The 219,217-nt window shown below is 31.7% G+C and overlaps 24 protein-coding genes and 2 long non-coding RNA genes across 36 annotated transcripts; 13 read left to right on the forward strand and 13 right to left on the reverse strand.

Annotated features, from left to right (window-relative positions):
- Positions 1 to 2,580: 2,580 nt before the first annotated feature.
- On the reverse strand, positions 2,581 to 5,276 carry LOC128391354 (uncharacterized). Of its 2 annotated transcripts, XM_053351224.1 has the most exons (14): positions 5,060 to 5,276; positions 4,905 to 4,988; positions 4,771 to 4,830; positions 4,538 to 4,702; positions 4,393 to 4,467; positions 4,155 to 4,325; positions 4,010 to 4,084; positions 3,774 to 3,950; positions 3,629 to 3,703; positions 3,488 to 3,550; positions 3,336 to 3,422; positions 3,216 to 3,269; positions 3,004 to 3,153; positions 2,581 to 2,918 (listed from the first exon to the last, which is right to left on the reverse strand). In XM_053351224.1, exons 1-14 carry the CDS (start codon positions 5,259 to 5,261, stop codon positions 2,788 to 2,790), a joined length of 1,569 nt encoding a protein of 522 aa, XP_053207199.1. In that variant the 5' UTR covers positions 5,262 to 5,276; the 3' UTR covers positions 2,581 to 2,787. The 2 variants fall into 2 exon arrangements, with proteins under 2 accessions (XP_053207199.1, XP_053207200.1); XM_053351225.1 differs by lacking the exons at positions 4,155 to 4,325; positions 4,393 to 4,467.
- Positions 5,277 to 8,504: 3,228 nt separating this feature from the next.
- On the reverse strand, positions 8,505 to 10,228 carry LOC128391369 (uncharacterized). The gene is made up of 3 exons (XM_053351240.1): positions 9,198 to 10,228; positions 9,019 to 9,115; positions 8,505 to 8,943 (listed from the first exon to the last, which is right to left on the reverse strand). The coding sequence occupies exons 1-3, from the start codon at positions 9,207 to 9,209 to the stop codon at positions 8,690 to 8,692; spliced, it is 363 nt and encodes a 120-aa protein (XP_053207215.1). The 5' UTR covers positions 9,210 to 10,228; the 3' UTR covers positions 8,505 to 8,689.
- Positions 10,228 to 11,356, forward strand: LOC128391361 (hepatocyte nuclear factor 3-beta-like). Its single transcript, XM_053351233.1, has one exon. The coding sequence runs from the start codon at positions 10,277 to 10,279 to the stop codon at positions 11,210 to 11,212; it is 936 nt and encodes a 311-aa protein (XP_053207208.1). The 5' UTR covers positions 10,228 to 10,276; the 3' UTR covers positions 11,213 to 11,356.
- A 236-nt stretch (positions 11,357 to 11,592) lies between these two features.
- On the reverse strand, positions 11,593 to 19,095 carry LOC128391345 (fibrillin-1-like). Of its 5 annotated transcripts, XM_053351209.1 has the most exons (7): positions 18,598 to 19,095; positions 16,686 to 17,171; positions 13,459 to 16,590; positions 13,158 to 13,227; positions 12,905 to 13,048; positions 12,108 to 12,209; positions 11,593 to 11,898 (listed from the first exon to the last, which is right to left on the reverse strand). In XM_053351209.1, coding segments are annotated over exons 1-7 (4,020 nt in total). In that variant the 5' UTR covers positions 18,683 to 19,095; the 3' UTR covers positions 11,593 to 11,897. The 5 variants fall into 5 exon arrangements, with proteins under 5 accessions (XP_053207184.1, XP_053207183.1, XP_053207187.1 ...); XM_053351208.1 differs by lacking the exon at positions 12,108 to 12,209 and having other exon boundaries at positions 18,598 to 19,093; XM_053351212.1 differs by lacking the exon at positions 11,593 to 11,898 and having other exon boundaries at positions 12,108 to 12,255.
- Positions 19,096 to 47,237: 28,142 nt separating this feature from the next.
- Positions 47,238 to 62,773, forward strand: LOC128391359 (neuromedin-U receptor 2-like). The gene is made up of 5 exons (XM_053351230.1): positions 47,238 to 47,907; positions 48,363 to 48,461; positions 61,679 to 62,245; positions 62,315 to 62,449; positions 62,519 to 62,773. Exons 1-5 carry the CDS (start codon positions 47,772 to 47,774, stop codon positions 62,755 to 62,757), a joined length of 1,176 nt encoding a protein of 391 aa, XP_053207205.1. The 5' UTR covers positions 47,238 to 47,771; the 3' UTR covers positions 62,758 to 62,773.
- A 64-nt stretch (positions 62,774 to 62,837) lies between these two features.
- LOC128391347 (nucleolar protein 6-like) lies at positions 62,838 to 66,772 on the reverse strand. The gene is made up of 6 exons (XM_053351214.1): positions 65,814 to 66,772; positions 65,462 to 65,726; positions 64,565 to 65,373; positions 64,021 to 64,492; positions 63,637 to 63,946; positions 62,838 to 63,546 (listed from the first exon to the last, which is right to left on the reverse strand). Exons 1-6 carry the CDS (start codon positions 66,685 to 66,687, stop codon positions 63,073 to 63,075), a joined length of 3,204 nt encoding a protein of 1,067 aa, XP_053207189.1. The 5' UTR covers positions 66,688 to 66,772; the 3' UTR covers positions 62,838 to 63,072.
- Positions 66,773 to 68,565: 1,793 nt separating this feature from the next.
- Positions 68,566 to 82,758, reverse strand: LOC128391352 (uncharacterized protein DDB_G0271670-like). 4 transcript variants are annotated; one of them, XM_053351222.1, is made up of 6 exons: positions 82,617 to 82,758; positions 79,731 to 80,779; positions 78,385 to 78,480; positions 77,981 to 78,042; positions 77,411 to 77,577; positions 68,566 to 69,629 (listed from the first exon to the last, which is right to left on the reverse strand). In XM_053351222.1, exons 2-6 carry the CDS (start codon positions 80,777 to 80,779, stop codon positions 69,435 to 69,437), a joined length of 1,569 nt encoding a protein of 522 aa, XP_053207197.1. In that variant the 5' UTR covers positions 82,617 to 82,758; the 3' UTR covers positions 68,566 to 69,434. The 4 variants fall into 4 exon arrangements, with proteins under 4 accessions (XP_053207197.1, XP_053207196.1, XP_053207198.1 ...); XM_053351221.1 differs by lacking the exon at positions 82,617 to 82,758 and adding an exon at positions 81,209 to 81,728; XM_053351223.1 differs by lacking the exon at positions 82,617 to 82,758 and adding an exon at positions 81,205 to 81,728.
- LOC128391373 (uncharacterized) lies at positions 81,916 to 84,160 on the forward strand. Of its 2 annotated transcripts, none has more exons than XR_008325785.1 (3): positions 81,916 to 82,142; positions 82,256 to 83,663; positions 84,023 to 84,158. It is a non-coding gene; the product is annotated as an uncharacterized LOC128391373 (long non-coding RNA). The 2 variants fall into 2 exon arrangements; XR_008325786.1 differs by having other exon boundaries at positions 81,917 to 82,142; positions 82,256 to 83,459; positions 84,023 to 84,160.
- Positions 84,161 to 84,228: 68 nt separating this feature from the next.
- Positions 84,229 to 89,583, reverse strand: LOC128391346 (nidogen-1-like). The gene is made up of 11 exons (XM_053351213.1): positions 89,245 to 89,583; positions 89,047 to 89,183; positions 88,816 to 88,978; positions 88,529 to 88,737; positions 88,206 to 88,459; positions 87,250 to 87,912; positions 87,041 to 87,187; positions 86,835 to 86,963; positions 86,354 to 86,755; positions 84,931 to 86,272; positions 84,229 to 84,700 (listed from the first exon to the last, which is right to left on the reverse strand). The coding sequence occupies exons 1-11, from the start codon at positions 89,440 to 89,442 to the stop codon at positions 84,391 to 84,393; spliced, it is 3,954 nt and encodes a 1,317-aa protein (XP_053207188.1). The 5' UTR covers positions 89,443 to 89,583; the 3' UTR covers positions 84,229 to 84,390.
- A 6-nt stretch (positions 89,584 to 89,589) lies between these two features.
- Positions 89,590 to 92,309, forward strand: LOC128391357 (FAD-dependent oxidoreductase domain-containing protein 1-like). Its single transcript, XM_053351228.1, has 4 exons — positions 89,590 to 90,605; positions 90,668 to 91,278; positions 91,343 to 91,472; positions 91,535 to 92,309. The coding sequence occupies exons 1-4, from the start codon at positions 90,381 to 90,383 to the stop codon at positions 91,892 to 91,894; spliced, it is 1,326 nt and encodes a 441-aa protein (XP_053207203.1). The 5' UTR covers positions 89,590 to 90,380; the 3' UTR covers positions 91,895 to 92,309.
- On the reverse strand, positions 91,950 to 98,693 carry LOC128391372 (FYVE, RhoGEF and PH domain-containing protein 6-like). The gene is given in 8 exon segments (XM_053351244.1): positions 91,950 to 92,403; positions 92,498 to 92,714; positions 92,717 to 92,786; positions 93,705 to 94,840; positions 95,953 to 96,252; positions 96,255 to 96,597; positions 97,737 to 97,854; positions 97,925 to 98,693. Coding segments are annotated over 8 exon segments (2,817 nt in total). The 5' UTR covers positions 98,521 to 98,693; the 3' UTR covers positions 91,950 to 92,366.
- A 59-nt stretch (positions 98,694 to 98,752) lies between these two features.
- LOC128391370 (ubiquitin-like protein ATG12) lies at positions 98,753 to 99,270 on the forward strand. The gene has a single exon (XM_053351241.1). It carries the CDS (start codon positions 98,899 to 98,901, stop codon positions 99,241 to 99,243), a length of 345 nt encoding a protein of 114 aa, XP_053207216.1. The 5' UTR covers positions 98,753 to 98,898; the 3' UTR covers positions 99,244 to 99,270.
- Positions 99,271 to 100,232: 962 nt separating this feature from the next.
- Positions 100,233 to 100,628, forward strand: LOC128391210 (phosphatidylinositol N-acetylglucosaminyltransferase subunit P-like). The gene has a single exon (XM_053351059.1). The coding sequence runs from the start codon at positions 100,233 to 100,235 to the stop codon at positions 100,626 to 100,628; it is 396 nt and encodes a 131-aa protein (XP_053207034.1).
- A 26-nt stretch (positions 100,629 to 100,654) lies between these two features.
- On the reverse strand, positions 100,655 to 101,649 carry LOC128391368 (ATP synthase subunit d, mitochondrial-like). The gene is made up of 3 exons (XM_053351239.1): positions 101,418 to 101,649; positions 101,092 to 101,329; positions 100,655 to 100,991 (listed from the first exon to the last, which is right to left on the reverse strand). Exons 1-3 carry the CDS (start codon positions 101,537 to 101,539, stop codon positions 100,803 to 100,805), a joined length of 549 nt encoding a protein of 182 aa, XP_053207214.1. The 5' UTR covers positions 101,540 to 101,649; the 3' UTR covers positions 100,655 to 100,802.
- A 965-nt stretch (positions 101,650 to 102,614) lies between these two features.
- On the forward strand, positions 102,615 to 176,043 carry LOC128391351 (5-hydroxytryptamine receptor-like). Its single transcript, XM_053351219.1, has 2 exons — positions 102,615 to 104,129; positions 174,818 to 176,043. Exons 1-2 carry the CDS (start codon positions 103,356 to 103,358, stop codon positions 176,036 to 176,038), a joined length of 1,995 nt encoding a protein of 664 aa, XP_053207194.1. The 5' UTR covers positions 102,615 to 103,355; the 3' UTR covers positions 176,039 to 176,043.
- Positions 176,044 to 178,912: 2,869 nt separating this feature from the next.
- LOC128391211 (uncharacterized) lies at positions 178,913 to 180,182 on the forward strand. Its single transcript, XM_053351060.1, has 2 exons — positions 178,913 to 179,905; positions 179,978 to 180,182. The coding sequence occupies exons 1-2, from the start codon at positions 178,913 to 178,915 to the stop codon at positions 180,125 to 180,127; spliced, it is 1,143 nt and encodes a 380-aa protein (XP_053207035.1). The 3' UTR covers positions 180,128 to 180,182.
- A 52-nt stretch (positions 180,183 to 180,234) lies between these two features.
- Positions 180,235 to 181,384, reverse strand: LOC128391365 (protein FRG1-like). The gene is made up of 3 exons (XM_053351237.1): positions 181,231 to 181,384; positions 181,052 to 181,134; positions 180,235 to 180,964 (listed from the first exon to the last, which is right to left on the reverse strand). Exons 1-3 carry the CDS (start codon positions 181,281 to 181,283, stop codon positions 180,318 to 180,320), a joined length of 783 nt encoding a protein of 260 aa, XP_053207212.1. The 5' UTR covers positions 181,284 to 181,384; the 3' UTR covers positions 180,235 to 180,317.
- Positions 181,385 to 181,428: 44 nt separating this feature from the next.
- LOC128391350 (protein tamozhennic-like) lies at positions 181,429 to 184,948 on the reverse strand. Its single transcript, XM_053351217.1, is given in 3 exon segments — positions 181,429 to 183,333; positions 183,336 to 184,211; positions 184,549 to 184,948. Coding segments are annotated over 2 exon segments (2,007 nt in total). The 5' UTR covers positions 184,041 to 184,211; positions 184,549 to 184,948; the 3' UTR covers positions 181,429 to 182,031.
- Positions 184,949 to 185,291: 343 nt separating this feature from the next.
- Positions 185,292 to 186,657, forward strand: LOC128391366 (ras-related protein Rab-2). The gene has a single exon (XM_053351238.1). It carries the CDS (start codon positions 185,515 to 185,517, stop codon positions 186,151 to 186,153), a length of 639 nt encoding a protein of 212 aa, XP_053207213.1. The 5' UTR covers positions 185,292 to 185,514; the 3' UTR covers positions 186,154 to 186,657.
- A 248-nt stretch (positions 186,658 to 186,905) lies between these two features.
- LOC128391362 (elongation of very long chain fatty acids protein 6-like) lies at positions 186,906 to 188,969 on the reverse strand. The gene is made up of 2 exons (XM_053351234.1): positions 188,332 to 188,969; positions 186,906 to 187,596 (listed from the first exon to the last, which is right to left on the reverse strand). The coding sequence occupies exons 1-2, from the start codon at positions 188,607 to 188,609 to the stop codon at positions 186,978 to 186,980; spliced, it is 897 nt and encodes a 298-aa protein (XP_053207209.1). The 5' UTR covers positions 188,610 to 188,969; the 3' UTR covers positions 186,906 to 186,977.
- Positions 188,970 to 189,707: 738 nt separating this feature from the next.
- On the reverse strand, positions 189,708 to 192,590 carry LOC128391355 (katanin p60 ATPase-containing subunit A-like 1). 2 transcript variants are annotated; one of them, XM_053351226.1, is made up of 4 exons: positions 192,451 to 192,590; positions 192,010 to 192,230; positions 191,694 to 191,763; positions 189,708 to 191,414 (listed from the first exon to the last, which is right to left on the reverse strand). In XM_053351226.1, exons 2-4 carry the CDS (start codon positions 192,175 to 192,177, stop codon positions 190,090 to 190,092), a joined length of 1,563 nt encoding a protein of 520 aa, XP_053207201.1. In that variant the 5' UTR covers positions 192,178 to 192,230; positions 192,451 to 192,590; the 3' UTR covers positions 189,708 to 190,089. The 2 variants fall into 2 exon arrangements, with proteins under 2 accessions (XP_053207201.1, XP_053207202.1); XM_053351227.1 differs by lacking the exons at positions 192,010 to 192,230; positions 192,451 to 192,590 and adding an exon at positions 191,890 to 191,943.
- Positions 192,591 to 192,630: 40 nt separating this feature from the next.
- LOC128391360 (mitochondrial nicotinamide adenine dinucleotide transporter SLC25A51-like) lies at positions 192,631 to 194,651 on the forward strand. The gene is made up of 2 exons (XM_053351232.1): positions 192,631 to 192,771; positions 192,963 to 194,651. Exon 2 carries the CDS (start codon positions 193,186 to 193,188, stop codon positions 194,152 to 194,154), a length of 969 nt encoding a protein of 322 aa, XP_053207207.1. The 5' UTR covers positions 192,631 to 192,771; positions 192,963 to 193,185; the 3' UTR covers positions 194,155 to 194,651.
- A 134-nt stretch (positions 194,652 to 194,785) lies between these two features.
- LOC128391364 (uncharacterized) lies at positions 194,786 to 197,377 on the forward strand. The gene is made up of 3 exons (XM_053351236.1): positions 194,786 to 195,233; positions 196,111 to 196,630; positions 197,149 to 197,377. The coding sequence occupies exons 1-3, from the start codon at positions 195,155 to 195,157 to the stop codon at positions 197,360 to 197,362; spliced, it is 813 nt and encodes a 270-aa protein (XP_053207211.1). The 5' UTR covers positions 194,786 to 195,154; the 3' UTR covers positions 197,363 to 197,377.
- Positions 197,378 to 197,527: 150 nt separating this feature from the next.
- Positions 197,528 to 204,108, forward strand: LOC128391212 (uncharacterized; the record flags this gene model as incomplete). The annotated part of the gene is made up of 5 exons (XM_053351061.1): positions 197,528 to 197,757; positions 198,016 to 198,141; positions 198,210 to 198,428; positions 198,496 to 201,213; positions 201,281 to 204,108. Coding segments are annotated over 5 exons (6,033 nt in total), but the record flags the coding sequence as incomplete, so codon positions are not given.
- A 1,833-nt stretch (positions 204,109 to 205,941) lies between these two features.
- On the reverse strand, positions 205,942 to 207,832 carry LOC128391244 (uncharacterized). Its single transcript, XM_053351095.1, has 3 exons — positions 207,419 to 207,832; positions 207,237 to 207,303; positions 205,942 to 207,097 (listed from the first exon to the last, which is right to left on the reverse strand). The coding sequence occupies exons 2-3, from the start codon at positions 207,291 to 207,293 to the stop codon at positions 205,973 to 205,975; spliced, it is 1,182 nt and encodes a 393-aa protein (XP_053207070.1). The 5' UTR covers positions 207,294 to 207,303; positions 207,419 to 207,832; the 3' UTR covers positions 205,942 to 205,972.
- Positions 207,833 to 209,376: 1,544 nt separating this feature from the next.
- On the forward strand, positions 209,377 to 211,396 carry LOC128391245 (uncharacterized). Its single transcript, XR_008325772.1, has 2 exons — positions 209,377 to 209,495; positions 209,595 to 211,396. It is a non-coding gene; the product is annotated as an uncharacterized LOC128391245 (long non-coding RNA).
- The last annotated feature ends 7,821 nt before the right edge of the window (positions 211,397 to 219,217 follow it).

Below are 219,217 nucleotides of genomic sequence, written 5' to 3' on the forward strand. Positions count from 1 at the left end.
ATTTCAAGGTCACTACGGTCACTCTGTAAAGATACGATTTCAAGGTCGTGTGTAGGTCAGAATCAAATTTAAGCTGGTTCAAGAGGTTGTTAACGAGATTACAACTTTGAAACATGTTTAGCTACAGAGATATATAGTTTTTTATTCAACTTTAACGATTAATTAACTTATTTTCTCTCTCTTCGTTTTTCAGATTCTAAATACATACATTCACTCAATTTTCTAATCTTCTTCTACAAACTTGAATAAGATAAGCTCAAATTTTGGGTAAAGATTGAGCTCGAGATAAAAGGATTCTATGAGATGATGAGGTATCAAAAAATAGAGCAGAAAATACTACAGTTACGAAAAATAGTACGAAAAAAATCTGAGTAGCCGTTCATGAGAAATTCTGACTCAAAGATTTTTATGTACGCATGCGCAAATTAGCTTTTTTATAGCGCGCATTACAAAAAGAAAGAGAAAGACCGACAGAGAGAGAAAGAGATGAGAGAGAAAGAGAAAAGAGAAAGAGGAAGAGTCGAGAAAGAGACGAGAAAAAGACGAGAAAGTAAAAAGAGGAGAAAAAGAGAAAAGAGAAAGAAAGAGGAAGAGATGAGAGAGAAAGAGACGAGAAAGAAAAAGAGACGAGCAAGAAAGAGAAAAAGAAAGAGAAAGAAAAAGAAAAAGGAAGAGATGAGAGAATGGAACGAGAGAGAGAGAGAAAGAAAGAGAAAAAGAGAGTAGTGAGAAAGAAAAAGAAATTTATTTTTTTTATTATTTTTTTTGAATTTTTCGATTAAAAAACGATTCCCATTTCAACAAACCACGGGTCTGGCAAACAACCTTAAAAAACTTTCGTAAAAGTTTTCCCGCTTCCCGCCCTCCGTGGAAGGTCCCTTTCTCTTGGCCATTTTACTTGCTGAGCTTAAATTGCTTGGTCCTGATCCACTTTCCCCATAACTTTTAGAGGCTTCAACGTTAGCACCGTTAGCCTCTACAGTGAGTGCTTGTAAACTTTATCAAACGGAGAGTAGATATTTGTATTTACAAAACAAAAAGAAAACACCAAAGACGGAACAAGGGAACGAGAAAAATTGAAAGATAACGGTTAATATTTCACTGGATTTAATACATTGTACTTGATTCATATTAGGTAAACACTAAAGTTTTTTCCGATTTTTTTCATTTTTTATTTAAGATTAATTAACAAGAAAATTAGAATTGAGTTAAAAATCAAAATAACTCTATTTTAAAGCTCAGGAATCAGGCTTCCGAATGATACTATTTGCGTTAATTTACAGCAATTAAAAAAATTACAATTAAAATTTTTGTAAAAGGTTATTTTTCTGGTTTTCGATTACTTACTTTTCAGGCCACTTTTCACCGTTTTAAAATGACCTCAAAATTTTTTTAATAAACTTAAATTGTTGTCTAATTATATGACTAATTTGACTGAAAATTTGGTGAATTTTGGTAATTAAATAAAAGAGAAATTACCATTTTAACAAAAAATGATTTAACACTAAAAGTTCCATAGAGCACCAATCTCCAGGTTAATAATCATATATGTAGAAGCAAAAACGGAAAAAACTTTAGTGTTTACCTAATATATACACTGAATATCCGATGAATTTGTGAAAAAGGTTACCACTGAGCGAAGCTCAAGATTATTCCTCCCAGTCTTTCTTTACTTTCTTTTTTCTTTGCTTCTCACTCTCTCTCTCTCTCTCTTTTGATAACAACTCACTTTTCCATCTTTATCACTCAATTTTCTAATTTGTATTGATTATAATATCACACAATTAATGACATCGTGAGCATTGATCCAGGAAGGAGCTCTATTCAGTTACCTAATCCATCTAGGCGTTGGTCCATAGGCGAGTAATGTATGACAATCTGAATCTATTCTCGATTATGTTAAGAAAATAAGAAATTTAAGAAGTTTGAAGAAGTTTAAGAAATTATGTAAAACGCTGAAAGATTTATTAATCATTATGACGATGTTCAGATAAACGAAATGTTGAACCTAAATAATATTGTCTTGCAGCATTTATACAGGGAGTTTCACCAAGTTACCAACAGGTTTTTCTTGATTTGTTTTGGTTCTATGATTCTTTTTTTATCTGTATCGATTTTAAACCAGAAACGACGTTGAAACCGTATCTTCACAGAATGACCGGAATGATCTTGATATTAAAATATGATAATTAACTAAAAAACACTATTACTTTCAAATCTCGTTTGATTTTAAGGAAACATACAACTGATCTCAAAAGAGCCATGAGTTGTTTGCGAGCTTATTGAGTCATTTCCGAAGACAAATCGAGCCCAGATGCTTATTTCGATTGTTGCAAATTGATTGAATAATGTGTTGACATCTATTCTCAAAATCAAAATCAATCAACTAATCACCAGAAAATGTCACATCGAAAACAATGACTCGTTCTCTCAGAGAACTTCTCTGGGTTGTTTTAGTAGAATCGCTTGAAATTATCCATGTAAAATTATTCAGATTATTTTGACTCGAAATCTTGAATTGATATAAATGATTAATTAATGGATCGGTTAAAAATTAATTATGATATAAAAGACGCGAAGTAATTGAGAGCAGTTTGTTTTAATTTAAATGTTCAGTTTATTCAGTCAATCGGTTTGATTCCGGTTGATTTGATTGAGTTGGTGAAAATGAATTTTCATTGGGATATTTTCTAACTAAATCAATTGTTTGGGTTACTGATGGGATCGGATTAACTGTTTGGAGGCTATAACTGGGTTACTGATTAAGTTTAGTTGTACAGAATTTATTTATGATGATTCAGTGGTGTCTTCGGCTTGAGGTTGGAATGGCTTTCGGAATTGGTTGAAGAAATCGGCGAAAGCGTTTTTGAATCCAGATAAAGCTTGTTGAGCTTGTTCTTGGAGGTTCTTGTTGAATTCTGTGGGGAAGGAGAAACGGAAGTTGATTAATGGAAAATTCTCATGAAGATGAATCATTGCCACGTATTCTCATCATTTACTTACTTTGGAAATCTTCAAGGCTTCGCTTTGAGACTGAAACTTCAGTTGAATCTTCAACTTGTTCACTTGGTTTCTTTCCGAACAATGAAGCTAAAGCATCTTTAAGGTGTTGGAAAGCGGCTTGGGTCTTTTCTTGAGCGATTTGACCGAATTCTGGTTCAAGAGGAAATAATTTATTAATGTTTTACCAGAAAAGAAATTAATTTATTACTTACGCTTAAGACTTTCTGAAACATCTCGTTTGGTGACAGTTTCGGATGATTGATCGTCTATTTTAGAATAGATTGTTTTTCAATTAGTCTTCTCTTCATTTTAAATTATCTAAATGGACTTACGGTTGAATCCTCCCTTGAATTGTTCGAAAAGGTCTTGGAGTTGCTTAAGAGCGGCTTGGATTTTTTCTTGACCAGCGGATGCGAGTTCTAATTGAATAAAAGATTAGTATTATTTTATCATTTCTATTGAAAATATAAAAAGAAAAACTCACTTTGTAAATCTTCAGAAATGTCTCGTTTGGAAACGGTCTTTTCAGTTGAAGTTTCACCACCGTCTGGGGAAGAGATAAAAGGTTGAATAGGGATCGATTAATTTATCGATTCTATCTGAGCAGTTGAGAGAATTTTCTTACTCTTGAAGGAGTTGAAAAGGTCTTGGAGTTGTTTAAGAGCTTCTTGGGCCTTTTGCTTTCCAGCATCAGCGAACTCTAAATGATGAATAAATTGAGCGAAATAAGTTTTACTTTCATAGCTTTCAAGCTAATAGTTTCTTCTTACTCTTGAGGTCTTCAGCAAGATCTCGCTTTCGTCGACCTTGACCAGTAGCCATATCGGCAAGAACTTTGAGAAGATCTTGAGCGAATTTAGCTGGATCTCCGAGATCGTTGATGAGTTGGAGTGGGTTGGTGGCTCGCTTGGTGATAGCGGCTTCAGTAGTGGCTTGTTGGGTTCCGTCTGAACGAAAATACAAATACCATTAGTTCTGAATCACGTTTTATTGTATGAAAACTTACGGTTGAAGGAGTTCAAGAGATCCATGAGTTGCTTAAGGGCTTCTTGGGCCTTTTCTTTACCAGCATCAGCCAATTCTGCAAGTTGAGTGTAATTGACATACAGAAAATGAGATATTTCTATCCAAACAAAGAGTAGCTAACTTACTCTTGAGGTCTTCAGCAATATCTCGCTTTCGTCGACCTTGACCAGTAGCCATATCGGCAAGAACTTTGATAAGATCTTGAGCGAATTTAGCTGGATCTCCGAGATCGTTGATGAGTTGGAGTGGGTTGGTGGCTCGCTTGGTGATAGCGGCTTCAGTGGTGGCTTGTCCGTCTAAATCAAATGAACAAGCCGAATTAGTTTCTATCTTCGGCCTTCTTACAATCATAGCTCAACTTACGGTTGAATGAGTTCAAAAGATCCATGAGTTGCTTAAGAGCTTCTTGGGCCTTTTCTTTACCAGCATCAGCTAATTCTGGAAAATCAATGAATAAACAAGTCATATTACCCTTTTCACAGCTTTCGAACTAATCGTTTCTTCTTACTCTTGAGGTCTTCGGCGAGATCTCGCTTTCGTCGACCTTGACCGGTAGCCATATCAGCAAGAACCTTCAAGAGGGTTTGAGCGAATTTAGCTGGATCTCCGAGATCATTGATGAGTTGAAGAGGGTTGGTGGCTCGTTTGGCAACGGTGTGTTCAGTTGAGTTGTCTAGTTGAAGAGTTATGAATTCCCGTTACTCAAGGAAAACACCACGAGAATAATTTATTGATACTTACGGTTTCCTAACAAGTTCTTGAGAGCATCTTGAACCTTTTGGTTGAAGTCTTGTCCAAAGTCTGAACACAGAATCGAAAAGAAAATCGGTAAGCATATGATAAAAAAATTCTCGATGAAAATAAACTTTACTTACTTTTCAAGTTTTCCAAAGCATCTTGAGACTTGTTTTGTAAGTCATCGAAGAAGTTTCGTTTGACCAAGGTAGATGCAGAAGCAACTGTCGACACAGAGAACACAGAATAATTAGATGAGAAGCAATTAAATCAAAATATCGAACAATTAACTTACCACCTAAGAAGCAAATAGCAAGAACAATTGAGAAACGCATCTTTGTCCGTTTGTTGATGGATAAATCCAAGTGTCTTCTTGTATCAAAAGTTTTCGCTTTTATATCTTCTTTTTCTTGAACCATCTCAATCTTTTTCGAAGACAAATGTAGCCCAGATGCTGATTTCGATTGTTTCAAGTTGATTGATTGACGTGTTGACATAAATTTACCATTTAATTGCAAAATCAATCATTTTAATCACAAGAAAATGTAATGTGACATAGAAACACAATGTAACTAATCAACACCTTTTCCAGATTTCACGATTGATCTTGTACCCATTTTGCACCAGATATTCGTTCGGATAGAAATTCGGTCTGACAAGTCACGTCAGCAGAATTTTTCATCCACTGGAGACCAGTTTTTTATTCGTTCTGTCGATTAACTCTATCCATTTGGCGAAATTCCTTTTTTTGTCGCTCAGATTTCGAGTCTTTGCTGACTGAGAAAACGCCAACATATGCAAATAGAAATAGGAAAATAAAGGCATGGGGATAATGCGAATCATTGAATCACAAAGACTCAACCGAAACAACAACAGAAACCAGAACATACCTGAGACATTGTTACAAATCCAAGAAGAGTTTAAAGGTAAACCAATTAGAGAAGGAGAACTAAATTAATCAATTAAACAGTAATGCAAGTTAACTGATCAACTTAATTGTTGCCAACGCCGATCAAACGGAAATGGCTGGAAATGTAAGTATCGTGGTCATTGCTACATTTATTTGACAATAAATTGATGAAGATTTCATGGATTTAAAGAAAAACTGTAATAACCAAAATATCAGTGATGAGATTTGGTTCTTTTCGAAAAAGAATAAAATTGAATCGAGAATATATTAGATTCGAAATCGTATTCTGCCTGTAGATTAGCGACTGAACTGTTCAGTTTAGATTAAGATGATGTTAGTCGAGTTAGATGTCGATAAGTAAATGCTGTTCATCAAGATCTAAAGTATTATAATAGATTAATTTTTATTCCAAGATAATTTCTCTGCATAGCTTTTCTTTGAAGGTCAATTAGAGTCAAGTAAATTAATCGGAATTAAGATAAAAAATGATCCTTTAAATTGTTTTCAAGTTTGAATATTTGGTGAGTCTCAAGCTATTTTTCTGTCAGCTCGCTATTTCCAATTTGAGCTGATTTTTTCGGCTTAAAGATTGGCGGCTTTTTTCTCGATTAATTTAATTGATCGAACAACCAATTCAACTATTTTAAATGGTGCCACTTTAATTAGTGAGACTCAAGATTTGTCTTTCAGCTTGATATTCTCACTTGCAGCTGATTTTTTCCGGCTTATCATTACAGCTACACATGGAAATTAACGGAATTGTTCTGACAATCGTGTTTGTTGAAATTAGATTAGAATAGGTTTTCACTATTAAGAGTCACTATGGACAAAGGGAGGAAGTTAGTTATTAGTTTACTCAAAAAGCTGTGAATAGTAAGCCGAAAAACTCAGCTGCAAGTGAGAATGTTGAGCTGAAAGACAAATCTTGAGTCTTTTCCTTTGATACTTTGATTGATACTTTTGGAATAGTAAAAAATCAAATTTGTGTACATTTAATTGTAAATACAATCGAACAGTTTGCTCGATCATTTGAGTTCGCTTTCATAATTAGCCGCTATAATAAGCCGAAAAAGTCGACTAAAAGTGGAAATAGCGAGCCGATGGACATACCTGGTGACTCATTAAAAATTTATTATCAAACTTATGAAAACTTTTTGATTAGTTCAATATTCAATATGTATTAACTAATTAAAAAAAGTTTAATTGTCGCGCTAATTGTTGCTAATCATTGTTGATAGTCTACTTAATTATTTAGTCAAAATAATTGAATTAAAATCTCTTAGAATCATTGAGATAATTAAAATCACAGATTCGATAATCAAAAAGCGGGCATTAATTACTACTCAGCCTAATACAATTAATCGAGCTGATGTTGATTTAATTGCTTCGCACTTTTTGTATTATATTGAAACAATCAAAGTTTACTTTTACTCTAATTACTGTAACTTCAATTAGAAACCAAGATACATGATGTATAATCAATTGACTGTTGATCATAAACTTTTTGCAACGACTGAATAATATACAAGGTGAGTGAACGAAATTTTTTGAATTTAGATCCAAATAGATGTTAAATTGCAATTAAGAGAGGGCAGTAGTTTAATTGAAGGAAAAAGAGGTGAATTCAAATGATTAGTAAATCTCATCAGCTCTTCGTTAAATGATGATTGTAATCAACTAATTGAAGAAAATTCTCAAACAGAATATAAACTAAATTAGAAATTATTACAAAATAATTTTTCTAATTTCTACCTGTTTCATATTTAAATGTCGATAGAGAATCGATTCAATTCTCGCTGAGAGTCAAATGCTTGAATTAAAATTATCTCTTACAACGGAAACGGAAAATATTGGATCGTTAATGTATTAATAATAAATCATATCCGGTTCGCAAGTGAGGTTTTCCTGTTTCCTAATTACATGTGGTTAATTTGTCTTCCATTAAAACCAAAAATTTATTGATTGTCAACCTGATACTCGTTATTAAATGGATTAGATAAATAAAAGTGATAACTTGGAGCTTCGAGTTGATCAATTGGACAAAAATCGGTGGATTTCATTTGGATGTTATGGTGATTCGATTCTCAAACTTTTCGAGAGTAAGATCAATGTTACAATGAGGACATCGAGCGAGACTTAAATTGATTCGTTTTTTGGTAACAGAATCAATTCTAAATTGATCTCGGAACTCAATCAATTTACCACAATTGTCATTTGGACAAAGTATTTTAAATGCTTCATAGGCATCGAATTTCATTTCTTCATCAAGTGGAACTTCATTTTCCAATTCCTCTCGAGAACTACGATGCAATCCGTTTGATTCGACGCCCATAATTTCCGCCATGATGTGACTATCAGTTCCTTCGATGGGTTCACAAAGACGAGAAATAACCGGAAGTATTTGTTGGCTTATGTAATAATTGGAATCAATTTTTAACGAAGGATTTTCTTTGAGTTCATCAGGATGAAAAGCTCTTTGCGTGGAGGGTAAGGCCATAAACTCTTTGTTTCGTCTTTCGTAAGATCGATTTTCAAGAAAAATTATCCAAACCGATTTCTACTTTTCTCTTGATAATAATAATTAATTAGTTTAATTTTTTTTCGATGAAAGAAAACTAACAAGTTGTTGATTTGTTGGTTTATTGTTTTGAAAGTTTTTCTCATTTGGAGCTGAAGAAAATTACAAATGTCCATTGATTGACAATCAACGTGTTTCTCCTTTAATTGTAAATAGAAGGTTATTGTTAAGTGATTGATAAGTTGAGGCTTTTTGTTAATGACACTTTTCGATTGCATTTTATTCCTTTGGTAATTAGTTAACTGATTTGCATATGAGATTTGATGAGTTTTACTTTTGCTATTAATTATGTTCTCAACGTGAAGATGATTAGTTTTACTTTTGTACAATGAGAATGATTAAATTGAAAGGTGGAAATTAATAAATGAAATACAAATTTGGATTAAAAATACACACAAATGAACTGATTGATTTTTAAGCGAATACAAGATTAATTATCATGTAAAGTGATTAGGATTTTCATTAATAAACAACATAATATAAGCTTTAGGCTTGGTCATCACTCGAGTATCGGTGAAAATTGACCAGCGGTCAATTTTTATTCTGCTTTTTAATGCAACTGAACAATTGGGAATGGAAAATGTTGGAAGATTAACATCGGTATAAGACATTGTGAGACGGAGTGAGCGGACTAATTGGTAGAGCGATTGGTACAAAGAGGTACATGAAGCAGTTTTCGTCTCCAATTCAGCTGAAAATTAAGGAAAAAAACGTTTGATTAGTAAATTGTAACAATAGAAACATTGAGAGTAATTGTAGTATTTACCTTTTTCGGATGCACTTGACAATGAATTTAAAGCTCCTTCTCGATCAAGAAGAGTTTCATAAAATAAAAGTTGATAGTGAAAGTTTTTATCAGTCACCTGGAATTAAGAGAAATCAAATTAAAATTAGAATTTGATAGTTAAGATGAGAAAGATTATTAAAGGGAATTTAATTACTAACCTCCTGGTCCATGTCTTCACTACATTTTGGACATTCGAGAATCTTTTTCAATCCTCTCTGGTATCCCCAACAACAGCGAGTTCTGAATGAACAATTAATACACTTTATCCAATTCTTTGTGAATTCATCACACTTATTACGTAAGTTGAGGATGAAATTATTGATGATTCGATTCTCAAACTTTTCGAGAGTAAGATCAATGTTACAATGAGGAAATCGAGCGAGACTTAGATTAATCCTATTTTCTATTAATAGAATCAATTCTGAATCGATCACGTTCCAAGATCATAATCTTTTCGTTACTTCAGCCAATACAAATTACGTAAGGCACAAAACCACCACCCGCTTTGACTTTTCTATCCACCTCCTCACTAGAATCTCATCGGAGGGCAACATTCACATGGAGAAAACCTTTTCCATCTTGAGGGTAAAAAACTCGGAAACTGTCAAAATGTTTCAACTGCTCAGGAGTGAATCTATTTTATTTCATACGATGAGAGATGATTTGTTTCAATCTCTCGTGAATATCATCAACAACTTGTTGATACAATTTACCTGGAAGAATATCTCTTCTAATATTCGCTCACCACTAATGACCAATCATAAGCAAATTGAGAGTAATTAGAATCATAAACGAAAAAAATTTAACTCTTGTCGTGGGAAATTTCCAAAAAAAAAGTAAAATCTTAGAGATCGGAATGAACTATACCGAGAACCCAAAAACAATTACTTGCTAAGTGGCTCTCACAAAGATCATTCTTTGTTATCATCTCTTCATGATTTCTTCATCCTCTTATACATCATCATCATCATCATCATTTTCCTCTTCCCCATCATCATCCGCGACTGAAGACTTGTAGCTAAGCTACGGCAACTGTACATACATGTATAGAGAAACTCCTCCCGAATTTGTCTTCTCTTTCTTTTTCTCTTTCTGATTGGTTGATAAGCTTCTTATTACCACTCCTACTTTTTTGAGTGTAGCTAAAATTGCAAAGTGAAAATGACAACAGTCAACAATCAACATGGATTCATCAACAATCGTACATAATCATCAACAACATCACCATCACCATTCAATGGAGTCGTTGAATTCAGTTCAAGTTAGTGAAAATCAGTTGCCCCCAACACCAACCGCCTGTGTCAAATCATTCAGAAGGAACTATTCACATGCAAAACCACCATACTCGTATATTAGTTTAATCACCATGGCGATTCAACGATCACCAACAAAAATGTTAACTCTCAGTGAGATTTATCAATTCATCATGGAATTGTTTCCATACTATCGTCAAAATCAACAACGATGGCAGAACTCGATTCGTCATTCGTTATCATTCAATGATTGTTTCATCAAAGTGGCCAGAACACCTGATAAACCAGGTAAAGGGTCATTCTGGACACTTCACCCTGAATCTGGGAACATGTTTGAAAATGGTTGTTATTTAAGGCGACAAAAAAGGTTTAAATCTGAAAAAAGTGAATTCAAAAGTTTGGACTCAATCAAAACAAAGAAAACTTTATCATCATCATCTCCACCATCAGCATCATCATCAAATTCAGCGTTACAATTTGCTGAACCGGTAAATTATCTGCACAGTGAACATCATCACCATTCACAACAACAACAACAACAACAACAGCAACAACAACAACAACAGCAACAGCAGCAACAACAACAACAACCACCTCCACCACCACCACCACAATGTTTACCTCAACAACCCCAATCACAACAACCTCCACCATTAGCATTACCACCACCACCACCACAACCCCAACAACAACAACTTCATCATCATCAAACACCCGATTTTCTTCAACCACCCCAACAACATGAACAAAACCACTATTATCACCAACAGCATCAACAATCAACACATCATTATCATCATCCACAAAATTCAGGAAATTATTATCATCATCCATTTTCTATAAACAACATCATTGCCTCTTGTGGACATGAGTTACCAATTTTAAACAACAATCAATATTTATCATCAACATATTATTAAGAAGAGAGAGAGAGAGAGAGAAAGAAAGAAAGAAAGAAAGAGAAATGAAAATTATTGTCTTTGAATACTAACAATCAGACCCAAAGTAACTGTAATTAATTACTTGTAATGGTTTAACTATTAAAACAGTGATATCAAAAAAAAGTTCAAGAGGAAAAATTTTGTTCATTTTGTAATTAGATTCATTTCTTTGTTTTGTTAACAGGTAAGTGTTGTCTCAATTAATCCGAGTCTCAGTGATAATCAGATAATTATCGAAATGAACACCATCATCAACCACAACAACTTTAATCTAAATGACAATGACATGATCATCATCATCATCATCACCACAACAAGATAATCAAGATATTAATTGATGAGGAAAGAGTGAGAGTATCTTGAACTTTTTCCGGATCTCTTGTTTTTATTAAACGCTAATTAAATTGTCTTTACATAGTTGATTGTTTCATCTCTCGTTTTAATTATTCCAATTTCGGAAGATATTTAAATAGTTATTTTGATAACTTTTGTCTCTTTTTTTTTGTTTGTTTTCATATTAAATTAGCCGATGGACTTTTATTTGCAAGCTAATTGATTAATCGTTAGTGAATCCTGAGTTATCTTGATATCGCTTGGCAACTTGAGGTCGACCATATTCAGCCATAGGTCGTTCAGCGTTTTTCTTCATAGCTGATTTTTTGGTTCTGTATACGAAAAGAAGGCGAAAAATTGCCAAAAAGAAAAAGAGTTTGTTCAATTGATTGGTTAGTTTTCATTTCGATAAATCAATTGACTTCAATTCTATTATATTATTATATATAAAATGTATATTGAAAATATGGAATAGGATTGGAAATCTGAATCTCAATTTCTACGAATTCTAATCAATAAAATCGGAACAACAACAACTCACCAGAAATGAGAAGACTCGAGAGGTCCTCTTAACTGTTCGACCTTCGTTAAGGGAATACCGTGTATATGCTTAACCGGTGGAAGTTTGCTCGATTTTTCTGCCCTAAAGGTTGATACATGAGGACCGATCGAATCAAATCTATAATTTACTGATCATCAAAAGGGAACAATTAAATCAGCTAATTGAAATTTTTCAATATTGTCTATTGGTAAAGTCTCATTTGGAAACGTAGAAAGAGAGAGAGAGAGACAGAGAAAGAGGAAGAATTAGTTTATTTGTTCAGTGGAAATAAAAAACAAACCACTAATCGATGACTAATCAGCGAGATTAATTCTTAAAACAATTAACAAATGAGATAAAGAGATTATATTGACTACGATTTAACGATAACTTGAGCATCGCTTTTAAATTTAATTCTAATACTTGTCATCTTAAAAGTGTCTTCCTTTTGGTTTTTTAATCGCGTTTCCAATTGATAAAAAATAAAACATTTGCTCCCCCAATTCTGTCACCAAGTGAGACTTAACCTTATCCATGAAAATCCCATAGGATAAGAAAAAAAAAATAATAAACTAACGGTAAATTATCATTCCAATTAAGATCAATATTGAAATAAATCATATATCAAGTCAATCCAAATAAAAAGATTTCAAGATTTAATCTTTTTACTTGGATTTGATTTAGCTTTGGATTTTAGCTGATAACAGGATGAGAGGTATTAATTATTGTGGTCACTTTTAATCTAAATATGTCAATGATTCTCAAGCTAAAGATAATCAAATAAATTGATCACTTACTTTTTAATCAAGATTATTGAAACCAGAACCACACCAATTAATAGTAAACCTAAAACAACAGCTACAGTAATTAAGGCAGTTCGGAAAGTGGTTACCAATGGATCTTGATCTTCACAAGTTTCACCTCGATAACCTTCATGGCATCTGAAACGAAAATCAATCAATTATTAAACATTTTCATTGATGAAAATTTTTCGTATTGTAATTAAAATCAATTGGTAATTTCTTTTTCTCCAATCATAATCAAGCATACCTGCATGCTCCAGTATTATTTGCGACAACAAAACAGTCACCATAAACACATTTGACTGTTGAACAAACACCTAAGAAAAAAAAAAGGTAAAAACAAAAGGTAAACAATTAAGACAATTAGAGTTATACTTTTACAGTCTTTTTCTGTTTGGTTGGAACTTTTTCTCACGATAAAAACTCGAGATTAACTAGTTTGGACTAATCCTCTCGACGGTAATTTAGGAGAAAAAAAGAAGGTTCCGAACAATAGAAAAAGGCCAAAAACAATGACCATCAACTGATTAATCTTGTCGTTAACTTACTTATACAAGTTCCTGACACGGAATCTTCAATGTATTCATGGTTACATGGGCAGAGATAACTTCCAATTGTATTAATGCAGGTTGAATGTTGGCGACAAGGTGAATTGGCTGATGAACATTCATCGATATCTTCACAATACTCTTTGTAATAATCGGTTCGTAAATTTGAGTCCATTTGAATTACTGTTTCCGCTCTGAAACCTTCATTACAATCACAGGCGAACCTTGAATTGTCCAGTGATCGACAATGAGTGTTTGATGGACAATAGTCGATGTAAGTCTCATTACATGGGGTCAGATCTTTTTGGACTATTGAATTTCTTTGAATAACTGATTGGGTTGGAATGAAACAATATGATTCAGCTTCAGGCATTGTCGCTGGGAATGAATGGCAAACCGCTTCGTCGTTCAAAGGTGTTAGATGTGTTGTTGCGTCGATTGTTGGGTCACTTAGTTCAAGAGAAATGATCGCCTTATAATCACCACCAAGAGAACTTGAATTGGTCATTAATTTCGAGTAATTTATGATATTAATATCACCGAAAGTAGAACCGTAAACATTTGCTAAATCAGATTTAAGTGTTTCCTTCAACATCTCTCGAATAGCGGCTTCCATGGCAGCGGGTTTTTGAATTTCAGTTTTTTCTTGGGCAGATGAGGTTAGATAATCGATACAACCGGAAATGTCCAAAGGAGCGTATCTAGAACACATATCTGTCACAGCGGGTGCCATATAATAGGAGGTGATCTTGTTCTGTAACTGAGTATCGGCTAAACTGACTTCTCCCTCTTCAAGCCTTACAACCATTTCGATTCGTAGTGAATGTTCAATTAGATAACATCGATTATCGGTACCCTTTTTTAAACCTGGTTGACAGACACACTCATGGGAAGTAGCACCTAAAACGGTTGACCTTTGGCAAACAGCGTTATCAAAGAGACAAGTTTTCTCACCCGTGATACATTGATCGACACAGGAACCATTTGTATTCTTGTAGGTACCTGGTGGACAAACACACTTCCAAAGGTCACCGTTATAGCCAACCGCTTGTAGATCAGGTTGACAAATAGCTCCTTGGGCTAAACATTGAGAGTGACCTTTACCACCCTCCAGGCAAGTTGTATCAATTACACATCGACCCTCAGGTCCTTTAACATAAGGTGAGTCACATTCACAAATCAATTTAGCACTTTCATCGAGAGTACAAGTTGATGTACCACAGATCGATTTGACCTGATTCGCGGCATTGGTGTTGTTTTGAGCGGCACCTTTGCAAATGTCAACACACTCGGTGCCAATGGCCACATAACCTGGAAGGCAACTACACACACTTTTCATGGTGGTTTCATCTAGAACACAAATTGATCCAGTTAACGTTGAACAATTAGAAGTACAATTAAAACTATCAAGCTGTTCACAAGCAGTTTTTGAACCATCAGTTATATTCCAACCAGGGTAACAATTACATTCAGCCTGTCCTAATTCAACGGCACAGGTATGGTCACAGCCGAGAGCTTTTCGAGTGTCCCATGAACATGAATCAACATCACAACCGGTTGTAGTATCATAAATGACTCCATTGGTACAGTAGCAAACAGCGACACCATTATGGTCAGTTTTACAAGATGATCCGGTAACACAGGGCGACGGGCTTTTCTCACATGCGTTTTCTTTAACACATTTACCTGTGCTCGATTTCACATAACCATTACTTGTATCACAAGATGAACATGAAGCTGACATTTCTACCGCACTGTAGCTGCAAACATAACCGATTGGACAGAAAGCATTGAAACCTGTACAAGGATCGTAGGCCGCACAAGAGTGACCTAAGGTTTCATCGTATTTCCAATATTGTGTTGATGCACAATCACAAATTTCTCGTGTATTGGGGTCAAATGTTTTCGAGTTACAGGTTCCACCTCGAGCGGTACAATAGTTTTCTCCACTTATTTCAGAGGTTATGTTTGTGGTACTATCGGTCACCGGGAACTTGAGGACACACCAATCAGGTTTGCTACAATCTTTATCCATATAACCAGAGTCACATTCACATGATGCGACATTAGGTGATTGAACGATACAATTACCATGACCTGAACATTCATCTCGACCCAATCGACAAGCATCAGAAAGATCTACCGCTGAGAGAGTGAGGGTAACTGGAGTGACCATAGAGTTTTGATTGTAACTGATGACAAATTGAAGTCTGTATGCTTGACCATTAACTCCCTTGGTGATGGAGTAAATTTTTCTCGATGATGTAGTTGATGAAGTTGAACAAAGATCGGAACTTTGAGTGTCAATCAAATTATTTGCTGAATCGATAAGTTGTAAGGTGACTTCTAATTTTGAAGGACATGAAGTGATGGTCATCATTTCACGAAGTTCAAGACCTGAGGCCATTTCGAACCAACTTGAGACCACATAGATCATTCCGTTACCTGGAGCAACTGGTTTAAAAGTCAAAGAATCAGCTGATGCAGTTCCGATGGCCGGAACATCAAACCATTCATCAGTTGGTGAGACTGAACTTTTAGTCCAACTTTCTAAGATCATTTTAGTCGCTGGCTCGGCAAGTGCTGGGAAACGGGCATTGGCCGTGGTTATCTCACCGATGGCAATGTAATCAGGAGCCGAAACAGTTGAAGGTGTCAAGGTTAACTTGTAATCTCCATCAGTTGCATTGAAAAAGAATTGACTTAGACAGAATTCAGTTTGGTACCAATCGTATCTTGAGTCAGCGATTGAAGGTGCATAAGTTGGACCAAGGATAAGAGTGCCTGTAGATGAGCCCATAGTGACCGTTAAATGAGCGCCATCGGTAAGCCAATAGTTGATTGAGACACAAGAATCGGTTGTTTCTGATTTGCTGACCGTGAATGATAAAGAGCCAACGGCCGATGTAGCAGCGCTCGATGAACTTGGTGTATAAAATTTGGAAAATGTTGTCGGTTTCGTGGGGAAATTCAGATCGGACCAGTGATAATTAGCACCAGTGGTCAGCACAAAATCATTACAAGAAGTTGAATTACAAGACAAGGTAATAGTTGAATCCATTGGTTGAGTTACATTTTGTTCAGTAACAAGTCCACTTGTTGCATCGGTTACATTTTGTGTTACAATTATACCTGATGAAGAAAAGGGTAACAACGATTGAAAGGTCATTTTGTAGGTCAAATGATGAATGTTCATGTTAAAAAAAAAGTAATATCAATTCACTTACTATCTTCGAAGTTATAATTTACATAAATTCCCTTAAGGGCAACGTAATAAAACTGTTCGGTGCTTGTAAGTATCGGTGTAATCATAATACGAGCGGGATAAATTGGCTCAGTAGATATGGTCTCAAATTGACCCCAAAGATCACCCACCTTGTTACCAAGAGTGGACTCATTGAAAGCTGACCAAATGGTTTGTGGTCGAGCTTCCGATTGAAAGGAAACACCAAGACTGAAAAAACTTGTCGCTGAATAACCATCGGCATCGGTACTTGGATCACCTCCATAACCCCAATAGTCAAAGGTCACACTTGCAGTTGACAATTTAGCGGTCTCACTGTTGGTCGTTGGTATCGATTTGACCTCAATCTTTAATCCCTTTAAATCCGTTGTTCTACCAGCAAAGTAAAGATACTGTTCATCATTGACCTTTGGTGGATAAGTTTGCAAATCATGTGGAGTCCAACCGGTTGTAGTAATATCTTTAATCTCTAGAGATTTAAATTGTTACAATTAGTCTCGATTTCACAATTGTATCAAATAACATTGATCTTTTTGTTTTTTTAACCAAAACAATCAACTAATCACAACTATTAGTATACTCAGACAATCAAAATTTACTCTCAACACTAAGTGATACATGAAAAGTTGCTTGTTAAACTAAAATCAAACAATTAATATCTGAATCAAGTCATCATCTTGTTTAATTAACCTTTCTAATTGTGTATATACAAATTACAATCAGTAAACTTTTTTACTATTATTGATTAACTTAATCCATTTGTTTACTGGTAAATAGTTTTTTAGATTTGACAAATAAAAACAATTGGCAAACAATTTAAATTGTTATCTAACTGTAAGGTAAATAAGTTGACTACTATTAATAACAATTAAAGATTATCCAATCCAGTCTATCGGTACACATAAATTAGGTTAATTCTTAATGATTAATCAACAAGATAATTAAGAGATAATCTAATTGAAAGGAAGGAAAAAAAAAGAAAACTTTTTTTTCTGATTTCGTTTTCATGGAAACATTGATAATATTTTGATTTGTATTCTGTTTCCCCTTAACAAGATGATCATAAATCATCATCATCTTAATCATTATCTTCCTAATCAGCAAAAGTATTAGTACAATAATTAAATTGATCACAATTTACCTGGAGAGAGACAACAATTAACTTGAACCGAAACTTTAACGTTCAACTGTAACATTTAGATTGACAATTAACTACCAAATACCTTAAACATTGAATACTTACATCAACTGATTGTAATAGTTAATTATCATTGAGAATCAATCAATCTAAGTATACATACTCAACAATCAACTGATTGTAAATTCAATCCATAAATTGCAATTCAAGTTAATCAACAATAACAACAGTTAATTTTAATTATCTAATGGAGAAGAGAAAAAAAAATTTTTTTTTCTCAATTGGAATGATTAATTTTTCCCTTTTTCTTAGTTACCTTTTTCTTAATTGCAATTACTATTAATTATCCTCACCTTGATAATAATTATCATTTATTAGTCTTGATTAGTAAAGTAAATGATAACAATTCTAATAATTAACTTAATAGTCAGATAATTGTAATTAAAAGGAAAATAATGTCTCTCTAATCTTGGAAAAAGATATCGGTTAAAAAAAGGTCATTTAGTTTGAGACTTTTTCATTAGGTCGAATCAAAGTTAATTGTGATCAGTGTTAAGGGTAATTAATTAATTAATTAATTTCTATGATTGAGTATAGGGATTTAAGGCTAAGTATTGATACCCTATTGAGTATTTAAGCTTGGTGATTAAATTGAACCACAAAAAGATTAGTGTTTTCAACTTAATCGTTATGGATTAACTATTGATTGTTTATATTGATTAGTTAATTGTAAAGAAAGATGAAATTGATTACTTACCTTGAGCAAAACTAATGTAACAATTATTGGAAATTAATGTTAACAATAATGATAATATTGAGAATCGAAGTCGTTTGATAAACATGATGAAAAATGAATTTAAATTAAAACTAATTAAACTGATGGAATTGATTTATTCCGATGGTGTCAACATTTACTAATTGCGACTGTTGATTAGGTAGAGAGAGAGAGAGAGAAAAAAAAGAAAAGAAAAACTTTTGTTACAATTAACTAAATTGTTGATTGACGATCAGGCACTGGTCAAGGAATCGAGACTCGAAAGATGGACAATTATCGATACGATTGGTAGGATCTTGTTTTGTGTTCTTTGGGATGAGAAATGATGAATGGTGATGAAAATGAAGATGAAATTAAGAAAAAAAATGACACTGAGACTAATTAATTTACCAAAGTGAATATGATGATGAGGATGAGTAAATGTCTCCCTCAAACGGGTTAAAGATGATAATTTAATCAGGTTAATTGGGTATTAATGATGGAAAATAATACTAATTCTGGTTATATTGATGAAGATGAAAATAAATCATTGTTACTCTTGATGAATGATGAGAAACATGGGGGGGGGATGAGATAATGAAATCTTCGAGGAGGGAGATCGAAAAGAAAGAGAAAAAGAAAGGGAAAAGATCTGATTTACCGATAAAATGCTCAGGTAAGTATATGGAAGACGATGATGAGGATGATAAAGGGGGAAGGGAGGTAGAAGATGAAGATGATGAAAAGTCACTTTGAACTTTTCTTCCAACTTATCAGTTTTCTTCATGGTAACGATAACGATCATGGTGTTAACTGTGTTATTATAACGGTAACCATGGTGATGAAGAAAAGATTTATGATTTAATTGATGATGATTAATGTTTATCATCATTATGGTTAAAATAGATAATCACAATTAAGATGATAATTAAATGATCATTGAATTACAATTGTCATTTAACCTCGTATTTAACTAACTATGACTATGTTTGTTGTTTCATTGTACTGAGCAAATTGTTGACAATTATTAATATTTATTTAACTCACTTTCTCTTGATAAGATTAATCAATTTATCTAATTATTAATTCAATTATATATTAGTTGGCTGGTTAACTGATTTCTAGACTGATTAACAATCAATCAATAATCCGGATTTATGTAATCAAGGTTAATGATAATGAATTAATTTAGTTACTTATAAAAAAAACATTAGTGATTATTGATTATTAGAAATAAAAAATAATCACCTTCACAATTAAGCTCACAATTAATTATCAACAATTTAACTGTTTATTGTGTTGTTAGAGAAACATGATTATTATTATGATTAATTTCCTAGAAAATAATAATCACAATTAAAGTGATGATTTAACTGAGAAAAATAATAATAAGTTCAGTAATTGAGAGAAATGATTGATCATTACAATTGAACATTTCAATGTAATAATATATATGAGAGTTAATCTTTATTAAGAAGAAGAAGAAAAAAATTAGATTCAACAATTAGTTGAACTTAATTGCGTACAATTAAATTAGGTTAATGAGTAATTGTAATTAATCATAATGAAGAGAAAGGTTGAAAGTATATTATTATTATATTGGATTGATTTAATTCCTTGTTTGTATTATATTATCATAAGTACAGAATTTAGAATAGAAGAGAAAAATTTAAATTGTTGATTCTTCTATTTGAAAATTAATTCTTACTTTTTTTTCAAAGAATACAATTTGTCAGATTAACTGTATTAGTGTTAATCGGATTTGTCTACGTATTAAGATTGAAATAATCCTCGTACGTGCCAAGAAAATTTAAATATGTAACAGTGTAAATCAAAGGTAAATAGTGAAGACAAGTTAACGGTAAAAATGGTTAACAGTTAGAACTGAAAAGTAACATTGATATTAATTTTTCTTCATCTTTTATCCGAGACCCAAAGAGGATGAGGAAGAAAGTAACTGTTTACTTTTGTCTTCTCTTCATCATTTCTTCCAACCAATAACAAGAAGATTTGTTTTAAGATTTAGGAGAAAAGTTGTGAGTCTATGTGAGTGAAATTGTGTTGGTTATTTCGTTACGATTTTCGGTGAGTTCGTGATGGAAAATTGATCGAATTCATGTCTTCAAGTTTTCTTCTTTGAGCTGAAGAGAGAATCGGTTCAATGAAACAGAACTGAGGTTGATTTTTGCTTCGAAAAACTTTACTACACTATTATTATTGTTCAAGTTTCATCTTCTTTTGTTATCATCATCATCATCTTAGTGGTTAACCTGAAATAAGGAAAGAGACAAGAAGATGATGAGGATGAGAGAGAGAGAGAGAGAGAGAGAGAGACATTATTGAAGCGAAATCTAATCTCGCAAAGATTAGTAATATGTGTTAACATGTTAAAAGGTAAAAATGATGAATCTTTAAGTATATGAGATTATTTTACATCTTGTGAGATGATGAAGATAAAATGATAAGATAAAGATGAAAAGGAAAATGCTCTTGGGTGTGTTTTTTTTGAGTTGAGGTGTAAGATGATGCTGAAGATATTAGGATCTGGCTCTGTCTCTTCATCATCTATCATTAACAGTGTGTATATCAATGATAAGCCCGTCAATAGATAACTGTACATATTTACTGAAAGAAAGAGGAAGAGAAAGCAAAAAAAGAAAGATATTAAAGATAAAAATGATGAGGATGAGGATGAAGATAAAAAAACTATGATTTCAAGATGATGCTCTTCAAAAAAATAGAAGATGAGGATGAAGATGAGCTTCAAATACCCACAAAATTTGTTTGAGGTTTTTCTGTTTCTTTTCAGTCTCTCTCTCTCTCTCTCTCTCTCTCTCTCTCTCTCTTCATTGTCATCCTCATCTTCTCACCTCTCATCTAATTCGGATTCATGAAGAAAATGATTGCTTATTTGTACCTATTCTTTTCCCTCATCATTAAGCTCTCAACGTTTTTCTTCCTCATCTTTTTTTCTGTGCGAGGATTATTTCATCTTCTTTATCATCTTATTGTCATATTTCATTTATTTCTTCTTCTTTTCCTTTATCTTCATCTTTCGCACTTTTTTTCATCTTTTTCTCTAACCTTAAGGTTAAAAGAATATGAATAATCAAAGATAGAAGATGAAGAAGATACAAAACGAGAGAGAAAGAGAGAGAGAGAGAAAAACTGATCGATCTTTTTTGCGTTTTTTTCTCTCATCTCTTCGTCATCTTCATCCATCGTTTCTCGTTCTTTTCTTTACTTTCTTGACTTGAGGTTAAGAAGGAAATGACTTTTTTGCTATTATTATTCAGCTTATTGATACAAGTCAAATCTCTCTCTCTTTCTCCTCATAGACCCGACCCATCTCGACTCCCCTTCGAAGTGCTAAATCCTTAAATTAGCACGAAATCAGCATAGACATTATTTGCCACGCGTTATCATCATATTCCCGAATTGATGTGATCTCAAAGATGATGATGGCCTTAAATTTATGCTTAGACACACAAAGACAAATAAAGTAAATAGACCAACATGAAAGCAAAGAAAGAAAAGAGAGAGTTGATGAAGAAGAAGAAGAAGATGGGAAAATGGTTTATTTACACTATCATCATAACAATAATGATAATAATAATAAATTTGCATAGGAGAACGTTGATTTTAACAAGGAACGCAAATCGGCCTCAAAAATATACAGAGAGAGAGAGAGAAATAGGGAGAGAGAAAAAAAGAGAAGATAAAAATCCTAATACTTTTTATGCTTTAGATCGTTTTAACGTTCTAAGTGGAGGTACAATAAGTTTATCGAAGTCAAAGTTTACTCTGGTTACTTGGCTTGTTGACTTGTGACGGTATCACGCCTTTTCTAACCCAATAAACGACTTCTATTGCATATCTTCAATTTAAATATTACCAACAATAAGAGAGCTTAAGAATCATCATCATCTTTATCTTCATCAATATCGAAAAGCAAATGGCCTTAACCAAATAACACGGGAGTTGAGGGAAAAAACCGATGAAAAGGAAAAGCTTGAGAACGTTGGAAAGTGCCCATTAAAAGGTTTACCTTTAGATGAAAAAGAAAACTGTTTCCTCCGTCTTGTTCACTTCGATAACAAAAGGCCGAAAACCACCACAATCGTTATTAAACAAACATCATGTCCTCTCATCGCAAGGAAGAGAGAGAGAGAGAGAGAGATCGAAGATGATGAGGGTGGGAGGTAAGGTAGAAATTGATATTGGTGATCAGGAGGGCGAGGTAGAGGGCAGATTATATTTGGACATCGATAAACATCCGATTACCATTTATTAGGTTCACTTTAATTGCATTACCGTAACCATGGTGATAAATTGTTTCCATGAAATTTGTTAACCAACTGATTGATGAATCGATAAGTATTATCATCAGTGTGGTCACTATGGACTTTAGAAATGAACCTCTATCAATTTCAGTTCTAATCAATTGTTTACACTCTTGAATCTCAATTGAATTATCAATTCCAATGAAGTTACAATCATGATCAGAATTTTAAATATTCTTTTTCATGGTAAAATTTTCCTTAATTTTTGAACCTTTTTTTTATTACTCTCCAATTCTTGTTTATTCATTGAAACTTTGTCTCTTTTAATAAAGTTATTGATATACTTGTGGTTTTGTATTTTGATAATATACATTTTGGTAAAACAAATAACATATAATGTATTATATTATTATTACATGGGGATAATGCTGAATAATCTGAAATTATTGAACATGAGTTGAATATTTGAGCATCATGATGATCATGGTGATCGAAAATGCTGATACATTTAAATTGGAGGAAGAAAAATTTTATATAACAATAATGAAAATGTTTCAATGGGCTGAAAATAATTGATTCTAACTGATTAACAACACCAATTGTAATAATTAATTGTTAATTAATCTTTTACAATATTAATCCAGCTAATTGTCGAGTAAATTAACTGGATAATAATAAAACCTTTTCTCCATGTGATTTTGTTATCTTTTGATTACACAACTAATTCGGTTTAATCCTCTAAAGATTAGATTCAATTTCCGCCATCAAATTGAGAATTGGGAATGAATTTTTTCTCTCTCTCTTCTTCCTTTCATATATCCGCATCATCTTCAGATAAGATCATTCATCTCACGGAAAAGTTTCGAATAACTTTCAGTTCCATAGAATCGAAACTGCTTAGAGCGTTAATCATCGAGTGCCATTGATTTGCAATTTCCAATGTTATCCTTCGTGAGTGGATTTAAGTGCAATCATCATCATCATCATCCTCGTCATCCTCATCTTCATCTTTATCCTTATTGTATTGATGAAGATGATGAACAAAAAAAAAGCGATGCAATCAAATGATGGTTAATATCAATTTCAGTTTAAGTTGCAATGATTTAGCTAATGGTGGAAAAAAAGTTTACAATTGAATTGAATTGAAAATTGAATATGTGATATTTTGTTATAAATTGTCAATCGATTGTGATGATTAAGTGATAAGTTGATGAGATTTTTTCTCTCTCTCTTGTTGATGATAATATTGTTATGAAGGATTATCAATGATATTAATCAAATTAACATGAAGCTACAATGGTCTGGATACTAATCATGTGTAATGATAATATTTAATTGATTGGTTCCAATAAAAAGGAGTAAATAATAATAATAATGATAACATATTGAAAATGATTGGTAATCAATAGGTGATTATCATGTTGAAGATAATCATGTTTATTGTAAATGTGATAGTAAAATGCAAATTCATTTATTAAGTGCAATTCATGATCTACATATATTTGCAATTGCAATTGAAACAATTGATTTAATGGATTCATTTTGTTTACCTTAATCTTTTTCAATTCAAATGTAACCACACCCCAAGGATAAAATGTTCCGGTAAAAGGTAATATAACAAACAATAGGATTGATCAAATTGCCAAAAAAGTGAAATAATTTTTACCATTTTCAATTCTATCGGAAAAACTATTCATTCAGATTCTGATTCACTGAATCAACTTTCAAATCCATTTACAATATGATAATATCACTTTATTAACAATGACAAGGTTCTCATTGTTCATCATCATCGGGACAATGGTCATTTCTCCTCCCACACCTCCTATTTTCTTGCTTTACTGACCTTTGCTTTTTATTACTTTTCCATCATCCAATCCAATAACTCATCATCTTTTCTGTTATTTCTCTCCCTCCTCTCTCTCTCTCTCGTTCATCGTCATGCTTTCACCATGAAATATCAACTCTCATTCTCGCTCTGATTATGATTGTCTATTCTCTGAATGCGCTTAATCAAGTTCAATGTTTTTTGCTTCTTCATCATCTCTCCCACTCTCCACTTCCCACCCACTACCCCATACATTTATTCTCTCTCTCTCTCTCTCTCTCTCTCATCATTCCCAATAGATTTTGAAGGGATGACTCGAAAACAGCATTTACTATGTCAACAAACCTAAACCTTGGAACCAGTGAAAAGATTGAGTTTCTTTCTGTATTTCAATATTCACTCTTTCTTTTTGCTTCTCTTCTTCCTCATCTTCACTTTAGTGACTCTATCATCCTCATCTTCATCTTCATCATCAAAAAGTTCCATGACTTAGATAATAATATTGATCGTTTTCTCTTTTTTTCCATACATCTATGTGTGTGTGTGTGTGTGTTTCTATTTTTCCTCTCAAATAGACACACAAGTAAATTCTCTATGAAAATTTTCTCATTCCCTTTTAGATTGGAAGAGAAGAGAGAGAGAAAAAAAAACTGTAAATGAAGATGCAAAAGGTGAAGATGAAAATGATGAAGATGAAATGTTTAGCTTTTACAAAATTCAAATACATCGAATATAAAAATGAATAAATAGAAATGAAATAGGAAAAAAGAGTAAAAGAAAAAGAAAAAGAAAAAACCAATTTGATCCTTTCCTGGTTCTATCTTTCATCTACCTGTACTTTCTAGATCTACATTTATATTCACCCATGATTTTCTCATGATACCATGAGTAAACCAAAAGTTCCAAGTTCTCATAAAACTCATGCTAACATGGAATCTTTAACCTCTTCAATAGATTCATGTTATTCTCTGTAGATGGAAACTTGAAAATTTATTTTATCCTCATCATCAGTCGGAGGGAATGTCAATCAAATTTGAACTTTTTTTTGTTCTTTTCTTTTTTTCTGAAAACCTTATTAAGCCATTTCCATGTCGTTGATTATGTTGCTATTATTATTATTATTATTATCGTCATCATCATCAACATGATTGTTGTTGTTGTTGTTGTTGTGTTTTATGTTAGTTTTCAAGGTTAAGGTACAAACTACATGTTATAATGTGACGTTAGTGATGAGGATGGAGGAGGTTAAAGGTAACAGGTAAGTTAAACGATCCCGGAGGGCAAATATCATAAGAGAGACCACCTGGTCAATTAGAGACAAGTCCAAATTCCGGATGGACCCTCAACACAGTCTGCTTGGTGCCGATCAAGGTAACAAAAGTAGAATACACAATAAACAGTCATAACGAAGATGAACATCTTCATCTCTCTTCCTCTTCCACCGTTTTCATCATTAAATGCGAACAAAAAAAATGTTATAAACCTTTTCCAAAGGTAAACTTTTACCTGGAAATACACAAAAAAACAAAGATAAATAGTTATAAAGTCGAACTACAGGAAATATATTATATATACACTAAATATAACATTTCGAGTGAACATTTTTGCGTTCATGTTGACAAATATTGTCTCACTTACTTATCCACCCAAAAGTATTTCAAGAATGCTTTATTATCATCAGTGTTCATCTTCCTCGCTATTTACTGATATTATTATCATAGGGGATCCAGAGAGTTCGAAAAGTTATATATACATAATGTTTTTAGAACAATATAGAACTCGAACTACGTGACTTTCGAGCTATGGAAATAAATGAGAAGAAGAGTAAAAAATTATTGTTTTTCTTTTCTTTTTCTTAATGTAACATTTACATGAATATGAGAATAAGAAATGGAAATTTGTTCTAACAAATTCCATGTATATTATGATTAGTATAATTCTTGTCACCTAGATGATTGTCGATTATGATATTGGTCTTATAATGAGTTCAAAAGTCAAAGTCTATTCTTAACATATCTTTGTTTTGCTGATTGTTATCTGTAAATATTACGGTTACATGTTATCGATTTGTTTGAACAGTAGAAGTAAAAAAGTTCTGATCAACTTATCGAAATGAAAAGATTAATATTTAGAGGAAGATAGAATGATAGAGAAAAGATTCAGTTCCGTGCAAAATAATTTCTCCTGCAAGTTATTGAAACTTTTTTCTCAATCGATTTAAAGAGAGAGAGAGAGAGAGAGACAAGTGAATGCTAAAAGTATTTTCGTAATTGAACTCGAACTGAATGACCAAAGAATTGAAACAGAATACAAGAGAAAAGAATAATAATAAACTGATCATCAGATTGATGAAAAGTTCGTAACTTGTATTACCATTATTATCATCATGTATTCGTCTTTTTTTCCTTTTTTTCTTCTTCTTCTTCGTATTTATCTTCCTCATCTTCATCTTCTTATATCATCAACATTATTATGTGATAATGTTATTTGCAATTTGCTCCTTTTTCTTGTCAACACACAGAAAAAAAAGGTTTGCTTGTCATTCTTGGTTCCAACAACTTTGTCTTCTTTTCATCATTATCATCATCACAATCATCACACTGATGATGATGATGATGAGGGAGGGATTGTGATGTTGGATGGAAAACAAGAGCAAATATCCCAAGCAGAAGAGAGAGAGAGAGAGAGAGAGAGAGAGAGAGATGAAAATGATGATGAAGGAAAAAAAATGTCCTATAAATGGTTTGCAAAAGATGATGATGAGGATGAGGATGAAAAGGAAGACCAAATTTTGACAAAGAAAGACTGGAAAAACAACAAGAAAGAGATTGTCGTTTTCTCTTTCTTTACTCTCTTTCTTTCCTCTTTTTCCCTGGAGAAAGATAAACATTGCGCATACCCTTATCATCCCTTTCTCATCATCTTTCATCATCACCAAGCTACAGTTTCAAGCTAAATGTTGCATATTTTTTTCCTCCTATATTTATAGATTGCATTTGTTATTATTATAAATAATATCGAGGTTCATCATTTTGAGTTTTTTTTTATTATTATTATGAAATTGTTGTTGATAATCGTGATGAATGATATAGATCATGCTCGAGGTTTCATCTCATTTGGATGATTGCAATTGATGGTTGAAAGATTCATTCGAGGAAAAAGTTCATCTTTAATACTCAGTTAATGAAAAAGATTCTGAATGAAAAAAAAGTTTATTGAGAAGAAAAAAATAATTCCAAGTCATTTAAACGAATTCGTTATTCGTTAGGTCGAGTATTGTAAATTTATGTATACATTTGATGCGATGAAACAATGAATCAGAAATTATAACGATAACGAAAAAGTCATCATCATGATGATCATCAGGGTAGCTCAATAAATAATTCGTGATTCGAATTCATTTAAGAACTTTATTTCTATCATGTTCATGTGATCCAATAAAAATTGAATAATAACAAAGATTGAATCTTTTTTTTTCTTTCCTTCTCTCCATCTAATTTTTCATTTATCATGAGAAATTTGAACAATGTTAAAGAAAAGTTCAGAATTAGAAATTAGAATCTTTTATTTATAGAGTTTCTTTTTTTTCATGAGGTTCATTATGAATTATATCCTCAACTTTCTAGTTGGAAGTTTTTTTTCTCTCTCTCTCTCTTTCTTCAGAATCTCATGAATCTGTTACAGGAATGAAAATAAACAAAGAAACAAGAAAACAATTGAATTATCATCAGGTAATCAAATTAACCTTCTGAAATCAATTGGATCACGTTTGATATTTGAATTCTGATTAATCTGAATCTTATTCTCATCATGATGAAATGAATCTCTGGATCATATAAAATTTGGTTTGAAGGACAGAAAACAAAAAATTAGATTCAGTGTAAACAGAATACAAATAAATTACATTTAAACTTTGATTCTGACAATTTGATTTATCGGATATTATATCAAATTCATGGGTAATCATCATGATTATGGTGTAACTTTGAATAAATTTCATATTCAATCAACATATTCAAGTTACAACAGTTTCTCAACATTATGATTACCATTACATGACAAAGTACAAAATCAATTTGTGTACATCATGATGATAATCATGATCATCTCAAATCTGAATATCGATCAGAACTTTTTTCTCTAGGTTATTATTATTATCTTAAAAATTTTCAATTCTCTTTCTTTCACTCTCTCTCTCTCTTTAATCAGATTAATTCCAAACAATTAGTTGATCACCAAATTGAAGACTAATTTAATTTATCTTATTTCAACTCTACCTTAAGATTAAATTGTTAATCTAATTGTTATAGAATCGGAAGTTAACAATTGCTTATCATTTCCTCCTTATCAATCATTAATCTAATAGTATCAAAGTTCAATCGAGGATAAGATTAAAACTGAAAACGGAAACAATCAGTTAATCATTACTCGAATACTTTACAATACACTTAATAATATTAAGTTAATTTTTTTTTCTCGAAAAATTCGAAAGTTTATTTTTCTTACCTGTGTCACCCATTCATTCATTCATTCAATGTAATAATAAGTTTCAAAATAAACATAATAATTTGTTAAACAACATTTGATTAAGTAAATAATAATAACGGTAATCATGTTAATAAATAGAATAGGAAATCAATGAACAATTTAAATAATCAGTTACCCAAAATTAAATATTGATCTTGATACCTTTATATCATCAACATCAACAATCAACAATCAACAATCAAACAAGATAAAAAAATGTTTGATACTGATTGTAATTCAATTGGAATCTGATAAGTTAATTACATTTAAATTGTTGGCATTATGATGTACAATAAACAACGAGAGAGAGAGAGAGAGAGACAGGGAGACAGGGAGGGAGGACGATGGAGAGAGAGAGAGAGTGAAAGGTAAATTTATCATCATCATCAGTCAACAATCAATGATAATAATCAAGTAAATAATCAAAATAGTAACATGAACAATGATTAACCAAACAAGGATCAAGATTAAAGGTAAAAAACAACAACAATAACAAAACGGTTTAGGTTGTTGTGGTTTTTAGGTTGATTTTTTATATTAAGCCCTCAGTTGTGTCTGTGAGATGATGATAATGTTGATGATGTTGATAAATCAGGTTGTTGATGATGATGATGAGAGGATGAAGATGAGGATGAGGATGAAGGAGAAAGTGATTTTATTCTTGTGGGTAAGCAAAAGGAAAGTAGAGAAAGAGAATAGACATTTAAATGAATCACAATTAAATAGTAAATATTTATCATTGTCGGTGGTCAATATTGGGATAGAAATTTATTTAGCTCACTTGCAGCTCATCATCTTCAGACATCATCTTCATCTTCATCATCTGTTTGTATTATGTACATTTTTCCTTTGCAACCTCCTTCTTCATCTTATCATCATCATCATCATCATCGTCATCATTTTTTTTCTGTTATGTTTCTATGTTGATAAATTTACTCTCAAATATTTATTAAAGACAAACTCATAGGTGCTACAAACAGTTTCCATCAAAAGGTATACACTATTAAGGACAAGAGCACCTCAAGCATTTTTTTCATCCTCATCCTCATCTTCATCTTCATCATCTTTATATCTTTGGTTAAGATGAAAGAGTAAAATAAAAGGCAAATTATTATAATGATGATGATGATGAACTTGTGGACAGTTTCAGTTTTCAATGAAGTGCCCTCTTAAATGGGATAACCTCAATTGAAGGTTAAAAAACATATAAGTCTTTTTTTTTACCAAATGTAAACTTCATCATGATGGTTCATGATGAAGATGAAATCGATGCCAATTTACTTACCAATATACATACACATCATTTCATGATATTCATCTTGAAATAATTGTTACCCTTAATCCTTTTCTTCATCTCTCTTTTTCCTTCATCCATCCCACTCAACTTTATATACAGAATACAAATTGAATCAAGTGGCAACACAGTTTCACATCAAGTAAAAAGAGATATAACATTTTCTCACATATTGAAAAATTCCCATAGAAATACAGTTATCATTTCAATTTCATCTTCCCTCTTCCTCTCATTTCCCTTATGATAAACATTTTCTGACCATATTGTCTCTTGGAAAAAAAAATATATATAATAAAAATACATAGGAAAATATGAAAGTTTATTTACATGATTATCTTCATATATATTAATATAAAAGAGGAAATAAATATTTTGATACAGTGTATTTCATAACAACTAGTGTATTGTGATGATGAGCAGCAATGATGAAGTGTAAACAGAGAGTTGGCATACCCTTGATATTATTTTCTATTATATTCAATGTATTTTGTGCATCTATATAACTCCTTTGAGGATGATGAAAAGAGGGAGAGAAAGAGAGAGAGAGAGACAAAGATGTTGAGGATTTAGTGAGATAATCATGTAAACCATTTTATCCATCAACAGGGTAATTGAAAAGGTAAGCCCTCGGTGAGAACCAAGATAAGGCTTTTCTGGATAACAGCAAAAAGTATTACTCTTAACATGGTGATAAAAATACGAGAGTTTATTATTATTTTTTTCTACTCTGATTTTTACTTGATTTTTGATTCTTTTCTCTTTTCCATGAAAATCATTTTCTCTTCTTGTAATCATTTTTTGGTTGAGCATGAAATCACCAAAGATTAGATTGAACTTTTCCCTCCTTCTTTTTTTTTTCCTTTTTTCCTTCATTTATTCCAGGATATCTGATTTACCTTTGAGACCAGAAAAAAAACAAAAATATCATGTGAAAATCATATCTCAAGATGATCAATATTCATAGGAAGTGAAAGATTAGATATTCAATATTTCCGCCTCAACCAGAATTATGTTCAAGAGTTCAGATTATCATGTCGGTTCTTAGGCACAAAGTAAAGCTAATCGCTTTTAACTGATTACATTTTTAACTTTCCCCGAGCTCTGAATCCTCAGTAAGTAGTCTAGTGGTTAAGATTAGCTATAAACTGTTATTAACAATAAATGTTTCATATGAGTAATCAACTGATTATCTCTGATGAGTAAACGTGCTGATTAATTGGTAAAGATTAGGTTAGATTAGGTTTGGTTAGGATGTATTGATTGTGGAAAGTGTTGAGTGAGAAGTTTGATTTTCTCAGTAAAGTAATATGATTAGTGCAATATTTTCATCAAAATATTAAAATCTCTCTTGTGTTATTACACTTATAAGGACTTTTTGTTGGGGAGAAAAAAAGTTTCACCAGAATTTTTATCATGAATGAAAAGATTTTCTTCAAGGTTTATTTCTTTATTTTATTTTTAATCAATTGTTTCATGGTATATATCCTTTATTTACTTTCAGAACTTTTAACAACCCGTCGATTATACCTCATATATGTTTATACCCTTGAGGGAACAAAGTATCATCAAGATTGGACAGGAAGACAGGTTATTACATTATTCATCGTTACTCATCATCTTCACTGTGATTTTCTAGCATCATCATACCTCGCGGCCATGAAATCAGTCAGTTAGTGGAAAAAACTAATAAAAGAGAGAGAGAGAGAGAGACAAATTGCTGATTATGAAGATAAAGATAGTGATGAGGAATTGAAGATGCAGATGAAAAAAAACGATGAAGATGAGAATAAGAAAAAAAATGAAATGTTAAGTCGAGAGCATCTTGAGAGATGAGTTAAACCTCTTAACAACGACTTTTACTTTTTTCCATTTTCTTTTTTATTCTCTCTCTCTCTCTCATCTTCCTCCTTGCTCACCCTCATCATTATTATTTCACTTTCTCTCTAATATCCAGTGTATTTTGTTTCAAAAAAGTTCAGTAAAAAACTGCAGAATCCAAATAAACAACAATAAAATTACAAGATGAGGATGAAGAAAAAAGCAAAACAAAGTTTCATCCTCATCTTCAAAATTATCCATTGGTCATTTTGATTTCTAATAGATCACCTTAGTTGACTCTAGTTGTTTTTAAATGATTATCGGTTAAAATATAATCATCATCCTCATCATCACCATCACTACAATATAATAAAAGTGATGATGATGGTGATGAAAGATTTGTAAAAATCTAATATTACCTTCAATTGAATTTACTGATTATATTGTTAGCTGTTTATCTTTATGATTGAACTTCAATCTTGTATTATTGTAATTGTAAGGTTAATCACCTATTTAACTTGATGATGATGATAAAAAAAATTGAAAAGAAACAAGTTACCTTATCATCCTCTGATGATAATGATGATGATGAAGATGAAGATGAAGTAAACAACAAAACACACATAACAATAGCCATTGGCCTTTCATGTTGATGTTTTTTTGAGAAAAAAAAAGTTTGACTTTAATCCATAAGATGATGATTATAATGGTGATGATGTTTAATACTTTCAACAATTTAATACAATATAAATCAGTGTTAAGCTTCCGATTATGATAATCATCAGATTGATTGTTGAAGTGTTTTCTTTTTACATTTGAAACCCAATTTGAGTTAAAAAAGACTGACCCATCATCAAACAATCATCCTAATAAAGTCCAATCGATAAATCATTTTATCAAATTGAACACCAACAATCATCAACTATTGATCGAGTTTCTAATCGCACTCAATAATTGATAATCAATTAAAGTTGAAAAACTAAACAAAACTTTTTCTCTCTTCATATAATAATAACAATAAGAAATTCATCTTCCTCTCTCTCTCTCTCTGTCTCCCTCTCTCATAATCAGCATCCTCATCATCTTAAACATCTTCCGAAAGGTAAGAAGTTGGAATATTTTCCCACTCCCACCCTACACCTCACCCTCTTCGTCTGATGATGATAATAAAAGTCTTTTTCCTCTTCTATTACTGTGGGTGTTCATTTGCGTTTCCATTTGATTATTTATGCGAAAAAAAGGTGAAAAGTATTACAAGAAAGTGTGACCTCAACACGCCTATTTATTTCCGTCTCAATGAGAGACTCACTCCCTCTCTCAGTAGGAGTATAATAGTAATAATGAAGAGGATGATGATGATGATGATGATAAACTAACATCATCATAAAACTGCTTCATCATTTATACACTTAAACCAATGTAACAAGAAGGCGTTTCTGTTTCACCTCCTTCTTACCTTAACATTGATTTAATAATATAAAAAAAAACACCAACTACGTTTATTATTGTAAATGGTTCATTGATTAACTAACAACAATTGATTGAGAATAACAATTAAACATAAATGCAAATTTGTCATAATTGGTTAATTGATTAACTAACTAACCTTATATCCGGTGTAATTGTAAAGGTAACACCTTATTAATGTTTCTTACTGTGCCAATAACAACAAACGTTTGTAACGTTTGACCTTTTTTTTATGTATAGTCAATGGGCTTTGAAATATTAATCATAAATGATTAAGCAAATTGTTAATCAATAAATCATAACTCTAATCATGATGAGAAATTTTAATTTGATTGATAAGAAAAAGAGAGAAAGAGAAAGAGAAAAGTTTTCAATTGGATAACCTGATAATTAATATCAGTCAAAGCTTGAAAACAATAAACTTTTAGGATTCGCTCAATTTAAGCGGCAAAACTGTGACCTGAATTTCTCGATATCAATGGAAATATTATATTGATTTGAGATCGATTTTCGTTTCTTTATCACCTATTGATCAGATAGATTTATGGACTTTTCAATTCTATTGCAATTGAGTAACAACAACTTTCTAAGCTCATTAAGTAACTCGTATGTATTAAATTACCGTTTATCCGTTAATCAGGTAAATTATTGAAATTCATTGTTACAATTTAATTTGTTTTCCCTTATCCAATTTATTGATAAACAAGGTTAATGATTACTGTAAATATTAATGAAACTGTTAATATTTTAATTGTGACAAACAATAAACACACTGGACAGTTAAAGGTGTGAAAGATAAGTTAATAATAACGGAAATGAGCAATCAATAGATTAACAAAGGGAGTGGCCTTTTCCATGATTATATAACAGGATCATCATGAAATTGGTTATTATTATTATTAAAAGATATGAAGATGATTATAAATAAAAAGGAAGAGGAAATGATAATAAAATTTCATAGGATAAAAAAAGTAAATGATGATAATCGAGATGCAAATGGACAATCAACAAATAATAACAAACCTAATGATCGGCACACTTAAGGGATAATCAACAGGATAATCGTTTTGACCTGGAAATGAAAAACTAATGTAAAAATGATCAATCGAAACTTTAAATGTAATAAGATGATGAGAGAGTAAGTGAATGAATGAATGAGTGAGTGAGTGAGTGAGTAATGAAAAAGAGCAAGAAGATGAAACAACATTTAGATCAATGAGTGAATCCAATGTAAAAATGATTATAATACACAGAGAAAACTTTTTCTAGGTTAAAACTATTTCCAAGGCTATTTCCGTTTCTCCTTTGGCCTTTATCCCTTATCCATGTATACAGTTTATCCCCTTTTATTTGTTTCATCCCATGTTTTCACTAGGATATTATTAATAGTCTTCCGGTTGAACAGATTATCACAGAGAAACAAATATCCAACTATTATGTTTGTGTCCGTGTATATAAATATTATCCTTAAAGGGATAGAGGGATAATCCTTGTGACCAATAAACTGTTAACCTATGCCCCTCGTGTCATTGTCGTTATTATCATCTTAATCCTTGGCTCGTGCCCTCAACTGATTACCATTTATGCCCATTGATTAGTATTACGTTTTTATCTCTCAGTCTCTCTCTCTCTCTCTCACTCTCTCTCTCTCTCTCTTGCTGATCCTTTTTTCAAAACTGCTCATATTTTTAATCTTTCATCATCTTCCGTCTTATAACAGATTTAATCTGTTCACTAGAGTCTAGAACGTAATAGCTCGTGTTAGATCGTGCTGATGATGAGGTTTTCGAAATCCTCTAGAACTAAATTCCCAATCGAAGTATAAAAAAGGAGCTTAACCTCCCCCTAAACCAACTCCTTTTTTTCTTGCCTCTCGATTGCTCTTCCTACTTTTTCAGATTAACAATTAATATAATACATTTGGATGTAATTAAATTGTAAATCACTTTTTTTTTATCCAAACCTAATCACCCGGAAATGAACTAGAAATGAATTAATCATTGTTGATTATTGGTTGATTGATTGATTGTTGTTGTTATATTTTGGCAACATTGTTACAATTGATAAGAGATTCAATTTACAATAGTTACCGTTACTATTTTCCTCTAAGCTTCATTTTGAATATCGTTTTTTTTTTGCTAAATTAAATTCATTCTGATTATTATTTACAATTCAGCAAATTTGATAAACCTTGGAAATTAATCTCTAATCATTGATTGTTGATCGGGATTTACCTTTTAATTGCAAACTGATTAGTAATCTATTTTGTAGATTATAAATATTAATAGATTTTGTATCTCATATTTGAGATAATAAGTTACTTGTTATTGACTAGGATTTAGTAACTGTTTTGTTACCTGTTGAAATGGATTAACTGAAAGGTACAGAGGATTATCTTATCTGTTAATTGTTTTCCTTTGCCGGTCAAAAGTCAGGTACAAGTTGGTCGGTAAAAGATGAGCAATTGTAGGTGGGACATTTTTGTTTTTCTGTTTCAATGGAATGCGAAACTAAATGAAAAAAAGAATTCAAATTATCGCAATTATTTTACTTATGTCAATCACTTGACCAATGGTCAAGAACAATTATTATTATGGTTTATTCTGTAAATCATTTAGACAATATACTAAAGAGGAAGGAAAGAAAGAGAGAGAGAAAGAGATAAAAAGAGTTACAGGTAAAAGAATAGGAGAAAAAAAAATTGGTGACAAAAAATAAAAAAGAGAAAAGTTTTTTTCTCTTGTTCTTCTCATTTTCTTACCTGACACACCTTACCTTTGACCTCAGTACCTTTACCTTTACCTTTGTCACTCTCAATTGTTTTATAGCCTCAAGGAATACACAAAGGTATTGTCCACCTGGATTCACCTGGCTAGTCAAGATATCTCTTGACCAGCCAGCTTGGTGCCAATAACTGTGAAGACTGACCAGTAATCGGAAAAATCACCAAAGGTAAATTCAAAAAGATGGACAATAACAAGTAAAATCTTCACCATGAATTCAATTCGATATTCAACTTTTAATCTCTAAATACGTTGACAGCATTTCCAAATCTGAGTAGATTATCATTTGTATTGATTGGTTAATCATCAATAATAATAGTACAAGTGATGAAAGAAGAGAGAGAGAGAGAGAGAGAGAGTCAGTGTGGTAACAGATTAGATTGTAACAATTGTATTGTTAAGAATAGAAAGTAAAAGGACAATTAGAATTGAAAACAATCAGTTAATCACGAGAAACAAGGATTAAACTATCAACATAACAAAAGACATTTATTATTATCTTATTGAGAGTAATGACAAAATTCATTCTCATTGTCTATCTAATAATATTCATCATCTTTTATGTATAATTGTTTCCTCGGGAAAATAGATGAAGGAGGTGAAGTGGGTTTGGAATTGAGGGTGGAAAAGGAGTTAAATGAGAAAAGAAGAGAAAATAAAATAAAAACAAGAAGGTTGAAGGTGAAAGACAATAAGAGACAAAGGTGAATGATAAGTAATATTAACAAGTTGCAGTTGATTATGATCGTTGATTGTTGAGTGTATCAGCACGTGTAACATGCATTGGACAAAGTAAACACGAGGCAAGAGTTTTAAATGCTTTTCCAATATCATCTTATCATTATTATTATTGCTTTTTACTTTCAAGGAGGAGGAAAACGAGGATGATGATAATGATGATGATGAGGGTGAGGGTGATGATGGTGTGTGGTGGTGATTGTAATGATCTTGCAGACTTTCAAGTTATTATGCAATAAAAATAAAAAAAAAAGGTAACCTTATGATAGCGTTACCTATGGATTATTATTATTGTTATAATTATTATATTGTTGATATCACCAAAGTTTTATCAGGTAATAAACAATAAAAATGAGAGTAAAATGTATTAGCAAAGGTAAAATGTTTCTGTCATATCTTGAGCCCACACCCAACAATATACACACTCAATCTAGTTATTTAACCTTTCTTATGACCTGTTCAAGATGATGATGATGATGATGATGATGATGATGTTATTATCATCATAATGATAACCTTGTTTTTCCCAAAATAATATTATTAAGTTTAATTTTGTTTCTTTTCCTTCTGATTGTTTATTGCTTTATTTTTACCTTGCAAATTGCTTGTAACCAATAGTTACAATTGAAAAGGTTATACCAAGGTGATGATGATGATTAGGATGATAATGATAATGCATAAGACAGTAAATCTGCAAATGAATATATATATACAATTGTAATTGCAATTAACTGAACTGTTTGTTTATTTTCAGTAACATCATTTGTTTAATTAAATTTCCCGTGAGATTGTATTGAAACAACAGGTAAAAAAAGGTAAAACAAAAGCGATGAAAGTTTTCAAATGAAAAACTTTTATCCATCAAATAAGACAAATGATCAATGATATTGAATATTGAATACGATCAATTGATCTTTAAATGACCTTGTCTCAGTTTTAAATGTTTCTCAATGAACATTGATTATCAATCATTAGTAATAAATTGTGAGTATATTTTATTACAATTTATTAGTTGGAAATCGGATTTTTCTATCACAACTACAATGTAACCTCATTTTGTATCTTTGCAGTTTTGCTGGATTTTTAAATAAAATATCATTATGTTGATGGTGATTATTGTCATTTATCATGATGATGATGGTGATGATGATGATGATGATGATCACCGTTTCCTTACATAATCAGAAAAAAAAGAAATGTTTTCTATTTGTTTCCCTGAATGAAACCTGAACAAACTTTGTGTCTCTGAACAATAATAATAGTTCACCAACTGAGTAAATATAAAAATTTCCAAGGTTGAATAATGATGAATAATTCAATGGAAATGTAATATAACGGGGATTCCAAGCGTAATCATCCTTATCATCATCATTATCATCATCATCATCCGAAATCCTAATCAACACAGAGAAAGAACCGAAAATTTACCTTTACAGATTCAAAAGTTTACCAATTTTATGAAAAGATGAAGAAAAAAAAATTGATTAAAATTCAGTCTCTTTCTCTGAATTCAGTTGAGTTTTCCCTTGTTCATGTAAAATCGAGTTAATTATTCAATTTATTTTCTGTCTAATCATTTGAATTACAACAATTACATTTAATATCAATTACTAATACGTTTCCGTTAACTGTTTCCGTTAAGGCGTTATCACTTTCTACCTGGTGGGTTCCTTGCCTCCTCCTTATCTTACCTGTATGATTGTGATCAATGTTTTACTTGATTTTTCACTTGACTGTTAACAAATTGATTTGGTCAACAGGTAAATCATAGGGAAACAATTTCTTCTCACAATTAAGTTAATTTTCTCTCTCTCTCTCTCTCTCTGATAACTGTTATCAATGATAAATCAAACCTGTAGATATGATTGTCATATTATCATCATTAACCAACCATGTTAAAAAATAGTATCCAAGGTTAAGTTAACCGGAAATAATTTAATCAATCAATAATAATCTGATATTATGATTACTATGACCACCTCCTCTCGATATTTTTATTTAATGAATGAACATGGAAACAATCAAAAGTTTAATCGTTTCAGATTAAGGATCCGATTTAGGATTTGCTGTTTATCCTTTTCAATTTACCTTTGGTGATTTTTCCGATTACTGGTCAGTCTTCACAGTTATTGGCACCAAGCTGGCTGGTCAAGAGATATCTTGACTAGCCAGGTGAATCCAGGTGGACAATACCTTTGTGTATTCCTTGAGGCTATAAAACAATTGAGAGTGACAAAGGTAAAGGTAAAGGTACTGAGGTCAAAGGTAAGGTGTGTCAGGTAAGAAAATGAGAAGAACAAGAGAAAAAAACTTTTCTCTTTTTTATTTTTTGTCACCAATTTTTTCTCCTATTCTTTTACCTGTAACTCTTTTTCTCTCTCTCTCTACTATATTGTTTAAATGATTTACAGAACAAACCATAATAATAATGGTTCTTGACCATTGGTCAAGTGATTGACATAAGTAAAATAATTGCGATAATTTGAATTACTTTTTCTCTTACCCTGAATAACAGTCTAACCAACAAGTTAACCAGATTTTAACACTTCTCTCCTAGATAATTAGACTCTCAACCTGTTTAACTTTTTCACTAATCACCAGTTAGGCAGTTAATTAAAAGCAACAACAATCAACGACCGTTCAAGGTAATTAGATTCAGAGATGACTTGAGATAAAATAAAAGCCAAATCGTTGGACATTGTTATTGTCCATTGGTCAAGCATCATGATCAACCTAACAAACAAAATGCATTTGAAATTGAAATTTTCAATAATAACGATTGAAACAATTGCTTGAAAATGATGAAAACCTAATGATTATCATTGATGCGTCTTGAGTAAATTAAATGATGATAGACAAACACAATCATCTTAATGAAAAAGCAACAAATTATACACCAAATAGTGATGAGGATGAATGAATCATGAGAGAGAAGAAAATTTTTACAACTAATGAACAGATAAATGTATTAGCTAAAAGGGGAAAACATTGATTAGGTAATTTCTGTTTTCTCTTCTTCTTCTTCATTTTCATCATCTTTTCATCAAATTAACAGAATCAGTTGATTACATTTAACGAGAAAAAATTCAACATCAACTTGATTAAGAATCATCAGCAACATCCATACACACACACAAACTATTATCAAAATGATGAGGATGATAATCATCATCTTCTCCTCATCATCCCGTTAATACGCAACCAGGAATTACAGTTTGCATAAAAAGTTAAAGCCTGTCAATTATTGGATTAGATTATTTGGTTTATCGAAGAGAAATTTTTTTTTATCTAATCAATTGAGACTTTCCTTTTCCTCATATTGATTAAATTTTCTCGTTAATGCAATTAGCCACTTTTAATACAAAGATTAAATTGTCATCTTGAAATCATTTAAGGAAACGATTAGTATTTGATTATCAGTAACAATCAACTGAGTGTTGGTGGATAATTTATAAATCAGGTGAGATCATCAGGCTCATGAACTCAATATGTTCAGATGATTACAGAGAGAGAGAGAGAGAGAGACACACAAAGTATTGATAGTAAATGATGATGAGGACTGAGTTCGAGGCTCGAAAGAAACATCCATATGTCCAAATATCATGATGATGAGATGACACAAAATAGAAAGTGATCTTAATCGGATTAAGATTAATGATGATTAACATATTTTTTATGGAAAACTAATTATTGAATAACAATTTACACTTTCACTCCCTTTCAATGAATTGCTTGATCATGTTTGATATGAGGTTAAAAATGTTATGTTAATGGGTGACAATTATAATCGAGGAACAGTTTTCCTCTCTCTCTCTCTCTCCTTCTCCTCCTCCCACCGCCCACCTCCTCCTATTTGTTTACTTCCGTTTACAGTGACAAATAATTTATTCACTTCATTTTGTATTGAGTTGATATACTTTTCATTCACATCTCTTGTTTCCTCCTTCATCACCTTTTCCTCTTCCTCATCTTTCCCATTTCTAACCATCACCATTATCATCATTCTCATCATCGTCATTTATATATATACATACATCTAATTGTGCTCAATCTCCACCCACTCTCCTCCCTGTTTTCCACCTTCCAAAACCCACCTTCCTTTATTTTCCTCCTTAACTCTTCAACCTTAACCTACTTTTCCCTCTCTCTCACTCTCTCCCTGATCCATAAACGTAATCACATCATTCAACTTAAAACAAAACTCATCTTCAATCCAATAGTATTAAGATATTAGTCATATCATATCAGATGATTCTAATAACAACATGACAATTGAATTTCCATTGAAATGTGAGCTGAATAATATTTCCAAATTTCACCTTCAACCTTAATACAAGAAAACAGTAACACTTTTTCACTTATTCAGTTATTCATTCATGATATCAGTCTAATAATACTTAATATCAATAAAGGCTAATAAAGTGTCTGATTTGAAGCTACTATCAAATAATATCAATTCAAAAACTAATATTTAAAGACAAAAAAGTTACAGTTTCTTTTTCTTAGAACTTTCGATCTCTCGAAAAGGGACAAAAAACTAAACGAATCGACTCTCACTTTTATCTTCTTGTTTCCATTGACATTGACACTTTTTTTTTCGTAAAGTGTGTCCAAAATTATTAGCGCTTTATGATCACGATGATTACCATTGATAACAATTTAACAACAATGAGCTTATTAAAGGGTCCTTGTAATAGATTAACAATCTTGATATTAAAATGCATAAGTGATACTTATCCTCATATATTATAATCATCATGATATATTTTGAGTGTCACAAATTTTTCTATTCACATTGAATAATTTTTTTTTTGCTTCTTTCCAAACTAAATTCAACCTACTGAACACATCCACCATTTCCTATCATGATGTTAGAGTGGTGAGAACGTGAAAACAATGCTAAGATGAGAATTGATAATTGAATTTTATGCAAAGTTTAATAGTGTCAATTGGTTTGATGTTATCATCATATATTACTTTATATATTATATAAGCGATTAATGTATTTTAATGTGTTTCTTTTTTTTCACAATTAGTCAATTATCATAATCAATTGTCGAGATTTAGTCTTGTCATTTGAGTTTCTCATTTTGTTTCATTGAAAATGAAAATTTTGACGTTTTTTGTTTTGTTTTGTTTTGTTTTGTCTCTCGATTCTGTTCTGTTTCCATGCTCTTCCTTCATGAACTCAAATCAATTTGTTCAATCGATCAACAAGTTACTATTATTATTATTATTAGAAACATTTCCATCCAATTCCGACGGTTCTATGTTATCTTCCATAGGCAATTATCATCATCCAACATCAACAGTTGTTGTTTTTAGATCTTGTTTACAAAGGTAAACATATCATGTTGGTGTGAAAAAGGAAAATATCAGATAATTTATCTATTATTATTGCAGTTTATGGTTCTCATTGGTGGCGTGAGAAATGCGGATAAGGAAAAAGGGATTCTGTCTCTAACAGTTAAGGTACATGTTCCGGTCACTAATCAGTAAACCATATCAAGATCGAATCACTGTTATTGGCATGTTAACAGGTCCTTGTTTTTGTCATTAGATTAATACATGATCAGTCTCAGAATTATATATATCTCTCTCACCAATAAGAGAGAGAGAGAGAGAGAAGAATAGAAAAACAAAATTCTGATAACTAATAATATGATAGTAATACTATTATGATATTTATTATATTGATATCTGATTCATTTTTGCTTAGCATTTGGGTAATGATCATTTTTTTTTATTGTATTAATTGAAACTCCCTATCCACTTGTTGTATCAATCAGAAATTAATTGACACATTGGATGATGATTATGATATAAATATCATCGTTTAATTTTCAATAGATATCAATCACAATAAACTTAATCAAATTAACCCAAAGTGTTTATAAAAGCATATGTTTAAATTACAGAGGATATTGAATAGGGAGTAAAGGAAAAAAAACCAAAGCCAATGGGTAATAATTGATTGAACAATTTACCATTTGATTGTGAGGTTTGAGGTTAGGTTATTAACAAGGATATTCAATCGGTCGGATAAAAGTTTATCCCATTTTCAATGATACAAAATTTGATATGCATTAAATCCCGATGATAGGAAAGGAAAAAGGTTCAGAACAAAAAGGAAAGAAAAAATATAATTTCGAGTTCGATTTATTATCGAACCAAACAATTCCCTATTGGCTTTGATTATTACTTTTCATGTAATAATAATAATGTGGTAGTTAACTGGGATGATGATGATGATGATGATGATGATAAGGAGATGGTGGTTGATGATCAAAGGGCAACTAGTAATTGATCAATATCGATACAATTATATTAACTGTTATTATTGATTGGATGCTGAAGGGCAGAAAATAGTTAATTTCGAACTTTTTTTCTTTAATCTTTTTTTCTTCCTCATCATTTTGTCCTCCTCTTTAATCATCCACCCTCACCTTTCATCATCTAATCCTTATCTTCATCATTTCACTCTCTCTCTCTCTCTTCTTCCTTTATTAATCATTAATTGTTGGAGCTTTAAACAAGATATTTGATTAACCATAAACATCTCACTCAATTGAATGGCTATAATTGATTCTTACCTTGACTATTATGATTAACCAAATTTTTAATTAATTATCGTGATGATGTTTGATATGGATTCTTGTTAACAGTTAATAATTAATCCACTGAATTGGAGTTTCAATGAAAAAAAAAATGGAAATGATAAAAAGCGATTTATTAACATCAAGAAAGTCAGAATTTATTTTTCGATTCTTTTTTTCTGACAGATTATCATAAATGAATAAATTACAAGCATTAACTTATTATTCAAATTTATCGAGGATGATAAACACTAGACTAATCATCATCATCATCATCATCATCACCATCAACAATGGTTTTCATTGATATGCCCAAAGACAGAGTCACAAAGAATTAAGTTAATTAAGAAAACACTAATCAGATCTTATTATTCAATTGAAAATGCAATATTATCATTTTGTAGGAAGGATGAAGATGAGCAAGATGAGGATGACAATGGTAATGATGATGAGGATGAGGATGAAGAGGAGGAGGAATAATAACTTGATGATAATAAGGATAACTTTTTATGTGATTTGAACCATAAAGACCTTGGTAAAAGACTTAAGGCTAATTTAATTCCTGTCTAACATTAAGGTGATAATCATTTTGATTATGATGATTTAGGCTAATGATTAACTGTTATACTGGGCAATACAATATATATAATATAAGATGATAAAATATATTATCCGATTATGAAAATGAGAGTCAATGTTATTAATAATAATCATAATAAATGAGGATCAAAATCATTGATTCAATTGATTATCATTATCAAATAAACAACAGTTAGACAATCAATGAGTTAAATTGTTTGCTTGAAGGAGCAATCAAAAAGCAAAGAGTCAAATGAATTGGATTCAAACAACAACAATTAACAAACAACAATTAAAATTTAACTACTGAAAACATTTTCTAATATTTAGATTAACCAGTTGATCTTATATATATATAATAATATGATTATATAATTAACTGATTAAACAGTTAAAGTTAGTGTGAGAATTGAAACAAATCAATGAAACAATCAACAATCAACTAAAGTGTAGGTGTTTCAATGATAATTATCAATTGATATACATGTTTGTTAGCTAATCAGTGATATGTTTATATTTGTTAATAATACATTTGATTTGATGAAAAAAAGTTCAAACAATTCAGATACACTTCTCAATGAATAACATGATAATTGTATATAAAGATTATCATTTATGAGTAAATAGTAAATGTAGAAAGTGAAAAGTATTATTTAATGTGTATAAGTTTTTATATCAATATTATGATGAATAATATTTACCAATTATTATCATTATGATCATCGCTAACTCTTCAGTATCATCTTAATGTCTTAATAATAATAATCAAACCATAATAATGATATTTTATATTAATCAACGTGTAATCAGTTGATTGATTTAGTTTCTTTTCCATGATAATATTTTCAACCAATTTTATATCATAATGATGACGATTAATTTTCTCACAATTTCATTTTCTTCTTACCTTCACCGAGGTCAATTGTTACTGAATTTCTCACACTGAATCTGAATCTATTGTTAGAATTAAAAAAAAACTGTTCTCTCTCTCTCTCTTCACCTTATTTTCTGATCTTCTCCATCTTCCTTTTATCTTTTTCATCATTTCGCCCTCTCATCTCATCTCTCTCATCTCATCTCATCTCGTTCTCTCTTTCTTTCTTTCTCTTCCTTTTATTTTTGGCAATAATATATCCAAATGTTTACTTTACTAATGGATCTTTCAGACCTGATCTTTGGTAAACAAAACGATAATTCGAGGAGGCCCAAGATGATGATGATGAGAATGAGAATAAAAATGATGACAAAAAGAAGGATGAGAAGGAAGATGAAGACCAAGAGTATGAAGGTAGAAAGAAGGAGGCGGAGGAGGAGGAAGGAGGAGGTTAGGTTATGTTAGGTTAAGTTGTGGATCTCGAGTTAATCTAAACTGTAATAAGAGAAAATAATTTCTTCAGGTCAATCATTGGAAGACATTTCCATGTCTCTTTTCATTAGTAGTAGGTGGGGATTCGGTTCCATTGGTCATTATCGTATCATGGACATTTACACATCGAAACTTTCATCATCATCATCATCATCATCATCATTAGTCAAATTATAAGGATTTTCTCACTATCATTTCTGTCAGATCAATGAGATAGTTATCAAAATCATTATCGTTACAAATGAATACACGGAATCGATTAACATGAAGAAGAAGAAGATTAAAAAAACGATATAGTCCAATTCTTATATTAGTTTCATTATAAGTGTGAGTCTCATTTCATGATAACTGTTTAGATGATTTTTAACTCATTCAATATTAATTTAAGAAATTAAATCTCTTATTATTAATAATCAATGTTAGTTGATATCCAGTGAGTAAACAAATTTGCATCTTATTGATTGTCAAACAGAATCAAGATAAATATTTGCCACTTTCACTTTCACTTTCAAATGATTATGATCATAAACAAGTTTTAATTGGTGAAATTAGCTTAGATTGATTGGCTTTTTTTTGAGTGGATATTGAACAATTAAAGTTAATTCATCTTTAACCTTGAATCCAAATTCAATTGTCAAGTTAATTACCAATCTCATGCTTCCATCTTTTGGTGACTTTGGGAAGCTTCACATTTTCTCAGTTTCCAAATTAAGTAATTGGTTGTTGAGAAATGATTATGAAAGAAATTGATTGAAGTTGATTGATTTTCCAATTGTTATTGTCTATCAATGACTTCGATCAAGATGAATACATTAAACTAATGCTCACTAATCACCAAGAGAAATGGTTCCAAGTTGTTAGTTGATTAAAAGATGAATATTTTTGGATCAATAGGTGACTAGTGACATCTAATGAGAATCGAAATTACTGAACAATTGTGAGTTTAAATTGTTAACTATTCTTTTCACATTTAATCTGATTTTGAATTGGAAATCATTCAATCAGTTGTTGTGAAGTTTTGGACAGTCTCGAAAATTGGGTATTAATCGAGTTCTAATTTAGTTTGGAAATTTTTTTTTCGCTTTCGAAAGTAAAAAAAAAACTTTTTCTTCGTGAAATCGAATCAATGAATTTGAATTAATGAAAAAACTTTGAACGAAAAATTGATTTCAATTGGAAAGAGTAACAGATGAGGTTCGTTGTATGAAATAGAAGAGGGAAAAAAGGACAAACAAAAAGTTCTGATTGTTGTTGATTGTTGTTACGATTTCATTCATTCCTATCACGAATGTCACACTGATTCGACTCGAAACTTTTTCTTTTTAGTTTTTTTTTTCTTTTCATTACTTTTCCATATCTTTCCATCACAAGTTATTCGTGATTCGTGACTTGTAAGTTAACAGTTATCACTAGTTCACTATGCCAACAATGTCGAAACTTTTTTTTACTACAAGTAAACATAAACACTCACACATATTGAAAGATATAAGAAAGACAAAGTAAGTTGACTTGTCATGATGAAATTTCATCATCATTCATGAAATGATTTAAAATAAATAATTGGAGTTAAAAGTTAACCTGTTAAACTATGTCAAGATGAAGATCATTATTTCATTCACAGTTTACTAATTTTCAATCAATTCAAACTCATCAATAAACTAATCGTATGTGTAACAATCATCATCATCCAACATCACCATAAATTACCATCAAATTTGGGATAACAACAATTAACTAATTGTATGAGTATTTGTGTTGTACAAGAAGAAGGCAAAAAAAAAGTTTGTGTCTACTTGTTGGTTATCAATCAAAATATATTTATTGGAATTGAAATTTTCTTCCGTCTTCATTTCAAATGATCAACAAATTATCACCATCATCATCATCAAATAATCACCATGAACTCAACAATTAATTTTAATGATATAATTGAAGATTCACTCGGCCCAAGCCGAGCAATTTGCCTTCCATGGTTAATCCTATTATCTTTTGTCTATGGATTAATATTTGTCGCCGGATTGATTGGCAACACAGGTAATAAACAATTTAAATTCTTGACCAATTAACTGATTTAGGATAATTTAGACTCTTAAATCAATAACCTTAATTGCTTTCCAAATTGTGAGCTTAAATTGCCGATGATTATTAGACTATTATAAATATATCGAGATTGAATTAGAAGTTGTGGAAAAATATCAAATTAGCATTAGTATTTCATCCATGTGTAAATTTATCATTTCTCTTTAATTACTGCAAACTAATTATATACTTAAATCTAATAATAATTAACTCCCATTGATGAAAATTTATATTTAAATTCAATAGCAACTTTATCCTAATTGCGATTATTATTTTTCTCCCTCTACTTTTTGTTTCTCATCTCTAAAACTTTTGGCTTAATTCCCATAATCTTAATAATGGAAACATTTACCAACATTTAAATGGTTACACCTTAATCATCACCATAATTAACTTAATCATCGTTGTAGCTACGATTCTTGTGATACTACGTTTCAAATACATGCAAAGTGTAACCAACCTTTACTTACTCAATTTGGCAATTGCTGATCTATTAACACTTTGTGCAGGTAAGATAATAATGATAAATTCATTGATAACCGTTAATCAATTTGTTAAACAATTTAAATATCCTCAAGCAATAATAAATAATCAACAGACAGACTATCAAAATAAGATAGTAAAGTAAACAGGAATCAAAACCAATGTATCAATGACAACAAAGCAAAGGTATACAGAGGAAGAGAGAGAGAGAGAGAGAGAGAGAGAGAGAGAGAGATAGTTTCATTGATATTTCAATGGTTTATTATGTTAACATGTGAATTTCATGATGATAATGAATCGATTCCCTGAATTTATGCTCGTTTTTAATGATCAATTCAAGAATCAATATCCACTTTTTATTCAATAAAAATGATTACCATTGATTATCATTATTGTTTCTATTAGAATCATGATAATCTTTTATGGAATGGAACTTCTTCTCACCTTCTCTTCCTGATTAAATGATTTGGTGATATTTTCTGAACACTGACCTTGAATAACCTTACAAATTTTAGTAATTCAAGTTCTCGAAAACCTTAATGAACTTTCTTCCTGTCTAAATGTGAACAACATGTAACCAAATTATCATGTTGTTTATTCATTTTATTGTAATTCAGTAACTCAATGATAAATATTTACTTGAAATTGAGTCTCGATTGTCAATTGATTAAGTTGATTTTGTATTCGTCTGGTGAATAGAAAACACAAAGTTTCATTTCTCATTGTGATATTCAGGTATCATGATTATCGTTATTCATTCAATTTGAATCTTCTATTGTTACTTTTATGTCTTTTTTATCTTTTCTTTTTTTTCTCATTCACATCATCAATATAATCGTCATCGTCATGATGGGTGTGATGAAGATAATATTATCTTACTATTTAAGACAAAATCTCGACTACAACCTTTCTAGACGATCAATAGTAGTATGACAAAAGTTTCAGTTCTTTAGTATCATGAGAATCAATTTCAATCCATAGATTTACAGACAAGTTCTGAGTTCTTTTCATTGTCTTTTTCGGTAATGTAGTCGAGTTCTTATTCATCATGATAACATTCATGTATCATATGAAAATGTCCTTAAGGTTATTTAAGTCAACGAGTTTTCCATGTTACAGAAAAGCATCAGGGTTATCACTGAATCTCCAGATTGAACATTTATCCAGGGGACTGAGAAGAATGGAAATTCAGTCTCATATGATGAAGAAAAATTCTGACTTTAAGAACAAAAATTCAGCTGATCTTTACACCAACTTATATTCAGCTTGATTCCACAGACTTAAGTTATACTATTTACTATATCTAGTAAATAATTCAATTTAGAAATAATTGATTCCAATGAATTGATGGAAACAGTTCATGGTAAACTTCAATCGTTATCATGGGAATCGTATCTGGATATTTACATAATTTATTTACATTCTAACTTTTAATTAACTTTTATCATGATTAAATAATGTTAATAACTTTTCTGATTTTGTTGCGATTGAGTAAATTAATCACAGCCCCATGAAAGTGGTCAGAATTTTGGTCAATTATCATATTCATGATGATATGGAAATGAAAATTTCAAATATAAATCAAGATTGAGGTTATCAAATGAGATGGACACATAATTGGTGACAATTTCATCTAATATCAACAAGGCTGTTAATCACTTCCGTTCAGGAAAAATTCATGTGATTAAATATTGAATATATTATAATAATTAAGGTTATTCAAACTTCCTCTTTCACTTTACTGACAATTATGCTCATGAATCTGAATTGATTAAATTTTTTATTGAAATAGGAAACAGCGACTTTGATTTACTCATAATCTTAATCAGATTTATGTTCTTAATCTTAATCCTTTTGTTTTTGTTTCCTTTGCAATTTGAAACTTTTCAATTTGCAACAAAAAAAATCACTGTGATCAAATAACTAGATCATGATGATAACATGATAAGATTAAGTTGTTGGATTAACTTCTGTAAGAGATAAATAAAAAAGATCTTTTAATCCAATCGGAAGAATAATATTTCCATGTTTATCATGGATTGAATTTTTTTTTCTTCCTCCTAATTCAAGTTAATCTCATTTCGAACTGAACTTTTCTTATTGTTTTTTTTATCTTCATGATAAAGAAAAAAGTTCTGACCTGAATAACACCTTAAGTTTATTAAAAAAAAACCGAGAATGGTCAATGTTGAGTGGTCACTTTTTTTCAGAATTGGGTCAACATGATCAAATCATGATCCGAATTATGAAAGTTTGGGTTTTCAGATTAACATGTTCAGTTGATTTACTTGAAATTCAGATGATGCTGATCAATTCATGTTGAACATTTCAGAGAATTGATTAAGTTAATTTGATGATTAAGATTCGATGAGCTTAATTATTTGCTAATTGTACTTGAGTCACGTTGATACAATTACTTAAGACTGATCATGATAACAATTTGATATAAAAGTATTGACGTTTTTTAATTGCTCATTAGGTTACCTAATCATTTATCTTAATTGGTAACATTTGCAACAATTAATTACATTGATTATAAGGTAACAATTTAATAGTTGAGGGCATCAAACTTGTTTTGACTAATTTTAATTGCTGTTGATCCTGAGTTTTAATTGAAAACGTCAACAAGAAAGTATCATGAATATCAACAGTTATGATGATTAAAAGTGAGAAAAGTTAATTAAATTGTATCAAATTTGATGATCAAAGTTGCTATCAAATCAAATTTCCAACAATCATAATGATTAAATTCTGTGAATATTTATAATATTTTACTTTTAAGTTAATCCATTAATAGTTTGAGTTGATTGAAATTTCGTTTAATGTGATAATTAACTTTTCTCATCTTGATTACAATTAAGACTTGCTGCCAATGTCATATTCATTCATTAGATGATGATGACAATACAATCATTCATAAATTCCTATTCTTTTATCGTCATTATCATGGATCATCTTTGTCTCCACCATGAAATCTGATTATGTTCATGATGGAATACACATTCTACCCAGTTTAATTTATCTTTTCTCGTCGCCTATTCACCTAATTCTTGATTATATTAACTTGATCTTCATCCAAATCACAATGAAGATGAAGAATTAATGAAAAAAAACCTTCAAGGTGAAAAGATGATGAAGATTAAGACAAAGATTAAGATAATCCAAGAGCCAACAAAAAGAGATTCTCATGTTCTGATGATTATCATGTTACCAGGAAGAAATGAAAGTTTCAAGAATGGAAACTCTTTGTTCAGAGTAATAACAACAATTAGAATTGAGCTAATCAAAGGAACGATAAAAGTTCATCTCATCTTTAGAAATATTCACAAGTTCAAGATGATCAGAATTCGTCTTCAGATCGTTTGCCTTCATGGGGGAAAAAAGGAACATGATTTATTATCTCATCTATTCAGAGTTTCAATTGAAATTCTATGGAGAAAAAAATTCTCATGTAACATTCTCACCTCCTACACTTAGAATCACCTGAATGTCTTCATTCAATTGATGATGATGATCATCACTTGACTATTATTTAATTAATATCATCTTTTCATCTTCATCAATGTTTCATTTATTATCAATCATGATGAAGATAAACAGTCAATGGTCAATCAGAATCCTTTTCATTCATCTTGCTTGGTCATTCATGATCCAGGGGATGGGAAAAGAAACCTTTCTCAATTATATTTACACCGAACGATAAATAATCATCCTTTTCATCATCTATTCTGAATCATCATGTTTACAAATGATCATCATTACATGAGGCTCAGAACTTTTTTCCTCTCCTTCATGGTTATAATAATTGTTATGATTAATATGAAACTAGATGGAAACATTTTATCAACTCTTAATATCATTACAATGTTAATATAATATCATCATGCTGATAATGAATAAATAATAACAAACTTTGACTTGACAATTAACTAACTGTGATTAGTGTAGGTAATTTAATGATCAATCGGATATGATTCCATTAATTTATTCAGCTTACCTTTCATGTAAACATATCAAATGAATAGTTAATCAAATGAGTTTACATGATGATGATGATAATCATATTGATTATCACCACAAATGAGCTTCCTTTTCATGTTACTCAATATTTTTCATAATCTTTTCCGATTCCAGGATAATCATGACTTTTCCCACCACAATCATGTTCAACAATTAGAATTCAATAAACTTTATGTAATAAATAATTACTAACAATTTGTTGACACCAACACTCAAAGGGATATTCATGGTGTTCATGAAGATTTTGATTATTTAATAATTGAAACAATTTCGTTATAATGAACTTTAATGTTAATCGATTTGTTTGTGGCTGATATTTTGTTTCATTTATTATGAATCTCTTACTGTCATGGTAACTTCATTCTCTGAATTTTTCAATTCTATTAGTCGTTTGTACGATATCTGTCACTGAGTTTAGAACATTTCAAAAATCAAAATCGAAATGAATTGTGTCTTTTTTTTCCACTCGAATTTTCAAAGTTTTTCTCTTGTTTTTTATTTGCAACTTTTTTCGCTCGAATTTTTCTTAAGTGAATCAATTTTTGTTTTCTACTTTTTCTCATATTGAATTTCATTAAATGAAGATAACTTTCTGATCAAGTTACATGAGTTACATGATTTTACATGATGATGACACTCAGATGACAAAGAATAAAAAATGTTATCATTGTTTCTGTTGACAAATTGTTGAGAGAGAGATGTCAATGTTATCGGTATCATTACTTTGTGAAACTGGATCATGATGATGATGAACAATGAAAAATATCATTGGGAATCATTTCAACATTTCTCATGATGATCTCAGGGTAATAATGCTAAAGGAAAGGAGATAAAAAAAATAAAGAAAATTGTTACGTACAAATTTTGTAGAATTTTCAATTTTTTCTCTTTTCTGTCTATTCTTCCCTCAAGTAATAATAACATTATCATGAACCATTAGAAACATCATGTCATCGATGAACTTAAACTGAATTCTAATCAATCAAAGAATTACGAGTTATATGAATCGATATGCACTAATTCAATTCGAAATCAATTTCGTTTGTGATTACAACTTAATTAGAATCTTTTTCTCGACATTTTCCTCAATAATGGAACCAGGAAATTGCATAAATGTGATCACTTCCTCAACAATAAATTACACAGAACTGGACAGTAACTATAAAATTTCATTACATTGACCTGAACAATTGCTACTTAGAAATTCATGAACCTCATTCATCTGATTATTGTTTCCATTGGATGAATTCAATCAACTCATTAACATGATATTAGAAAATTTTCAAAATCCATTTCATTACTCTTAGTTAGTTAACCATTTGATTTACAAACTTCAATGTTAAATACGATAGATGCGATGAACAGTTTCACCATGATTATGATCAGTTCTGAACTCTCGGTATGAGGTAATATAATAATAATAATCAGGCAAACATGATACTTATCTTTCAACAGTAAGTATAATTATGTATACACTTTTGTAAAGGAAAGATTCATGAGCCATGAAAAAAAGTCAAATGAAAACATATCTCGGTGTGAGACTGAATCTCATCATCCGAGTTAAGGAATCACCATGAAAACTAGATGGTTTGGATATTTTGATGAGGAAAAAAATCGACTTCTCATTAGTAAGACAGAGTAATTTTTTTCTTCATCATGATGACATATTCATGAATGAGTATCCTGATATGGTTAATGTTCAATTTTCATGATGAAACTTTCGCTTCCATTGACATAAACTCTGAGCTAATATCATGGTGAACATCATTACTGTGATAATTTGATTGCATTCAAAGACATTATCATTTTTATCATCAGCCCTGGACGATCAATTATCATCATAATCTTCATTATGTTCATCACCATGGATGTAGAATCTGTTTCTCTTGAACTATCTTCTTATTGTCAGAATTCTGTAATTCTATTCAATTTGTTCGACCATTTTATCCTTCATTCTATCTAATAATGTATCTCTCTCTCTCTCTCTCTCTCTCTCTCTCTCTCTCTCTCTCTCTCTCTCGGAAAAGATATAAGAATATAAAAGGAATTCCCTGAATAAGCATTTCCTTTAATTTAACGCATTTCTTTGCTATGAAAATCTTAACTGACCATTGGTCAAATTTATGTTCTATTCAAAGTATCGTTTTTCTTTATTTGCTAAAAGTTTAGAGTAAGAGAAAGACTATTAAAAGTAACATTATTTTATCTTTTTCTTGATGAACTTTAAAGATCTGGAAACTCACCTTAAGTTGAGTTTCAAGAATCTTTTCTGTCAGTTAATCTAATTTGTAACTTGAATTGTCATTGATAAACAAAAGTAACATTTCTCATTTTCATCTCAACTCCCACTCAGTTGACTAATCAAAACAAATGGTCACATAATTGACAAGTTGACAGACTATTTTTTCAACCCAAGGTGAAAATCAGATGAACTTTTAAGTCGATAATCCAAATGTGAACTCTTGAACTCACTGAAATCAAGGTGAACAAGCTGCCGAAATATTTTACAATCAAACTATCATCCAAATTGAACTCGACTCATGAGACTGGTCACTCTGTATTTCAGCATGGATCATCCTTGTTATCATTAAATATATCATCATGAAAGGAAACACAAATATGAAAGAAACATTTTCACTCCCTAGTAAAAGTTCAGATGAGTATTCGGAGAGACTATTATTCTGATTCGAGACAAATGTTCCAAATTTTTGTTAGCATAGTTAAGTTGGTTATTTACCAGAATGGAGATAAATATTTACCAGAGACAATCACCAGAATCAATAGAAAGATTCAACTTCCAATGAATGAAACCCAAGAACAAATCTGTCAACTATTAAAAACTTTTCTTCCGCAACTTCCTGTTATCATTAGAATTCAATATTACATATACATCAGGGATTTTGTATAAGAAGTAAGCAATTAAATTCAATGATAATTGTTAACTGACAACAAAAAGGTGACAGTTTATGTCAACAATTTATAACAAGATAACAATAACCGTTAACTAGGATAATTGTGATAATGTTATCACAATATAACTAAATATTAACTTGTTTCAAGATATCTGAAAGTATTTGAATTACTCAATGAAACTAAATTGTATCAAATTAATCATGATTATCTTGTCTAATTGGTGTAGGAAGATAATTAAGTTGAGTATATGATCCACAGGGAGTGAACATTTTTCTAATAGTAATAAAAACTCAATGATTGTCAATTATCATGATTAGTAAAATCAACTGATTATCTAATCATTAACAACTTGAGTGACTTAAATCAATGAATCATTAATCTGATTGATTCAATTCATACAGAAAGATGAGAATATATTCAACTGGGTGTTGAAAGAAAATGTTCAATCTAAATCAAATGTTGTATGTGTTGATTGATTGGAAACAAAATTATCATCAACTAGAAACTTTTTGCTTGGAGAAAAGTTCATTGCCATTGAATCTAGTTCTATGCTATCGATGCAGTTATAATACACCACCAAAAGGTAAGAACTGAACTGAGGCATGATGGATTCTCAGAGGTCGAGTGGACATCAACTTGGATGGTCAGTAATGATTTGTTCATCCTTCACGTTTTCACAGGTATTAGCTTATTTAGAGTCAACTTTTCCCAGAATAATGATTTAGTAGTCTATCCAATAGTTGATTGTTTTATTCCAAGGTCAACGAGGTCAAAGCGAGAATAAGTATAAGCAAAGTTTTGTCAACTTTTAGACTTGAATATTTCGTTTCTATTGGATCAAGAGCTTTTCGTTTCCATTATATTAATATTTCTGAATCTCAAAGTTTTTCTGGTCAGATTGTGACAAGATTTACTGAACAGCGAACCCACAATTCCCATGCTGTACTAAACTTAATATACTAAAAGGTAAACAAATGATGATCAGCATACTAAGTTTTTCAAAGGCTCAATTATTAATTGGATTCAGAGATGATGAGTTTTCTTGGTGATTAAAAAGTTCTTAACAAAGTATTTACTTTTTTCATCAATCAGATGATCATGATCATGTTTTATAATATTGACTAGTGATTAGATAAACTGAATATCTCATGATTTACACAAAAAGATATTTATCTGAATATCACCATGAACTCATCATGTTCAGAGTCGATTTGTCTTGACAAAAATTGTGAAACTTTAATCTAATCTAATGGATTAGTTTAATTTAACAGTCAAGAGTATTTAATGAAATTGAGTAAATTGTTTTTGTTTACATTGATTAATATACTAACATATTGATTATCTAATTGCATTATTATGATAACCTTTTAGCACTAAACAATCAACTTGATAATCTCTGAGAGCTGGTTGGTTAAATGATCAACGTTGGTTATTTAATCAACAACACTTATTAGCATGTAAAGTAATGAAAAAAAAGTTTTCAGAAAGTTTATCATGATGAATTTTATCATGATTAAGCTCATTTAAATATTTATTTGGAATTATTCAAATCATTATAAACTTAACTCGCTTGAAACTAGTTGAATTTATCCATAAAATTAATAGTGATTAGGTAATCATGATGATCAGCAATTAAAAATGATGATTAGAGTTCATTAATGATTAGAGATAAAGGAAGAACAAATTTTCTCGATCTGATAAGTTCTGAACATTTTGTTTGGAGTTTTGTTTTTCTCTTTCTTTTCTTTCCTGGAGATAGTTCTTGTTCCGAGAAATCATCATCATTATCTCCTGAATCTATGAATTATCATGCTCAGATCAAACATTCTCTCTCTCTCTCTTCTGTATACTGATTACTTTGAACTTCTCAATGTAATTTATGAGTCCAATGAACAGATAAGATTCCTAATGGGCTTTAGGGTTCTTTCAACTTATTCCAAAGAAAAAATCATCTTATCATGTTGATTGAGTTTTCACCTGGAAATTCCTGTGAAAAGTTCAGAGGGTGGAAATTGTGTCGAAATCTTCTGACACTTGAATCAATCAAAAATCCAACGAACAGCCTTAAATACATCGAAAGTTACTCATGGTCACTGAATGAATTCCAAGTATCTAACACTGACCAATACTTGATGAAGGTAATTTCTACTTGACCAAAGGTTCAAAAAGGTTGTGATATACTATTAATGACCATTGGTCAATCTGATTATTTTTCTGGTTGAAACCACGAAATTGAGGAAACGATTCAAGTGAAACTTTTTCAAAGAAAAAAAAACTCCCAAACTTTTTCATACCCATTGAACACCATTATTTTTATCACCAACAAGGAGTAAATTACAGGGAATGGAAATGAAGCAACAATGAACTCAAAGAATTCTGGCTGACTCAGAATTCTGAGTATATTATTTATCTTTTACATGAGAAAATTGTAAAGAAAACCCTTTCGACTGTAACTCCTTGACCCAATTTCCGCTTTAATACTCATATTTTTTTTCCTTTCTCTGTACCATTTCCGTTCTCATGTAATTCTCATATTATTGCTACTGAATTTGTGGTTGTTATTACTTCATAATTGATTATCATGATAATCAGATTTGATACAGTTCTATTAATCCGGAAAGCATGATGATAACTGAAAGTGAGTTACATTGACAGTAGTTGATGTTATTGTTATCATTTGTCCTAATTCTGGGGAGGAAAAAAAAAGTTCTGAAAGTCAACAAGTTTTAACATGAAATTTATCATGTCATGATTATCATTTACTAGGCCAGGGTCAGTTTATTTACTCGTTGATAAATATGATTAATGTCACAAATTAACAGATTGCGATCATTGGGATTTAATTATCACAAAATTCAAGGTTTATCTTAATCATTAAGGGAATAGGAATCATTGTTACTCATCAATAGATTGTCATAATGGTTGTAACTTGATTTGATTGTTGAGAAGAAAGTTTTTGTTTTCATGGAAGAGGATGAACCAAATTTCACCATGAAAATCCAGCTATCGATTTTGTTTCAAGTTCTGAATCATGTTGATTTCCATTGATAAACTTACACAGAAAATGATGAGGGTTAACATTGACTCTGAATTGCTGGTCAATATAATGACCACAAGGATAAAGATGAAGGTGAAAAGGAATCAGATTAGATAAGGAGGATGCTGATGGTGAAAAGAATGAATATAAATTGAGTCTGAATTCCCTGCATCCTCATGAGTATTTGTTTTTCCACCCACTGTCACAATCTTCATCATCTATTATTGATCAATCATGATTAACCTTGATCCAAGTTTATTTTCCCCTGAAAATTTCATCATTTCCAATGAATATCATTTCCAATCGTTACCAATCAGTTGCAATTCAATTGTGAAACAGTTAATCTCGATCATTAATATTGAATAAGATCAATTTAACGGTAAAATTAAATTTGATTGTTAATTTGTGACGAAAATTCAATTAAATGGATCAATTATAATGAAAATTTAATGAACACATTCAATTGTCTCCGTAATTGAGTATTCATATTACAATTGAAATTTCATTTCTATTCAACTATTAAATTTTCAATTAAATTTACAATTGAATCATTAATAGTTCAAAATAATATCAAAATAATAGACTTGGTTGATTTGATGATAACTTTATGACAATAGAAAGCAAAAAGTTTTGTCAACATGTTGAAAGATGAAGATATTGACCACTGGTCAGTGAGACAACATGACACACTTTTCATTGTAAACAAGAAAAAGTTGTCACTTTAAACTCTACTAGTTAATTGATCAATTTAACACGATTACCGATCTATTAATAATATTTATAATTAAAACTCTTTTGTTGGATTAATTAAAAAACAACGAATCTGTTAAATAATTAAATTAAATTCTTAATGATTAAGTGGATGATTAGATTTTCTTGTTGTTTGAAACACTTTTCTGGGTCAAATTTTGTTGATTACTTTGATTGTTATCTGTTTTCCCGATCAACTTAATTGCTTGTTGATTGATTTTCACTTTTACCATGAAAATTATTATCAAAAAAAAGAGTCATTATCATGTTTCCCTGAATTGCTTACTGAACTTTTCCCTCAAACTGGCAACCTCAGCTTCTTTGAATTCCTTGATAGCCTTGAGCTTTTTATTCAGCTTCTTCTATCTCTCATGGAAAGAATTTGGAATTTCCTGAGAAGAAAAATTCGAAAATTCCAATTTTCTTTTTTAGTTGAGAAAATTTAAGATAATAAGAATTTCGTTGCAAAGTAATTCTCAACTTCTCTGATAATAATGATACATGAAATTCACCTCATAATCATTTATTCACCATGAGAAATCATTATGATAACTTATAGTAAATTCTGATCTAAAAGAATAGATAAAATATTGAAATAAATTCTGATTAAAATTTAAATTACAATGAAACTAACAACGTCATCATTGTCATGATTAAACTTGATGATTGATGGTGATTCAAGTTCAGTGTGGGTGGTTCATTGGGTGTAAGAGGTTAAACTAAACTGAGACCATGATAAGTTTCAGGTACAATAACCCAATATTTTGATAAAAAAGTTCTGAGCATTTATCTCATTGTGTTAATAACATTAACCTTGACATTTATGTGGTTATAAAGCAAGGAAAATGAATCATTAATTTAAATTAATCATCATCATTACAATTACTACATGATATATACAAAAGGAATGAGAGTTTAAAAAGGAGTAATAATTAATTTTAATTCAGTTCCATTGGAAATGATTATCTGACATTCATTTGATTCCAAGGAATAAAGTAAATTCAATCAAGATAATTAGGGATCATTGGTATTACAATTACAAATCAGAATTTGAGACGATAATATAATTAGCATTCTGAGAAATCATGATGATTCTTATTGTTATTGTTCATCTTTATCATCTTATTGTAAAATGATGATAAAGATAAGAAAGGAAGATGAGAGATGAGGAAACTTGTGAATGAATATAAATTGTTAGTGTAATGATGTTAGTTGAAGATAATATGGAAGATGAGAGAGAGAAATTGTAAATTTATCTTCATCATGAAGATTCATGATGGAAAATCAAATGAACTTTTGTCTGAACATCTTAAAAAGATACGGATCAAGATGAACTTTACATGGAAACGAGAAAATCACATAATATGATTAAAAAATTTTCTTATTTTTTTCCTCTCTTTGGAATGATTATTTATCATTTCTTTATTCTTCTTCTGTCTTTCATGATACTCGGAATGATCATGGAAAATGTTGAAGATGGAAAAAGTTCTGGTTAACATTCTGGTAGCATTTAGATATATCATTGAGCTAAATTGTTTACAAGAAAAAATTGCTCACCATTAATTATCATTCGTTTGATAAATTTCATTACGATATTATCTTCATCATCTCAATTTTATCATGATGATTATCTATCATGGGAAAACAAGAAGAGGAAATATATTGAATTATTTTAGAACTGAGCTAGAACGGAAATGTTCAGTTCGATAGAAACTTCCGACTTTTTCTGTTGATATAAATTCATTTACATTCATCTATTGATAAGTGAATAAATTATCACCATAGTGCTCATTATCATCATGAGAAATATTAATATTTTTATCATGATTATTATGATGATTCAGAACTGGAATTGACCATGAAAAGATTGACTTGACCATTGGAATTGGACTTTTCTAATGATCACTCTTGCCTTTGAACTCGATTTAGAACATGTTAATGCTCATAAAAATTGAAAGATTTTGAAATCAATTTAATTGTTGATTATTCCATTTGATGAGCAATTAAGATTTCTGTTCATCAATCGAACCATTTAGATCATATTAAAGATCTGATCTAATTTCGAGACAGAATTGATTCACCATGAAGAAGCTCAGTTCTTATTCATTTTCATTAATCAGTTGTCTCTTGAAACTTTTCACATGATGTTTTCTTTTCAATCGTAATTCATTACAATTTAATCCAATTGTTGAATTTTTCGTTGAGTTGATTTCAAAATAGATTCAATTTATCACAATAATTGCGAGTGATGAAAAATTTCAATTCTGATATTCAAATTGAATCCAAAAGTTTTTCGATCGATTTCAAAGTGAATAATTAATCTCAATGAATCTGGAATCGAGTCTGATCAATGAATGATTGAAGACAATTAATCAAGATGATCTAATCAAAGAAGACAAATTAGATTAGATCAGATTAATAAGGTTAATTGGGACCAAGGGAAAGATTAGCTTATTATTGCATCAAGATCAAACTGATTAATTGTGATTTGTTGGTTCTAATTGTGTTCATTAACATTTACAGCGATGCCTCTTGAACTTTATCAGCTTTGGCATCAATATCCTTGGGAATTGGGTGGATTTGCATGTCAGTTAAAAGTGCTGATTCCAGAGACAACGGCAAATGCATCGATTTTGACCCTGGTCACTTTTACCCTTGAACGATACGCAGCCATTTGCGGTTCACCCAAAACCCCACCACCGAACATAAACTCATCAAGTTCAACGCGAAATCGGTTCACTAGAAACACTCTCGCAATCTGGTTACTTGGACTTCTCGGTGCATTACCGCTTGTACTTTACACAAGAATCAATTATCTCTACGTGAATGACCAACCACTTCAAGGGTCAGCTTGGTGTGGATTACCTTTTAATGATCCCGATCGAACTTGGGAAACAATCATGTTATCATCGACAATCATTTTCTTTATATTTCCATTGTTAATCATTTGTCTTCTTTATTATTTCATTGCGATTACCCTTAAAAAAGCAACTCGACTCGACCCAATCAGCAACATCGATTTGCACTTGAATGATCAACGATGTTCACGAAAAATAATGCAGTCTCGTAAAATTGTGATTCGATTACTTGGTAAGTTAATTGTCTAATTATAACTGGATAGAAATTAATTGTTCCATATTTTTCTCATTCACTGACCAGTGGCCATTGTAATTGCGTTCACCATTTGCTGGACACCCTTTCATGCTCAACGATTGTTATTTTTGTATGTTTCTCTTTATTCCGAGTGGTCAAATCAACTTCGCAGTGTTAATCAAGTCCTTTTCCCGATGGCAGGTAAATTTAGCTTATATCAATTGCGATAATTTTAAATTGATTAAGATTTTTTTTCCATTCCATTTCAAGGTGTATTCTATTACTTGAATTCGAGTATCAATCCAATTCTTTATTCTGTCATGTCCACGAGGTTTCGAGTTGCCTTTTCTCTTTATATTAATGGCCTTTTCAACGGGACCCGAGGTAGAGACAAATCTGTGGGAGGAGGTGGAAGAGGTAATAATAGTGATAATTCATTGATACTCAACATGCCCGGAGGGAAAACACCCAAGATCCAATGGCGATCACCTAATTTCATTGATTCTTGAAAACAGAGTTTCTTGTAATTACATTAATGTAAATAACAATTAATTTGGATAAAAAAAAAAGACTAACAATCAACTATCTGTTATTTTTCAATTGATATTTATTATCATTAAATGATAATCATAATAGGAGATTGATCTTTGTGCACAAAACAAGAAAAAAATATTGTTTCGCCTTGTATTTCAATCTGATCTCAAATCTCAAGCCAAAATGATTTACTTTTTGTTTGATTAAATTATTCACATAATTTGCTACAATAAAAGTGAATTAAAAAACTTTTAATCCAAATTTTTGTTTGTCTAAGTCAATCGTTCATTTTATTCCCATTTAGATACGTTGGCATCGATTGATGTTACCAGTCCGTCCCCGAAAATGTACAAATCCTCCATCATCGCTTCCGCATTGAAAACGACCAGTGGTTTTCCTGATTTATTTGTTGTCTCTGTCAATTTACAATCTTTAGCATTGGCCAAGTACATTGGTTTATTATCGAAAGTATGAGGTTTCCAAATTAAATAGATTCTTGATCCACCAAATCGATCGTAAAAGAAAAGAGCATAATCACCGAAGTGCCTTCTTAATTCATTTAGGAAAAATTGGACTGGATTGTAATCGACAATGGGAAAATTTTCCATTTTTCGTTGTTCTTTTCTCCTTTGGAAAGACAATTTCTGCTTATTGGAGATCATATTGTGTCGAGTGAAGTTCAAATTCAGGTTAAAATTAGGAATATGATTTTTATCCAAATGAATTGTCAAGTTGTAGATTTCAGTTGATGTTTGAAACAGTGGCTGTTGAATGAAGAAGCAATAAAACAGAGTGAAAATCAATAATAGAAATTAAGAAATCAATATTTACGACAATTAGGAAATTATATTTACCAGGAAATCAGCTTTCACTAAATCACCAGTACACTTTTGAATATAATCGTAACACTTATTGGCTAAGAAATTTAATCTTTGCATGATCGGTGGTGTGGGTTTTGCTTTTGTCCATAACGATTTAGTTTTATCAAATGGAGTGGAGATAAATATCGGCGGAAGTTGACCACGATTCTCTTTGAAATAAGTTTCTATTTCCTGGATATCTTCTAGTTTTAATTCATCGTTGAAATTTATAATCAATGGTTTTCGAGCCCATGGATATGAGATTAACAAACGGAGGAATCTAATGAATCCCGATAATGGAGACCTGTGAAAATGGAACGGAAAAAGAAAAGATAATTATTCAGTTGAAATTGAACCATAAGTGGTTTAAAAGCTTACATGGGAGGTGAATATGGGAATGGATGAAGATAGAGATAGGCAATGATCAGTTCGATTGCAATTTCATCAATATTATCCCATAATAAATGCCTCGAAATCCAGCATTTAGCTAATCTGACAACGGCACTGAAAGTGGTAAATCTTGTATTCACACTGTGCAAAGAACTTGTTACAATTGGTAAGCTGATGTGAAATTTTGTTAATTCATCGGCTTCAGGTGATTCGATGGTTTTAATCATTCCTTCCGGTGTCATCGTGTGTCGCATTAAATGAACCTCTTTTGCACAAGCAAAGTTAATGCGGAAAACCATAGATTCATGCCAAATATCAAGGTAACGTTTCTGAGGTTTACACAATAAACCAAATTGAGTTTTAATCGCTTCACTCAATTCAATGATGAAAGCAGCTTTGACTCGTTTCAATGCTTCTAAATCTGATGGCCATTTACCGCTTGTCTCCAAATGAACGATAACTGAAAATATCAAATTTACATTAGACTCTAAGGTAATGAACTTTAAATGAATTGAAAGAGCATTATAATTACCATTTACTGGTTCAATGTGTTTGAGACTTGTCTTTTCGGTGTTTTTCAAAAAGGTGACACAGTTTTCTTTGATTCCATAGGATGTTTCATCGTAATTGGGAGGGACAATTTCACATGGAAAAACTTCTGATCCACGAAAAGCTGGTGAAATTCCTTGAATCGAGGATAAACTCAATGGTAAATCTTTGAGCGCTCTCAGCTTCTTTGAGAGGCTTTCGAAATTAGTAACAATTTGCCGATTGGCCTCTTCGCCTGTACCATAATCAGGAGTAGACACTTTCGAAGTCCAAAGAAACGAATCTAGTTGTGAGCCCGAAACCAATACAAATTTTCTGCTAATCTCTAGATGTTTGTTGAGAACCCATTTGATAATTTTACCAATAATTGCCCTTCTATCAGCGACAGTTTTTGACTCCCAATAGACAGTTTCACAAATTGCTCCTTCTTGGAATCTTCGTAATTCAGATTTGTCACCCCAAAACTTTTTAAACTCATCGGCAACTTGCTGATCAGCTGATGGACCTCTAATGATAGTTTCCAACATATGAGTTGGATCAAGAATCAATCCAATGTTGATGTTTTTAAAAGTCTTTGATATTGAAGGTCTTTTTTCATCGAGTGACCATTTCATTGCACCATAATTACGATATTCATGTTGAATTAGTTCAACACGATCACCAAGGCCTCGAGTCAACAGAGTAATCACTTGATTAATGAAAAATGGTGACATTTGACCACAATGATCTAAAATAACCTTTTGATTTGATTCGATTGCGAGACAAGTTTTTTTGATACATTCACCATTTATGCTAAATTGAGAAAAGAAAGAATAAAATTTCAAAATCTCAGATTAACATAATTATCGATAAGATTAATTCAATTCGTCAGTCAATCTACCTGATTATTATATCAAATCTTTCGTTGAAAAATGTAGGCTGTAACGCTTGGATTATGGAGCTACCATGGTCGGAATCTAATTTCTCCAGTGTTGTGGCTGCTTCGAGTTTAGCACCAAAATAAACATCTTTCGTAATCGAATAGCAGATATTGTAAATTCCAGAATTTTCAAGAAAAACCACATCGAAAGCGTTTTTGAAATCATCCAAACTGGAAGGTTTTTCATCCCCGAAGTAAATTGGATCCTCTGACCACTTGGATTCAGCTAACGAAAAACGAGAAATCGAACATTCAAAATTAGCAAAAAAAAAACTCATGCGAATTAAAATTACTTTCAGCCTAAAACACTTACAGAATTCAAGAAGAGTTTTACGGAAAAGTTGAATAAAGTTCATTTTCTCAGTCAATATTGATTTTTTCCTCAGGTAGACCATGAACAGGGTCAATGGAAATTCAAATAGATTAGAATAACCTTTACGAAGACACCAGGATTTAATTAGAATGACACATTTTCTGTAATCTTCTGAATCGATATTTTTCACAAGTAAATTGTGATTAGCGATCAGATTAAGATCATGAGTGATCAATGAATTGTAGAATGGTGTTGCCTCATATTTAGAATTATCTTTCTCATTCTCAGGTAAATTGTAATACCACTGAGGTCGAATGTTATTCTTAACAGGTAGAAATCTGTTCGGATTGAATGGTTTCTTAATTACGGGCAACAATCTAAACTTGAAATCTAACTTTTCACTTTTAGACTTTATCAGGATAACAGGTCTCATCGGATGTCCATCGTAGGTAAATTTGACCGATCTTACGAGATCAGGTCGATTGTCTCTCAGGTGAATACCAATCCATGTCATGTAATAAGCTCTTTTCCTGAGGTAACGTTGATTAAGATGATCTTTTGAATTCCAAAATTCCTCTGGCAATCTTAATACAATATCCACGGTTGGTTTACTGTTCAAAGTTGTCTTGTAACAATAAGAACCAACGAGAGATATTTTCTCAGGTGGAATAAATTGAAAATTTCCATCAACTTTCCATGGTTTCTCAAGAATTGGTGAACAAGATGAATTATTTTTACACCAATCAAACATATCATTCAAACAGATTAACTCGGACGTCGGAATTGAGTTAATGGCTTCCGCCAAATTGGTAAGGAAACTTTTAACTCGTTTACTTTGATAATCTGTTACACTAAGAGAATCAATAAAATCCATTTTTATTCCAATAATAATTAACAATCAAATGGACGAAAACAAAACAAAACAATTAACCAATTCAAAGAGATTCTCTCACATGTTTTCCATGTGATCCACATGCGAACCCAAAATCTTTCGATACTATCGAAGAGTCGATCCCAGGCAATCGATTAATTGATCGAAATGAATAATTGATTAGATTTTTTTTTCGAATTTTCAATTTAATTAAGTTAAATTTTCTTTTAAATATTAATGTTGACAATTATTTTCTATTCCCGATGAGTCCAAACTATCGAATCAACTGTTTGGTGAGAATAGAATTTTTTTGGTTAACAAGATTCGCGATTTTATTTTATCGTAAATGTACTGATCGAGTTTCGAAAACTTAGTTTTCTAATTACTCCAGTGATTAGTTTGTGGATTAATTATTCGAGAGAGTTGGATGTTTTTGCTCTTTCGATTCTATGATATTGGTTATATGGATCAAAAAGTTTCGAAGTTTCGATTTTTCTTTTTTTTTGTTCGATTTAAAGAAATGATCTTTTTAATTATTATTCATTATTAATAATTTATTCTTTAAGTCTCACTGATTTTTTTTCTGGGGATAAGAACGATAGAAGAGAGAAGAAGAAGATGGAAAGATGATAGAGTATACAAATCAATAGTAATTAATAAAATTAATGAATAAAAACAATTTCGAATGTGAGTTAACCATTTGGTGGTTGATTTTTGGTCAAGAAATGTGTCTAATTGTGAGTCAGTTTGTGATTTGTAAACAATTAAGAAAACAACTATTAGGATACAAGGGAAAATAATTGAATAATAAACAATTGAAATCACGATCACAATGATTAGCTCATTGTTGGAAAATTAAATAAATTAACAGTTGAAGAGACAGAATTAGAGAAGTGAGAGAGAGAGAGAGAGAGAGAGAGAGAGAGAGAGAGAGATAAAAGAGAGAAGAAAAAAATTATTGTCTTTGAATAGTAACAATCAACCCAAAGACGCTGTAATTAATTACTTGCAATGGTTTAACAATTAAAAAATCAGTGATAACAAAAAAGTTCATTAATTAACAGAGAGGGGAAAATTTTGTTCATTTTGTATTAATTAGGTTCGTTTCTTGGTTTGTTAACAGGTAAGTGTTCATTTCGTCTTCTTGTCTAATTGTTAGGCTAATTGTTGATCAAATTGTTGAACTTAAGATGAAAATTGAAGGAAAAATACAAATCGTAGCAATGGTTTGAATCTCTCCTCAATCTTTCAGCTATTAACTGAATCCTCTTCGATTCCTCATCATGATCAGTTGCTGTTGGTGATGATGATGATAAAAGATGAGGATAATAACCCAAAGATGAATCTTCGCTTACAAAGATTGAAGTAGAAAAAAAAATCGGACATGATCACCGAAATTCACTCCTCAGAATAGTAATTAACTTGGTTCCATGGACCCTGAACTCCTGGTAATTATAATTTCAACTGAATCCAAAATTCTGCAACAAAAGCAAACAATTAGTAAATCATTGGTACTCAATTCATTTCAAACTCACCTAAAGTTAAAAGATAATCAATTGCAGATGAAACAAGCTCACTAATTGTTATTATTGATTAATTATTTTTCGTATCAGATTTTCAGGGGAAGAAGAAACAAAAAAGAAGATGAAGTTTTTTGAAGATTCGAAAATGATCCTTAGTATAATTTGTATATTGTTGATAATTGTTGATTATAAAAAAAAGAAATGATTTCCATTATGTTGATGCTGTTCTTGGTCTTTATTTGGATATAATTTAGTTTTAAATTGTTGCAATTAACAGGCTCACAAATTGATTTGTGTTGATTTGGTTTGTGAAGACAAATTTAACCTTCCAAAAAAAACAGTTCAACAATTGTTGGTATTTGTTGTATATTTCATGTGTATATTTATATTATATTATAATCATCATAATAATAATTGTAATTGGTAATAATTAAGTAATAATGGTAATTAATTAGTTAATAATTAATTGTGTGTGTGTATATATGGCAAGGTGATGATGGGATCGTTGATAATTAAATTGTCAATGAGTGAGTTTTGTGATGTTTGTAATAAATTTTGTTTCTTGTGTTGTGTATATTTAATCAATTGAGTGAATTAATTGTTGTAATTGTATTAAATTAAATTAACGATTGTGTGTTGTTGTTTAAATGTATATTTAGTGTGCGGTTGATGGTTAAGATGATGATGGTGATGGAGAGATGATGGTAATTAAACTAATTAAGATCGCTGTAGTTCATAATCAATTTCAACGAGAAACGGATTGATTATGATTTTAAATTTTTGACCAAAGACAATTAACAGAAATCAATTGATTGTTAAACTTAATCACGGTAACAAATTGAATGAAGAAAAAAGTAAAACATTTCAGCCGTAAGGAGAGGTAATGTTAATCCACTGCAAATTAATCCATTAGTTTCCATGAGAATTTGTTGATCAATTGAAAACAATTAAAATCAATTGTTTAATTGTGATCAACACATTGATTGGAAGGTAAACTTTTTTTTTTGTTTTTCTTTGCCAAAATTAAACGGAAAAGGAATCAACATAATCCATAATCAGAACCAGAATCGCAGAGAAAGAGAGAAGGAGAGAGATTGAGAGTTACAAAGTTACGAAGGACGAAAAAAGTTTGTTGTTGTTTATCCGTTTAATCCTTAATCAATCAGCGATCATTAACCATTGCCAGTCAATCACAATGATAACAATTAAGAATAATAATAATACAGATCAAGCTGTGCTTCCTTTACGACTTGATGTAGGTAATTGAGCCAATTTACGGTACATATTAGAGTTTATAAAACGCGGATAAGAATCTCGGTGCATTAATGTGTATATTTGCAACTGTGCCTCGTCGAAAGTATGAGGACTTGGATTAACCATATTCTTATTAATTATTTCACGAACTCGAGAATCAAGGCTAACCTGTAATTGGAAAATAAGAGAAATCAAAGTTACTCTTTGTATTAGAGAGAAAATATTTCCCATTAATTAATCGTAATAATTACAGTTAGTTGAACTGTACAGAGAGAGAGAGAGAGAAAGGGAAAAGAAGATGCAAAAAAATTAGGAAATCAGGTCAATCCTATAGAAAATTATATCTTCATCTTTTTCATCATTATCATTATCATCCTTTTGTTTTATATCATTGACTCAAATTATAATAACAAAGATGGTTCATTAAAATATTGTCTACGAGTTAAAATTAACACATAATCATAATTAAAGTGATAAAAGTTACAAAGTAATAACCATGGTAACGGTTAGGTAAACATTTTCATTTATCATTTCAAGTTAATTGTTAATCAGTTGAATAATTAAAATTTAACTTGTAACAACATAATGTTGATTGTTCATTTCAAACAGTTGATTAATCATTCATTATGATAATTCAAACAATTAGCTGTTTATAATAGTTGAATCAGTCTATCTCATTGAATATGTCAATTGACACTCCAAGGCAAATATTACATTGGATTTTTTGTTTTTCTTTCTGATAATATGAAATTATCATGATGAAAAACAGGATGAGAAGGTGGAAGTGGCAAAATCAGGCTGAACCTCTGAACTTTGAGTGGGATTTGATAAAACTCAGGTAAAAACAGATACAGAATATGGTTAATATCAAAAGTAATTACATTTCGTGATCAACATGTGAATTGAACAATTTTTTTCACATATTCCCATCTTGATTACAATCAACGGTAAAAAACAACAACAACAATTTAGTTAAATGTCTATTATCAACATTAAGAGATGTGAAAAAATTAATTATATCTTCATGTGATTAATTTTGATGGTGAAATAAACAATTTCATAACAATTATATTAATCATTTTACTTTTTATACAATTAAATTGCCTTGATTGTTGATTGAATATACAAGTTTTTCCTATTGATAGATATTAAATTCAATCAATAACTGATATTATTAATATTAGATTTCCAACCTCAATTGATGAAAAAAACTTTATTATTAAAAATAGTAACTTAAAAATTGTAAACTGTAAACAATTAGATGAATACTAATCATGAAAATTTGACAACAATTAAGTTGTAAAAGTTTCATTTGATGACAAGAAAACAATGTAATATATTAATAATAAACTTCAATGATAATTAAATTTACTGTGAACGTAAATCATTTTAATCAACTCTGGTAATAATAATAACATGAGCAAAGTTAATTAACTAGAATAATATGATTGATCTAATTACAACTAATTGGAGACAATTAAGATACCAAATTAAAGGAACGCAATGAAAACAAATAAGGAAAAACGTACAACAATTTACATGTTAATCTAATATTTAAAATTTCATGTAATTTTTCAATGGGAACAAATTTACAGAAAAAAAAACAACTACAGTTGATTATCATCATTACGCAAGAATAATGATAGTTTACTATCATTATCATCCTCATCTTCATCCTTGAACCACACACATATTCATGAAGATAATCATCAAGATGAATTTTGGAAAGTGAGGTGAACTCCCAATTCCCTTGAGCAATCATTTAAATTGGTTCGTTGGTGAAGACAACAATCAACGAAGAATGAAAAACATCCATAAAACAGTTAAACCATTTCATCAAATTCTCTATTTTTAAGTAATCATCTTTACCTCCCATGTTCTCACCTTTATCCTCATCATGATCATCTTTAACCTTAATTGACCCGAACATTAAACCCAACGAAATGAGTTTAATTTTCAATTCAACCAGCAATTCAAATCTAATGGTGAATTACTGATTCATCTCATTTCCGTAATCATGAAATTACATTTTCAATCTACTCTTACTTTTTTTTCATTCTTGCAAAAAGTTTTGTTGACATTCATTGGCAAAGATGATGATGTTCAAGACGATGATTAATAATGACTATTAATAATGAGTTAATGATGATAACAATGAAATTAGCCTGAAAAATATCATCAAGAGAGAGAGAGAGAGAGAGAGAGAGAGAGATAAAAAAGTCAACACAGAAGCCAAACCTTTCGAAAGCTATTAGTTCAATCTAATATAAAATAACACACGAAAAAAGCGTCGACTCATTTCTCATATAAGTGAAGTAACTGACTGATAACCTGAGCACTGGTTGCTATGGTTACTTAGTTTCATCACCAGAGAATCTGAGAAAGTCTTTGCCATAATAAAAATAAATGAATTTACCATAACCTGTAATAGTAAACAAATCAAGTTTCAAGAAAAGGCGACAAGGTAAAAATAAGTATAATTTAAACAACAGGTAACAAAGACACTGTCAGATTAACATAAACAGTAAATGTTAATCCATCATTATAATGATTAGTTTTTTTCTTTCACCCAAAATTTAAAACTCAAATTCAAATTTGCATCACCATTTAATTCAATTTCATGATGGAAAATAATTTTCAATGAGAAAAAAAGCTCAACATTCAAATTAATGAAACTTATAATCATAATCATTTTCATAGAAAGAGAAAAAAACAAAGTACATTTTAATTAAACTCTCAACACGAAAATAGACTTAATTATTTAAGAAAGTTTTGTGAATTAATCTTATAGAATCAAAACAATGATTAACTAACTGTTAACTAATATAACAATCAACGTGATTTGATCAGTTGGGAATTCCAAATAAATTTGTTGTTTCCAATGAGAGCTTCGTAATTTGATTGCTCGAGGGTAAATTTCAAGTGTAGATTTGATTTTTAATTGTCAAACAGATAATTGTTTCCAATTCTCAACGGATTTGACATAATCACATGAATTCATCTCATCATCACCAGCAAATAGTCAATTATAGTAATAAGATTGTTGTGAAAATCAAAATTCAGCCTAAGGGTAACATTGCTTTCTACTATAATAGTTGTTATGATAATCAACGACAGAAAAACAACAATTAAAAGTAATTTTAATCAGAGTAAAGGAGCTGTTTAAAAAGCAATCGATGTCAAGTGTTAATAGATTAAAATCATTTATAGTGAGTGAATGAGAGAGAGAGAGAGATAGAGAGAGAGAGAGAGAGTTTGAAAGGTATCCTCATGAATATTGGCTTGATTATGATACTAGTCAAGTTAATCAACTACTATTAGTAGTTAATTGTCAATGGTTAATAGTAAATCTTTTGTGCCACCGTTGAAGGGTTTCTGGTTCATTGGGTGTTACCATTTTAAAAGGTTTCCCAATCATGATGATTGAACATCCTCATGATAATCACATGGAACAGACATTAATCATATTCACAGGATTTGATTACAATGATTAACAAATTCAATTGTATGAGCCAATCGATAAACAAGAAGATGGATGAGAGAGAGAGAAGATTAGACCTTTTCTTTTTCACTTATTGTTCCAGTTGCGATGATTCATTCACTCAAGAATATATCCTGAATTTACCCTGAGGGTAAAATAAAAGTAACAGTAAAAACAATCAAAAATGATTATAACAATAATACAAGTTGATGTGATTAAACCTTTTCTGACAGCAATAGTTTATTATTATTATTGTTTTGATTGAAATTATCGTTATTATTAAATAAATCACTTGTGAAAACTGCTAATAATCATTATATTGACATTGATACAGCAATTAAAGGTAAATGATAAGTTGATTGTTAAGGTTGACTGATGCAATTTGATTGATAAATTGTTGTAAAAACTAAGTTATCAACATGATTAAAGGGATTTGTGATAAATACTTTTGATCAATCAAAATATTGAAGAAACAAAAATAGAAGTAACAATTTTTCATTGAACCAATCAGACAAAATCAAATTGAGATAATCAAAGTTGATATTAAAAAAGTGATCAAATTTATTATGATAATTTTTGTTCCATTCGTTTCTGATTAACTTAATTGCTTTGGTTTGTAAATTATTATACTACATTTGACATCTAAACAAATACAATTTCCTAATAGTAAACAGCAAACAAGTGAATTTATTTCTGTCACCACTACAAAATCTTCCTATTTCTCAACATTATCGTCTTTATTTATCTCATTATCTGAGCTTTCATGAACTCTGGACAATATTTGATAAAAAAACACACAAACATCATGACACTGAGAGTATTAGTCAAACATCAAACATTAAGCAAAGAGCACAGGTTTATTTTTCCTTTTTACTTCATCTTCTTCATTTTCATCACTCTCCCTGATTCAACTCTTTAATGATCTTCTCCTCATCTTCATCTTCATCATTATCATTCGTCTTCCCATGTATTTGATACCTTTTTCTTCTTTATTCTCTCTCAGTCTCTTCTCTGAATCTGGGTTATCAATGCGAAAGAGTTGAGCATGAACGTCAGCAATTCAGTCTCAACAAATCTTTCGAATTGATGAAAATGTTGATAGAGAAAGAGAGAGAGAGAGAGAGAGATTATACCGATGCTTCTGAAAGATGATAACAAAAATGATGATGAAAGAAAAGCGTGGTAACAGTAGATGTCACGCCTTCACAGTGGATAAAAAGCCTGAGGCATTTCTATGGTAAATAGAAAATAAGAAAACCCTGAGTCAAGAATCTTTTTTACTCTTCCTAATCTCCAATTTCTTTTCAATATTATTCTCATTTCTTGGAATCAACTTTTCAACCTCAAAATCCTTTTTATCTCAATCGTATTTTCGTCCATACTCTTCTTCTTTCCTCTTTCTTTTTATCTTAATCTTCTATTGTCCAAAGTGCAAAGGGTAAAAAGATGGACTCACTCGTAAAAAGTATTGCAAGGATAACAGTAAATCTTAAGTTGGACAGGAAAAAAAACGATTTTCAATGAGACGAATCAAAAAAGTAACTTCTTAATGAATGAATTGTATGAGATGAAAAGAAGACAGGAGGAGATGATGACGATGCTGAAGAGGATGTCGAAGTAAACTGAAAGGACACCAAAATATAGAAGTCGAATTTTATCAATGAACTTTCAGTTATCGTTATAAACTCCGGGCATCCGATGTCTCTCAATTTTTTTCATCTTTCTTTCAATTGTAAAATCTATTTTCGTGATAAAAGAGATAATATGAACTCAGGAGAAAGATAAGCCTCAGAATGAGGCAAAAGGAAGGAAGAAATTTCCAAGAAAAAAATAGAAGATCGAATGGAAACATTGATAAATTTTCTTTTCTTTTTCCATCATCATCTTATTCTTATGTTATCTCATCTTCCGTTTCTTCGTCTTTATCTACATTTGGTTGAACAAGTCATTCTCATAATCATCATGTTGTTATTCCTGAGACAGATTCCCTGGTGAAAATAAAATGAAACCAGAAGATAGAGAGATACAAGTAGAAAAAGTGAATCGATATTTTTGGATTTTCTTTTTTTCTCTCGATACTTGTAATAGTTACCTTTTCAACTTCAGTTCGAACCTGAGAGATGGAAAGAGAATCATGAAACTAGAACGAAATGAAATAATAACAATAGTAATAATAAACTATCTCCCACCAGCAACAGGGAGGTAGAATATCTGTTTCCCATCAATTTCATTTGAGAAGTAAAAAAAGGTTACCTAATGAATACTGGAATTTTATCATCAGAATTTTTCTCTCTGTGAAAAAAATGGTTGGTATAATTTTTGTTTCTATCTCAGTTAGTGGACACAATTCATGATGATGATAATGATGATGATCAGGAAGATGAGAGAGAAATACTTTGAACGGTATAATATAAAAATAATAACATAAAATAGTCGATAAAATAATTTGATAGATTCTCTTGGAATGGATTTTTACCTTTCTCTCTCTCTCTCTTCCTGATCATGTATCTGATAATTCAATTTCAAATGAGAGCATCAAGATGACAGATACAAGGGAGATAAATGAGAATCATCATGAAAAAAACATGATAACAATTGAAAAGATACTTGAAAAATTGGTAAGGAAAAAAATAAACTAGAAATAATGAAAATGTTAATCATTTGATGATTAAATAGAAAAACTCGTTCAAACTTAATTGTAATTACAAAATATTGCTAATCTCAATTGTTCCAAATATTTGATTAGTTATGAATTACTGTCCATGAAATTGATCATTATCATGATATTATCATTGAATATTATGAAGGATTCACTTATATTATTATTACTTTTTCTAATCTGTCAGTAATTTTTTGTTTCATAATTTAGCTAATCAAGGATCAAATTGCGACAATTAACTTACATTTAACCATTTGGTTAATTTGATAGCAAGTTGACAAAAATTGAATTATCGTTCGTTTAGCAATTAGATTGCACAGTTAATCATGTCATCGTTAATTGCAATGAAACAAGTCATTTATGATTGAGAAAATTATATATTTCATAATTCATAAAGAAATCAACGAGTCCCATGAATTACGGAAGTTTTTCATTTAAGAAATTGAATAAAATGTAACTAAATTGTCATCATCAATAAATAATAATAACAATTGAGACTCGAGTACATTATCTCAGCTAATTAATTATGTGATCAATTAATCAAGTTATCAAGTTATGAGTTGAAAAGGTAATGTACTAATTTTGTATCTTACTTTCATGATAATATTGATTGATGAATAAAATGTAACCATAATCATCAGTTAAATTATATTGATCAATATCTTAAATTGCGTGACTTGAACATCACAATTGAAAATAATATAAAATGTTTTCGTATATTAAAGTGATAAGAATACAGAATATCAATGAGAGATAAATTCAGAGAGAGAGAGAGAGAGAACAGATTTTTCTTATTCTTATTTACAATCATCTAGATGTTCATCTTTATCCTGAACATTATCATCGTTTCAAGATAATAAAAATCTGAACAAGAAGAAAATTCTGAGTGAAAATTTCTTTCCTTAAGAGAAGAGAGAGAGAAAAAAATTGCCAGAATTTAATAGGTCAAGTTATTCAGTACATTAAGTTTTCAATACTTGTGAATTCAGTTCAGTTAAGAGAGAGAGAGAGAGAGAGATTTCTCATGAAAAAGACGAGAAAACAAAAAAATCTCATTGTAAATTGAATAAGAAACGATAAGTTCCAAGCATTTAAGTTGATCATCATCAGAACTGTCTGACCAAACAAAGGATCAAATTAACTGGACGGAAAAGGTTAATCAACAATCAATAAGAAAATACAATCAAAGACTAACCAACAAGAATCAAATGATAATCATGGTGAAAGCATATTTCATCCTGATCATTGAATGATTAACAGCCATTTTTGGTGTTATAATCATTAGAATTATCAACAATCAACAAAGTTACTGAAAAACTTATCACGATAAAAAGAGGAACTAGGAAGAGGAGGAGAAATTCAATCAAAGTTATCATAAAAATTTTTCTCTTCTTTTTCATGAGATACCATGTTTCTCAATAAATAATCACTATTATCATGATACCTCAAAGACGATCAAAGGACAATTATAATAAATGAGTAATAGTAATAACATTATACTATTAATATAAAGAAAATCATCATTATATTAATATATAAATGTTAACAATGCTAATGGTTTCCATCCTCAGTACAATACGAATCAAAGTAAATCTGTATTAGTGACAATTGATAATAACATGGTGACAATGATGATGTTAATGATGATGATGATGATCAAGAAAATATGAAAAAACATCAATAACTGATACATTTTGTGTCTACAAACATTTGATAAAAAGCTTATTCTGTTATCAATAGTGATAAGTATTATATACATTATCTCTGGGAGGAAGGGATGATGATGGCGATTCTCTTGCTGGGACTTACCTCTTTTGGAGATAATATTGAAATATAATCTTCATAGATTATTCGAGCCTTTTCCTCAATTACTTCCGGGTTAGATTCGTTCTTAAGGTCTTCACATGCTAACCAGAAAAGTATATTCTCTTCACTGTATTCACATTTCAAGAAATCACGAAAAACTTTACGACCCCCTGGAAGATAAAAAAGAGAAACATGATGAGAAGTGGTGAATATTATTCTCTCTCTCTCTCACACACACACAGACACAAACACACAATAGTTAATTGTAGTTGATGAAATTGATCTTGTTTTGGGAGGTGAGTAAGGGAAGGATAAATTAGTTGATCAAGATGAAGTTCATTGTGTAACTTTTTCTCATTGTTATTTATCATTCATCTTCATATTGATTATCATCCTCATTTGTATTCTTATCGATTAAGAGAAGATGAGAAATGAAATTAAAAAAGGAAGAAGATGAGGAAAAAGATCATGATTATAATTTGGATGAGAGACAAAGTTAAGTTGGAAGAGAGAGGAAAAGTTTCAATTCTTTCCAGTCGCTGTTCTTTTTTTTACTCTCAACGAGAAACTTACATGGACATTTCATTAGTTTATCGAAAGACTCTGACCATAACCTCATTTCCTCTATAGATGGCCTAGAAAAAAAAAGAAGAAAGAAAATAAGTTGAAGATGGTCAAGATGAAGAGAAAAAGGGGAAAGTGGCCAAAATGAAATGAACGAAGAAATCGAACATTTTGTTTGACTTTTATTCTTATTTACCCTGAAGGGTTTACTAAATCAATCAAAAGTTAACATGGAAAACTTGATTGAGTGTAATCATTAAAATCATAATTCGTAACCATGATTAATATAATATCATGAGATGACGAAAAATGATCATTATTGCGAAAGAGGTGTTATGTTCAAGTAAACAATTCCAAATGAGATGATCTTCATTTAGAATTAGTGATATTTTCATATAAACGGAAATACTTACGGATCACTATTTCCATTGAAATAATGTTCTAACGATGTGGAAGGTTGAATTCGAGTGTTTTCCTTACCAGTTTTGTTTTGATTTTTACCCGGCAGGCTGAAAGAAAAAGGAAATAATTAACTAATTGTAATCATCAAATTAGAAAGGACAATCAACATTTTGAATGGGCTAGAAAATGATTGTGGAAAACAAATGAATCATATTATAGATTTTGAGAGTAAAAGTAAACAAATTGCTATCGATTCGTTTGCTGCAAACTGATAGCAATTTGATTAAGAGTTTTTAACTTTTTGATTGCTAATTTAATGCTGATGATGATGATTTTAATCATGTTGATGGATAAAATTGTTGGAAAAAAGTAACCAAGTTGATTGCTGGATATGCATATGAACAATAATCTCAATCTGTTATGATACTGTTTTTTACGAGAGATTCAGGTAATATTTTATCATGGATGAAAAAATGAGCTTAATTTATTCACATAAATCACGGTTGAGGTGGTAAATGGGAAAAGGTTATTGCATAATAATAAATAGAAGGAGTGGAAATGATGGGATAAAATGGAGAGAGAGACCGAGAGAGTCAGTAAAAGATGAATGGCAAAATAAGATGGGGAAAGAAAAGTCCTAGTGAGTTATTTGTGACTACTGAAAATCAACACATCAGCATCAAGAGGATGATAAACTTCAGCTTGATAACTATCGTCATTTGTTCAGGGGGAAATTACATCAATTTCATGAGGAGAAAAAAATATTTATACTCATCAAGTTTTGTTTTTGTTTTTTATACTATGTGGATATGCATTCAATTTGTAATATGTGCAGTGGGTATGAGATATTGAGGAGGAAGAGGAGGGAGAGGAGGTGGTGTAGGTGGATGAGGAGGTGGGAGTGGGTGGAGATGCAAAGGAGAACATGAAAAGAGAGAGAGAGGGGAAACTGTTTCTAGTAGATTTTCAAGATTCTGGGTCAAATATCGATTTTTGTTCCACCCTCTTTTCTTGTCATAAGGTAGCCATTTAGCGTCAATAAATGAATGAAAAAAAGTTCTAAATTACAACTTTTTCGAACTAAATCAAATTCTAAAATTACGATCAACTATTCGATTTAAATTAAATAAAACACTTTAGTTGATTTTCTTGGGGAAAACTGAAGAACCCGAAAAAGTAAAAATGTCAACATTACTTATTGATGCTCCTGATAATTATTAATATAACTATAAATTAACAATAATAGATGATAATTTATAGTCACTGAGTGTTATGAATAGTGAATCATAAGTTTCTAATTGGGATTGTGGTCATGATTAATAATTGAATTACTAATTAGAGTGAAATGTTCACTTACCAGGAGCATGAACAACAACAACACCAACAGAAACAACAAGATTTACGATCATGGGCACCAGATTGTTGTTGTGACTGTTGATTCGTTGTTGTCGTTGTTGATGTGGGTGGGGTTGTCCCACCATTCTCAATACTATTATTATTATTATTATTATTATTGGCACTATTTACACACGTTCCCGATTGAATATTGGAATCACCTGAGTTACCTGAGACACTATCACTTGTAACACCAAGTTTAGATGGTTCCTCTTTCAGTGCATTTTTATCCTTCTTTTTACTTCCTTTTCGTGATGATTTACGCCATTTACTTCCGGTGTCACAATTTCCTGAACTTGAGCCATTCACGTTATTCTCATCAACATCTTTCCTCTTTGATTCACTTGATCCACTTCCGGAACCGCAAAACAATTTGGTACAATTTGATCGTTCGTTATTATTATTATTATTAGCAGAATTATTATTGGTTGTGTTAACATTATTATTATTATTACTGAATGAGGAACGAGGTGATGGTGATGATGATGAAGATGATGATGTTGTTGTTGTTGTTGTTGGTGTTGTTGTTTGTTGTGAGGTAAGATGATGTTGTTGCTTATGAGATGTTGATGGTGCTGTGATTGTGGTGTTTGTTTTTGATTTGCTATTATTATTACTAGTGGTAGGGAATTTACTACTATTGATTTGATTAGTTCTTTCATTTTTATCCTTTTCATTTCTACCACTGTTTCCTCTTCCTCCTCCTCCTCCACCATCACCTTCATCACTTTTTTCACAACATGGTTCTGATGATGAGGCTGAGCATAGTGTTGATGTATTTCCTCCGGTGGTGATGGTGATGGTTGATGTAGTTGTGGTTGTGGTTGGTGGTAGTGGTGTTGATGGATGTGGCTGAGTTTTATCACTGTCGTCGCTTTTACTTGTTGTTCCTTGCTGAGGTTTAATTGTTGTTTTCGTTTCTTTCTTGTTATCTTTTCCATTGCCTTGAGTGTTTCCAGCGTTTTTGGATAATTTCTCTTCCTTAACTCCTTCATGTTTGGCTGTTGGCATCTGATTAATCCAATAAATTATTATTCCAAATGAATAACATTCACATCCAAAGGTTTTAAGATTGTGTAGCCAAATAATAATCCATTAAGGAGAAAGATAGAGAGAGAGAGAAATGTAAATATTCATTCAGGTTTCCATTGGAATCAGCAAACAATAGATCACAATTGAGGTTCCACAATATGAAGAGAGGGATAGTTATCACCATGGAGAAAACATGAAAAAAAAGAGAAATGAGAATGAATTTAATGAATAACAATAAGCTTCATGGTTATGGTTACAATTAGAATTTTATAATTTGTAAGCAAACAAGAGGGAAAAATCATTTGATTGCCAACAGAATGACCAAGAAAAATGTAATTAGGAACAAAATAAAAACAATTAATCTTATTTGATGTCCAAATGTCAAGTAAGAAACAAAAATTTACCCACAGCAAAAAAAGTAAGACACATAAAAATGAGATGAATTGATTATATTGAGATGTAAATAACTGATACCTGGTATATATTATATATACCAGGTATTAATTAGATTGCTCAGGATTTGATTGAATGAATGAGAGAGAAAAAATAATCAATGATCATCGATCATCAATTTACACCGAGAAAAAAAATACATTGAGAAAATAAGTTCATGTACATAGATGAACAGGTAACATGAACGATGGATAATCAACAAAAGGCATCGATACACAAGTTGTCATCCAACAACAATTAAATTTGATTACGATGATGAAAAGCACATTAGGTAATCAGTTAAAATTAATAAACAAAAAACATAAATCATAATAATCAATCTCTCTATTAGATTAATGTTTGAATTGGATTGGAAAAAGAAACTCAATCATGTTGAGGAAAGAAAAATATTAAACCAATACAAAAGGAAAAAAGAGATTCACTTGGAATTGGAAACTGATTAATTTAGTTCTTCTATTCTCTCAACTTTGATTACATTGTGGAGAACAAGAAATTAGAAATTAATAAAGAGAATTTAGAAGGACACAAATGTTAATTAACACAATTAATTCTAAATTGGATAAGAGGTTTATCTTTGATTACGAATGGAAAACAAGACAAGAAGAAAATCCCGCCTTATCTTCCGCTTTAATCTTCCAACTGATTTTTTGTTTTCTATTCTCTTTCACCTTTGACTCATTTGGAGAAGAGAACAAAAAATTAATCCATTTTTTCCTTATGATAATTTAATGTTTTTCTACATTTCGGTTAATCCTTTTTTGTTTTATATTCTCCATTTAAATATTCATGTGGCTTCTGTTAATTATCGCTGGTTAATTAGTTAACCTGCTTTTCTCTTTCACCGAGTTTTTGGATTACCAATGAAAGAATAGATCAAATAACTGAAAAGGTAAATTGTTCTTCTCTCTTTTTTTCTGTTGATTGTATTAACTTATTTCTTTTTCTATTTTGTTGTTTTTCTTTTCTAATCACTGATTTTCTAATTCTTTTCTAACCCTTTAGGTCTTCATGGTGTTTTTTTTTCTTTCTTCTTCTTCTTCTTTTTCGTCTCAGTGTAATCAATGAGTTGATTTTGTGTCGAGATTTGAGATTGTAAAAGGTAAAGAAAAGTATTCTGGATAAACAATCAAAGGTTTCAAATTGTGTGGAATTGGATATTATATGGTTATCATCATGGAAACATATATATATATAAGGAACATTCAAAGAACTTGGATTTTCATGATTAAAAGGAGAAGAGATTTTTGTTCAAATTAAGGAAAAGAAAAAGATGAGAACAGAGAAATAAGGAGAGAGAGAAAAGGAAGAAGATGTTGAAAAATTTATCATCAATCATCTTGTTGGTGTTTCGTTTGTTACTTACCTTGTTTTATTATCACCATACATGAATCATTAATGGTCTTTAATTGAAACAATACAACCATCACAATTTATGAATCTTGTAGTAGTCAAAATATCATCACTGAAAACACTGGGTATCAATGAAAATGCGGACATTTTCCTTCTTCCAATTTGATTTCCACACTTACACACACACTTACACTTACACTCTCACACACATTCACTCTCATCTTTTTCTCTCTCACTCTCTTTCTTCATTTATCACTCTTTCTCTCCATCTCTGTCTATTCTTTCCTTCTCACCCACAACCTTAGATACCATATACTCACTTGATCAATACTATTGATCAACAAAACCAAAATTTCAACTCTCTTTCTCCATCTCTTTCTTTTCTCTCTGTCTTCTTTTCCTCCATGTACTCTGTGCCTTACCTTTCGCATTCTCCCCTCTTTTCATTACTCACACACACTTAACAATGAAACGCATGATCCATAGTATTCATCTTCATCACCAACCTAATCATCATCACAACAGTCATGTTACTCCAACGCAACTCCATGAAGGAACCAGAAAAAATAGAAAGAGAAACCCGGAGGGAAAATAACTACCAAAAGCAAGAGTTTCATGAAAAGACAGACGAATAGACAGACAAAATAGTTTCCTGTGGCTAAGCAACAAAAAGATTCTCTTTTCCTTTTCTCTCTCTCTCTCTTATTTATTGTATACATTATTTCTTGACTCATCAATAGGTTGAACTTCCTCTTCCCAACGTTCATGAATTTGTGAACAGAATCCTCGACGTATACGAAGTGAAAACTTGAATCAAATGAAGAAAAGGAAAAGGATGGAACGGAAACAAATGAAGGTGTTTAAACTTCCATTCTGGAACAACAATTATTGCTCATAAATTGACCATGGAAGATCCGATTATCTCTTCATAATTAAGATATTTAACCTTATTCATGAATACGAAGGAAAAATCAGTGAACAAGCAGAAAGAGAAAGAGAGGGAAACAACAAAAAACTACAGAGATTCCAAAGCTATCAAGTGATTGAAAGAGAGAAAGAGGTAACGAAGAGAGGAGAGAAAAAATGAAAAAAGAAAGAGAGGTCACAGTCTCTCATCTCTTTCTCTTCTTCAAGACTTGCTCCCTTCCTCTCTCTCTCTCTCTCTCTCATCTCATCTCATCTCATATCCAAGGAAATAGAGACGAAAGATGAAAGAATTGAAATGGGAGAAAAAAAGAGTAAACTACAACACGAAAACTCTCGAGGTTGATGAGAGTGAATCAGAAATTCATTCATTGAGAGTTTACATCTATTCTCAACACTTGACGCTTTTCACAACATTCTAATTCTCTTACAATCATCAATTCGTATCAAAACACCGCGGAGCTAATATAGTGTTTTTTTTTCTTTCCCTTTCAGATTATTATTACTTCAATTTGCCTCGAGAATTGGAATTGATTTGAACTTTTTTTCTTCCTTTTATCTTCATTATTCATTGGAATATCAATCAAAGTTACGTCGAAGAAAAAAACAAAACAAAAATAAGAGCGAAAATTTTTCCATTTCCAAAAATGAGCCAATGAAATTGAAATTGAATATTAGGAAAGGAAAAAATTAGATTGACCTAAGGTGATTAATTTGGTTTACTATCTGTAAATTGTTGGAATAACATTTTCTTCAGGCAACGATACATGAGAAGAAGAAGATAATTGTAAAGAGAAAAATACTTTGATTATTTTATCGGAAAAAGAGAAAGTGATGATTATTTAAATCGTGAGTATAATTGATTAATATGAAATTGGAGCAACTTCATTTGGAGTTGATTGTCCCTGTTGTTGTTGTCCAGTTGGAGGTATAACGAATGGACTACATTCTTCACCTGAACCATCATCATCGGGACAGGTACAAGTTCGTGATCTTGGTCCTGAGGGTAGACAAAGGAACTTACATCCTCCATTACGAACTCGACATTGATTACCCATCGCTGGACATGCTTCGGACATTCCCGTTAATCCATGAAGTCGACCGTTCGATCCCTTGGGAATCATCAACGTTTCCTCTTTACCTCCATTTATACCAACTCGATGAACATTATTCCTTTTTAAAGATAATCAAATAGTTTGACAATTAGAATTTGTTCTCATATTTATAAAAGTTGATAACTTTTCTCTCAACAATCTGAATTAACTTTGGATACTTGCTCCATCTATGGAAAGGAGTAAGTAAATGATCATCAGAAACAAAATCTAATCGAAAATTTAATTCTTTTTTTCTCTTCTTTCAATCGAATAGTTAAATTGCGATTTTTAATTATATGATTTACTTACGTTTCCCAATCAGTCCAAAAGATGTAATTATCAACCACCGCTAAGTCAAATGGATAACCTGTTGTGAAGGTATGAACAAGACGACGTTTGGATCCATAAAGGTCAATACATTCAATCCGTTTGGCACCAGCGTCTGTCCAACAAAGCTCATTGGTCGTGTAATCAATGGCCAACATATTGGGTAAACCTATGCCCTCCGAAACTAGAACTTGTCTATTGGTTCCATCCATATTTGCCATCTCAATTTTAGGCGCTGCTCTATTCCAATCAGTGAAATACATTTTACCCAGTCCAGGATGAAGAGCGATTCCTCTTGGATTAGTGAGCCCATCGCTGATCAGAGTTTTGACAAATGACCCGTTAAGCCGTGAAACTTGAATTGTCTTTTTAAGCGAATCGGTCCAGTAGATGTTACGACTTATCCAGTCAATTGCCAGGCCTTCGGGTGATGATAGACCGGAGACAATTGTTGTATCGTGGGTTGAATTGAGACCAGCCTTGGAAATGGCCTTATCAATCAGATCGGTATAATATAAAGATCCTTTCAAACAATCAAATGCAATTCCAACCGGTAGATTATTGTTCAAGACGAAAAGGAGTTCACCTTGACGACCGGGCGATGTTGGTAATCGGGCGAAAGACATTCCTTGGGTGGCAATTAAATAAGGTCCATCATAACGATTACTTGGAAGACAATCAAGTCCATCACCTGCGAATCCATTGTTACATTTACATTGATAAGCTCGAGTTGTTGGTGAAAAGACACATTCAGCATCTCGATGACATTGGTAAGGATTTTCTCGGCATGATGATGAGGGAACGCAAGTGTAACCGTCACCGGAATAACCTGCCCGACATGTACACCGATAACCCAATTCAATTGGATTATAATTACAATCAGCTTTAGACCCACAGGTATTTAAAACGTTACATGGAACCTGAATTGATTCACAATTTTTACCATCACCTTTGAAACCTTTGTTACATGCACATTTGAATTGTCTCTCATCTAAATTAAATTTACAGGTTGCATCAGAATGACAATTTTTAACCAAATTACATGGAGCCTTATCATTGGAGACACAATTATTTTCAATCATAACGAAACCCTGAATACAAGTACATTTACCACCATCAACGATTTCCGGAAGAGGATCACATTTTGCCGAAGCTGGACAATCAGTGTCCATTTTACAATCGGAAATTATTGTACATGTTTTACCATCTCCCGTGTAGCCTTCATTGCATATACATTTGGTTTCACCATTAGGCAGGTCACTACAAACAGCGTTAGTGTCACAAATTTTACTGGTGAAACAATTTTCCGTTACTCTGGGTCCAGCTGATTAAGAGTTAAACATTTTATATAATAATTAACGAATGGTTTACTTATTGCTTCGTTTATCACAATCGTAATACTTACTTGATCTAATGCATGTGAATCCATCGCCATAATAGCCTTGCTTACAAACACAATAACCAACTCCAGCCTCCGAATAGCCCGTTTTACATTGGCCATTTTCACCACAATTAGCGTCACTTGAGCAAACTTTACCTGCTGATTCACAGACTAACCCGTTACCTGTGAATCCTGGATTACAAACACAACTGTACTCTTTAGTTACAGGATGAATAGCACAATTGGCATTTCGATCACATTGAAGGCCTAATGGACATGAATTACCGGATCCAGGTTGACCTAAAATTGATCGGCAAACTATTCCGTTTCCACTGTAACCAGGTTGACAAATACATCGCTTTGAACCATCAGCATTTGGTAAACAATCAGCATTAGGGTCACAGAATTTATCCCCACACATTGAATCTAATTACGGACAAAAAACCATTCAAATTGATCAATAATCGATGCTGATAGTCTAACTAAGGTTCTAAAGTTTTCTAACCTTTACTACGGCATCTGTAACCATCTCCAACGAAACCCTCATTACAGATACATCGATAACTTCCTGGTTGGTTTACACAATTAGCGTCTTTGTGACATCGAGATTGATTTGTTGTACATTCATTTATATCTATGAAGGAAAAAAAAGGTTCAACTTAAGTGCTGTTCGAACTCAGAAAGTTGCAGTTTTCATCCCCGAAATCTTACCCACACACATGGCTCGAATACTATTTGGATCAGACTCGCTGTTACTCTGGAAGCCTGGATTACAAACACATCGATACCTTTCTCCGTCCACAACACAGCGACTATCGGGCCCACAAACGGCAGTTTCAGCCTTACATGGATTGTCAACTGAAAGAGAAAAGGCAAAATTCAAGTCATTCGTTAAGTTAATTGCCTTTAGATTTACTTACTTGGTGGAACAACAGAATACTCAGCAGTGAATCGAATTGGGTCCGAAATCGTCCTAACATCTACATTGTACTTTTGCGCTGATATTTTGATTGTATCAACATACTGTTCTTTTGGTAAATAAGCACAAGAATAGTATGAAATATCTTGTTCAATAGTAATTGGTATGTCCATTGCACTTCCGCCGGCAAGTTTGTATGATCTTGTAGATGAGCTTACTATGCTTCCTGGTGCCGTTATTGTATAAACCTCGATAGTATCGTCAAAATCAACCTTTGATCCCATCGGAATCGCTGGTAAATTTCCCGTTAATCCAATGTCCATTTTAAGATTCCCATAAACATCGGGTCCAAGATACCGTTCGGTCAATGTAACCTGTTCGCCCGATGATGGGAATGTGATTCTTGCAGTTCTATTAAAAACACCACCCGTTAAGCTGAAACCATTGACAGTTCCCGGTTGACCTCGAGCAAAAAGCCAACCAATCAAATCAGTCAGTGAAATTAGTGATTGAAAATCACTTGGTTGCATATTTTGCAATCGACTGATTGTTGTATAAATTTGACCTGAATTTCCATCAGCATATACATAGATATCGGCAGTTCCAATATTTTGATCATTGAGTGTTCCATGAACCTGTCCAACTAATCGAACTGGTGAAGATTCTATAATATGATCAAGAAGAGTAAAGAACAATTAGTTAATTATCTAGAAATCAATTAATCTCAACTTAAATGTTCATACATTTATGTGTTAGTGTCAATAGACCTTTGTTCAAGAGGTTTTATCTTTAAGGATAAGTTAATTAAGATTGTTAGAATTGAGAAAATTTAGAAAACAAAATGTTCTATTTACTTTTTTCAGCTCAAATTATTTACTCAATGACGAAACAATCAAACTAATTCTCACCCTTAAACTCCCTAATTGTAATTTCTAATTTTGTTGATCAATTCCTTACCCAATTTGATACATTGTCTTCCATTGCCGATATAACCTTCTTTACACTTACAACAAAATCCAATCGAATATTGTTCACAATCAGCTTCTTGAGGACAAGGGTCGAATGTTGTTTCACATCGATCTGGTACTTCACTTAATCCAGTTTCCATTTCTCTAGGTGACGCAGGTCGATCGGGCTCAACGACACTACCAGAAAGTCCAGCTTTACCGATACGGAAGATAAATACACCTCTTTCTCTGATATTTGACATTCTGTAAAGAATTGAGGTCAAAACGAATGAATTATCATTTATATTTTTTTTGGTAAACATTGGGACTTACTTATCCAAATTAAGAGTTTTTGATGTTCCTGACACTTCGAGTGGGTAAAACTTGTAACCATTGAAGTCAGTGAAACCGACCTGAGCTAAAGCGGATTCTCGAGATTCTTTGTCATCGCTTTTACACCAAGTGATTCCCTTTTGTGGATACATGAAGAAAGCGTATGTTTCTTGTCCATTGGTCGCAATTACTGTTTGGAAAGTGTTTTTCTAAAATCAAATCAAATTGAAAGTATTAATAAAAGTATTAATGCTCGAGGTTAATTGCTAATGAGTTAATTTGTTTACCAATTCAGCGTTTTCATCAATAGAAGATAAATTTTTCCGGTATCGACCAACATCTAACCAAGTTACGATGACCAAATTTCGAGCTTGAAAATTTAATCCTGAAGTAAATACTGAATTTATGTAAGAATTGGCCAAAGTTAATTGTTCAGGATTGGAAGTTTGTCTAAATTAATTGAAAAAAAAAATCATAATTAACACTTTGATTGTGACTTGAAAATTTTATCGTATTACCGGTAATAAACTTTTCCTGTTGTTCGAGTGTCAATATCAGCATAAAATGGAGCAATCATTGGAATACTTAATGGTAAAGGATAATTAAGGTAATTAGCCGAATCAGCCAGAAATGAGATGATACCATTGATGCTAACCTGGTATTTGAGGAAATTAGTAAATAATTAATACTAATTACGAAAACAATTAATTACTTACATAAAGGGAATCGTAGGCACGTCCAAAGAGGATAATTGGTGATGAAAGTTGAATTGATTGCGACGCTCCTTCATCACTACCCGTTAATATTTTATCATCTGGTTCACCGAACGGAAAAAGATCACTTTTAGTAATACCTTGGCACGAATTGATTACCAGGCCGATGGATATCAACAATAAAATTAATTTATTGGCCATTGATTTGGCCTTTGATGAATTAGTAACGATTTACAAATACAAAAGATGATGAAAATGTATAAATCAAAGATGAATGAGAATCTAAATTGTCAGCAATCAACAAGACAATCAACTTGAATGAATCAACTTTAAAAAAGAGGAAAATATTGCCAATTAATCGCAATCGAGAGCAAACTAAATTATTTTTACCATTATGATGGTTCAAGTGCCCATTAAGAAAACTGATTTCACTTAATTGTTTATCTCAACATTTCAGCTAATCACTTTTTCATCTCCACAATTAACTTGATTATCTATCAATATATGAACATAAGATTAAATCTTTCACAAAAAAAACAAAACTAACGGTTATCATGATAACAATGATGTTAATCATGATCAGCTAATTAACTAGATGAACGAAAATCGATTCAGCTCATCATGAACTCTCAATTTATATCTGGTTTATGAAACTCTGTTTAATCGGCCATTTTTATCTTCTCTTTTAAATGTGATAATCAAAAAGCCGATTGATTATCAACTAATTGTAATCCGATGTTCAGATAAATAGACTATTAATACAATAATGTAAACTGTTAAGAGATATTCAAGTGAAATCAATCAAGGTTGTTTCAAATTTAACGTTAATCTCATGATTGTAGCAAAAAATTTATGTAATTTAATTATGTTAATCTTAATCATCATTACCAATGGAAGATAAATTTAATCATTTGTAAATGAATGACTGAATTGTAAACATCAGCTGAAGGTTGAAGCTTTCTATTGAATTGGCTAATCTTTATTTCAGCGTTAATTAGATTAGAGTCCCTGGGATGCTACAATTAAGATAATGACAATTAAACGAGGTTAGAGGAGTGATTTGAATCAATTTTTCCAACTTAAATAGTTGATCAACTTATTAATAGTTAACCCGATAAAGTTAATCAACAGTCTGTAAAATGAGATTCCGTACATTGAGACAGTTAAGTTCATTGAAATTGTTAACATTTACTTCAAATAATTTAATTGAATTAAATGGATATAGATTCATATCGACACTTAATGAACAGTTCAAAAGTGACGTTCTCGTCATTGGAGGCGGAATCATGGGCTTGTCAACGGCTTTTTGGGTCAAACGATCATCGCCGTCAACATCGGTCACTGTGATTGAGAAAGATCCACAGGTAAGCAATTAACTTGATCATTTGGAGAAAAGTTTACAATTTCTTTTTCGATCTCTAATCAGTACGCTGTTTGTTCAACTCCTCGAAGTGTCGGTGGCATTCGGTCTCATTTTTCCCTCGCCGAAAATGTCAAATTGTCCATGTTTAGTTTTGATTTTCTAACTCGAGTCAATGAATATTTGAACGTTAATCCCGAAGACGTTGTTGATATTGGCCTAGTGAAAAAGGGTTACCTTTATTTGGCCACTCAAAAAGGTTTGTCTACGTTAATTGAGAATCACCGAGTTCAACAATCGTGTGGAGCCTCAACCCAATTGTTAACACCTCAACAATTGAAGGATAAGTGGCCTTGGCTCAATGTCGACGATATTGCCTTGGGCTCTTATGGATTTGATAAGGAGGGTCATTTTGATCCTTATCGGTTACTAATGGCCTTTCGTCACAAAGCTCAATCTTTAGGTGTCAATTATGTTCATGGGACGGTGACTGATTTTTCGGGCTCATGTTCACCATGTAAAGTGGATCAGGTGATTGTTGATTTAGCTAAAAATCAATCTACTGCTCGTTATTCAGCTCAATCAATTATAATCGCTGGAGGTTCCGAGTGTGGATCTTTATCAAACCAGTTAATTGCTCAAAACAAATTAACCACATTGTGCCCCGTTAATAGAAGGTAAATCATCTTGATCATCTAAATATAGCATCTTAATTAAATTTAACGGAAATAACGATTACAGGAAACGCTACGTTTTTGCTTTCAAATGTGATTCCTTAAATGGTCAACAAGTGCCGATGTTAATTGATCCTTCCGGGGTTTATTGTCGAGGCGAAGGAGATAATTTCATAGCTGGTTTATCACCCGAAGAGGTGAGTTAAGTTAATTATAAATTGATTAAGATTTAATTAGAATTGTCATTTCCTTTCAATAGTCCGAGGAACCAGAGACAAACGATCTCGAAGTTGATTATAACTTTTTCGATGAAAAAATTTGGCCTCGATTAGCTGAACGGTGCACAAATTTTGAATCGGTTAAAGTTCAATCAGCTTGGGCGGGTTATTATGACTTCAATCAGCTGGATGAAAACGCGATCATAGGTCGTGATCCCGTTTGGACAAACTTATTCTGGGTCACGGGTTTCAGTGGACATGGTATTCAAATGGGACCCGCGGTGGGCAAATGCCTCTCAGAGTTGATATTAGATGGACAATATAAAACTATTGATTGTTCTCGATTCGGTTTTGAAAGAGTAATCAAAGGTGAACGATTATTGGAAACAAATATCATCTAATTGACTGAAACACCTCAAATGTTGATTGTAAGTAAAACGGATAACAATTTACTGATTGTGATGACGGTGATTCTCGTGACTGTTAATATAATTATCGTTGTTAAATCTTAATACAATTGATTGGATTTAAAAACAAAATGTACAAAAAAAACTTGTAAGGCAAAAAAAACAATGGATACACTTTTGGCAAAATAAACAACCAATGATAATAATTAATTTAGAGAGATATATAAATTGTTGATGATTGAGATGATGATCAGGGCGATTAATTAGAAAACAGATCAACACCAGATTCAGGTCATTTTACGATACAAATTCCGTCTGATGATTGATCACCAGTAAAAAATATTTGTACTCAATGAGAAGGCCAAAAAAAAACGTTGCCAATTAAACAACAATTAATCAAGAAAAAAAATCAATCGATTGAAAAACAATCAGTGAAAAAATAATCTTTCCGTTGTGACAATTTAAATTAAAGTTGAGTGTTGGTGAGAATCTCTTGAATCCAACTAGAGTAGATGAAAAGATGAAAAGAAAACAACAATTTAGTAAATTGGACAGTACAGATCAACAAGAGATTAACTAATGAAAATTACTAATCACCTTGAGGCCGATTCGGTGGTAGTGGTTTTAAATAAGATTGTGTTCTGACCCGGATGGGAAAGTTGGAATATTAATCCAGATTCTGAGGTATCTATGGTCACATCGGTCACTAACTGGACTTGATAACCAAGAATCGGAAAACTCTGAAGAGCTGCCGTATCATTGGACTCCTTGAATCGATAAAGAACTTTTTCTTTTACAACGAACCAGGCCTTTTCCAATTCTTTTTGTAGATCTTTTTATATAACAGATAACCACTGATCGAACAGTTTTTATCATCAGCTGAAACCTGGAACAATTAGTAAATTGTAGAAAGAGAGAGAAAAAAATAAAGAAATTCATTAGTAAACATGAATGGAAAATTGAAATGACACTTTGTTTGTCTCTCTATTTCTTGTTAATCAATCAAGATGAACCATAAGTGTAGACATGATTAACGATACTTCATGAAGAAAGTTAATTGTTTACAATCAAAATGTCAATGATGAAAAAAAAATGATAAATAAAATCGAGTTCAGATAAAGAGGAAAACAAGTCAAGTTTTTGTTAGCATATGATCAGAATATATAATTTGATTGTGATCAATTTTCAACACCATTATGATCGTGAATTAATATGTAAGTCAACAAACAATTAAGTAGGTTGATGGAAGTAATTTTTTTCTAACTGCTAATTATTACAATCAAATCCTATTCGGATTGTAACAATTTTTGGCTTGAAACGAAAAGACAACAATTTAAATTGGTGAGGGTAACGTTGAAAATTACCATTGGCAACATAGAAAAATCTAATTATCGTGATAAAAACATTATAATTGACGATTTAGTTTTCACTTTAGTTAACCTATTGGAGTAGATTAACATCAACAATCAATGGTTCACACTGTAATTAGACTGTAATATCTTTGCTGGAATGTGTAGCAATCAAATTAAATTGCCAAGGAATGAATTATTATCACACTGAATAAAGATATATAATTTAAATTAGTTGATAATGATGTTGCGTTTGTTGTCAAGAATTAACTAAATCATGATATCTTCGAGTGTAATTATGCATCAATGGTTTTGTCCTTGAATGAGGATGATGATTAAACAAATTAATTTTCCTTCTCATTCAATCAATTTTAACTTGTTTATTGCTTTACCCTAATTATCAACAAGTGAAAATTAAATCATAATCAATAGTTAATTGCTGATTGACAACTAACCTCTTTTAATCGTGAAGGAAGTGATCTCCTCCGACCTGACCCTCGAAGTGATAATCGGACAAATTGAGCTTTCAGATTATCTAAATCAAAACTGGACGGATTGATTGTTGATCCATTGTTATTATTATTGTTGTTGTTGTTGTTATTTGTCGGCGTTGAACTACCATTAGAGTTACCATCATCTCCATGGTCATCGTTTATTTCATCTGAAGAGGCGCCATGATCACGATTATTTGTTGGAACTGAGGTAAGACTTTTGGTCATTTGATCTCGTAAAACGGGGAAACACTGATCACAAACACGAGCCGCTCGAAATTTAAGATATCTCAATGGAGCTTTATTGGAGGAACAATCGTTACAAACGACTTTACCACAGGCTCGACAGTGGTGACGACGAAATGTCACAGTAAATTCAGCGGAACAAATTTGACACATTGTGACTCGAGTATCGGGAATCCAAATTGGAGCCTCGAAACCAAGTAAAGTGGATTTGGATGATTTACCATCGTGCGAATTTGTGTTGAATGTACTTCGGCGAGTCTCATAATCTTTTATCGCTTTTTGTATCGCCTCAATCCAAGAGACACATTCACTCGGTGTTTTAGCGGAAAGACTCATTGACCGAGAAGGCGAGATTATACTGAATTCATTTTGAAACTGTTGATGTGCAGGAACTTGAACTCTCATTCCTTCAAGTGGAAGTTCATGATTAAGCTTATAAACGGTTCCTTGTTGTAAGGGAGTCAAATAAATGAGACAATCATTGCAAAGGAGAAACAATCGAGGTTGAGGTTCATGACGTGACAGTTTGTCCAATTCTCCGTCTTTAAGTAAAACTCGTCCAGGTTTTATGATCTCATGTGCGCGAACCAATGAGGTTTGAATTTTCAATAATTTATCTGAACTATCGCCTTTACGAACAAAGTCATTCGCAAAATCAGCAATTTTACTGACCAACTCAATAGCGGCCAAAGTGTCCTTATAATCGGGATGATCTACCGTTAAATAGGTTTGATATTTTTCCAATATAAGTTTATATTGAGGTAATCGCTGGACAGGTTTGTGCATATAATGACGGACTAGCAGTTTATTGCATCGATCACTTTTTTCAAAGTCTCGTAGGGAATCAGCAAAACCTGAAAAATTAACAATAAACAAAATCATTAGTAAATAATCAACAACAATTTAGGTAATTATTGTATTGTGAATCCAATATGTTATTGACCCTTTCATATATATTCTCATAGATATTAAGTGATTAAAATGGTAATGATCATTTATTTTTAGTTGATTGTGGTGATAACAATCAAGATAATTATGTCAACGGCAAAGTGAAATAGTTAATTGAAGGTTTTCACGCAATTAAAAAACAGATTTAAATTGCAGTTGATATTACAATGAATCAGTAGTAATCAGTAATTTCTCAAAGGGTTTCAGTGATTAATTGTTGACTGAGAATTACAAGTGTAAATTGTTTCCGAGAAAAGTATAATCTAAACACTAATCATTGAGATTATCAAGTTGATTATCTATCAAGATGGTTAATCATGTTGTAATTAAAGTTTTGATGTCTTTTTCAATTGAAAATACGACAAGAAAAAGTGAACAGTTCAAATAATATCGACAAATGAATAAAATATTGATTATATTTCAACAAGTGTCTTTGTTGATGATTGACTTTGGGGTTTTTATCTGAATATATTGCAATGACACTGTCACAACAATTAATTATTAATGAATGAATAATATCTGATAAAGTTGTTTGTAACAATTAAATCATTATCACAAAGTGTTGACAATGATAAATAATTCATCTGATTGTAAGAGTATCTTTCACTTTTTTTTACATCTAATAGGAAGTTAATTGTTGTTACTTTCAATTGTTGATGCACAAAAAATAATAAACAAGTTGATTGTTAATAAAATACAGAAAGAAAACAAAATTAGCTGTTGATTGAGAAAAAGGTTAAGGTTAACAATTAGTTGATATGATTAATCTAAATAATTGCTGAATAATGATGCCCCCTGTAAATAATAATAATCCGAGCATTTGATTTGCTATCATGATTGTTTGTAATATGTTCAGGTATTAATCAATATTCAATAAAAAAATAGATGATGATGATTGTCCTTGAAGGTGAATCGGTAAAGTTAATTGTTATGAAAAAGGTAATAATTGAAGTGTAAACAATTGTAAATAAACAAAAAAGTTAAGTGTTAATTGTTAAAGAAAACGTATCCTGCTAACCTGGATATTTTTTCGTTGTTTCTTCGAGAGTTGTTACCATGGAGGTAAACTCTTTGGTGTATGGAGCGTGAGGTTTCAAGAATGGTCCCATGATGATGAGAACATCGGCAATTTTGGGTTTACTTTCCCATAAGTTGATTCGATTACGAAATTCTTCGGCTAATTGTTTATGATATTCATGTAATTCGGGCACATAGCGAAATATTGAGTTAACAATTTCCTCTGGAATTGAATTACGAATGTGTTCACGAAAATCGAGAAGTAAAACCATATTGTTGACAAAATCTTCTTCAGTTTTGTCAATTCTTGGGCTACAAGGAATAGTTTTCGCTCCTGTCGTTTTTTGGCCTCTTCTTCGGGTGAAAGGATCTTCTCTCCATCGATTTCACAGCCAACACCACCCAAATCAGTGTTAGAAGCAACAATTATTGAATTTGTTGATCCGATTGATCGGGAATCTGAAAATTCCTCTTCCGATGTTTCAATTGTTGAATGTGGATGGAGAAAACTATTAACTGTTCCATTGAGAGAATTTGATTTACTTCGTGATTCTGGTGATGATATTGAAATATTATCACACATTGAATCTTCTTGTACGTTTAGCTGATGAGATAATTGATTCTTTCTTAATTGTGGTGGAGAAGCCTAAAGAACAGGTAAAAGAGAAGAGAAAAAAACATCAATTAGATTTTTCAAATTTACAGATTAAATTGTAAACAATCAACAGTTGATGAGGAAATTATTTTACTAAAATACGAACTGAATAAATTGTAATTTGAGCCATTGGAACGTAATAATCAAAACACAATAGATGAATTGAGATTCAGCAGCAAAGGTTGAACACTATTAATTGTTGGTTAAATTGTGAATGGAAAACAAATAAACAGAACACGAAAACATACAAACTATTAAATTAAGTAACAAATTGGAGAGAGAAAAAAAAATTAAGCAAAACTAATTGATTGATCTAGTTGCCTGATTGGAAAGTTAATATAATAATATTATCGAAGCATAAACAAGATTTTTAGTTAATTTGGTTGGGAAAAAAAAGGTTGATTAAAGGTGTAATTAGAGACTAGAGTTGGAACAGTAATCAACTGATTTGATTTAGGTTTGGATAACGAGTGAGTTAATTTTTCAATTGCTCCCACTTTTTGCTCACTTGTTACATGCATCACGATTGAACATACTCATTAGTGTTTACAGTGAAAATGGTTGGTGAAAAATTCAATTCATTAGATTGATTAACCTAAACTTATCCATTAGAATCAGATTAATTGTGATTCACTTTGAAAAAAAAGAGATCAAGCAAAAAGTAAGCAGATTAACTTTGCTATTCTGTTTTCCGTTTACAAGAAAATGACTCCAGGCCATTTCTGAGTAAATTCAAATATAAACAATTCACTGATTGTCAAATGAATTGCCAGAATTCACAAAAGCGACATTAGTGTTTATCGGTAACTATAATACAAATTGTCAACTTAATTCAGCTTTTTCCAGGAAAATGAGATACTGATTGTATTGAAAATTAAATGTATTAATGGTTCATGATGATCAGTTGATGACTTATTGATTTAGGTAAAAATTAAAAGTATAAATGATCAGTTATTATCTATTAATAGATGAGATTAGTTTCTCATGGGTAAAGATTTGAAATTGAAACTGAAATTGCATAGATATTATCTTTTGATTGTTTACTTATGACCGATTGTTGTTGTTGATTGTTAGGCTGTTAAATGTGAATAATTTTTTGTTTTATGGTGATGAAGGAAAAATGATTTCACCTTTTCCTGTTGACAATTTGATTGAGCTGTTGTCGTTTGAATTGAGCTTTTGTCAGGGTGAAAAGATGATTGCTTGATGTCCGTTGAGCCATTTTCTTGGGATTGCGTTTTTGTCAATGTCGATGGTGTTGAGGTGATAGATTGTGGTGCCAGTAAGAGTGAGGAAGAGCGAAGAAGAGGATGAAGATAGAGGTGGAGGTGATTGAGATGCAAGTCGCAAATTCCTAAGGTGAGCAGGTTTAATTGGAACTGGAGGTTTGGGTGTTGTTGCTCTGGGAGTGACAGGTCGGTTGGTATTCTTGGTTGATGTAATTGATTCACTCTCACTGAGGCCATAAAATGATCCGGTATTGGATGAAATTGATGAAATTGAGCTTCGAGATGAAGGTGGACCAGGGGCAGGACGGCAAGGATAAAATCGACGGACTGGATCACCAATTATTGGAGATATTGGATCAGGTGAAATATTAGATGTTGATGATGTTATACTTATTGTTAATTGAGAAGAAGATGAATGAAGATAACTTGATGAAAATGTTAATTCTGATTGATTATCAACAAATTGATTCTTATTAGAATTGATTAAATTGTTGTTCAATGTCAATTTAGGTTTAGGCTTATTGATAAAAGGTTTTTTTTCACTTTCTTCTTGTTGTTGTTGTAAATTAATTGATGGTAAACAATTATCATCATCACCTTTTTTACCATTAATTGAGCAATCATCAGATTCACTTTTGGTTTCGCCGATTGTTGAACTGTTGTTTATGGTTAGTGGACTAGACATTTCACTTGCACGGATTAAAATACTAATTAAATCAATCAGATTAACAGAATGACAACACTCCCATTTGAAGTGGAAAACTAGAATAATCAAATTGCCGAAATGAAGAATCACAGATTTTTCCCCAGTCACACCTCGAAAAAGAAAACAGTCAACCAGATGGCAGCACTAGAAAAGAAGAAAAATCAAAACAAATTGTTTTCTTTTTCTCTCTTGTGTCAACATTAAAGAGAATAATCAAATTCTCTATTGTAATTGATTATCTTTTATCTTGATTTGTTTCTTCCAATTTCTCTTGTGAATCTTGTTGATTGATTAATTGTTGATCTGTTTCTCTGTTTCTCTTTTTTTTCGTTTGTTTAGTTGGATAAGATTTTTGTTATGACTCTTCCTGAAGGTAAAGATCAAACCTCTTCTGTTGTTGCTGCAACTGCTTCTTCTCCTGTTGGTGGAGGTGGTGGTAAAATTGATATTCTTTTGAAAGCCACTGGTGATGCTCCAATTTTAAAGAAAAGAAAATGGCTGGTTGAGGGTGAACAGAATATTGGATTTATTTTAAATTTTGTTAAAAATTCTCTTAAATTAAATCGCAATGAAAGCTTATTCATCTATGTTAACCAAGCTTTCGCTCCTGCACCAGATCAGAAGATTAAAAATCTATACTCATGTTTTGGTTCCGATGGTAAACTGATCCTTCACTATTCAAAGACACCTGCTTGGGGTTAATTAAAAGTTTAATTAATTCTTTTATACTGATGATTCACTAATTTAACAATTAGTCTACAATTTACTTGGATTTTTACTGAAAATCAAAATATCGATTCAATCGATGGTATCGAACACAAATGAATCATGTGTTCATTTTGATTTTGTGAATTTTTTTTAGATACCGAAGTCAGTCAGTTTTTAGCCAAGTAACTGACTGACGAGAAAATCAAGTGGCGGTCGACTAAAGTCGACTGAAGTCGACTCGCAATATTTTTCGACTAGAGTCGACTGGAGTCGATTTAAAACCGCGAAATTACAATTTTGAGGGGATTTTGATGAAATTTTTTTCTATTCAATTAGCAATAATAAATTAATAGATATTCGATTCATTAAAATTGTAAAAACACGTGATTATCAGTCAGCTTTAGTCGACCTAAGTCGACTAACTCACAGTCGAGTCAGTCGATTCCAAAGTAACTTCGACTCAGTCGATTTAATTGTGACTGACTGACTGACTGAATCGACTGACTTCGTATCTAATTTTTTTCTTTCTCTATTTTTAAACATCTTCACCAATTAAGATTGTATACTTATTAATTGATGAATATTATCAATAATCATGTCCAATGATGTTAAATGTTCTCTTTCATTAGAAGTTCGTTTTAAATCTCCACGTGAAGCCGATATCGCTCATAATAGTTTGGTTGTTGACGATGAACCACCTCGATCAAAAGTAACCAAATCAATTACTCCAATTAGTAATCAACTTCATTGTAAATTCACATCAAATGAGATCTCATCTCTTCGTGCCAGTATCAATAGTTTCATGGATTCATTGATTTTGATTCAAAAGACAATCGATAAATTTGATGTGATCCCAACTTCCAATCAGTGAAAAAGATTCTCCAAATCTTTTATATTAATTGAGTCAAAGGAAACGATTTACCAATTTATCTAAAACCAATTAATTCACTAACAATTACCCTAAATCATCAACACTCTAAATCATGGGTGAAGAAGCCTTACCTTTACCATCTCCTGGTCGATGTATCTATGGTTATGGTCTATTTATCTTATCGAATTGCCTTTTGATCATGTATTTCATTTCACTTATTCCTGATCATTTGCTTGACGATTTTGGATTATCTTATGTCCCATCAAAATATTGGTACATTGCGATTCCAACGTTTCTTTCAACTTTAATCTTCGTATTTGGTTTCATTATTTATCCGTCAATTGTGATGCTATTAACTGAACCGATGGAGTCGATACATTTGTTTACAGATAATTTTTCTAATCAAAAATGTAATTTAATCCCGGATCGTGGTGACATCTCTTCAATTTATGATATTCCGGTTGAAATTACAACCAAAATGCACTATTATAGACCAGAAATTGCGTGAAAAAGTTTAAATTGTCTCTTTGAATGTTTCAATTAAACGATCAATTTAAATTTATTTCGATAATCTATATCAATGAAATATTTCGATAACATTTTCCTGATTTCATCTCAATCTTTTTTTTTAACTAAACACTTATTTCACAGGTAATTTGGGAAAATTTTTCACAGACAGTGATTAGAAACGAGCCTCCAAATCCAATCTTGTTGGTTTTGTTTCTTCGGCAATCACATCCTTAGGAGTTGTAGGTGGATACAATCCTTTAACATGTGAATCTCCGTACCAATCAGCCCAATCGGGGAAAGTCATTGCGAAAGTTTCCACTGTGTGCCATTCAATAGGCCACATCTTCTCAAACTTGGCGATCTATAGAAATGAGGGTGAAAATTTAATAGAACGTAATTATTTATTCCCATCAAGGTTCATTATTCATTTCATGTTATATATTGTATCTCGAAAAACCTACCATTTGTCGACATTCATCATTACGTTCCTCGTAGAAAGAAACCATTTGCTTAGCAGATTCAATTGATTCCTTTTCCATTTTCTCAATTGTAGCAGCTAAAGTATCATCAGGATAAGGAATCTTAGCAAGAGCCTGTTTGTATGAGGCTTCCAATTTATCAACAATATCTTTGTTAGAAACGGTGGCTTTTAATGCATTCCAATCAATAGCTGGAGGAGCCTCAGGGTTTTCTTGAACTCTGAACACAATTAATTAGAACAATAAAAAAAATATAAATATCAATTAAAGAGGCAATTAAATTAGAAGGAAAAAAAATCAATACTTACTTTCTAATGTATGTTTCCGATGCAGCTTTCAATTTCTTGAAAGATTGGGACTTGTATTCACCGGTGAATTTTTGTACTTTTGCCCAATCGGTGGCTGACTTGGTAATCCTTTTCATCGACATGTTGATTAATTAAACAAATAAACACTAGATAATAAAGGAAATCAATTTAATTTACAATTTAATCAATAATCAACAAGAACAGAGGTGACCCAGCAAGTGGAATAAATTCATCCACCAGATGGCACTTAAATCGAATCAAACAACTGCTACCATCTGGCGAATAGAAAAGTAAACCAAGTGATCGAAACTCGAAATTTTTTCAATTTTGACAATTAATCAACTAAACTTTAGTTATTAAACATTAGTAATTTACTTTAAATCCCGAGAAATGATTATCTCAAACAAAAAAGTGTAATGATAATTAGATAAGTTAGATTACATATGAAAGAAATCAGAGTAATACAGTTAAGTTCAATTGGGAGAAGCAATTATTTTATTTTGATTCCAATCATCATCACTTTCCTGTTAATCAACCAACCATGAATCTGTAATAAAATGACAACAATTGGAGTAATTATCTAATGAAACAATTAAGTAAAAATGAATTTCAACTAATCACCAAAATAAAAGGTATTACCTATGAAGAAAAAAAAAATGAATCAATCTAATTTAATTACAACCATTAGTGAACCACAACAACAAGAAGCAAATTAAATTAACCACAACGATTTATGATTAATAATGAATGATGATGTAATATCGATAATAATTGAAAGAAAATTATATAGATTAAATCATAGGAATAAAATGATATCAGAAACGTAACGAAATCAAATTAATTTCTCATAAACGAAAGAAAGAGAAATTAAAGTTAGAAATTAGAATCAATTGAATTTGTATCGAATTAGAAGAGAAAAAGAAAAACACAAAATGAATTGAATTTAATAGTAATTATTGAATGGAATTAATCAATTTAATCTCATATTAAATGGCAACAATCAACTAATGGTAATAATAACAAACGACAAAAACAATATGAGAAATTGAATGGGAAGGAAAATATTGCAAGAGAAAGTTTCGAACTTGCGTAGTTCGAAACTAAGAAAAGTTCTAACTGAAAATAAGGTTACTAGTAGTGGATGAGAGAGAGAGAGAGAGAAGATGATAAAAGATGATGAAGATGAGGATGATTATGATGCAAAGTGAAAATAGTGTAACTTTGTAGTTGAAACATGAACAAGAAACATGAACATGATATCAAGAAGTTTTTTTTCACCGATATTTACATCAACTTGAATCAACTTGGAACATGTTTGATTATTATAATTAATTTTATCATCGCCATGATTTATGTTTAATACAAAACAGAAAGACAACAATTAGTAAATTGAATGATTGAACAAACAACAACAACAACAATTAAAAGTTCGTAAAGTTTTTTTATGATATTAACAATGTGATCGTTGTAATAACGATTCAGAACATAACAGAATTGGAAAAAAAAATCTCAATTTTCTTCAATCATGTTGATGTTTCAATTAATTGTTTACTATTAAAAGTTAATCATCTTTGAAGTTAACTTCCGATGACCACTTCCTTTTCATCAGTTATCATCTTTTATCCCGCAATCAAATTTAATCATCATAACTAAAGGTGATTACCATGATTACCTTCAAGAAAATTGATTGATAATCAATCGGTTATCAGCTTGATTTAGTTGAGTATTTGTGATTGAAATGATTGATTAGATTTGCTTTTTTCCTCCAGTTAAGATAAAATTTATGTCATTATTAAGGTGACATTGAAATTATCATTTCCTTTGTGTCTTCATCATCATTGTCACCATTAGGCTAATTGTCTTAGTGTCCAGTAAATTTTTCAGAAAGTGATTTAACTTGATTCTGATTTTGTTTTCTTACCATGTGAATATTGGATTATGACTAAAATCCAACCACAAACTGGATCAATGATCATTTCAAATGAATACAATTCATTGATTGATGATTTCTCATCAACTTCATCTTTATCTTCCTTTACATCATCACCGACAACAACAGTTATCCCACCATCAACTTCATCATCATCTTCGTTGACACTAACGTTTGAATCAAATGAATTTAGTGGCAACAGTTTAGGTGAATTATTTCACACCGTTGGCCTTGGAGTGACATTAGCCGCCCTTATACTGACCACAATAGTGGGAAATGTGTTTGTCATTATTGCCATTTTGATGGAGAAAAATTTACGCTCAGTGGGCAATTATCTTGTCCTCTCTTTGGCCATCGCTGACCTAATGGTCGCCTGTCTTGTGATGCCTTTAGGGGCTGTTTATGAAGTGGCTGGTGAATGGATTCTGGGTCCTCAATGGTGCGATATTTGGACTTGTGCCGATGTCCTTTGTTGTACCGCATCGATCCTTCACCTTTTGGCCATTGCAATTGACCGATATTGGGCAGTGACAAATATAGATTACATTCACAATCGTAATCCAAATCGTATTGGAACTCTAATCATTTGTATCTGGTCAGTTGCAGCGGTCATTTCAATTGCACCCGTTTTGGGCTGGAAAGATCCCGATTTCGAGAAACGACTTCGAGACGAAAAAAAGTGCCTCGTATCACAAGATGTCGCCTATCAAATTGTCGCCACTTTTGCCACTTTCTATGGTCCCCTTGTCTTCATCTTACTACTTTACTGGAGGATTTATCAGGTAATTAGTTAATTTCTAATTCACACAATCAAACACTGACCCAAACAATTAGTAAAATTAACGAGCCAGTCGCTTATTAGCAAATCATAAAGCACCAATATCATAAACTAGAAGCAATCACAATTTCCATCAAGAGTTTTCATTTTCCTAATGATTAGTTAATTGTTCATTTTACCTAAATTGCAATTTACTTTGTTGATCTAATCTACTTAAATTGAATCATCTGGCCTCTATGTTAATATGCAACTTAAGCAACAATCATAATTACAAAAGTTGATTACACTTTTGATTGCTCAAACTGTAATCACTACTAAGCTAAATGATTAAAATCTATTAATAGTAATTAAGTAATGATAATTAACTAACACTAATCAAGTGTTGAAAAGTTATATTTAAATGTAATTATTTGTTTACCAAAAAGTAAATCATGATTTAGTTAATCAAATTGAACACTTTTTTTCTGCCTTCAACAACAAATTAACTAAAAGTAATAAATTAACAAACAGTTAATATCCTTAAATTATAACAATGAATTAGGATTACAATTAAATTTGATCCACTTTAAATTACACACAACAATTTGATTTGCAATATAATAAATCATCAAGTGAAAATAGTTGTGAATCTTAATCAGGAAATGAATGAACCTCGTAAATGGGTTAACATGTAGACCAAGATGAAGATGATGAGGATGAGGATGAGGATGAAGATAAGGATTAACTGTAAATATTCAAGGTTTGCTTTTTATTTCTCATCTTCAGATGAGGATGATAAGGAAGATGAGAGAGATTTAGTTCACCAAATACAAAATTGTTGATCGTATGTAAATATTATAATATAACATTGGAAAGTCATTGAAACCTCATAAATCAATGTTACACTTTTTGTATGTTTTGTTATTTGAGTAAACAATTTAATCTAAATTCAGTTAACCAATTTATTTGATTGTTGTTTTCCAATTGATTACAATAATGATTTAGAATTGATCAAAACTCATTAATTTACCTCTTTAATTACATCTTGATGAGTTGAGCCTTAGGTTGATTATGTTTATCCCGAAAATGTTGATTAACTGTCTATCATTGATTCATTTCATTGTCACAATTAATTTCTGATTAATTTATTGAATTTGTATAATAATAATTACTCACTAGTAATGATAATCACAGTGATTATAATTAAAACATTGATAATAATTAACTTAATATCCAAACAGTTAAATTGAAACATTGAAATTGGAATTGATTGTTTCTTTTTATAACAATTAAGACATTTTATCAATTCACTAATGTAATTAACACGATTAGTTTATTTTTAAACATGTTAATTGTTATAATTTTCAAGTTTTCTGTTGTTAATTGTTGCCAGTTAATTGCTGTTTATAACCCTTTTCAAATTAAATCTTTGATAAAAATTTTCCCGAGACAATTAAATCAATTTAGATATTCAATTTAATGTATTACTGGATCAATGGTTTTACAATTTGATACTATTTCTAATTAGTTAATTACTCTTCAGATTAAATTGTAGATTAAATTGCAACAATTTGAATGTAAAGTAATGAAATTAATTGATTACAAGTTGATCATTTAATTTAAACCTAAAAAAATTGAACCATTCATTGTGATCATTAATCTTTGATGATCAACTAATTGCAATAAATGAGCAATTTAATTACAGTGATTAATTTACATCTATGAGCTGTTTCATTAACTTATTCATACCAATGCTTTTTGATAATCAGGTTGATTATTTTCATATTAATTTCTAACAATTAAACTATAGATCAACTAAGAATCAGTTGATTCTTAAGATGATAATCTACCAGTTAACAATGAATACCTAATAACAGGGATTCGGAGGGATCATAATGAATTTATCGTTATTATCATGATCATTTTCATCCTCATCATCATCATCATCCCAGAGGGAGAAGGTAGAATATTTCATCAAAAGGTAAGAAGATACTGATGAAGGTAAAATATTATATCGACAAAGATGATGATGGAAATGAAGACAAGGTAAATAAATGATTTCAATAGTAAATGTTTGATTCTTTATCATCTTGAGAGATAATATTCTGAGGATGAAGAGATAAATATATAAGTCAGAATAAGAATCTTTAGTTAAAATCATCTTCTTTTAACCCTCTCATTCCCTTTTCTTAAGAAAGCGATGATTATCATGATGATTCCTATTCTCAATGGAGAAATCTTATTTCTTCCGAATGATTATCTCTCAGGGAGACACTTAAGTCTACTTGGTGAGAGAAAAAAGTTCTCAATGAATTGTATAGATAACTTATCTTCATCATCACCAAGAGATAGGAAGACAAGGTAGATTGAAAGACTTTCTCTGTTTTCTTTCCGATTGTTATCAATTTATCGACTGATTAAGGTGAAGAAAAAAAAACAACAACAAGACAAAATCAAGAGAAACTACTACATCTTCATTGATACTTTTCTCTCATCATCCTGATCCTCATCACCTTATCATCTCTACTCACCTTTACTTACAAATGACAGAACAATTCAACTTCTAAATTGATACTTACTTATCTTCATTTGGTTAAGTTCTAAATTAGTTACAATAAAGTTTCACTTTCGACCAAAGTATTAGAAGAAAAAGTTTCGAACTTTTCTCCTCGAGTTCAAAACTCTTTCTCTCTTTCTTACCTTGTTCTAACATCGACAGTTATGATGATGGAAGAATACAAATGATCAACAAGTGAACATTATTAAAGATAATATATTATCTCATCTCTTTTTCTTTCTCTCTCAGTTCTAACAATTGGAATGTTCAATTACGATAAATATTGATTGTTTGATTAAACTCTCCAATTGTTTGATTATCTTTTTGTGCCATGATATTCAATTGCTATCAACGATAACACTATCGTAATGATTATTGATTATCATGAAATAAAATCCAATGGAATCAAATTTTTGCCTCATCTAATTAAATGTGATGCTTATTGTTTTACTTTTCATTGTTAATATCCCATTTTTCACCATTCAATTTGATTATCATCATTTTTATTGACAACATTTCTAATCAAATTGACTTGATTAATAAATTTTTCATCATTATCCATGTTACATATCAAGATTAATTAATTGTCTATGAGATAAACATTAATACTTTTATAATAATAATAATAATATAAAAGGATTTCCAATAAATCTCTCATAATCAAGATGATCATCTTCATCTCATAAGATGATGAAACCTTTTTCTCTGTTCAGTTTTCTAATCATCAATATTATCCCTTTTTTCATGCTCATCTTTTCATCCTCAATCATAAGCTGGATTGTTGAGTCCATTAAAATGGAATGGAAACAAAAAATTGAATTAGATAATCTCTGAGTTCAACATTGATTATCTTTCCATGGGTTTGTTGTATTTCCTTTCCACTAACCACCATTGTCAATTTCATCTATTCACCAAATCAATTGATAGTTCATCTTTTATCCTCATCCTTTTTTTTTTAATGCTCCACATCCTCTTATCCATCGTTGGAAACTTTTTCTCTTTATCAAACTTAAAAGTGATAGAAAATTAAATTAGAAAAGTTAATTTCCCATAAACGAGAAGAGAAAATTTATTCTGAATATATTATATTAGAATTTACAATCATTTTAATTACTGTGATTCTAATTTTGCAATTTCCGTTTAATCAGTTAATCACAGTTTGTCCAGATCTCGATAAAAACTTATATCGATATAAACATTTATTAGAATCTATTAGAAACTTTGAAACCGGAAAAAGGAAGTCAATTGAAATTGAATCGTTAAAAATGTGATTAGAAATTATTTTTATTGATTAAAACAAAAGAAAGTGATTAGTTATGATAATTGGAAAATTAGTGTTGATTGTGAAACGCTGATTTAGTTGAACTTTGATTTGAACAATTAACCGTTTGAATTATCATGAGAAAGTGATTATCTTTCTCGGAAATCAAGTTGATTGTAAACCAATAAGTTTTTGTATTATTCCGATTCTTGATTACTATGGTTACTCTTAACACTCTAATCATATTATTTACTGATGAAGCCAGAATTTACTTGATGATAAATTGATAGGAATATTAGTAGTTAGTAAAAGGTAGACTCTGGACCAAGTGATGTTTCTGGACCAGAGTCAAGTGAGGTTTCTGAACCAAGTGAGGTTTCTGGACCAGGTGGTTCTGAACCAAGTGAGGTTTCTGGACCAGAATTTTTTGAATAATTTTTTTTGGGCATTTTTTTGGCGCGAAATTTAAATTGAAATTTTTAATGAATAGATTGAAAAGGGTGATACAGTGAAATCAAAGGCCTCTTCCTCGGCCATCGGGGTGAAACCATTGAGTTTTTACTCCTAATTCTTTTCCCATTTTTCTCATCACCCAATCAATGAATGAAAGTTCATTATCTTCATTATCATCCTGTGATATTTTGAGAGCCGTTTTTAATGACCAATTTTCTGCGTAGAGTTTTGCGTTTTTAGCCGCTTCTTGATTAAATTGGTCATCGATTTCAACACATTGTTGCACTAAGCTATCAATCCTTGAATTAAGGTGATGGGTGATTTGTGTGGCTCGCCCATTTATCAAGCGCTCCATTGCGTATTTTGCCACTTTTTTGACAATGAATTTTTTTCGATCACTCAGTGAGTGGGACATTTCGATTAAACTAAATATCAGGTCAATTTTATGTGTAACTGGTCCTTTTTGATTCAAAAAATCCCTGAAATAAGATTAAAGTTATAAAGTTAATTACAAAAACAATATCAGACATGAACAAACCTTACCTAATGTAATTCATGAACACATCGTCATCAGATTCAGATGATAGTGATGATAGTGATGATGATGGTGGTGGAGGTGGTGGAGGAGGTGGTGGAGGAGATAATGATGATGAAGATGAACTATTCATGGTAATTAATGAACACAATTAAGGTGATACTATGTTATTTGAGTGATGTAACAATAACAACAACAAAAATATTCTCCGTAGAATAAACATATGATCAAAATGTGTCGCCATCTATCTATGACCAAATGAACTAAGTTATATAATGCGCTACATTTGAATGTATTAACTCTGTTATACTATGATTAAGCTAATAGGAGTCACAATTAAGCCCAATTAACTACAATTAAGTGCTGATAAGTGACAATTAACCACAATTAAGCCCAATTAACTACAATTAAGTGCTGATAAGTGACAATTAACCACAATTAAGCCCAATTAACTACAATTAAGTGCTGATAAGTGACAATTAACCACAATTAAGCCCAATTAACTACAATTATGCTGATAAGTTACAATTAACCACAATTAAGCCCAATTAACTACAATTATGCTGATAAGTTACAACCACAATTGCCCAATTAACTACAATTAAGTGCTGATAAGTGACAATTAACCACAATTAAGCCCAATTAACTACAATTAAGTGCTGATAAGTGACAATTAACCACAATTAAGCCCAATTAACTACAATTAAGTGCTGATAAGTTACAATTAACCACAATTAAGCCCAATTAACTACAATTAAGTGCTGATAAGTGACAATTAACCACAATTAAGCCCAATTAACTACAATTAAGTGCTGATAAGTCACAATTTACCCTTAACAGATATAACCTAATGTAACTCAAATAAAATCTGACTTGATTTAAAATTCGCGCCCTTTAAGTAGTTTACTCAAAAGATGGCGACACTAGTTAATGAGGTCAATTTTGTCACCAGAAGATGGCAGCACCTATATGATTTTCATTTATCATCATTTATCTTCCAAACGGATGATAAATTTTACATTACAATCACAAATAAATGTATATAATACTCAGATCTTCATGATAACTATGTAAAGTTCATGTAAATAGAATGCGCATGTTCTCAGACGTAACTTTTGTTGTAACACTTGGGGTATATAAATAGAAGACAATTGTTGTATTTCTTCAGTTAGTCCAATGATCAATGCTTGGTAACATCAACTCTGTTAGCTAAAAGTGATAAATTATAAGTGGTTTTACATTGTAATTCTTCACCTGTACTCTTCAGTGTCTCGATATCAAATGACTGTTTCTAACAGCCAGTGCCATCTAGTGAGAGTGATTGTAAACTCTTGAAGAACGCCATCTAGCGGATTCACACGAACGCCATCTAACGGACAATTTTTGAGTTATTTTTTCGATTTCACACTAATGGTAAGTCAAAATTTTTTGAGTGTATCTCTCAGTGTAAAGTGTCGAGTCTCATATTTAGGATTCAATGAAAATTATACCATTGGAAAGCTGCTGTCAATTAGCTGATCCCCGAATCGTTAGTAAAAAAATTACTAACATTTCTGCGGCTGTGGACCTCCTTATCCCTAATTATGGACCTCTACCATTGACGAAAAATCAGAAAGCAAAGATTCGAAGGCGAAAGAAAATAGCTGAATTAAGAGCAAGGCTCGATTCTGAAAAGGATAAAAAGATTCACTATCTTCATTGTGCTCAACGTAAATTGAAAAAGATTGATAAACTCAAAGAGAAATCGAGTTGGTGGTTAGCTGAATCGCAAAAGAACAATGAGTCTAGTGATGGTCCTTATTATGTTCAATATATTCATCTAGTTCAAAAATGTGACAAATATAAGAAACAATCAGATTCTTTGTTCAAATTATCAAGAGGAAATTGATTATATCAAAACTGTCAATTAAATGTTCTTGAGATGACAATTACATTAGAGAGATACACTTTCATTCAAACCTATTTCTTAACATAAAATCTAACTTATTATATTTAGAAAAATGATTCTCTGTCCATGCTGTCAAAGGTCATTCGAGATTCTGGCAGAGCTCATTGCTCATAACTGTGATTGTCGTTTCAACCCATGTAGAAGAATGAATTTCATGGATGGTCCACCGCCTAAAAGAGCAAGACTAGAGCTGTCAAGCTCGTCCTCTAGCACGACCTCAAGTGATTGCTCATCGTGTACTTCATGTAGTAACTGTTCATTATGTATAGAAGCATTGAGATCTTTGGAAAATGTTTCTGCGAGTCGTCAATCGAATGAGATACTTGAAGAACTCCCTCCACACATTCCTCAGTATGAGTTGATTGAGCTAAGTCAATCAACAATAGACTTGAGTTCAGATGAGGATGAACAACCTCTCGATTTATCAACCAGTGGTCAAGTAGAAAGGGTATCAGTGATTAAATTCGCACCAAGATCAAACAATCAAAGGCAACAAATCGAGATAGGCGTTCAAACATCAGCTGTACCATCACCTGTACCATCACCTGTACCATCACCTGTACCATCACCTGTACCATCACTTGTACCATCACTTGTACCATCACCTGTACCATCACTTGTACCATCACCTGTACCATCACTTGTACCATCACTTGTACCATCACCTGTACCATCACTTGTACCATCACCTGTACCATCACTTGTACCATCACTTGTACCATCACCTGTACCATCACTTGTACCATCACTTGTACCATCACCTGTACCATCACCTGTACCATCAACTTCAATTTTGGAAAATGTTTTGCAGACAGAAAATGGAAATAAGAAAAATCTAGTTTGTTCAAAGTGTGGTAAAACTTACTCCAAGCAAAAATATTTGGAAAATCATAGCAAAGTTTGTGGTCAATCGATAACATTTGCTCATCTTGAAAATGCACCAGATCATATTGGTACATTCAGACTCATTCATTCAGCATTTAAAAAATATCTTTTACTCTATCGTTCCGAAGATATACGAGGACTAGATGTAAATGTCGAGCTCCAACGTAAAATGAAGGAGGTGATTCTATTATTGAATAGTCTCATAGACGAATTCGGAGCCATTAAGTACAATTTATGTTTCGTAGTACAGTTTATTAATATTATAAACGGTAAAAGTAGTAAAGGTGCTTTTGATTCTGACTTGGTTCCCTGTATTGCAGCGTCAGATAAAAACAAGTTGAATAATGAAGCTCTAGAATACATTTTAGACCGTATCGAGCAGTTCACTCAACGTGGTTCAGGGTGGACAATAAACAAGATAATATCATTAGATATATCTGCTGGTAAATACAAACCACAAAGAGGAGGATGTAGTGAGCAACAATTGCCAGTTTTCTTGAAGAATAAAAAGTGTTTGATATCACCACAGTCAGAAGATGACTGCTTCATGTATGCTGTGTTAATTGGATTGCACAGAGCAGGGAATAATAACGGAAGGATCAGTAACTATACTGATTTCATTGACCAATATGACTTCTCTGATGTCCGAGGTTTAGTTTCCGTTGACCAAATTGCTCTCTTCGAAAGAAAAAATGATATTTCAATCAATGTTTATACATGTATGTATGACAGTAAAGCGATTGTTCCTTGGAAAGTACATAATACAGAGAGTTTCAAACATGTTGACTTGTTTTTGTATAAACAACATTATTATACGATTTCAAATTTCAATAGACTAGCTTCTACTAATGACAAGCATACAAAATATCATTGTAAACGGTGTTTTTCTACATTCAAACAACAAAGTTTATTATCAAATCATCTTGTGGACTGTTCACAAGTTGTCGCTCAAAGAATGCTGCTTCCAAGTGTTGAGACTGCAACACTGAAAAGAAAAGATTTTCATAAAGAAGTTAAATTTCCAGTTTGTGTTTATGCTGATTTCGAGACTCTGAACATAAGAAATCAAGAAGAGTCAAACATCAAAAGTCATCTTGAACCCTGCAGCTATGGATATGTAGCAATAGATTGGAACGGTAAAATCATTGAAAAAGATTTCTATTTAGGAGAAGATGCTGGTAAAAGATTCCTCCAAAGTCTAATGAGACTTAAACCAATCGTTGAAAAATATATAGCTGATAACAGTAAACCTTTATCACTCACATCAGATGAAGAATGTGCTTTCAGAAGATCAGAAATTTGTCATATCTGTGAACGACCTTTAAAAGATCTCAAAGTCCGAGATCATGATCATCTGACGGGTAAATTTCGAGGTGCAGCTCATCAAGATTGCAATGTAAACTATAAATTACCTAAACAAATACCAGTCGTTTTTCACAATCTCAAAAATTTCGACGGACATATAATAATCAAAGCACTTGATTCAACAATTGTTCAAAGTGTACCTACCATAATAGCTCATTCAACCGAAAAATTCATCGGATTCATCATAGAAAATTTCAAATTTATGGACAGCTTTGCTTTTTTATCTGCAAGTTTAGAAAATCTCGCTGCAAATTTAACCGACGACGAAAAGTTATTTCACCTTGAACAAATATTCACAGGAAATCTTTCTCTATTAATGAAAAAAGGTTGTTTACCCTACGAATATCTAGATTCGGTGAGCAGATTTGAAGAGAGGGTATTACCAGATAAATCAGTATTTTATTCAAGTTTAACTGAAACTGAAATATCTGACGAAATTTATACTCATATCAACAGTGTTTGGACACAGTTCAATTGTAATACTTTAGGAGACCTTCACGATATTTATCTTAAAACAGATGTATCATTGCTTGCTTCTGTGTTTGAAAATTTCCGGAAAATGTCAATCAATAGTTTTGGAATTGATCCACTTCATCATTTCTCTTCACCAGGATTAACATGGGCATCAGCTCTTAAAACTACGAAGATTGAGCTTCAACTGTTTTCAGATATTGATATGCTCTTAATGATAGAAAAAGGTATTCGAGGAGGTTTATGCATGGTCAGTAAGAGACACATAAAAGCCAATGATCCTGATTTTCCTGATTATAATCCATCAGAACCACAGAGCAAAATTCTTTACTTGGACGTTAATAACCTCTATGGTTATGCAATGTCTCAAAGATTGCCAGTGGATGGATTTCAATGGTGTGATGATCAGATAGATACTATTTTATCGACTACTGATGATAGTGATCTAGGTTATATACTGGAGGTAGATCTCGACTACCCAGCTGATCTTCATGATAATCATTCTGATTTCCCACTAGCCCCAGAAAAATTACAGATTGACAGCTCTCTCTACAGTCCATATCAACTTGAGCTACACAAATGTTTGAACGAGCGCGGAATTAAATCAATTTCCTCCAAAAAATTAGTTACAACATTTTTACAAAAGCAAAGTTATGTTATTCACTATCAAACTCTTAAGTTTTATGTATCTAAAGGAATGAAAGTCACTAAAGTTCATCGAGTCATTAGATTCAATCAAAAACCATGGTTAGCTCAATATGTGAATTTCTGCACTTCTAAACGTCAACAAGCAGATAGTGAATTTGAAAAAGACTTTTGGAAATTGCTAGTTAATTCAATATATGGAAAAACCATTGAAGACAAACGTAAACATGTTAAAGTTGAAATCGCTTTGAAGGACATCCAAGCAGAAAGATTGATCAGAAAGAATCAAGTCACGAAGTTCATAATTCTGGATGAAAATAAAGCAATTTTCCAATTAAAAAACACTCTAGTTAAAATGGATAAACCAGTAGCTGTTGGTTTCAGCATTTTAGAATTGGCCAAGTTGAAAATGTATCGTTTACATTATGAAATCTTCAAACCATACTACAACGAGAGAATTCAATTGGTTTATACTGACACCGATAGTTTGATCTATCACATTCAAACAGAGAGCATAGGTGACGATTTAACAAATTTCGCTAGTATCATGGATTTTTCTAACTATCCTCCGGATCATGCATTGTTCTCTACCACCAATAAGAAGAAAATTGGATATTTGAAAAATGAAATGGCTGGTGGTGAGATAATTGAATTCATTGGTTTGAAGCCCAAGCTCTATACTATCAAAACAATTGATGATGTTAAGAAAAGAGCAAAAGGAGTTCCACGTTCTGCATTGAAAAAAATATCGTTTGCGGATTATAAAGAATGTTTGTATAATGAAGTAACAAAATCTGGACACTCATCAAGAATTCAGTCATCTGCACATAATATACAAATGATTGACCAAACAAAATTAATGATCTCACCTTTTGAGGATAAGAGATATTATATTGATAAAATTACATCTCTTCCTTTCGGTCATTATTCTATTAGATAGATGAAAACTACTATAAAAAAATCACAAATTTACTTTTATAAAAAAAATTTATTAATCAATATTCATTTTGATAACTGTTTATCAAAAAATTAAATAATTTTTCAATACATGAAACAATTTCGTCTCATTATTAATATGTTCACAACCGTGAAATAACTTGTAAAAGTCATTTAGATTATATACTGAAATTACAAATAGAAGACAGAAAAATCCACAAGCAACTGATAAGTTACCTTGGTATTTATTAGGATTGAACAGATAATAATCAGATATTTTCTCAATAAATGTAAGTATTAACCCTTGAGGTTTCCTTCCGAATGAATCAAAATAATGGACTATTTTATTCGTATCGAGATACATTGCAACCCAATGACTCCCCTCTTTATAACTTTCATCTAAATTGATAATGATTGCTTTATCTTTACTGAGATTTGTTGGTAATCGATCGATCGGGAAAACACCAGCAAACCAGGGAACATCAGTAAGTAATTCAATTATATCGTTTGTAGTTAACATTCTCAATAATCCAAATTCACGTTACGGTCTTTATCGATTGTAATTAGATTATCGAATTGCGCAAACACGATAACTTTAAGTGATTGTTTCAATCGATCACTGAATTTGATGTCAAGTCTTATATTACCTCTTTTAATCAGAGATAATGTCCCATTTTCAGCACCAATTGATCCATCAGGTGAGAGATCAAATGCAAATAAAGTAGATGATTTACCATATTCATCATATGTGATATTAAGTTGTGGGATACCTTCATCTTGCCCGAAGAATCGGTATAAATTAATAAATTCTCTCATATAATAATTAGAACTAAAATTAGGTGAATATGGAATTGATGGAATCATATTCCCATCAACATTCAAAGAAATGAAATTTGTATTGAAATGTTTAAATTCAAAGGGATCGAGATATATGCTTTCTTCTTGAGCAGCATCTTTAACTAAACCAATTAATATTCTACGAGGTAAAACACCATGATATACATTCTCAATTGAAGCAGATGATTGACCTGAAGGAATTGAGAAAACTCTAGTATCGTTCCTTGTTATGAAATACTTTGCAGGACCTTTTTCAAGACCTGCAATTATACTTTTTTGAGCTTCAGGGAATAATTTGACACGTTTGATGTGTAAAGAAAATTTCTCAAATTTGATCTCATATTTAGCTGTATCAGCTGCATCATATTTGATTAATGAAAATCCATCAGGACTCTTAGTGAATCTAAATGTTAACGGAACTCCGTTGATTAAAAGTTTATCCTGTTCACATAATGGAGAATGTAAACGAAAATACAAGTCAAAAGATGATCGTAAATTAGTTTCAGACACTTGGAATCCGGAATCCATCGGGTTGGGAAATCGGAAAAAACAATCTTCAAAATAAGATTGGTAATGGTATGTATTATTGGCTTGCACAGTATTAACTGCGCCAAGAGATAAGTCCACTTGTTCAAATAACGAATTACCAAAATTAGTAACATTAACTTTATTTGCTTCTGTAAGTACTGCACCAGCAACTGTTTTAACACTAAGATGAATATGAAGCATTGTACATGCCAAATCTGTAAAATCTTCACTTGCTGGAACATTAATTTCATAAAAATTACTAGATTCGAGACTTGCATTAGGACGGTACTCCACTTCATAACTACTTTCAATTGCTGTTTGTGTTGGTGGGATTGAAAAGACTTGTAATTCAGATTTGCTTGCAGGCATAGATGATTCATGTAAGTACTCCATTATGTGAATATATCACGTTTCTTTTTCTTGATTATTTTGACTTTCCGTTTTCTCTTTCTTATACCACTACCCGTTTGATCAACTAAGTCACTCAATTTACTCAAACCTTGTTTTGCTGCATTTCTTAAACCCTGTTTACCGTGAGCCTTAAATGAAGATTTAAAGTCACTTCCAGCGAGATAATCAGCACCAACATTCATACCGGTTCTTACTAGATGTTTAGTTAGAAATTTTAATATTGGGATTCCATAACGTGCAAAAACTGATCCAATTCCGTATCCTCTCTGATATGGTTGACCTCTAAAGACAGAAATATCAGATATTCCATAGCCAGCTTGATGCTGGAAATGATGACTGAAATCACTATCACACGGGCAATATATTTTTCGATTCATTTTTAATTTAATTATTTAATATTCTTTTCTTAAACAATTTCTTTTCGTTTGAAATGTAAACTTAGAAAGACTCGTCCAGATTTGAATTTAATATTTTCACCTTTTTCATCGACAATCCTTATACTTATTTCCTCAATTTGATTCATTCTAACTGGATAATAATATGGTGTTGTAAATGTAATGTGAGCTAAGGTATCACCTGTATTTTTATTTAAAGGTATCACTCTCAAGACTCTTGCATGAGTATCACCAACTAAATGTTCATGTATAATATCAGTACAAATGAACACTAAATGACCTTTAGGTCCAGTATCAGGTTGATAAGGAGCAGTTATTTCAAATGAACCATTTTTCTTAGCTTCAGGAATTCTCTTTTTGAACACGTACCAATCAAAACCGAGAAGTCTAAAGAACGATTGATCATTAAACATCGGGTAAAGTGGTTGTAAAAGTTTTTCATGACGTCCAAGTTTCATTAATATTTTATCTTTTTCTTTCCCATCGTCATTTACTTTGATTAATTCCATTTTCGGAGGTCTATTAATACCTCCTACTTTTATACTTGGATTTTCAGCAAGATAAGCTTTTTCCATTTCTTTATTGAAATTATCAATAATTCGATCGATTTTATCACTTTCACTGTACTCAAAATTATATGTATGATGAATAGGAAATCTTTGAGAATAAGACTCATTATAATTGAGTGACCATTTAACATTCATTCTATTCCCTCTATGTGCAAGAGGATAAATAATTTCTTGAACCGCTACCGACCATTCACCATCAAGGATCAGTTTTTTAGGTAATCGATTAGTAAATTGAGATAGTGTATTGTTTTTATAAATATCCATACTGGCATTAGAAATAACATCAACAACAAATTCATTCGACATTTTCGATTGAATCAACCCAGGAATTAAATTTATCAGGATATCCAACCCAGGAAACGAAATATTCTTTCTTTTTAGTACGTGGATTTATTCTAGTTCTTAAAACTTCATTGATCTTATATAAATCAGGTTCAACCACAGGATAGATCTCTTCATGATAAAAAATAGATGTAACTGGTTCATTATCATAATCACGTAGACGATAAACATATCCTTGTGGTGTATATTTGACTTTAGTTATATAATAGATTTCACGACTCCAAGTTGATGTTGCACCTTTCTCGAAAATAGTTTTAGCTCTTGTTATTCGAACACTATCTCCTACTTTGTAAGGTTTTTGTTTCTTTTTATTTTTCTTTTGACCGCGGAAAACATTACTAACAGCTAATGATTGGTTAGTTAATGCTTGGATTGGGGTCATTTTAATAGTTCGATGATATGAATTATTATATGATTTGATTATTTTATTTAATACATCAATATATTTGTGTTTGTTTTTATAATGTAAATATCGATAAATTCGAGATCTTAATGTACGATTGAATCTCTCGACAATTGCACATTTAATTAAATCATCAGTTGATGTGAAATAATTAATATTAAGTTTTTGTAAATATTGTTTTAAATATTGATTAACAAATTCTTTTCCTTGATCAGTTTGTAGTTTTTCTGGTTTTCTCGATTTGAATATTTCTTTAAATCCGTTAATAACTGTATTCGAAGATTTATCTTTTAAAGGAACAGCCCAGGCAAATCTACTTAGACAATCAATAACAACTAATAAGTATTTATATTGATCGTTGGCTCTTGAAAGCCAACTCATATCCATAATATCAGCTTGCCATTGCTCATCGACTTTATCAACCAGAATAGGTAATCTTGGGAATGGTTTTTTTCTTTCACGGAATAAACTATATGTTTCTTGGTTTTTTAACCATGATTCAACATCATTGATGTTTAGATTGGGAATTTTAATTCTCGCAGTATCATATAATTTTTTAATACCTCCAAATGATCCAGATGATTCAGGATCATAATAAATTTTTTCTAATTCTTGTTCGATACTAGATCCTCCCATTTTAAGTCATTTATAAATTCAATTGCTTTTTCGTTCTTAATTAGTTTAACTGCACCTGGATACTTTAATCTAATCATCGTTAATACTCTTTTTGAACCATTTGGGAATTTAGTTCTTGCACCAACTGTTCGTAAGTAAGTAATGATTTCATCTATATTACTCGCATTTGAAGGTATTCCAGTTTCATTTGTGATTTTCCCTTTCTCGGTAACTAAACCAGGGATCCCTCTGATTAATGTTGTTAGTGCATCTTTTGCATCCATTCTTGAGTTTGAAGGATACGGAGAAACTCTTACAGGTTCTGGTGGTAATCGATATGGACTTGATGTTTCCATTGGTAATGTATCGTCTTCCGATTTAGTATCAATTAAAGTCCGATCATTTGTATGTGAAACTGCACTTTCAAATTCTGATGGTTCTGATTGTTGATCTTCATTATAAAATTCAGTTCCACGGTAATTTTGATGTTCGAGATTATGTTCTTTTGTTCTTGCCAACATATTATTGATGAATTTAACTTTAACTTCAGTTGGTAAATTTTTATTCAACATACGTCTAGTTATACTGGGTCTCAAAACATTACGTTTATATTGATCTTCAGAAACTAAGTACATTCGGGTTACTGTATTCATTATTTCGACAATTTATTTGCAGCAATTGTTGCTAAAAGTGTCAATGCTGGTTTAATTAATAATGGTAAGAATCCACCTTTCTGATTAATCAGATTTTGTCTCTGTTTCAGTGTAGATTTACCGGTGAGAAGACGTAAATCTTTCTTATACCGTTTGAGTTGGGTTTTATGTTTAGGTTTTAAAGGTATTACACCTTTCAAGATTTGCTTAGCAATATCAGTAATTACTGGGTAAATAGATTTAGGTGAATTGGAAATTATTTTTCTTCTTTGGATATGTGATTTTGTCATTGCAAGCTGTCGCAAGCAAGAATAACACTTGAGTGCACGTTTAACCGTCATTTTTAATTAACTAAAAGAATCAAACTTCTTATACTAAATATGCTGTAATGTATGGTTCTTCATCAAGTACATTTGTTAGAAATCTAGTCTCTATTGGTGTATCAGGTTTCAAATCGAAAAATAAATATGAATATGGTTTTCTTGTTGCATCTTCATAAATATCTTGTAACTTTTTAACTTTACCAGGTAAAATCTGTCTTCCGATATTACTTATCATTGATTGATCACGAGGATTTTTAAAATAAACTACATATTGTGAATTTAATGATATATTTCTTGATTCTTTTCCACGAGTAAAGAAGTTTTGTACTAATAAAATAACAGATAAATTACGATGGTGAGATCCTTTAGTAAATAATTCACTTATTACTTTTGAATTTGTTGATTCAAACATTAAATCATCAATAATAATCCATTCTGGTTTTATACCATCAAATTTTTGTATTAAATTTTCAGGTAAACCTTGAATAAAATTAACATTCGGCATTGAACTGAATATTTCCTGATATTCTCCGTAAAAGTAAGTTATCTTTTCTGGTGGTGGATAACAGTATTTATTAAAGTTTGATACTAATTGCTTAATCCAATAAGTTTTACCAGAACCTGTTGGACCAGCAATCATCATTGTAAATGGATGATGTAAATAAACTGAGAAAGTTTGCATTTTAAAGATTAAATTGTTTATTGTTTTCTATTCTTAAGTAGATTCTGGAAAAATCTGAAAAAACGTTTTTTACGAATATTTCTTATGAAAATGATTAATGTGAATTTTTTGAAAAACGAAATTTTACAAAAAATGATAAACATGAATTTTGAAAATGAATATGAGTTTTGAAAAATGGTTAACATAAATTTTGAAAAAAAATGATTAACATAAATTTAGTTATCAACAACATCGATTCCATGTTCTTTAACATAATCCATATGTTTTTTCATATATTGAACAATATTTAGTGAACATCTTGTGTTCACGTTAGAAGAAGAATGGAGATAGCACGGTTGTTTTAACTGGTCAATTAATTTGTATGAAGCACCATACGTTTGATTGATATTAATTAGAGGGATATTGAATTTATTCAAGACAATTTCGGCTTCAACTGATCGAACGGCTACAATTAATTTTGATTTGTTTCTGCAAGCTCTATAGAAAGTAACACATAGAGCTTCCAATTCATCATAACTTAAACCATTAGTGAATCCATTATATTCTAATCCGTGATGGTACTTTTCGAGGTATTGTATCTGTTTTTCCTCTTTGGGTGTTGGTTTACATTCACAAAATTTACCGACTTTTACATGAATTAAATGGTCATCACCGTACATTGCAACCTCTTGTGGATGATATGTACCATTAACATAGATACCTTGAGTATCGAAATAAGCACAAATATATTCCATGTTGACTGTTCAAAGTTTGAATGACAAATGAACTTTTTTTCAATCGATCATCTCTATTTATACTGTAGTTTGACGAGTGAGCAGAAAAGTTTCGGATCGGACTGAGCAAAGCGAGTGAGTGCAGTGACATCTAGTGACGTGTTTAGTAAATCATCAGCAGTAACTAATCCTAGGTTGAATAAATAACACTTTTCAGGCTCGACTTTATTACCTCTTATTGCTGTGAATTTATGTTCTAATAAATTCTCTTCAGTTGTTAATAAAGATAATATGTATAAGTCAATTAGCTGTTTGATAGGTAGATCCTTGGATAACAAAAATAGAGCAGCAGGAACAAATGGTGTAACTTCACGCCAAAAATCCATCGGAGTTAGAACATAAGAATCTTTTTTCATTATTTTTAATGTTTCACTCCCTATTCTCTTGATTTGCACGTCATAGAAGAAGGCTTGTTCATTACGTAAATCATTATTGTTGAAGAAATTAAATACAAATTTAAATTCTGATGGTGTTAAAGATATTCCAAATTTAGTTGGTGAGCAGTTGTAACTATATCTAATGTCCAGTCGATTACACTTTTCACTTCGAGAAATTTTAAAGATGATTGGTCCATTAAAAATTCTATGTGTTCTCCAGATTACACAACCCATTTTTGATGTTTACTCTTCAAAGTTTAAATGATGAATGAACTTTCATGTAGTTGAATCTCTCTATTTATAGTGATTTGATTCTGTCCATGAACTGCGCAATCGCGGTTTCAATTTGTTCAACACTTTTCGCGCCAACAATTACGATTGATCCAGTATGGAAGTACATGATGGTTAGTCCATTTAGTTTTGTATATATTGGAGGAAATAATTCAGGTTCATAACTTGTATCTTTTTTACAATATATTTGTTTCAGTTTTTCAGTATTAAATCTAACTGAATTATAACTTGATGCTGTTATATTAGATATTCTGATAAATGTTATTTCACGATCAGGGAACGTTTCCATCAATGTCAGAATTGTCATGGGTAGACTTTTGAATCCAGTTGCTGTAATTTTTCCTGACGCAAAAACTAACAGTACACCATTATCAGTTCGTATAACTTGAGCATTGAATTTTTTCTTTCGGTTCGTGTTGTCTACTTTGATATCTATTGGTCCAATTGACCATATGGAAACTACATTATCGATCCGATAATCAGGCCAAATTGATTTGGTCATATTTAATATTATCAAAAAATAGTGCACGGAATATTAGAAGTAAAATTACTGTAATAATTATGAAAATGATGATTCGTAAAATCATGTTATGTTTCATCGCATCGAATGAGCTGAAGTTATTCTGTTCATCCTCTTTTATACTATTCCTACAAATTTTAAATTTCGCGCCAAAAAAATGCCCAAAAAAAATTATTCAAAAAATTCTGGTCCAGAAACCTCACTTGGTTCAGAACCCCCTGGTCCAGAAACCTCACTTGGTTCAGAAACCTCACTTGACTCTGGTCCAGAAACATCACTTGGTCCAGAGTCTACCTTTTACTAACTACTAATATTATTATTATGATGATAATGATTCCGATGATTATTATTTACATTATTATCTTAATTCTTAAGGATATTGGTTGATAATCAATTCGAACACATAATATTCTGATTCTGATGATTTACCAATCAGATAAACTTTCATCATCAAATTATCATTAACTTATTATTTTGATTCCAAAGTTATTCTTTAATGATGATTAAAATGAAAATTGTTAATAATGTTTCAATGATAACATGAAAATAGAAGATGGAAAAAAGTTCCAACTCATAATGAACATTAAATATCATATTCTATTGAACTTTTGTCGAGTTTAGAATGGAATTTTTTTCTTCTTCTTTGCTCTCTCTCTCTCTCTCTCTCTCTCTCTTCGTATTTTCTGTTATTCAATTTCCATGAGAGTATTCTGAATCATTCAGATGAGAGATAATGAAGTTTTTTTTCTGTAAATCAACAATTTTTTCATATTATCACTTTTATGAGTTTGAAATTTGATTGAATGAAAAAAAAAGTTGAGTTCTTGAATTCTGATGATGAAAATACAACACAGATTTATGATTCTCATATTCGTGATTATTAACATGATGAAGTATCATTCAAGTATGAAAATTGTCATGATAAGAAGTAAAAATATCACCATGATCCTGATATAAGCAGGTTTCATGATAATTGAATTAACAAGATGAGACGATTAGATTCACAGGTAGATTTTGATTAATCTTTTTTTTTTCTTCAAATGTTCTGATCATTTCAATGTGTTAATCATAATAATAATTGTCATCATTCTGACGATAACCTCAATCACCCTGACACTTTGCAATATCAGGCTATCAAAATAGGTGATAAGGTGAATCTGGGTGGATGATGATGATAATGATAATGGTGACAATATATCCTACCTGATGATGAACTTGAAGAGTTGGTTATTATTATCATTATTATTTGGGAATCAGCTTCTTGATAATGTTTCTGTCATACGGTTAGTTTAACAACAAGAATTGTTATCATCATGACGATAACTGTAATAAAACTCAACAGAGAGAGAGAGAGAGAGAGTAATGATGATGATGATGATTAATGAGATTCTTGATAAAAGTGATGATGTGATGATAAAAATGGTTTATGACGACATCTTGAAGATGACCAATCATTGGTCAATAGATGACCTTTTTTCCTATTCCTCTTCTCAACACTCATCTTTCTCAATCTTATATACTTGATGAAAGATTTCAGAACTTTTCATGAGCCAGTTTGGTGATTTTTTCTCTTGACTCTTTATAAACGGATCGATAATGAAAAAAAAAGATAATGATTCCAATTTTGATTGTTTGAAAATGGAGCGAAAAAAAAATCAACTCGATCATCACAAGTTACCTTTGTAATATTTTTAATTGTGATGGACTAAAATCGGTTCATTATTCAATCATGAAAAGGCTCATGATGTGTCCCTCATGTTTTTATTATTATTATGTTAACATGACAGTGATAACAATGAAAATGATGATCTATGTTTTGATAATAGTTGATGAGAAATCATTTCTTTCATGATAATGAAAAAGTTCATTATCATGATTGGAACACAATTGACAGAAACAATTTAACCTCAATTGTGTTGATATAAAGATGAAAAATAAATATATATTGTTTCATTTCAGCTGATTGGGTGAACATTATTTTCATGATGATAAGTTTATATTGTTCATTTCATGATAGAATTACAATTAAGATAGTAAATTGTTTGCTCCCTTCCCTTGAATATTAATCATACCAGAAATCAGAATGAACATTTGAAATGATTAAATAAACAAGCAAACCACCATGAATAGAATTGAAATTTACCTTTGTAAACTATTATTATTATTACGATGATGACAATTTAGCCTCTGGTGATAGTTAGTAAATTGTAAAGTTAGTGGGTTAGTTTGATCACTCAAAATCATCTTAAATAAACATCATTATGTCATCATGATGAATTTCAAGAGATGACAATTTAATTTCATCAATGAAATTGATCCAGATAATTGAATGAAAAACTTTTTCCTTAATAATAATCAACATCAATTGATTGTTCCCTAAATTGTTACAACAAACGAGAGAGGGTTAAAACTGTAAGTGTCTCTGTGTGTTTGTCTTTCATGTTGAAAAACTTATCACCAATTGCGATATCGTTATCATGATAATATCTCTGAATTTATCATTCTGTTCATGGTTGGACTTTTCATCGACTCGAGGGAAATAAATTTAATGTCGATAAACAAAAAAAAACAGATGATCCGATCAAATTGTTAACAATAAATATCAAACTTTCATTCAACTTATCACTTCTCATCTTAATCCACAAACTTCATGTTCACTGCAACTCCGTCAACTTCATCTCGTCATCTTCTCACTCCATCTTCATGAAGATCATTCTGATCTTGATCAAGAATTTTGAAGGAAAAAATTTCCATCTTATAACAAGATGATCGAGTAGAAATTTTTTTCCATTATCTGTCATTGGATAAGTTCATTGTTACTCATCAACACTTTTTACAATCCAATCCCCATCTTCCTCTTTCCTATTTCTCCCTGAAGGGATTTACTGAGTTTCTCAATCATGCTTGTGATGTAGATTATAAATGAAACTGATCTTAAAGGAAGGGAGGGAAATGGAAAATTATATAAAAAAAACTTATTCCATCTTCACCATTAGTAGAAAATTTCAACTTCACAAATCAATTTTATCGATTAAAGATAAATAATTGTCTATTTCATTTCGATACTCATGACGATGAACTCAGGCAATTTGAGCTTCTTCCTTTTCTCAGCTCAACTAAACTCTTCCTCCTCGTTTTCCATCATAATGTTATCAGTCAATGAGAATAAAAAATGACATTAATAATCAATAATTGTAATATTTCTAATAGAATGAGAAATATAATCATTTATGGAGCAATTTATTTCAAGAACTAAGGTTTCCTCATGAAGATTCATGGTAAACTTTGTTCTGTTTGTTTATTCTTGATCATGATAAAATTTTCACATGAATTACACAATGAAAATTATATAAAATCATCTTCATCTTGTGATTCCTTGTTATTCAAAATTACATGATAATAATTCCTCCAGTTGAATATTCACCATGTAACATAATCAATTCATGAAGTTTCATCATGAATTTATCATTGAATTCATGAACTTTGTGATTTGTCATAAAACTTTGAATAATATTTTGTTTACCTCGAGTTCACTTGATTGTTAATCCGAGCAAAAGATTAATTTGGATTAACTTGAGAAAAATATTCAATCCTTTTAGGTTCAAATGTTCAAATTGGAAATTCAGTTTTATCATGAATTCGATTTTTCTAAAAGTAAAGTTTACCAATCTTTCACTTTCTATTAAATGTTTATGAGATTTTCTATTATCAGCACTTGACCAGTGTCCATGTTAAGATGTTTAAATTCCCTGGAATTAGTTTTTGTTTCTTCACCTCAATTTCAGAACTTTTTATTTTCTCATCTTCCCTTTTTGCTTCATGTTGTCATCTTTTTGTGTGCCCAAAGTTCATGAGTTCACAAAACTATTGGATTATTTGGATTTCATCTCAAATCGATCAAAAAAAAAAACAAAAAGAAACATTTGATTTTCTATTCTTTTTCATATCAGATTAATTTTTTCTTCTCTTGGCATGAAAAAAAAAGAAAATTTTGAAACTCGAATGTTCAAAAAAACTTCCATAACATTTTCGTAACTATTATTTATAAATTCAAAAGGCTTGAATTGTTTACCACCAGTAATTTATCATTGAATCAATTTTCTAACCTCTAAGAAAATTATTTTAATCTTATAAGGAAAATATAACTGATATAATTTAAATTTAATTCACTCAACTGAATATTCATGATAAATTTACTGAGAAAATTGCAATTACACCTTTAGCATTTAGGTTAACTAACAGTTGATGATTGAATATTTAATAATAATAGTACGAAAAAATCAAGATAGATTTAGATAGTTAATCTTTTGAATTGAACTGTTAGTTTGAAGAGCTACTTGTTTGATTGAAAATTACTAAGTGTCCATGAAGTTTAATCCTCAATTCATGGTTACTTAGATGTTCATACCTGAACAACTTATTCTGTAAAAGGAAGGGTGAAAATATCATGAGTAAGTGGCTGCAAGAGAGAGAGAGAGAGAGAGAGAGAGAGAGAGAGAGAGAGAGAGATTATCATGAAAAATTCATGAGAAACTGAGGTTATAATTTGGTGAAATGTATCCAAAGAAAGATGATAAGAAAGATGAAAGAGAGAAAGTGATGATGATGATGATGTTACAAAAGAAAAGACAGTAATAGAGATTGAAGATGATAATGATAAGAATGCTGATGATGAAGACTTGAAAGGAACTTTGAAATTGTCTAAAGAAATAGAAGTAAAATTCCTCCAATATACTCAGATCTTTATTCTGATTGTTATTCTGAATTTTCAGTCTTCTTATTATTTGATAAACATTGAAAATAACAACAATATCCAAGGTGTAATGATGCTCAAGGTAAGTGAAGCGCAAAGATATATAAATTATATTATCAATTTCTGTGTGGTGAAGGGGAAAAAATCGTTTGGTGAAATTTTCTGATGCTTTAAATTGATACATATTGAATGAACTTGGAGTGAAGATTATTTTTTATTAGATACAGCAAGAGCTGAAATTTTGCTTTTCATTTTTCATAGTAAAAAGTTTCATGAACAGATTGAAGGTATAAAAAGTCAATGGAAAGTTTCAAAGTTTCAAAGATCCATCAGAACTTTAATTAATACCAATGAAGAAACTTTTACAATTTAGAATTTGTTTGCATTATTAGTTATATAATTTTCTATTCGAAATTTTTTTTTCTTTTATTTCTTCGCTATTTCCATCAAGGTTCATTTCCTTTTCCTCGATTCTTTCAGTTGTATGTCTCATTGTTCTTGATTAGTTTTCTCTCCATCACTTTGAGCTTCCATCTATTGAGAATATTAGTTCAATGAGTTGTCCATTTCCATGATGAGTCTCTCATGAATGAAATATTTATTAATATATATGAAAATATGGGAATAAAATTCATTATCAACCTTTACTGTTGTTGATGTTAATTTGCCTCCAGCAATGTGATAAGTTTTACTCCCAGTGTCCAAGCAAAAGTGGACATTTGATAATAATAATAATAATAGTAATGATAACTTCATATCGTTGATTGTTATTACTGTTGTAATAATTTTTTTCCTTCATGGTCTTCATGGTAATAACAATGATAAGTGGTAACATTTATTTGTCACTTGAATGGAATCGTTTATTGTATTTGTTGTTTCCATCTTTTTCTACCTGGACACTTATTAAACTTACTCATGAATTGAATTACTCATGCAAGAAAACAGATACAATGAACTTTATTGCCCATTCAGGTAAGATGATTAAAGATGAAGATTGTTTATCATCATGAAGGGGATGACGATGGTGGTTAACGATAATGGAGAAGAACAAAAAAAATATCAACATTCAACATATGATCGAGCATCTGAATTAGATACTTTGGAAATCGATTGAGAAAGGAAAATGCGATCAGTTGATTGCATGATAACCATGATATTGGGAAATTTTCTCATTAATCTTATCAAATTCTAATCGTTTAATTTCATGGAAAGTTCACAATTTTACTCAGTCTTATCGAAAATTCTGTGTAACCAGTTCTAAGTTGTTGATTTTACGTTCAAATGTAAAAGACTTCGTCTAGTATTGAATTCGGGCCATTATCATGTTAGAGAGATTATTTCATTTTATCTACTTGAATGAATTTAATTCCACCAGAATCGTAGTGTCCATTGATCGTAGTAAAAAAAGTAATGTTCAATCAAATGATTCAGTTGGAAATTGATATTATAAGGGTGATAATTGCAATGATTAATACAATGACCATGCAATTGAGACAATCTGATAAACTGAAACGATTCCAGATTCAACGGTTACTCTGAACATTTATGTCAGAATAGCTCATCACCCTGATAAGTGCTGGGAGGAAACTTTGACTCCGATTTTATCAGAATTAAATTTTATCTATGGATAGAAAATTTTTCAATTGCCTTTCTATGTATTAATATATTCCTTGAACGCCCATGTATCATGAAATAACATTTCCTCCTCCTTATGGTCACATTTATCATGTCAATTTCGAGTCACCTCTGAGAATCAGAATCCAACATCACTCTCATGGTGTTTTAATGAAAGTGTTGATTCAATATCTATTTCTCTGTTTTATCTCATTAAGAATCAACACCGATAATGTCAAAGAAAATGTGAAAATGTTAATCCAAGGGAGCAGAAAAAAAATTCTGTCATGAGAGATAAAATAACAGAATTGAATTTTCTCATGATTGTCTTTTGTTTCTTTGCACTTTAGCTGAATATCATCCCACCAACTGACCAATGTCCGAATAAGCTTTTACTTTGTTATTATCTAAAATAAATGTTACTGTCAGCAGTTTGATTAGCATTCTGATGATTCTGTCACCAGCATCAAGTATCATGAAATTGAGTAACTTGAATTTAAAAAGAAAATATAAAACTCTGAGTGTTTCAAATCGTATATAATATACGATTGTATTCACATGAGTGAGAATGTGATGAGGAAAAAAAATGTAAGAAAATAAATGTTACGTTTTGTTCATCATCGTTTTCTGATTCTGTGAAATAAGATAATGAAACTTTTATATTCTTCTTATAGTTGGACTCTTGAGATACTTTGAGAACATGAGGTTTTGACCTTAACTATGTTACTATCAAGTGCTATCATCTGAGTAATAAACATGATAATATTACTCTACTGAGTGTCTTGATCATGATTTTTTAAGAGATAGTTAAGAAACTTTTCCAATGAGAAAATTATCTCCAAATTTTATCCAATTTGTTTGGACTGTTTTTCAGAACCAATTTTGAGCAGAAAATCGTGACTAAAACATCACCATGAACATCAGGAAAACTTAATAACAGCCAAAGAAAACAAGAAAATTCTGTTTGTTATCAAGAGATCGAGATAGTCAAGTTCGACCTTGATAAGTTCCTCACTAGAGAGAAATAAGGATTTCCCAGAATTTCTTCTCATTTCACTTGATGAAACACTCATGAAATTCATGATGAGAGTAAAATCTAAAAATATAAACAACAAGAAAGAAATATATTCAATCGGAATTTATTTATAACCTAGAAGCGATTATCATCCTTAATTGTGACCAAGTTATTAATTTACTCTTGACGTGGGTTCCCATGAATATGAAAATGCTTCAAATGAACCATTGATTGACCATGAAAAAGCCCACGTTGAACCTGATGAGCATCAATTTTCATGATGATTCAGTTTCTTTTGCACTTCAATCATCAGTTGACTTGAAGCATTTTCCTCATCACCTCCTTTGGGATGATAAGTAAACTACAAATTTAGCTAAGGGAAACACATGACGTCATTTTTATCTTCATCGTCATCATCATCATCATCATATTTCATATTGATCAGTTTATCTTACTCTTTCATCATTCTCCATGATTATCCAATTCATATTGAGTGTTTGAATGATTTGTAATCAGTCATCTTTCATCTTAATCTCAACCAAACTGGTTACACCACCAGTTTAAATTCAACCAGGTACCACCTCACGTGGTAACCTGGTTATTTTGATTGATAATTTGAGGAAGAAGACGAGATGAGGAGAAGATAATCTCCTCATTAATAATATAATGCCGATTTTTCATTTTAATATGGAATTTCAAAAGTTACCCAATTAGTGCTCTTACTATTAAATAATTGTTTTATTAAAGTGTTTTGTTCCATCCATTGGCACCCTTACGGGGATTAGTTGTGTTTAGATTTATATATTAAATGTAATTCGTACAATTCTAAAGTGTTTATCTTTGTTATGTCTATTGATTAATTAGTATTTTGTGACTAAATTATCACCTTCAGTAAATCTATAACGTGTACCTATTTAATAGGTAATCTTATGAACTGTTTATAAACCTTTTAGGAAAACTTCAAAAGGGTGTGTTTATACCTAATACAATAGGTACCTTCGTCATTAAAATTAATTTGTGTAAAGGTTTACCTATGTACCTATTCAGATAGGTGTTTTAAGACTTAAATAAAATTACATCAAGGTGTTCGATGTGTCTTTTTGATACCTATTCCATAGGTATTTTGTGCTATAATTAAGCCTTTTGGAAAGGTTTCTTTTACATCAGAACTTTAGTATCTATTCAAATAGATATTATTGATAAGAATCAAGCCTTTTGGAAAGGTTTTACATCAAAAAACTTCCTGAATCTATCTGAATAAACGTTGGTATTTTGGAACTTTTGGTATTATTAACCTTTTGGAAAGGTTAATGAAGCTAGATTCAGTCAAATAAAATAAAATTTACGAAGCAAAGAATTTGATAAATACGAATTTACCTCCAGGAATTTTCATCAAATTGGATTGGAGCAATAGAAAAGATAAGTATATTTAAGTTTCATTTTGCATATTTATTAGAATAGAACTCCTAAGGTCTAAGACTTTCAATACTGTCGCATCATTGAATTGATACAATAGTTTCTAATAGATTGATTCAATTCAGGTTTTCTACTTTTGAAATTAATCATTATGTAAAATAATAACCAATAAAATCTCACATAAACGACAGTTTAATTATCATCAAATAAATATAAGATTTAGAACAAATAGTTGCTACTCAATTAAGACTGCAGGTTGAGAGAGTGATTTATGCAATCATTAATAAACATTAAAAGAAAAACGAATTCAATTGCATCTTGTGATAATAAAATAAAAGGCAACTGAGGTTGCATTCTATTGTTAAATAAATTTTACAATTACAAACAACAGATATCAATAATTAAGGTCATTTAAATTTTATTGAATTCATTATATTGAATAAGAATGGACTTCTATTATTACATACATCAATGCAAACCATAATAAAGACAAAATCCTTGAACCACCTAACAATTATCTTCAACAATTGAAATTCTTTCAAAACGAAAAGAATACAACAAAAATCCTTGAATCGCCTAATTATTACCTACAACAATTGAAATTCTTTCAAGTAAAACGAATGAAATCAAAATCATTGAACCAACCAACAATTATCTTCAACAATTGAAATTTTTTCAAAAAGAAAAGAATACAATAAAAATCCTTGAATCGCCTAATTATTACCTACAACAACTGCAGTTCTTTCAAGTGAACAAAAGAATCAAATCATTGCACTAAAACAAACTAATTAACTTCAACAATTAACTGACAAGAATTGAATCATTGAACCAACACAATAATTACCTTTAACAATTGAATTGAAATGATTGGAATTAATAACAATTGAAAGCAACCAACCATAATTAAATAATTATCTGAACTTTTGAATTAAATTGAACTTTTAACAATTGAAAGCAACCAACCATAATTAAAGGATAATTATCTGCATTTTTTTGAATCGAATTGAACTTTTAACAATTGAAAGCAACCAACCATAATTAAATAATTTTCTGAACTTTTGAATTAAATTGAACTTTTAACAATTGAAAGCAACCAACCATAATAAAAGGATAAATCTGCACTTTTGAATCGAATTGAACTTTTAACAATTGAAAGCAACCAACCATAATTAAAGCAGAATCATTGAGTTTTCCGTCAATACAATTAGCTTCGATTATAGCTAATCCTAATTAACTTCATTCGGAAGCAATTGACTTAATACTAGATTAAATATAATTACACTAACAAGACTTTAATCTCTCTCTCTTACTTTAGTCTCTCTCTCTTACTTTAGTCTCTCTCTCTTAGTCTCTTACTTTAGTCTCTCTCTCTTACTTTAGTCTCTTTCTTACTTTAACTCTCTACTTAGTCTCTTTCTTACTTTAGTCTCTCTCGCCATTTAGTCTTCCTACTTAGTCTCTACTTTAGTCTCTACTAATCTCTTACTTAGTCTCTTTCTTACTTTAATCTCTACTTTAGTCTCTCTCTTAAGTCTCTCTTACTAGTCCTCTCACTTTAGTCTCTCTCTCTCTCACTAGTCTCTTTCTTTAACTCTCTTTACTTTAGTCTCTCTTTCTTACTTAACTCTCTTTCTAGTCTCTCTTCACTTAGTCTCTCGCCACTAGTCCTCTCTCTACTTAGTCCTCTCACTTTAGTCTCTCTCTTACTTTAATCTCTCTTTTAGTCCTTTCACTTTAATCTCTCTACCAGTCCTCCTTACTAGTAGTCTCCACTTAGTCCTCTCACTAGTCTCTCTCTTTAGTCTCTCTCACTTAGTCTCTTTCTTACTTTAACTCCTACTTTAGTCCTCTTACTTTAGTCCTCCTCGCCACTTTAGTCTCTCTCTACTTTTAGTCTCCTTACTTTAGTCCTCTCCTACTTTCTAATCTCCTCTAGTCCTCTTACCTTAGTCTCCTTCACTAACTCTCCCTACTTTAGTCCTCCACTTAGTTTCCTACTCAGTCTCCACTAGTCTCCACTCAACTCCACTTTAGTCTCCACTAGTCTCCCTACTTAGTCCTCTCACTTTAGTCTCTCTACTCTAGTCCTCTCCACTTTAGTCCTCTTCACTTAACTCTCACTTTAGTCTCTCTCTCTTACTTTAGTCTCTCTCTCTTACTTTAGTCTCTCTCTCTCTTACTTTAATCTCTCTCTCTTACTTTAGTCTCTCTCTCTCTTACTTTAGTCTCTCTCTCTTACTATTTTAGTCTCACGCTTTTAATATTAAGTCTTTCTCTTTTAATTGTCATTATGTGCAAAACATTTTGTCTATTTTTTTGTTTAATCATTATTTTCTGGTGATATGAATGATAATGATCACCTTTTAGAAATAGAGGAACAGGAAGCTATACACTTAATATTTGGAATTCAATTTAGTGATACTACAATCAAAGTTATACAATTATTAATTCTTCTCTCTCCATTTATCATATTGACAATCTGGTTTACATTTAAATTACACCAATTTTATATTGAAACACACTTTTCTCCTTAATTATGGATGATCAACCTCTATTAACTACCCCGGTGCTGGGGATTGGTAGAGAAAAGAAAAACAAATTAAATTCTACGGTAAATCAACAATTACATATTCCTAATTTCTCCGGTGATGGGGATGAGGATTTATTAGATTGGCTTGATCATTTTGAATCAGCTGCAGTTGCTCTTGATTGGGATGAAGAGATTAAACTAAAAGCTTTACCTGCTTACTTAACTGGTACCGCTAGTAGATGGTACAGATGTAGAATTAAACCTTTAACTGGCGATAATATTCCTAAAACTTTTGAAGATCTGAAAGTCAAATTGGTTTCAGATTTAGCTCCTTCAGGTTACCGAAAAAATTTAATTAAAGAGTTAAATAATAAGAAACAACGTTCAGATCAATCTGCTATTTCTTACTCTTACGAGGTTCGAGATCTATGTAGAAGAATCAACCCAGATATGCAAGAAGAATTAGTAAATAGCTTCATCGACAGAGGTTTAAAATCAAACATTCGAACTAGATTAGATTTACTAACAGCTGATTCTACCTCTGACTTTATTACTAAAGTGACATTAGCTGAACGATCAACATTATCAAAAAATGATGATTTAACTGAATCCGAAGAGAATGAACAGTTAAAAAATACAATAACGGCATTATCGCAACATTTACAACAAATTACCGAAAGATTAGATTGTTTAACTTTCCAGCAAGATATGAAAAAGCGAGAGAGAGACAACTATCGTAATCGAAATGATTATGGAAATAGTAATTATCGAAATGATAACTATCGAACTGAAAATTATCGAAATACAAATAATTATCGTGGTAATTATCGAAATAATTATAGAATGAATAACTATCGACAAAATAATCAATCAAACGAAAATAATCAACCAATCATATGTTATGGTTGCAATGAGCCTGGACATAAAAGAAATGAATGTCCCCGAAGAGTGGACAGACCTCGAGATGATCAAAAAAGTATCGGATGGGCAACTCAAGGTCCATCAACATCTAAAGATGATAATTGGAGAACACAAAATCAATCACAAGATAATAGAAAACAACCTTGGTTTTTAAACAGAAATTTAAGTAGATCACCTCCTCGTTCGATGCGTCCACCTCGACCAGATGGATATCAGAATTACCCTCAATCAACTACACCACGAAATCGATCTTTAAGCCCTCGACCTAGAGGACGACCACGACAAAACTCGCCTCACCCCCAAGGTAGAGGAAGACCAAGATCAAGATCAAGATCACCATCAAGTGACAAAAGAACTAAAGTAGTTAAAACAGTTTATACCGAATATGGTGATGATGATGAAACAAAAATCTCCAGTTCAATCATTTCAAACTTATTCAAAGAAAAGAATCAATTAATATTTACGAAAGCAAAAATTAAGGAAAAGGAGGTAGAATGTTTGGTCGATACTGGGGCTGAAGTCTCATTACTTTCTAAACACTTAGCTCAAAAGCTGTCACTAGATTATCACAACTATAAAGGTCCAATCCATCTAACCGCTGGAAATCAACCACTAAAAGTAATTGGTGAAACTTATATTAAATTAGAGATTCCCGATGGTCCAACAAAAATAGAAATTAAATCACCTATGATTATTGTTGATACTTTGCCGTCAGGAATTGAGGCCATCATCGGACAAAATATTTTAGAAAAAGGAAAATTTTTCATTGATTGTAAACGAAGAAAATTAATCATCCCATTGAACCCAAAAGAAAAATTTGAAACCATAGATTTAAATTTTAAATCAAACACAAAACAATTAACCGCATCATCAATCGTCTCATCTAATTATGATTCGAATCAAATACAATCATCAACAAATTCACAATTAATCACAAGAAGTGACTATTCATCAACAATTAGTTTATCGTCCTTATTTTCAGTCTCCGGTGATGGGGAAGAAAATTTTGTTGATGAAGAAATTTACATCAATAATATAATTAATGATTTAAAACTTGAAGTGAACAGTGAAATTCAACCCACAACACGAAACAAATTAAATGAATTAATAACTAAATATCGAGTGGTTTTCCGCCACATCCAAAGAGTTAGGATCTCTAATGTTTACTCTCACTCAATTGATACTGGAAATCATCCTCCAATATCTCAAAAACCTTATCGAATGTCAGATTTGAAAAGAAAAGTAGCAGAAACTTCAATTAACGAATTAATAGATGATGGAATTGTTATTCCATCCTGCTCACCTTGGTCATCACCAATTGTATTAGTATCAAAAAAGGGAACCACAGAGATGCGATTGTGTGTAGATTATAGAAAATTAAATGAGATAACTGTTAAAGATAAATTTCCATTACCAAATATTCAAGATTATCTTGACAGTTTAAGAGGAATGAAATTCTACTCATTATTAGACTTAAGATCAGGTTATCATCAAATGGCAATGGATCCAAAGGACCAGCAAAAAACAGCTTTTGTCACTCCAAGTGGATTATATGAGTACACTAGATTACCATTTGGATTAGCAAATGGACCTTCATCATTTATGAGAATGATGACAATTGTTCTGAGCGGATTAATTTATAATACTTGCTTAGTTTTTATTGATGATTTATTAATTTATTCAGAAAATGAAGAGGAACATTTGGGTAAATTAGAATTGATATTTACGAGACTCCAGAATGCAGGGTTAACTTTGAAACCTAATAAATGCTCATTTTTGAAGAAGAAAATTTTATTCTTAGGACATGTGATTAGTGAGAATGGTCAACAAGTTGACCCAGAGAAAATAATAAAAGTTCAACAATTCCCTACTCCTAGGACAGTTAGAGATATAAAATCTTTTGTTGCTCTATGCTCCTATTATCGAAGATTCATAAAAGATTTCGCTAACATCGCCCGACCTCTCACTAACTTAACAAGAAAAGATTTACCTTTTGATTGGGGGCCCGAACAAGAAAATGCTTTTAATGAATTAAAATTTAAATTAACAACACCACCAGTCCTGGCTCATTATGATCCAGCGAAAGAAACTCAATTAAGAGTTGACGCCTCAGGTTACGGTCTGGGGGCAATTCTATTACAAAAAGATAATAATGGTTACCACCCTATTGGATTCGCCTCCCGCATATTAAGAGGAGCCGAGCTACACTATCCAGTGTCTGATAAGGAATGCTTGGCCATCGTTTGGGCAGTACAAAAATTCCAAGTATATTTAGAGGGAATTAAATTCGAAGTAGTAACTGACCATTGTGCACTATGCCACATTCATTCAAAAAAGGTCCTCCCCGCTCGATTGCAACGCTATGCAATGGCTCTTCAATCATTTGACTTTACAGTTAAATATAAATCAGGTAAAATTCACGCTGATGCTGATTGTTTATCACGATATCCTGTTGATGATATTGTCTATGATAATCAAAAGGATGAATGTGAAGAACTGTTCACATTATTAGTTAACCAAATTATTGAAGAAAAAATAGACTTAGTTGATGAACAACGAAGAGATCAACGAATCATAAAAATAATTGAACAATTAGAAAACTTTCCTCATTTAGATCCCAAAGAAAGAAAATTAATTTCTAAGTATAAAATGCGAGAAAATCTTTTATACCGATTAACAATTAATCATTATGGAGAGAGTTGGAATATTGTTATTCCTAAAAAATTAGTGACACCGATATTACAGGAATATCATGATTCAGTACTTTCAGGCCATCCAGGAATTTTCTCTACTTACAATAAAATTAAACAACATTATTGGTGGCCACAGATGAGTAGAGATGTAACAAATTACGTTCGAAGTTGTCTAATCTGTCAATTAGATAAAAGAGGAAGTGGAACCTTAGAAGCTCCATTAAAATCAATAATTGTTAATAATGCATTCGAGAAAATTGGAATCGATTTAATTGGTCCCTTCCCAACATCTAAGAAAAATAATTATATTATAGTATGTACCGATTACTTTACACGATGGGTAGAGGTTGCAGCAATCAAAGATATGACCGCTGAATCAACAGCGACTTTCCTAATTAACTCGATCTTCCTCAGACATGGTTGCCCCAGAACAATTGTCTCAGATCAAGGTAGAAATTTTATATCTTCAGTGGTTGATCAAATTAGAGTTTTCTTCCAAAGTAAATGGTCATTTCGACCGCCTATCATCCAGCAACAAATGGCTTAACAGAAAAGGTCAATCAAACATTATGTTCAATGTTAACTCATTATTGTAAAAAGAAAACACTAAAAGTGGAGTGAATTAATCCGGTGCTGGGATCGCTTATAACTCGAGTATAAATCAATCTACGAAAGCCTCCCTTTCTATTTACTATATGGTCGTCAACCAACCTTACCCATTGATATTATAATTAACAACCAGACATTTAAACAATTACCATCTAACTTAAAATCAACAATCGAAAAATGGCCTGAGATTTATGATCAAGCAAAACTTTACTCATTGAACTCAAAAGAAAATCAAAAAATTCAACATGATCGGAAGAAATTACGAACCTATCAAGTAGGAGATGAAGTAATGTACAAGCAATTTCAGGGACCAAAGAAACTGAAACAAAAATTCAAAGGACCATATAAAGTAATAGAAAAACAAGGAGACACCACTTATAAAATATTAAGAACAGATAAAAAGGAAAAAATGAGACGAGCGCATAGTAACCAACTCAAGCCGTACTTTCATAGAAATTTAATCAATTTAGTAACAATTTTAAGCATACTCACGAGTAGAGATGCTAGAAATTTCTCCTTTCATTAGTGGTGAACCTATTCTATGGAGAAAAACTGATTATCACCCAAGAAAATCAGCTCAACAGGTCTCTGTTATACTAGCATTTTCAAACCCATGTAAAGAAATCCCAATCGTTCTAAAAACAGACAAGGAAAGAAATGAATCCATTACATGTGAGTATAATCCAGCCATGTAAATTAGTAAGGAGATTTCTAGACAAATTTGAAGACCATTGTTCATCATTTATTGATGAAAATTACATAAATCCTATTCGTAATATACCGAACGTAACAACCCAACCAGAAGAAAATATTATAAAAATAGACGAGAAATAATCACTCTGGGAACTGTAGCCCCACAATAATAGTTGGTGGAATAGTAATTAGTGGCGTTAACTATTTATATAAACACATTTTCCCTCCCGAAATAGAAATACAACCAGTACTAACAGCCATCGCAGAGTCTAACCAAGAATATAAGAAGCTGATAAAAAAACAGTTTGAACAATTACATAATGTAAGCCAACAACTGTTTTATATTCAATTCGATGTGAATCAACTGCCTCAATATTTACCGATATTAACATTTCAAGCCGCCGATACAGTAACTCAAGCAAATAACCAACTTAACCAATTAAAACATTTTAATGAAACCATTAGAGAAGCTAAACCAAGGATTGATAAGAATTTCTTTAAATTCTTCAAAATTATTTACCATGCTCACCAGAATGTTCATTAGATGAAATTGAAAATGTTAATGTAAACGTATACAATAACGAAAGATTTCCAACATTAATGATAAATTTTACAACATTTTTACGAGATACCACTAACCAAATATTTCAAGCAGATGCATTTACATTATATAATAAAAATAATACACACACTTGTAAAGTTACATATAAAGGTCCAGAATATGTATTAGTCAACATCACCGATTATCGATTCTGTGAGATTAGCGAGAAGGACTTGAAAGGTCATAATCCTATTTTTAAGAAAGTATCGAATTGTAAAGAAAACTTGAAGAAAATTGAACTTTGGAAGAATGAAGTTTGTTTCAGCAATAGTCCTAATGTTACCACATACGCAGAAACGATTCAAGTTAAACAAATGGGAGAGCAGTATTTAATACATTGTGCAGGACACCCAATTACTTTGTATAGTAATATAAAATATATTTGTCCAAATAATGTGATAAGATTATCAAAATATACTAATTTTACTATTGATGATCTAGAATATACAGTTCAAAAGTTCCAAATTCACAGTCAGGGTTCACCAGTATCAGAACATACACATGCAATCAATTTACGATTAACTCAACCATCAGCTAAAGAATTACAAATTGAACCACTTGATTTCACATTAATCGATGAAGCTCAAGAGAAAATTGAAGAAAGTATCAATCACCTTAAAATCAATTGGAAAATGAATGTACCAATGTGGGTTTGGATACTTATTTGTATTACCATCAGCTTCTTGTGTTGTGTTATTGGTTGTAGATTAATCCCTTATCCAAAAAGATCAATAAACTCTGTGATAGTTAATAGAGAAAATAAGGAAAATAAGGACATTATTATACCTTTACATCAGTGTTATTAATACAATTAAAATCAAGGCTCCGGTGCTGGGGCAGGTAATTAATTTCCTCCGGTGATGGGAACAAAAAATAACTAAATAAAAATGTTCTTTTTACCCGGTGATTGGGTTTAAGGTTCTAATGATAAAATTTTAATTAACCCGGTGATTGGGTGTTAAAATTTAAATTTACGATGAGATTTAAATCAACCCGGTGATGGGTAATTTAATACTTATTATTCAAAACTCCGGTGATTTGGGGTAGATGAATAATTGAAATTTTCTTCTTTCTTTTCTTTATTTTACAATTAGGATGGAAGACGATTGGAACGCAACAAATGCTCCTCCAGATCCAAAGCTAATCGCTTTCCAGAAGAAAATGGAAAATTTAAAACTTAAAAACACAGGTCCAGGTTTCTTCATCTCACCAAGACAACGAAATAAAAATAACCAAGATAACAACAGTCAATTTAAACACATCTCACCAGGTTCGATATTTAGGAAATGTTATCTGATTCTGTCTATTTTTGCCACTAAATACACTAATTATTATGGTCATGTTTGGAGACCGGAGTTGGTATCACCCGATTATGATATATGTGGTACCCCAAAAGAAATGAACAAATTTACGAAGTTAACAGTTACAGCTAATCACCGGATAAATTACAAATTGCCCACCAAAACCTATTATCATATACTAGAAAACTAAATTACCAGAACAGTAGTAATTCTACAAAGATCAATCTTATCGATTTACCAGAAAAACATTGTTCCCTATGCTTCCGCTTTAACCACACTAAGATAAATTGTGAATACTGCTCATACTGTAGTGAACCTGGTCACTTCAGAAAAGGTTGTCCTGAATTACCATTTAAAACTGACCAACAAGTTAATATTAATACTGTTGTACAATCTAGACCATCAAAATACTCATATGCAAGAGAACAACGACGAGATAGAAGAAGAAAATTACGGAAGCATATGGCGGTAAACCTTTTTGGAAAAACATCAACAATCCGATTTCTGAAGAATTGGAAAAATACGTTCCAATTGGACCACGAAGAAACAAAAAGAAACACTAGCTTTAGACATTGAAGGTGATGGACATGGTGGAGTAGTGTTCACTTATCTGGATGGTTTGGTAATGTTATACGAATTCAAACCGTTTATTATGCACAAGTAAAAAATGATAGAGTAGTAAACCCACTTACTAGAGTTACTGGGTTACAAATTAATGACTTAACAAATGGTTTGAGTTTGGACGAAGTCTCAATGCAAGTGGCCGAAATATCAAGAGGAAGAAGATTAATTACCCAGGGAAAAGATGATCTACTGAAATTACAATTAAACCCTGAACGACTTAAGGTATATAATATTCAACATGTAGACCTACAAGATCTTTGGCCTGGTAAACAACCAATTGGATTAGTTTCTTTAGACCAGTTTCTATTTCATGATCATCAGAAATTAAGAAGAGAAGACACTTCTCACGTAACAATCGGCCATTCACCTGAAAGAGATGCAAGGGTAACACTAAAAGCTTATATGCAACTGTTAAAACTCAAAGAGAAAAAAATTAATATTCCAACAGCTGAAGTGGTGCGTGAAATGGTAAAAAATGGTCAAACATTACAAGATTGGATAGAACACGAACAGGATGAAATAATTTTGTTAGATTAAACTTTATCTTTCTTATTGTATTTTTATAAATTTTTATACTTTGTAAATAATGTCCGGTGATGGATAATTCTATATATTGATTAATTTCTTAATAATTGTAAATCAACGAGGACGTTGATTCTTTTCTATGTACCCCCGAAGAACTGTAACCAAACTGGTTACACCACCAGTTTCTTTGTTCAACCAGGTACCACCTCTCACGTGGTACCTGGTTATTTTGATTGGATAATTTTGAGGAAGAAGACGAAGATGAGGGAGAAGATAATCTCCCTCATTACCAATATAATGGCCGATTTTTCGGCCATTTAACATGGAATTTCGGGGTAAAGTTACCCAATTAGTGCTCTTACTATTAAATAATTGTTTTATTAAAGTGTTTTGTTCCATTAATCTCAATCAATCAACTTTTTCATTCAAATTAACTAATATAAACTCACTTTGAATATCTCATATGATAAACAATCATTTTTACAAAAAACAGTAAACAATTGAAATTGATTTTTGATCAATTTAAAATCAAGATCGAAAATCGGTTGATTGTAATTAACTTGCTCTCTCTCTCTCTCCATTAACAAAGTTACCATTGATTCGTTACCATTTCTGTAAGTCTTTTTACCTTTTCATTGGATTTTCCTATTCCTTAAGAGTTTCTTAATGTACCTCTCAAGGAAGACAATTTAATGACAAGGAAGATAAAGTTAATCTATGTTAAGTCAATGTAAATATAAGATCCTTTTTTCCCTCGAAAGGTAAAATAGATTCTCAATCAATTAAGGTTTCAATTCCTGATTCTTTGTTGATTTGATTTATTTTCCCTGCAATTCCCTAATTTTCATTTAAAATGATAATCAACAATTCATCATGCTGGTTATTCAAAGCTTTGTGATGGATTTTAATTTGAACAAATCCAAGAAACTTGATTGCAATTGAATTAGTTACTATTCATTATTATTATTATGTAAAAGCTTAAGCTGATCTTAAGATTAATAATAATTAATTGATTAATTGATTACCAGGTAACTGACTGTGTATTTAATTTACCATTACTTGGACATCAAAGTGAGGGTTATTATTTAATCAATGTTTTTCATCAGGAAACAGAGACTAAATTGTGAAAATGTTCAATTTCAATTAGAGTATAACAACTCATTTAAACCTTGTTTGTAACTCTAATTAGTGATTGAATACTAATTAAGTTGATTCCAATCTCTGCTCATGCAACTAGATCATTAACTGAATTAAGGGTTAATCAGCCTTACGTTTCTACATTTTCTCCTCCTCCTTATCCCATATTCAAGTTTGAATTGAGTTTCAATCGCATATCCGATTATTGATTATTCTGAAACATGATTAGTTTCCATGTAAATATCAACTAAATGAGTGAGCCTGAGAGTTGATGGAGGCGATGTTGATTAGATGTGACTAATTAATTGTTTAATAACGAAACACTTATTGGTCGCAACTCAATAAGATCTGATTGTTAACATCTCATTCATTTATCAAGAAGGATAATTTGCTGAGCAAGAGGAAGAAAAAGTAAAACCCACCCCACTCCGAATCCCACTGACAGAGGTCATCAATCAAAGTATCCACGCAATCAGAGTGAAGGCAAAGATAATTAGCATCATCATTATCACGTTAATTAACAGGCAAACAATTAATATTAACAGAATGAAGATTGTCAACTAACCCTTCCAATGTGAGCATAAAATTTAGATGTGATAATTAACTAAGACAATAGGTAATTTACTCAGCAATTAGAAATTGAGTGTCAGCAATCAAGAAAGAATCTGAAATAATCAGAATTTTTTTTCTCATCATTCGGTTGAATTGGATGAATGAAAAAAAATATTCGAAATGTTTATTTCTTTTTCACCCTTTGACGAGATAAACTTCTTAAATTCTGGACTCTTTTTTCAGAATTTTGTCTGAATCTTCTTATATATAAAACGAAAAGTATTAAAGGTTAACCTAAGAACTTTAAGATTTCCTAATAAATGAAGTTCTGGCTTGTGTTAGTTGGAAAACTAAATTCAATGATGATAATAATACTTGAGAAGTATAAATAATAAATGATCACTTTTATCGGTAGTCGAGTAACTGAATAGACAGTGAGAACTGCAACTTTTCTTGTTGTTACGAAAATTTAAACTTCGAAACTTTTGTAATAAAACTCGAAGATAAAGTTCTAACAATTGTTTTCTCTTCTTGTTATTTATTTTCAAGATCCATATCGTTGTAACGACTTTTATATAGAGATTAATTGTCCGCTTTTAATTGTTTTCAGTTTCTCTTACATGATGAATGTCGACTTAGAGCAAGAATTGAACATTCAAAGTTGATTAGAACTTTTTTCCCTTTATTTTCCCCGTTTGTTTGAACTTTAAAGTTTGCTTCAAGTATCAGATTATCATCTAAATTCATCATTTGATAATATGATATGATTATAATGAGCTCGTTGATAATCATGATAATAATTGTGTTGTCAGGTTGATTGGAAACAATTATCATCTCAAGTTAACAATCAAGGATTGTGAAAACATTTCATCAAGTATTCAGTTTATAATTAATTTTTTCCTTTTCGCCTAAGTATTGGAATAATTCAGTATCATGTTTGTCAGAATCTTGAACTTTCCATGGGTAAAAGAATAACGAAAATTTCAAAACAAAGGTCAAAACAATTTCCATGTAAATGGGTCAATCGTTTTGTCTCAAATGTCCAATAAAAAAAGAAAAACTTTTCGATCAATGAACCGTTTATTATCTGAAGAAATTTCCACCAATTCATACATTTAGAATAATATTTATCATGCAAACTGAAATTCACCATGTTAAGGATCATCTAATCGTTTCCTAATTCATCCTCAATTGTAAGCTCTTGAAATATATAATCAATATATACCCGGAAGTTAATGGATGATTAGCTTTGATTAGCTTATTATTATGATCATTTCCATGTAAATATCCTGAACTTATCTGAAAAAGTTTCTGAATCATGAATACGAGATAAATGAGAATTGCTTATTCACTGGGTAAACCATTATTACCTAATCAATTTAAAAGTAATTTTACTATCGATCAATCAAAATAAATCACAAATTGATTAAAATTAATTGTCATGCGAAAATCAACTTTTAATAATTAACCAATTTAGTTTTCCATTCAAATGTTGAAAGTTTATTGTCAATTTAAATGATAATTATCAACACAATTCCCATTCATTTATCATATTCAACAATTTATCTGTCATAATTTACTCAGGACAATTTTTTTTGACAAATATTAGTATTGATTATCATCTGATTACTTTGAAACACTTTCATGGCAATCAACTGATTGCTAGGAAGACAGAATTAACAGCAAATGAAAATTTATTATTCATATTCATATTCATACATGTATTTGTCATTTACTATTAATTTTAACCATTAAAATGTCTGTAGAACTTTAAATTGATCGAGAAAAAAGATGAGCTCATATTGGAATTGAAAAGGAAAAAAAGTTCGAAGAAACAAAGATTCGAACCATTATCGTTACACTAATCGGTTATCGGAGAGAAACTTGTAAGATGATTAATAGATAAATGAGAATTTAAATTATGACTTTGGTTTAGATAATAGTCTTGTATCGTAACCGAATTGAGAAAATTTCATATTAGAACTTTTTCCCTCCCATCGAATTAGAATAAAGGTAAACTAAAATTTCTTACTCTTTGATCTCTCTCTCTCTCTCTCTCTCTGTTCCTGTCTTCTTTTTCTGAATTAGATATAATTTCTGTTCATTGGAACATGAAAAGTGCTGAAAAGATTTCATTCAATTTGGGATTCTTAAGAAAGAGATAAAGAAATCCCAAAAAGAGAACTTTGATTTTTCATCAAAATTTTTCTACAAAATTTTGATAGTCATGAACTATTATGATATTTTTTCCGACTATAATTCAATCCCACTGACAATCAATAAGATATTAATGTTGCATTGATAATATTCAGTAGATACAAAAAGCATTCATCATGGTTATATTTCAAGAATCAGAATTATTATGATAACTAATATTAACTATTTTTCATTCCTTTAACCTCAATTTCTCTCTCTCTCTCTTCCCATGTAAACTCCCATGTAGACCAGCCAGAATTTCCTTGTTTCAAATCAATCAATGACAATGTTCATTGTGTGTGTTTGTGCCTTCAAGTTCATCTTATGCTGAGGTTTCTCATTTGGTTTCACTTTCTCTCTCTCTCCATCTCTTGCTCACACCCACTCCACCCTCGATCATCATGTTCAAGTGTCAGTTCAGGGTGAAAAGTGAGAAAAAAAAATAAATGAAAGACTCAGGAAAGAGATATATTTACGAAAAAGCATCAAGATGAACATGGTAACGAAAAATTGTCACCAAAACTTATCTGTTATTTTTAAACGTCAAAATATTAACACATAAACACTAAGACATTTATTTTGTTACACATTTAATAACAATAGTGGGAGTAATTTTCTTTTCTTCATCACCTCTCAACTTTTCACCCTCGTCAAGCAATTGGATCTCATGAAAATTCATGATTTCTGATTCCATCCTCATCGGAAACATGTGACGAGGAAAAAATTTATCTAATAAACTTTTAATCTCAATTATATTGTTGATTTTTTTTTCTATTAATTTCAAATATTAATAATAAATGTAAGAACTGTAGTCATTTAATACTCTAATTACCATGGTCACTCATTATCTAACTAATTATATAAATTGTAATATTAACAATTATTAATAATATTTGTGAATGCTTTGAGTTTCCGTGGTGAGTTTACATTGATTCATTCATAATTTTATTTTCAATTAATTTCTCATGATGATAAATAGAGATTCATATTTTCCCGGATGGAATTCATTTTGAGTTCTCTTTCTCTAAGCTTTACTCTAACGTAAAGGCTTAATTCAGAACGGAATTCATACTTGATAAAGTTCAAATGTGATTCGAAAAATACTGTTTTCAATTAGTTCGAACTCACCAATTTCAGCTCAAATTGACTTACTGAATTATTGCTCATTTTCCTAAACTAATGAAGAGAATGTTATTTCGATATAAAGAGTTCGACCATGCGAATTTTATTTCGGTGCAGATTAGCAAAACTTTGATAAGATAATCGGTTAAACTCAGAGGAGAACGAAGGAAAAAAATTTCGAAAGTCAATTATCTCAAAGATCTTTCGTTCTCTCTCCTGGTGATATTCATGAATATCATGACTCATTGAAGTTTTTCATGGTATATATACTTTGTTGAGAATATGTTTATAAGGTGAAAGCCGATACTTGATACTTGGGGGAAAGAAGGAGATTGATACGATCAGAAATTCTGGATGAATGAATAAGAGAGACTGTTAAAAAGGGATAATCATGATGAAGATGATTAAGATAAGGTATAAAGTGAATAACAATATTGAATAGAAAGAGATAAAGTTCTGTAGGAGAACATTGCTATTTTTTCTTCTCCCTGAGCTTCTTTTCTTTGGCAGAATATTTCATCTAAATGCTTTATTATCTTCACTCTATTACTTAGTAGGCATTATTATTATCCGCTTATGCTTTTTTTTCTGCTGGACACAAACTGGACATTGAGAAAAAAAAACTGAAGAGGAAAATGTTGTGATCTGATTGAAAGAAACAAGAATTGTCATTATCAATAATGTTTGAGTATCCTGAGTATAAACATTTGACAACAACAATCTGATGAAAATAACCATAAGAAAAAAATTGTATATCAAAGGTGATTAGTGATTTAACCCAACAATCAGGTAACAATTAAATCAAATCAAATAGATACTCGTTAATCATTATCACTTTGTTCAATCTTTCTCTCTGCAGTTTAATTTCCTCTCGTATCCTTTTGTCAGGGTGAATGAATAACATTCTAGTATAAACAGTGAATGAAATGTTACTTGTCTCCTATTATTGAGCGAAACATAATAATCAAGTTTATCCGGGATTCAGGGTTGATCCATGAAAGAAAAAAATTCAACTTCGACAGGAGAAAAAAACCTTTCCAATGATATTCACCAATCCCTATGAACTTTTGTCACTTAAATGTGGATAAATCTCAATACCATGTTACTTTTAGAAAAGTTCTAAGCCTCTTCAGAACTTTTTTTATTCGAGTCTTGGCTTGATTGTTCCCCTTGTTGTATGATACATACCCAAAGATGAGCAAATTGTTTGAAAAGTTTTAAATGTTTCTCATATTGAAGCTACTTTTTTCATCTGAATTTTTATCTTATTGAAAATCCTCTTTGATATTAGACTTTTTCCTCGATGAACTTATAAGAATTTAGAACTTTTCTTCATTATTTATGATCGATAAAAAGTAAAAATCGATGGATAGATTGCCCACAGTTCTAAGGACTAATGATGAAGAATTGATGAAATGGGAAGAAGACTCATCACTTATTAGTGAACTTTTCAATGAGATTCCAAGTGGAAAACTGTTAGTTAATCAATGGTTATTCATTGTGAACTTTAAATTCTGTTAGTTTTAAATTTTCCAAAATTCTAAACTGACCATCAGGGAATTGAGTAGATTGTTAATCAACTGATATTCTGATGACAATTAACACTACAGAGGTACAAGGATGGGATTATTTTCAACTTGGTTCATGATAATTTATCCAGCCAATTGATGAAATTACTTGACCAATCCTCTTTTGTGGTCATGAAGTGAGTTAAATTTAATGTGATGAGGAAATCTCATTATCTTCATGCAATTTTTATGAGATACTTTGACATTCATAACATGAAAAATCAGTCAGAATATTTAATCAGTCTCAGAATAATAATACTTGTGACTAATCATGAAATAAAATCTAATCTCGTAAAATAATACGATCTCACCCTCCATACGATTGAACTGATACATAATCATCATCATCATCATCTAGTAAAATATCATGAGTTTACCATGAAATCTCATCCTGAAACCAGATCGATATGAAAAATACATTATACTCAATCTACATCTAATGTTACGATATTTGATTATTTTTAAATCTTTTCCAAATTGAATCATTTATTTAATTGAACATCAATTGAATCTGATTTGTAAATAATCATCAGAATTTCATGATTACGTCGTTACAGAATCGATTGAGGAAAGATACAATTACCTGTTGCCAGAATTTTCAGTTATCATCTTTGTTTCTCAAACTATAGTCATCACTTGAAATTTTGACTTCTTCTTCTTGACCATTGTCCATCTAAAGGTTAAACTGGTGACATTTGAGTTATAATCATGGGAGAAAATGATTTTATAGATGAAACAAAAAGGATTACATGATTAACAATAGAATCAACTTTTCCAAATCAATTCTCATAATTGAACAGGTAAATTTTATTTTGTCTAAAAAATTTATTCCAAAATTTCATGACAATGGAACATGAAAATCAACGAGTATGAATGTTATTATCTGCTTGACAATTAAGTTTATGTTCATTTCTTTTTAACAAATGAATTTCAAATTCATTGACTTAGATATTCAAATCTATCATGATAATTTAGTGAATAAAAAGTTAAATCCATAATTCAGAAGTCACTTAAAATTTCAATTGGTTCCCAGTTGAGTTGTGAGGGAGGAAAAAAAGTTCTGACAGTAATGATAATAATCGTCATGATTTTGATAATGTACCAAGGAAGATAATAAGAAACTTTGTCTATTGTGGGGTAGAGTTTTAGATGGAGGGATGAGATGGATTGATTATCTTTATAAAGATAGATTTGAGATGAACACTCGGAAAAGTCTGAGACTTTGAATAAGAAGATTACTCAGTTCCACAAAAATAACTGAATTCAAGTTCGTTTAGGATAACTGATTAACACTATTATGTTCACTTATCACTGAAATGATCTATTAAATTAAGGGCAACAATTTACTTAACACAATTGAATTTAATTGAAATTAGAAATTTTGATTGATTAAATGAGTAGTTGTAAGGTTGGTTAATTAACAACGACTAAAGAGAATACAAAGAAAAGATGTTCTTAAAGAACGGATGATAATGGGGGAAACAAAAATTAGAAATTAAATTGGGGGCGAACAAGATTAAATTTGATCACTAAAATGATAAAAGAAACAAAGTAAAAGGTTAGACTAATGTCTAGTCATAAGTGAACCTTATGGTCTTTATCTTTGTTCAAGATGAAGTGAACTTTTTAGATAAGCTTGTAGGCTTACCAATGGTAAAAACTAAAAAACAAAAGAAAGAGAAAAGAAAGGGATGAGGAAAGAGAATTTCGGGTCTCTTACTTTGGCGACTTAATTTTAGTCACTTTTAGGTAAAGAGATTTTGTGGTTAAAGACAATAGGAAATTAGGTTAATTGTTGAGTTTTAACAATATGAACTTTCCTAATTATATCTTTAGATATTGGGGATTAACATAATTAAAGAAATTATAATTGTAATTGTTGATTATTGGTTAATCAACCTTAGGATAGTTTAGACAATAATAGTTGTGAATTAAATCAATTATTGATCAGGGATACTAATCAATTGTATTGGACAATTACAACAATTAAAGTTTACAATTATAGTTGAGGGAGGAGATTAACATAAATAGGAAAATTAATTAAATTGAAAATTAAAAGAAAAGCATCTTGGCTAATTAAATCGCGTAATTGACTAATTGTTACGACCAAGATTGAAAATGAAAAGAAAATTAAAAAATTTAAATATTCAATCAAACACTAAATCATAATAGTGATTGGAATTGAAAGACTGAGGATTTCATGAATTTTATCCTTTCATTCCCCAGCGTTTTGATGAAGATACTTCTTCAGGGTTTCGGTTCCAATGCGATTTTTATTTGGTGGTGATTTTGATGGACGTGAGAAATTTGGGTTCCTTTTCCTGGGAATTACTTGGAGATCCGAATGAAGAAGGTGGATCGGATAATCGATCTATTACCGCCTGAATCATGGCTGATTCTCGGATAGAATTAGGTGAGGGACTGGATGAGAGTGGTGATGTAGCAACATCTTTATAATGTGCATGGAGATGAGTGGATGAAGTGAAGGGTTGACCATCGATTAGATATTCATATGGTTGATTATCAATTCGGAATGAAGTCGAGGGGATTGAGAATAATGGTAAAGGTCCTGTGGAGGTTTCCTTTGGTGAGGGTGTTTTTTGGGGAGATTGAGTCTCCGGGATATCACTAGAGTGATGTGGTTGAGATGATAAGATTGATGATGAGAGTGAAGATGAGAATGATGGAGCGGGGGAAACACAGCTGAATGAACTGTATTCAGGGAGAGATTGATGATGGTGGTAATACGACCAATCAATCGGCCAGCGGCATTTTTTGGCTTCGACGAGTTGACTGAACTTCTTGTGGAGATATGAAACTTTGTTGTTTCGAACATAATATTGAATTGATTCATTATGAATTCCACGTTTTGTTTCTCGGACTTTCAGTTCAATCTCTTGCCAGAAAAACATGTAAAGTCTAATCGAAGTTAGAGCTTCAACAGCGGGTGAATGAGATTTTGCTCTGATTGTATAACCAGCGAGAATGATGAATGAAATGAGGGATAATGAAGCAGGGGAACATCTATAAGGCGAGAAGTAAATTGTAACATCTCTGAGTTTAGGTCTTAAGATGTCGATTTCAGGTGGAGTTAATTGGAGGGATTTCAGGAAAGTTATCAGACCAGCACCAACAATTTGTTTGGCACAAGCTAAATAGCACAAAACTTGATCACGAACTGAGGTGATGTGTTTGGCAAATTTAAGGTCTTCTTTTGAGCCCATGAAAGTGGGTATCCATATGGTCGATATTTTTATAATGGACCAAAGTCTCGTAGACGATTTTGCAATTACCATCGATGATTACAATCCAAACGGGGTGAGGAATAAGTTTTCTAATTCCTTCAGAATTAAATCGTTCGATTCGAACATACGCCGCGTTGACTGAATAAACATTCGAGGGATCAGGATGATCAGCAATATTTTCTTCTAAAAGTTTTTGTTGATTCGAAGATAATTCTTCGACTTGTTGATCGACGAGATGATTAAAAATTATAGCTGCTTTATTTTTCCTATTAGCTCGATATTCGAGACGTTGAGTGTTTGTGGCAGCGGGGAAGTTATCGAGAGTTACCAATTCTCGGAGGGAATGGGGAAACCATTCACTGATTTTTTCTTTTACTTGATTTTGATCTTCTTGACTTAGTCTAAGAAGAGGTTGATGGCTGTATATGGATTAACTGGTTCACCAGCATCCGAAGGAAGAGGAGAACGAGGCAGATCATGATTCGGTCGCCCGTTAGCAAGGTTAAGCCATTCTTCAGAATCGTGGATGAGATAATGAGGAACAGGATTTCTTTTGGATTTGTTGGAACTATTGTTCGAGGTCGAGATGGAGCGGGATTATAAGGGACTGTCGAAGGAATCCTAACTCTCTGAATTCTTCTTCTTCAGAAAGAGGAAGAGTGGGGTCTTTTGATTTTTGGAAGCTAGTCCAAAATCCTAATCTCAGATTAGCATGAGAACGGATGTTTGTATCAGAGAGAAGAGGGTCTTCAGGATTATCTTCCTTGTTAACTAACAAGCAAGCATAGAGCTCAAATTTTTGCTCGAAGTTAAACTCATGAGATGAGTAGGTGATTTGTGGACGAGGGGCAAGTCTAACATGTGGTGGAATGAAACTGATTAATCGTTTCGGGGTAATCTCAGAAAGTTCCTTAACAGAGGATCCTTGTTGAAAAATTGAGATAGAATTTAGATCAATTTCTTCTCTGAATAATCCTAGTCGACATTCAGACTCATGGGTAGATAATAGATTTGGGGACAATTGTTTAGAGCAAAGAGTATATCGACATGTAAATTTACAATTACGATAATTGATGTAGGTGGTAGAGTAGGAAATTTTCCATGGGTGGGATAGTCATCAATTGATGCGAAAGTTTGTAAGCATGAGGGATAGAGACAAATAAATTTATTTGGTTTTGATGGTGGGGTTAATTTCAATAAAGCGATTAAATTTTGAATGAAAACAATACACTTGGTACAATACCAGTGCTTGCAGAAATCGCACTCGACGGGAAGGAGGGAAATTTGTTCACAAAAGAAACATCTAATTTGATCAATAAATGAATCTAATTCATGATGGATGACAGAAGCTCTTGAAATACCTTTAGGTATCTTTGGCATTGGGATGGAATAGATGGACTCATCTTGATAGAGATTAAGAAAAATTTTCTCTCTAATCATTTTCTCATAATGAGCTCGGAGTTTCTTAAAATTCTGACTTTTCATTAGAACAATTTCTCGAATTTTATTATATTTTTCAATGGATAAATGAGAGGGAAGTTCTAATGGGAGAGGAGCTGGAACTTCATGTTTTCGGGTGATTGGATATTCATTAGGTTTTGGGTATCGATTCGGATAAGAAGTTGGTGGCATAAACCGAGAATCACAGGGACGATTCACAATCTTACCTTGATCTTCTTCCATGTTGGTCCTGAGAGAAATTTTCTTTATTTGTTTGGGATGTGATGAGGCTGTGGAATCTAACGATTCAATTGAAATTGAACGTTTAAGAGATGGTTGAGGTTGATGAAAAGGTGAACAAAAGGTAACAGTTTTTAATACACCAGAGTTTTCAGATTCCAAGGGATTTTCTAAATCGATACACGGAAATTTTTGGATTGGAGGAGTTGGTCCACGGCAAGGGATGTATTCAAATTCAGAATTACAATCAGAGTCTTCGTCTAATTGAGGGTAAAGAGAGCGAATCAAATGAACTTGGGCACGATGTTGAGTCGAAGGTGAAGTCACAGAAACACTTAGAGGTGTGGGTAAGGATGAGTTGGTTTTGTCCATTTTTATACCAAAGTCAATTAGCTTTTTTAATTGATGATGACAAGGATGATTAAGATGATGATGATTAACAAGATGATAGCGTTGAAAAGCACTTTTAGTAAGTGAACCGGAAGCACTTATGATGATGAGAGAGAATAGCCTAATATAGCTAAAGCTATCACAATTAAACTTGTTACACTTAATCAATTTAACAATTAAAATTTTGTCGAGATTTAAACAAATTTCAATTTGAAGAGAATTTTGAACAAGTAAATCTAAAGATTTGGGAAGATGGAGAAAATTTTCAAAGTAGAAAAGAAAATGGAGAAAATGGAAAATTGAACTTCTAAAGTTAAGTTGTTCTGACCAAAGGGTAAAGTGAAGTGAAACAAAAGATGAAGGCGGGTTAAGGTAACACTTGTTGTCAAGGGTTCCAACTGTGGGAAAATTAATCTTTAGATTAAAGCGACACTTAACATATGTGGTGAATATGGTTGATTGGTCAGGGGGGAAGATAAGAAAATTAATTTCCCTTAATGTTAATTTTAGAGTTTCGATTTTTGAACAATTTAAATCATTGTAATGATAAAAATTAATTTTAATTAATGAATTCAAATTGAGATCATTGTAGTGATAACAATTAGAATTTTGATTTTCTTTAATTAGAAAATTTTCATTATTGGCTTTTAATAATGAAAATGTGAACAATATGTAAACTTGTTTGTTTCTTAATTGTTGACGAGTTAAAATTTTATCTTGATTGTTAACAATTAATTGATTTTGGTCAATTATTTGTTGATCTGCAGTTCGATATTTTCTTTTTGATTTTGAATTATTGAGATTTTGATTAACTAAATTATCATTGGAGTGATCATTAGTTAATTGTTGGGAATTTAAATTTAAATCATCAATTGAAGTTTGAGGAAAATTGTGAATTAAATCATTTAGATCTTCATCATTATTAGGGTCGAATTGGTTAATTAAATTTTCATTAGAAAATTGTTCTTGATTTTCATTATCAATATCACTAAGTGATTGAAATTGTTTTTCTGCTATGGTTTCAATTTCAGGGGAATTGAAATTTTCTACTTCTAAGTAAGAGTCGGGATTAAAGAAATTATCTCTTAGAGATATCATCGAGGGACCTAATTTTCCAGTATATCTCTTAGTGTTAGAAACATTACAGGTAAAGAGATTAAAATTTACTGTGTCGAGTAAAAGTAATGAACCTTTTTTAAGTCCACACACTAAGTAAGGGCCATGATAGCGATTTCTAAGCTTTTTTGAAATTGAGGAATCTATTAGTTCATTTTTTACTAAGAGAAAATCACCAATATTATATGGAGATTGAGGATGAAGGGATTTGGTTCTACTTATTTGGTAAAGTTGTTGAGACTTAAGTCGAGCGTAAGCAAGTTTTCTCGCTTCGACAACATTCACAGGGGAATTGTGGTTGATTGACAGGTAATTATCGAGAGGTTTATTTGGCTCACGACCAAAAACTAAAAAATAAGGGCTGAAACGGGTTATCTTATGAACTGAAGAGTTGATTGCATACAAAGATGCTTGAAGAGCGGGAATAAGATTTTTCGTACCTTTGGTACAAACATAAGTTCTGAGGCGTTCGGCAATTGTTCTGTTGCACCTTTCAACTATGCCTTGAGATTGGGGGTGGTAAGGGTTACTAACATCATGAATAATTCCATGTTTATTCATAAACTTAGAAAATTCTTCGGAGAGAAAATTAGAACCTTGATCTGTTTGGATATGAGTGGGGAATCCAAATAGATGAAAGAATGGAGAGAGGAAATTTATAACTGTTGTAGCAGTTTGATTGAGGGTCATTTTAGCATAAACGAAGCGCGTTAACACATCGACTAAAACTAAAATATATTTCTTTGAATTTCCAATCGTAATTGGACCTTGAACGTCGAGTTCAAATCTCTGGAAAATTTCTGTAGGAATGGGTTTAGCTGAGGGATCTACATAGATGATATTAGAAGGTTTCGCTAAATTACAAGTGATACAAGATTCGCATAATCTTTTCACTTCTTCATAGAGATACTTGCACCAAAATCTTCTTGCAATGTTGAGATAAGTTTTTTCTGTGGCGAAATGTCCACCTAGAGTTGACTCATGTTCGAGCTTGAAAATCTCTAGTAAGATTTCTGGATCAATAACTAATCGGGTTCCAAAGGGGGTTCTTGAATCTTTCCGGTATAAAAGTTTATCTTTTAAAACATATCGCTTTGAAGCGATAGAATCAGGATTTTTCAATTGAGATATTATCTCTTGGACTTCAGGATTCTTTTCCTGAGCATCTCGGATTTTTTCTTTCCATAAAGAAAATTCTGTAGAATTGGATTTGGATTGAGGATGGATGTGAGCAATTTCCGATGAAGTGGAATATAAGATGAGAGGAGGGTCTTTAAGTTCATCATAATTGAAGAGTGGAGATTCGAATGATAAGTTAATTAGATTCAGACCGATATCATAAGAGTGATGACAAGTTGGGTCTTCCACATATTCATTTAAGAAAATTTTATCCAAAAATTCTTCTTCTGGATCAATTGTTTTCCTATGATCCCATTCAGATTGGTACCTGGAGAAACAATCAGGGGGATGAGTAGCACCTTTTTTATATATAACTTTAAAGTTATATGATGAGAGCATTATCGACCATCTTTGGAGTCGGGAATTTTTGAAGTTAATTTTAGTTAACTGACACAGGGCATGGTGGTCAGTTTCGATGAGAAAATGTTCACCATCGAGGAAATGATTGTATTTATAAACACCTACAAGAATTGCCAGTAATTCCTTTTCAGATACACTGTAGTGTAATTGGTGTTTGAGGAGTTTTTGAGAGAAGAAGGAAATTGGAAGCCAATCTTTAATTGCTTCGATTGGATTCTCAGGATTGAAATCTTCCGATTTATCATCTTCCTGAAGCAGAATTCCACCGACTGCAACATCAGAGGCATCGACAGAAATTTTTCGTCGAAGTTGTGGATTGAAATGAACCAACATTGTTGTGTTGATTAATGATGATTTAAGAGAATCTAATGCTTCTTTATCGAGCAGGAGAATTTTAAACTTTCTTTCTTTTGAAATTAATCGATACAGGGTGCAGCGATAGTTGAGTAATTCTTGATGTACCTACTAAAATAGTTGTAACATCCTAAGAGGGATTGGGTTCACGTACCGTTCGGGGTAACGAAAATTGATGAGAGCTTGGACTTTTTGGATCAGGTCGAATTCCATCACCTGAAACGAGATGACCTAATAAGAGAATTTCTGTTTGTCCCAAATGACATTTTCGGGTTTAACTTTCAAGTTGAATTGTCTTAGACGATCCATAACTTCTCGTATTAGCGATTAATTCGGAAAAGTTCTTCCAACAATAGGGATATCGTCGAAATATCCGATGCAATGAACATATTGAAGTCCTTCCAGCACTTTATTCATAAAGCGCTGAAATATAAATGGAGCACCGGCAAGTCCCATGGGTAGGCGCTTGTACTGGTATTTACCATCCGGGGTAACGAAGGCTGTTTTTTCCCTTTCGGAAGGAGGGAGTTCGATTTGGTGATATCCTTGCGCCAAGTCGAAGAGATTGAAGAATTGACCTCCACGAACAACTTCTAAACAGTCGTCGATTCGAGGCATTGGGTGTCTCGGAATTTTCGTGAGACGATTGAGGAGACGATAGTCAGTGACCATTCGGTATGTACCGTCAGAGCGGGGAACTAATAGAGAGGGAGCACCACCAAGAGCATCAGAAGGCTCTATCAAGTCATGTTGTATCATCTCATTGATGATATCGCGAAAAACACCACGACGATGGATGTTACAGTTATAAGGTTTCTGATAGGGAATGATTTGATCTTCAAGATCGATTTTCACAGGGCAGATAGATGAAGGAACAAAACCTAAATCATGTTTGTGTTTTGAGAACACATCATTGTATTCATCAAAAAGTTCGAGTAATTGTTCTTGTTGAGATGGAGTGAGATTGGGATTGATTCTTGATTTAATTTTCTCAAGAAAGGGTTGAACTTTAAGTTCATTGATTTCATTTTCACTAACTAGTTCGCAGCGAGCAATGAGAGAGTGTTGAGGAAAGTTCTTAAACTTTTCACCATCAGGTGAATTGATCATTTGAAGATGATCGGGATGGATGGAATGAGATGAGACTGGATTAGAATCCAAGATGTAATCGGAATGATCATTACCAGAAACTTTAATAGCAATGTCAATTATATGTTCAGTTTCGTCGGGGGTACAAAATCTGAAATAGAAATCAGGCTCAGACAATTCAGGGGAATCAGGATATTCTTTCACTGTGAGATCATATTCACTTCCATTAGAGATAATTTTCATGAAGAAAATATGAGCGAAAGCGTTTCCAAGGAGGAAGATGGGTTCGAATTTTTCACAAATTCGGAACTTGAGAATTCTAGATTCATCCATGCCATTGTGCTTTAAAATTGCATATGAAAATCCTTGAGAATTAACATATACATTGGATGCAATACCTTTCAAACTTCGATTAGCTTTAATAACGTGAGCTTGAAGTTGTTTAGCTAGAGTGGCATCAATTACACATGCAGAAGCGCCAGTATCTACCAATACTTTACCTTCTTTAACTCTAGACTTATCAGGTAAACAAAGATTGAGATTAACCTGGGGCATGTGAGTAATAGACTCATCACCAAGTTGAGAGATTTGTTTAATATCCTTAGATATTGCAAAACCAACGGCATTATTTCTGAGACCATTTTGAATTGGTTCAGGAGGAGAGGGAGGTCTAACTTCAATAGGTGGGATTAGGATTGAATTGGGGAACAATAAAGTTGTTTGGGTTAATTGGATTAATCGGTTGAGTTGCATTATCTTGATTAACCAAACTAACGAAATTGGTTGGGGCAGCATTCGGATTGGGGTTCTGATTTTTGAAGCCTTGATTTTTTGGTTGATAGCTGGGTTTAATACCTGCAGCTTCTTGAGCTTTTCTGTAAGCTAATTTTGCACATTGATCAATGGTGTGATCATCGGCTTTGCAGTAGTTGCAAAATTTTGCATTTGAAGATGCTTGAGGATTTTCTACTTTCTTTTTATAGTAGGGGTTTGAATTAGAATTATTCTTCAGCATTTTTTGGACTGAAGACCTTTCATAGGGTTTCTCATTATTGAGCTTGGGATTAGATGAATTTTTTGGTTTGGGTTTACCTTGATTGTTTTTGTGATCGAAATGAATTCGAGTGAGATGATTGTATATTCGGGTACGATCATCGTTTATACCTAAGGTATAAATATCATCACGGATGTAACGTGGGATATGTTGGAGGAGGAGAGAGTTGAAGAGAGTGTCATTGGTTGGGCCATAAGCTTTGTTGACCAACCGTTTCATGTCGGAGAAAAATTTTTCCGGGTGAAATTCAGGGTTGAACCTACAATTTCGGAGTTCAAAATCTGCCGAATATTGGGATTCGGGAGTCTTGAGTTTCTCAAATAAAGCATCAACATAACTGTTATAATCAGTTATTTCATCGAGACCAATAGCACTAGTCTTGATTTCATTAGCCATAGACTTTTGTAGAAGTCTAAGCCGAGTTGGATCATCAACGTTCTCTTTAGAGAGTCTGTCTCGGGTTTTCACTAACCAAGAATATTGATCTTCACCAGATCTAAACTCAGGAACATGAGGGTCTGTCTTGAGTTGTTTCATCAGTTCGAGAAAGGTAGATGGAGTTAAATGTTCATTAGAGTGGACGGTTGAAGAGATGGATGGAGTTGAAGGTGGGTTAATGTTAGCACCATTGTTGTTGAGGATGACCATTATTTTATTTAGGACACCGAGAGGAAGAGGAAGAGCAAAAAGTTCTGAGTGAGTGAGGGAAAATATGGTTTCGTTTTCTCGACCAATATTTTTAATGAAAATTTGTATTTCCGATTCCGCGATTTTTTGACCACGAAATTCATGAAGCCAATTAGGGATTTGTTGTTGTTTAAGTTCCACAACGGAAATGTTTAGAACTTCATCTGGAGTAAGAGCTTCACCCATAAGGAGAAGATTGTTTGACACGATGTCGATTAGCTTTTTCTTAGCTAGCGAACGTAATGGCACGGGCACGTTCCATAGTTCGAAGAGAGAAAGAATTTCACCAAAGTTAATATCCTTTAAGGATTTTTGATTCTCATTTCTGTTGAGACACGAGTTGGGGGTCGGGGGTTGATTGGAGTCGAGAGAGATTGAGGTGAATTGGTTGGAACAATAGTTTCGTCACCAGAGATGGATTGATCTTCTGTAAGATCGGATGGATGAAGACGCCTAGAAGCTTTCGCAGCTCTAGCAGCACGAGCAGCAGCAGCACGTAAGGTAGCAGCAACTCTTGATTTTTTAGGAGGCATGTTGGTAAAATGTTGAGGATTTATAATTCAATAGAATTCGGAAACAAGGGGAATTAACACAATAGAAACAATCAGCTATCCTGCCTGGGTCGCCAATTTGTGGGGTAGAGTTTTAGATGGAGGGATGAGATGGATTGATTATCTTTATAAAGATAGATTTGAGATGAACACTCGGAAAAGTCTGAGACTTTGAATAAGAAGATTACTCAGTTCCACAAAAATAACTGAATTCAAGTTCGTTTAGGATAACTGATTAACACTATTATGTTCACTTATCACTGAAATGATCTATTAAATTAAGGGCAACAATTTACTTAACACAATTGAATTTAATTGAAATTAGAAATTTTGATTGATTAAATGAGTAGTTGTAAGGTTGGTTAATTAACAACGACTAAAGAGAATACAAAGAAAAGATGTTCTTAAAGAACGGATGATAATGGAAACAAAATTAGAAATTAAATTGAGGCGAACAAGATTAAATTTGATCACTAAAATGATAAAAGAAACAAAGTAAAAGGTTAGACTAAAGTCTCGTCATAAGTGAACCTTATGGTCTTTATCTTTGTTCAAGATGAAGTGAACTTTTAGATAAGCTTGTAGGCTTAAATGGTAAAACTAAAAACAAAGAAAGAAAGAAAGGGATGAGGAAAGAGATTTTCGGGTCTCTTACTTTGGCGACTTAATTTTAGTCACTTTTAGGTAAAGAGATTTTGTGGTTAAAGACAATAGGAAATTAGGTTAATTGTTGAGTTTTAACAATATGAACTTTCCTAATTATATCTTTAGATATTGGGGATTAACATAATTAAAGAAATTATAATTGTAATTGTTGATTATTGGTTAATCAACCTTAGGATAGTTTAGACAATAATAGTTGTGAATTAAATCAATTATTGATCAGGGATACTAATCAATTGTATTGGACAATTACAACAATTAAAGTTTACAATTATAGTTGAGGGAGGAGATTAACATAAATAGGAAAATTAATTAAATTGAAAATTAAAAGAAAAGCATCTTGGCTAATTAAATCGCGTAATTGACTAATTGTTACGACCAAGATTGAAAATGAAAAGAAAATTAAGAAAATTTAAATATTCAATCAAACACTAAATCATAATAGTGATTGGAATTGAAAGACTGAGGATTTCATGAATTTTATCCTTTCACTATTAAAAGTCCATTAGTTTATGAATTTAACTTGAATATTATGATTATTTGATGATAATGATTTTCAATGGGTTCATGTAAGACAAGGTGATAACAGAATTTTCTTCATCATCAACATGCTCACCGATTGGAATGATTTTTTTTATTCCAATTCAGGTGGATTATATTTGCTACCTGGACTTGAGGTTATCATCATCACTCATCTTTGTTCATCAAACAGTTTAGTGTCAAAATTTCATCATTATAACGATATCATGAGGATATTTATTGATATCGATGATGATGAATGAGAGGGAACAAGTGATGAATTATATCATAGATTGAAACTGAAGGAAAATGAACGAACTTTAGAATTGGGGAAAAAAGTTTTCTAGTCTTTTCTCGCTTCAATTTCTGAATTAATCCTAACCATTTACTCAGTTAATCTATTCAATCTCTCTCTCTCTCTCACTACTCTGTTATTCGTAGTAAATAAATTACAACTTAAATTGGAATGAACTTGTTATTTAATTGGAATCAGAACTTTTTATTTTACCAGATAAATAATAAACTTTTATTCTTAATCAGAGTTGAAATGTTGATCCTATGGACAAAAAAACATTTAGTCTCTTTTTGTAAGTGTATATGTTCATTGAATGAAATTATATCCATGATAAACATTATTCTGTGAGCATGATTAAGATGAAGAGAAGGATAAATTTAAGTCACTACTTGAATACTGAGGATTGAATGATGTGGATGAAAAGTTCTAACGACAATTCGATGGCGCAAAAGTTGTTTACTTTGTTTACTACGAGCTGAAAGTAAATAGAAAAGGTTGATAACCAAGTTAAGCGCGAAGAGATAAAGATATAAGTGATGATACAGATTGAGGATAAAACATAACGGTTATTTTATCTTCTTTCTTCTCTCTCTCTCTCTCAAAATCTTATGGTCTGAGTGAAGAAAAAAAGTTACAAAATTGAATAATAACAATAAAGATGAAATTTACGATAAAAGCATGAATGGTAATCATGGTAATGAGAATGAATTAATCGATCTAATAGAATAGGAAGAAAACAAATCGAGGTCAATATGGAAAACTAGACATTTAATGCTGAGTTTCTGATTGAATTTCTATGTTGATGTTTTCTCAGGAAGTTATCGTTTCTTATTCATGAATTTTCATTCATTTTCTATTAGTCTACATTTACCTTTTCCATGATAATTTTGTTAAGAACTTTTCTACTCTCACCTTGAAGGATGACAATGAAAAGGAAAAGTATGATGATGATGATGTGGGAGGAAAAGGGAAAGAAGAGGAAACCTTGAGGCATTTAGAATACAATGAGAAAATCGTATTGAGTTATTAGTCGATTTTTACTCTTTCTCTACTTTCGAGATTCATATTTTTCTTATCATCTCATCTTTTTCATCGTCATCATCATCATCTTCCACCTCCACTCTCTTCCTCCAGCTTCCGGGTAAATCATCGGAATAAAAGTTCTGAATACTAAGTAACATTGAGATTCAGTTAACGATTTTGCTTTTTCTTTTACTCTGTAAAAATTGATCAAATAAAACTCTAAATGTTCATAATAATAAATTGAAAATCTAATTGTCACAATTAAATCACTGATTTTTTTTTACATCAACTTACATGTTTACTTTATTTTGATGGATAATTTAATCAAATTTAATTACAATCTAAATTTCATTGAACCTTTTTGACCAATTACAGTTAATTGCGTGACTTTTGTTCATTAAAGTCAACAATTTAACAACAATCAAAGCTAGTACATTAACCACAATATAAAAACTGGATTAACAATAAATGATTAGATAATCATCATTGATGTTTATCTGTAATTAATCATTAAATTATTTTACACACATGATGATAATTTAAATAACACTGAACCTAATTGATTATAGCAACAAGATTATCTTGATAACCATTAACCATTACAAGAATAATTAATCATCCCATTTAACTCAACAATCAATATATTAAATCAAAATGATGAATTTGATTGTAAAAACAATTGACCACTTATTTGATTGATTGTGAATATGAAAACTTTTCATCATTAGATTAACATGAATAGTTTTTCATCAACCATGATAACGATAATCAATAAACATCATGTTCACTGATAATTAATCATGATCATGATTAAACTGAGTATCAGAATCATAAGAATTTTTTCTTCATTTTTTAAAAAAAAATTAGAGAATGAAAGTTTCTCTCTTTCTCTCTCTCTCTCTCTAGAACTTTATATTTTATCATGGAATCGAAATAGAAATATGTTTCCAAATAGGAGATATTATCGATTCTGCTTAAGGGTAAAATTTCATGTTATTATTATTTGGAGCTGCTGATAAATTGATAAAAAAATGCTGGTGGGTTAAGAGTTATAATCTTTTCGATGGAAAACAAGTAAACCTTTACATGGACATCAAATCGGATCAAATGAAATTAAATTACATTAACAATTATCTGAAATTTTACCTCCAAGTAGTTTTCATGATCATTTAATGTAACGAAAATGTTGTTTTCCTTTTTTTTTGGTTGTAACAATTAATCAATTTCGTTAATTGTGTTACCTGATCTCGTGATAAATATTCAATACTCACTTTCTGAGTTTTCAAAAAGTTCAATCAATTGTATCCTTTGAAATTTTCTTATTCAAGGTTTCCAGTAGAATCTTTATTATCATGAAGACTTTCAAATGTTTAGCTAAATGATTTAAGAAGCTAATCAATTAAATCCAATTAGATATTTAAAATAATCACTAAACGATTACAGTTTTCTAATTGTAACTATTGATTGTGGTTACACTTAGTTGTTACTTCATGATAATAGTTCAATTATATTTGATTCTGTTTTCATGTTGAAAATAGTTTGGTGAATTGCTCATAATCATAACTTTTTCATGGTAATAAAACTCACTTTCTTATATATTATCATCAAGTTATCATCTTACTTGCCAATAAAAGGTGAATGTTTATCAATAATAATGAGTGAGAAATGAGCAAGATGAAGATATAATCAGAAAAGCAATAGAAACAATTACAACTAAATTATCAACGTAATCATAAGAATCATCATGTTATCAAAATGTGAGATAATTTGATAACATTGAGACACATAAAGTTATCAAAATGATATAATAATTAGCGATTCTAGTGGGAAGGATTAATAAAAATGTAATAATAATAACTGTGAATGTTAAAAGATGTAATTAGGATAATTGTTGAGTTAATTATCTTGATGATAAACCATGAGAACGATAAATTGAATAGGTGATATCAGAATGGTAAAGTTTTGAGAAGATAATTCAGTTTTCCATGTTGATCATTATATCAGAATCTTGATGATTTCTGAACAAATTGGCATTGTTAATACTGTTGAAGAATTATTTTCTCACCCACTTTCCTTTCACTTCCTTGCTTTTTACCATCATTATCAGTATCATTTTTAGTTCATATCTCTGAAGCCCATGAGATAATAATAATAATAATTTTCTCTGGTTGTAAGTTGATGGTAGATCTCAGCGTTTCCTGTAAGCATATTAGTTCATTATATAGCCTGAGGATTGAAAGGGGAAAAAATCATATCATGTTGACCTAATAATGATGATATCATCAGAATAAAAAAACGACAGGAAAATAGATTCTGATTACTAACGAAGTCTCAAAATAATATGAATAATTTGTGGAAATTTTCATCTTTTCTTTGAATAAGAATTGAAATTTTATCTACTCTCAGCATTTTATCACAAGAATAGAGAGAGAGAGAGAGAGAGAAATACAAAATGTGACATTTTTGTTCTTGTTCGAATGGGGATTTCTCTTCATTTTAGTATCATGATAATCAACTGAACTTCTTGCTACTTTTTCGATTCTTCCAATTGAATTTTCTCATGAGATGAATTTTTATCTTTCATTTTTCATCAACATTTCGAATACAAAACAATTGTGATAATATAGTAAAGAGAAAACATAATTTTCTAAATCAACTGAACATCGATCCAATGGAATAAGAATAAGCTTTTGAAAAATGTTATTCTGTAAATATCGAGCAATAAACATGAAAAATTCTGACCAATGAATGGCTGAGATGAGTAGAAATTAAAATTTCTGAGAACATGAAAATCTTTCAAAATTTTATCATTGAATCAGAAATGAATCATTCATAAGTTGACAAAAACACCATGGAAACCATGAACCTCTGATCATAGCCAAAGGCTGGAAAATAATTAACTTTACTATCAACAGGCAATTAACCGTTTAATGTAATAATCAAGTTGAAAAAACACTTAGCTCATGTTATTTAATTACTTTGCTATCATCAAATGTTATTTGACATAATTTCATGTTAACCATCAACTGTTTATGAAAAACTATCATGAACATCACGATGTCATCTCTGAGAAAAGTTCATAAAGTTTTTCTATGATAATATTTATATGGAAAATGATGAAAACATATTATCACTTTGAAAAGTCATTATCATCATTGATTATTGTTGCCACAAACAATTTAATCTTCATGATGTTGGTGATCTGAAAATTGGCAAAGGAAACAACGAAAACTATCAGGCAAAAATTCTGGAACTTTTTTCAACTGGTTCATGAAAAAATTTCCATCCAAATATTCACGAAATTCATTTTTTGCCTTCTCCTCTGAACTTGATGATATAATTAGAATTGATTATCAAATTGAATCATTTCTGACAGAACTTTTTTCTTCATGTAACTCAATGAATCTCATGAATTTAATTACCTACGACTCAGAATGTTACAGTTTTATTACTTACCTTTAGAGTTTCTTATTAAGTTTGTTAGAACTTTTTTTTTCGACATTGTGTTTACTTAGATTGATTCTCGTGAGTTTATTTATATCTTGATTCATTGAAATTCAATCAACGTATCACAATCAAAAATATAATTAACTCAACTGGAAACACTTTTGCCATCTTAATCATGTTATTGTACATGGTAATCGTCATGAAAGAAAGGAGTTTATCTTGCAAATTTGTTATCAAAATAACAGAATCATGATATATATTAGTTATTGAAAGTTGTACTGAATCAACATCTGAAAATTTAGAATTTCAGTTTTTTCAGAGAAAATCAGTTTCATATTCTGATGACCTCAGCGACTTTCATGATAAATAGTGAATAGATTAGAGAGAGAGGGAGGGAGAACCACAATCAAGAGAAATATTTATATTGAATCTTAATTCTGCTCAGAATTCAGTGTGGAAATCAACAAAATTGTAATCGATATTATTTTCATGAAACTGAATAGAAATGATGAAATTATTCATAATAATAATGCGAATGAAATTGGATGGAAATAATTTTACTCATTATTAAATTGATTCTGTAAAATTCAATTGAAATTATCACGATTTTTACTGTTGTATTTAAGACCCAATCTGATGAAATGAATCAATTTGTTTAATGAATGACAACAAGGGACACAAATGGCGATTATTAAAGTGAATAAGTGTAAAAGGAATTCATTTTCATGTGAAAATAAAGGTCAAGTTGATGACCAATGAAACAAATTCAGAATTGTGTACAAATCACTGCTCTGAGATTGGAATGAAAATTCAATGGAAAGGAAAAATTTCCGAGTTCCCAGAACCTGAGATTGCTTTGCAACTAAGCCATAAGATTATTTTATGAACCAAATCATATTCAAGGTGAAATCAGATTATCGTCGAGAAACAGATTATTGAATTTTGGTTTTTTTTCCTTTTTTAGAAGCAAATATCTTCCTTTTTCACCTTCTCTTCCTCCTCTATTTCCTTGTACCTTCATCATCTTTGGGTTTCATCTAATAATAATCTCGACAGAACTCATGAAACTCATGCTACTACCACTTCAAGAGTTAACTGGCTGAACTAAAACGTTTAACTTGAGAATTGCAAGTTACCATGGATAAAAACAGAGAGAAGGAAACAAAAGGTTGAATCATAAGCAGAACTGAATTACCTCTGAACAGAAACAAATTCATTTAGCTAACATTTATTTGATCGTAAGTATCAGGGGCACAGTTAGTGAATCATGAAGGAATCATGAAAATAGAGTCAGAATAATCATCTTACAAGTGAGAAAAAGAGAGTAAGGAAAAAGTTGCAATATTGAACTTGTGAATAAGACGAAAGTCACCCTGAAATCGATGATAATTGTTATTGAAAAGATAATAATAAAAATTCCGAGTTTACTCCTGATGAAATTCCTACTCACTTTCACTCCCAATCTTTTTCCCCATTAAATGATACACTTTAAGTCGTTGTCATGTTATAACAAGATAATGTTAATGATGATTCGTTCAATGAACTTGAAACAAGTTATCATGTAAATCTGATGATAACATGATAAAGAATTAGAGTGAAAAAGTGTTGAAACATTTGTTTTCCCATTCGAAAAACATGAAATGAATAATCCAATGGATATTCTGGTTTAAATCTCCCACTTTCTAGTTAATTCATCTCAACTCTATCATTAACAGCAATTAACTTATTACATTATCAAAGTGCTACCTTGAAATCTAACATTATTATTTCATGAATACTATGAATACATGAATCAGTGTATTCAAATGGAGCAAAATTTTCTCTGTGAATCTTTTTTTATCTGCTTACTCTCAATGAATATTATAATGATGATAATACCTTTCATTGAATTCCCTGGTGTGTTTGGAATCACAATGGGCCATCGTTGAGACTGATTATGATCACAATAATCATTTGTCATCATGATCCTCAGGATAACATGATAATAATAATGAATAATCACTTGGAAATTTTTTCCTACCTTTTCTTTCATATTAACGTTCATTCATCAAATGATCATATTGATTGTTTTTCTTGGTCATCTTGATGATCCAAAATATTCATCAAATTCGGGAAATGCACTATTTCTATCATGATAATTGTTCTGATAAATATAATTTTCCTGGACTTCGATGGAATGGATAAGCGAAAATTCCAATTACAATGAAAAAACTCTTTAGAACTTTTTTTTTCTATTTGTTCCATGAAAATGGAAAAACATTGAATACTCTAATTTGAAACCCGGAACCATTACCAATGAATGGAAAAATATACTCGACATGAATCAGAATTTTTCGATTCTGTAACAAATTCTTGACAGGTTTCCCTCCATTCTGATTATTATATCAATTGTTTTCACCAACATAATAGCCAGAATCATCATCATCATTGAACATATATACATGTAGTTAAGATGTACCATGTTATTATGATATTATTATTCACCTTGATTGAGAAAGTTTCTGTATTCTCAATAATCTGAGTCTAACCTTGAAAACAAATCATGATCATAAAGATTCAACATTCAGATTCTCTCCTTCATCCACTTTAACCATCATGATTGTCGTTACTTGGGTGTATATGCAAACATGATAATGAATTCACTTGGAGTGGTGGAAAAATTTTCTGTTACTCTGAATTCATTCAACATCTTAACATGAAATTCAGAAGAAGAAGAAAAAATGAGAATCATTCGTAAGATTCAAGGTGCTGGTAATGATGAGCATCATCATCATCATGACTGAATTTACATTTCATTCATTTACATAAGACTTTGTTCATCTCAAGATTTCAGGGCTTCTGTTCATGGGATTATCGTTATTCCAACCAGAATAATAGAAAGTAAGAAAAAAAATCAAACATTGTTAAAATCTCTTTATCATGATTAATAATTAGATAACAATTTGAACTTATTTTTTAATCACCATAATGATAGACAAGTAAACAATTTGATTAATAAATCAATAATCAATCAACAGCAATACTCTCATGTATCATGTATCTCCTGGAATATCTTGATCACAATAATATCATTAACCTTAATTATCATTATCATTAATAATCAGCTATTAATAGTTTATTGATTATTGTAGTTTTAGTTATCATAGATTTACATGTGATAACAATAGCAATTTATTAATTGTTTTTGAGTTGAAAAAAAAAGTTGATCAAAGGGAAAAAAACTTTTCATCATTATATTGATATTTATGTTTGTGTTACTTTGATTTATCATCAAACTTTTAATTATCTTTTCAATTATAACACTTAGGTTAATTGTTATCAAACAATTGGTTTACCTTGTTATCTTTACAATTAATCAATGATCTAATGTCAATGGTTGATAACAAAAGGAAAACGGGTTAGTTAACAATCAAAGTCTCCAAAACTGTAATTAACTATTTCTGTTAACACCCAAAGTGAAATTAAGATGAAATTAAAAGGAAATTCATTGACTTTTTAATATTACATTCGATGATCATGATCACAATTGAAAAGAAGTTTGAACAATCAGGGAAGATTAACTTTCGAGTGGTGAACATGGGGAATTGTGGAAAAAACAACTTAACAATCTCAGAATTTTTAACAAGCCTTTCTGTGTGTTTTTCCTATTCAAAAATTCTGATAATGGTAATATTTTCTCTGAACTGAGTTTGTTTACCTGTGAATGTTTTCATGTTTACATGATAGCAATGAGATTATCATTCATTAAAATACAGAAAGAGAGAGAGAGAGAGAGAATCTCAGTTGGAAGAGAAAAATTGAAACATTCTACAATGTATTCATTTGTAGAGAGACAATGTAGTCTTTTTGTTTCCTCTTCTCTTCTTCTCATGGATAACATTCCAAGAATTTACTCAGCTCACCTGACATATAATATGGAGAGAAGAGGTAAAGATGATTCATTTTCAGAATGCTGAGAATTTTTGGTTCAGATAGTTTTCATCTTGGAACAAAGTGGTTTGTAACTTTGTAGCTTAAAGGAAACAAATTTTTCGCCATCACAATCAAGCAATTACTTCCTCTATCTAATAATTGCTGTCCCTTCATCAACTAAGATAATAATCGGTTTCACAATTTATGCCAATTAATTGATTGTTCAAGATTAACTTAATTTGATTCTCTCGTTTTCCTCATTCAACCTTCATTCAACTCGAATGCCCAACCGATAATTACACTTGAAACTTTTCGCTTCAGTTTCGAATTTGAAACTTTTTTTTTCTCCAAATTCTCTTTAATTACTGTGATCAATCATGACTTTCCATTGGTGTAAAAAGAAAAAAATATCAAAAGAATATCAATCTTTACCCTTTTATCACATAGGAAGTAAATTTGTGGTTTCCAAGGGTATAATTATTTCAGGGAAAGTTTCATGATGAATTTCTCGGAATTGGTAGTTTAAATTAACAATTTACTTAATCGTTTGTAAGACTAACCTTTGAAGAGAGGAGGATCAGAAAAATATCTTAATCAAAATATGAAAGATTATTTTTTCTTCATGAACTTTTTTTTCTCTCTCTCAGGTTATCATGATGATCATGATTTCAATGGGAAAATTTTCGATTTGAAATCGAAAGTTCAGTCTCCATGAATTTAGTGGAATAAGTTTTTCTCCTACTCTCCATGAATGAAATGAACAAATTAAATTGATTATGATCAGGCAATTGTAACTAGTTACAAAATATATATTCATCTACTTTTACATGTTCCTTATCTAATATTAAGATAATTTAATGAAATAATCAGTGAGCCATGAACAGAATTGAAACTCAGTTAATATTACAGATTATTTAGATCTTATTATGACAATGATTAGATTTCAAGTGAATTAGAACAAAAATTTTTTTCTACTCCCGATTGAAATATACATTATAATCAATTGATTGTCCTTAAACTTTTGCCGAGGACTGTATTAAGATATTTGTTATATTGTTTTCTTTTATTGAGTAAACAGTAAGTTCCATATTAGACTAACCATGAGCTGAATTCATAATCATCATCATGGAATTAAAGATAACCATTGAATCTAATATTATATATCTTTGATTAAGAATAACTTATATTCACAATTGAACATTTCCCTGGAATTAACTATTAGTTGATTTAACACATGATCGGAAAATTTATCCTCATGATGTTCAGTTCATGGTGATGACTCTCGGTGCTTGGATAAGAATTGGCTTTTGAAACTGTTGTTCCAAATTTCTCATAGTTATTATTTCAGAATTAAAATCTTTCACCCTGATTAACATCATGAGGCCGATTGGAAATGATAAGTTCATTAATTGAACAGCAATGTTACAGAACAAGGAAAGTGAATCAATTGATCCTAAAATCTAATATGATTTATGAATTAATCGTAATTATAAATATTTGTTCAGGTTAAGTTAACGCTCAGTTTGGTGAAAATGTGACCTTATTCATGATAATTAAATATTCAAAAGGGTCTAAATGTTAGGTTTTTATTTCCAGTTCTTTGTCTCTCTCAACAGGGAATCAGAATATTAACTTTGATTGAATATTTTTCCACCCTTTGGATTCCTATTGTTTGAAAATAACTGAATACAAACCATGGGTATTATCATGAAAGATAAACAAATGAAAGCGACTCATACAGTCAACTGAATTTCAAGTATTACCCTTAAAAGGCTCACCATGATATTGAGTCATTATCATGATGTAATCATGATTACAATCCTCGGAATTGTCTGAGATGAATTTAGATTGAATTGAATTAATAACACACCATGGAAGGTGAATCCATTTGAGTGAACCGACACAATAGGAAATTAGGTCAACTTATTACAAAACTTTAACCTTGACCATGTCCCCTGATGGTCAGTTTAATGTTGACTTGTTTTTCCAATCAAATATCAACTTTAATTAACAATTTAAACTTCAATTTACGTGATAATTTAAAATGATTACTTTCAATTTCTTTCCTTTAGTTTTGTTGTAGATATTTTTTCAATTTCTTTTACAATAATTGGATAAATTTTAGAATTAAACAATTTAAATTAAATTGTTCGCCAACTTTAATTGTTGATCAAGTCAAACTTTCATCATAAATTGAGTGTTAATTCAATTAACTTGAAAGGTTTACTACTTATTATTATTTTTGTCACAGAAAAACAATCTTCATGTTTTCCTTGATGTTCATGGTGAATATTTTTCTCAGTTAATTTCATGAGGATAATGAACAAAAATAAGAGTTGCAACTGTAATCAAAATCAATTTGATTCAATTTTGAAAATGAAACTTTCCAATTTAATTGATTACAGTTAGAATTACAATTTTAATTCACTGATTAAATTAAATAATTGTGGAATGGTTTACATTTTAATTTAGCTGAATTGAAATATAAAATTGATTTAAATGGTTATTAAATTAATATTTGATTAAATGTTAATTTATTTTCCTGGTGAACAATTTCATCACCATAAAGAAACATGATGATAATCAAGACTATTTATAAATCACTGGAGTGATTAGATAATCATTTCTAAATAGTTAATATACTTTTATAAATTCATATTAATTTAACCATTATTATCATTGGTTTTCATCGTTTCATCAATTAAGGAAAGATAATCATGATGAGAATCCTAATCATCATAATAATCTGTCATTTGTTAAGTTGAAAGGTTAGAGGATACGATATGTGGAAATTTTCATTCCATGAGATTGAAACTGAATTCTCATGAAATATTGGATGAAAAATGAGAGAATCACTTACGAAATAAACTCTTGGGTAAATCAACAAGATGAAGATGATGAAACTTTTTCTTGTTTACAAAGTCAAGATGAGAGATTTTTCATCTTCATCTTTATCCATTTTCATAATTCTCCCTGAAAATGATCATTATTGTTTTCTAAATAATAATAATCATCATTTTCCTCCATGTAATCATCTGTTGACTCTCACCACCCACTCCACCCTTTTAACATCCTCATCACTCAATCATTTGTATAAATCACACGCAACCCAATTAACTGATTCCTTTGTTTTACCAAACAAAACTAAATCATTATGATTAAATTGTTGGTAATTTTTTGATTATTATTGTTACAGTTTCTATTTTTTTCTGTTGATTGTCAAAGTAAAACTTTCCTATTGATACAAATCCAATTATCATGATAACTTTTGATTGTCCAGTTTGACAGAAATTTGATTGACCCTAATGGTTTACATTGTTATTATTAACAATCAACTTTATCAAGTGATTATTATTATTATATCAAAATGAACCAATAGCTGATTATGATTATGATGATTAAATTGCAATCATGATTAACCCGTGAAAGTTAACAAGTAACAGATTAAAATGACAACATTGATTATAATAATTAGTTAATCAATGCAACAAATCAATTGACAAGATAAACTGTTAATTGTTGTTATCATATAATAGATTTACAATCAATATGGAGTGGGTTTAGAGAGATGTTAATGATTGGAGGAGTGGGAAATGGCGGTGGTGGGGAAGCAAGGAAAGGCGGACATGAGGAATGATGGATGATTAAATTAATGAATTAAAAGACTTTGATAAGATTGAAAGTTTAACAATCAGTTGATTCAGTTTGCGTGTTCTCTTGTTATTTATCATCAGATATTTACTACTTTTCGTAATTATCATCATCATCATCATCTCTCTCTCTCTCTCTCTCTTACTTTCTTTATCTTCTTTGTCATCATAATCATCTGATTGTTTCCAGTAATCGAAACGCTGAAAGTTTCGAGGAAGATTCAATTTCCGCATCAGAATGTTGATTGTTAATCAGGGAAAGTTTTCCATTAATAAATTACAGTTTAAATAGTTGAAGGAATTTAGAAAATCCTGAACAATCAACTAATTGTGATGATAATTCCAGAAAATAATTAGTATTATAATCAAAATGTTAATTGTGAAAAAAAATTCTAGAATCTTAATTTTAGCTGTTGCAATATATTTGTGTTGAAATTGCGTTGAGAATATCAAGTTTAACTAAATTAAAGTTTCTTTTACAATTGAATTGAATCAATTTGGTTATTGGTGTTAAATAATAAAATTCAATTGACCTTACCAACCACAATTAACTGTTGTTTTGTTAAATTGACTATTGACTGTTGTTTGTTGGTTAATTAATCCTCGATTCTGTTGAATTAATTCAATTCCCAGTTGAGGGAGTTGAACCCTAAGCATAATCATTAAACTATCATGAACTATATCATGTAATGAAAATTATCTTGATGATGATAAATATATAAACCAAATCCCAAGTCAGAATAAAGGGTTTGAGCTTCAATGTTTTGATTAACATGATGTGAACAATTTGTTAATTGTTTTATGTTTTTCTAATTTTCTTTTTCTTGGTTGTTTTCTCTTTGCTCAATGTTTAGGTCGCTCGAAAAAGGATTCGCCGAAAGCCTGGAACTCGAATTGTCTTGAACGTGAAACATGCTTCCTGTGACAACTCTAAGAGCTTATCAGTGCCTTGTAATATCGAAGTGACCACAACCAACTTTTCGAGCGACATGTCCACCAATACAACTTTAACAACAACCACCGCCTCGAATCCAAGTCCAGAAAGGTCGTTTGCTAGTCAAAGGTTTTCGGTTTGCCCTTCGATTACAAGTCAAGTTATCGAGGAAAGTTCAGTGATTGTCCAAGAATCGAGTTTGGGAGTTGGTATTGGTGGAATGGGAGTGACAAGGAAAGACGGAGGTACTTGTCCGGTTCCCATGTCGAGTTGTGAGATTGCTAATTGTAATTCTATGAACAGTGTTCCAGTTGATTGTTCACGAAATTATCAATCATCAACCTTATCTCCAGCCAAGGAATGCCTTATATCTCCTGTGAATTCACCGCTTTCCAATAATAATCGTAGTGGGCCTTCAACTCCTTCAACAGTTACTAATTTAATTACAACCATTGAGAGAGATAAATTTAATTCTAGTGCAACAAATCATTCAGAAACTTGTGATGGATCAACAATTGATATAGATGATGATTGGAATCTAATTGGTCAGGAAATATCAGTCACATCGGACGTGATGGTTACTTGTGATTCCAAAGGTACAACTTATCATTACACTTCACCAAGTCAGGGTGAAGATGGTCCAGGTCGCGGTGGATCGAGCGCAAGTGATGATACAGGTAAATCATGTTCTCGAAAAAGTAAAACAAAGAGTAAAAATATTTCCAATTCGAGGCGGAAAATGTTACGAATAACAACCAGTTTAATCAGTCCAAATCGCGAGAAAACAACCAAGAACTATGGTTCATGTGGAAGTGGAATCAATTCTGTTAATGGTAGAGATTCAATTGAATCAAAGCGTGAACGTAAAGCGGCCAAAACACTGGCCATTATAACGGGAATCTTTGTGATCTGTTGGCTTCCATTTTTTATCGTTGCCCTGTTATTGCCCGTTTGCGGTGACCTTTGCAATCCGCCCACTCTGATAATCAGCCTATTCCAGTGGTTGGGTTATGTTAACTCGATGCTCAATCCCGTTATTTATACCATTTTCAGCGCTGACTTTAGAACGGCCTTTAAAAAGATTCTACTAGGTAAACGTGCATTTCGTCATCATAATCATCGAGCTCAGAATCGAGTGTGATAATAACACCAAGACCAGAAAAAAAACAGAATCGATCATCATTAATCACCATTTGATCAACTCTCTCGTTTAATGGATGATTAAATATGAAATTAAATAACAGACCAACAATTTGACCGAGTGTTGTTTTTTCACTCATTGGATTAACTCTGTTACCATTATCATCAATATGTGTACCTTGAGAATTGGTTAGCTGGTTGATTGATTAATTGAATCTCATCTTGTATTATTAACAACAACATGATGATGACTATGAGGAGGAGGTGATGGTGGTTAAAGGCTGGTGGATGGAGGAAGAGAGGAAGACAAGGAGCAAGATGATGATAAAGAAAATCGTTAAGCCTTGGACGAGGGATAAAACCTTTTTTCTGGTTAAATAATCTTACCTAAGTATTGAGTATTTGGGCTTCTGTTTTTCAATTGCTGGTTCAATGGTTTCAGGATCTTGATTATCATCATCATGTTGATCATCCTCATCATTTGTAACACTTGAGAGGACAAAAGTAGTAACCATTAGTCATCACCATCAATTAATCATCATTCCTGTTCATCATCATCCTGATAACTGTTGGTAATATCATGAACATTGTTCATTTGGTTTGATTATCATAATCAAGGAATCAAATTACAACATATAACATCAATATCCACAATTAACTGATCACAATCCACATGAGATGGTAATTTAAATTGATTTGTTTCATTTATTGTGTTTACTTAAATATTGTTATTGATTGTTAATCAGCTCAATTTGAATCGTTGATTGTGATTGTGTTTGAATGTCTACAGGAATAGCAATGGAAACTGGTTAACTAAATTAACTAATTGTTGATGATTTTGATGAAAAATTTATGTTTAGATGGGGAAAAAAAGGATTCAAATCAATCGTCGTTAATCAGATTAGATTTGATTAACCAACCATTGATTTATGTACTATCCAGCAATTAGAGACAAGTTGAAGGATTAGTAATCAAAGTAAATTGTAATTCTTTCTAATGATTAACTAATAATATTGTCAATTACAATTAACAGACAAATTTAATAGTAATTAAACTAATACTTTGTATTGGAATCATGTTGAGATAATAACCATCGAGTAGTCAATTAATTAATTAATTAACTGATGAACATTGAGATTGATTTTTTTTAGATTACATTGAATTACAATTTAAGCAGATAATTGCAATCATTGGTTAATCTTAATCTCTTTTCTATCTTATCTTTAATCCATGATGATGACAATTACCACTAATCACAATTCAACTATAAATCGCTTGCAGGATATTGAAACAAAAAGGGAAAATCAATTTGGATTAAAAATCGAGGATTAACAAAAACGGATTATTCAAGTTTACAACTTGGATTAATTTTCAACAAGGATTATAATGATAACGTGATGGTCATCCAGTGGTCACTATCATGGCCTCAATGAGTTCTGGACTTATATATATATTCATTAATTGAACATTATCTCAAGATAATTAAATGTTGATTAATTATTTTGAGTCTTTATTTTTTGCAAGAATAAAAAATTATTATAACCAACAAAAAGTATTATTATTATCCAATAAATTGTAAACTTTTTTAATTATCCTGACAATTAACTAATAGAAAACAAAATTGTTAATTGTTTATTTTCCTTAATTTAGTTGATTATTTTTACCAATCGATTGATTTTTCCATTTATTTAATTTGCTTTGAATTTTGTTTTTTATTTCTTGATCATCAATATAACAATTTACTGATTTTACTGATCATTGATTAGCTTGATTGTTACTTTTAATAATTCCCCATGGATTTGTATTAATAATAAATTGATTCACAACATTTAGATTTTAATAATTAACTGGAAATGATTTTTTCCCTCTCATTCATTTCTAATTAATATGAGTTAAATATTACAATATACTAATCTTAATTAACCTTGATTGTTGAGGTGTAAATGTTGATTAATTGTATTTCTCAATCTGATATCGGTCATACAACAATTAGTTTATTTTTATCCTTCCGTTGAACAAGTTAACTGTAACATATTAATAAATTTGATTGATTGTTGACAATCAATAAAGGAAACAACATTGTGAATGGAAACGTAACAATAAAGCAATAGTAAAGTAATGGATTATCATTAATTAATTGTCTATCAATAGACAACAACAACAATTAAGCTCAATCAGTTTCGTAAGTGGTACTATGATGAATCAAAAGATGGAAGCACCAAAGTACTATGTAAAAGTAAACAGCCTAAGGCACTTTCAAGGTAAACCCAGTTGACCATTGAACATATGATCACCCCCCTAACTTATTTCGGTACCTCCGAAATTAGTTGAGGGGGGTTAAGTTAATTCAATGGACTTAACGATAGATAGACTTACTATGATCACCCCGCTAACTTATTAACCCCCGAGCAATAAGTCCATTGAATTAACATAACCCCCCTCAACTAATTTCGGAGGTACCGAAATAAGTTAGGGGGGTGATCATATGTTCAATGGTCAACTGGGTTTACCTTGAAAGTGCCTAAGGGGGTTTACTTTTACTTACTGCTACCAAATATTGTGACTGAATTTAGTCCAACTATTGATCATTAAGATGAAAGGAATAATTAAAATTTGTATTGTCTATTTACTGTTAATTGTTCAACTCAATCATGGAAATGGTTAACCCAATAGACTGTAGTTTTATCGGTCAGAATAGTTTTGTTTGTTTTCGGACATTCGATCGAAAGATTTACTTAATCGATTTGCTTTATTGTGGTTAATCATAAGGTAACAAAATAAAAGGTAGAAATTGAAAGTTACTTGTTAATTGTGAATTCGAGTTAATTTTGATCTTTAGGTGTTTTAAATTATTCGGCTGATTAAATTCTGTATTATGTTAACATTGAATCGAAAAATAATTGAGGAAAATTTGTTGAATTCTCCATTTAAAGTTCCCAGTGATTCTTATCGTTCATCAATTTATCAGTTTTTCGTTCGTAATTTTATAATCAATCGATTGATCTTCAACTATCGATGGTTTCATTTGACCTTTTCAAGTCTAACTCTTTCTCTTCTCGTTATAAGGACAATCACGTTCATCTTAGAGATAACCAAGAATCTCAACTCTTCAGAATTTGCGATTTCTATCTTCTTGGTTTTCACCATTTCAGAATGTTGGTGTCTTTATGTTGTTCTAGAGAGCATCGGGTTCCCGTCGACTTCATTTGTCCGAAATTTCGACTCCATTTGGGGTCAATTAAGATGTTCTTATGACGAGAATGTATACAAACAACTCGTACGCTCCACATTCTCAGCTAATATCCAAACGGGGATCGTTGAGGTAACTAATTTGGCCTCAGTTGCTGCTAACAGTTACATTGAATACTTCGACGAGAAAAGAGACAATATAATGATCTTCATCGGTGGTAAACTAATCGATATTTTCATCTCATTACTAACCTTCAATTTACTACGAGGATTTTTTATCGCCCATAACTTCATTAAGATCGGACATCAACATGTTAACAATCAGATGAAAATGATAATTGAATCACCTCACGTTCCCGACTCGACTCTTTATCGACTTCGTTATGAACACTTTCAGCTAGTTCGTTGTGGTGAATTATGTGACTTGGCCTACAGACGTTTCGTGACAATGTCTTGTTTAGTGGTCGTACCAAGTTCTATCGTGATTCTCTATAATCTGGCCTATGTTGATCTCACGATTTCGAGTCAAGTTGTTTACTTTGTAATTCTTTTGCAGAATTTCAATTTTTTCGTTTTCTTTTCTATTCATTTGATCGGCTTCTATTCGCACCCTGGTCGTGTTCGTGACGATATTTATCAATCAACTTTAATCGAAAGAAGTGACAGTTATAAATCAGAAGTGAGAAAATCGATTGATTTACATTCGAAAATTTTTAAATACTCATTTCAACTTTTCTCTTCTTTCCCTTAGGCTTTACTTTTCATGGAATTGATTGATAAAAATTCATCAGGAATCAAATTCATGGGAATCTACTTGCTGACACCTGATATTGTGCCCAATTTAGCTGCTTTTGTTTTCACTTATGTAATGGCGATTCCGAACTTTTTAACAACCAAATAGTTGACGCAAAATGTTTCGTTGGTCGAAAACAAATCGAGAGTAGAAATGACATGTTAGAATGGATTCATCATCACAATTTGAATGAAGAGAATCAGGAAAATTCAGGATAATAGTGAATTAGTAAGATGAGTGTTTAATTTTTGCGAAGATGATCAATTGTTTGTTGTGGTTCTTCATGAAATGTCGTTGACTATTTACAAAACTTGTCAGACTTGACCTTCTCCCTACGATCAAGAAGTGTTTCATGTAATTTACCCTCATTTTTAGCCGATTTCAGCAATTTACCTCCTTTATCAAGATTCTTGCTCATTTTTCCGGTGATAAATTTCTTAATGTACTTTTCTTCACAATCATCGAGTGATCCTTTCTCTTCATCGGGAATTTTGGATTCTTCAGCTTCTTTTTTCGCTGCTTCTGGATCTAAATTTGAACGTATCTTTACAAACTCATTTGGACCCGCTTTCTGACTCTTGGCAACAATGTAACCCGAATCATCAGGAGAAAGGAAACATCCGTTAGCACCAACAATGGCAGTTTTATCTTCTTGGAAAACTGGTTCAAATTGTTCCCGTTGTCCAATAGCATCCGATCGGCCAACTAAACGATTATTACCATCCAAACTTAAGTATTTACCATAACCAGACTTGAACGCTCGATGAGTTTCTGAAATTCTGATTGTGGTGAAAATTTCCTCCTGATAAGGTGATTCACCCGGCGGGTGAGGTTCTCCGACAGCGATCAGCCCATTGTCCAAAGCTTTCATATAACAATAAGGTAACACTTCAATGGCGGTGGTTCCTGTTATGGCTCCGAGATCTTTCAGATAAACCCAACCACCTAATATAATAAGAAAAAAACAAAGAATTTATTGTAAAGAATTAGAAACATGGGAACAATTAAATAAATTGCAAGAATCAAATTTACCATGTTTGATGGTATCTTCATTATTCCGTTCGGTTTCAGGTTCACCTTTCAAACGCTTTTCTTTGTTTTTATTTTTCTTTTTCCTGGTTTTCCATGCGAAATAAATGAAAAACAATAGACAAAAGAATCAATTGATTAATTTCACCTTCAAATTAAATGAATGAAACAAATTAACTTACCTTTTCTCTCCTTTGAGTTTTAATTTAGTTGCAACACCAACATAATCAGACATCGCAATTGATTCAATGATTGAATTTCAATTGTTGTTTTTATGAATCAAATGTAAACATAAACAAATTGATCCAAGAATCAGCTGTTTGTTTGAGCGGTAATAATGAATTTGGTTGATCATTTTTGAGTTAAATGAATTGAGACAATTTAGTTTATAGTTTCTCAATAATTTTCCAATTAACTTATAAGGCATGTTAATTGTAGTTAATTTTAATTTAGTGACTTAATTATCTAAAAAAAAACAGAAGTTGGTTAATTGTTGTATCAATAATTTGAATGGATTTTGTCATTAGTTACTTTTGTTTTCTTCTCTCGATTCAAAATCATTAACAATTAATAAAATTTTAACGTTTTTGTTTTCATTCGTATTGATAATTTTGAGCAACCATTAACAGTTTATGTGAGTGTATAGATTCAATTTTAATTGATTAATAAAAAGCATCGGTGATTGGATCTATTTTCAATTGTCGATCATTGAAAACAGCAGAAATATTAGATGATTCATCTCATGAGTGTGAGTAGATTGATGTATAACATTTGCAGACGTGATGATAATAATGTTTGCGTGTTCATCTGCATGCTTTTGGTGCATGGTGCCAACGATGAAGGTGGATAATGCTGATGGTGAACAATTAGCAACCAACTTCAGGGTGTAAATAGAGAGAGAAAGAAATAGGGAAAAGGAAAAAGAGAAAAATTTAACAATGTAAGTTGATAAGCGTAATAATAATAAGCTCCTTGGAATTGATTCAAATGTAAGTGGGTGAATTTAGTAAACTATGTTCACAAGCACTACAACTGGTTGCATCTTTTGAATTAACAAGAGTACAAACTGGACAAACTCTCCCACCGCTGAGTAGATTGGCCTCAGGTTTATCTCGACTTCGGGAACACATATCACAAATCTCGGTTTGATTGGTGTTCAAAAAGGTACAATAAGCACAAGGCCAACCATTTTTATCGCTTTGATTACTTTTGGTAATTCCAGCAGATCGATCATGACTTTTATCACGATTTTTGTTAATTCGATGTTGATTCAGCATAGATTCAGGTTTTCTCTCTGGTAATCTTTCAATTGATTTACGTTCTTTTGGCTCGGGATTAGGTGGGACTGATTTTCTTGATTTATCTTCATCTGAAAAGCTTTTGAGAATTGCATTGATACGATCTTCCAATCTTTTATTGGCAGCGTTGTTATTATTTGTAGTATTATTGGTAACATGAGATGAATTATTATTAGTCAAATTACAATCAGACAGTTGATTTGATTCATCAGATCGGCTCGTACCATGACTCGAAATAACCGTTGATGATGAACATGGTGTTCGTGAAGTTGTAGATGTTGGTGTACGACGGTCAACGTTTTTAAGTCTCGATCCGCTTGACTTAATGTTCAAAGTTGATAAAGTTCCGTCAATTGTGTCTACACTATTTTTGTTCAAACCTGAATCATTGTGATTGTGATTAGATTTATTATTAGTTGCTATGGATTGTAAAGGAGTGGAGGATGAAACAGGTTGTTGTTGTTGTTGATTTTGTTGATGGTGATGATGAAGATAAGGTGGGTAATTGTTTGAATTGAAAGTTTGATGATTAGCTGCATAAGAATTTGAAAATTCACTAGCAAACATGGGTGGAGGAGCGATATAACCAGTAGGCGTATGAATGCCGTGATAGATTACATTTGGATTTCGTGATTCATTTTCTACAGTGAAATTCATTAGATCACGAGAACGAGAATTATCCAAATTTTGATGATTAATAATTTCTTTGGGTGGGGGAAGATCGTTTGTCCGTCGATTCTCTCGGAGAACTGGACAACCATTTTGATGATATTGTGGAGATTGAACTTGTCCAGGTAATCTTTTGTTCTGTCCAATTGGATGGGATTGTTTACCATATTTGGAAGAATGAAGGCTTAATGAAGGATCGGTTTCCAGATCAATTAATCTATCCGAATCAAGGACATAGTTGATCAGCTGATCCATTGAACATATTGAATTGGCTCGAATGTCTAAAATTTGAAGCCAACTGAGAGAAATATTTTTCTTTTCAATGTATCAGCTATTTCGATCATCATTTGACACTCAACAAAGGCAATTAGACAATCTAATGATACTCGGGCTAAAGTATCTGGATCGATGATGGAAGATTCAGCAGAATAACAGACAACACCATTAATACTCTTATTTCGATAACCCATTAGGTACAAAATTTTTGAAGCTCCTCGAAGTTGTTTATCGACCAAACCTTTCATGTAACCACCATAAGGTAAGATTGTTCGAAATTCTTTCCTCCAAGGTTTCGTTAAGAGGCTTGTGGCATACTTTTCGAGTACCTCGAAAGCCGATGCAGCTCGAGGTGCGGTGAAATTTTTATTCTCATAAATGCTTTTGTCAAAACATTCGGCTACCTCAATGTTATCGAACTTGTTACAATGGGGAACCATTGATAAATATTCTAAAATTAAAGATTCCAATTTGGTTTTGTGAGCCAATTTCTCTGGAGTTTCATCCCTATTGAGGTAAGATAGGTGACCTTGGACGAGACGTTTCTTAACTTCTTCTTGAGGAGATAATTTATAAACCATATTACATGAGGGAGTGGTTGAGATTCCTGATGTAACCGGAACTCCTGGCGCTAATCCAGGCTGATAGAAACGCTGAGATCCTGATGAACCAATTCCATAAAAACCATTGTTATGGGAACCATTAAATCTACCATCCATGTGATATGCATTACTAGGTTGACTATTCATCGTCGTCTTTGGCTTAATTATTTTGGCAAAAACAGTTAACGTTGATATAACTTGATTATTATAATTGTCTTTAGTTATGTGCGTTTGTGAGGTCAACAATAGTTCACTTTTCTGAGATGATCACTTTGAATACATTTTGGATTCCATATGAATCTAAATTCAAGACGGTTTCTAAAATTAAAAAGAATCAAATGAAAAGGGTTAAATTCATCAAAAAAGAATAATGGAAATAAAAAGAAAATCAACTGATCGCTGTAATCAAACAAATCTATTTTTTACTTTTCAGATTGATCTTCATTAATTTAACTCTTCGATCTGCAATTGTGACTCTTCTTCTAATGCTCATCTTCATCTATCTTACTCTCATCAAGAATTCTAGTTCTCTAAAATCTCCGAGACTTTGGTGACTCTCAAAGTAAACATGATATGAATAAATAACCAACATGATTAATATTTTTCTCATCAAAGAGGAGAGAAACAAAAGAAACAATCAAAACATGTCACCTACCTGAGAAGCTGAACAAACAGCAATTAATTGAAGCATCAATATAGAAATAGAAAATTGAATTATACAAATGAACCGGGACAGAAATTAAGGAAACTGTACAAAGTTGAACGGCGATAATAAGATTGGACAAATCTAATATCAGTTTCCATTTGGTAAACAAACAAAATAACAAACAAAAAATTAGAAGAAGAGTAAAAAGATTAACCCATCAATCTAAACACAATAATCTATAAAAACATGGTAACAATTAAAGAATTTGATGGTTTAACAGGCGAATCTTCTATTAATAAAACAACAACAATAAGAAGAAGATAAAATAATTATCAAATTGTAAACAAGAAAATAATAATAATAATCAAGTTCTCAACTGATTGAGTTGATAGAAATGCTATCAAAAGGTGGACACGCATGAGCTTTTTTCGATCAAGTGCCTGAGCAACCGCACAAAAGAACAAGCAAGAAAAGCCACTGAGTAGTAATGTTCTTTTTCTAGTAGAAAAAATGAAGAATAGATGTCACTACATGTGAATTCGAAAGACGACAGAGAAAAAGAAAGAGTTTCCTTTCTTTTTCTCCTTTCTTTTCCTTTCTCTTCTTTCTTTCAATAAAAAGAAACAGAAATTCATCTTGATGAAAGAGAATAAAATTTCCATCAAAGTGACATCTAGTTTTCGATTCTGTAACTGTGAGTCTCTTTCTTTTCTCATTTTGAGAGTAAAATTGAAAGCGAAAAACTTTCCCTTTCTATTTGTCAACATAAGCCAAATCATCATCATAAACCACCAGCCATTTTGTTTTTGTGTTTTGTTTACTCTCTTTGTAATTCATTTTCTAATTGTTTCATTTTCTTTCAATAAGATCATTTTTGTGGACTATTAAAAGTGTCTTTTGTTTGTTTCTGTAAAGAGATTAAGAGAGAAAGGAAAGAAACGAGAGAGAGAGAAGTGTAAGAGAAATTTGAAAATTATGTCTTATGCGTTTCTTTTTAAATATATCATCATTGGTGATACTGGAGTTGGTAAATCATGTTTACTGTTACAGTTTACAGATAAAAGATTTCAACCTGTTCACGATTTAACCATTGGCGTTGAATTTGGTGCTCGTATGATACCTATTGATGGTAAACAGATCAAACTACAAATATGGGATACCGCTGGTCAAGAAGCTTTCAGATCAATTACTCGTTCTTATTACAGAGGAGCTGCTGGTGCTTTATTGGTCTATGATATCACTCGTCGTGATACTTTTAACCATTTAACTACTTGGCTTGAAGATGCTCGACAACATTCCAATTCCAATATGGTGATAATGTTAATTGGTAATAAAAGTGATCTTGAATCACGTCGTGAGGTTAAAAAAGAGGAAGGTGAAAACTTTGCCCGTGAACATGGGCTCATATTTATGGAAACATCGGCCAAGACTGCAGCTAATGTAGAGGAAGCTTTCATCAATACTGCTAAGGAGATTTACGAAAAAATTCAAGAGGGTGTTTTTGATATCAATAATGAATCTAATGGAATCAAAGTTGGACCTCAACATTCACCATCAAATCCCAATGTACCTTTAAGTGGAGGTAACTCAAATTCAAGTGGAAACTGTTGTTGAAGATTATATAATATCTTGAAAAATAACATGAAACAACCACCACAACAAATATTACACACACACATACATACACACATATTTACCACGATCGGTGATGAATACCCTTTCATTTATAATCTACGTCATTCTGTTGATTCCAGGTCAAGGATTAATGTTCATCTTAATCATATGGAAGAAAATTGCACCTCTAAATTCATTCTGTTCTACGCTTATCCTTTTCCTTTTCCTCCTTTTCCTCCTTTTCCTCCTCTTCCACCAGCAAAACCACCACCTTCATCTTATTAATTTACCATCATCACTTTTTCTTCCTATTTGATTTCTCTTTTTTTTTCTTTCATTTTATTTTCTAAAAGCCTCGTTAATTTGTATTCTATGTCTTTTTTTCCTTTGCCTGTTATGATTAATTACAATCAGATGCTTTTGCTGTAATAATGACAATAAAACAAAAAAGATCGATGTATTATTTAAATGGAAAACATATAAACAATAAGTCGTAATTTGAAATTGAATTACCATCAGATAATTAAATTAACAATCTTAATTATAATGTTCACTGATTGAGAGAGAAACAAGTAAACAAATGAATCGAGAGATGGCAGCTCGTAGCGAGATAATTAGTTAATTAGATTCAATTGGATTTCATCTGAATTACTCAATTACTCCGATAAAAGTTTTTATCTCATGTTGGACTTGAGACTTTCCCTTTTATTGTGAAATGATTTCATCACCACGAATGATTAGCAAAAAAAGGGTTGAGATTAGAATTGGTTTTAATTTGATTGATTTTTTTTTCTCTTTTTTTTTGTTTAATCTTATCGAGTTGATCAGTGAGTTTTTGCTTTGGCTTTTGATTCGATGCATGATGATGAAGATGATGACGATATTCTGGATCCTTTGGAAACAGGTTGTTTGGTGTATGAGTTTACGAAGAAATTGGCGAAAAGCACAAAATAACTGCCGTACATGATTAGTCCTAATTTAGCGGTTCCTTCGGGTATTTGACAGAAGACACCTTGTTGAGCTTTAGCATAACCATAATAGGTTACATAGCAACCGACAACCATTTGAATTATCTGAGAGCTTGTGATAATCATGGCTAATTGTTTTGGAACTCGGAAACCAAGAGCTCGGGCAGCATAATAAGAGTACATAATCGAATGGACCAAATAGTTCATACAAATGTACCAACGAGCAGGGGAAATGTGTTGTCCATAACTGTACCATGTGAATAACAGTACAGTTATATGATGATACCAATGGAGGAAGATTAAATTCTGTTTTCTAAGAACAATGAAAATAGTATCACCGAGTTCGGGAACTTTGGATAAGGTAAACATCCAAGTCCAAAAGCCAGAGACTCGAGTCACTTCAATGTAACTTGGATTGCAAACTGTATGGTAGAAGCCGAAGTTGTGAAAAACATGAAACATTTCAGGCAAAGTTCTGAAAAAGAGAAAGATAAAAACATGGAAACATTAGAATAGAAAATCATTGAGCTCAAAAATTCACAGTAAAAATGGGAACAACAAGAAGCAAAAAAAGAGAGAAAAAAAGAAAAGTGGTTATATTTAGTTACTATTCACAATTTATCTTATTAGACTTTAATTCTGGGGGAATAAGATTTTAACGCTAATAAGAAGCGAGGAAAAAACTGATCAACGAAAATCACAGTGACGGAAAATAACAAATTCTACTGGATAATCAAGTCTCCATAAGATTAGATAGTATCAATGGAAATTCAATGAGTACTGAGAATGAGAGATTTCGATAGAGAATGGAAAGAATAGAAAACTAATAACAATTTGATCTTTTTCTTTCAATTGAAAGTTTGGTTAAGAGAAAAACTAACCAGACGAAAGAATAAAATGTCTGAAAAGAATTTCCATTTTCTCATCTAATTCTACAAACTGGTGAAGATGAATTCTTGTTAATGGGTGAATGGGTCTGTTAATGATTCTCACCAGAATGAAGGATATGTTTGGGTAGAAAGAGTAAACCAAATTAGAGAAAAAGGAGAAAAAAAAGAGAGGGAGAGACAAAGAGAAGAAGACAGAGAAAAAGAAAGAGAATAGAAAACACCGGATTTGTGATGATCAATTGGAACCGGTGGGAGAATAAGAACAAAAGAATAGAAAGAAAAGGATTGACTGGGCTCAAATGGAAAATGGCGATACACACCTAATGGTTCCAACAATTGAGAAAGAAGCCAAAACGATATTCCAAAGGGTTAAGACTCTCCTAAGCTTGAAAGGTTCTCGACTGGACATGTAAGCTTGACCACCGAAAACCAGAAGCATGTAAACAGCAACATAGTAAAAGGCTTCATGCCAATGTTCTTGCATCCATTCTCGTTTCTTTTGGTATTCAAATGACTCTTCGAATTGGAAAATGTAAGAATAATTTGGTGAAATGTGACTTGATTGTTGAATTGTGGCTTGACCAGTAGCAGAATCCATTGTCCGAACACAAGAAACAACAAATTAACAGACAAACAAAAAATGAGTGGGAAAATAAGAGTCAAGGGTTAACCTCTTAGAGCAAATGGAAAGGGAGAAATAAATTATTCTAATAAAGAGAATTTAAATTGCCGGATGACACAAACACAATTAAAGTCTTTCTCTCTCACACACACAGAAAATTAGCCGATGGACACTAATGAATCAAGGTCATTTTTAAACTCCAACATGTAATCAATCGTGAAAGCGAAAACTGAAAAGCGATTCTAAAGAAAATACTAGATGAGTAACACAACTGAAAAAGAGAGCGAGTCAATGGGAGAGAGAAAAATAGACAGAGAAAAACAAAAGAGGAACCGAAAAAAATGTAGACAGAGGAAAAAGAAAGACAAGTGGTGTGGTTATGATGTCTTCCGATGTTGGATGATGATGATGATGATGAGAGAGTGGTGATGATGGTGATGGTGAAGGTGGAAGATGCTGATTCACATGTTTCCACACTTGAGAGACACTTTGCAATTGATACTTTGAATTCTGATCTCAATTGTTTGGATCAATTTTCCAATAATTAAATTTAATTTCTACCAAAGAGTAATAACTTTAATTACAACTTTTTGTTTCCATTCACAAATTTGTTAATTGTTTGGGTGTGTGAGAGTTTCAATCGGTGATAATTAACTTTGCCGATTATTGCGTAACCTTGATAATTCATATTCTCTGTTTAGTTTAATTGTGAGACTTTTTTAATTGTTTCAACAATTAGTTGATTGTACTTTTAATTGGTCCATCACATTTAACTGATCAATTGATTTTTAACTTTTCTAGATTGACTGATTTTCATTTGAATTGATCATTCAGATTAATTTAATTTAATTTTCTTATTGTATTTTGATTGTAACAAATTTTCTGTTTCATTTTTGTTAATCAGTTTGATTACGTTTTTCTGATTACCGAGGACAATTAATTCTCAACAAGGTTAATTATCTAATTACCTACGCAAATTTTTTTCTTCTACAATTAAACCTTGTAATTAGTTATCATCATTTTTTTTTTCATCGTTCATAATTAAGGTGATTAACATTATTGATACAAATTGATTGTTTGATCATATTGTTTTTTGATTGTAATAATTTTATTTACATTGTAACTGGAATTAAGTCACAATTTAGTGATAAAGTATCTCCTACAACAATTAATTATCGTCATACATAAATATCATAAATGATAAATACTTTTTTTTTCAAGGATTTCAAATTGAAATTGAAACTGATTAAAATCAACAATTGGAGTAATTAAAAGAAAGGGGTAATTGGAATGACTAAAATAATTGCGTTTGTAAAGATTGGCGAGATTGCGATTAAATGAACGGTGAACAATGAAAAATTACAGTTGATTGTGATTGTTGATTGGAGGGAGAATTGGTGATCATTTTAGCGTTTTGATTCGTTTTAATTTGATTGTGTTTTCCGTGATTCATTGATTATGTTGATCCAAACTCAGCCATCCATTTATCGTATCTCAAAAGGTCTTCCTCGGAGACTGATTTGTTTACCTTTCTCACGGCTTCGAAAAAATCTTCTGGGCTGACGGGCAGTTCGAGTTCACTTTTTGATAGAGCACGAATCTGTTCAGGAGTAAGGCCGGCGATTTTTCGTCTCATCGCCATCATACAGGCATCACGACAAACGTTGGTTATATCAGCTCCAGAATAACCATCTAATTGTTCAGCTATATCACTTATATTTAAATCGGGAGCTTTTTCAACGTCCCTTAAATTTATTGCCAGTAAGGCCTCACGGCCTTTCTTATTTGGTAACGGAATGTAAATACGTTTCTCTAAACGTCGACGTAAGGCCTCATCAATGTCCCAAGGGAAATTTGTCGCCGCAAGAACCATAACTACTTTTGCTGGATCTTCATTGTTCGTTATACCGTCCATTTGGATGAGTAATTCGGATTTAACTCGTCGAGATGCTTCATGTTCGGTATCAGATCCTCTTCTTGAACAAAGGGAATCAATCTCATCGACGAATATGGTACTTGGAGCATAGAAACGGGCCATTTCGAATAATATTCGAACCAGTTTTTCTGATTCACCTCGATACTTTGAAGTTAATGTTGAAGATGACACGTTAAAGAAAGTGGTTCCACATTCGGTGGCCACTGCTTTCGCCAACATTGTTTTACCCGTTCCTGGTGGGCCAACCATTAAGACACCTTTCCATGGGCGTCGAATCCCTTTGAAGAAATCGGGTAGTAACATGGGTAAAACGACAGCTTCTTCGAGTAACCTTTTGGCATCGTGTAAATCAGCGATATCATCCCACTTGATATTCGGGTTTTTCTGAAGTATGTCACGTTCTAACATATCAACCAGCTCAGCGTCTGGTCCATGAATCTCAAATTTCTTTTCACCTTCGGCTTCATCTTTACTCGTAGATGAACCTTTCTTCCTGGCTCCACTATCTCCGGTTCCTTGGGAACAACTGTTGTAGCTGTTTGATGTTTTACTAGTACTTCTGCCATCGTTTGTCTTCTTGGCGGATATAGTTTTATTGGTCGGTGTTCGAGCTGATGATGAGGTTATTTTGCTTGAGGTACTTTTAGATGCTCGTGAATTTCTTGCATTTGAATTAGGCTTGGGATCAGGAGGTGGAGCCCAAACATCAGCATCTCTTGGTGAGTTGTTATTGCTACTTGAAGGCCAGAAAATATTAGGATCAGAATTTAGATCAAGGTCAGGTAGAGTAAAGGCTGGTGATGGTTGACGGTTTGGACCAACAACACGATTATTATGATGATCACCTAAAGTTGAGAAGAATTGAAAAATCAAGATAAATAGATGAATGTTAATAAATAATCAACGTATGAATAAATGTCAGAAACACGATATGAATGGAGATAAAGATGTTGAAATTGTCAAGACAAGTCTAAATGTTAGATGTGCTTTTACAATTCATCATCTTGTTACGTTGGCAATCATAAATCAATAAACCTTGATATTTAAATGAAATTAAGCTAAAAATGTTCATCAATTATGATAGAAGTGAGTGGGGAAAGCGAATCGAATCAACCAAAGATTACCTCGAAATCCAAGCAAAAGGCTTTGAATATCCTTAACATAACCATATTCATCTGCAATCTTTTGTTGGATCTAGAAAATGAGAGATAGAGAAATAGAAAAGGATTAGAAACATAGAAAAAAAAATGTCACTTAAAAGTCCATGTTATCAGATGTGATAGCTGAGAAAATGAAGAAGAAAAAGTAAATTCTACCAACAATAAGAGAACCTTTTAATTGATAGAAATGAGTAACCATAGAATCTGCTCAACAGTGGAAACAACAGATGAAGGGAGAAGAGAGAAAATTAACACCAACAATTAAACATTAATCACTTACCTCTTGCCATCTCTCCTTTCTAATTGGATCGTTAATTGTCTGAAGTAATCGGTGAATCTGCTGAACAACACCCTGGTAATAGACCAGTGAAGTCTCGTAATTACCAAGAAGAGCAAATTCTCTTCCCATTTTAGTGTTTTCACAAATATCGGTTATGCTGATGTTCATCTTGACAATCTCACTGAACCACCAATCGTTTAACAACAGTTGAAATACTTCATCTAGTGAACCAAATTAAAGAAAAGAAATTAAAAAATGAACATTTACAATAAAAGAGAAAAAGGAAAATAAACAAATAAACAAAAAGAACCGAAAATCAGGTGAGTAGAAAAACGAAACTGAAGGAAAAGAGAAAAGAGAAAGAAGGTTATTGTCAAAATAGAAAAAGAATTAAAGTCCTACGCAGATCCAATAGAAGAGAAAAAGTCTCCTTGAAATTACCTTTTCTCTATTAAACCTTCTTGTCTTTTCCTTGTTGGTGGTTTGGTCTTTTCTCTTTTTTTTTCTTTTCTTAATTGTAAATATTAATTATTCTTTTCTCTTCCTTTTTATATCATGATTGTGATCTATTTATGGACCAGCTGATGGAGTAGTGATTCTGTGTCACAACCTTTACTTCAGCTAATCAACAACCTTGTCCAGTTGAAGAGAATCAACATTTACTAGTCTCTCTCTTGTTTCTTCAATCAAATCATGAGGTCAACTTTTCATGATTTGTTGGTGTCAATTACCAACTGAATTGTAATTGTGTTCATTTTAAATGTGTGTCCATCAATTTTGGTTAATTTGATTCACTTTGATTCTTGTTTTTCTTTTTCTCTTTTCCTTTCTTCCTGTTTGGCCTTTCTCTTTTCTCTTTCTCTTTTTCTTTCTATATTTTCCTTTTTCTCTGTTGTACAAAACGTAAACATTCTGATTGCTTTTTCTTCTTTACTAACCACTTAATCAAATAGTCGTTTCATCCTTTCTTTTGGTCGTCCGATGTTAATTTGATCTTCATTCGCCTGGTATGGACCTGATAGTTGACCTGCTGAATCTCCTGGATGGTCTTTAACCTGTTGATTTCTTATTATTCATAGTATAACAAGACCAAAATTCATAAGTCAATAGTTTCTGGTTTCAATATTCTCTTACTTTGTCTCTTCTTCTTATATTCTGGTTTGAATATTGTTTATTATGGAATTGGAACTGAAAACATCATCAAATCAACAAATTCAGAATGAACAACAACAGACCAGCATCATTAGAACCTTGTCTTCTTCCTACAATAATGATAAACAAAGTAGTCAACCTCTTGATGGTTTAATTGACGATCAGAAGGATTATCGGGAATTTGTTTGTGGTTATGGTGCAGCTTTTATCAATATTTGTTTCACTTTTCCGATCAACAAGGTGATGTTTCGTCAAATGGCCTATGGAATTAAAACTAATTACGCTTTATCTCAAATGAGGAAAGAGGGTTTATATCAATTGTATCGAGGTCTTTTACCACCGCTGCTTCAGAAAACTGCAAGTGTATCTCTTATGTTTGGAACATTCAGCCAATTCCAAAATCTACTCGATACTCATTTCGATCTATTCACATCTCATCCCAATCTTAAGTTAACAGTCTCAGCGCTACTTGCCGGATGCACGGAAGCCGTTCTTACGCCCTTCGAGAGAGTTCAAACCTTGTTACAAGATTACAAATACAATCACCAGTTTCACAACACTTTCCATGCATTCAAAGAGCTACGTAAATATGGTATCAGGGAATATTATCGAGGATTAGCACCAATTTTAATTCGAAATGGACCATCTAATGTTCTATTTTTCAGTTTCCGAGGGAAAGTGAAAGACGTTCTTCCCTCGCCCGATGGTTGGTGGTCCGAACTGGTCACAAATTTTATATCCGGCGCTCTAATCGGTGCCTTGATTAGTACCCTTTTCTATCCCGTTAATGTGATCAAAACAAAAGTGCAAACCCAAACCGGTGGAAGTAAATTCTTAACAATTTCCAGTGCCATAAAGTTAGTTTACGAAGAGAGACAACGAAGTATAACCAAAATCTATTATGGTGCTCACCTTAATTTCACCAGATCTTTCATCTCATGGGGAATAATTAATGCTTCTTATGAGATGCTCAGGAAACTAATGTACTGTTAACACCATCGAGTATCAAACGTTTTCCTCACCAAACTGAGATGACATTTTTATCCAATGACACTGATTCTTCATCAATATAAATCACAAATCTTTTCTTTATTTGGTTTCATCTTCTTCTGCTTCCTCTTCCTCATCATCTTTGCCACCTCTCTATCTACCCCACCAGTGGATTATAATGAGATTATCTTAGATAATTAACTAAACCAGTTTAGATATATAAAAATATAGAGTATCAGCCGTGAAAAAAGCAAAATACAAATTAATGTCCCGTTGAAATTAAATTTAATCGCAAGTTCAAATTATTAATACAATTTAATTTTTTGTTCAACACAAAATAATATTATTACCCTGTATCATTATCATTATAATTATTATGTAAATTCCCTGAATTGTAAAAAAACACCCGATACAGTTAAAAATTGCAAAACCTAATCAACCAAAAAACATGCAACATTTGAATATATTAACAAATAATATATATAAATTGATAAACTTCATTATGTATCGAAAGTTGATTGTGATAATTAACAGGATTGATCCTGACAATTTGCTCAATCTCCAGATTTCTAGTGATTATCAAATTTCACTTTGATTGACCAACATTGGGTCATTTAAGTGATTTGATTAACTTTTTCTTGGACACTTTAATTTGATTCGCGTCATTTTCCGATGAACCGATGAACCGGTTTAGTTAATTACATCGACAATCAACTTGTATTTTAACAAATGTAATCATGCTCAGTTTAAATGATCAGAAACCTAATTGTTGGTATAAAAACACTTTGGCTGATCATTGATTTTTCATTAGTAAATTGTTCATTAAGAGCTGTAATTTCAGCTCAACTTAATCGACCGAAATTTTAATCACTTCACTTGATTCATCTTTAGCAATTAAATTGTTTTCTATCTGTTTAATATAATAGTTTTACTAGATTGATGCTGATTATGGGTCAACGTTTATATTAAGTTAATCTAAAGTTAATTATAATTTAAAATCAAAATGATACAATTAAGTCGGAATGGATCAAATCTCTGGCTTTTGTTGATTGTATCTCAATGTTTCCTGTTACAATTTCAAGGTAAGTCGATTGAACCTTTTTAATTGTAATCGAATAATCAGAAATTATTAACAATCGTAACTTAATTGAACGATTTTCTCATTTCATTAATAAATCAGACTGATTAACGAATCATAAACAATTTAAACTTTGCTGATTCTCGAAAAGTAAATATTGGTCATTGAGATTTGATTCAATTTGATTTCTTATGAATAATTAAATTGTTTGTACGTTCTCATTGTAATCATAACTCTCGATAATCAGTTGAACATTTAAATACGAGTTCGAGTTTGATTGAAATAATTGATAATCTAATTTTGGAGCAACAATTTGATGCTAAATTGAGACCGATAAAAGTTACTACGATTGAGGAAAATTAAGTTTTAATTGTTCAGTTTTCAGAACAATTGATTGAAATGACAAAACAATTTATCGATAAATTTTAATATTAATGGTAAAAAATGAATTTATTAATATCAATCATAGTTATAGTTTAATCATCAAAATCATTCACTGAACTTTATTTGAAACAATCAACTAAATTTGTTGTTAATTTTTGCTTCATTTTATCATGTCAACAATCAAACTGATTTCATAACAAGTTAAAATTGCGAAATCAAAGTGAAAACTGGTAAACAACTAGATAATTTATTATCAAGGTAAAGGTAATTATCATGAGCGGGGACTGACCTTAACCTTGACCATTGGCTTTTAGTAAATAACCTTAGGTTAATGATCTTGTTATTATGTAGTTCAGGTGATTTGTTGATCAACTTGTTTTCAATTTTTCTCCATCGATTAATATTGTTTGATTGTTTCTCAATTGTTTTTACCATGTAAAACTATCAATATTAATAAAACCTTTTCCATTCTCAATTGTGATGATTAATTAATAAAGCGGTTGACTCAACAAATGGTGTATCGAGTGATGGTTGTATTTGGACTGGTTGTCAAGATGAAGATGCTGATGATGCGATCGACTGTTCAACCTCGAACATGTTTCAGATCGAAACCAGGGATTGCGGTGAAGATGGTACAAACTACCATTGTTGTCCCGCTTCGATGTCACCTAAGGATACCGATACAGACATAGATATGGATAAAGATTCTGACAAAGATACAGATACAGATAAAGACACTGACGAAGATGCAGAAATGACCGAAACGGCAACAAAAGCTACTAAGCCAATGGTCACGTCTACAGTTCAACCACCACCTCAGTCTACAATGAAACCTACAGCTCAACCAATAGTAAGTGCAAATGAACCAACAAAAGCTCCTAAGTCAGAGCCAATGGTCACATCTACCGCTCCCCCGACCCCTCAACCAACATCTCAACCCACAGCTCAGCCCATGTCGAGATCCAGATCAGGAGCATTCAAGCCAGTTTCAAAATCCTCAGTTGCTCGGACATCAAAGTGAGTGAAATTTTATCAATCAATTTCTTCAATTTAATTGCTATTAATGGTTGGTATTTTATGAGAACTATGAAATAATCAGTAGAAAACGATAAACAATGTCAAGTAAATTAACTGAATTGTTTCATCGTATCAAAGATGAAAATAAGTATAATAGATCATAAATTAATCGGTGACAATTAACTAATGATGTTATTGGTAAATAAACTAAAAGCCCTGAAAATCAGCAATGTAAAGGATGTTAATCTTCAAGGTGATTTAATAAAATGATGTTTGTGATAAATTACAAATTGCACAATTTAGGATTACGAAGGAAATGATTAATTCATTGGGACAATTAATGATAAATCCTTTTTTGATTATCACATTGACAACCATAAGTACAATTGTATATCCAAATTATGGTAAAACAATAGGAGATGAGAGAGAAATCAATTATCGTCGAAAATGCTTCTATTAAATATGTTGAATAATTTACTTATTGGATTAACTAATTTAACCTTCCTCCTGATTCCCAGTAATCCATCAACCGCTGGTACTGACCAAAGTGTCGCAATGAAATCAGTTGAAAATGATTCGGGTTGTTGGTGGACAGGGTGTCAGAAAAACGACTGGGCTGTGGTCGGTTGTGGTCAGTATAACATGACCGAAAAGTCCAATCGCAACTGTCAAGACGGCAAAGAATACAATTGCTGTCCGAGGTCATCCAATTCAATAAGTAAGTTTAATTAGATCAATTAATGACGAGTCCACATTTCGACTATTACGATAATCAACTTTAAATTATCGTGAAACAATTAACGATACCAGAGAAACACTGAAAATGATTCGCTTTAATATTGATCATCTAATTTCAATCGTTTTCAAACTTTCGAGCTTTAGTGAAACAATTAACTTATTGGAACAACTAAATTAATCTTTCTATTGATTCCTAGTAATCCTTCAACCGCAAGTACTGACCAAAGTAAAGTAAATTCAGTTGAATCTGATTGTTGGTGGACAGGGTGTCAGAAAAACGACTGGGCTGTGGTCGGTTGCGGTCAGTATAACATGACCGAAAAGACCAATCGAAACTGTCAGGACGGCAAAGAATATAATTGTTGTCCAAAATCGTCCAATTCAAATATGTAAGTTTAATTGTTGATCGTAACATTAATTGTGAACATTCAAGTTGTAAACTTTTGCATTTAAATTTGAATCAGATACGCTGAGTGATTAATGATTTAAATTACTGACAAAAAGCTGAAATATTAATAGTTTTGCAATTATTTTGATTTTTTTTGTAACTAATGAGTTTCATCAATTACACAATCAAATTAATTGACAGTTGAGATAAAATGTAATAATTTAAATGATCAATTGTTTCAACTATTGATAATTAACAGGGAATCAACGACTTCTACAACTTCAACTACAACAACTCCACCTCCACCTCCACCTACAGTTGATTGTTGGTGGACTGGTTGTCAAAAAAATAGCTGGGCCAGTGTTGGTTGCGCTCAATATAATCGGTAAATTAGATCCAATTTAGAATCGGTACTTTGATGATTAAGTCTTCGTCCTATTGCGTTTTTTACAGAACCGAGAAAAATAAACGCGAATGCGACGACGGAAAAGAGTATTATTGTTGTGTGGGTTCACCAGATACACCAAGTAAACCAGAATCTCGAGAGTGCTGGTGGTCAACTTGTCAACTTAAAAACGAGACAACTCGAGGTTGTCCAGTTGGTTTCGATTTCTTAAGTTCTGAACCATGTGAAGATGGAGATTTATTCCAATGCTGTGAGAATCCAGATCGGTAAGTGAAACAATCAAATCGAACTACATTTTGATCGCTGACCCTTTGGTGCTTTTCATTTGATCAGAAAACTCCCACCTGAAGTTGAACCATTAACGGGAGGTTCATATGAAAATTTCGTCCAATATTTACTACTTAAGGCTCGTAACTTTACATTGGCACCAAGCAATTTACAATGTACTCAATTAGATCCAGGAAAAGAGGTGATTATAAGTGTTGGTGAAAATGACGGGATTCGAATGTGTGACTTATGTCCCAGTTTTCCGATGGTCTATTTGACCGACATCTTTCTTGATCGTATTCCAAGTAATACAACATCGAATGTCGATTTTCAAGATTGTTTCGCTTCTTGTGAAGCAAACGCTCGTTGTTTAGCCTTTTCTTATGATAAAGAATCAGTTACATGTTATATGTTCAATTCAACTGTCGGTCTATTTACAAGTGACCCAGGATGGAAAACGGTTCTCATGACTCAACCTTCAGGAGTAATCGAGAATTGGTATTATTCCCGACATACTTCAATTTCTGGTACTTTTGACAAGATCGTTGAAAAGACCCAAGGTTTTCGTGATTGTTTGACACTTTGCTCAAAGGAAGATTCTTGTAAACATGTTTCCTTTAACGTTGATACAACTCAATGTAAAATGTACTCCAATGTTTCATCAATCGATTATATTGATCTGAATTATGGTTGGTTAACAGCCTTCGATTTGAACGACATATCAGCTTCTAATCCCGATAATTCATGGCGATTTACTCGAGATGAGAACAATTTAGATCTTCTGGCCAATTCCAAGACCACTGTAGAAAATTCTTGCACCAAGATGAAAAATCTAACTCATTCTGCTTATTTCTCGAAAGAATGTTACACATCAGGAGCTCTTGGCTGTGATTCAGCGACCGGGTGTCGAACTTGTTACTATCCCGAGAATTCAGGCCAACTTTTTGACAACAATTTAATCGCTTGTCCAGATAGTATAATGACGAAATCTTTCGATTTAGCGAATGAAGTATCAACTCTTCGAATGGTTTCTTGTCTATCTAATCCCAATTGTTTCGGTGTTGGTGTTAACGGTGACGTCGCCTATTCAGAGGAAATTGTTCCCGAAACTTTATCCAAAGCGTATCAGACTCGTTACATGTTGAGATACCCGAAAGAGTCCAAGGGTTTACATCCGTTCTTGATGCGAAACGATTTCCTTGCCGATTATGACTTCGTTTCTTCTGGTTCAATCACTGAAGTTTACAATGAAATGACCAAAGATAAACTTGAAGATTGTTTAGCTGAGATCAGTAAGAATGATAAAATTACTAAAGTCAGTTACTCATTATCGTCCAAGAAATGTAAAGTTGGTTCTAACCAAGTAACACTGATTAACTCACCCAATCAGGGGTTAATTACTATGATTAAACATCCAGAAATATCTTCATCATTAGCTTATTATTCAGCGATCTATGGAGTTACTCTCGATACCAGCAAAGCCAAGTTCAATATGAAAGATTGTCGCAATTGCGAGGAGACTTGTGCTAACTACTGTAAAAATGACGCCAAAAGTTGGTGCGGATACTACAGCGTTTCATACGCTTCCAATAGTGGCCAATGTTGGTTTTACGAAGACGATGATTCTTTGATGGTGAAAGCCTCAGATACAACGATTACATACAAACGAACATCAACTTTAGAGTTTAACTTGGAATCATTGAATCGATTACCGCTATTCCAACCTGATGATTTCTATGGGTGTTTCCTTGGAACTGGAGATCCAGCAACAGGTTCGTCGTCAAGTAAAACAACTGGAGTTGCATTAAGGTCTCGACGGGGTATTTTCGATAAGATTGGTAACTTTTTCAAGAAAGTCGGCCAAGGAATTGTTGATACAGTGAAAAAAACTGTCAACACTGTTGTCGACACAGCTAAAGGTGTTGTTCAATCCGTTGGTAAAGTAATTAAAGGTGATCTTAAGGGTGCTAAAGATGCTTTCATGAAGATTCCAGTTGTTAACGATGTTAAAAATGTTGTTGAACTTGGAGGTGCCGTTATCAAAGGAGATTGGAACAAGGTTAAAGAAAAAGGTGCTGATCTACTTCAATCATCAACTCTCGATCTTATTACAACAGTTATTCCTGGAGGCAAAATCCTCGGCAAAGGTTTAAGTGCTGCTGGTAAAGCGCTTGGTAATACAGGCAAAATCGCCAAGAACGATGTCAAGAAAAGCATCGGTAAAAGTGACACTAAGGACAAAAAATTGAAGGACAAAGACAATAACAACAACAACAATAATAATAACGACAAGAATAGAGACAAAGATCAAAGAGGAAGCCAATGTCCAAGACGCGACAATCGCACTAATCGTAAGAGACGAGCAACTAATGGTCGGAAACGACCTGGAAACGACTGTGACGATGAAGATGACGGTAAACGTGAGGGATGTGCAAGACCAAATGTCAATAACATTATTGACACAACAACAAGCGAATGCAACAATCGTAAGGCTACAGCCAAATGTAATTTCGAGTGCGAACCTGGATATGATGAGAACGATCCTTCGGTAACATGCACTCGAACGGGTAAGACTCTCGTTTGGAATCCAGCGCCAAAATGTACACTTAAAACATGTAAAGCAGGTAAAGAAGTTTTAATTGTCCTTGAAACACCGAAATCGAGATTGAGCATCGGAGGAACATCAAAGAACGTTGTTGCTTATTGTGTGCTTTTCGATAGTAGTCGTAAACTACCAATTTGGTCAGTTACCTTCCAACAAAGTTCGGACTTGAAAAAATTCCAGTAAGTTACAATCTTTTAAGTAGAATGAAAAATGTTCTAATTTCAACTGTATTTTCGATTCGAACAGGAATCGAGAACACTCATGGAAAAAGTACCCATGTACAGCTTTGGCTACTAAACAAGCGGACGATGGCGATTATTCTGGTACCAATTGGCAAAAAGGTCATTTGACTCCGGCTAATGTTGCACTGTGGTCTCCAAGAGCTGCTCAATCTACTAATTTGTACTTAAACGAAGCCCCGGCAGACAGAACTACCAACGTTGGAAGTTGGAGAGACCTCGAAGCTCATGTCCGATGTTTCGCTGGTCGAAAACGGATACTTGTCGCAACGGGTGTTTGTGATGCCTCGATCGGCAAATCAAAATCTTTGGGTGGAGTTGATGTTCCCTCGTGTTTCTGGAAGTTGTTATGTTACGAAGATGAAAGTGATAACACTGTTGTCGTTGGTTTTAAATCTGACAATAGTCAAATCTCAACGGGTGATGCTGGTAAAAAAGACAGAGAAACGCGAAGGAAACAAATTTTCACTCCGCTTTCTCAAGCGGAAATCGGTAAACTTTATTCAGGTAAAAATCCATGGATTTCAACAGCAACTGAACTGTTCAAAGGTCGTGAAGCTGAAGCTGCGGCTGGAGCCACAAATTGGACTCCGGTGAATCCTTTACGTTGTGCAGCGGCAAATAATCTGGTTGATGATGAGAAAGATGCTTGGGCTGCTGCTTTTGCACGAATCGATTATGATATTGTGCGAGGAAAGGGACCGAAAAAACCGAAGGGTAAAACCAAGAAAAAGAGACAAGCTGACAGAGGTTTGGGTCGTGGATGTATTGATGACAATGACTTCAAATCGGCTTTATCGTTGGTTGGACTCGCAGCAGGACTTGCAACTTTAGGCGGTGCTAATGGTAGTGATTCGCCTATTGGTGGGGTTGAAGATAATGGTGATGGTTCAGTCCAAGTGAATGTTCAAAGTTGTGGTAAACGAATCATCGGTTATTATACTTCGTGGGGAAAGAAACCAATAACTGGACGAATGCTACAGAAATTAACTCATGTAATTTATGCTTTCTTAGAGACATCAGCCGATGGAACCATCAACATTGGTTCACCAGATCGTAAGAACAGCGCTAACATTGCAGAAGAAACTGAAAAGGCGAGAAAACGATTAGAACACTTGATGTCACTTCGAAGTATGTATCCACATGTTAAGATTATGTTCGCAGTCGGAGGTTGGGAGAATTCTCAATATTTCAGTGCCATTGCCTCTTCTCCTTCAATGAGACAAACATTCATGAGTTCGGTTATCAAAATGATCGAGACTTGGGAATTCGATGGAGTCGATATCGATTGGGAATACCCAGTAACCGGAGGTGCCAATGAAGGTGTTCCATCCGATAAAGAAAATTATGTCACCCTGATGAAAGAAATGAGAGGTTTACTTGATTCCTTACAATCAGAAAAGGGAAGAAAAGACAAATATTTATTATCTTTCGCTGGTGCTGCTGGACAATGGACACTTGACCCTGGTTTCGATTTACCTGGTCTACTTAAATATGCCGATTTCGCCAATATCATGACCTACGATTACTTCGGTGCTTGGGCTTCTAAATGGGGAGCATATACTGGTCCTCCTGCACCTCTTTTCTTCGGAATGCCACCTCGATTCTCTGGTAAAACCAACACCGCTTGGACTGTTAAGTATTACACTTGTAAATCGAAACTTCCTCATAAATTGAACATGGGTGTTCCTTTCTATGGAAGGTATTGGAAGAATGTCGGGGATCCCGTTGATGGTAAAGATGGAATGTGGAGAACAGCGACTGCCGTCAATGGTAAATTCGAAGGAGATTTTGTTCCTTGGGATAAAATTGGATCAGATTATTTGTCGAATCCTTCATTTACTGTTACTTTCCACGAGAAATCGAAAACACCTTATGCTTGGAGTCCAAGTACAAAGACCTTCTTAGGTTTCGAGAATGAACAATCCTTAGGAGAGAAAGTTAAATATGCTGTGGATAAGAATGTCGGTGGTTTGATGGTTTGGGCTGTTGATTTGGACGACGACGAACTGACGTTACTTGATATCGTCAGTAAAGCTCCGTTGTGTTCAAATACTGATCCAAATGACAATAAACACGTTTGCTCACCAATCGATGAAAAGAGATGGTGGACACCCGAAGATGGAAGCGACAAAGAAGGACTTTGTGGTAAATCAGCTCCTCTTTACAAAGGTTATTATCCAGTTTGTGACCCTGATGACCCAGGGTACAGTTGTTGCGGTAAATTTGGTTATTGTGGAACTGGACCCGATTTCTGTGATTGTCCTTCTTGTAAAGACTTTGGTAAAAATCCCAAGATCATTTTAGAAGGAGCAATTAAACCCTCCGTTCCTGTTCAATGGTACATTCTAAGTGATCCCGATGGTAAAAGAGGAAGATGTGGACGAAAGATCGAGAAATTGAATGGACAATATCCAATTTGTAACCCGGACGATGACAACAATCATTGTTGTTCCAATGGCGGTTATTGTGGTGCAACACCCGAACATTGTACCTGCTCGGGTTGTGTCGATTTCCGAAAGAATCCCAACTACAAATGGGGACCCAAAAAGTGGTGGACATTAGAAGACGGAGAAAACCTCGGAGGAGCTTGTGGACCAAAAGCACCAAAAGTAGACGGAATTTATGAAGCCGAGTGTGATCCAGATTCGCCGACTCATTATTGTTGCAGTTCGCAAGGTTGGTGCGGAGCTGGAAAAGACTTTTGTGATTGTAATGGTTGTAAAAATTTTAAGAACAAAAGTTAATCAACTAGAAAATATTAAGCTAATTCTTTTGCCGAACCAATCAACTTATGTAATCAATTAAACAAGTGAGCATTAAAATGTAAAAAAACATAAATCGTCATATTTAAATTCTTTAATCAATTTATCTTGATGATTTCAAATTATTCAGAAAGTGATATTGAAATCGACTTAAAGATCAGTATTCACAGTCAGCCAATGAAATAAAAATAAATAAATTTTTTGGGTAACTGAATTCCGGTCATCATAAGTAAATATCAAAATACTAGAAAAATAGCTGATTGAATAACTGTTTTTGTTGAAACAATTATTAATACTAATTTGAAGATCATTATTTAATCAACTGAGTGATATTGGAAACTTATTGTGTATACAAAACGTAAATGACTTCATATTGGAATTCGTATATAAGTGGGATAAATTTTCATTTCTAACCATTAAATTACTAAGCTTCTCTTGAATAGTTTTACAAGTTTACCGTATTTTTAATTCACTATTTCAGTTAAAAATCTATCCGTTAATATGAATTTCAACTTAGTCCAAGCCTTTATGATTCTTGTGATCGCTTTCATTGGTACAAGTTTACAATACAAGTCAAGTGTTTTAAAAAGCCGTCTAATGGGAATGGGTAAAGTCAATAGACTTGAGTCACTAAGTAAAAACAGTGGTGGGGATGAATCCTCCGGTGCCGTAAAAGTCAAGGGTGCAGACGACCTCGATCAAAAGCAAGGCGGACAGAAAGAGTTGAAATCAAGAGGCAAAACAATGGTGAAGATTCAAACTAGCAATTCAACTCCAGCGAATTTACTTTAACAAAACCTTTTTGAGCAAAACAAGAAATTGCTAATCAAATGAAAATAATATCAAAAATTAAGACAAAAACTTAGTTGTGATTCAATTTTGTGAACAATTTGATTCTAACAACGGAATCCGATGGATTTAACTTGATTCTGAACTTGATTAACCACAATTCTGTACCCAAAATTAAAGTCAAATTCATTGTTGATTAAACTATTTTAATCTAAAAGTAAAAATGTTCTATTCTGTTTTTGCCCAAAAACAATTTGCTCAAAAAGGTTTTGCTGAATTTACCCCAAATCAAAACAATGAACCTCAATCACTTACCTGTTGCCATCTCTCCTTTCTAATTGTATCGTTAATTGTCTGAAGTAATCGGTGAATCTGCTGAACCAACAATCGTTCAATCAGCTGAAATTATCCTTTCTCTGTTGAATCTAAATAATAACTAATATATTAAATTCTATCTTGAATGTATTTTGTTCCTCGAATTTAATTAAATTCTATTATTGGTTTCCAAACTCAATTTTTCTTTTTTAAACTTCTTTGTTCTTTTATAAATGACAAATGGCCTGTGGAATTAAAACTAATTACGCTTTATCTCAAATGAGGAAAGAGGGTTTATATCAATTGTATCGAGGTCTTTTACCACCGCTGCTTCAGAAAACTGCAAGTGTATCTCTTATGTTTGGAACATTCAGCCAATTCCAAAATCTACTCGATACTCATTTCGATCTATTCACATCTCATCCCAATCTTAAGTTAACAGTCTCAGCGCTACTTGCCGGATGCATGGAAGCCGTTCTTACGCCCTTCGAAGTTCAAACTTGTTACAAGATTCAAATACAATCACCAGTTTCACAACACTTTCCATGCATTCAAAGAGCTACGTAAATATGGTATCAGGGAATATTATCGAGGATTAGCACCAATTTTAATTCGAAATGGACCATCTAAAGGCACCAATGTTCAATTTTTCTCATCAAATCGAGATGACATTTTTAGCGGACGCAAATTTTTTCTTTAACTTCATTTTCTTCTCACTTCTCAACTCTGCATTCACCTCACCTTTGGATTGTATTTGAGACTATCTTGAATAATTAATTAAATCAGTTTGTGACGAACATAATTTAGAAAAAGTAATATTGTTATCGTAATCATTTTAATAGTTTTCTTTGTTTCAGTGTTCGTATTGTCTGCAAGTAGCTTCCTCTTGATGTTGACATTCTTGCTCTTTTATAAACATTAGGTTTTGATGATTCAGTCAACATTGAGGGTGGAATTAATGTCTTTCTCAGTTCTATTGGCGGTGGTGTTGATGGTGGTGAAGGTGATGATGAGGCCATCAAAAGTTCCGACGATGATTCTGGACAATTAGATGGAGATTTTACCTGAGGTGTTTTCATAGGTGAACTGTCTGGTGTTGCTAAATCAATTGTCTGGATATCAATTGGTTTTTCTATTGGTACTTGATTTGAATCACAAATTGCTAAAACCTTAATCGGCGAGGACAATGGCGAAAGTTGTCTTGTTGGTGAACGTGTTGGTGAAGGTGAAGGACGTGGTGGTGATGGTGATGATGATGGCGAGGATGATTGTGGATATGTGATTGGTAATGGTAATGATGGTGTTGGTTCATGATAATCGATAATTGGTTGACTTGATTCGGGAATAGTTGTGACTTTCCATTTCTGTTTCATTTGGAGCTTCTTCTTGGGTCGAAATTTGTTGTAAGATAAAAACAATCGGGCCATTCGCTGTTTGAAGGTTAATCGTTTTTTGATTTGTTTTCTATCAACAATTGTTGATTTTTCACTTTTAGGTTTAGAATCCTTTGGATCGGGATTCTCGAACATTTCTTGTTTGATTAGTGTAGAATCTATTGCACTTAATTGGATAAGAATATCAATTACCATATTGCGAGGTATTGTCGCATATCCTTTGTAAATAAGGTCATAAAGGGCCAAAAGTCCATCTTTTTTAAACGAAGGGCAGTAAAAATCTTCCATCGGAGCATCAGGAGTGGACAAAGAAACAGGGAGAAAATAATCTGTCACTTGACGTAACAATGATCCATGAAAAAGTAAACTGAATCCATCGGATGCTTGAACATTCACATTTTTCCAGCGATTTTCTCTTCTCCAATCAACACCATCAATTTTGTGCTTCATTTTAAGCGTGTAAACCAAAGATGGTTCTGGAACATGATTCATTTGAATTGTAGAATTTTCATCACAATTGTCACCAGATTCGCTCTCTGTTGCATTCTCTTTGTTGTTAAACTATAACAATTAGATGGAAATCAAAAAAAGAGAGAAAACAAAAACAAAACAAACCGTTAAAACCATTGAACGACTAATACATTTAAAAGGAACAATTAAAGAAAATAAATGAAAAGGCTAATTAGCAAATTAGATTTACCTGTAAACCCAAAGTGAAGGCATAACTGATTTTCTCTTGCATCAGATTGGAATCCATTTTGATTAATCTAAATGAAGAAGAAGAGAAAAAAATGAGACAATTAAGGAGCCAAAAGAAAAACCAAAAGAGAAAACTGAGTAACAATGTCAAGTTAAACATAAACGATTCTTTAATTAACTTACATTACGAAGAATAGAATTAAACAGAAATTTAATTAGCACAATTAATCAAATCAGTGGTCATTAAATTAGCACAAAAATAAAGAGCAACAGAAAAAGATGGACAAGAACGGGAACCAAAAAGCAGCCGAAAAACAATCAGCTGAGAAAAAGAAACTCTCTTGTTGAAGGAAGTTGATTGAAGAAAACCAATCGACTCTAACTGTTGAATTACCTTTGAACTGTGGACGAATTAAAAATGACAATGAGACTTACAAATCCTCTGGATTAATGAGAGAGGACCCACTGGAACACGAAAGATAAGCCAAAGTTAATCCATTCTAAAGCTCAATTGAGACGCTTTTAAATTTCACTCTCTATTTACATAGAAACTTTTCTTTCAACTAATTGTCTTTTTGACAATTTAGTGTTAAAGTTACTAATTTTAACAATTAATAGCTAAACAGAAAATGATAATCTTCGTCATGTAAACAATTAATTGTTTCTTTTATCAAATCTAAACTGGATTAAGGTTTTCTCGATTGTTGACCCTCTCAATTGATTGGGGAATGACCTTTAATTGGCCTGGTGACCATCGTGATGTTTGGTCAACACTCTGGTCATTTAAGTGTCTTCATTTTAATTCCTTTTGATACTTGTATCTTTAATCAACAATTAAATTAAAACTGATTGTTTGGTAATCTCTTGGTGAGCAATTGATTGATTAATCAATTCTATTTGAATCGATTTAATCAAATTGATTCATAATTCCCAAGGTTACAATTAAGAAATGAGAGCCAATTGTCATCATATTACAGTCTCACGAATTTAATTGACAATTTATTAATATCTTCTTAAAGTTATTGACTAATTAACGATTTTAAGGTTTTAATCAATATCTTTTACGTCATAGTAATTAGATTAAGCTCTTGGAAAAAGTCAGTCAATCAAATTATCATTCATTAATCACTTGGAAAGAAAATGAATCGACAATTTAATGAATTGTCTATCTAATAGATGATAAATTGTATCAATTGTCAAACTAATCAACAATTAATGATAAAAATGTGAACTAAATCAAAAAGTTTAATCCCAACTATCAACAAATAAACAGTTATTATTATTGGTGAATTAGTTTATATTGAAAATGTTATCAAAAATTTATAGTAAATCCTCACAATCAAATCAAGTGAAAAGTAAACAATTAAAATTATCGATAAAAATTAACGACAACAATTTAACTAAAGCTAATCAAGTGCTTTTATCCCATGAACTTTATGGTAAATTGTTCTTGGCGATACTTCGTGGTTACGATAAAACAGTTACAATTAACAAATGGAGATTAATTTATTACCGATTGATTGAAATTGTCTCATTCATAGTAATCGTTAGATTTTTCATTCTATTCGCAAGTAACAATTTAACGATAATTGAATTGTTAGGTGATCGATTTAGCTCATCGAGAATCAGAAAGACAATGGAGATTTACTGTATGTCCATTTTATCTTTAGGTTCAATTGTCCGAATACTGACCACTAACAATGAGCTGAATGACCGTTTATCTTGGCAAAAGTTTGTCAATTCCTTGCTGCGAGATAACAATTATCGTAATCATCAAATTATCAACTGTCATTTTCTAAGTACCCAAGAGATTAATGATCTTTGTCTCAAGATAATCTCACTTCCAAGTTATCCAATTACCATGTTCGTATATCTGTTAATCTATTTAATCTCTGGATTTCATGATATTCACTTCGTTAATCCGACTCAACTTTACTTGTCCATCTCATGGTTTCTTGTTGAGTTTTTATGTTTATCCCAAACTTTATCTACAACAGTTGGTAATCATGAAGCTCGTTGCGTTGCCTTCATGTCATTTTTTCTCGCCTTGTTCTTAATGGATTTGAGTTTATTCAGTAACTTAACGGAATTTTTTCAAGTCCGAACTTTGTTGGAAGAAAACTGACCAAATTGGTAGTTTACGATTACAATCGAAAATACCCCGTCGAGATCTTAATGCAACTCCAGTCGTTTTAGTTGACGACGAACCTGTTGCCAGATCTCCAGTTCCAAGGAAACACAGAGTTTTTACAGTAATTGGGTGAGTTAACTAGTGTTCCCAGGTTAGAACCAACTTTACATTTCTTGGACGATAATGAGTAACTAACTTTAGTAATTTTGTCATTCTTATTGATCTCAGCTAAACAATCTTCAAGTTTATCTTTGGTCATTTCATTGTAAACTTCAGTGATTGAACCCGAAGAAACAAAGTCATAATCTGCAAGGAAATCGTTTCGCAACAAGAACGGGTGTAAGCCCTTGGACTCTTTCGGGTATCTTAACATGTAACGAGTCTGATATGCTTTGCATAAAGAATAAGAAAATGTCGATGCTCCCGATGTGGAATATGATTGAGACACTTCGAGAGACTTGGTGGCTCAATAGTTATCTATTTGATCAACTTTTGCTAATAAGATTTGTTTTCAAATTCGTCCTGTTTTTAATAGAATCAGCTAATCTTGAAGTTCATTGTTAAAATTTACGAATCGATTGCTGGTAATAACAGACAGACTCTTTTGACATAAAAATAGAGAATTCTTTTTCATTCATATTGTACCACCGCTCAATTGGCATTCAGTCCACCAACAGCCTGTGGCAAGTGCCTTATCATCAGCTGAAGCTCTGTAGAATCAAAAATTAGTAGACTAAAATTGAAAACTGGATCTGTAAAAAAGCTCAAACACTTAAACATTGATAGGTTGAGGTTTCCAACGAATCGTTGGCTACAATAAAAACTGAAGGGTGTTTCGTTTAAAAAAGACCAAGGTAAACAAACTAATCAGTAACTTAACTCACCTAAAAAGATGATAAAGATGAAGGTCATGATATGAAAAGGTCAACAAATAGAGATAAAAACTTATCTTGTAATTGTTACGATGTATAACTGTTGATTGATCTTGAATAAAAAAATCTAACGATTATTATTACCACTTAGTTACAATTATCACTAAAATTTCTCGTTAACAGAATCACTTGAGCTAGGAAGTAAGATTGAGAAATCAGAATCAACTTTTTAATTAGTTAACTGACTGAGAGATTTTCAAAGGGTCAAAGAGGGCCAAGCCTCCATTAACTTCAACTTTTATCCCTATCAAGGGGTTTGACAATTATGTCAACAAGTAACCGATCTTTTAAATGTGATGATGTTTGATTTGATTTGATTACATAATTTAATATTTAACTTATTTGCTCTTCTACATAACCTTTTGTTTATCATCAACTCTAAGGAGATAAGAAGCTCTTGACTGTCAATCGATATAAACCTGAAAATGTAAACAAGTAAAAGTACTCAATGAAAGTTTTATAAATATGCAACTTTAATAACAAACAGTTAAATGACTTGGAACTTTATCAGAAATGAATTCGTTACCCCGACTACTTTTTGTTATTTACTTTATTACTTTCTGTGATAGTTTTAGCGTTATACTATTCTCGCAAACTGGCCAAAAAGGTAGTTCACAATACGTCGATGTTAATGGCTGTGTTAATCTCCATGCTGTATTTCTATGTAACGAACATCCTTGGGGTTGTTATTGTTGTAAAGGTGGTACCAGTAATGGGCCGTGGTTTACTCGGTGTTGTGGTGAGATGAGAGCTGAGGACAATGTAGAGTCAATTAATACTCGCGATAACTGTGTCCGAGTTTACCGTGAATACGACTGTAATAACAGAATCGGACCAAGGATAGAACCAGGATCAGGTTGCCACAGTGATTGGGGTGCTGAAGGTTGTGGTTTTAAAAATGACATTCGATCAATCAGTCCATGCTGAGCTTATGATGATGATAATAATTCTTAATAGAGATACGATGATACCGTTCAATCAATTGTGATTTAGATACTGTTTTTAAGAAATATACTAATTGCTGATCTCAATCACAGTTAGATCTGTAATAAAGGAAACGATATTATTAATAAAAGCACAAAAAAGGTAAATAATAAATGTTTTTTTTTCTATTCAGAAAAACATTGAGCCCTTTTTCTCTAACAAAAGATTGAAAACCAATTTGGTTATTTTTCGATTAGACATGATAAATTAAGCGTTTCTGTTAACGAGATTATCTGGTTTTAATTTTCTCCGAGAACATCTTAATTCAGTATTGGTCAAAATTCAGAGAAAAAGTATTTTTTGTTTGCACAATATGAACATTTGAAACGAAATGTGGTCAGTTGGAGTCCCGAATGTGATCTTATCGATAGTTGCCCTGCTGCCAAGAATGAACAATATTTTCAAAAGGTAAACATGAATCACCATTCAAATTCAATTCACCATCAAATCGATTTGATAGTGTATTGATCTTTGGCAATCAGCATCTCGAGCTTTTCATAGCGACCAATTTCAACGCACATACTTGAGTCACTTTGTCGATTTCAATACTCTCTATGTCGTCAAACAAAGCGATTTCAAATGCTTAGAAAATTTAGAAAAAGATTTATCTAAATTACAGTTAACCCCGATGAAAGCATTTATCGAGAATTGTCTTGGTATTGGAATAGTTGAGAACTCAGGATCAAAATCCTTTTCCAGAATTAAAGTGATTCAACATTTGCCTGAAGAGAAATTGGCTGAGGTCTTTTCTCGATTGAGGAGAAACATATAAAATCCTTGAGAAATTTTGTTTTACTATCGACGAAAAGCTCATCAGCCGATTACGATTCCAAGCAATCGTATGTTCGTTGATCTGTGTTGAAGGAAATATAGACTCAAATACTATTATTTGTGATTTAACTCGAACTTCCGACCAGTTATTCAAATATATTCTACACGAAAAGGTCGATTTAACTAAATAAACGGGCTATTCAGTTCGTGTTTATTGGCTTTTTCTCTTACTGTTAACAGTAGAATAAAGCAGCCCTCTGTACCACTGCATTTCTGGCCCAACAGGCATTTCTGGCCCAATTGGAATTTCTAACCAGTGGGCCAGAAATTCAATTGGTTCAAATATATTGGGCAGAAATTCAAGTTGGCCAGAGAGGGTTGCTTTTCAATTAAATCAATTACCACTTTGGTGATAGTAATTGTTACTTGTCACCAAAGTGGTTTAAATTGTTTTCTCTCTCTCTCTCTCTCACACACACACAACAATCTTTCTCACACACACACACAATCTTCTCTCTCTATCTTATCCCTGTCTCTTTCTCTCTCCTTTCTCTCTCCTTTCCTCTTTCTTTTTTTCTTTTCTCTCTTTCTCCTCAACCCTTTCAATCAAAAAACTTTTCTTTAATATTCCCACACGAACCCAAACTTTTGATCTCGCTTAGAGGCGCTTATATTTATTCGATTGCAACAAATAATATATGTTTCTAAATCAACTTTTCGAGCTCTTTCCAATGGTACAGTTTTGAGACGATTGCATTTAAGAATAAAAATTTAGAATTTCTTTTAACATTTTTGTCTTAGCAAATTGAAAGTTTATTTTTCAAGGATAAAACCAATCTACTTGCTGAATGCCTTAATGGCAAGCTCTAAAATGGATACAATTATCTCTTTGTCTTTGCGATTAATATATTTATTATGAGCAAATAAAAATTCAAACTTTTTTTTTAGCCGTAGATCATCAGACTCTCCAAAAACCAATGTTGCTGGTTGTTCATAATAACCTTTTTTCTTACTATTTGCAGAAGATGGTGTTGATGATGATGGTGGCTGTGGTGGTAAACTTTGTAGAGGTGGATGTGGTGGTCGAGTTGGTGGTGGTCGAGTTGGTGCTGGTAAACTTCCTAGAGGTGGATGTGGTGGTGGTGGTCGAAATGGAGGCACAATGTAGTTATAATACGGATGGTTTCTGGTCACTTTTAGTGGAACAGCTTTAGTCCGAGGATCAGAAGGTCTTGTCCTATCCTTGGTCAAATTTAGAGGTTTTCACCACAAGCAAGCAACAGTTAGTGGGATACACAACTACAGTCCTGGGGACTTTGTCAAAAGGAATCAATGTATTTTTTGTCAACAGATTCTAATGGTGGTGGTGAGGATGGTGATGACATTGTAAGGCAATAGAACGAATCAAAATAATGAAGTAAGTCAAATGAACTAAGGTCGAAAGTGAAATGACTTAAAACTTTCAAAGGTTATAAATAGTGACCATTTAGCCACGCCCACTTACAATTGACCAATGGTATTTTATCATTGTTTTCATGTAACAATTAGCTTGTTATTGCGCAATCAATTAAGCTAATTGATTACGCTAATTGGTATAACAATTAACTCTTGTTAATTAGAGATAATGATTATATAATAAGTACAGTTGTACTAAATAATCATTATTATTAATTAACGATTATAACTATTAGCTCAATAGATTAGTGCATTGTTATATAATGATGTATAACATAAATTTAAGTGTTAATTAGTGCATCTCAGTGTATATTAGTGTAATCTATGTATGTTCACAGGACAATTAACTACAATTAAGAAATATATTAATTGATAATACACTAATGTAATAGGGTAATGTAGATGATTCCTATGTCAATTAATAATGAGAAATGTACTAATGACAATTATAGTGTATTAATAAGTGTCTTAATTAACTCAACGGTATATTTACATGTACTTTAATTGAATCTTATTATCTAATGATATGATTGGGTAGCTAATTAGGAAGCTCTGCCCATTTTATCTTCCTTCTCAGTATATAAGGAAGAGGTTGCAGAAAATGCTCATCATTCAACAACACTCTTCACTCACTGATCTTTTGAGTAAGTAATCATTTTGAATACTCTCTTAAGGTTATAGTTCATCTACATACACCATCTACATACACCATCTACATACCATCTATCATCTACATACACCATCTACATCTACACCATCTACATACACCATCTACATACACCATCTACATCACCATCTACACACCATCTACACACCATCTACCATCTACATACATCTACACCATCTACATACACCATCTACATATACACCATCTACATACACCATCTACATACACCATCTACATACATCTACATATCTACTATTGATATGGATGAAACTGTAAGTGATGTTTCTTATATATTGACTATTCTCTTTTCATTAATATCAATAACTTTACATACAAAACAGACTAAGATAATACCATTAGAGACTAATTGGGATTTAGATGACCCAAGGTTCTTTCCAACAGCAGTATTCGATTATATCCTTGAAGCTATGGATCTTCCTGTACCAAACTACTCTAATCCGACTCGAAATCAGAAAGCAGCCCTAAGACGAAAGTTACGTAATGCAGATATAAAATCAAGGCCAAATGGAGATATGGGAAAAAACTTTATATACACAAAGCTAGCAAGAAAATACTTTTGTTCATCCAATAAACTTATTAAAAAAAGTAAAGAGGTTGCTACAAAACCAATCAATAGTAATGAAATTTCATACTAATTATGGTTTATTTTGTAAATTGAGAGAGAAATCAGCTAAGCAGAGACAAAATGCTATCAAATATGATAAATTGACTGAAATGAAAAATAAATAAAATTTTAGTTAATCATTATAATTTTGAAATAAAGTTATTGGTATTAATGAAAAGAAAGTCATCTCTCATTCAACTTATATTCTATTATAATTAAAACGCTTTTTCACAGATTTATAGATGTGATTATTGTGGAGTAACTAAGGTTCGGTTGAAGATCTCTTCATGCACTCATGTGCTGGTTATGATAAAGAGATCGACATCAACTTGGATGAATATCGTCTACCGATTGCATCACCACAGCAAGAGCCATCCTTTATGGATATTGATAATGTGGAAAGACATTTCACGTGTTTATTCTGTGACTTTATGGCCATTGACCAAGAAACACTTAATTCTCATGAATGTCCCAGTGCTCGCGTTGAACAAGTAGATCAACTATTGATGCAAACTTGTGATCATTGCTACTATATTAGTACAGATTTAGAAGAGTTCCTCAGCCATGAATGTGATGGGGTTAAGGACTGAAGACTGGGAAGCCATATAATATGTGAGGAATGTGATTTTGTTGCTGATGACCATTCATCACTGCTTTTACATGCTTGTCAAGAAAGGAGTATAACACCTTTATCAATATACCATCAGTGTGATTATTGCTCATACAACACAGAATCTACTCAAGATTTTCTAAATCATAACTGTCAAAACTCTTCATTCTTCTGTAAATTTTGTTACTTTGAAACAAACTCTGAAGAAGATTTCATCAATCATGTTTGTTCAAACATCCAAAATGATGATAATGATGACCATCATACAATTGATCAACCTTGCAGTTCTACCTGTGAAAAGTGTTCTATGGATGTTAGTCACGGTAATGAAGTTAATAGTGAAAAAAGGTCGTTGGATACATCTGCAGATGAAGGTGAAGTATTGAAGAAAGCAAAGCTGGATCAGAAAAAAGCAAAATATCGCTGTCATCATTGTCATCGTGGATTTGAGAGAAAATGCGTTTAAATCGCACGTTGAATGGTGTGAAGCAAGAATTGAGATAAATCCTGTGCAAGTTCCATATGCAAATCAAAATTTCGATTTGATTGAAAGTGCTTTCAATAAATTTGTTTGTTACCAAAATGCAAATGTTCAACAAGTTGATATTGAACAAGTGAAAATGGATTACAGTGACGAAATAAAATCAATAATTGAAAAATATCTCGATGAGCATAAGTGTATTAAATTTTCTATTGTTGTTGATGTAGTCTTCGGGCATCCTGTTGATATCGATACTACTCTACGAAGGTGCTTTCATTCAATACTACACTCTGTATTAATGGCTGATGACATTCATATAAAAATTGTGAATGCTTTTGAAGAGATAAAAGAGCTTATTGAGCAACACACTGAAAGAGGAAGTGGATGGCATTTATTGTATTTCAAAGATATACGATTGAAAATCGGTAAATATGTGCCTCATCGTGGTGGATGTAATCACTTCAAATTACCAGCTGGCTTGAGCAAGAAAAAATGTCTTCTTAATATTAAAACTAAGAAAGATTGTTTCATTTATTCGGTATTGGCCTATCTTCACCCTCATACCAATAACCCACAAAGATCAAACAAATATGATCAGTTTAAACAAAATTACGATATAAGTGACGTTCTTGGTGAAGTTACTCTCAACCAGGTCAACTCTTTTGAGAAAAAGAATAATCTGTCTATAAATATTTATACTTATAACATTGATGAAAAATGTCTTATCCCATTGAAAATTTCTGAACGTATAAGTAATATTCCAATCTTACTGTTTTGTATGATAATCATTATTATAAAATAACAAATTTTAATAGATTAGCAAGCTTCAAAAACAAACATGCATCTCATCATTGTTATCGTTGTCTCAACTCATTCAGAGATGATGCGAAATTACAAGAACACTTTGCGTATTGTATAAACATCTCACCTCAACGTATAACCCTTCCAGAAGCAGGAACACCTCATGCAACCCTGAAATATAAATCTTATCATAAGGAAATCCAATTTCCAATCGTTATTTATGCTGATTTCGAAACACTGTCTATAGCTACTAATGATGGGACATCGAAAGATAGAACATTGCCTGTTTGCAGTTATGGCTATGTTGCTATTGATTGGAATGATAAAATAATTGAAAGCAAGTTTTATCGTGGTGAAAATGCTGGTGTAAAGTTCCTGCAAAGTATTATTCCCTACAGGAAAAATTCAAAGATTTAATTAAAAGAATCAGCAAACCCTTAAAAATGACTACAGTTGATACATTTTCTTTTGAAATTGAAACTTATTGCCATATCTGTCACAAACCGATGGGTAGTGACAGAGTTCGTGATCATGATCACCTGACTGGAAAATATAGAGGAGCCGCTCATAGTAAATGCAATTTGGCTTATAGCTTACCATCAAAAATTCCTGTAATCTTTCACAATTTAAAAAATTTTGATGGCCACATTATTTTTCAAGCTTTGGATGCAGAGATGGCTAAAGATCTGAAAATTATACCACATACAATTGAAAAATACATTTCATTTTCTTTCCAAGATTTTATTTTTCTTGACAGTTTTTCTTTCCTTCCCTCTAGCCTCGAATCATTGGCAGATAATCTGATTAAAGAAACAAAGTTATCGTATATCAATCAAATTTTCAATAATAACCAAGAACTACTTTTGAAGAAAGCAGCTCTTCCATACGAGTATATCGATTCATTTGAGAGATTTGATGAAACGAGTTTACCTGAATTAACTTCATTTTACTCATCACTGAAAGATGATACTATTTCAAGCTCTACATATGAACATCTAAAAGAAATATGGCAAAAGTTTGATTGTAAAACCTTGGGGGATTTACATGACATATATTTAAAAGTAGATGTGCTTTTGTTGGCTGCCGTTTTTGAGAATTTCCGCAAAGTAAGTTTCCAACATTTCAAACTTGATCCGTGTCATCATTATTCAGCACCAGGATTGTCATGGACAGCAGCCTTGAAAACAACATTTTCAAAGGTTGAGTTAATTACTGATGTTGACATGCTGATGATGATCGAGAAAGGAATTCGAGGAGGTTTAACGGTTGTGTCTAAACGGTTGTGTGAAGCTAACAATCCTTCTGTGCCTGACTTTGATGAGAATAAAGAACATAACCATATTCTCTACTTTGATGTCAACAATTTATACGGCTATGCTATGTCACAGTCATTACCACATTGTGATTTTGAATGGATAAATATTTCTATGATAAGAGATGTTCATCAGTTATTAACCATGTGTTCAGATTCCATTGGAATCATTCTAGAAGTAGATTTAGAATATCCAGTCAATCTCCATAAAGAACATAATGATTATCCTTTGGCTCCACATAAACACAAAGTGAATTTGGACATGCTGAGTCCTTACCAACGCGGTTTATTGACTCGAATGAAAACAACATCGTTGATTACACACCGTCCGACTCAGAAGTTAATATCATCGTTTTTATTTAAAGAGAAGTATGTTGTGCACTACAAAACACTTCTTTACTATTTGGAAAAGGACTCATTGTGAAAAAAATACATCGTGCGTTCAAATTCCAGCAAACTCCATGGTTAAAACCGTATGTCGATTTCTGCACAAGTAAAAGACAGGAAGCAACAAATTCGTTTGACAAAGACTTCTGGAAATTAATGGTAAATTCGATTTATGGAAAAACCATCGAAGATAAACGGAAACATAAACAAGTCGATGTTGTTTTTCAAGAAAATATTGCACTGAAAAGATTAAGATCTGAATTATGTCAACAGTTCATCATAGTTGATGAAGGAAAAATGGTGTTTGAGTTAATTAAACAGAATGTTTTTCTTAATAAGCCAGTTGCTGTTGGATTTGCTGTTTTGGAATTGGCGAAGCTGAAAATGTTCGAGCTACATTATGACTCTTTCAAAAAGTTTTACAACAACAAAATTGAACTACTTTATACCGATACTGATAGTTTAATCTATAATATAAAAACTGCTGATATAATTTCCGATCTTAAGCACTTTTCACATATTATGGATTTTAGTAACTACCCAAAGGAGCATCCTCTGTATAATAATGATCATGAAAGAGCGATTGGATACTTGAAAGACGAGATGGGTGGTGAAAGTATTCATAAGTTTATTGCTCTTAAGCCAAAACTTTACGCGATGATTACTGATTCTGGTGAGAAAAAGAAAGCTAAAGGTATTCAAAAATCCACCGTTAAGAAGGACGTTACATTCAAACAGTTTCTGGACTGTTTGCAGGAAGAAATTATACCCTCCCGAGTACAAAGAAGACTACAATCGGACAAACATGTTATAAGTTTGTTACGAA

Source organism: Panonychus citri, unplaced genomic scaffold, assembly GCF_014898815.1.
Source record: "Panonychus citri isolate SS breed McGregor unplaced genomic scaffold, ASM1489881v1 Contig00134, whole genome shotgun sequence".
NCBI classification, from domain to species: domain Eukaryota; kingdom Metazoa; phylum Arthropoda; class Arachnida; order Trombidiformes; family Tetranychidae; genus Panonychus; species Panonychus citri.

What these genes read in the sequence shown, in the direction of transcription:
- LOC128391354 (XM_053351224.1), bottom strand. Translation starts at nt 5,261, where the DNA reads ATGTCAACACGTCAATCAATCAACTTGAAACAATCGAAATCAGCATCT. An exon ending in ATTCAAGGGAGGATTCAACC is followed by an intron (nt 3,270 to 3,335) that starts GTAAGTCCATTT and finishes ATTCTAAAATAG; the next exon opens with ACGATCAATCATCCGAAACT. An exon ending in TGTTTCAGAAAGTCTTAAGC is followed by an intron (nt 3,154 to 3,215) that starts GTAAGTAATAAA and finishes CTCTTGAACCAG; the next exon opens with AATTCGGTCAAATCGCTCAA.
- LOC128391369 (XM_053351240.1), bottom strand. An exon ending in GTCAAGTGCATCCGAAAAAG is followed by an intron (nt 8,944 to 9,018) that starts GTAAATACTACA and finishes CTTAATTTTCAG; the next exon opens with CTGAATTGGAGACGAAAACT.
- LOC128391361 (XM_053351233.1), top strand. Translation starts at nt 10,277, where the DNA reads ATGGAGTCGTTGAATTCAGTTCAAGTTAGTGAAAATCAGTTGCCCCCA.
- LOC128391345 (XM_053351208.1), bottom strand. Translation starts at nt 18,682, where the DNA reads ATGTTTATCAAACGACTTCGATTCTCAATATTATCATTATTGTTAACA. An exon ending in AATAATACTGGAGCATGCAG is followed by an intron (nt 13,049 to 13,157) that starts GTATGCTTGATT and finishes TTTTCGTTTCAG; the next exon opens with ATGCCATGAAGGTTATCGAG. An exon ending in TCAATAATCTTGATTAAAAA is followed by an intron (nt 11,899 to 12,904) that starts GTAAGTGATCAA and finishes TTTCGTATACAG; the next exon opens with AACCAAAAAATCAGCTATGA.
- LOC128391359 (XM_053351230.1), top strand. Translation starts at nt 47,772, where the DNA reads ATGAACTCAACAATTAATTTTAATGATATAATTGAAGATTCACTCGGC. An exon ending in CGGATTGATTGGCAACACAG is followed by an intron (nt 47,908 to 48,362) that starts GTAATAAACAAT and finishes TCATCGTTGTAG; the next exon opens with CTACGATTCTTGTGATACTA. An exon ending in TCTATTAACACTTTGTGCAG is followed by an intron (nt 48,462 to 61,678) that starts GTAAGATAATAA and finishes TAACATTTACAG; the next exon opens with CGATGCCTCTTGAACTTTAT.
- LOC128391347 (XM_053351214.1), bottom strand. Translation starts at nt 66,687, where the DNA reads ATGGATTTTATTGATTCTCTTAGTGTAACAGATTATCAAAGTAAACGA. An exon ending in ACACATTGAACCAGTAAATG is followed by an intron (nt 64,493 to 64,564) that starts GTAATTATAATG and finishes TGATATTTTCAG; the next exon opens with TTATCGTTCATTTGGAGACA. An exon ending in TAGTGAAAGCTGATTTCCTG is followed by an intron (nt 63,547 to 63,636) that starts GTAAATATAATT and finishes TTCATTCAACAG; the next exon opens with CCACTGTTTCAAACATCAAC.
- LOC128391352 (XM_053351220.1), bottom strand. Translation starts at nt 81,102, where the DNA reads ATGATTTTTCCCTCTTGTTTGCTTACAAATTATAAAATTCTAATT. An exon ending in TGTTGTTGTTCATGCTCCTG is followed by an intron (nt 78,481 to 79,730) that starts GTAAGTGAACAT and finishes TTTTTCTTTCAG; the next exon opens with CCTGCCGGGTAAAAATCAAA. An exon ending in CAATATTATCTCCAAAAGAG is followed by an intron (nt 69,630 to 77,410) that starts GTAAGTCCCAGC and finishes TTCCAATTACAG; the next exon opens with GTTAGCCTTGATTCTCGAGT.
- LOC128391346 (XM_053351213.1), bottom strand. Translation starts at nt 89,442, where the DNA reads ATGGCCAATAAATTAATTTTATTGTTGATATCCATCGGCCTGGTAATC. An exon ending in AAAACTCTTAATTTGGATAA is followed by an intron (nt 88,460 to 88,528) that starts GTAAGTCCCAAT and finishes AATTCTTTACAG; the next exon opens with AATGTCAAATATCAGAGAAA. An exon ending in TTACAGATGCCGTAGTAAAG is followed by an intron (nt 86,756 to 86,834) that starts GTTAGAAAACTT and finishes GTCCGTAATTAG; the next exon opens with ATTCAATGTGTGGGGATAAA.
- LOC128391357 (XM_053351228.1), top strand. Translation starts at nt 90,381, where the DNA reads ATGAGATTCCGTACATTGAGACAGTTAAGTTCATTGAAATTGTTAACA. An exon ending in TTGTGCCCCGTTAATAGAAG is followed by an intron (nt 91,279 to 91,342) that starts GTAAATCATCTT and finishes TAACGATTACAG; the next exon opens with GAAACGCTACGTTTTTGCTT. An exon ending in CTGGTTTATCACCCGAAGAG is followed by an intron (nt 91,473 to 91,534) that starts GTGAGTTAAGTT and finishes TCCTTTCAATAG; the next exon opens with TCCGAGGAACCAGAGACAAA.
- LOC128391370 (XM_053351241.1), top strand. Translation starts at nt 98,899, where the DNA reads ATGACTCTTCCTGAAGGTAAAGATCAAACCTCTTCTGTTGTTGCTGCA.
- LOC128391210 (XM_053351059.1), top strand. Translation starts at nt 100,233, where the DNA reads ATGGGTGAAGAAGCCTTACCTTTACCATCTCCTGGTCGATGTATCTAT.
- LOC128391368 (XM_053351239.1), bottom strand. Translation starts at nt 101,539, where the DNA reads ATGTCGATGAAAAGGATTACCAAGTCAGCCACCGATTGGGCAAAAGTA. An exon ending in TCGGAAACATACATTAGAAA is followed by an intron (nt 101,330 to 101,417) that starts GTAAGTATTGAT and finishes AATTGTGTTCAG; the next exon opens with AGTTCAAGAAAACCCTGAGG. An exon ending in ATGATGAATGTCGACAAATG is followed by an intron (nt 100,992 to 101,091) that starts GTAGGTTTTTCG and finishes TCATTTCTATAG; the next exon opens with ATCGCCAAGTTTGAGAAGAT.
- LOC128391351 (XM_053351219.1), top strand. Translation starts at nt 103,356, where the DNA reads ATGACTAAAATCCAACCACAAACTGGATCAATGATCATTTCAAATGAA. An exon ending in TTTACTGGAGGATTTATCAG is followed by an intron (nt 104,130 to 174,817) that starts GTAATTAGTTAA and finishes CTCAATGTTTAG; the next exon opens with GTCGCTCGAAAAAGGATTCG.
- LOC128391211 (XM_053351060.1), top strand. Translation starts at nt 178,913, where the DNA reads ATGTTAACATTGAATCGAAAAATAATTGAGGAAAATTTGTTGAATTCT. An exon ending in GTGACAGTTATAAATCAGAA is followed by an intron (nt 179,906 to 179,977) that starts GTGAGAAAATCG and finishes TCTTTCCCTTAG; the next exon opens with GCTTTACTTTTCATGGAATT.
- LOC128391365 (XM_053351237.1), bottom strand. Translation starts at nt 181,283, where the DNA reads ATGTCTGATTATGTTGGTGTTGCAACTAAATTAAAACTCAAAGGAGAG. An exon ending in AAACTCAAAGGAGAGAAAAG is followed by an intron (nt 181,135 to 181,230) that starts GTAAGTTAATTT and finishes ATGGAAAACCAG; the next exon opens with GAAAAAGAAAAATAAAAACA. An exon ending in TGAAGATACCATCAAACATG is followed by an intron (nt 180,965 to 181,051) that starts GTAAATTTGATT and finishes TTATTATATTAG; the next exon opens with GTGGTTGGGTTTATCTGAAA.
- LOC128391366 (XM_053351238.1), top strand. Translation starts at nt 185,515, where the DNA reads ATGTCTTATGCGTTTCTTTTTAAATATATCATCATTGGTGATACTGGA.
- LOC128391362 (XM_053351234.1), bottom strand. Translation starts at nt 188,609, where the DNA reads ATGGATTCTGCTACTGGTCAAGCCACAATTCAACAATCAAGTCACATT. An exon ending in TCAATTGTTGGAACCATTAG is followed by an intron (nt 187,597 to 188,331) that starts GTGTGTATCGCC and finishes TCTCTTTTTCAG; the next exon opens with AACTTTGCCTGAAATGTTTC.
- LOC128391355 (XM_053351226.1), bottom strand. Translation starts at nt 192,177, where the DNA reads ATGAACATCAGCATAACCGATATTTGTGAAAACACTAAAATGGGAAGA. An exon ending in GAAAGGAGAGATGGCAAGAG is followed by an intron (nt 191,764 to 192,009) that starts GTAAGTGATTAA and finishes CTCATTTTCTAG; the next exon opens with ATCCAACAAAAGATTGCAGA. An exon ending in CCTTTTGCTTGGATTTCGAG is followed by an intron (nt 191,415 to 191,693) that starts GTAATCTTTGGT and finishes TCTCAACTTTAG; the next exon opens with GTGATCATCATAATAATCGT.
- LOC128391360 (XM_053351232.1), top strand. Translation starts at nt 193,186, where the DNA reads ATGGAATTGGAACTGAAAACATCATCAAATCAACAAATTCAGAATGAA.
- LOC128391364 (XM_053351236.1), top strand. Translation starts at nt 195,155, where the DNA reads ATGATACAATTAAGTCGGAATGGATCAAATCTCTGGCTTTTGTTGATT. An exon ending in TTTCCTGTTACAATTTCAAG is followed by an intron (nt 195,234 to 196,110) that starts GTAAGTCGATTG and finishes TAATTAATAAAG; the next exon opens with CGGTTGACTCAACAAATGGT. An exon ending in TCAGTTGCTCGGACATCAAA is followed by an intron (nt 196,631 to 197,148) that starts GTGAGTGAAATT and finishes CCTGATTCCCAG; the next exon opens with TAATCCATCAACCGCTGGTA.
- LOC128391244 (XM_053351095.1), bottom strand. Translation starts at nt 207,293, where the DNA reads ATGGATTCCAATCTGATGCAAGAGAAAATCAGTTATGCCTTCACTTTG. An exon ending in CCTTCACTTTGGGTTTACAG is followed by an intron (nt 207,098 to 207,236) that starts GTAAATCTAATT and finishes TAATTGTTATAG; the next exon opens with TTTAACAACAAAGAGAATGC.